Source organism: Eleutherodactylus coqui, chromosome 8 (assembly GCF_035609145.1).
Source record: "Eleutherodactylus coqui strain aEleCoq1 chromosome 8, aEleCoq1.hap1, whole genome shotgun sequence".
NCBI classification, from domain to species: Eukaryota; Metazoa; Chordata; class Amphibia; order Anura; family Eleutherodactylidae; genus Eleutherodactylus; species Eleutherodactylus coqui.
The window spans coordinates 46,608,415-46,869,849 of NC_089844.1; the positions used below are offsets into that span (position 1 = coordinate 46,608,415).

General features: G+C 47.0%; 2 protein-coding genes, 2 long non-coding RNA genes and 1 pseudogene across 6 annotated transcripts; 3 read left to right on the top strand and 2 right to left on the bottom strand.

The window, feature by feature from the left end:
* Positions 1 to 293: 293 nt before the first annotated feature.
* On the bottom strand, positions 294 to 27,877 carry LOC136576359 (serine hydroxymethyltransferase, cytosolic-like; annotated as a pseudogene).
* A 41,597-nt stretch (positions 27,878 to 69,474) lies between these two features.
* On the bottom strand, positions 69,475 to 71,153 carry LOC136577872 (DNA ligase 1-like). Its single transcript, XM_066577794.1, has 3 exons — positions 70,997 to 71,153; positions 69,974 to 70,059; positions 69,475 to 69,891 (listed from the first exon to the last, which is right to left on the bottom strand). The coding sequence occupies exons 1-3, from the start codon at positions 71,034 to 71,036 to the stop codon at positions 69,475 to 69,477; spliced, it is 543 nt and encodes a 180-aa protein (XP_066433891.1). The 5' UTR covers positions 71,037 to 71,153.
* A 39,627-nt stretch (positions 71,154 to 110,780) lies between these two features.
* On the top strand, positions 110,781 to 226,964 carry LOC136576361 (uncharacterized). 3 transcript variants are annotated; one of them, XR_010786348.1, is made up of 8 exons: positions 110,781 to 110,816; positions 117,194 to 117,313; positions 125,572 to 125,719; positions 133,612 to 133,727; positions 204,835 to 204,954; positions 217,637 to 217,752; positions 225,998 to 226,050; positions 226,932 to 226,964. It is a non-coding gene; the product is annotated as an uncharacterized lncRNA (long non-coding RNA). The 3 variants fall into 3 exon arrangements; XR_010786347.1 differs by lacking the exon at positions 110,781 to 110,816 and having other exon boundaries at positions 116,667 to 117,313; XR_010786349.1 differs by lacking the exons at positions 110,781 to 110,816; positions 117,194 to 117,313; positions 125,572 to 125,719 and adding an exon at positions 128,273 to 128,449.
* On the top strand, positions 145,298 to 148,438 carry LOC136576362 (uncharacterized). The gene is made up of 3 exons (XR_010786350.1): positions 145,298 to 145,739; positions 147,492 to 147,544; positions 148,425 to 148,438. It is a non-coding gene; the product is annotated as an uncharacterized lncRNA (long non-coding RNA).
* LOC136576360 (uncharacterized) lies at positions 148,436 to 149,190 on the top strand. Its single transcript, XM_066575579.1, has 2 exons — positions 148,436 to 148,510; positions 148,593 to 149,190. Exons 1-2 carry the CDS (start codon positions 148,475 to 148,477, stop codon positions 148,848 to 148,850), a joined length of 294 nt encoding a protein of 97 aa, XP_066431676.1. The 5' UTR covers positions 148,436 to 148,474; the 3' UTR covers positions 148,851 to 149,190.
* Positions 226,965 to 261,435: the final 34,471 nt, after the last annotated feature.

A 261,435-nucleotide genomic window follows, 5' to 3' on the forward strand; every position in this document is an offset into this window, starting at 1 on the left:
CGTGGGAATGGGGAGTATATACATTACATCCCCGGACTCCGCCGGACCCATCCTATAAGCATGTGTCTTAGTTTATGGTGCTTATAGGAGGGGACAAGTTCTCTTTAAAGAGTTTGTATGAGATGGGAATAATGGGTCTGACTGGGCATGAGCTGTGATACCAGATGCTACATACTGACAAGAGTGGCGCTGTTTTAAGATAAAAAGGCCCCTTTTACCCAAATCTCACACATCTTTCTTTCTTACTAGTATAAACCAGACGGCACACAGGATATATTTCTAAGGTTGTTTATTTCCAGTATATACTTTTATTATATCGCTAGTATTATTACACTGTTTTCCTATCACTGTTGTTATAATATCACTAGTTTTATCATTCTACTATTATTATTCCATCACTATTATTACTATTATGCTATTGTTACTCTAACGCTATTATGTTGTATATAAAGCTATCAGACTACTGCTACAATCATTAGACCATTTTTACCCTATCACTAGTATTATAAGGTTACTGTTATTATCAGTGTACTATGGTTTTCTATTACTAATTCTAAGATGTCTAACCCTAACATTGTTGATCCAGAAGAAGGCGAAAAAACCCTGGACACATTCAGCCAATTGGTGACCAGGGAAAAATTCCTTCTTGACCCCGAGAAAAGGCGATCGGTCCTAGAACCCCGGATCAAAGCCTCTGAAAGAATTTACAATTTCCTGTTATATTATTTAACCTACAACTACTATTATTACATTGTTTACATAGAAGGTAATTATTTTTTATAATTACTAGTATTACACTATTATTACGCTTGCTTCTACTATTAATACTCCACTATTAGTAATATTACACTAACCCTAATGCAATAGTTATTGATCCAGAAGAAGGCGAAAAAACCCTGGACACATTCAGCCAATTAGTGACCAGGGAAAAATTCCTTCTTGACCCCAGGAAAAGGCGATCGGTCCTAGAACCCCGGATCAAAGCCTCTAAAGTAATTAACAAATTCCTAGTTAATATTATATTATAAACCTTATTAACACTATTATATTATGATTTTAAGGAGTATTATTACTATTGTTTATAAATACTAATATTACACTATTATCAGTTATATGCTAATACTATTATTATTCCACCATTACTAATATCACACTATACCTGACCCTAAAACTTTAGATCCAGAAGAAGGCGAAAAAACCCTGGACACATTCAGCCAATTGGTGACCAGGGAAAAATTCCTTCTTGACCCCGAGAAAAGGCGATCGGTCCTAGAACCCCGGATCAAATCCCTTCCTACTATTATTGCTGATCTTATTTTTATTATTCTACTATTAATTTATTTTTGTTACTATAATTACTATTATAAAGATTATTATTATATTATTATTACTATTGCTGATGTTACTACAATAGTTCAGAGGTGAAGGGTGCTTCACAGGATCGTCCACATGATGTTCTTCTTGCCCCACATGCGGGGGCTGCCGTGGTGGATGGAGCGCTGCCTGATCCTGCTTCTTCTGAGTGACCGGTCCTGAATCCCTCTCAGTGGGTCAGATGGAACATCACTGCTGGATTCCTGGTCCTCTTCTTCCTCATCCTCAGGATCTTCTTCCTCTCTTTCCTCCTCATCCTCTATGTCCTCCTCTTTTTCTTCCTCTCTTCCCTCCTCCTTCATCTCTTCTTCCTCATCTTTTTTTCCTCTCCTCTTCTTCCTCGTCTTCATCCTCCAGCCCTTCACAGAGCATGCGAGCGATGGCTGCTCTTGCTCGCAGTGCCAACTCTTCCCTTGTTGGTCTTGGTCTGATGACTTCTTTAATAGTTGGCCGATATTGTTTCTGGGCTTCAGGGTTTGTTGGCATGAGGCGCTTAAAAAAGAGTGGATCAGTACATTATGTGCTCAGGTGACTACATATATACATCTCCATGATAGCTGGCACGTTTACTCACCTCCTTCTTGAAGAGAGGGGACGGTAGGAGTTGCATACATTTCATCACCAGTCGGTACTCCTCCGCCGACGTGACGCTGGCATAAGCTGAAGAGAAGGAACAAGCAGATAATGAGCTCAATCATGAATGTAGAGGAAGAGGCACAAAACTGACCAATATATGTAACCTGCTCACTGCTCAGAGTAGGACGTATAAAAGGTCAGTTATCCAAACCGGCTGCAATTACCGATCCCCGGGACAATATGTTTTAGAGAAGTGGTTGTCCAGGTGGGCAATCTTTTATAATCTGAGCTCACCACTAAGGTCAAGTTCACAACTGCTGTGTGCCTTGTGTCCTCACTGCATCAATCAATAAATGTGCCAAACGTATCCATCAGGATCCACTCACCCAACAGAGACCAAAAGAGCCTCCCTTCAGCCTCTGTTCGGTCAGTAGATCTCAGTACCATTTTTGAGTCATGGAATCGTATGGTAAACAACACAACTCAATATACACCTATACAAGAGAAATCTATATATACTACCCTGTATATGTTTTATTAAAGTGGGAGCCTATAAGCTACATATCCCATGGTATTCCTATACATCGGAAGGTATTCCAGCCTTCCATCAGTGGTTTATGTTGGAATCAAATGTACCAGCAGGGCACTTGACTGTATATACCGTCTAATGTACAAACCCTTAAATGTGGCTACACAAGAGGACATAAACCAAAAAAGGAAAACGCCTATCACACCATAATATAAAACAATATCTTTACTGTAATCACAAATTCATGAAATCATAAATGAAAATACTTAACCCATGCAAGGGGGCGCCCCAGACGAAGGCAGCTGTTGTGCCAAAACATGTTGGGTGCACCCTGAACCCTTGCTTGGGTTAATTATTTTGCCCCCTGCCTACCTGTTGTCATGGCCCTGGCAGAGCTATCCCTGACAGCAGATGATAAAGATAATGAAGAGTCTTACCTGATCGAAAGCCGAGGCTGCTAATCTCTGTAGACCACATTGTTTCTGATAATCTGCATCACATCCAAAGCACAAAGAAAAAAGTGGTGAGAAAAGTTCTTCCGGCACAAGTCACTATATGTAATGTGTAACGTACCAAACCCCTGCGCCGGCAATGTGGTTAGTGCTGTGGTCTTACCGCACTGGGGTCAAATTGACTAAACCCCCTGCATACAAGTATATTTGGCGTAAGTCGACGGACAGCACATGGCCCGTTATTGGGCTATGAGTACATGTACATTGACAGATTTTCACACAGATCAATCATCTGCGGTAAAAAAAACTAATTACATGCTGTTTTCCTGTCCATTTCACAGACATGAAATAGCATATGCCAATGCATGTAGGTGTGCTGTGCCCGTTTACATCAGATAGCACATGGACAGCGTGCTGTCTAATGCACGTAGTACCTGAGTCTCTTGGATGCAACTATCATTCATAGCTAGTGTGTGCCTTTCCATCAGACAACATCTGCATTGAGTTTGTATCTTTTTCCTCAATAGGCAGGCTGTTTAAATATAGTATAATGCAATACCATAATATTGCATTATACTGTATGAGCGATCAGAAATCCGCAAGTTCACTTTACCCCACTTACAAATTTTTAGAGCTATGCTGCATATACAGTACTTATATACACAAAGAGCTATGCTGCATATACAGTACATATATACACAGAGCTATGCTGCATATACAGTACATATATACACAGAGCTATGCTGCATATACAGTACATATATACACAGAGAGCTATGCTGCATATACAGTACATATATACACAGAGAGCTATGCTGCATATACAGTACATATACACACAGAGCTATGCTGCATATACAGTACATATATACACACAGAGCTATGCTGCATATACAGTACATATATACACACAGAGCTATGCTGCATATACAGTACTTATATACACACAGAGCTATGCTGCATATACAGTACATATATACACAGAGCTATGCTGCATATACAGTACATATATACACAGAGAGCTATGCTGCATATACAGTACATATATACACAGAGAGCTATGCTGCATATACAGTACATATATACACAGAGAGCTATGCTGCATATACAGTACATATATACACACAGAGCTATGCTGCATATACAGTACATATATACACAGAGCTATGCTGCATATATAGTACATATATACACACAGAGCTATGCTGCATATACAGTACATATACACACAGAGCTATGCTGCATATATAGTGCTTACCGTATATACCGGCGTATAAGGCGACGGGGCGTATAAGACGACCCCCCAACTTTCACCTTATACGCCGGTAATACAGTGGAGAAAAAAAAAATCATTACTCACCTCCCCCGGCATTCTGTCGCGCTCCGGCAGGATGTCGCTCGCTCCGGCAGGATGTCGCTCGCTCCTCGTCCCCGCCACAGCATTGCTTTCTGAATGTGGGGCTTGAAATCCCCGCCTCCAGAAAGCTAATACACACGCCGTCAGCCAGTTACAGACATTCAATGACATCATTGAATGGCTGTGATTGGCTAAAACACACGTGGCTTCAGCCAATCACACTATTCAATGACATCATTGAATGGGTGTGATTACTAACACACGTGCGCCTTCAGCCAATCACAGCCATTCAATGAGGTCATTGAATGGCTGTAACTGGCTGACGGCGTGTGTATTAGCTTTCTGGAGGCGGGGATTTCAAGCCCCGCATTCAGAAAGCAATGCTGCACCGGGGACGAGGAGCGAGCGACATCCTGCCGGAGCGCGACAGAACGCCGGGGGAGGTGAGTAATGATTTTTTTTTTTTTACACTTTTTTTTTTGTATTACCGGCGTATAAGACGACCCCCAACTTCAGAGCAGATTTTTCGGGGTTCAAAAGTCGTCTTATACGCCGGTATATACACAGAGCTATGCTGCATATACAGTACATATATACACAGAGAGCTATGCTGCATATACAGTACATATATACACAGAGCTATGCTGCATATACAGTACATATATACACACAGAGCTATGCTGCATATAAAGTACATATATACACAGAGCTATGCTGCATATACAGTACATATATACACAGAGCTATGCTGCATATACAGTACATATATACACACAGAGCTATGCTGCATATACAGTACATATATACACACAGAGCTATGCTGCATATACAGTACATATATACACACAGAGCTATGCTGCATATACAGTACATATATACACAGAGCTATGCTGCATATACAGTACTTATATACACAGAGCTATGCTGCATATATACACAGAGCCATGCTGCATATACAGTACATATATACACAGAGCTATGCTGCATATACAGTACATATATACACAAAGCTATGCTGCATATACAGTATATATATATATACACACAGAGCTATGCTGCATATACAGAGTACTCATATACACAGAGCTATGCTGCATATACAGTACATATATACACAGAGCTATGCTGCATATACAGTACATATATACACAGAGCTATGCTGCATATACAGTACATATATACACAAAGCTATGCTGCATATACAGTATATATATATACACACAGAGCTATGCTGCATATACAGAGTACTCATATACACACAGCTATGCTGCATATACAGTACTTATATAAGTTTTACAGGACATTATTTGGTACATTAAATGGTAACATTAAAAACTATAACCGCCATGAAAAAAAAATAAAACGACAAAAAAATAGGAACATTATGACACTTAGAAGTGGGAGACACAAAACATGAAAATGAAGAGGCAAATAATGGCTGTGTCCTCAAGGGGTTAAAGATGGGTTCCTGCTCTGTAAGACTGAGCGACCCTGTATTACATGACACCCAGTTATTTACATGAGCACCATGTAGTGCTACACTAATCCTGCTGGGGGCAGTCACCTGGTGATAGCTGCAGGATCCATGTAATCAACTGATCACCAGCAGGTCTGTGCTATGAAAGGAGGGAACCCTGTGAATGGCACTAGGGGGCGCTATCCTCATATAATCAGATCATGTTAGTATACCGGACCCCCACCGTTGTCGGAGTAGGAGAGCTCAATGCCAATTGATTTAAGGAGGTTCATGAGCTCCATAGCGCCCTCAGAAGTTTAGAAAGTGACTGCGACCCCCTGTTCATAGCACACCTAAAATACGAGACCCCACAAAATAAGTGGTATAGAGACAAAAATATTTGTTCATTACATAACCGCCCCGGCTCCACCCACAAGTCCTTATACCGGAGACGTCTTTGGGTTACATTACAGGGAGATAATACAACAGAGCCAGCAGGAACTTTCCAGAACTCTGAATTAAAGGGGTTGTGCCAAGCTATAAAGAGCCCCCTCTCCACAGGATCCACAGGAGGGGGTAACTTTATGATCAGCGGGGGTCTGACTGCTGGGAAACCCACCGATCCCAAGAACACAGTTCTGGTCAGTCCCTGAGTGAATGGAGCCATCGGCCCCCCACTGATAATTTGGGATAAACTTATACCTTGGCACAACCCCTTAGAACATAGAAGAGACATCATTCCATTACCTGAGATCACGCAGAAACGTGCGGTTGTCCGTCGTCACTCACTGCTGAGCTCTAACAGACTGAGCACAAGTGACAGTTGGAAGACTTTCAAACACCAATGCTGCGATCCTATTGGTCGGTCACTGATGCTGTCGCCATGGTGACAGATGTAACTGCAGATTCACTATATGGATATCCTTATATAAAAGGCGTCACATTTAATGCTTTAACTACTGGAAATTTTTTGAGTTTCCGTTTTTTTCATCTCCTCTATCCAAGAGCTAGAACTGTTTTATTTTACAACTCATCACTTTCTGCTGGTTTGGTTTTGCAGGACAAGTTGTACTTTTTAATGGTAACATTTAATGTGCCGTATAATATATACATTTTTCAGTGGGGTGAAATGGAAAATAATGCCTACATACCATTTCGAGGGGGGTTGGGGGTTGGAGGAGGTTGCTCTTGTAGTGTACATAGTGACTTAAAAATGACCTTAACTTCATTCTATATGTCAGTACCATTACAGCGATTCTATATTTATAGAGTTTTTTTTAGGTTTTACTACTTTTTAAAAAAAAAATCCCTTTTTTTGAAAAAGAAAGATGCTTTCTGTAGTTATATTCTGAGCCCCCCGACACCTGTACTCTTCCATCGATGGGGTGTGAGGACTTGTTTTCTGCAGAGCGAGCCGTAGTTTTGAATGCTACCATTTTTGAGTACAAACAACTTTTCATCAGTTTTTATTTATTTTTATTGTGCAGTGGGGTGACCAAAAATGCTATTTCGGCATTATGTATTTTTCTTTTTTGACAGTGTTTACTGTGTGAGATAAAAAATGTGATACTTAGAAAGTTCAGGCTTTTTCAGATGCGGTGACAATTGTGTTTATTTTTTATCATTTTGTGGAAAAATGAGAAAAGGATTTTTTTTTTTAATTTTCCACTTATTTTTTTTTACATTTTATTTCACTTAAATTGTACATTTTTTTGTGTTCTTAAGGGACATGAACTTGCAATTGTTTAATCACTTCTACAATATACTGCAATACTTCAGTACTGCAGTATATTGTACTTTTTACATTTACATATTAAGGCCAGCAAAGGCAAGGATTAATATGAATAAAGGGGTTGTCCCAGATGTACCACCTCTGCATAACCCCTTTCCCATGCACTAACATACCAAACTGTCTACCCTGGTGTCAGAGACAAAAAGTATTTGCATTCTGCAGCCAGATGTCTCTTATGTGTATCTGACAATTTCTGCACACAGTTCCTGTTTTTCATGCATAAGGGTCTCCACACAAGGACCAGTGCTGTGTGCTTGCCCCCAGGTTAAAATTTGGCAGCCAGCCCCTGAGTGTCATTCTAATGCAAAGGAAACCTCTTTGACCAGTGTGTATGGCTGTTGTAGCATAACAACCTGGAAGCATTCCTGTGTGACTGGCATCCTAGAGATCGCTAGAGGGTCTTCATAGGTACATCTAGATTTCTCCACGGCTAATGAGTCATGTGACCACAATGCACAACTTGGACTTCTAAATTGAATAGCTGCTACTGGTAGATTCTCCTTGTATAGCTGCTTCTCGATTGGTCTGTGAATGAGAGATGAGATTTATTAAAACTAGTGCATTAAAAACGCAGATGATTGGCCCACAGCAACCAGATCAGCACTTACTGTTCAGAGGCCTTGGGCCCTTTGGAAGGGTTGTTATAGGCAACGGCTCCATTATTTATTTCAACGGTTTTGATAAAAGCTTTTTTAGATTACTGATTTAATTTACTATCATTTCTGCTCAGCCACAGTGGATACACACATCCAAACCTGCATGTGTAGCTATATCCCAGGCCATCCAACAGGGGGCAGTGAAGGCTGCAAATTATTTTATTCATCAATCTGAATTTTTTACACTACAGGTATAGAGGATATATGTTTGATTAGTGGGGTCTACTATTTATCAGAAGAACAGGGTCCCATGCACCTCTTGAATAAATAAAGCAGCAGTCAGGCAAATGCTGGGGACTGCTAGGCACCTATATTGGACTATGTTCAGTAGTCAAATTAAGATGAATATGGCCCCTTAACTACAAGATTATACCTACTTTAATACTGCCCCCTATGTACAAGTATATAACTTCTATAATACTGCTCCTAAGTGCAAGAATATAACTACTATAATACTGCCCCCTATGTACAAGAATATAACTACTATAATACTGCTCCCTATGTACAAGAATATACCTATTATAATACTGCCCCCTATGTACAAGAATATAACTACTATAATACTGCCCCCTATGTACGAGAATATAACTACTATAATACTGCCCCCTATGTACAAGAATATAACTACTATAATACTGCCCCCTATGTGCAAGAATATAACTACTATAATACTGCCCCCTATGTGCAAGAATATAACTACTATAATACTGCTCCTATGTGCAAGAATATAACTACTATAATACTGCTCCTATGTGCAAGAATATAACTACTATAATACTGCTCCTATGTGCAAGAATATTACTACTATAATACTGCCCCCTATGTACAAGAATATAACTACTATAATACTGCCTCCGATATACAAGAATATAACTACTATAATACTGCCTCCGATATACAAGAATATAACTACTATAATACTGCCCCCTATGAACAAGAATATAACTACTCTACTACTGCTCCTATGTACAAGAATATAACTACTATAATACTGCCTCCTATGTACAACAATATAACTACTATAATACTGTCCCCTATGTACAACAATATAACTACTGTACTACTGCTCCCTATGTACAAGAATATAACTACTATAATACTGCTCCCTATATACAAGAATATAACTACTATAATACTGCCCCTATGTACAAGAATATAACTACTCTACTACTGCTCCTATGTACAAGAATATAACTACTCTACTACTGCTCCTATGTACAAGAATATAACTGCTCTACTACTGCTCCTATGTACAAGAATATAACTACTATAATACTGTCCCCTATGTACAACAATATAACTACTATAATACTGTCCCCTATGTACAAGAATATAACTACTATAAAACTGCCCCCTATGTACAAGAATATAACACTGCTCCTATGTACTAGAATATAACTACTATAATACTGCTCCCTATGTACAAGAATATAACTACTATAATACTGCCCCCTATGTACAAGAATATAACTACTATAATACTGCTCCCTATGTACAAGAATATACCTATTATAATACTGCCCCCTATGTACAAGAATATAACTAATACTGCTCCTATGTACAAGAATATAACTACTATAATACTGCCCCCTATGTACAAGAATATAACTACTAAAATACCGCCCCCTATGTACAAGAATATAACTACTCTACTACTGCTCCCTATGTACAAGAATATAACTACTATAATACTGCTCCTATGTACAAGAATATAACTACTGTAATACTGCTTCTATGTACAAGAATATAACTACTGTAATACTGCTTCTATGTACCAGAATAAAACTACTATAATACTGCTTCTATGTACAAGAATATAACTATTATAATACTGCTTCTATGTACAAGAATATAATTACTATAATACTGCCCCCTATGTACAAGAATAGAACTACTATAATACTGCTCCCTATAAACAAGAATATAACTACTATAATACTGCCTTCTATGTACAAGAATATAACTACTATAATACTGCCCCCTATGTACAAGAATATAACTACTATAATACTGCCCCCTATGTACAAGAATATAGCTATTATAATACTGCCCCCTATGTACAAGAATATAGCTATTATAATACTGCCCCCTATGTACAAGAATATAACTACTCTACTACTGCTCCCTATGTACAAGAATATAAGTACTATAATACTGCTCCTATGTACAAGAATATAACTACTATAATACTGCTTCTATGTACAAGAATATAACTACCATAATACTGCTTCTATGTACAAGAATATAACTACTATAATACTGCCCTCTATGTACAAGAATATAACTAGTATAATACTGCCCCCTATGTACAAGAATATAACTACTATAATACTGCCCCCTATGTACAAGAATACAACTACTATAATACTGCCCCCTATGTACAAGAATACAACTACTATAATACTGCCCACTATGTACAAGAATATAACTACTATAATACTGCTCCCTATGTACAAGAATATAACTACTATAATACTGCTCCCTATGTACAAGAATATAACTACTATAATAATGCTCCCTATGTACAAGAATATAACTACTATAATACTGCTGGCTATGTACAAGAAGATAACTACTATAATACTGCTCCCTATGTACAAGAATATAACTACTATAATACTGCTGCCTATATACAAGAATATAACTACTATAATACTGCTTCCTACGTACAAGAATATAACTACTATAATAATGCTCCCTATATACAAGAATATAACTACTATAATACTGCCTTCTATGTACAAGAATATAACTACTATAATACTGCCTTCTATGTACAAGAATATAACTACTATAATACTGCTTCTATGTACAAGAATATAACTACTATAATACTGCCCCCCTATGTACAAGAATATAACTACTAACATACTGCTCCTATGTACAAGAATATAACTACTATAATACTGCCCCTATGTACAAGAATATAACTACTATAATACTGACTAATATGTACAAGAATATAGCTACTATAATACTGCCCCCTATGTACAAGAATATAACTACTATAATACTGCTGCCTATGTACAAGAATATAACTACTATAATACTGCTCCCTATGTACAAGAATATAACTACTATAATACTGCCGCCTATGTACAAGAATATAACTACTATAATTCTGCCCCCTATGTACAAGAATATAACTACTATAATACTGCTGCCTATGTAGAAGAATATAACTACTATAATACTGCTGCCTATATAAAAGAATATAACTACTATAATACTGCTGCCTATATACAAGAATATAACTACTATAATACTACTTCCTACGTACAAGAGTATAACTACTATAATACTGCCCCCCTATGTACAAGAATATAACTACTATAATACTGCCCCCCTATGTACAAGAATATAACTACTATAATACTGCCTCTTACGTACAAGAATATACCTACTATAGTACTGCCCTCTATGTACAAGGATATAACTACTATAATACTGCCCCCTATGCACAAGAATATAACTACTATAATACTGCCCCCTATGTACAAAGAATATAACTACTATAATACTAGCTCCTATGTACAAGAATATAACTACTATAATACTGCCCCTATGTACAAAAATATAACTACTATAATACTGGCCCCTATGTACAAGAATATAACTAGTATAATACTGCCCCCTATGTACAAGAATATAACTACTATAATACTGCCCCCTATGTACAAGAATACAACTACTATAATACTGCCCCCTATGTACAAGAATACAACTACTATAATACTGCCCACTATGTACAAGAATATAACTACTATAATACTGCTCCCTATGTACAAGAATATAACTACTATAATACTGCTCCCTATGTACAAGAATATAACTACTATAATAATGCTCCCTATGTACAAGAATATAACTACTATAATACTGCTGGCTATGTACAAGAAGATAACTACTATAATACTGCTCCCTATGTACAAGAATATAACTACTATAATACTGCTGCCTATATACAAGAATATAACTACTATAATACTGCTTCCTACGTACAAGAATATAACTACTATAATAATGCTCCCTATATACAAGAATATAACTACTATAATACTGCCTTCTATGTACAAGAATATAACTACTATAATACTGCCTTCTATGTACAAGAATATAACTACTATAATACTGCTTCTATGTACAAGAATATAACTACTATAATACTGCCCCCCTATGTACAAGAATATAACTACTAACATACTGCTCCTATGTACAAGAATATAACTACTATAATACAGCCCCTATGTACAAGAATATAACTACTATAATACTGCTGCCTATGTACAAGAATATAACTACTATAATACTGCTCCCTATGTACAAGAATATAACTACTATAATACTGCCGCCTATGTACAAGAATATAACTACTATAATTCTGCCCCCTATGTACAAGAATATAACTACTATAATACTGCTGCCTATGTAGAAGAATATAACTACTATAATACTGCTGCCTATATAAAAGAATATAACTACTATAATACTGCTGCCTATATACAAGAATATAACTACTATAATACTACTTCCTACGTACAAGAGTATAACTACTATAATACTGCCCCCCTATGTACAAGAATATAACTACTATAATACTGCCCCCCTATGTACAAGAATATAACTACTATAATACTGCCTCTTACGTACAAGAATATACCTACTATAGTACTGCCCTCTATGTACAAGGATATAACTACTATAATACTGCCCCCTATGCACAAGAATATAACTACTATAATACTGCCCCCTATGTACAAAGAATATAACTACTATAATACTAGCTCCTATGTACAAGAATATAACTACTATAATACTGCCCCTATGTACAAAAATATAACTACTATAATACTGGCCCCTATGTACAAGAATATAACTACTATAATACTGGCTCCTATGTACAAGGATATAACTACTAAAATACTGCCCCCTATGTACAACAATATAACTACTCTACTACTGCTCCTTATGTACAAGAATATAACTACTATAATACTGCTCCTATGTACAAGAATATAACTACTGTAATACTGCTTCTATGTACAAGAATATAGCTACTATAATACTGCTTCTATGTACAAGAATATAACTACTATAATACTGCTTCTATGTACAATAATATAACTACTATAATACTGCTTCTATTTACAAGAATATAACTACTATAATACTGCCCCCTATGTACAAGAATATAACTACTATAATACTGCTCCCTATAAACAAGAATATAACTACTATAATACTGCCTTCTATGTACAAGAATATAACTACTATAATACTGCCTTCTATGTACAAGAATATAACTACTATAATACTGCCCCCTATGTACAAGAATATAACTACTATAATACTGCCCCCTATGTACAAGAATATAACTATTATAATACTGCCCCCTATGTACAAGAATATAACTACTCTACTACTGCTCCCTATGTACAAGAATATAAGTACTATAATACTGCTCCTATGCACAAGAATATAACTACTATAATACTGCTTCTATGTACAAGAATAAAACTACTATAATACTGCTTCTATGTACAAGAATATAACTACTATAATACTGCCCCCTATGTACAAGAATATAACTACTATAATACTGCTCCCTATAAACAAGATTATAACTACTATAATACTGCCCCCTATGTACAAGAATATAACTACTATAATACTGCCCCCTATGTACAAGAATACAACTACTATAATACTGCCCCCTATGTACAAGAATATAACTACTATAATACTGCTCCCTATGTACAAGAATATAACTACTATAATACTGCTCCCTATGTACAAGAATATAACTACTATAATAATGCTCCCTATGTACAAGAATATAACTACTATAATACTGCTGGCTATGTACAAGAATATAACTACTATAATACTGCTCCCTATGTACAAGAATATAACTACTATAATACTGCTGCCTATATACAAGAATATAACTACTATAATACTGCTTCCTACGTACAAGAATATAACTACTATAATAATGCTCCCTATGTACAAGAATATAACTACTATAATACTGCTGCCTATGTACAAGAATATAACTACTATAATACTGCCTTCTATGTACAAGGATATAACTACTATAATACTGCTTCTATGTACAAGAATATAACTACTATAATACTGCTGCCTATATACAAGAAAATAACTTCTATAATACTGTCCCCCTATGTACAAGAATATAACTACTAACATACTGCTCCCTATGTACAAGAATATAACTACTATAATACTGCCCCTATGTACAAGAATATAACTACTATAATACTGACTAATATGTACAAGAATATAACTACTATAATTCTGCTGCCTATGTACAAGAACATAACTACTATAATACTGCCCCCTATGTACAAGAATATAACTACTATAATACTGCCCCCTATGTACAAGAATATAACTACTATAATACTGCTGCCTATATAAAAGAATATAACTACTATAATACTGCTGCCTATATACAAGAATATAACTACTATAATACTACTTCCTACGTACAAGAGTATAACTACTATAATACTGCCCCCCTATGTACAAGAATATAACTACTATAATACTGCCCCCCTATGTACAAGAATATAACTACTATAATACTGCCCCCCTAAGTACAAGAATATAACTACTATAATACTGCCCCCCTACGTACAAGAATATAACTACTATAATACTGCCTCTTACGTACAAGAATATACCTACTATAGTACTGCCCTCTATGTACAAGGATATAACTACTATAATACTGCCCCCTATGCACAAGAATATAACTACTATAATCCTGCTCTTATGTACAAGAATATAACTACTACAGTATTGCCCCCTATGTACAAGGATATAACTACTATAATACTGCCTCCTATGTACAATAATATACCTACTATAGTACTGCCCCCTATGTACAAGAATATAACTACTATAATACTGCCCCCTATGTACAAGACTATAACTACTATAATACTGCCCCCTATGTACAAGAATATAACTACTATAATACTGCCCCCTATGTACAAGAATATAACTACTATAATACTGCCCCTATGTACAAGAATCTAACTACTATAATACTGCCCCCTATGTACAAGAATCTAACTACTATAATACTGCCCCCTATGTACAAGAATATAACTACTATAATACTGCCCCCTATGCACAAGAATATACATACTATAATACTGACCCCTATGCACAAGAATATACATATTATAATACTGACCCCTATGCACAAGAATCTAACTACTATAATACTGGCTCCTATATACAAGAATATAACTACTATAATGCTGCCCCCTATGTACAAGAATATAACTACTATAATACTGCCCCCTATGTACAAGAATATAACTACTATAATACTGGCTCCTATGTACAAGAATATAACTACTATAATACTGCCCCCTATGTACAAGAATATAACTACTATAATACTGCTCCCTATGTACAAGAATATAACTACTATAATACTGGCTCCTATGTACAAGAATATAACTACTATAATACTGCCCCCTATGTACAAGAATATAACTATTATAATACTGCCCCCTATGTACAAGAATATAACTACTCTACTACTGCTCCCTATGTACAAGAATATAACTACTATAATACTGCCCCCTATGTACAAGAATATAACTACTATAATACTGCTTCTATGTACAAGAATAAAACTACTATAATACTGCTTCTATGTACAAGAATATAACTACTATAATACTGCCCCCTATGTACAAGAATATAACTACTATAATACTGCTCCCTATAAACAAGATTATAACTACTATAATACTGCCCCCTATGTACAAGAATATAACTACTATAATACTGCCCCCTATGTACAAGAATACAACTACTATAATACTGCCCCCTATGTACAAGAATATAACTACTATAATACTGCTCCCTATGTACAAGAATATAACTACTATAATACTGCTCCCTATGTACAAGAATATAACTACTATAATAATGCTCCCTATGTACAAGAATATAACTACTATAATACTGCTGGCTATGTACAAGAATATAACTACTATAATACTGCTCCCTATGTACAAGAATATAACTACTATAATACTGCTGCCTATATACAAGAATATAACTACTATAATACTGCTTCCTACGTACAAGAATATAACTACTATAATAATGCTCCCTATGTACAAGAATATAACTACTATAATACTGCTGCCTATGTACAAGAATATAACTACTATAATACTGCCTTCTATGTACAAGGATATAACTACTATAATACTGCTTCTATGTACAAGAATATAACTACTATAATACTGCTGCCTATATACAAGAAAATAACTTCTATAATACTGTCCCCCTATGTACAAGAATATAACTACTAACATACTGCTCCCTATGTACAAGAATATAACTACTATAATACTGCCCCTATGTACAAGAATATAACTACTATAATACTGACTAATATGTACAAGAATATAACTACTATAATTCTGCTGCCTATGTACAAGAACATAACTACTATAATACTGCCCCCTATGTACAAGAATATAACTACTATAATACTGCCCCCTATGTACAAGAATATAACTACTATAATACTGCTGCCTATATAAAAGAATATAACTACTATAATACTGCTGCCTATATACAAGAATATAACTACTATAATACTACTTCCTACGTACAAGAGTATAACTACTATAATACTGCCCCCCTATGTACAAGAATATAACTACTATAATACTGCCCCCCTATGTACAAGAATATAACTACTATAATACTGCCCCCCTATGTACAAGAATATAACTACTATAATACTGCCCCCCTACGTACAAGAATATAACTACTATAATACTGCCTCTTACGTACAAGAATATACCTACTATAGTACTGCCCTCTATGTACAAGGATATAACTACTATAATACTGCCCCCTATGCACAAGAATATAACTACTATAATCCTGCTCTTATGTACAAGAATATAACTACTACAGTATTGCCCCCTATGTACAAGGATATAACTACTATAATACTGCCTCCTATGTACAATAATATACCTACTATAGTACTGCCCCCTATGTACAAGAATATAACTACTATAATACTGCCCCCTATGTACAAGACTATAACTACTATAATACTGCCCCCTATGTACAAGAATATAACTACTATAATACTGCCCCCTATGTACAAGAATATAACTACTATAATACTGCCCCTATGTACAAGAATCTAACTACTATAATACTGCCCCCTATGTACAAGAATCTAACTACTATAATACTGCCCCCTATGTACAAGAATATAACTACTATAATACTGCCCCCTATGCACAAGAATATACATACTATAATACTGACCCCTATGCACAAGAATATACATATTATAATACTGACCCCTATGCACAAGAATCTAACTACTATAATACTGGCTCCTATATACAAGAATATAACTACTATAATGCTGCCCCCTATGTACAAGAATATAACTACTATAATACTGCCCCCTATGTACAAGAATATAACTACTATAATACTGGCTCCTATGTACAAGAATATAACTACTATAATACTGCCCCCTATGTACAAGAATATAACTACTATAATACTGCTCCCTATGTACAAGAATATAACTACTATAATACTGGCTCCTATGTACAAGAATATAACTACTATAATACTGCCCCCTATGTACAAGAATATAACTACTATAATACTGCTCCCTATAAACAAGAATATAACTACTATAATACTGCCTTCTATGTACAAGAATATAACTACTATAATACTGCCCCCTATGTACAAGAATATAACTACTATAATACTGCCCCCTATGTACAAGAATATAACTACTATAATACTGCTCCCTATGTACAAGAATATAACTACTATAATACTGCTCCCTATGTACAAGAATATAACTACTATAATAATGCTCCCTATGTACAAGAATATAACTACTATAATACTGCTGGCTATGTACAAGAATATAACTACTATAGTACTGGTTCCTATGTACAATAATATAACTACTATAATACTGCCCCCTATGTACAAGAACTTAACTACTATAATTCTGCCCCCTATGTACAAGAATATAACTACTATAATAATGCTCCCTATGTACAAGAATATAACTACTATAATACTGCTGGCTATGTACAAGAATATAACTACTATAATACTGCCCCCTATGTACAAGAATATAACTACTATAATACTGCCTCTTACGTACAAGAATATACCTACTATAGTACTGCCCCCTATGTACAAGAACATAACTACTATAATATTGCCTCCTATGTAAAAGGATATACCTACTATAGTATTGCCCCCTATGTACAAGGATATAACTACTATAATACTGCCCCCTATGTACAAGGATATAACTACTATAATACTGCCTCCTATGTACAAGAATATAACTACAATACTGCCCCCTATGTACAAGAATATAACTACTATAATACTGTCCCCTATGTACAAGAATATAACTACTATAATACTGCCCCCTATGTACAAGAATATAACTACTATAATACTGCCTCCTATGTACAAGAATATAACTACTCTAATACTGCTCCTATGTACAACAATATAACTACTATAATACTGCCTCCTATGTACCAGAATATAACTACTATAATACTGCCTCCTATGTACAACAATATAACTACTATAATACTGCTCCTATGTACAACAATATAACTACTATAATACTGCCCCCTATGTACAAGAATATAACTACTATAATACTGCCTCCTATGTACAAGAATATAACTACTCTAATACTGCTCCTATGTACAACAATATAACTACTATAATACTGCCCCTATGTACAAGAATATAACTACTCTAATACTGCTCCTATGTACAACAATATAACTACTATAATACTGCCTCCTATGTACAAGAATATAACTACTATAATACTGCTCCCTATGCACAAGAATATAACTACTATAATACTGCCCCCTATGTACAAGAATATAACTACTATAATATGTACGTAAGGACTCCCCCGAGGTGAATGTGTTGTGCGCTATAACCTGCAGGACAGTCTACGGCCACTTCTTCTTTCTTGATGAAACAATTGGGGATTTCGTACCTGGACGCTACGGATATGGCTTCAGCCGCAGCTGGAACAGGAAATCCCAGGGTTCATCTTCCAACAGGACGGGTGAAGTGAGAAGTCAGCTCGATAGGCGACTACCAAACAGATGGGTTGGTCAGGCACATGGTGACGTCAGTGAACTGCTTCCTTGGCCTCCACGTTCCCCGGACCTTCCCTTGTATTTCTCTGGGGGAGTGTTACTGTTTATATGCCCCCCTTATCACCCACTATGTGTGATCAGTGGCATCACGGAAGCCATCGCATCAGTCGTGATTTGCTACAACATGTATGATCGGGCTCACACGGCCAAAAGCGTTAAGTGCCACAGGGCTCCTGCAGCGCTTTACTGGCCGTGATCCTATGTACGTCTGCATATGGCGGCAAAATTGCACTGTGAATGGGCTTGTACTCACGCAGGCAGTCATGAAGAGTACACCTTGTATTTTTTTTTTTGTTTATATTACCTATAGCGTTGCATATGGGCGGCGTGTATACGCATCATCGCTAAGCAATATAATTGCATACGGGTGCGGGTATATACTCAACAGGGAACAATGGTCTTCCCGCCACGAGGTTTAAATAAAGTGTTAATCTTTCTTCTCCGAAGTATTAGGATTTTGGTGTAGTAGAGAACTCTGATTCCAGCCACTGTAGCAGGATGCCGGCAGATTTAGTACTTTCCTATCACCACAAAATAAAGTGCACCAAATACGGTGAACTTCACACAATTCATCAGATGGCTGATAAAGCATATTCCTGCAGCGGCTCTTAGTAAGGCTACTTGGGAGCATCTGCCATTCACGTTGGAGTTGTCTGAATGCAGCCCATGTGTGGGAACATCCACATAACATGAACTACTCACTTTGATGAATGAAATGTGCAACTTTCTTGAAGTTGTCTTCTCGGAATCCTCGGGAAGGCCACTGGGATGAAGAGCCCTCTTGTCACCTGCCGAGGGCACAGGTAGCGGAAAACATTCATCAATGACATGGTGCAGTCTGCGTGGCTTAGAAAGACTTCAAAATAGATTTCACATCCGAACCTCTGACTGACATTAATCAGGTTTAGTTCCTCATGAATCCACAGGATACGGATCCGCTGCCCCGTTTCCATAGTTGTATCACTTACTTCACACCTCCAATAGAGCTGCACTCACCTGGGCAGGTGTTCTTGTTGCAAGCAATGGCGCAGGCTTCAAGGACCTTCTCTGCTCTTCCTCCATCTGTCTTCTTGTTCTTCAGGTCCACGAGGATGAGATGATTATTAGAACCTCCTGTGAAGTGACGGAGCACACATTTATGTCCAGTAATTCTGACAAAACAAGAAGCAGTTAGAGTTGTTTCAACCAAGTTAGAGGGGTTGTCCCACTTCTTGCCATTTGGCTGCAGGAAACAGATAGTTCCGTATACTGCACAGTGACTCGCAGTGATATAGGCCAAGTCTTGAACCATTCAATAAGACTTAGCATGCAGTACCAATCTAGGCCACCGTGCAATGTACAGCGCTGTCTGCCATCTAGAGAGACATACTCCGTGATGTCCCGCGGCGTTCTGGTCCTCTAGGACCTGACGCCGGCGCCAGTGCACAGGGCAAGGAGGCTCAGGAAATTTAAAAACTCTCTACTCCTGGCTAGTATGAGTAGCTGAGAGCAGGGAGCTGTCACCAAGAGCAGCTGTATGCGGTTCTCGGTCACATGATCGCTGCTATCCAATGGATAACAGCGATCATGTAAAAGTTTAAAAAAAGTGTAAAAAAGTTTGTTTCATCTCCCCTCGTGCATCATATCCATGAGGGGAGATGAAATGATATACCTAGGGCCCCCGGATTAATCTGCAGACCTTACCCCGGCATCTGCACACGTGCCCATCTCCAAAATGGTGGACGCATGCACAAAAGCCGTGGATTGCCAGGGTAATCTAAAATCTCCGTGCTCCTGGCTACCAAATATAGCCGAGAGTCTGGAGTTTACACGTGAATGTCGCTATCCAATGGATAACGGCGATCACTTTAATTTAAAAACTAGTTAACGTTTCACTTTCCATCTCTGATCCGATCCATGAGGGGAGTTACGTACCTAAGGTCTCTGGCGAGGTCCTTTGATCTTTATCCGTGGTTCTCTCCCTAGATTTGGCGCATGCACCAGTGCCAAAATTGCAGATGCAAGTGCAGTAGTTGGGGAGGGCCTGGGAAATGTAAAATCTCCTTGCTCCTGGCTACTAAAGGCAGCCGAGAGCCTGTAGCAGTGACCGAGGGCCCCGGTGAGCGGTCTCAGTGGATAATGGCGATCAGGTAAAAGTTAAAAGACAGTTGAAGTTTGATACTTTGTTCGGTTTGGGCCCCGTTGTGTATACAGACATACAATTAGGGCCACAATGGGCATGTCTCTGAAGACAGGACAAACAGGGGGATCCATTTTGGGGTGAAAGTCTTCATTCTGATGCGTGCTGTAAAAAAAAAAAAAATGTTTTTAAAATGACACAATTGCCAAAAAAATGAAAATCACAATTTTTTCCTTTCTGATTTGCTTAGATTTATTCAAAATCTGTGGGGTCAAAATATGCAGTACACCCCTAGAAGAATTCGATAAGGGGTCTAGTTTTCAAAATGGGATCATTTGTGGGGATTCTCTGTCGTTTTGGCTGCTCAAGGGCTCTACAAGTGGACAGTGGGGCCTCAAACAGAATGCCATGCTCTTTCAGTGTTTTACTTTGATTCCCTACATTTGGTATATACACATTTTCTTTTGGGTCCATGTTGTCTTTTTTTGAAGTGCCGCATGCTTAAGGTATGGCGTTTAACATACTTCTCTCTATAGGAAATACACTAAAAACAAAAAAACACTAAAGCCTCTAAAATAAAATCTGTCTCGTCTATTGGGGGACACCGCTTAGGACCATGGGGTATAGCTACTGCCACTAGGAGGCAGACACTAAGCAAGAAAGTGTGAGCTCCTCCTACCAGCTGTTCCCCTCCTGCAGGCACCAAGCTAGCCAGTTTGTACGCAAGCAGTAGGAGCAGCAAGTAGACAAGCGAAAACCATAAACAATGTAACAGAGTTTAGAACCACGTGTTGAAGGGGTGAGCTCTGGGACCTCTTCCTGAGGGCTTATTTACACGAGCGTATATCAGCCGTCGTTTTCATGGCTGGCTGCTACACGCTTTCATCTGAGCACTCCCCCCCCTCCCACTCACCGACTCTGTTTCTCTCCTCCCCTCGAGCGGTTTCAATGGGAGTAGGCAGAACAGGGGAGGAGCTTCACCGACCCTTGTCCATAGCCAGCAATGGGAGTGGGCGGGACAGAGTGTCGCTTAGCTCCGCCCACATCCCACCCACTCCCATTGCAGACACTGGACTGGAGGAGAGAGGCAGAGAGCCGGTGAGGGGAGGGAAGGGGGCAACTGCTTAGATGTAAGCGTATATCGGCTGGGCGTGAAAACCTGACCGGTATACGCTCGTGTAAATAAGCCCTCAGCCTGTGATGTCACATTCATCCGTGCCATGACATTTATATAACTCATTCCCATTCAACTGAATGAAACTGAGCAGCAATACAAGTAACCAGCACTACACACTGCGCAACACTGTGTCTGGTATCCAATAAAGAGGCCGCAGCGCTCACCCAAGCATCGCATCCCCATTAAAAAGCTGATGCCAGAAGTCAGCCCACTCCACTGATTTGACAATATCGAATACCCAGAAAACCCCTTTAAACAAACACCCGATATCACTGGGTGCCACATATTGCTTCATGCTTCCTACAGTTTCTTAGTGGTGGACCTGTTCATGGTGAACAACCCGCTCATTGATGAGCAGCAGTGATTTCTTACATTCCCCCCCGTGTATCGGCACATCTGCTCTGTAAAACATTCCCTTCTATAATATCATAATGCGGAAACTGTAACAAATCTCACCAGTAACAATGTGATAACCGAGCTCTTCCAATGCACTTGCCAACGCCCGGCAATTAGAGAGAACCTGTTTCTGGTACAACCTGAACTCTGGGGTCATCGCTTGTTTTAGTGTCACAGCAATACCTGTAATAGATCACCATGTGGAATATATCTGATGAAACCATAAACGTTTGGTGGGTGGTGGATACACCATAAAGCCCATTTAATGTCGGTGGGTCGTACCTGCAATAGCGTGATTATGGGGTCCACCTTGTAGGCCAGGAAACACAGCTTGATTGATCAGGCTCTCATAATTGTACATCATTTCCTTCCCCGTCTTTGGATCCAGACTGCGGACGCCTGAAGAAATCACATCAGTTCAGCATTCGTAGAAGTCCCTCATTCCATCTCCCTGAGGAGAACAACTCACCCTTCCGGTAAAAGATAACGCCAGCTTGGCAGCCGCGCAGGGTCTTGTGGGTTGTGGTGGTCACAACATCACAGTGTTCAAAAGGAGAAGGCACGACTCCGGCTGCCACCAACCCGCTGATGTGCGCCATGTCAGCCATGAGAATAGCATTGTTTTCATCAGCAATCGCCCTCATCCGAGCATAGTCCAAATCCCGGGAGTAGCAGCTGACGCCTTAGACAGGGAAAGGAAAAATATCACAAGGTTCAAAACTCTTTATTGTAAACTTTTACAACAATACAGGTGACACATTTGATGAATTGATGTAAATCGATGATGGAGGTTGTAGTACTCACCAGCAATGATCAGTTTGGGATGAAACAAGCGGGCATTTTCCTCTAGTTTGTCGCAGTCTATATAACCGGTGTTTGGATTCACCTGTATAAGGCCTCATGTCCACGGGGAAAATCAGGCCCGCTACGGATTCTACATGGAGAATCTGCAGCAGGTCCCTCCTGCCCCGCGGACATGAGGGCTGAAAATAGGAATTTAAAAGAATTAACTCACCCGCAGCGGACCGGGAAGGTCTTCTCTTCCTCACGGCCGGATCTTCTCTTTCGGCCGGCGGATGAACTCGGCACGCCGGTGGCACTTCGCCGGCGTGCCGCGCGCATGCGCCGGGCACATCCGCCGAGCCGACGCAAAAAAGATCCGGTCGTGAGGAAGAGAAGACCCTCCCGGCCCGCTGCGGGTGAGTTAATTCTTATTTTAGGTCTCCCGCGGATCTAGACGGCTTCCATAGGCTTCAATACAAGCCTGCGGGAGACCCGCACGAAAATGGAGCATGGTCCAGATTTTCTCATGCTCCGTTTTTTTTAAAATCCCTTTTATTGACCATCCGCGGGTATTTATCTACCCGCGGGTGGTCAATGCATCCCGGATTTTAATTCTTCTTTTGCCCGTGGACATGAGGCCTAAGAGTGTGAAACGCGGCCGCATAAATCATCTCATAATAGAAGAGCCGTATAGACAGAGTGCATGAAACCACTAAATAAGTCACATACAAGGATGTACTCAGTGTAACGGCCATCACTAGAGCTCTGCAAGGACCCGCTGCAATGGCTGCTTACCTAGTAAGGCATAGATTCAAAGAAGATGGATGTGGTGGAGATTTTCTTCTTGCCAGTCATGAAGCCCCCCATGGGGTAAGATGCCCCTATCAGGCAGGTCCAGTCCCATGATCCGTCCATGAGGCTCTACCAGAGCCGTGTACACTGCAAAGTCTGCAGAGAACCTGAAACCAGAAGATAAAAGTAGAATAAAGTCCATCAGGTGACGGATCCAGCTCTCCACAACACATCCACAATACCCCGGATGTCCACAGCTTCTGGCAACCTTTATTCAGTCAGGAATATGTACAAAAGACCCCCGTCTGTGAGGGAAGTGTAGCCAGCCCTATATAAGTGACGCAGTCACACTGTAGTTTCTGCACAACGCCTGGTGAGGGCGCTGTTGGGCACGGATAAGCAGTGAACAGGACACAGTGCTAGATCAGTGCTGCCGTCACTTCATCCACCAGCGAGGAGCCCAGAGATGGTAAAGTGCTGACCTACATTACCAACATATCACCTGTGTATAAGATCGGAATACTCCCTTAAAGCGACCCTCCAGCCCTGGACAGACGGCCGAGCCGCTATGACTATCTGATGCACATGTGTGTTAGTATGCAGCCGCGGTCTAAGGATGTGCTCACATGTGTGTTAGTATGCAGCCGCGGTCTAAGGATGTGCTCACATGTGTGTTAGTATGCAGCCGCGGTCTAAGGATGCGCTCACATGTGTGTTAGTATGCAGCCGCGGTCTAAGGATGCGCTCACATGTGTGTTAGTATGCAGCCGCGGTCTAAGGATGCGCTCACATGTGTGTTAGTATGCAGCCGCGGTCTAAGGATGCGCTCACATGTGTGTTAGTATGCAGCCGCGGTCTAAGGATGCGCTCACATGTGTGTTAGTATGCAGCCGCGGTCTAAGGATGCGCTCACATGTGTGTTAGTTTGCAGCCGCGGTCTAAGGATGCGCTCACATGTGTGTTAGTATGCAGCCGCAGTCTAAGGATGCGCTCACATGTGTGTTAGTATGCAGCCGCAGTCTAAGGATGCGCTCACATGTGTGTTAGTATGCAGCCGCAGTCTAAGGATGCGCTCACATGTGTGTTAGTATGCAGCCGCAGTCTAAGGATGCGCTCACATGTGTGTTAGTATGTAGCCGCAGTCTAAGGATGCGCTCACATGTGTGTTAGTATGTAGCCGCAGTCTAAGGATGTGCTCACATGTGTGTTAGTATGCAGCCGCAGTCTAAGGATGTGCTCACATGTGTGTTAGTATGCAGCCGCAGTCTAAGGATGTGCTCACATGTGTGTTAGTATGCAGCCGCAGTCTAAGGATGTGCTCACATGTGTGTTAGTATGCAGCCGCAGTCTAAGGATGTGCTCACATGTGTGTTAGTATGCAGCCGCAGTCTAAGGATGTGCTCACATGTGCAGTTGTTCAAACCAGAAGTCAACCAAAATGAAGGAAAAAAAATAATAAGGAAGGGGGGGACTGAACCCGTCTTTACGTCTCTCCTTTTATGAGCCTCACCTGTGTGGGCAACTCTGACCAATCACAGCAGGTGTAGTGTCTTAGACTACCGATGTGTACTAATTCACAGTGTGCAGCAGATAGAGAACCGGTGTGGCCATCTTTGTTTGTCTAGGACTGGAGGGTCACTTTAAGGAGGGTTACATCTAGCTTTAGTTTCTCCACTGAGACTAGTTTCACACAGCTGAGCGATATTTCAGGCAAGGAAACTCGTCCCGATATCACGCTTGTGCGATGTCCCTGCGGATGCTAGGCGTTTCGTGTCATAACTGCCTCCCATAACTTCACTACAGTCGCGATCCAATGGGAAACCTCGCATGGCACGCTGTGTGATCTTTCTGGCCCCATTGAAAACAACGGGTGAGACGTTCTGAGGGAACACCCAATCATAGGACATGCAGCGGGGGAGGAGAACAAAAAAGAAAGAATGTATATTACCCCGGATCAAAAGAACGTAGTTCATAGTCGTGCGAGATTTGTGCGTCTCGCAATACGTGATTTTCTCACCCATGTGAAGGCAGCCTGAATGACACAAATCCCTCCTATACTGTGGAGTGTAACACGGCATAATGCAGGTTTCCATGACATGCAGAATCCATGGAAAGCTGGATGACAACTGCAATGGCCAACATAATAGATTCCATTAGTGGTCAGCGCCCAGCATCTATTACCCGATGTAGAGAACCAAGATACCTTGGAGTTTTGGATGTGCAGCTCATTCTTTAAGACCCTTTTACATGGGAACACACATTTGTCAGAAGGTTTATCTCCCCGATCATCGGCCCGCCTGAATGCGCCCCAATCAGCTGATGAACATTCAGAACGCTCGCTCACCGGCTGACTGGGTCTTTCATGGGGGCATAAAAATGCTCATTCGTTGGCAGGACTTCCTCCGTGTAATTAGGGGGGCGGCTGCTGACAAGAGCTGCTGCTGGTGAAGGATGATCAATATTAGTGACCGGTCGTCCCAATACTAGTGATCCTCCATACCGCGAGCGGCAGAACGAGGACTGACTGGCAGCTATACTGTCAGTCGCTCATTACAGCCAGCAGAGGATCCGTCTTCTGTGTAGAAGCGCCTATAGTGCAGTGAGAGCGCAGCGTCTCGTATGTCTTACCTCTGGATCATTTGTTTCAGGAGGTTCCAGGACGATCTGGTTATGAGATGCCCACAGATCGGCATGCCTGCCATTCATCACCGGGGAGTCGGCCATCATCCTGCCTCAGATACTTCACCCCTGGAACAAAAACAGTTTTAATCCTGCACCATTTCAACATCTTTGCTTGCTGTTAATGAATTGAAGCATTCCTGTTTACTCCCAGAGTTGTATCCGGTCCGAGTAATCCTCTGCGAAGCCGGACCAAACAACCAGGTACCGGGCTCTGAGGGTACAAGGCAAAGCGCTCTTTAACCCCTTAACACTGCAGGGCGCCGGCTGTTTATTACAGTTGACACCCGCCGGTAATGGCTGCAATCAGCCACGCAGCTGATTGGCGCTATTTACCCTTTAAATGCCCTGAACGATGTTCGTTGGTCCCTTATTGCCCCCCTTCCCTCAATGAGATCGCAGGGAGCCGTGTGGGTGTCATGGTAGCTTGAGGTCTTCTGAAAGGACCCAGGGCTGTGTTCACAGAATGCCTATCAAGCCATCCCTGAGGGGAGGCCAGATCACAGTATGATGTAAAGCATCGCCAGTTGTGGTCCCCTGTGGGGGCTAAAAAGAAAAAATTGGAAAAAAAAGAAGTTTCTCATTTTTTTTTGTAAAAAAAAAACCAAAACAAACTTTTACCATATTTACAATAAAAACCTAAGTAATAAAACAAAAATACATATTTGGTACCGCTGCGTCCGTAAAAGTCAGATCTATTAAAGTAACACATTATTTATGTCGCATGGTAAAAGTCTGAAATTAAAAAATTGTACAGAATGTCGGAAATGCGCATGTATGTATTCCAAGACGGCACCATCGCAAACTACAGGACAAACCGTACAAAATGAGCCCTCGGACAACGGCGTCGACGGAAAAATAAAAAAGTTACGGCTGTCAGAAGATGGCGGCAGAAAACGATTTAAAAGAATTAAATGTCTGAAAAAAAAACAAAAGTACTACAGCAAAAAAAAAAAAAAAAAGAAAACCTCGCAGTCATCTTACTGACCCATAAAATAAAGTTATGTCATTTTTATTTCAGTTTTTGTGCCACAGAAACAAGACAAACCAGAAGATGGCGGAATGTAGGCTTTCTGTTTTCATTTTACTCCACTTAGAAATCCTTTAAAAAAATTTCAGTACATTAACCCCTTTCCGCTCCAGGACGTACATTTACGTCCTGGAGTGTCCGGGTATGTATGCAGAGAGGGCGCGGGGGGGCGACCTCTCTGCATACAGCGCTGGCATCAGCTGTTTACTACAGCTGACACCCGCGGGCAATAGCCGCAATCAGCTGTTTGGCCGATTGCGGCTATTAACCAATTAAATGCCGCTGTCAATTCCTACAGTGGCATTTAAAGCCCCCGAACGCTGTTCGGGGGTCTCATACAGCCCCCCCCCGCGGTGAGATCGGGGGAGCCGTGCAGATGTCATGGCTGTCAGGGGCCTTCTGAAAGGCCCCAGGGCTGCTTTGAGAGACAGCCTATTAAGCCATCCTCGCGGGGTGGCTTGATAGGCTGTCTGTCAGAATGCAGTATGACGTAATGCTATCGCATATTGTAGTCCCCCAGGGGGACTTAAAAGTAAAGTGAAAAAAAGAGCAATGAGGTTTTTTTAATAGTAAAAAAAAAAAAAAAGTAAAACTTTAAATCACCCCCCTTTTGCCATATCTAGAATTAAAAAGTGTAAATAATAAAATAAAAATACATATTTGGTATCGCTGCGTCCGTAAAAGTCCGATCTATCAATGTAGCACATTATTTACACCGCATGGTGAACGTCGTCTGAAAAAAAAATAAAGAACCCCAGAAATGCACTTTTTCAGTCACCCTGTATCCAAAAAAAAAAAAACGCAATAAAAAGCGATCAAAAAGTCGTCTGCATCCCGAATTAGTACTAACGGAAACTACAGGACATCCCGCAAAAAACAAGCCATCGCTGTACTACGTCATTGGAAAAAGAAAAAAGTTTTTGCGCGCACAAAATGACCGCAGAAAATAATTGAAAAAAATTAAATGTCTTTGAAAAAAAAAATAACCTATCCAAGTTTGGTATCGCAGTAATCGTACCGACCCATAGAATGAAGTTATTATGTCACTTTTGTTGCAGTTTGTGCTCCGTAGAAACAAGACGCACTAAAAGATGGCGGAATGTCGTTTTTTTTTTTTTTTACTCCACTTAGAATTTTTTAAAAGTTTTTTTAGTACATTATATGGTACATTAAATAGCACCATTGAAAAATACAACTCGTCCCGCAAAAAACAAGCCCTCATTCAGCGACGTCGATGGATAAATAAAGGAGTTACGATTCTTTTAAGGGGGGGGGTGGTGAAAAAACGTAAATGGGGGGAAAAAGGGCGGAGTCATGAAGGGGTTAAATAGAACCACTGAAAAATACAACTCGTCCCGCAAAAAACAATCATACAGCGAAGGCGATGGGTAAATAAAGGAGTTACGATTTTTTTTTTTTTTTAAAGGGGAGGAAAAAAATTTAAAAAAAGTGTTAAAAAATAGGGCGGCATACTTAATGGGTTAAGGGGTACGTTGGGACCAACCTTCATATCCGCTGCGGCTCACCAGCAATCACACAACTTAACTGTACCATAAACTAAATCCATAAGACAACCCCCGTCCACCGGGGCAGAGGCCGACCTCCTCCCCCCTTCCTGACGGCACCTGCCTGCCCGGAAAGAGGCCGTACACCCTATGACAAACCCCGGCCGCCGGGGCAGAGGCCGACCTCCCTCCCCCCTGACAACCCGCATCCGCCGGGGCTGGAGCAGATCTCCCTCCGCCGGGACCGACCTCCCTCCCCCGACAATCCCCGTCCGCAGCTCCTCCCGGGTGTTATATGTGGTCTCATCCGTCACGTGTGAATACCACCTCACGTGACCCTACTGACAGCCACATTTATATCACAGGGCGACTGGCCCGCGCACCCCTCAGTGCCCCCAGCTCTTTTGTGGGCCCCCTGGCTGCCCCCCGTAACCCGCCCCGTGTCTGCTGCCGGCCGCACGACCTTCTCTCTCACGCCGTACAACCCGGCGCACAGCCTGACAACCCTAGCTGGGCGCCGAAATCTAACTGTCGTACAACCCGGTACACAGCCTGACCAACCAGAGCTTGGCGCCGAAATCTCACTGTCCAATCATCCAGAGGCTCATGCAGCGATTGACCAATCACTGTCAAGTATTCCTTCTCACCATCCAATGAGAGGACGGTAAATTTCACACGGGAAAACGCAGTTTCTATCAAAGTGACAGACGGGATGAACGAGGGAGAATGTGAGAGAGTGATAAATCTCCTGCTGTCAATGCAGGGGCCCCGGCAGCTGCAGCACAGGGGGGCCACAGCTGGACACCATGTGCAGGATATTACCTCAGAAAGGCCCACTAATGGCAGAAGAGGGCAGGACATTGCTGGACTAGCAATCCCTCACACCAGCGTCTGGTCACTGTGTATTACGTTTGCAGTTTGTGGGTGTAATATGCAGGTCCGATCTCCCATAGACTTTACTGTGACTCAGCATGAGAAATACGTGCGCAAAAACATCATGGCGCGCCCCATCTTGGCACACATACCCACCAACACAGGGTACGGGGCATGGCGGCACGCAGCAAGTACCCATGTCACTGCATGCCTCCTCGCACACAGCTAACTGCGCCCGTGAGAGAGGCCTTAGGCCATGTTCACACGCAGCGGATTTGCCGTGGATGTTCCACATGGCCCCTCGCACTGACAATCATCCACACGCTGGGGACAAGATCCGCCGCGGACATTGACCTGCGGAGGGGATTGTGGGTCCGCCGAATGCCAATTATAGCGCCGGATTGTGCGCCGATTCACCTCGTCAGATGGGGGTGAATTCTGCACTAAAATCCTCACCAAATGTTGTGCCTTCTGATGCATATTTTCCCCTGCGGATCGGCTGCGGACATTCCACCGCAAATCCGTGCCGTGTGGACATCGCCTTAATGTGCGCAGTGTTACTATGTATTGTACCCCACTCCGAGGGCTTTGGTCCCATTGCAAGACCGGATTCACACCAGTATGTGTTTTTGCGGAATGAAAATTGCGTATTTATACGCGCAACTGCCAAATTAATGTGCGCCAAATATTTTCATTTCCTGCGCTGATGCACAGAAAAATAGAGCATGCTGTGTGTTTGCGTGCACAAAATACGCACTTGTGCGCAAACCCAGTGACATCAACGGGTTCTATTTTCTGCATATTGCACGCACAAAAGTTGAACGCGCACATGTGCCCGTGTGACTCCGGCCTACGGCCTCATGCCCGCGTCGGATTCCGAATGTGTAATCTGGCAGCGTAATCAGACCCAGTGCCCCCCAGAGACCCATACTCACCTGTCCGTGAGGGTTTCGGCCTGCGAGGGGGCGCGCATGCGCAGTGCAGCACATGACGCGCCGGCGCTGGGCTGTGACGTGGATTCCCGTGATACTTCTGTAGTGCTCACAACGGAAGTATCGCGGGACGGGCGGCCTCCATTGACTGCAATGGAAGCCGTCCGTGTGATTTTTCCACACAGAATAGAACATGCTGCGATTCTCCCCCGTGAGCGGAATAATCGCAGATGATTTCCGCTCATGGGCTGCGGAGAATCTTTTGACCTAGCATGTCTACGGACGGACATTGCTGCGGAATTTGTGGTGGGGGGGCGTCTGGCCACGAATACCGCAATGAAAATCCTTCGGTGGGCATTCGGCGTAAGGCTGGTTACAAACGGGCATATATGCATGAAAATTTTGTGCACGCAATATACAGAAAATAGATCCCATATGCGTTCACGCACAAGTGCGGATTTTACTTGCGCAATTGCATCTTTCAGAAAAAAAAACCTGCAGCTCTCTCTATTTTTTTTTCCACATTTGCACAAGAAAAGAACACATCGTGACCTTATTACACTGATTGGCCATTTCATTGGCTGCGGGCATCGTTGCGGGTTTTTTTGCACACACAAATGCACACGCAAATCCGCTTCCGCTCGTGTGACACCGGCCTAAGGCTGGTCTGAGACGCGCCTATTATAACACGCCCACAATACGTATCCGCCATACGGACATGTCGCAGGTGACATTACAGCCGGACGTCATCATGTTTGAGGTTTTGGATTCCGCATATTTTATCTTACTGGACAAACACCGATCCATATCTGTCCAATAGGGAAGAACAACAATACGGAATTCCTGTTTCCTTTGAAATAAACCAAGTGATACAGAAACGGGCGAATAACATAAGCAGTGCTAAACGCTGCCGCTGCTTTAAGTAGGAAGAAAACGCATTGAAGAGACCCAAAGCAAATTGTAGAAAGGGGCCTGAGCCGAGAGCCCTTGTGACTATTCTGCTCAGCAGGGGCTGGCTGGCCAAGCACAGAGCACCGGCCCATGAGCAGCGGCCCACCTTGGGGTCTGCTCACACACGGCCGATTTGGTGTGGATTTTCTGTACCATTTTCTGTGGATTTTGATGCGTATTTTGGTGCATATCCACAGCAGATTTCACCCCTTTAACCCCTTAGTGACGGCCCCATCGGGAAACTATGTAGAATTATGCGTCCTCTTAGGATTAATGCCCCTCAGGCTCTGGAAGGGACAGCTCCATGCTGTCGGTGCCCGCAGGTAGCCGACAGCATGGAGCTGTCTTTCCCGGGCTGCGGGCAGTCCCCCCGGCAACGCGATCGGCGCTATCCAATTGATATGCTACTACATTGTGTACGGGCTGCGGGTACCCGCGTCATCGCTAAGCGACGGTGCGGGAAATACAAACAAGAAAAAAGGTGTACTGCGCATGACCGCCTGTGTAAGTACACAGTTATGCGCAGTACATTACAGATGGGATCTGCTGCGGGCCTCCGCAAGCGGGTTCCACCTACGGCTGCATGAGCCCGGCGTTATTCAGACCGCTACCTGTTATACGCAATTTACAAGAAGCCCCAGGAACGTTCGCCTTCCTGCAGTTCCAGGAGCAGCTTATGAGCGTCTTCTGTGTGAGACTGCCGCACCTCATCAAGCTTACGGAGACTCACGGAACCCCACTTTTTACACCCCATACCCACCACTGAGGTCAAGAAATGACCCCCAAAAAGCATGAGAGGAGGGGAGATACCCGGTTTTATGGCACCATGTACCCATCCCAACCAGCCTCTGTAATTACTCCTGTCTTCGGAAATATCACACAGTTTGCATTATTACTTTTTCTAAGATTTGGGGAACGCCAAACAGGGCGCGGAGGGGGGGGGGGGGGGGGTGGATATTTTTAGGGAGTCAATTTTTATTCCATACAAATGAGCAATACGGCCTGGAATTTATTCAGTTGTGCCCTGCAATTCAACGGGTGTTCCCTCCATTACAGGCCTTGCCATGTTTCCTGTAAGTAGATTAGGGCCACAATGGGTATGTTTTTGAACACGGGACACGTTTGGGGTGAACGTCTTCATTCCTATGGGGTCATTTGTGGGGGTTCTTTATCGTTTTGGCCGCTCAATGGCTCTATAAGTGGGCAATAGGGCCTGGAATTTATTCAGTTGTACCCTGAAATCCGACGGGTATTCCTTTCATTGTAGGCCTAGCCATGTGTCCTGTAAGTCTATTAGGGCCACAATGCGTATGTTTCTGAACACGGGACAAACAGGGGTATCCATTTTGGGGTGCAAGTCTTCATTTATATGTGTGCTGTTCAAAAAAACCTGTTTTAAATTGATGCAATTGCCCAAAAAATGAAAATCATAATTTTTTCCTACTGCTTTGCTTAGATCTATTCAAAAATTGTAGGGTAAAAATACACAGTACACCCCCAGATGAACGCGTTAAGGGGTCTAGTTTTCAAAATGGGGTCATTTGTGGGGGTTCTCTTGTAGTAGACATCATGATTAGTTAGCGTAAAAGGTCTATTGATTTGTACTAAACTAGAAGTATTACGCAGCTGTAGTGATTTAACTCTATAGAGGCAAATGGCTGCATAATCTCATTATGGTAATTGCTGGACAATGGCATGGTGAAAGATGTGTGTTTTATAACTTCAGCCTAATATAAAGCTCTACTGCATAAGGAAAGAGTTAAATCACATTCCTATACTGTGTGTTTCCCCAGCTCTACCTCCCCTATACCGAAACTTCCCCCCACACAGAAACTTCTCAAACAAAGACTGCCACGTACACTGAGACCGCATGCTGAGAGGACAAAGTCCACACTACACTGGACTTGAGAGAAGGTGGGGAGGGAGGCGGGGAATTCTATATGACCCAGCGAATAAGAAAATGTATACGTTACTGATGTAATCTGTTAAACGCCCATAAAGGGCAGGTATTATGTGTTTCAATAAATTAGGGCTCTGGGGATTATAACTCCAGAGAGACCTGGTTGAGATTCAAGGCTGATGACTTGTGTCCGATTGGTTTCTTTCATTATGTGTGCACACTAGACAATTAGGAAGCTACAGAATACCCTGAAACCTGCTGGAGGAAAATATGATCCAGTTCACTCTATGGTTTTGGCCACTCAAGAGCTCTACAAGTGTGCTATGGGGCATAAAAGGCCTTCAAGGAAAATTTATGTTCTAAAAGCCACCGACTACTCCTTTCATTTTGGGCCCCATTGTGCATGCGGACATAATATAAGGGCCACAATGGGTATGTTTCTGAAAACAGCACAAACAGGGGTTTCCATTTTGGGGTGCAAGTCTTCATTCATATGTGTGCTGTACGAAAAAAGCTGTTTTTAAAATTACAGAATTGCCAAAAAAACGAAAATCCCATTTTTTTCCTTTTGCTTTGCTTGAATTCATTCAAAAACTGTGGGATCAAAATACGCAGTACACCCCTATATAAATTCGTTAAGGAGTCTAGTTTTCAAAATGGGGTCATTTGTGGGGGTTCTCTATGGTTTTGGCCGCTCAAGAACTCTACAAGTGTGCTATAGGGCCTAAAAGGACTTCAAGCAAAATCTATGTTCTGAAAGCCTCCAATTACTCCTTTCATTTTGGGCCCCGTTGTGCATCCAGACATAAGATTAGTGCCACATTGGGTATATTTATAAAAACAGGACAAACAGGGGGATCCATTTTGGGGTGCAAGGCTTCATTCATGTGTGTGCTGTACAAAAAAAGCTGTTTTTAAAATGACAGAATTGCCACAAAAATGAAAATCCCAATTTTTTCCTTTTGCTTTGCTTGAATTTATTCAAAAATTGTGGGGTCAAAATATGCAGTACACCCCTAGATAAATTCGTTAAGGGGTCTAGTTTTCAAAATGGGTCATTTGTGGGGGTTTTCTATGGTTTTGGGCACTCAAAAACTCTACATGTGTGCTATGGGGCCTAAAAGGACTTCGAGCAAAATTTCTGTTCTGAAAGACATTGACTACTCCTTTCATTTTGGGCCCCATTGTGCATCGAGACATAAGATTAGGGCCACAATGGGTATGTTTCTGAACACGGGACAAATGGGGGTATCTATTTTGGGGTGTAAATCCTCATTTTCATGTAAACTATAAAAATATGTCCTTAAAATAAGATATTTGCAAAAATATGAAATTTTACTTTTTCTCCTTTAAATTGAATTAATTCCTGAAAAAAACTGTGGGGTCAAAATACTCATGACCCCCTTCAGTCAATACATTAAGGGGTGTAGTTTTTAAAATGGGGTCATTTGTGGGGGTATCTATTATCTTGACACTCATGAGCCTTTCCAATCTTGGCTTGGTGTAGGAAAACAAAGTGTTCCTCGAAATGCTGAAAAGTAATGTTAAATTTGTACGTCTCCTAAATGGTTAAGAAAAAACACAATTTTTTTTCAAATGTGCATCCAGAATAAAGTAAACTGATGGAAATATATACATTAGCAAAAATTTGTAAAGTATGTTTGCACATATTTGCGTAATTACAGTTGAAAATGGGAAAAAATGACAATTTTGTCAAAATTTTCCCAATATTGGCACTTTTAATAAATATTCCTAAATACTATCAGTCTATTTTTTCCACCTATATGAAGTACAACATGTGGCGAAAAAACAATGTCAGAATCACTTGGATATGTAAAGCCTTTATGGAGTTATGCTATGTTAAGTGACACATGTCAGATTTTCAAAATTTGGCTCCGTCACTAAGGCGCAAACAGGCTTCGTCACTAAGGGGTTAACTGAAGGAGTTACATCTATTGCAGATCTGCACCCAAATCTGTGTCAAAATCTGCACCAAAAGATGGAGATTTTTGGTGCCGATTTTCTGTAAATTTTTCCAAGGTTAAAGATCCACACAAATCCACTACATGTGAATATATCCTTAGGACGGGAATAGACAGCGCAGCCGCCGCACCCAGCCAAACCACGGCCACATAAATCCACTGCATGTGAGTATATCCTTAGGGCAGCAATACACAGCGCAGCTGCCGCACCCAGCCAAACCACGGCCACACAAATCCACTGCATGTGAATATATCCTTAGGATGGGAATACACAGTGCAGCCGCCGCACCCAGCCAAACCACAGCCACAGCAAATCCACTACATGTGAATATATCCTTAGGATGGGAATACACAGTGCAGCCGACGCACCCAGCCAAACCACAGCCACAGCAAATCCACTACATGTGAATGTTGGGGGTCTTTTCAAAGGAGACCAAGTGCTAATGTTGCCTGGGTCCAAATTAGTATAAGCAATTAACGAGCGCTCGGAGAAGACGTGCTGACAACACAGAGTGTGTGATCAAAATGACTTCTAGTTTATTGAAGCAAATACATCAGGTTATATAGACCATAGAACACTGTCCAGGCAGGATGGGCTTATCTCGCGGTCAGCATATAATTGCAAGAATACATTCCTTCTTAATGAGCTATTGTAAAGGGAAAAAAAAGAAACTTAGAGACAGGACATCTTGTTAGTTTTTACCACAGGATGTTCTTGTTACTAGATAAGAAAGACCTTGAACATTTTCAGAGGAGTTAGTTTTCCGGGCCACATGGTCCTTATCTATCTTACCCAAAGCACATTTTGTATTTAAACAATTTATTCGTATTTTGATAGCTTAGCAACTAAATTAACCCCTTACATCTCCCCCATTCTGGACATAGGGTCCACTATCATGCTAGGTACTCCACCCGAGTGGTGCCGGCTCCTGCCAGATTCCCTAGAGTCATGTGGTGGTCCCAAACTCCATCTGGGTTAGAGTTTAGCAAAAGCCTTTTCACTACATTTAGTGACACATGAAATTACAACTTTTATGGCTATATACATACATAATAAGTCATCACAATTTGTAATATACTTTGTACAATTCCCATGAACCACCCTCCTAAACCAGAGAACCAATTGGCAGGGTTCAAAGAACTAAATGTGTTACCCCACCAGCTATCTCTGGTTTCTGAGTTTTCATTTGTCCGTGCAAGCAGTTTTTTTCGACGGAACAGGAACAGCCAGGAAAGGAAAACTAGTGGCACCAGGTGTGTGTACAAGTCCAACAGTCTTTCACCTGTGAGGTGTTCAGTCCATCTACCAGTATTTGGTGGTGTCTAACAAAGTGGTTCTGGGCATTGTCATTTTGCACCCTCTCACAAGGGCGAAGTATGGAGTGAGGAGTCCAAAAAGTCCATCAATAAACAAAATGTCCTTCATTTTCCTTCTCATAGGGGGGGCAAAGCAGGGCGTGAAAAGTCCCATTAGTCCCAAGACAACCAACAGTTCCTTCAACTTTCACCGAAGTAGGTGTGGTCAGCAGGCCTTTATAGGGCCCCTTGAATCTGGTCCCTAGGGATTTCCGGACACGCCTCTTTACGACCACCCAGTCTCCAGGTTGTAGGGAGTGAGATCCCTTTAAGTTGTCTGGGTTTGGAATGGGAAAAAAAGGCTAGATTCTGGGTTATTGTTAGTTGGTCACACAGGTGCTTTACATATCCGGCTATTGTGTCATAGCCCTGCTGTAGGGCCTGTGGATGATACAGCCCCAATCTTGGCATAGAGCCAAACAACACTTCTTTTAACTTAAGCGTACCATTTAGTCTTTTAACTTTGTTGGAACTCTGCGGGTGGTATGGGGTGTGAAACGCTTGTTCCACCCCAAGGGCTGACATCACCTCTCGCATCACTTCACCTGTAAAATGTGTACCTCTGTCACTCTCAATTGTCTCTAGTACCCCGTATCTGCGGATTACCTCATTCATGAGCTTCTGTGCGGTAACCTACTTATTTACTTTAGTAACGGGGTAGGTCTCCGACCTGAAAAGAAATCAACAACAACAAGCACATATTCATACCTCCCAACAAGTGGGAGCTGAGTGTAGCCAATTTGCAATCCCTGAAATGGGTAGAGTGGTCTAGGCAAGTGTTGTGTGGCAAATTTACTTCTGCCCTGTTGCTTAAGGCAAAGATCATGCAAAATTGGACAAATGATGCAGCAGCTACAGAAAACCCAGGAGCCACCCGTCCTTGTTCAAGCGTCGACATCATTGCTACTTTGAGAGGTGCGTCTTTCCGGGCATCAGCTGGGCCATCATGGGGCACAGGGACTGTGGTGGGCAAGTTCTGTTGACTGTTCGCCATACACCGTCCCGTTTCTGCTGTTCCCATATTTAGTCCATTTGTCTTTTCCTTCCTTGCTGGCTTGTAACTGTAAAGTCTTTAGCATATCAAAGTCCAAAGTTTTTATCAAAGTCCAAAGTTATTGTTAAATTCTTCTTTTCTTCCACGGCTTGAGGGCCGCTGCTTTTGCTGTGCTGTCGGCGAGGGTTTCGTCTCCCGCTTCTCCATTGTAGAAATCGGTGTGAACTCTCCATTGCCAGGCAGTAGTAGTAGGGTTTCCATGAGACTCTGCACTGCTGCACCATTCTTAATTGGCTGCCCTACTGAGATAACAAGCTGTCTGGCCTTCCATATTGGGCCGTAATCATGAGCTATGCCAAATGCATACCGGGAGTCAGTGTAAATGTTTGCCATCTTACCTTCTGCCACTCTACATGCCTCAGTTCCGCTTCTTGTGCTGAGACATGCGGGGGCATTCTGCTTTTAGGACATCTTGTTGTGTGACCACTGCAAAACCTGTTACAAACCTTCCCTCGTCATTTAGGTATCTGGATCCATCCACAAACGGCTCAAACTGGGGGTTCTGCAGGGGCTTGTCTGTGACATGCGCAAACCCAGCCGTTTCCTGGGCCATGAGGGCCACACAGTCATGCTGGTTTCCGATGTCAAATGCCTCCTGTTCGTCAGTCAGGGAGTTGTAAAACAACTGATCCCCTGTACTTACTCCCCCATTTTGAATCTACGTCACCTAATGGAAGTAAGGTGGCTGGATTCAAGGTGGTGCACCTTTGGCTTGAGATGTTCGAGGAGGAATGCACTGCGAGTTCCATTGTATCTATCTGGCAAGAGACAGATGTCTACGGCTTACCTGAGTCAGGATACCATGTATGTCATGTGGGGTGTAGATCACCATGGTGTGATCTAGGACAACGTCAGAACTTTTGTCCAGTAGTGCCTGGACTGCTAGAACCGCTCTGACGCATGATAGAGACCCTCTAGCCACCGCGTCAAGATGGGCACTGTAGTATGCTACAGGTCGCTTTTTTTTGTCACCATGCATTTGTGTCAGTACAGTGGTGGTGTGTCCCGCCATCTCAGTGACGTACATCTGGAAAGGTTTGTCATAGTCTGGCAGCTCCAGTGCGGGTGCACTGGTTATCTGTACTTTCCCCGCGGGGTCAGGGCAAATGACCGTGAACCCAAACAGTCGTACAGAGGCTGCATGGTCATGGAGGCAGAGCGTGTCCACGACCGCCAGTATGAGTCCAGTCCCAAAAATGTACGCAACTGAGCATGGGAGGTGGGAAGTTGCATGTCACTAACCACCTTCGTGCGTTCCGGCGTCAGGTGTCTAGTACCTGGACCTAGGCAGTGGCCAGGAACACTATGTGAGATTTGCAGAACTGAAATTTGTCTTTGCTAGCTTTGCAGCCATTCTACTCTGATGGAGGAAACACAAAAGGCTTAGAGATGCATTGAGGCAACTATTTGGGTCAGGAGCACACAAAAGTAAGTCATCAACATATTACAAGAGGGCGGTGCCCTCGGGAATTGGCCAGGCATCTAATACCAGCTTCATGCATCTGGTGAACTGGTTTTGGGCTATTCTGTGCCCCTTATGGCAGCACTGTCCAACAGTACTGCTTTCCTCTGAAAATAAATGCAAACTATTACTGACAGTAATGGCACTTTAAACTCTTTCTCTTTAACGGGGAACAAAAGGGGTATTGGCTGGGAAGACACATTCCTTAAGGGCTTTAAGTTAACATAAAGAAGAGACAGTGTCTGCAATTGCATCTTCCTGGACATGTGCCAGGGGGTAAACGGACCAAGGGGGCTAAAGGCTTATTCCTCTGCGTGCGTAAGAGTGAGGACAGGGAGAGGTGTCGCTTGGTCTGCTGCCATCCGACAGAAGGTCAGGTGACTTTCAGACCCGGGGTGTATACGAGCCTCACCAGACGGGTGAAGTTTGATACAACATCCCAAGGGTCCCATCACGTCAGTTCCCAATATGCTTTCAGGACCTTCCAGCACAAGGAAGCGCGTGAGGCATCGTGGCCCTTTAAACATTACCTCAAGCGGTTCAGTTTCTGCCAGCTGAATTGGCACTCCTGAAACCCCTCGCACCGATTACCGCTAGACGATCAGGCTTGTATTCTATTTCAAATAGATCAGAACTTTGTAAAAAAAAAAAAAAATTAAAAATAGCTGACCTGCAACACCTAGATCATCTATGTCTTCTCCTCCCCCCCTTTGAACTAGGGTACTTAATCGGAAGAAGAATAGCCGGGTTCAAGGTAGTAACAACAGTGAAAAGAATGACAAGAGCACATTGTAGCTGGATATGACGGGCCAGAAATAAGTGCCTGGGTTGCACTTGCGTGTATATGCTCCGGGTGTCATGGTGGGGGGGTTGAGGACCACTAGGGGTAGTTCAATACCAACTCAGAAGATTTGTCAACCATTGCCTGTACTGCTGCCACCGCACAAACACATGAGGGAGCTCCTTGAGCCACTGGATCCAGCCTCATGGAGTAGTATCCAAGTGGCCGTGGTTGTCCTCCATGCTTTTGTGTCAATACTGTCGTCACGTGGCCAGAAAATTCAGTACAGAAAAGAATAAAGGATAAAGTGTAAAAGGGTGAGAAATGAGCTTCAGGGGTGAGAGAGAGAAAAGAATGATTGAAAGACAGTCATAGAGTAGTTGCATAAGAGCAGAAACAGAGTGGATCCATGGGCGGCAGTATGAAACAAGGCCCAGAAAGGTGCGGAGTTTGGCAGCAGGTGTAAGTACAGGTATGGCCGTTTGCGCGTTTCTCCTACAGAACATTCTCTCAGAGACAGTATAATTGTGGCTTGTTGGCAGGCTTCCAAATTATCAGCACACAGCGCCTACATGCGGTGGGTGGCTGACTAACATCTCATCAGCACACAGCACCTACATCACACATTTTACATTCATTACAGTCTGAACACGGGTCATTAACTCTCATCCGTTCATGCGGTCAAGTCTCATTCAAATGTTAGTAAGAGTTCACACAGGACGTAACGCGTATGATGCAACTGTCCTCATCTTGCAAACAAATGCATTCAATCACTCCCACCTCCCCCTGGAATCAGTCAAACTGTAACTGTTTGTAACACTAGAGAAGTATACCAGATTCCACAACAACCACTTTATCACTAATATTTTCCAAAAAAAAAAAAGGAACACACATTTAGCAATCATGCACACGTCCAACCAATCACAGAACTGACATTTACATAAAGAGCAAAAATATACCTTAAAATCCCTATATATTTTCTATTTTTAAAACCATATAATTCACGTAATTCATTACAAGTATCAGCGTCTGTCTTTCTTCTATGACTTTGAATTTTACCTCTCTATGAAACAGATTTTTGGAGAGCAGCCAGAACATTCAGACTTTAACAACATTAACCATTAGTAATTATAAGAGGTATATTTCTTTGCACAGACTATCAAACACAGACGGCAGGGGAATAGTTAAACACATAGAAGAGACAACATGCTAAGCGCTTCTAACAGCGCAACATTTTTAACTCCTGTTATTCTTAAAAGTCCCCACCGACGTGAGTAGGGTATAACTTTCTTGTAGAAGACTAAGACGTATAACAAAGATTAGATTACATAACATCAAGACATACAAGACAAACAATATTGGTTATTTGTCACATAATTGTCCACAGATTCTGCATGAACTTGCTTTATGTCCCAAAGGAACACAAACTATAAAGGATTCCCTCTGATAACTGCCGTATCTACACTTGCCTCAATCCATCTTATCTAATCATACTTTTATCCAACCTTTGACTATCTCTGAATCTTTCCCAAACCTGTTGGTCTAAGATTCCCAAAATTCTAAACACCTGCTTTTCTCAACAATTTGCTACATTCTCTCCCCACGGCTAACTTGCTTTCTCTGACCTTTTGCTATTTCTCTAGCTGGTTCCATATAGGCATACTACTTGCCCTGTATGTTTCCCATATTGTCTGTTCTTTTTTTTTTTTTTCCTAAACCGGCGTCTCTGATATCTTGTAGGCTTACCCTTCCCTCACTCCTATAGGGGTAAAATAGGTTTTAGACCATCCTGCCCCTATCTTAATATGCTCACTATTCTTCACTAAGTATACAAGACACTATATCACGCAGTACTTTATAGGAGAACACGCAGTCTTCCTTGTCCTGGAATAGTTTTACAGTGTCTTCCAGCAATCCCACAGATTACTTCGGAGGGTTAAGGGGAGACCACACTTCGCCTCTCAGAGAACTTTTGGTGATGTTATAACAAAACCAACAAAAACAGATAATTGCCAACGTGATACAAACAATCAGTACAGAAACTTCAAGAATTCCCTCAGACAACATGGCATAAAACAACAGGGTATGAGTTCTTCCGTCTATTACAGTTTTATGAACATCATACGTTAAAACATGGCGGAGTACTCTTATAAATACATGCAGCGACTAACCTTCTGTCAACGATGAGCCCAAAATCAGGGGAACCCAGAATCAAAGTGGCAAGTCAAGGGCCTACCTTTCACTGGTGATTTTTGGAGTCTGGGGTTCCGTGATCCTGGTCCCATGGTGTTGGCAGTTGGCGTTGTCAGATATCGGCTGCAGGTAAAGAATAAATTCCACCCCACGTTCTGGCGCCAAGTAACTGTTGGGGGTCTTTTTAAAGGAGACCAAGTGCTAATGTTGCCTGGGTCCAAATTAGTATAAGCAATTAACGAGCGCTCGGAGAAGACGTGCTGACAACACAGAGTGTGTGATCAAAATGACTTCTAGTTTACTGAAGCAAATACATCAGGTTATATAGACCATAGACCACTGTCCAGGCAGGATGGGCTTATCTCGCAGTCAGCATATAATTGCAAGAATACATTCCTTCTTAATGAGCTATTGTAAAGAGAAAAAAAAAGAAACTTAGAGACAGGACATCTTGTTAGTTTTTACCACAGGATGTTCTTGTAACTAGATAAAAAAGACCTTGAACATTTTCAGAGGAGTTAGTTTTCTGGGCCACCTGGTCCTTATCTATCTTACCCAAAGCACATTTTGTATTTAAACTATTTATTCGTATTTTGATAGCTTAGCAACTAAATTAACCCCTTACATGAATATATCCTTAGGATGGCAATACACAGTGCAGCTGCCGCACCCGGCCAAACCACGGCCACTGCAAATCCACTACATGTGAATATATCCTTAGGATGGGAATATACAGTGCAGCTGCCACACCCAGCCAGACCACGGCCACAGCAAATCCACTACATGTGAATATATCCTTAGGGTGGGAGTACACAGTGCAGCCGCCGCACCGAGCCAAACCACGGCCACAGCAAATCCACTACATGTGAATATATCCTTAGGATGGCAATACACAGTGCAGCTGCCGCACCCAGCCAAACCACGGTCACAGCAAATCTACTACATGTGAATATATCCTTAGGGTGGGAGTACACAGTGCAGCTGCCGCACCCAACCAAACCACGGCCACACACATCACTGCAGCCAAGGACCACCGTGGGTGGACGTGGTTTAGCCTAGAGTAGTCAGGACTCCCATTGTCTTTACACCTTTTACCCGTTTACAAATACAGCACCAAAACCACGTTTACACCATAAATACAGCACCACAGCCAAGTTCATACCATAAACACAGCATCAGAGCCAACCTCTAACATGAATACAGCATTAGATCCCAGCTCATAGCATAAATATGGCACCAGAACCAATCTTATTACATAAATACAGTACCAGAAAAAGCGCATAACAAATAAAGCAGCAGTACCAAGCCAATTACATAAAAACAGCCACAGAACCAAGCTCATAACATGAATACAGCACCAGAACCCCTAAATAAAATATATGGCAGACGGTGGATCTGTTGTAGTGTCTAGATACAGACGGAGACACTTATTTACACTTCCATCTATTGGAGGATTGCAGGGACTCTTATAACCCAACTGCATAGACTTAGAAATCACTTTTCAGCCTTAGTTATCCTTTAATTGACCATGGAGTTTACTTCTCTGTCGTTCAGCCTGGATCGCTGGGAGAAACAGGACCTGGCAAGATGACATCACTGGGTCACATGACCGGGATGAGTCATGTGACCTTCTAGATACAGACAGAGACACTGTTTTACACTCCGGGGCACATGTTAAGGAGAGCTTTTAAGGCTTCTTGGTATGCTTGGAGGAGCGGGATGCTACTGTAAAGAATGATGTGCTGTATTTCTTTATTGATGGCTTAAATAGGATGCTGTGCCTGGCCAGTGGTCTCTCCGCCCTTGGGAGGCGGAGTTATAGACTGAATTGAAGTTCATTGGCTGCAAGGCTACATACCCCCAAGAAAGGGAGGGTTTACACCACTATAAGAACCTAACCTGACACAGAGCTCATTCATAGCTACCTGCCTACCACTGAGGCTGGTTGCTGCCATTTTTTTATTTTGTTCCTGAAAAATCTTTTCTGGGGGAAACTGGGCTTATCTTTTTTCTAACCTAGTGATAGGATCGTCTATCTCCTCTGAGTGAATGCAGGGTATCTCCCCACCTTGGGATTTACCTCTCAATCTTCAATCCTGCAGTTTTATTTTCTGTCAGGAAGCGGACATATTTGTTCTCATTAATTGGTAGAACAGTCCACTTTCTATTTAAAGAGGGGTGAGTCTCGTTTTCGGGACTTACCGATCTCTTTATAGCTGACTTATTGATCCATAATTGATGTTTCCTGATGAGGCTACGTTTATCGTAGCGGAAACGCGTCGAGCCCAGTTAAGCATTTTTTCAGCAGTTGTTGTACTGCACTTTGTGGCCATACATTGGCTTATAAGAACGCCATGTTGAGCCATAACGATTGACGATTGTCAGCTTAAAAAATCTTTCTCTTCTTCGACTAGCCGTAAAAATTGTGTCTCATCCCAGCCAAGAGACACAAACCACGGCCTGTTGATGAAATCGACAGCATTCATCTTCATTGAGTAGCTGTACTATCTGTTCACTATGATGGGAACAATCGAGCTAGTTCCATTGAGCCAAACTTGAATAATCTGTCTCAAGTTGTATACGATATTAAACTTAAGAAGTATCGGGAATTCCTGATTTCCCGATACTCTGTAACTATACACTCTTTTCAAGGGTGGCTCATTGGCTGTTCTTTCCCCAGAAGTTGCTAGGGGTTAGACATTTTAACATTTTTTGTTTATGTGTCTGTAAGCTAGGACTTTGACTAAACAGAATCCTTTTTATGTAAGACTGTAATTAAAAGTTACGTTTTAGAGATACCTGAGAACCCTCACTGTGACAAAATAAAGAATTATCCAGGTGTTCCCCCTGCTACTGCGAAACCTGTAATACATTTTAATATGGCAGGCTTTCTCTCCATAGACAGAGATCATACCAATTGGCTGGCAGAGGCTAACTCTGTCTTCTCAGACAGGGAATTTAATCCGCAACACAATCACACGAATCTGAAAATGTGTTTCAAACATCTAAACACAGTGTACAAAGAGTACACACGCAATTGGTGGGAGGTTCAGGGGCTGTCCAAATATCTGGAACATCAGATTGTGCCTCGAGGTCTTCGTTCTCCTCTGCTCCCGCCCCTCAAATGTCGCACTACGGAATTTATGCAGAAATGGGATAAGGCTAATACAGAATCATCTCTTAGACTTATCCAGATACTATTAGAAGAAGAAAAAGCAAGTCTAGAAAAGAACTCCAAAATACTCAATGACGCCATCGACACGGCTAAAACATTTGCTAATGATCCCGAGTTCCCTACTAAAGAGAAACAATTGCAGGACAGCATTGATAAGTATGTGACATATCTCAAAGAGAAGAAACATAGATACTTTATGAGGGACCTTCAGGACTTCAGAGAAAATAGGATATATAGGGGTCCTGATTTAAAATCAGGGACGGACATTAGCTCTTCAGAGGCTGAAGTATCAGAAGGTGAAAATAGTTCATCACACCTGAATAGGAGTCATTTTTTAGGCGTAGGCAGAGGCCGTCCGAGGGGGCGGGTTCGAGGCAGGGGAAGACAATCAGTGACAAGAAACACAAACTTTTTGGCACAACCAATAGGACAATACTTCATGAGAGAAAGGAGGGATCCAAGCAATCACTGAGAAATCCCGTCAATAATCATGGAGTATCTGATCCTATAGGCAATACATGTGCTAATAAATCATCTTTAAAAACAAATGAGTTTCTTTTTGTGACTGAATATTCGGTCCCCAGAATCACAGAAGACACTGGGAACTTAAGTGTAACATCCCAAGGTAACCAAATAAATGAGACCAATTCACTGACACAAGAGACTCCCCCTACTCTCACCATTGAAGGGATTACAAGGGATGTGAGTAATGATTCCCCAGGTGATAAAACGAAAACAAATAAACAGGTCCCCAATGCACCTATGGGTACAACAGTAACTGAAGATAAAATGAAGGTCATTAATCTCTCCACACACAGTTTGACCACACACCAGGTTTCGGTGCTAGAGAGAGGCCTGTCTTTCGTCCCGGCAAGCCGATTCGATCGGTTTGCCTGGTCGAAAGACATAGCTCTCTTTCTTCGCAAGCTAAGATGGCGAAAATTCTTTGCGGTACAGAACCGAGTTAAAGCCAACGAACTGGGTCTAGAACCTCAGGACCTTCCGGGCCATGATGCCCTGGTTTCGCTAGAAAGAGATCAAGGGAAAGCAGAAGGGATAGGTCCATTTACGGAACTAAAGAAAAAAAGTACCAGGAACCCTCCCCCTAATACCTCCACATACATCGATATATTTGAGAAAATAATTCTTAATGAGATTAAAGAAATTCCAGTCCCAGAGCGTATACGTAATAACCTTACAACTGAAGAATTAAGAGCTCTGGAGTCTTTAGAAAAAAACGATGATCTAATAATAAAACCCTCCGACAAGGGGGGTAATGTCGTGGTACTAGACAGGGTACAATATGTCAGTATGTGTGAGAATATTCTCAATGATATGGCGACATACAGAAAACTAACATCGGACCCTACAGATCTCTTTGGGAAGGAATTGATGCAAATTCTACAAACAGCTAAAACTTGGGGATGCATCGACTCCACAGAATTTGAATACTTAGCACCCATTCACCCTAAGATCTCCACCTTTTACAGCCTACCTAAGGTTCACAAGGGTTTTCCCCCCCTTAAAGGTAGGCCTATTGTTTCCGGTCTAGACAATATGACCCAGAATTGTGAGATCTATACTGACCGAATTTTACGTCCCTTTGTCACTGCGTTACCATCTTACGTACGTGACACAACGGACGTTTTGAGATTGATAGACGGGATACATGTCGAACCAGATACCCTACTTGCAAGCTTAGACGTTGAAGGTCTCTATAGCTCCATCCCTCACGAAATCGGAACTGAGGCAGTGGGCTATTTCCTGAAACAGAGAGGCACAGCCTTCAATCGCCACAATCAATTTGTGATTGATCTGTTGACATTTGTTCTAACGAAGAATTACTTTCTGTTCAACAACCATCTCTTCCACCAGCTCAGGGGCACTGCGATGGGGAGCCCCTGCGCCCCATCTTACGCAAATTTGTTCCTGGGCTGGTGGGAGGCTCAGATGGTGTTCACAGATCAATACTCACAATGGACGGAGAAAGCCATTATGTGGCTTAGATATATAGATGACATTCTCGTCCTGTGGTCTGGCACTAAGGATTCCTTTATTGAGTTTGTGGATGTATTAAATCAGAACTCCATAAATCTAAAACTCACCATGGAAGTGCAATCTGAATCAATTACGTTTCTAGACATTCGGATTATAAAAACCCCCAATGGATCTTTACAATCCACTCTGTTCAGGAAGCCCACTGCCTCAAATAGCTTACTTGCATGGGAAAGTGCCCACCCCTACTCTTTGAGAAGTGCAATCCCCAAGGGCCAGTTCTTGAGACTTAAACGAAACTGTTCCGAAGAGAAAGACTTCCAACATCAAAGTAATCATCTAAAGAAAAGATTCGCGGACAGAGGTTACCCAAGCAATGCCGTGGATAAGGCATATCAGTTCTCTACTACACAGAATAGATCATCCCTGCTGATACCTAAAAGCAAAAAAACAGATGAGCAAATTCGCATTATTTCCACATTTGACACAGGAGTTCCATTTATGCGAGAACTTCTTTTGAAACACTGGGGGATTCTCCAGGATGATCCGGACCTAAAAACTATCCTACCCAGTACACCCCAGTTAACATTCAGGAGGGGGAGAAACATTAGGGACAGGGTAGTGAAAAGTCACCTACAAACGCCTCATCCGGACACATGGTTAAACGGTTTTAAACCTATGGGAACATTTCCGTGCTCCCACTGTCATGCCTGCGCAAATATTCAAAAAGGAGATAAAATCATCAGTGCGAGTACCAGCAGATCCTATAACCTTAGAGAATTCATCAACTGTCGAACCTCCTTTCTTGTCTATATGGCAAGCTGTCCATGTAAAAAGAACTACATTGGGAAAACGAAACAAGAGTTTAGACGACGAATATTGGCACATGTGGGAAACATCAGACGGGGGGAAAAACCCCCCGTGGCTATCCACATGAGGGACTTTCATCATGGAAACCCCGACTTGTTAAAATTCCAGGGAGTCGAATCCATAAAGAGCTTTGGACGTTGCGGCGATCTTGACAAAAGATTACTACAAAAAGAGGCACAATGGACGTTTCGCATAGACTGTGTACAGCCCAAAGGGCTCAATGAAACGCTATCATTCTCAAGCTTCATCTAAGAACCAACAATTGTTTTAATCACTACACTTACCTTCAATTCCTTCTTCAAATTACCATCCGTAATGCTCTGCCAGCATATTAATATTCAGCCATTTGGTTCTCTGCCCATGTTATATAAACTCCCCTTTCTCCCTTTCCTTATTTCTAAAAGCCATCATATATCTATACGAAGATACCGCATCCATATCAGATACAGACTCAACATCTGTTAACTGATGCTGAAGATTTCTCCGACATTATTCCTCAAGGATGTGGCGTTCATTGCCAGCTACTATTATCGAAGCATCCTGTCCCTTATAAACGTTCTGCTACCGTTCTCTCATCCAGAATAGGTATCATTTAATGATATAAATAAATATAGTATTCTTCAAACTACTGAATGAGCTGAGGAACCGAGATGAGGCACGGAGCAGCCTTATTGGGATTTAACAGTAATAAAATTATGTAAACAGCAGGTCCAATAATGATATTACGATCCTGCTCTCCACTTGCTCTCTGTTATAGGAGGAGGATTCTCTATGTGGATAAGCTATGCCTGATTGCATGACCGGAGATTCCAGTACTGCGAGTCCATAGAGGAATAAAAGAGAAAAAAGAGAAAAAATAAAATAAAAATGACATCACTGGGTCACATGACCGGGATGAGTCATGTGACCTTCTAGATGCAGACGGAGACACTTATTTACACTTCCATCTATTGGAGGATTGCAGGGACTCTTATAACCCAACTGCATAGACTTCGAAATCACTTTTCAGCCTTAGTTATCCTTAATTGACCATGGAGTTTACTTCTCTGTCGTCAGCCTGGATCGCTGGGAGAAACAGGACCTGGCAAGATGACATCACTGGGTCACATGACCGGGATGAGTCATGTGACCTTCTAGATACAGACAGAGACACTGTTTTACACTCCGGGGCACATGTTAAGGAGAGCTTTTAAGGCTTCTTGGTATGCTTGGAGGAGCGGGATGCTACTGTAAAGAATGATGTGCTGTATTTCTTTATTGATGGCTTAAATAGGATGCTGTGCCTGGCCAGTGGTCTCTCCGCCCTTGGGAGGCGGAGTTATAGACTGAATTGAAGTTCATTGGCTGCAAGGCTACATACCCCCAAGAAAGGGAGGGTTTACACCATTATAACAACCTAACCTGACACAGAGCTCATTCATAGCTACTTGCCTACCACTGAGGCTGGTTGCTGCCATTTTTTTATTTTGTTCCTGAAAAATCTTTTCTGGGGGAAACTGGGCTTATCTTTTTTCTAACCTAGTGATAGGATCGTCTATCTCCTCTGAGTGAATGCAGAGTATCTCCCCACCTTGGGATTTACCTCTCAATCTTCAATCCTGCAGTTTTATTTTCTGTCAGGAAGCGGACATATTTGTTCTCATTAATTGGTAGAACAGTCCACTTTCTATTTAAAGAGGGGTGAGTCTCGTTTTCGGGACTTACCGATCTCTTTATAGCTGACATTGACCCATAATTGATGGTTCCTGATGAGGCTACGTTTATCGTAGCGGAAATGCCTCGAACCCAGTTAAGCATTTTTTCCGCAGTTGTTGTACTGCACTTTGTGGCCATACATTGGCTTATAAGAACGCCATGTTGAGCCATAACGATTGACGATTGTCAGCTTAAAAAATCTTTCTCTTCTTCGACTAGCCGTAAAAATTGTCTCATCCCAGCCAAGAGACACAAACCACGGCCTGTTGATGAAATCGACAGCATTCATCTTCATTGAGTAGCTGTACTATCTGTTCGCTATGATGGGAACAATCGAGCTAGTTCCATTGAGCCAAACTTGAATAATCTGTCTCAAGTTGTATACGATATTAAAGGGGTTGTCCCGAGGCAGCAAGTGGGTCTGTACACTTCTGCATGGCCATAATAATGCACTTTGTAATGTACATTGTGCATTAATTATGAGCCATGCAGAAGTTATAAAAAGTTTTATACTTACCTGTTCCGTTGCTGGCGTCCTCGTCTCCATGGTGCCGACTAATTTTCGCCCTCCGATGGCCAAATTAGCCGCGCTTGCGCAGTCCGGGTCTTCTGCAGTCTTCTATGGGGCTCCGTGTAGCTCCGTGTAGCTCCGCCCCGTCACGTGCCGATTCCAGCCAATCAGGAGGCTGGAATCGGCAATGGACCGCACAGAAGAGCTGCGGTCCACGGAGGAAGAGGCCATCTTCAGCGGTGAGTAGAGAAGTCACCGGAGCGCGGGGATTCAGGTAAGCGCTCCGGTGAGCTTTCTTTACCTCCCTGCATCGGGGTTGTCTCGCGCCGAACGGGGGGGGGGTTGAAAAAAAAAAAAACCCGTTTCGGCGCGGGACAACCCCTTTAAACTTGAGAAGTATCGGGAATTCCTGATTTCCCGATACTCTGTAACTATACACTCTTTTCAAGGGTGGCTCATTGGCTGTTCTTTCCCCAGAAGTTGCTAGGGGTTAGACATTTTAACATTTTTTGTTTATGTGTCTGTAAGCTAGGACTTTGACTAAACAGAATCCTTTTTATGTAAGACTGTAATTAAAAGTTACGTTTTAGAGATACCTGAGAACCCTCACTGTGACAAAATAAAGAATTATCCAGGTGTTCCCCCTGCTACTGCGAAACCTGTAATACATTTTAATATGGCAGGCTTTCTCTCCATAGACAGAGATCATACCAATTGGCTGGCAGAGGCTAACTCTGTCTTCTCAGACAGGGAATTTAATCCGCAACACAATCACACGAATCTGAAAATGTGTTTCAAACATCTAAACACAGTGTACAAAGAGTACACACGCAATTGGTGGGAGGTTCAGGGGCTGTCCAAATATCTGGAACATCAGATTGTGCCTCGAGGTCTTCGTTCTCCTCTGCTCCCGCCCCTCAAATGTCGCACTACGGAATTTATGCAGAAATGGGATAAGGCTAATACAGAATCATCTCTTAGACTTATCCAGATACTATTAGAAGAAGAAAAAGCAAGTCTAGAAAAGAACTCCAAAATACTCAATGACGCCATCGACACGGCTAAAACATTTGCTAATGATCCCGAGTTCCCTACTAAAGAGAAACAATTGCAGGACAGCATTGATAAGTATGTGACATATCTCAAAGAGAAGAAACATAGATACTTTATGAGGGACCTTCAGGACTTCAGAGAAAATAGGATATATAGGGGTCCTGATTTAAAATCAGGGACGGACATTAGCTCTTCAGAGGCTGAAGTATCAGAAGGTGAAAATAGTTCATCACACCTGAATAGGAGTCATTTTTTAGGCGTAGGCAGAGGCCGTCCGAGGGGGCGGGTTCGAGGCAGGGGAAGACAATCAGTGACAAGAAACACAAACTTTTTGGCACAACCAATAGGACAATACTTCATGAGAGAAAGGAGGGATCCAAGCAATCACTGAGAAATCCCGTCAATAATCATGGAGTATCTGATCCTATAGGCAATACATGTGCTAATAAATCATCTTTAAAAACAAATGAGTTTCTTTTTGTGACTGAATATTCGGTCCCCAGAATCACAGAAGACACTGGGAACTTAAGTGTAACATCCCAAGGTAACCAAATAAATGAGACCAATTCACTGACACAAGAGACTCCCCCTACTCTCACCATTGAAGGGATTACAAGGGATGTGAGTAATGATTCCCCAGGTGATAAAACGAAAACAAATAAACAGGTCCCCAATGCACCTATGGGTACAACAGTAACTGAAGATAAAATGAAGGTCATTAATCTCTCCACACACAGTTTGACCACACACCAGGTTTCGGTGCTAGAGAGAGGCCTGTCTTTCGTCCCGGCAAGCCGATTCGATCGGTTTGCCTGGTCGAAAGACATAGCTCTCTTTCTTCGCAAGCTAAGATGGCGAAAATTCTTTGCGGTACAGAACCGAGTTAAAGCCAACGAACTGGGTCTAGAACCTCAAGACCTTCCGGGCCATGATGCCCTGGTTTCGCTAGAAAGAGATCAAGGGAAAGCAGAAGGGATAGGTCCATTTACGGAACTAAAGAAAAAAAGTACCAGGAACCCTCCCCCTAATACCTCCACATACATCGATATATTTGAGAAAATAATTCTTAATGAGATTAAAGAAATTCCAGTCCCAGAGCGTATACGTAATAACCTTACAACTGAAGAATTAAGAGCTCTGGAGTCTTTAGAAAAAAACGATGATCTAATAATAAAACCCTCCGACAAGGGGGGTAATGTCGTGGTACTAGACAGGGTACAATATGTCAGTATGTGTGAGAATATTCTCAATGATATGGCGACATACAGAAAACTAACATCGGACCCTACAGATCTCTTTGGGAAGGAATTGATGCAAATTCTACAAACAGCTAAAACTTGGGGATGCATCGACTCCACAGAATTTGAATACTTAGCACCCATTCACCCTAAGATCTATACCTTTTACAGCCTACCTAAGGTTCACAAGGGTTTTCCCCCCCTTAAAGGTAGGCCTATTGTTTCCGGTCTAGACAATATGACCCAGAATTGTGAGATCTATATTGACCGAATTTTACGTCCCTTTGTCACTGCGTTACCATCTTACGTACGTGACACAACGGACGTTTTGAGATTGATAGACGGGATACATGTCGAACCAGATACCCTACTTGCAAGCTTAGACGTTGAAGGTCTCTATAGCTCCATCCCTCACGAAATCGGAACTGAGGCAGTGGGCTATTTCCTGAAACAGAGAGGCACAGCCTTCAATCGCCACAATCAATTTGTGATTGATCTGTTGACATTTGTTCTAACGAAGAATTACTTTCTGTTCAACAACCATCTCTTCCACCAGCTCAGGGGCACTGCGATGGGGAGCCCCTGCGCCCCATCTTACGCAAATTTGTTCCTGGGCTGGTGGGAGGCTCAGATGGTGTTCACAGATCAATACTCACAATGGACGGAGAAAGCCATTATGTGGCTTAGATATATAGATGACATTCTCGTCCTGTGGTCTGGCACTAAGGATTCCTTTATTGAGTTTGTGGATGTATTAAATCAGAACTCCATAAATCTAAAACTCACCATGGAAGTGCAATCTGAATCAATTACGTTTCTAGACATTCGGATTATAAAAACCCCCAATGGATCTTTACAATCCACTCTGTTCAGGAAGCCCACTGCCTCAAATAGCTTACTTGCATGGGAAAGTGCCCACCCCTACTCTTTGAGAAGTGCAATCCCCAAGGGCCAGTTCTTGAGACTTAAACGAAACTGTTCCGAAGAGAAAGACTTCCAACATCAAAGTAATCATCTAAAGAAAAGATTCGCGGACAGAGGTTACCCAAGCAATGCCGTGGATAAGGCATATCAGTTCTCTACTACACAGAATAGATCATCCCTGCTGATACCTAAAAGCAAAAAAACAGATGAGCAAATTCGCATTATTTCCACATTTGACACAGGAGTTCCATTTATGCGAGAACTTCTTTTGAAACACTGGGGGATTCTCCAGGATGATCCGGACCTAAAAACTATCCTACCCAGTACACCCCAGTTAACATTCAGGAGGGGGAGAAACATTAGGGACAGGGTAGTGAAAAGTCACCTACAAACGCCTCATCCGGACACATGGTTAAACGGTTTTAAACCTATGGGAACATTTCCGTGCTCCCACTGTCATGCCTGCGCAAATATTCAAAAAGGAGATAAAATCATCAGTGCGAGTACCAGCAGATCCTATAACCTTAGAGAATTCATCAACTGTCGAACCTCCTTTCTTGTCTATATGGCAAGCTGTCCATGTAAAAAGAACTACATTGGGAAAACGAAACAAGAGTTTAGACGACGAATATTGGCACATGTGGGAAACATCAGACGGGGGGAAAAACCCCCCGTGGCTATCCACATGAGGGACTTTCATCATGGAAACCCCGACTTGTTAAAATTCCAGGGAGTCGAATCCATAAAGAGCTTTGGACGTTGCGGCGATCTTGACAAAAGATTACTACAAAAAGAGGCACAATGGACGTTTCGCATAGACTGTGTACAGCCCAAAGGGCTCAATGAAACGCTATCATTCTCAAGCTTCATCTAAGAACCAACAATTGTTTTAATCACTACACTTACCTTCAATTCCTTCTTCAAATTACCATCCGTAATGCTCTGCCAGCATATTAATATTCAGCCATTTGGTTCTCTGCCCATGTTATATAAACTCCCCTTTCTCCCTTTCCTTATTTCTAAAAGCCATCATATATCTATACGAAGATACCGCATCCATATCAGATACAGACTCAACATCTGTTAACTGATGCTGAAGATTTCTCCGACATTATTCCTCAAGGATGTGGCGTTCATTGCCAGCTACTATTATCGAAGCATCCTGTCCCTTATAAACGTTCTGCTACCGTTCTCTCATCCAGAATAGGTATCATTTAATGATATAAATAAATATAGTATTCTTCAAACTACTGAATGAGCTGAGGAACCGAGATGAGGCACGGAGCAGCCTTATTGGGATTTAACAGTAATAAAATTATGTAAACAGCAGGTCCAATAATGATATTACGATCCTGCTCTCCACTTGCTCTCTGTTATAGGAGGAGGATTCTCTATGTGGATAAGCTATGCCTGATTGCATGACCGGAGATTCCAGTACTGCGAGTCCATAGAGGAATAAAAGAGAAAAAAGAGAAAAAATAAAATAAAAATGCATTATTTTTTGCTTTATTCTGGGTTTTTTGTTTTTCCAGATGAAATGGAAGATGGAGTTTTGCATCTCCTGAAGGTCTCTTGCGGGGATTTCTATCGGGAGGCATCTGAATGGATAGAGTAGGCGGGGTAGAATGTTCATTTTTATTGAGTTGATGCGTCCTATGCAAGAGATGGCGTGCTGTGTCCAGTTTTTCAGTTCAGCTTTTAATGAGGCGAATAGAAGTGGGTAGTTCCATTTGTATAGATTGTCTAAGTTGTGGGTGAGTTTGATGCCTAGGTATGTGATGTAGTGTGGGCAAGCTTTGAATCCAAAATTTAATTCTATCAATTTCTGGGCGTGGGCAGGTATATTGTGAAAAAGGGCTTCTGTTTTTTCCATATTAACTACCAATCCAGATACCTCCGCAAAAGAGTCCAGGGTTTTTATTAGGTTGGGTAAAGAGGTGAGTGGTTTCGTTATGGTGAGGAGGATATCATCCGCGAAAAGGCTGACCTTGTATTCTCTATTTTTTACTGATAGGCCTGATATGTTCGGGTTATTTCTAATGAGTTGAGCGAGGGGCTCCATCGCCAGGGCGAATAGCGCTGGGGACAGGGGGCAGCCCTGCCGGGTTCCTCTTTGTACCGATATTTTGTTTTCTATCGATGTTGGGAGTTTTAGCTCTGCTGAAGGGGTCGAGTATAGTGTACGCAGGGCTGTGATGAAGTTACCGTGGATGCCTACTTTACCTAGTACTTGAAATAGGTATTCCCACGAGAGGCTGTCAAAGGCCTTCTCAATGTCTAGGGCCAGGGTTAGCAATGGAGTTTTGTGCGAGTTGGCGGTGTGTATGAGATTTAGGACTTTCCTAATGTTATCTGGGGCTTGTCGGGAAGGGATGAAACCTACTTGATCCTTGTGTGTCAGGGACGGGAGGTAATTGTTTAGCCGTTTTGCTAGGATGCTGGTGAGGATCTTATAATCTATATTCAGAAGGGAGATTGGTCTGTAATTTTTGGGGGAGGTGTGATCTTTATTTGGTTTGGGGATGATCGTTATGTGTGCTTTTAGAAATTCGTCAGGGGTCGGTTTGCTTAATAAGATGTTATTATAGAAGCGTGTTAGGAGCGGTGTAATGAGTGTGCTAAATTTTTTGTAGTACAGGGCTGTTAGTCCATCTGGGCCTGGTGCTTTTCCTGGCTTTAGGAGTTTGAGAGTTTCTCCTACTTCCTCCATTGAGATGTGTTGGCCTAAGTAATATTACAGGACTTTTAAAGAGACACTTGCCCCCAAGCTAAAAGACCTGATGAATGCCCTCATGTTGGGTAAACCATTACCCAAGCAAGCACAGGAGGCGCATATAGCGCTTATTCATAAAGAGATCAAAAATCCGGAGCTCTGTGGCAGTTATAGGCCCATCTCTCTTATCAATGTAGACGTCAAGTTTTGGGCTAAACTATTGGCCAAAAGAATCGAAAACCTAATTCCTTGTTTAATCGCTAGAGAGCAAGCGGGTTTTGTTAAAAATAGAGAGGGTAGAGACAACTGCTACAGACTGCTCCACGCTATCAGATATGCGCAAACACACAATATAGAGTTAGCACTTGTTGGAACAGACGCCAAGAAGGCGTTCGATAGGGTGAGCTGGACTTAGATGGAGAGAGTGCTGACCCACTTCAATTTTCCACCCCCCTTCCTCGCTGCAATCTTCTCCCTATACAAGGAACCATACGCCAGACTGAAGGTCAATAACCTACTTTCTCCTGCATTTTACATTAGGAATGGCACCCGTCAGGGCTGCCCGCTCTCCCCGACCCTCTTTATTCTTTCGCTGGAGCATTAGGTTAGCCCCGGGTATCAAGGGACTGAAAGTTGGCTCAGCTAACCTAAAAACGGCTGCATTTGCAGACGATATTATGTTTCTAATATCTGAGCCAGAAATAGGAATCCCTAACCTGATCACCCACCTAAACCCCTTTGGAACTATATCAAATTTCAAGATAAATTATTCCAAATCCACCATTCTAAACATATCTATCTCACCGGACCGCTGTCGCCGTCTTAAGTCCAGCTCCCCCTTCGAATGGTCTGAAACTTCAATAGACTATCTCGGCATAAAAATTACGAAAAAAACTGAAGACCTATATAGCGCTAATTTTACGCCCCTGTTATCCCAGGTCAAATCCCTACTACAGAGATATGACACGCCGTATGCCTCATGGTTCGGCAGGAAAAATATCAACATATATACTACCGCAAATTCTTTATAAACTAAGAATGCTCCCTATCCATCTCCCACAATCCTTCTTCAAAGCCTTACGCTCCGCCTTCACAGGGTATACATGGAGGCAGAAAAGACCGAGACTGGCTTTCAGCCTTATGGTTAAAAGGAAAACCGAGGGGGGGATTGGTTTGCCATGCGTCCACGACTTTTACCAAGCGGTCCAAATTAGATACTGGATAGACTTAACCTCTCCCTCTGGAGATAAATTATTACACTCTCTGGCCATAGGCAGGGAAAGTGACACCTTACTTGAGGATCTATGGTACCCCACAAAAAAGTCTATAGGGCCAAAAACTTTAATCCATTGCTACGTGGCCCCTGTGAGATTTGGGATAAATTTAGGTAGACTCTAGCACCAGATACATCCCCCGCAGCTCCGCTGAGTAGCTTAAGTAAACATCTAGGTAGGTCAACTGACAGAGATGTTAGAGCCCTCTGGAGGAAGTTTACCCCTCTGAGAGTAAAGGAGTTACAGTTACTCGCCCACAAACAACCTGATGAGATCCTGACTACCATAGCGCCGCAGATTTCCCTCTTTCCTACAAAGGGCACAATACTCCAGGCTTTTAAGGAGTTTCAGAAATCCTCTAAGTCCACCAGACCAGAAACCCCATTTGAAAAAATACTAGTTAGTGACCAGCCAAGAAATACATCTCTCTATTATCCGCAATAAGATCCTTAACCCGGAGATATCCTACAAACCAGCCTTCCTGACTCTCCCTCACTACATCAGATATCAAACTGATTCTGCAAACCGCCTTTGGACTTTCACCCTGCATATTGCTCCAGGAAAGTCACTACAAAATCATGGTCAGATGGTACAAGACCCCACAGTGGCTCTTTATACATAAACTAGTAGACCATGACAAATGCTGGACGTGTAACGCGGAGACGGGGTCATATAGCCATATCTGGTGTGAGTGTAGGGAGCTGACCACGTTCTGGAGTGAGTTGGGAGGTGTGCTACGCCTCCTTAAACCCAATTTCCATATCACAGCGGAAGCATTATTCCTCTGGAGACCCTCGGTGAACTTCCATCCCTTGAAAGACAAATTGCTAGCTTTTCTACTCGATGCCGCAAAAACCCTAATCTCATCCCTCTGGCTCCAAAGAGTGCCCCCTACTCTGGCATCTTGGAAATCAAGAGTGGACTCCATATATAATATGGAAGAACTACATAGTTGGAATACAGGAACACATGAGGGATTTATAAACACTTGGCACCCCTGGAGGCAAATCAACCTCATCTAAACTTTACCCTCCACCTGATAGTTGGGAGGAGTGGATGGCAGAGACCCCCCCTGGAACCACTACCCTGCCTACCTTAACTTAACCCCCTAACCTTTGAGACTTTGCCCCGGACGGTTGAAGGACCATCCAGGCTCGGATCATAATCATCAAAATGGCGAAACGACCCACGGCCTGCATAATCTAGAGAAAGCTCCTATGATTCGGAACCGTTCTACTGGAGGAGCAGCCAGGTAACCATATTCTAAGACAGTCTGCCTTCTCCGCTTCTTATGCTTCCCCTACCCCACTCCCCCCTTCTTACCCTTTCCTTTTACCCTTTTATACCCCCTCTTACTTACTACTAAAGTTGATAATTTTATGTTTCCAGTTGATCCTGGTGTAACATAGCACCTTTTAGGGGCTCTCTCTGAGCCAGGTGAGACCTCATTTTATTTCTCACCATACACCAGTTATTCCACCAACAGATGCATACTACACTCGGTTATGTACAAGGATGATCAGAGATGTGAGATTTATGTGCATTACGTATTTTGGAAAATTTCAATAAAACTTGATTTAAAAAAAAAAAAAAAAAAGACTCCTTTCTCTATGAAATGCTAAACACATCAATTATCACACTCTTGAAAGCAGGTAAATTGCACGCTATTCCTGGAAATTGTAAGCCCACTTCTTTATTAAATTCTGATATAACATTTTTTGCCAAGATTTTGGCCACATTCGACCAAGCTTATTCCAAACCGATCAAGTAGGCTTACAGACACGCTTCTATAGCATTGCTATGGAAAGCGCCGGCCCTGTGTCCACGAGCAGAGAACCATTGCAATTGTCCGCTTGCTGCGAGTTGCCGCGATTCTCTGCGGTCAGCCTATCTGTCAGATAGGCTGACCGGCGGAGATTTGTCTGCGGCTCAGGCTCCCGCGCAACGTCTGTGGACAGAGGACCTAAATACCTTCTTTCACTTCTTCAAAACATTCTATGGTATTTTAATTAGTACCAATGAAAAATGCAGCTTGTCACACAAAAAAACCACTCGGCCATCTATGTAAATGGGGAAATAAAATTCAGGATTTTTTTGAAAGTATGGAGGAGAAATGACTGCCCATTTACACGGGCAGACAGTGGCTTGGTTTTTAGGTGAGCTAAAAAGCAAGTGACTCCAAGAGGTGAGCAATTTCTTGCTCAGTGCCCTGTTGGTGGTCGCGTATACATGGGACTACCATTGCCCCAAATCACTCTTTGCAGCGATGATTTGAGTGATAATCATCCATGTAGAGGTACCTTTAGGCCCAATGTCTACAGGCGGATTTGATTTGTGGAATCTGCACGGGGCACCCGCACTTCAATTTACACATGCAATGGAAGCCGTCCAATCTGCGGCCCGTCCGCAGCAAAGCAGGAGTAAAAAAATAAAAACCTGTATTGCGCATGTGCGCCGGCACACTGGCTGTCAGTGCCGCACACATTTGCAGTGCAGAAAAGAGAAGATAGGCACTAGAGATGAGCGAGCACCAAAATGCTCAGGTGCTCGTTACTCAGGACGAAATTATCGCGATGCTCGAGGGTTCGTTTCGAGTAACGAACCCCATTGAAGTCAATGGGCGACTCGAGCATTTTTGTATATCGCCGATGCTCGCTAAGGTTTCCATTTGGGAAAATCTGGGCAATTCAAGAAAGTGATGGGAACGACACAGCAACGGATAGGGCAGGTGAGGGGCTACACGTTGGGCTGCATCTCAAGTTCCCAGGTCCCACTATTAAGCCACAATAGCGGCAAGAGTGGGCCCCCCCCTTCCCAACAATTTTTACTTCTGAAAAGCCCTCATTAGCAATGCATACCTTAGCTAAGCACCACACTACCTCCAACAAAGCACAATCACTGCCTGCATGACACTACACTGCCACTTCTCCTGGGTTACATGCTGCCCAACCCCCCCTCCCCCCGCACGACGCAGTGTCCACAGCCCACACCAAATAGTCCCTGCGCAGCCTTCAGCTGCCCTCATGCCACGCCACACTCATGTCTATTTATAAGTGCGTCTGCCATGAGGAGGAACCGCAGGCACACACTGCAGAGGGTTGGCATGGCTAGGCAGCGACCCTCTTTAAAAGGGGCGGGGCGATAGCCCACAATGCTGTACAGAAGCAATGAGAAATATAATCCTGTGCCTCCGCCATCAGGAGCTGCACACGTGGGCATAGCAATGGGGAACCTAGGTGCCACACACTATTCATTCTGTCAAGGTGTCTGCATGCCCCAGTCAGACCGCGTTTTTTTATAAATAGTCACAGGCAGGTACAACTCCGCAATGGGAATTCCGTGTGCACCCACAGCATGGGTGGCTCCCTGGAACCCACCGGCTGTACATTAATGTATCCCATTGCAGTGCCCATCACAGCTGAGGTAACGTCCGATTAAATGCAGGTGGGCTTCGGCCCACACTGCATGCCTCAGTCAGACTGGGGTTATTTAGAAGTGGACACATGCAGTTACAACTCCGTGTGGACCAACAGCATGGGTGGCTCCCTGGAACCCACCGGCGGTACATAAATATATCCCATTGCATTGCCCATCACAGCTGAGGTAATGTCATGTTTAATGCAAGTGGGCTTCGGCCCACAGTGCATGCCCCAGTCAGACTGGGGTTCTTTAGAAGTGGACACATGCAGCTACAACTCCGTGTGGACCCACAGCATGGGTGGGTGCCAGGAAGCCACCGGCGGTACATAAATATATCCCATTGCATTGCCCATCACAGCTGAGGTAATGTCATGTTTAATGCAAGTGGGCTTCGGCCCACACTGCATGCCCCAGTCAGGCTGGGGTTCTTTAGAAGTGGACACATGCAGTTACAACTCCGTGTGGACCCACGGCATGGGTGGCTTCCTGGAACCCACCAGCGGTACATAAATATATCCCATTGCAGTGCCCAACACAGCTGATGTAACGTCAGCTGTAATGCAGGTGGGCAAAAAATTAATTGGATTACACTGTAGGCGAGGGCCCCCAAAAATTGGTGTACCAACAGTACTAATGTACCTCTGAAAAATTGCCCATGCCCAACCAAGAGGGCAGGTGAAACCCATTAATCGCTTTGGTTAATGTGGCTTAATTGGTAACTAGGCCTGGAGGCAGCCCAGTTAAAATAAAAATTGGTTCAGGTGCAAGTTTCAACGCTTTAATGAGCATTGAAACGTATAAAAATTGTTTACATAAATTATATGACTGAGCCTTGTGGGCCTAAGAAAAATTGCCCGTTCGGCGTGATTATGTGAGGTTTCAGGAGGAGGAGCAGGCGGAGGAGGAGGAATATTATACACAGATTGATGAAGCTAAAAGGTCCACGTTTTTTATGGTGATAGAGAACGATGCTTCCATCCGCTGGTGCAGCCTACGTATTGTTTAGGTATCGCTGCTGTCCGCTGGTGAAGAAGAGAAGTCTGGGGAAATCCAGGCTTTGTTCATCTTGATGAGTGTAAGCCTGTCGGCACTGTCGGTTGACAGGCGGGTACGCTTATCCGTGATGATTCCCCCAGCCGCACTAAACACCCTCTCTGACAAGACACTAGCCGCAGGACAAGCAAGCACCTCCAGGGCATACAGCGCGAGTTCAGGCCACGTGTCCAGCTTCGACACCCAGTAGCTGTAGGGGGCAGAGGCGTCACGGAGGACGGTCGTGCGATCGGCTACGTACTCCCTCACCATCCTTTTACAGTGCTCCCGCCAACTCAGCCTTGACTGGGGAGCGTTGACACAGTCTTGCTGGGGAGCCATAAAGCTGGCAAAGGCCTTGGAGAATGTTCCCCTGCCTGCGCTGTACATGCTGCCTGATCTCTGCGCCTTCCCTGCTACCTGGCCCTCGGAACTGCGCCTTCTGCCACTAGCGCTGTCGGATGGGAAGTTTACCATCAGTTTGTCCACCAGCACCCTGTGGTATAGCATCATTCTGGAACCCCTTTCCTCTTCGGGAATGAGAGTGGAAAGGTTCTCCTTATACCGTGGGTTGAGCAGTGTGTACACCCAGTAATCCGTAGTTGCCAGAATGCGTGTAACGCGAGGGTCACGAGAAAGGCATCCTAACATGAAGTCAGCCATGTGTGCCAGGGTACCTGTACGCAACACATGGCTGTCCTCACTAGGAAGATCACTTTCAGGATCCTCCTCCTCCTCCGGCCATACACGCTGAAAGAATGACAGGCAAGCAGCATGGGTACCCTCAGCAGTGGGCCAAGCTGTCTCTTCCCCCTCCTCCTCATGCTCCTCCCCCTCCTCCTCAACGCGCTGAGATATAGACATGAGGGTGCTCTGACTATCCAGCGACATACTGTCTTCCCACGCCTCCGTTTCCGAGTGCAAAGCGTCTGCCTTTATGCTTTGCAGGGAACTTCTCAAGAGGCATAGCAGAGGAATGGTGACGCTAATGATTGCAGCATCCCCGCTCACCATCTGGGTAGACTCCTCAAAGTTTCCAAGGACCTGGCAGATATCTGCCAATCAGGCCCACTCTTCCGTAAATAATTGAGGAGGCTGACTCCCACTACGCCGCCCTTGTTGGAGTTGGTATTCCACTATAGCTCTACGCTGCTCATAGAGCCTGGCCAACATGTGGCGCGTAGAGTTCCACCGTGTGGGCATGTCGCACAGCAGTCGGTGCACTGGCAGATTAAACCGATGTTGCAGGGTCCGCAGGGTGGTAGCGTCCGTCTTGGAGTTGCGGAAATGTGCGCTGACCCGGCGCACCTTTCCGAGCAGGTATGAAAAGTGTGGGTAGCTTTTCAGAAAGCTCTGAACCACCAAATTAAAGACATGGGCCAGGCATGGCACGTGCGTGAGGCTGCCGAGCTGCAGAGCCTTCACCAGGTTACGGCCGTTGTCACACACGACCATGCCCGGTTGGAGACTCAGCGGCGCAAGCCAGCGGTCGGTCTGCTCTGTCAGACCCTGCAGCAGTTCGTGGGCCGTGTGCCTCTTCTCTCCTAAGCTGAGTAGTTTCAGCACGGCCTGCAGGCGCTTGCCCACCGCTGTCCTGCCACGCCGCGCGACACCGACTGCTGGCGACGTGCTGCTGCTGCTGCTGACACATCTTGATTGCCAGACAGAGGTTGCGTTGGAGGAGGAGGAGGAGGAGGGTGGTTTAGTGGAGGAAGCATACACTGCCGTAGATACCAGCACCGAGCTGGGGCCCGCAATTCTGGGGGTGGGTAGGACGTGAGCGGTCCCAGGCTCTGACTGTGTCCCAGCCTCCACTAAATTCACCCAATGTGCCGTCAGGGAGATATAGTGGCCCTGCCCGCCTGTGCTTGTCCACGTGTCCGTTGTTAAGTGGACCTTGGCAGTAACCGCGTTGGTGAGGGCGCGTACAAGGTCGTGGTCGTGCAGGGCTGGGACGGCACATCGGGAAAAGCAGTGGCAACTGGGAACCGAGTAGCGCGGGGCCGCCGCCACCATCATGCTTTTGAAAGCCTCTGTTTCCACAAGCCTATACGGCAGCATCTCCAGACTGATCAATTTGGCAATGTGCACGTTTAACGCTTGGGCGTGCGGGTGCGTGGCGGTGTACTTGCGCTTGCGCTCAAACAGTGGCGCTAGCGACGTCTGGACACTGCGCTGAGAGACATTGCTGGATGGGGCCGAGGACAGCGGAGGTGAGGGTGTGGGTGCAGGCCAGGAGACGGTAGTGCCTGTGTCCTCAGAGGGGGGTTGGATCTCAGTGGCAGGTTGGGGCACAGGGGGAGAGGCAGTGGTGCAAACCGGAGGCGGTGAATGGCCTTCGTCCCACCTTGTGGGGTGCTTGGCCATCATATGCCTGCGCATGCTGGTGGTGGTGGCTCCCCAGCTGATCTTGGCGCGACAAAGGTTGCACACCACTGTTCGTCGGTCGTCAGGCGTCTCTGTGAAAAACTGCCACACCATAGAGCACCTTGACCTCTGCAGGGTGGCATGGCGCGAGGGGGCACTTTGGGAAACAGTTGGTGGATTATTCAGTCTGGCTCTGCCTCTACCCCTGGCCACCGCACTGGCTGGGCCTGTGCCCACACCCTGACTTGGGCCTCCGCGTCCTCGCCCGCGTCCTCTAGGCCTACACCTACCCCTCAGCATGCTGTATTACCAGTAGTGCAGAAACAGAACGCTGTAATTAAATGTGCCCCTTATTGGCCTGTGGTTGGAGGCTGTCTTCGCTTACGGAACGCACAGCAGAGCCAGGAAATAATTTTGCGCAAGCCTGCTGTAACACTTAGCTGGCTGTGTATGAATTAGGAGGACAACTACACCCAGCACAGACCCAGTACACTGAGGACAGTCACAGGCAGCCCAAATAGATTTTTTTTCCCCAAATGTTTTTGGAAAGGCCCACTGCCTATATTCAATAAATATGTCTTCTGTCCCTGCGTCACCACTACTGGCCCTGGAGTATGTAAAATAACTGCAGACTGTTGCACTGTGGACAGGAATATAGCGGTGATGTAAGAGGCAACACAGAGCCAGGAAATACTTTTGCGCAAGCCTGCTGTAACACTTAGCTGGCTGCGTATGAATTAGGACAACTACACCCAGCACAGACCCAGTACTCTGAGGACAGTCACAGGCAGCCCAAATAGATTTTTTTCCCCAAATGTTTTTGGAAAGGCCCACTGCCTATATTCAATAAATATGTCTTCTGTCCCTGCGTCACCACTACTGGCCCTGGAGTATGTAAAATAACTGCAGACTGTTGCACTGTGGACAGGAATACAGCGGTGATGTAAGAGGCAACACAGAGCCAGGAAATAATTTTGTGCAAGCCTGCTGTAACACTTAGCTGGCTGCGTATGAATTAGGAGGACAACTACACCCAGCACAGACCCAGTACACTGAGGACAGTCACAGGCAGCCCAAATAGATTTTTTTTCCCAAATGTTTTTGGAAAGGCCCACTGCCTATATTCAATAAATATGTCTTCTGTCCCTGCCTCACCACCACTACTGGCCCTGGAGTATGTATAATTAAACGCAGGGCGCAATGCTATGCACGGCCGATATACAAAAAAAAAAAAAGTGCAACACTGCAAAAAGCAGCCTCCACACTACTGCACACGGATAGATGTGGTCCTAAGAAGGACCGTTGGGGTTCTTGAAGCCTAAAATACTCCTAACACTCTCCCTATAGCAGCTCCCGCACCAACAGCACTTTCCCTCCTCTATGTCAGAATAAATCTGTGGCGAGCCGCGGGAGGGGCTGATTTTTATACTCGGGTGACACCTGATCTCGCCAGCCACTCACTGCAGGGGGGTGGTATAGGGCTTGAACGTCGCAGGGGGAAGTTGTAATGCCTTCCCTGTCTTTCAATTGGCCAGAAAAGCGCACTAACGTCTCAGAGATGAAAGTGAAAGTAACTTGAACATCGCGTTGTGCTCGTCACGAGTAACGAGCATCTCGAACACGCTAATACTCGAACGAGTATCAATCTCGGACGAGTATGCTCGCTCACCTCTAATAGGCACAGATACGCAGGGTCGCAGGCTGGGGGCAGGTTCAGATTCCGCTATGGGCTTCCGCATCGGTAATCCGACCCGCCCATGGACATGAGGCCTTAAGTTGTTTTCATGTAGCATTTCATGTCCAGCAGCGGTTCCACCCCAGGTTTCTGTCTTCGGTGCCGAAAGCTGTATAGGGACCGAAACCAGGATGGAGCGAGGACAGAACCATACGGCTCGATATGTGAGGGGGAGGAGACATCTTTGGTCTGTATTTCGCATGGTTTCCATCCCTGTCAGTCTTTATAGCTGGATAGAAAAGCGCTGATGATGATGCTTTTCTATCCAGCTTTAAATGCTGACAGGGAATAAATGTAATTGGAGTTAAGTGGCCCTACTGAGATTCCTACACGGGGCCCCATCTACAAGGAATTAAAGATTTCATAAATGTTACAAATGGAAATGTTTATACGGTTAATTTGCTGTATGACTAAACAGGAGCTGTAACTTATATGTGGACCTTGTAGAATTAAAGGGTAGCTGTCATCTTCTATAAGAACCATAAACTAAGTATGATGCTTATAGGACAGGTCCTGCGGAGTCCCGGGATGTAATGTTTATACTTACCAGGCTCCCCAGGAAGTCAATGCTCCATCTATCAGCGTGACTCTTCATTCAGTCCGTGTGCGCACTCCCATAGAGGACAGTGGAGTGCGTGCAACAGCGTGGGAATGGGGAGTATATAGATTACATCCCCGGACTCCGCCAGACCTGTCCTTTAAGCATGTGTCTTAGTTTATGGTGCCTATAGGAGGAGACAAGTTCTCTTTAAAGAGTTTGTATGAGATGGGAATAATGGGTCTGACTGGGCATGAGCTGTGATACCAGATGCTACATACTGACAAAAGGGGCGCTGTTTCCAGATAAAAAGGCCCTTTTATCCAAATCTCACACATCTTTCTTTCTTACTAGAAAAAACGAGACGGCACACAGGATATATTTCTAAGGTTGTTTATTTCCAGTATATACTTTTATTATATCACTAGTATTATTACACTGTTTTCCTATCACTGTTGTTATAATATCACTAGTTTTATCATTCTACTATTATTCCATCACTATTATTACTATTATGCTATTGTTACTCTAACGCTATTATGTTGTATATGAAGCTATCAGACTACTGCTAGAATCATTAGACCATTTTTACCCTATCACTAGTATTATAAGGTTACTGTTATTATCAGTGTACTATGTTGTTCTATTACTAATTCTAAGATGTCTATCCCTAACATTGTTGATCCAGAAGAAGGCGAAAAAACCCTGGACACATTCAGCCAATTGGTGACCAAGGAAAAATTCCTTCTTGACCCCGAGAAAAGGCGATCGGTCCAAGAACCCTGGATCAAAGCCGCTAAAGCAATTAACAAATTCCTAGTTCCTATTATATTATAAACCTTATTAAGACTATTATATTATGATTTAAAGAGTATTATTACTATTGTTTATAATTACTGATATTACAATATTATTGGTTATATGCTAATACTATTATTATTACACTATTACTAATATCACACTATACCTAACCCTAAAACTTTAGATCCAGAAGAAGGCGAAAAAACCCTGGACACATTCAGCCAATTGGTGACCAGGGAAAAATTCCTTCTTGACCCCGAGAAAAGGCGATCGGTCCTAGAACCCCGGATCAAAGCCTCTGAAAGAATTTACAATTTCCTGTTATATTATCTAACCTACAATTACTATTATTACATAGTTTATACAGAAGGTAATTATTTTTTATAATTACTAGTATTACACTATTATTACGCTTGCTTCTACTATTAATACTCCACTATTAGTAATATTACACTAACCCTAATGCAATAGTTATTGATCCAGAAGAAGGCGAAAAAACCCTGGACACATTCAGCCAATTAGTGACCAGGGAAAAATTCCTTCTTGACCCCGGGAAAAGGCGATCGGTCCTAGAACCCCGGATCAAATCCCTTCTACTATCTGCTGATCTTATTATTTTTATTATTCTACTATTAATTTATTTTTTTTACTATAATTACTATTATAAAGATTATTATTATATTATTATTACTATTGCTGATGTTACTGCAATAGTTCAGAGGTGGAGGGTTCTTCGCAGGATCGTCCACATGATGTTCTTCTTGCCCCACATGCGGAGGCTGTCGTGGTGGATGGAGCGCTGCCTGATCCTGCTTCTTCTCAGTGACCGGTCCTGAATCCCTCTCAGTGGGTCAGATGGAACCTCACTGTTGGATTCCTGGTCCTCTTCTTCCTCATCCTCCAGAATTTCTTCCTCTTTTTCCTCCTCCTCTACTTCCTCATCCTCAATGTTCTCCTCATTTTCTTCCTTCTTTTCTTCCTCGTCTTCATCCTCCAGCCCTTCACATAGCATGCGAGCGATGGCTGCTCTTGCTCGCAGTGCCAACTCTGCCTTTGTTGGTCTTGGTCTGATGACTTCTTTAATAGTTGGCCGATATTGTTTCTGGGCTTCAGGGTTTGTTGGCATGAGGCGCTTAAAAGAGAGTGGATCAGTACATTATGTGCTCAGGTGACTACATATATACATCTCCATGATAGCTGACACGTTTACTCACCTCCTTCTTGAAGAGAGGGGACGGTAGGAGTTGCATACATTTCGTCACCAGTCGGTACTCCTCCGCCGACGTGGCGCTGGCATAAGCTGAAGAGAGAGAACAAGCAGACAATGAGCTCAATCATGAATGTAGAGGAAGAGGCACAAAACTAACAAATATATGTAACCTGCTCACTGCTCAGAGTGTGACGTATAAAGGTCAGTTAGCAGCCATCTGTTCTCTCTATCTCCACCCTGTACTACATGGTCACCAGTTTCAATATCCAAACCTGGTGCAATTACCTATCCCCGGGACAATATGTTTTAGAGAAGTGGTTGTCCAGGTGGGCAATCTTTTACAATCTGAGCTCACCACTAAGGTCAAGTTCACAACTGCAGGGTGCCTTGTGTCCTCACTGCATCAATCAATAAATGTGCCAAACGTATCCATCAGGATCCACTCACCCAACAGAGACCAAAAGAGCCTCCCTTCAGCCTCTGTTGGGTCAGTAGATCTCAGTACCATTTTTGAGTCATGGAATCGTATGGTAAACAACACAACTCAATATACACCTATACAAGAGAAATCTATATATACCACCCTGTATATGTTTTATTAAAGTGGGAGCCTCTAAGCAACATATCCCATGGTATTTCTATACATCGGAAGGTATTCCAGCCTTCCATCAGTGGTTTATGTTGGAATCAAATGTACCAGCAGGGCACTTGACTGTATATACCGTCTAATGCACAAACCCTTAAATGTGGCTACACAAGAGGACATAAACCAAAAAAGGAAAACGCCTATCACACCATAATATAAAACAATATCTTTACTGTAATCAAAAATTCATGAAATCATAAATGAAAATACTTAACCCATGCAAGGGGGCGCCCCAGACGAAGGCAGCTGTTGTGCCAAAACATGTTGGGTGCACCCTGAACCCTTGCTTGGGTTAATTATTTTGCCCCCTGCCTACCTGTTGTCATGGCCCTGGGAGAGCTATCCCTGACAGCAAATGATAAAGATAATAAAGAGTCTTACCTGATCGAAAGCCGAGGCTGCTAATCTCTGTAGACCACATTGTTTCTGATAATCTGCATCACATCCAAAGCACAAAGAAAAAAGTGGTGAGAAAAGTTCTTCCGGCACAAGTTACTATATGTAATGTGTAACGTACCAAACCCCCGGGCCGGCAATGTGGTTAGTGCTGTGATCTTACCGCACTGGGGTCAAATTGACTAAACCCCCTGCATTCCAGTATATTTGGCGTAAGTCGACGGACAGCACACGATCCGTTATAGGGCTATGAGTACATGTACATTGACAGATTTTCACACAGATCAATCATCTGCAGTAAAAAAAACTCATTACATGCCGTTTTCCTGTCCATATCACAGACATGAAATAGCATATGCCAATGCATGTAGGTGTGCTGTGCCTGTTTACATCGGATAGCACATGGACAGCGTGACCAGGCCAAATTTTGCAAATCTGACGTGTCACTTTAACATGGAAAAACACCAGAAAGGTTTTGCATATCCAAGCGATTCTGACATTGTTTTTTCGCCACATGTTGTGCTTCATTTAGGCGGAAAAAATAGACTGATAGAAATTGTGTTTATTTATTAATAGCGCCAAAATTGGGAAAATTTTGAAAAAATCGTAATTTTTTCACATTTCAAACTGCAATATCTTAAATATGTGCAAACATAATATAGAAATTTTTGCTAAGATTTATATTTCCACCCGTTTACTTTATTTTGGGCGCACATTGGAAAAACTTTCGTTTTTTTTTTAACCATTTAGGAGACGTACAAATTTAACATTACTTTTTAGCATTTTGAGGAACACTTTGTTTTCCTATACCAAGCCAAGATTGGAAAGGCTCACGAGTGTCAGAATAATAGATACCCCCCCAAATGACCTCATTTTAAAAACTACACCCCTTAGTGTATTCACTGAAGGGGGTCATGAGTATTTTGACCCCACAGTTTTTTTTCAGGAATTAATTCAATTTAGAGGAGAAAAAGTAAAATTTCATATTTTTGCAAATCTGTCAATTTAAAGACATATATTTTTTTCCTATAGTTTACATGAAAATCAGGATTTACACCCCAAAATGGATACCCCTATTTCTCCCATGTTCAGAAATATACCCATTGTGGCCCTATTGTTATATCTGAGTCCACAACGGGGCCCAAAATGAAAGGAGTAGTCAGTGTCTTTCAAAACAGACATTTTGCTTGAAGTCCTTTTAGGCCCCATAGCACACATGTAGAGTTCTTGAGCGCCCAAAACCATAGAAAACCCCCACAAATGACCCCATTTTGAAAACTAGACCCCTTAAGGAATTTATCTAGGGGTGTACTGCATATTTTGACCCCACAGTTTTTTAATGAATTCAAACCAAGCAAAAGGAAAAAATTGTGATTTTCGTATTTTTGGCAATTCTGTCATTTTAAAAACAGCTTTTTTTGTACAGCACACATATGAAGGAAGACTTGCACCCAAAAGTGGATACCCCTGTTTGTCCCGTGTTCAGAGACATACGAATTGTGGCCCTAATCTTATGTCTGGATACACAACGGAGCCCAAAATGAAAGGAGCGACCGGTGGCTTTCGGAGCACAAATTTTGCTTGAAGTCCTTTTAGGCCCCATTGCCCACTTGTAGAGTTCTTCAGCGCCCGAAACCATAGAGAACCCCCACAAATGACCCCATTTTGAAAACTAGACTCCTTAACGAATTTATCTAGGGGTGTACTGCGTATTTTGACCCCACAGTTTTTGAATAAATTCAAGCAAAGCAAAAGGAAAAAATTTGGATTTTTGTTTTTTTGGCAATTCTGTCATTTTAAAAACAGCTTTTTTTTTACAGCACACATATGAAGAAAGACTTGCACCCCAAAATAGATACCCCTGTTTGTGCTGTTTTCAGAAATATACCCATTGTGGCCCTAATCTTATGTCCGCATGCACAACGGGGCCCAAAATAAAAGGAGTAATCGGTGGCTTTCAGAACATAGATTTTGCTTGAAGTCCTTTTAGGCCCCATTGCCCACTTGTAGAGTTCTTGAGCGCCCAAAACCATATAGAACCCCCACAAATGACCCCATTTTGAAAACTAGACCCCTTAACGAATTTATCTAGGGATGTACTGCATATTTTGACCCCACAGTTTTTGAATAAATTCAAGCAAAGCAAAAGGAAAAAAATAGGATTTTCATTTTTTGGGCTATTGTGTCAATTTAAAAACAGTTTTTCTTGTACAGCACACATATAAATGAAGGCTTTCACCCCAAAATGGATACCCCTGTTTGTCCCGTGTTCAGAAACATACCCATTGTGGCCCTAATATGCTTACAGGACCCATGGCTAGGCCTACAATGAAAGGAATACCCGTTGGATTTCAGGGTACCACTGAATAAATTTCAGGCCCCATTGCCCACTTATAGAGCCATTGAGTGGCCAAAACTATAAAGAACCCCCTCAAATGACCCCATTTTGAAAACTAGACCCCTTAACGAATTCATCTAGGGGTGTACTGCGTATTTTGACCCCACAGTATTTGAATGAATCTAAGCAAAGGAGAAGGAAAAAGTTACGATTTTCAATTTTTTTGGCAATTTTTTCAATTTAAAAACATTTTTTTTGTACAGTGCACATAGGAATGAAGACGTTCACCCCAAAATGGATACCCCCGTTTGTCCCGAGTTCAGAAACATACCCATTGTGGCCCTAATCTACTTACAGGACGCATGGCAAGGCCTATAAAGGACGGAACACCTGTTGGATTTTAGGGCACAACTGAATAAATTCCAGGCCCCATTGCTTATTTGTACAGAATAAAGATTGACTCCCTAAAAATATCCTCCCCCCCCCTCCGCGCCCTTTTTGGCGTCTGCAAATCTTAGATAAAAGTAAAAATGTGAACTGTGTAGTATTTCCGAAGACAGGGGTAATTACGGAGGCTGGTTGGAATGGGCCCATGGGGCAATAAAACCGGGTATCCCCCCCCCCATCCTCTCATGCTTTTTGGGGGTATTTTGTGACCTCAGTGGTGGGTATGGGGTGTAAAAAGTGGTGTTCCGTGAGTCTCCGTAAGCTTGATGAGGTGCGGCGGTCTCACACAGAAGGCGCTCAACAAGGTGCTCCTGGAACTGCAGGAAGGCGAGCGTTCCTGGGGCTTCTTGTAAAATACGTATCACAGGTAGCTGTCTGAATAACGCCGGGCTCACGCGGGTGCAGGCGGAATCCGCTTGCGGAGGCCCACAGCGGATCCCATCTGTGAGCCCGGCTGTGACCCTGCGTATGGCTGCGTAATGTACTGCGCATAACTGCCTACTCACACAGGCGGTCATGCACAGTACACCTTTTTTTGTATTTCCCGCACCGTCGCTTAGCGATGACGGGGGTACCCGCAGCCCGTATACAACGTAGTTGCGTATGGCCTGCGGGTATATCCACGACCATGGAGCACAATGGGCTCTACGTTACAAATATCCACAGTAAAATAGAACCTGCTGCGTTCTCTTTTCTGCGAGTGGATTACGCAATTCCGACCCGCTAATGAGTGGAATTGGGTAATCCAATGCGCTTCATCTGCGTATTACCATGGATCAGACGCATGCAGAATCCGTAATGCCTATGCGGTCATGTGAGACCGGCCTAAGGTAGATCGCTACCTTTTTATCACCTGACCGAGGACCGTTCAACGAGGCCACCCGTCACTGCTCCAGGCTCTCGGCGACCGTTAGTCGCTGGGAGCAAGGAGATTTTAAATTTCCTGGGCTCCCCGACTGCTGCGCATGTGTCCGGCTTTTTGCCGGCAATCGCATGTGCAGAATTCGGGAAGGTCCACGAAGGAAGATCGCGTCGGGGTTCAAATACGCAGGCCTCCGGTAAAAAGTTTCATCTCCTCTCACCGATCGCATCAGTGAGGGGAGATGAAACTTCAAATTCTTTTTTTAACTTTTACGTGATTGCCATTATTGGATAATGGCGAACACGTGACCAGGAACCGCTCACTGCGGACCCCCATTAAATCTCCATGCTCTTGGCTATGTTTTGTAGCCAGGAGCAGGGAGAATTTAAATTATCCTGGCAATCCACAGCTTTTGCGCATGCGCCCGCCATTTTGGCGACGGGCGCGTGTGCAGAAGCTGTGGTAAGGTCCACGGATAAATCTGGGGGCCTTAGGTACGTACTTTCATCCTCCCTCACGGATATGATCCACGAGGGGAGATGAAACGTACGCTTTTTAAACTTTTAAAAACTTTTTTTTACTTTTTTTTTTTTTAACTTTTTTACACTTTTTTTTCACTTTACATGATCACTGTCATCCATTGGATGACAGTGATCATGTCCCCGGTATAATCTCTCGGCTCCTAGCTACACATGGCAGCCAGGAGCAGAGGGATTTTCAATCATCGGGCGCGCATGCGCAGACGGGGATTCGGGTCCCGGGACATCGGGACACCGCTGAGGACTGGGGGTGAGTATTTTCACCTCCCCTCATGGATCCGATCCATGAGGGGAGGTGAAACTGACTTTTTAAAACTTTTTTTTAACTTTTTCGCGATCGCCGCTATTCATTGGATAACGACGATCGCGGTACCGGGGACCGCTCACCGCAGTCCCCGCTGACATCTCCTGCCTCCCGGCTACCTACAGGAGCCGGGAGCCAGGAGATTTTAAATCTCCCGCGCCGCCGGGCCTTCTGCGCATGCGGCTGACGTAATGCCGCCTGGCGCGCATGTGCAGAAGACCGGCTTCGGGCCCCCGGAGCGGCAGGAGAGCGGGGAGCAGCGTGCCGGACCTGGGTGAGAAATTTCAGCTGCTCCGATGGATCCGATCCATCAGAGCAGCTGAATCTTTAACTTTTGTGTACTTTTATTTACTTTTTTTGCGATCGGCGCTATCCATTGCATAGCGCCGATCGCAATGCCGGGGGGGGGGGGGGGGGTGTCCGAACAGCCCGGGATGACAGCTCCATGCTGTCAGCTACCTGCGGACACCGACAGCATGGAGCTATCACGTCCACAGCCCGAGGGGCATTATTCTCTGCAGGAAGCATGTTTTTACGTCCTCAGAGAATAAAGCCCACTTCGGGAGGACATAAAAACACTATGTGCTGGTCGTTAAGGGGTTAAATATAGTATAATGCAATACCATAATATTGCATTATACTGTATGAACGATCAGAAATCCGCAAGTTCACTTTACCCCACTTACAAATTTTTAAAAGTCTTCCAATACATTATATGGTATATGAATTGGTACCATTAAAAAGTACAATATGTACCACAAAAAAACAAGTCCTCATATAGATATGTTAACTAAAAAATATAACGTTATGATTTTTTTAAACATGGGAATAGCAGAATGGCAGAATGTGGCCTGGATGCAGTCACATCAATGACTCTTGGTCATGAAAGGATTCAATAAGTTTTCCAGGCATTTAACCCCCTGCAGCATTAATCACCTATCCTAAAAATAAGTCACCAGTAGTTGATCAGTTGAGGTCCACCATTCAGGACCCCCAACGGTCAGCTGATCTCAGCATCCACTCTCATTGCAGTAGACTGGATGTTGACAGCTCCACTGAGTTCGGAGCCAGAAGTGCAATAGGAAGTATAGCTCCCATTGATTTAAATGGGAGAGAAGCCTTCTATTGCACTTCCTGCTGTGACCCCAATGTAGATGTCTGGTCCAACTGCAGTGAGTGCGGGGGGCTGAGATCATCTGATTACCGTTAGTCCCAGGCGGTGCTACACACGTATATAGCACTTATATACACAGAGCTATGCTGCATATACAGAGTACTCATATACACAGAGCTATGCTGCATATACAGTACATATACACACAGAGCTATGCCGCATATACAGAGTACTCATATACACACAGAGCTATGCCGCATATACAGAGTACTCATATACACAGAGCTATGCTGCATATACAGAGTACTCGCATACACACAGAGCTATGCTGCATATACAGTACTCATATACACAGAGCTATGCTGCATATACAGTACTTATACACACAGAGCTATGCTGCATATACAGAGTACTCATATACACAGAGCTATGCTGCATATACAGTACATATATACACAGAGCTATGCCGCATATACAGAGTACTCATATACACACAGAGCTATGCTGCATATGCAGAGTACTCATATACACAGAGCTATGCTGCATATACAGAGTACTCATATACACAGAGCTATGCTGCATATACAGTACATATACACACAGAGCTATGCCGCATATACAGAGTACTCATATACACACAGAGCTATGCCGCATATACAGAGTACTCATATACACAGAGCTATGCTGCATATACAGAGTACTCGCATACACACAGAGCTATGCTGCATATACAGTACTCATATACACACAGAGCTATGCTGCATATACAGAGTACTCATATACACAGAGCTATGCTGCATATACAGTACATATATACACAGAGCTATGCCGCATATACAGAGTACTCATATACACAGAGCTATGCTGCATATACAGTACATATATAAACAGAGCTATGCCGCATATACAGAGGACTCATATACACAGAGCTATGCTGCATATACAGAGTACTCAAACACACACAGCTATGCTGCATATACAGAGTACTCATATACACACAGAGCTATGCTGCATATACAGAGTACTCATATACACAGAGCTATGCTGGATATACAGAGTACTCATATACACAGAGCTATGCCGCATATACAGAGTACTCATATACACAGAGCTATGCTGCATATGCAGTACATATACACACAGAGCTATGCCGCATATACAGAGTACTCATATATACACAGAGCTATGCTGCATTTACAGTACATATACACACAGAGCTATGCTGCATATACAGAGTACTCATATACACAGAGCTATGCTGCATATACAGAGTACTCATATACACAGAGCTATGCTGCATATACAGAGTACTCATATAAACACAGAGCTAAGCTGCATATACAGTAGTTATATAAGTTTTACAGGACATTATTTGGTACATTAACTGGTAACATTAAAAACTATAACTCGTCCCACAAAAAAAAAAAAACGACAAAAAAAAAAATCGGAACATTATGACATTTAGAAGGCTGAGACATAAAACATGAAAATGAAGAGGCAAATAATGTCTGTGTCCTCAAGGGGTTAAACATGAGTTCCTGCTCTGTAAGACTGAGCGACCCTGTACTACATGATGCCCAGTTATTTACATGAGCACCATGTAGTGCTACACTAATCCTGCTGGGGGCAGTCACCTGGTGATAGCTGCAGGATCCATGTAATCAACTCATCACCAGCAGGTCTGTGCTATGAAAGGAGGGAACCCTGTGAATGGCACTAGGGGGCGCTATCCTCACATAATCAGATCATGTTAGTTTACAGGACCCCCACCGTTGTCGGAGTAGGAGAGCTCAATGCCAATTGATTTAAGGAGGTTCATGAGCTCCATAGCACCCCCAGAAGTTTAGAGAAAGTGACTGCGACCCCCTCTTCATAACACACCTAAAATATGAGACCCCACAAAATAAGTGGTATAGAGCTAAATATTTGTTCATTACATAACCGCCCCGGCTCCACCCACAAGTCCTTATACCGGAGACGTCTTTGGGTTACATTATAGGGAAATAATAATCTAGTTAGAGTAAAAGGATGTGAAATGAGTGGTTAATTGAATACAGAGGCCAGAGGGTGGGTGGGGTCTGGTACAAAGCCTAGGCCACTAAGGTAAAAAGTAGAGCGTGCTGCGCAGAAATCCACCTGAGAACATGATGGTATGCCCTCAGCTGTCACTTTACTCCCCCCAGCAAGCTGGGTACTCATTGCACCGACCTCGGAAGGATGAGTCGACCCTGAGCCGGCTACCTGGCCTATGCAGGATTTGAACCCGCATACTTCAGGTCGTGAGCGAGAGCATGCACAGCCACTGCCCTAATGCTCTGCGCCACACGAGGCTCACAATGTAACTAGGTGTCGGTTTACATCTATAATCCTGGTCCAGTGTCTAGCTTGGAAACGAGATGCCATATAGACAGGCGTGGAGGCTCTGGTACCCTGCTGTACCGTCTCTAGCTTGGATACAAGATGTGCTACGGTGTGGTGGGGCATGGATGCTGTAGTGCTAAGTTGGGCCACCTCTTGCTTAGATTCAGGATGTGATACGAGCGGGCATGGAATCTCTAGTGCCCTGTTGGGACACTCCAGCTTTCATATAAGATGTGATACGGAGGTGGGAGAAGGGGAAGGTGGCTCTAGTAGCCTGTTTCACCGCCTTTAGCTTGGATGCAAGATATGATACCGGGGGGCATGGATGCTCTAGTGCTAAGCAGGGCCACCTTTTGCTTGGATGCAAGATGTGATACGGGCTGGCATGGACTCTCTAGTGCCCTGTTGCTCCAGCTTTCATAGAAGATGTGATACGGTTGGGCATGGAGGCTCCCGTTCACTGTTGTACCACCTCTGACAGCTGAGCTGTCATCAGCTCCCTTCCGACAATGCTTTCAGTTTTCAGGCCCCGTAAGGTGTTACACCCCTGGGGTTCAGCTGCAGCACCACCGGCCGCACTGTGTTCTAATGCCAATTTGGAGCCATTACCCTGGGCGCGGGCCTATGGCTGCTTTGAGATGCCCATAATGAATCGCCTTGCGGGTGGTGCTACACTAACCATAAAGCTACAGTGCCAGTCAATCACAGCGCTTGCTTAGTGATGTATGCAAAGGAGCTGGTGGAATAAGCGGATAGGCAGGTGACAAAGCCACTGTTTTTCCAATGGCAATCTCCTAGTGGTTAATTTCGGTTGGCTCTTTCAGGGTTTTCAGCACGCGGAGCTAAGATTTCGGCCGGAATTTTGCGTTCTGTTGTGATAAGTAAAATGCGCGCGTCTCCCTGAGGGCAAAGACTCTGCGGTTGGCGGCATAGAAATAGTGCTCAGGTTTACAGTCACGATTGGGCGGTACTATGGGTCGACCCTCACAAAGGCGAGGGGGTGCGGCAGTGGAGCTGCGAGGCCTGGCGAGCCAACCCAGGTGAGGGTCAGCGTCACCCATAGCCACCTACGTTTTTGGTGGCTAACAGCTTGGTGGGCAGTGCAGCGTTCGGGTTGCTGGTAGAAATGGCGCCTTGGCGCCATGTGCAGAATGTAAGAGGCCTGTAATGATTTTCTCTGGTCTTCTATATATACAAACTGTTGGGTTAAATGGACGTCCACGGGAGTGTGGCAGGGAAATTGCAGTGTGTAACAGAACTATGTTGTGCGGTGACGATTTAAGTTTTGTTGGTTTTGAATTCTTCTCTAGTTAGAGTAAAAGGATGTGAAATGAGTGGTTAATTGAATACAGAGGCCAGAGGGTGGGTGGGGTCTGGTACAAAGCCTTGGCCACTAAGGTAAAAAGTAGAGCGCGCTGTGCAGAAATCCACCGGAACACATGATGGTATGCCCTCAGTTGTCACTCTACCCCCCAGCAAGCTGGGTACTCATTGCACCGACCTCGGAAGGATGGAAGGCTGAGTCGACCCTGAGCCGGCTACCTGGCCTATGCGGGGTTTGAACCCACATACTTCAGGTCATGAGCGAGAGCATGCACGGCCACTGCCCTAATGCTCTGCGCCACACAATGTAACTAGGTGTCGGTTTACAGCTATAATCCTGGTCCAGTGTCTAGCTGGGAAACGAGATGCCATATAGACAGGCGTGGAGGCTCTGGTACCCTGCTATACCGCCTCTAGCTTGGATACAAGATGTGCTACGGTGTGGTGGGGCATGGATGCTGTAGTGCTAAGTTGGGCCACCTCTTGCTTAGATTCAGGATGTGATACGAGCGGGCATGGAATCTCTAGTGCCCTGTTGGGACACTCCAGCTTTCATATAAGATGTGATACGGGGGTGGGAGAAGGGGAAGGTGGCTCTAGTAGCCTGTTTCACCGCCTTTAGCTTGGATACAAGATATGATGCCGGGGGGCATGGATGCTCTAGTGCTAAGCAGGGCCACCTTTTGCTTGGATGCAAGATGTGATACGGGCTGGAATGGACTCTCTAGTGCCCTGTTGCTCCAACTTTCATAGAAGATGTGATACGGTTGGGCATGGAGGCTCCCGTTCACTGTTGTACCACCTCTGACAGCTGAGCTGTCATCAGCTCCCTTCCGACAATGCTTTCAGTTTTCAGGCCCCGTAAGGTGTTACACCCCTGGGGTTGAGCTGCAGCACCACCGGCCGCACTGTGTTCTAATGCCAATTTGGAGCCATTACCCTGGGCGCGGGCCTATGGCTGACATAAGGGAGTGTCCAGTTACACCAACTGACACCCGGAGTAAGACATAAGATTTCTGGAGGCTGCACCTGAACAGGGGGAAGAAAAAGGGAGCTGCATGTACTGCAGACTAGGACGACAGGTTTCCAGACAATCTTGGGGAAGCAGAGCCACACAATAGACTTACTTGCAAATACAGATCCAAGTGGGAACAGGACCGACCATGACTGATAACAAGTTACAGGACACAGAACCAACATGAGTGCTCACCCTAGGGCAGTGTTCCCCAGTTCCAGTCCTCAGGGACCGCCAACAGGCCATGTTTTCAGGATTTCATCAGTATTGCACAAGTGATGTAATTATCATCAGTGCCCCAGACATTGATACAGGTGTTCTTACCATGGGATATCCTGAAAACATGACCTGTTGGTGGTCCCTGAGGACTGGAGTTGGGGACCCAGCCAGAGACTGACAGGAGCTGGGTTATATGGGAGCACAGAACCAGGAGATTGGCTAGCAGGAAGTACCACACCCAGCCAGCTCAATTAACCCTCAACCACCTGACTGTGCTGCTAGGAGTACATAGTACCACAGATCCCAGCCGCACATGTAACAGCCTAATCACGATAGTTGCATCGGTTTAGATGGATTCTAGGGCTTTCTTCTCCCTTGCGGTTAAATTCTGATGTTTAAATTTCTCTTCTTTTGACAGCTTCGAGAGCTCCTTGTCTACCATTACCGCAAATGTCAATAAATGGGGATGCCTTAGATTTGGAGGGGTTTAACCCTGAACTCTGGGTCTTCTCGGTGATAGTACCCTTGTACATAGCTTGCTAGTTTTTTGATTTGCAAGCAGGCTCTCTCCCAAATTCTTGCTCCGATTTAAGATCAAAAACTCTGGTTAAGAGGCTGCTTGCAAGTCAAAAAACTCGCAAGCTGCGGCTCAGGGGGGTCTAATACTCACCTGTCACCAGCGTTTCGGTCCTCACGATGGTCTGCGGCTCTGTTGCAGGCTGTAGCGTCCTCCTCCACGCCGACAGAGCATTGCTTTCTGGATGCAGGGCTTGAATGCCCCACCTCCACCAACCTAATTCTGATTGGTTAACCAATCACAGCCATTCAGTGTGAAAAAGTAGCCAAAAACAAAAAATTATTGCAATTTGGTATTGGCATAATCGTACTGGCCTGTAGAATGACTTTATTACATTGTGTATACTGCTCAGAGAATGCAGTGAAAAATAAAAACATGCCATAATTAGATTTTGTTTATCTTGGCCCTAGAAAAAATGGAATAAAAAGCGATCAAAATTTTATATGTTCCCAAAAATTAGATAAATGAAGACTAAAATTCATCCTGCAAAAAACACGGCCTTCTGGAGCGCTGGCAATGGGAAATAACATGAATACGGCTCTAGGAATGTGGAGACACAAAAGGAAACCTTTAAGAGAAAAAAATGTTTTAAATGTACATAAAAAAACAGTATAAACCTGGTATCCCCGGAATCGTGTGACTCAGAGAATAAGGTTATCACATTATTTATTCTGCACGCTGAACACCGGAAAAATGAAGTCCAAAAGACAAATGGCAGAATTTCTTTTTTTTCCCCCCAAATCTCCCTACAAGATTTTTTACAAAAATTATACAATACATTATATATACCCAAAAATGATGCCATCAAAAAGTACAACTCGTCCCGCAAAAAACACGCCCTCATATGGCCGTGCCAATGGAAAAATGAAAGTTATGGCTCTGGGAACGCAAAAAATTAGTTGAAATTAAATGATTGGCCCATTTCAAACACCTGCCCTGGTGGGTCTGACAGGGTGGTAAGAAACCGGCCACTGAAGGGGTTAAATGTGGCCTCAGTGTAAGGAGCACGAAGATAAAACATTCCCATTTTGTAGTAGAAACACAGCAGATAAAGCATTTTCTATAACTTAGGGAGGAAAAAATTAATAAAACTGAAAGATAAAGTAATGTTCCTAAATGTTGTGTGAATGTGGCTAAAAGCAGAATAATGGCGTCACTTCAGCTCTACGGCGTCACATCTCACACCATGATATAAGGATATCCATATAGTGAACCTGCAGCTACATCTGTCACCATGGCGACAGCATCAGTGACTGACCAATAGGATCGCAGGATTGGTGTTTCAAAGTCTTCCAACTGTCACTTGTGCTCAGTCTGTTAGAGCTCAGCAGTGAGTGACGACGGACACCCGCACGTTTCTGCGTGATCTCAGGTAATGGAATGATGTCTCTTCTGTGTACTAAGACAGTGTTTCCCAACTTTGGTCCTCAAGCCCCCCAACAGGTCATGTTTTCTGGATTTCCTCAGTATTGCACAGGTGATATGATTATTATTAGTGCCTCAGACATTCCAACAGGTGTTCTCACTATAGGATATCCTGAAAACATGACCTGTTGGGGTGCCTCAAGGACTGGAGTTGGGAAACGCTGTTCTAAGGGGTTGTGCCAAGTTATAAAGGTATCCCAAATTATCAGTGGGGGTCCGATTGCTCCATTCACTCAGGGACTGACCAGAACTGTGTTCTTGGGATCAGTGGGTTTCCCAGCAGTCGGGCCCCCACTGATCATAAAGTTACCCCATCCTGTGGATCCTGTGAAGTGGGGGCTCTTTATAACTTGGCACAACCCCTTTAATTCAGAGTTCTAGAAATTTCCTGCTGACTCCCTGTAATGTAACCCAAAGACGTCTCCAGTATAAGTACTTGTGGGTGGAGCCGGGGCGGTTATGTAATGAACATATATTTATCTCTATACACGGCTTATTTTCTGGGGTCTCATATTTTAGATGTGTTATGCTTAGGGGGTTGTAGTCACTTTCACAAAACTTCTGGGGGAGCTCAAGGATCTCCTTTAATCAATTGGCATTGAGCAGCTCTCCTACTCCGACAACAGTGGGGGTCCTGTATACTAACATGATCTGATTATATGAGGATAGCGCCCCCTAGTGCCATTCACAGCGTTCCCTCCTTTCATAGCACAGACCTGCTGGTGATGAGTTGATTACATGGATCCTGCAGCTGTCACCAGGTGACTGCCCCCAGCAGGATTAGTGTAGCACTACATGGTGCTCATGTAAATAACTGGGCATCATGTAATACGGGGTCGCTCAGTCTTACAGAGCAGGAACCCATCTTTAACCCCTTGAGGACACAGACATTATTTGCCTCTTCATTTTCATGTTTTATGTCTCCGCCTTCTAAGAGTCGCAACGGTCATATATTTTTTTGTCACTTTTTTTTTCCTTGTGGGACGAGTTATAGTTTTTAATGTTACTGGTTAATGTACCAAATGTCCTGAAAAACTGAAATAAGTACTGTATATGCAGCATAGCTGTGTGTATATGAGTACTCTGTATATGCGGCATAGCTCTGTGTATGAGTACTCTGTATATGCAGCATAGCACTGTGTATATGAGTACTCTGTATATGCAGCATAGCACTGTGTATATGAGTACTCTGTATATGCAGCATAGCTCTGTGTATATGAGTACTCTGCATATGCAGCATAGCTCTGTGTATATAAGTACTGTATATGCAGCATAGCTCTGTGTGTATTTGAGTACTCTGTATATGCAGCATAGCTCTGTGTATATGAGTACTCTGTATACGCGGCATAGCTCTGTGTGTATATGAGTACTCTGTATATGCGGCATAGCTCTGTGTATTTGAGTACTCTGTATATGCAGCATAGCTCTGTGTATATGAGTACTCTGTATATGCAGCATAGCTCTGTGTATATAAGTACTGTATATGCAGCATAGCTCTGTGTGTATTTGAGTACTCTGTATATGCAGCATAGCTCTGTGTGTATGAGTACTCTGTATATGCAGCATAGCTCTGTGTATATGAGTACTCTGTATATGCAGCATAGCTCTGTGTATATGAGTACTCTGTATATGCAGCAAAGCTCTGTGTATATAAGTACTGTATATGCAGCATAGCTCTGTGTGTATTTGAGTACTCTGTATATGCAGCATAGCTGTGTGTATATGAGTACTCTGTATACGCGGCGTAGCTCTGTGTGTATATGAGTACTCTGTATATGCGGCATAGCTCTGTGTGTATGAGTACACTGTATATGTGGCATAGCTCTGTGTATATATGAGTACTCTGTATATGCGGCATAGCTCTGTGTATATGAGTACACTGTATATGTGGCATAGCTCTGTGTGTATATGAGTACTCTGTATATGCAGTATAGCTCTGTGTATATGAGTACTCTGTATATGCAGCATAGCGCTGTGTGTACATGAGTACTCTGTATATGCAGCATAGCTCTGTGTGTATATGAGTACTCTGTATATGCAGCATAGCTCTGTGTATATATGAGTACTCTGTATATGCAGCATAGATCTGTGTATATGAGTACTCTGTATATGCAGCATAGCTCTGTGTATGAGTACTTTATATGCAGCATAGCTCTGTGTTTATATGAGTACTCTGTATATGCGGCATAGCTCTGTGTATATATGAGTACTCTGTATATGCAGCATAGCTCTGTGGATATGAGTACTCTGTATATGCAGCATGGCTCTGTGTGTATATGAGTACTCTGTATATGCGGCATAGTTCTGTGTATATATGAGTACTCTGTATATGCAACATAGCTCTGTGTGTATGAGTACTCTGTATATGCAGCATAGCTCTGTGGATATGAGTACTCTGTATATGCCGCATAGCTCTCTGTGTATATGAGTACTCTGTATATGCAGCATAGCTCTGTGTGTATATGAGTACTCTGTATATGCAGCATAGCTCTGTGTGTATATGAGTACTCTGTATATGCAGCATAGCTCTGTGTATATGGGTACTCTGTATATGCAGCATAGCTCTGTGTGTATATGAGTACTCTGTATATGCAGCATAGCTCTCTGTGTATATGAGTACTCTGTATATGCAGCATAGCTCTCTGTGTATATGAGTACTCTGTATATGCCGCATAGCTCTCTGTGTGTATGAGTACTCTGTATATGCAGCATAGCTCTGTGTATATATGAGTACTCTGTTTATGCAGCATAGCTCTGTGTATATATGAGTACTCTGTATATGCAGCATAGCTCAATAATAATGTGTTGAAAGACTTTTAAGAGAACTTTTCTCACCACTTTTTTCTTTGTGCTTTGGATGTGATGCAGATTATCAGAGACAATGTGGACTACAGAGCCCAGCAGCTTCGGATTTGGATCAGGTAGGACTCTTCATTGTCTTCCTCATCTGTTGTCAGGGATAGCTCTGCCAGGGCTGGGATAACGGGTAGGCAGGGGTGAAATAACCCATGCAAGAGGGCTCTAGGGTACACGACATGTGTTTTGGCCCAACAGCTGCCTTTGTCTGCGGCGCCCCCTTGCATTGGTTATGTATTTTTATTTATAAATGTTTTATTACAATAAAGATATTGTTTTATATTATGGTGTGGTAGGTGTTTTTCTTTTTCGGTTTTATGTCTTGTTGGGTAGCCATGTTTAGGGGTTTGTACATTAGATTGTATATATAGTCAAGTATCCTGCTGGTATACCTTCCAATGTGTAGGAATACACTGGGATATGTTGCTTATAGGCTTCCAATTTAATAAAACATACAGATATATTTTTCTGTATATGTGTGTATATTGATTTGTGTTATCTAATATGCTATTCCATGCCTCAAAAATGGTACTGCGATACACTGCCCCGACAGAGGCTGAAGGGAGGCTTTTTTGGTCTCTGTTGGGTTAATGGATCCTGATGGATAAGTTTGGCACATTTATATGTGATTGATGCAGTGAGGACACAAGGCACCCTGCAGTTGTGAACTTGATCTTGGTGGTGGGCTCAGATTGCAGGAGATGGTCCATCTGGACAACCGCTTCTCCAAAACATATTGTCCTGGGGATAGGTAATTGCACCAGGTTTGGATATTGAAACTGGTGACCATGTAGTACAGGGTGGATATAGAGAGAACAGATGGCTGCTAACTGACCTTTATCCGTCACACTCTGAGCAGCGAGCAGGTTACATATATTGGTCAGTTTTGTGCCTCTTCCTCTACATTCATGATTGAGCTCATTATCTGCTTGTTCTCTCTCTTCAGCTTATGCCAGCGTCACGTCGGCGGAGGAGTTCCGACTGGTGACGAAATGTATGCAACTCCTGCCGTCCCCTCTCTTCAAGAAGCAGGTGAGTAAACGTGCCAGCTATCATGGACATGTATATATGTAGTCACCTGAGCACACAATTTACTGATCCACTCTCTTTTAAGCGCCTCATACCAACAAACCCTGAAGCCCAGAGACAATATCGGCCAACTATTAAAGAAGTCATCAGACCAAGACCAACAAAGGCAGAGTTGGCACTGCGAGCAAGAGCAGCCATCGCTCGCATGCTATGTGAAGGGCTGGAGGATGAAGATGAGGAAGAAGAGGAGAAGAAAAAAGATGAGGAAGAAGAGATGAAGGAGGAGGGAAGAGAGAGAGAAAAAGAGGAGAACATTGAGGATGAGGAGGAAAGAGAGGAAGAAGATCCTGAGGATGAGGAAGAAGAGGACCAGGAATCCAGCAGTGATGTTCCATCTGACCCACTGAGGGGGATTCAGGACCGGTCACTCAGAAGAAGGAGCAGGATCAGGCAGCGCTCCATCCGCCACAGCAGCCCCTGCATGTGGGGCAAGAAAAACATCACGTGGACGATCCTGCGAAGCACCCTCCACCTCTGAACTATTGCAGTAACATCAGCAATAGTAATAATAATATAATAATAATCTTTATAATAGTAATTATAGTAACAGAAATAAATTAATAGTAGAACAATAATAATATCACGAATAATAGTAGGAAGGGGTTTGATCCGGGGTTCTAGGACTGATCGCCTTTTCCTGGGGTCAAGAAGGAATTTTTCCCTGGTCACCAATTGGCCGAATGTGTCCAGGGTTTTTTCGCCTTCTTCTGGATCAATAATTTTAGCATTAGGGTTAGTGTAATATCACTCATAGTGAAGTACTAATGGTTTCAGGAAACGTAATAATTATAAAAAATGCTTATCTTCTGTATAAACAATGTGATAGTAATAATATTAGTATAGATTGTATAACAGTGTAATAGTAATAAGAAACAATAGTAATAATGCTGTAAAATAATATAATAGTAGTTTATGGTTTATAATATAATAATATTGAGGAGTAATGATATTAGCATGCAGGTAATAATAGTGTAATACTAGTAATTAGGAACAATAGTAATCTTAAAATGATAATATAATAGTATTTATAATATATTGATCCGGGGTTCTAGGACCGATCGCCTTTTCCCGGGGTCAAGAAGGAATTTTTCCCTGGTCACCAATTGGCTGAATGTGTCCAGGGTTTTTTCGCCTTCTTCTGGATCAACAATGTTAGGGTTAGGTATAGTGTGATATTAGTAATAGTAGAATATTAGTAGTATTAGCACAAAAGTAATAATATATTAGTAATATAAATAATAGTAATAATACTCTTAAAATCATAATATAATAGTATTTATAATATAATACTAACTAGGAATTTGGTAATTGTGTGAGGGGCTTTGATCCGGGGTTCTAGGACCGATCGCCTTTTCCCGGGGTCAAGAAGGAATTTTTCCCTGGTCACCAATTGGCTGAATGTGTCCAGGGTTTTTTCGCCTTCTTCTGGATCTAAAGCTTTAGGCTTACTTATAGTGTAATATTAGTAATAGTGAAATAGTAGTAGTATTAGCATCTAAGTAATAATAATATAATATTAGCAATTATAAACAATAGTAATAATACTCTTTAAATTATATGATAATAGTCTTAATAGGGTTAATAATATAATACTAACTAGGAATTTGGTAATTGCTTTAGAGAGTTTGATCCGGGGTTCTAGGACCGATCGCCTTTCCCGGGGTCAAGAAGGAATTTTTCCCTGGTCACCAATTGGCTGAATGTGTCCAGGGTTTTTTCACCTTCTTCTGGATCAACAATGTTAGAATTAGTTATAGAACAACATAAAACACTGATAATAACAGTAACCTTATAATACTAGTGATGGGGTAAAAATGGTCTAATGATTGTAGCAGTAGTCTGATAGCTCTATATACAACATAATAGCGTTAGAGTAACAATAACATAATAGTAATAATAGTGATGGAATAATAATAGTAGAATGATAAAACTAGTGATATTATAACAACAGTGATAGGAAAACAGTGTAATAATACTAGCGATATAATAAAAGTATATACTGGAAATAAACAACCTTAGAAATATATCCTGTGTGCCGTCTCGTTTATACTAGTAAGAAAGAAAGATGTGTGAGATTTGGGTAAAAGGGGCCTTTTTATCTAGAAACAGCGCCCCTCTTGTCAGTATGTAGCATCTGCTATCACAGCTCATGCCCAGTCAGATCCATTATTCCCATCTCATACAAACTCTTTAAAGAGAACTTGTCCCCTCCTATAAGCACCATAAACTAAGACACATGCTTATAGGACGGGTCCGGCGGAGTCCGGGGATGTAATGTATATACACCCCATTCCCGCGCTGTCACACGCGCTCCACTGTTCTCTATGGGAGTGCGCACACAGACTGAATGAAGAGTCACACTGATAGATGGAGCATTGACTTCCCGGGGAGCCTGGTAAGTATAAACATTACATCCCCGGACTCCGCAGGACCTGTCCTATAAGCATCATACTTAGTTTATGGTGCTTATAGAAGGTGACAGCTACCCTTTAATTCTACAAGGTCCACATAGAAGTTACAGCTCCTGTTTAGTTCTACAACAAATTAACCGTATAAACATTTCCATTTGTAACATTTATGAAATCTTTAATTCCTTGTAGATGGGGCCCCGTGTAGGAATCTCAGTAGGGCCACTTAACTCCAATTACATTTATTCCCTGTCAGCATTTAAAGCTGGATAGAAAAGCATCATCATCAGCGCTTTTCTATCCAGCTATAAAGACTGACAGGGATGGAAACCATGCGAAATACAGACCAAAGAGGTCTCCTCCTCCTCACATATCGAGCCGTATGGTTCTGTCCTGGCTCCATCCTGGTGTCAGTCCCTATATGGCATTCTGCACTGGAGATGGAAATCTGGGGTGGAACCAGCGCTGAACATGAAATGCTACATGAAAACAACTTAAAGGGGTTGTCCCGCGCCGAAACGGGTTTTTTTATTTTTCAATAGCCCCCCCGTTCGGCGCGAGGCAAACCCGATGCAGGGTTAAAAAAAAACAAAAACGGGTAGTACTCCGGCGACTTCATACTTACCTTGTGAAGATGGCCGCCGGGATCTTCACCCTCGGTGGACCGCAGGTCTTCTGTGCGGTCCATTGCCGATTCCAGCCTCCTGATTGGCTGGAATCGGCACATGTGACGGGGCGGAGCTACGAGGAGCCGCTCTCCAGCACGAGCGGCCCCATTCAGAAGGGAGAAGACCGGACTGCGCAAGCGTGTGTAATCGGGCGATTAGGCGCTGAAAATTAGACGGCACCATGGAGACGAGGACGCCAGCAACGGAGCAGGTAAGTGAATAACTTCTGTATGGCTCATAATTAATGCACGCTGTACATTACAAAGTGCATTAATATGGCCATACAGAAGTGTATACCCCCACTTTGTTTCGCGGGACAACCCCTTTAAGGCCTCAAGTCCATGGGCGGGTCGGATTCCCGATGTGGAAGTCCACAGTGGAATCTGAACCTGCCCCCAGCCGGCGACCCTGCGTATCTGTGCCCGTCTTCTTTTTTCTGCACTGCAGATGTGTGCGGAACTGACAGCCAGTGTGCCGGTGCACATGCGCAATATAGTTTTTTTTTTTTAACTCATGCTTTGCTGTGGACGGGCCGCAGATTGGACGGCTTCCATTGCATGTGTAAATTGAAGTGCGGGTGCCCAGTGCAGATTCCGCAAATCAAATCCGCCTGTGGACATTGGGCCTAAAGGTATCTTTACATGGGTGATTATCACTCAAATCATCGCTGCAAAGAGCGATTTGGGGCGATGGTAGCCCCATGTATACGCGACCACCAACGGGGCACTGAGCAGGAAATTGCTCACCTCTTGGAGTTACGTAAAAACCAAGCAACTGTCGGCCCGTGTAAATGGGCGGTCATTTCTCCTCCATACTTTTTTAAAAAATCCTGAATTTCATTTCCCCATTCACATAGCTGGCCGAGTGGTTTTTTTTGTGTCACAAGTTGCATTTTTCATTGGTACTAATTAAAATACCATATCATGTTTTGAAGAACTCTTAAAAATTTGCAAGTGAAAGAAGGGGCTTAGGTCCCCTGTCCACGGGCGTTGCCCGGGAGCAGGAGCCGCAGACAAATCTCTGCCGGTCAGCCTATCTGACAGATTGGCTGACCACGGAAAATCGCGGCAATTCGCAGCGTGCTGCGAATTGTCGGCCGCAAGCAGAGAATCGCAATGATTCTCTGCTCGTGGACACGGGGCCGGCGTTTTCCATAGCAATGCTATGGAAAGCTTCAGACGACGTGATTCGCCGGAGATTTACTGACGGTGAAATAACGTCCGTGGACAGGGGACCTTAAAGTTTAAGTCATATACCCTAGATAGCTCGCCTCAGACACACACTGGGAGAGTATAAGGAAAGTGCTGCTGAGATAGGGAAAGTGGTAGTGTAGGATCCTGTCTACAAGAACCCCAACGGTCCTTCTTAGGGCTACCTCTAACCGTGTGCATTTTACTGGGTGCCTGCTGGGAGTTGTAGTGCTTCAGTTTTACGCAGCTAGGCCTGTTTGCAGCCTTCCGTATAATTTTTTTACTGTCAGCGTGAAAGTGTACGCAAATAATTCCATAATTATTTATACAGTTCTCTGTCTGCAGTGATATAGACTGCGGTCTCACCGCTAAACAGTACTGTAATATTTCCGGGGCCACTGCAAAGTATTTCAGCTCAGCCACTGTGCAGAGCGTCCCACAATACCATTTCCCTTGGTGGGGTTGAGATCGCCGCAGTTACCAGCTTTATCCACTGACTTTAGTCTTCTCCCACTCCACACAGCCTCTATAATCTACAAGTCTCTGCGAGCAGTAATTACCCCAAGGTATCAGCGCGAGACAGCGGGTTACTTTTTCCTAGTCACAGCATAGAGCTTCCGCTATCTACAAGTCTCTGTGTGCGGTAATTTAAGGCCCAGTTGTCAGTGCTGTACAGTGGGGTAATTTATTTGGCCCCTGCTCTATTCGTAATCCGCCATGATGAGGGGTAGGGGTCGAGGACGCGGACGAGGACGCGGAGGTCCAAGTGAGCGTGTGGGCACAGGCCGAGTTCCTGGTCCAGGTGAATCACAGCCAGCTGCTGCAGGATTAGGAGAGAGGCAAGTTTCTGGGGTCCCCAGCTTCATATCACAATTCACCTCCTTCCTCCCAGCCTCCTCACTCTATGAAAATGACATATTCTGAGGAGCAGGCAGACTCCCAGGAACTGTTCTTGGGTCCCTGTCATGAGTGGGGAAAAAATGGTTCCTCTCTCACCTGAGGAGTTTGTCGTGACCGATGCCCAACCTTTGAAAAGTTCCTGGGGTCCGGGTGATGAGGCTGGGGACTTCCGGCAACTGTCTCAAGAGCTTTCAGTGGGTGAGGAGGAGGAGGAGGATGATGATGATGAGACACAGTTGTCTATCAGTGAGGTAGTAGTAAGGGCAGTAAGTCTGAGGGAGGAGCGCACAGAGGATTCGGAGGAAGAGCAGCTGGACAATGAGGTGACTGACCCCACCTGGTTTGCTAAGCCTACTGAGGACAGGTCTTCAGAGGGGGAGGCAAGTGCAGCACCAGGACAGGTTGGAAGAGGCAGTGGGGTGGCCAGGGGTAGAGGCAGGGCCAGAGTGAAGAATCCCCCAACCGCTTCCCAAAGCACACCCTCGCGCCAAGCCTCCGTGCAGAGGGCTAGGTGTTCAAAGGTGTGGATGTTTTTCAGTGAGAGCACGGACGACCGACGAACAGTGGTGTGCAACCTGTGTCGCACCAAGATCAGCCGGGGAGCCACCACTATCAACCTCACCACCACCAGCATACGCAGGCATATGATGGCCAAGCACCCCACAAGGTGGGACGAAGGCCGTTCACCGCCTCCAGGTCGCATCACTGCCTCTTCCCCTGTGCCCCAACCTGCCACTCAGATTCAACCCCCCCCCTCTCAGGACACAGGCACGAGCGCCTCCCGGCCTGCACCCACACCATCACCTCCACTGTCCTCGACCCCATCCAGCAATGTCTCTCGGCGCAGCGTTCAGCTATCGCAAGTGTTGGAATGTAAGCGCAAATACGCCGCCACGCACGCACAAGCTTTAAACATGCACAATGCCAAATTAATCAGCCTGGAGATGCTGCCGTACAGGCTTGTGGAAACGGAGGCTTTCAAAAACATGATGGCGGCGGCGGTCCCGCGCTACTCGGTCCCCAGTCGCCACTATTTTTTGCGGTGTGCCGTCCCAGTCCCACACCAGCACGTCTCTCGCAACATAAATCGTGCCCTCACCAACATGGTTACTGGAAAGGTCCACTTAACCACGGACACGTGGACAAGTACTGGCGGGAAGGGCCACTATATCTCCCTGACGGCACATTGGGTGAATTTAGTGGAGGCTGGGACCGAGTCAGAGCCTGGGACCGCTCACATCCTACCCACACCCAGAATAGCGGGTCCTACCTCAGTGCTGGTATCTGCGGCGGTCTATGCCACCTCCTCTAAACCCTCCCTCCCTCTCTTCCTCCTCCTATGCAACCTCTACCTCTCAATTAAGAAGTGTGAGCAGCACGTCGCCAGCATTCGGTGTGGCACGGCGCGGCAGCACAGCGCTGGGCAAGCGGCAGCAGGCCGTGCTGAAGCTACTCGACTTAGGTGACAAGAGACACATGGCCCCGAACTGTTGCAGGGTCTGACAGAGCAGACCGACCTCTGGCTTTCGCCGCGGAGCCTCCAACCGGGCATGGTCGTGTGTGACAACGTCCGTAACCTGGTGGCGGCTCTGCAGCTTGGCAGCCTCAAATACGTGCCATGCCTGGCCCACGTCTTCAATCTGGTGGTTCAGCGGTTTCTGAAAAACTACTCGCACTTGTCTAACCTGCTCGTCGAGGAGCACCGCGTCTGCGCACATCTCCGCAAGTCCACGATGGGCGCTGCCACCCTGAGGACCCTGCAACATCGGTTTAATCTGCCAGAGCACTGACTGCTGTGCGACGTGCCCACATGGTGGAATTCTACGCTGCACATGTTGGCAGGCTCTATGAGCAGCGTAGAGCAATAGTGAAATACCAACTCGAACATGGGCGGCATAGTGGTAGTCAGCCTCCCCAATTCTTTACCGAGGAGTGGGCCTGGATGGCAGACATCTGCCAAGTCCTCAGGAACTTTGAGGAGTCTACCCAGATGGTGATCGGCGATGCTGCAATTATTAGCGTTACCATCCCGCTGCTATGCCTGCTGAGAAGTTCGCTGCAAGGCATAAAGGCTGACGCTTTGCGGTTGGAACAGGAGACGGGGGATGACAGTATCTCGGTTGATAGCCAGACCACCCTTATGTCTATATCTTAGCGCGTTTTGGAGGAGGAGGGGGAGGAGCAGGAGAAGGTGGAAGAGACAGCTGGGCACACTGCAGAGGGTACCCATGCTGCTGGCCTCTCATCTGTTCAGCGTGTATGGGCTGTGGAGGAGGAGGATCCTGAAAGTCATCTTCCTATCGAGGACAGCATGTCTTGCGTACTGGCACCCTGGCACACATGGCTGACTTCATGTTAGGCTGCCTTTCTCGTGACCCTCGCGTTAGACACATTCTGGCCAACATGGATTAATGGGTTTTTCACCCTTCTCGACCCATGGTACAAGGAGAACCTTTCGACTCTCATTCCCGAAGAGGAAAGGGGTATGAGAGTGATGCAATACCACAGGGCCCTGGTGGACAAAGTGATGCTAAACTTCCCATCTGACAGCGCTAGCGGCAGAAGGCGCAGTTCCGAGGGCCAAGTAGCAGGGGAGGTGCGGAGATCAGGCAGCATGTTCAGCGTAGGCAGGGGAACACTCTCCAAGGCCTTTGCCAGCTTTATGGCTCCCAAGCAAGACTGCGTCACCACTCCCCAGTCAAGTGGGAGTCAGAGGGAGTACTGTAAAAAGATGGTGAGGGAGTATGTAGCCGATCGTACCACCGTCCTCCGTGATGCCTCTGCTCCATACAACTATTGGGTGTCAAAGCTGGACACGTGGCATTAACTTGCACTGCATGCCCTGGAGGTGCTAGCTTGCCCTGCCGCTAGCATCTTGTCAGACAGGGTGTTTAGTGCAGCTGTCAACTGCCAGTGCCGACATGCTTACACTCATAAAGATGAACAAAGCCTGGATTTCCCCAGACTTCTCTTCTCCACCGGCAGAGAGCAGCGGAACCTAAAGATTCTTTTTGCTGCAACTGCAGATAAAAGCATTCTTCTCTATCACCGGAAAAACGGGGCATTTAGCTTTGTCAATCTGTCTCTGATATTAGTCCTACTCCTCCTCCTGAAACATCATGTCATCACACTGAAATGTCAATTTTTTTTTTTTAAATGTTACAGGGGTCTGCCTATACTTATGCTACAGAAATGTTACAGGGGTCTGTCTATACTGCTGCTACATAAATGTTACAGGGGTCTGCGTATACTTCTGCCACAAAAATGTGACTGGGGTCTGCGTATACTTCTGCCACGTAAATGTTACAGGGGTCTGCCTATACTTCTGCTACAGAAATGATGCAGGGGTCTGCCTATACTTTTACTACAGAAATGTTACTGGGGTCTGCCTATACTTCTACTACAGAAATGGTACTGGGGTCTGCTTATACTGCCGCTACAAAAATGTTACAGGGGTCTGCCTAAACTGCTGCTACATAAATGCTACAGGGGTCTGCCTATACCTCTGCTACAGAAATGTTATAGGGGTCTGCCTAAACCTCTACTAAAATAGCAAAAGGTTGTCAGCAGCACAATGTAAATACCATAAGGTTGAACAGGTGTCCTGCACGCCCACTGAGCTTGGGATCCATACTTGAAAAAGACTCTCGTAGTCGAAACGTCGTGTTTAGCTGTCTGGGAGGAAAGAAATAAACAAAACTTCATTGTTTTGCACCTTGATCTGCTGCCTTCACTACTTTTTTAACATTTATACTTCTACTACAGAAATGTTACAGGGGTCTGCCTATACTGCTGCTACAGAAATGCTACAGGGGTCTGCCTATACTTCTGCTACAGAAATGTTACAGGGGTCTGCCTATACTTCTACAACAGAAATGTTACTGGGGTCTGCCTATACTGTTACTACAGAAATGTTACAGGGGTCTGCCTATACTGCTGCTAAATAAATGCTACAGGGGTCTGCCTATACTGCTGCTACAGAAATGTTACTGGGATCTGCTTATGCCTTTGCTACAGGAATATTACAGGGGTCTGTGTATACTATGGATGCGCTAAGTCTTCCCATCGCGGTGTTCTACCTATCTGGCCCAAAAACACTGGCTGACTAGGGCATGGATTGTGGGCCGAGGCCAATATGTATTTTCTCTCGCGTTACCACAGTTATCTGAGAAACTCGTTTGGGACAAACAAGAGGAGCGATGCAGTGCTAATGAGACGTTCACAGCTGTACTAGCATCGGAGTCTGCTCTTTGCCCTCGATTGCTGAGGGTTTGTGCAGAGGCCTATGTCCTCGGCGCAGTGAAAGTCTGCCATGTTTGGGCACTCTGATTTCTTTATGTGTACTGTCTTTGGGTTCCTTGGACCCACCCATGCTGTGGGTGCACACAGACTTCCCATAGCGGTGTTTTACCTGTCTGGCACAAAGACACTGACTGACTTGGGTAGAGTGCAGAGTGCAGATGGCTTTCCCATTGCGTTGTCGATGAGGTATCCGACACCCAAACAGAATGAGTAGTGTGTGGACACATGGATTCCCCATTGCTATGTCACTCGCAGCACCTTGGGCCACACAAGGTGTTTGCTGGGACCGAGCCTGACCCATGGCCCGCTCACATACTTCCCACACAAAGTATTGTTGCATTGTGGAGATGTGTAGAAGTGCTGGCACCTGAGTCCCCTTTATGCCCACGTTTGCGGCTCGTGACATTTTTGCGACGGAGGTGGCACGGGATTGGAATGATGATCGTACGGCATTTTATCATCGATTCTCAACAGCATTGTGGGCTATCGCACCCCCTTTCGAAGAGGGTCGCTGCCTGGCCCTGCCAAACCTCTGCACTGTGTGCCTCCAGTTCCTCCTCATCGCAGACGCACTGAGAAATAGACATGAGGGTGGTGTGGCTATGAAGCGAGCGTGTGGCATGAGGGCAGCTGAAGGCTGCGCAGGGACACTTTTGTGTGTGCTGTGGACGCGGGGTCGTGCAGGGGGTTGGGCAGCATGCAAGCCAGGAGAAGAGACAGCGGTGTGACCCGCAGGCAGTGATTGTCCTTGGTTGCAGGTAGTGTGGTGCTTAGCTAAGGTGTGCCTTGCTAATGAGGGTTTGTCCAAAGTAAAAATTGTTAGTGGGGGGCAGACGCTAGCCCCTATTGTGGCTTAATAGTGATACCTGGAAGCCTGATATACAGCCCTGCATGCTACCCCTGCCCTTCCCTATCCGTTTCTGTGGTGTTTCCATGACTTTCTGATGTTCTCTGGTTTTTCACAAGTAAAGACCTATGCGGAGCATCCGTCATATACAAAAATGCTCGAGTCACCCATTGACTTCAATGGGGTTCATTACTCGAAGTGAGCTCTCGAGCATCGCGAATAGTTTGACTCGAGCAACGAGCACCCGAGCATTTTGGTGCTCGCTCATCTCTCGTCGTGTGGCCAAAATCTTGGCAAAAAATGTTATATCAGAATTTAATAAAGAAATGGGCTTACAATTTGCAGGAATAGCGTGCAATTTACCTGCTTTCAAGAGTGTGATAATTGATGTGTTTAGCATTTCATAGAGAAAGGAGTCCTTTTGAACTGCGTGGTTAAAGATTTTTAAAAGATATGAGGCAATACTGCTGGCAGATATTTTATAATCAAAGTACTAACCACCAATTGTTTGTGAGTGAAGGAGTGACATGCTCCATCCCTGATCACATGACTGTAACAACATCAAAGATCCGTCATGGAGAGTAAGTTACATGCTCCGCCCCTGATCACATAATGGTGACATCCTCACAGGTCCTTCAATTTTGACCAACTCCAACCCTTATTACAGGTCCTTCAGTGAGTTACATGTGATGATGTCATTCACAATATTATAAGTGGCACATTGCATCACCAGAAACACTGATACTATAAATAATACTAAGAACTATTATTCATTAGATAGACCATCCGATCCCAGGGATTTGTTTAGATGTACTCGAAGTATCGTTGATGTCATTTAAATGGAAGTATATCTCCAAATTTTTCAGAGTTTCTGTAGAGAAGTTTATATTAAGTGGGAAATGATTAAATCTCCAAGGGGATGACGAGGGTAGATTACATTCCTCTTTAATACATATAGATATAGGGGCATGGTCTTACCAAAACATGATATCTATGTTGGAGGACAGCATTTTCTGCAGTAGCCATTTATCTACCATACAGTAATCAATGCATAAATATATTTTATGGCGGTGTGAGAAGAAAGAATAGTCTCATTCATTAGCATGTTGTATTCGCCAGACGTCATACAAGTCATCTTTGAAAATTAGATCTTGTGAATCTTGAGTTGTATTAGTTAGATATGTGACCCTTTTGGGGACAATATTAAAATCTCCACAGATTATTGCAGCACCTCGTTTAATACTAGACATTTGAGGTACGGGGGTGAACATTAGCAGAAGAAAAAACATAAGATTTAGGCTTAAGCTTTGCCTCGGGTAGAGAGGGACAAATATTGAATTTCACGTTACGTGTCTTGAAGAAGAGAAGGGGAAAAAAGATCACACAAGTCCCTTGAAATGTCAAACATGGCAGAAACAATTGAGTGACTATTGTGTGTTTTCAAACAGAGGTTTAGGAGACATGTTTTTGAGGAACTTTAGACAATTCCTGACTAAGGGAGGAAGGCTGTATCTTGGTGTGGTCTTGGAGTCTTCCCTGGGTGTGGTAATAGACCATTTGGCGAACATGGGTTCCGCTTTCTTAGGAGAAGAGGTATTGTGTATAATTCCTTTTCTGAAAATCAGGAGCTTCACTTAGAAGCCCCATTTGTAGGGTATTTTTTCTTCTCTTAGAAATGTAAATTTTCAGATTCTCTGCCTCTAGCTAGTGTGGCAGGTGATGGGTCTGAAAAAAGGGAGATCTGCTGGAAGCGGTATGGGAGGTTTTTACTTTGAGCCTTTAGGCAGGGTTCACACGGGGCAAATTTGCCACGGAAATTCAGTCCGGAATTTCGCTGCGGCAAATCCGCCTGTGGACGCTAATCCCGGGATTAGCCAGCCATGTGGGCGAGATTTTTTCATAAATCTTGTGCACATGGGATGGCCAATCCGTTGTGGCAAAGCTGGCAGAAGCCAGCACTGAGGTGCGGATCCCCTGGCCGCAGCAGGTCAATTTTTTTCCCGCTGCGGTAGCGCTCTCCTCTATAGGAGCGCCAGCTGCGACGCAAAAGCATGTGAGCAAGCTGTTCCAAAACCCATGGCTAAGTGCCGCAGGTTTTGAAGCAGCACTTTCCCGGTGGAAATCTTGCGCGCTTTTGCTGCGGCCAAACTGCAAGATTTCTGGCGGGATTCTGCCCTGTGAGATACCAGCCTTAGGAGAACACCCTTGCGATGGAAAAAATTTAACCTGTGAGAACATCTGTGGGCGCTCCTGCAGGTTAAGTTTAAGGTTTGGGTACTCTATGAACTCTGTCAATCAGGAGGTCGGATTGTTGCGCATCAGGAACAAAAGCGGCGAAGAGATCTGTGAGGAATTCTATGATCTGAGAGTCATTAACGGTTTCTGGAATGTTTCTGAATCTTATATTATTCCTCCTCGATCTCTCCTCCAAGTCTGCAGCTTCAATGTTATTGCTGCAATGTCATTCTGTGCCTCATTGTGAGCATCACTAGTGTGTTGTGAGCCGTCACAAAATCCTCCATCTTCTCCTCAAGGTGTGAAGAACGTTCACCTATGGCCATGATATCGCTGGGAATAGAGGAAATGGCTTCTCTATTATCTTTTGAATGGTGTCTTTAAGGTCATGAAACATAGCTTTTACTGCCTCAGGTGAAATGTAATCTGCTGCTGCAGCGTCCCGTAGGGTGACCCTGTACACAGGGCGTACGTTGAGGAGCTGGGAAGTCAAGATGGACACTGGTCATAGTGAACCATACTCCCTCCCAGAGGGATGCACGTAGCCTCGGCCAGGGCAGCACTGGGCCTTTTCCGGGCACCCCTCAGAAAGAGATGGCCAGATAACTTTGCGAACAGGTATAGGGGTTCTCACTTGTGACGCCACCGTTTCATCATCCACCAGAATGAGCCTTGGCGGTAAATAATTGAGCTGCAGACTGTAATAACGTACCTCAGGTCCCTGGGAAGGGTTAGGGCCTGGCAGAACTTTACTTCATATAAACACTGGATGAAAGGCACAGTTTACACAGAATGGACGTGCAAACAAACAATAATATTATAGCACCTCTAGATGGTAATCCCTAGGCATAGGATGGCCGTGTAGGAACAGCAGAATTAAAGTTCCTCTGCACGGGGACTTTGCCTTAACTTGCCACCAACACGCTCATGCTCTCTCTCTCTTGGGGCTAACTACGGCACGGTCACTAGCATACAAATATTCGGGAACCGCTCTTCCTTCTCCATTCTTCACCACATGGGAGTTGAAGATACTCCCATGTGGCTGGCACTCTCAAAATGGAACTCCCAGAATCGAAGAACCAAGCAGAGCCCCTGTCACACACTCCAAGCACTCATATTTATACCTTCACTCTCACCACGGGACAAGACAAATTGATATGTTGCAAGCATCTCCCCATTTGCTGCAGCTGTTCAATACACATAACGGAATGACAAGACAGTTTTGCACAGAGCACCTACAAAAGACATTACATGTATGACACTTATGGAGGGGCCAGCAACATAGACTTCTGGCCACTACACTTCTTTCTTGGTTAAGGAAGGCGGAGGATTTGTGCTCCATAAGGAGGGAATGTGTGATGGAGTGGAGCTTGTCCTCATATCTTGGGAGGAGGCAGAGGATGAGCTAGCATCTTGAGGTCTAATGTCTTGCTTAGGTAAGGTGTTCTGGGTCTCTTTGTTAGGTGAGAGTGAAAGCTGAGATGCTTGAGGTGTAGAAGACGACCCGACAGTCAGTGTTGTTTGCTCCCTGTTGTGGGTTGGCTGCAGCTACAATAAAATATGTCAATTTAGGAGGTCTAGGGCCTCTCTTTTTGCTTCTTGTTATCTTTGTAATTATTATGTCTAAAATAGGATATGAAAAGAATTGTATGCCGCAAAGTGGGTAACGATGCGGCGTGGGACTGGGGGCAGGAGGGTGGGGGGTTATACAATAGCGAGCAGAGGTAGTGGAGAGGGGGAGGAGTTAGGACAGGAAGTAGAAGGAAGGAGAGCGGGAAAATCCACAAATTGCCTAGGAGGGGAAGAAGAAGGACGCAAGGAGAAAAGCAGACGAGCAGAGGAAGAAAGTAGGAGCAGCAGCAGAAAATAAAAGATTAAAGCAAGACCCAGAGCACAGACGACAGGAGACGTGCAAGAAAGAAGCCGTCCGAAGATAAAGAAGGTCAGAAGAGTCGGGTGGAAGATAGAAGCAGCGGGAGAAAAGGAAGGAGAAAATGGACGACTTACGGTCCAGGATCCAGGAAGCGGTGATGCAAGACGGCACCGGATGGCTGGAAGAGGTGCTGGCAAGCTACCGGAGAAGGACAGCAGCGGAGATCAGGAGAGGAGCCAGCCAGCACGCAATAGGCACCACGAGGGAGACCGCAGCGGAGATCAGGAGTAGAGCCAGCCAGCACGCAAGAGGCACCACGAGGGAGACCGCGACGGCGAAAGCAGCCCCCCGCGAGACTAAGTCTGAGCCCAGCGCCGAAGAGGGGAGGAGGAAGAGTCAGCCAGGGCAGCGCAGGCTCGAGGAGAGACGGAGGAGCGAGCCGGAAACTGGCACCGAGAGGTACGGTGGGAGGACCGGCAGCGGAGGCACAGAGGACATTAACCACCGAGGGTCCGGAGCACGGAGCACGGCGTTCGGCAGTCATATCGGGCTCCGAACAGCTGCAGCATCGCGCAGCCGGGCGCAGGACTCCAGGACATGTGCGAGGTGAGCGCGGAGTGAGCAGTGGAGAGGAGCAGGGGAGCGCGCGATCCGGCCGCACGTCCTCCCAAGATGGCGGCACAGTGCACGTGGCGGCACAAGCAGCGCCGGGGGCGCGACGAAGAAGGAGCCCGCTTGCAAGTGGGGAGGGGGGAGGGAGGATAGGTAGCGCGAGGGGGAGAAGTGCTAACAGGGGCCCACGCAACCCCCCCCCCCCGACACACAGCCCGGGTAGCACCAGCGGGTCCGACAGCAGCAGGGAGGGGGGAGGCAGGTCACGTTACCCCCCATTGGAAGCCCGGGGCACAGGGACAGCACGCCGCACAGAGGGAAAGAGGCCAGTTAGGAGCACACATAGCCCTCAGGGGGGAGCGAGGAGGGGACACTCAGACACATGGCATATTCGCCCATCCCCTCCCCGCAGTACATGGACACATTACAGACCCGCCGCCCCCCCCCCCTTCACCTCGTACCAGCGCCCACCAGCCCAGACCAGCGAGTATCGGCACTGCTATATTAACCCCCACTACATCCCCCCTCCAGCAGAGCCCGTAGTTTATCTCTCCCCACATAGCCAGGCTCCACGCAGGAGCTCTAAAAAACAGGGCCAGGGGGCTAGGCAAAGGCAGAAAGAGCGAGCCAGACAGGAGGGGCAAAATAGAGAGTTTCAAGCACAGCTGGAGCAGGCAAGCGTAGGGCGCAGTACCAGCAGCAGGGCGCGCGAGTCAAGCGAAGAAGTGCCTAGCAGCGACCAGGACGAATATTTCATGCGAAAGGATCAGCCACGGAGGGCGGACCCGCAGTCATCCCTTTATCAGAAGGTCCGGGAACGCCGCAGGTGGCAGGAGCATGCGCAGGATCGGTCAGGGCCGGACCAGCCTGGCACGTCCCAGTCGGATAATGCAAGGAAGGCTCGGCAGTCGAGTGGTCGGCAGCCGCGTATGATCTAGGACGGAACCAAGGGAGCGGTACAGCGAGGGCATCACCCTTGGCAACGCCGGAGGTCCGTCCAGTTGGTGAGTCCAACATATGCAATGTTTTAAAAAATGTGTCGGATCCCGCAGCGGGTGCGGAGAGAGATGATTTAGTGTCGGTTCTGAGGTCGCTGTTGAGCAAGGTTGATCCAGAAAAGGGGCTTTCAGTGTCCTGTGTGGCTCCAGGGGGCGCAGGCCCGCCTGCGGGTAATATCGGTGCTTGCTCAGCAGCGGGTACAGAAAGTGTTCCAACGGATAGTTTGCAATATGCCGATTCGTTGTTTTGTGGTGTTGCCCCTTTAGGGGTGGGTCTGCCCGATGATGTGGTGGAAAAAAATTAAAAATGGTGTGTATATTGATATATGGTCCTTGCTTTCAGCGGACCACGTGATGGTTGATAAAGAGCGGTCAGAGCGAGGTGCTGATAAAAAACCTAAGATTGCAAAAACTTTTGGAAACTGGTTGCAGGCTTTTGTGGTTTTGGTTCATGTGACGTGTCAGCATCAGCCGCGCAAAGCTCCGGAAATGATGGTATATCTAAATACCATTTATAGCGCGTACCGGTTGCACGGAGGTGCAGCGTGGTGGCGCTATGATGAAGATTTTCGGCGTCGGGTGTCGGGGACTCATACGAGTTGGGCCTCAAAGGCCACTGATGTATGGATTCAGCTGATCCTAGCACAGCGTCCAGCCAGGACTTCCTTTCCCGGGGGAGCCGCGGGAGGGGCATCTCAACCACCTGCGGCATCTCCTAGGCCGAATGGCTCCTGTTGGTTGTACAATGAGGGCCATTGTCGATTCTACGCCACCTGCAAGTTCCGGCACGAATGCTCGGTATGCGGGGGGCAACATTCGGCGATTCGCTGTTTCCGTAAACAGAGGACGGTACCCGCGGTGGGTAGCACCGGCGGAAATGCGAACTCCAGTGAGAAGCCAGTACCTGGATCCGTGGTTAAGCAAGTACCACAGGAAACAGGAAGCAGAAATCCTTAGGTCAGGATTTCGGGAAGGCTTCAAAATTCCGTATGCACATCAGCCTGCCACTATGTTATGCCCCAATTTGAAATCGGCAAGAGACGATATCGAGTTGGTAAGGGAGAAGGTTCAAAAAGAAGTGGAGTTGGGCCAGATGGCCGGCCCTTTCAGTGATCCTCCTTTCGAGAACTTGCGAGTGTCTCCTTTGGGTCTGGTACCTAAAAAGGAAACCGGGAAGTTTCGCTTGCTACATCATTTATCTTTTCCGACTGGGGGATCGGTCAATGATGGCATCTCAAAAGAGGAGGCAGCGGTAGCCTACACGTCGTTCGATTGCGCGGTTCGGTTAGTAAGGTCGGCGGGTAGATTTGCTCAGTTGGCGAAAACTGATATCGAATCGGCGTTCCGTTTGCTTCCGGTTCATCCGGAGTGTTTTCATCTTTTGGGATGTAGAATTGAGGATCAGTTTTTCGTCGACATGTGCTTGCCGATGGGATGCTCGATCTCATGCTATTTTTTTGAGTTATTTAGTTCTTTCCTTGAGTGGATGTTAAAGTATGAGACGGGTATCACATCGGTGATCCATTATTTGGACGATTTTTTGTTCGTCGGTTCAAAAACATTGGGCGATTGCGGGTTCCTAATGACGAATTTTAAGAGGTTAATGCGATTAGCGGGGGTCCCATTGTCCGAAGAAAAGACGATGGGCCCAGTTACATGCCTAACGTTTTTAGGGATAGAAATCGATTCGGTGGATATGGTTTTCAGGTTGCCGGCGGACAAAGTGGCTAGGTTGCGGCAAACGGTCAGCGAAGTGGCTAAGTGTAAAAAAGCGACGTTGCGGCAGGTTCAAGTTTTGTTGGGTCTTTTAAATTTCGCCTGCAAAGTGATCCCCATGGGGCGGCCGTTTGCCAGGAGACTATCATTGGCGACTGTGGGGGTCCGCGAACCACACCATTTCATACGCGTGACGGCGGGCATAAAGGCAGATTGGCATGTATGGACGGTGTTCCTGCATTCGTTCAACGGGCAGGTGGTATGCCCAAGGGAAGATGTGGAAGGAACCGACATCAGCTTGTTTGCCGATGCGGCCGGTTCGGGCGGTTTTGGCGTGATTTTCAACAACCATTGGTGCAGGGAGTCCTGGCCAAGGTCATGGAGAGAAAAACGGTGGACGAAGAACATAACGCTGCTGGAATTTTTCCCGGTGGTGGTAGCAATTGAGTTATGGGGAGCAGAGTTACGAGATCGGAGAGTGTGTTTTTGGTCGGATAATGCGGCGGTGGTACAGACGATAAACAAACAATCGTCGGCCTCCCCGCCGGTCTTGGCTTTGTTGAGGCACGTAGTGCTAAGATGTTTACAGGGCAATATGTATTTGCGTGCAAAGCACGTCCCGGGTTGTGACAACAGAGCAGCTGACGCACTCTCTCGTTCGCAGATGGAGCTGTTCAGGGAACGGTACCCGCAGGCGGATGCCGAAGGGGTACGCTGCCCGCCTTCCTTATGGAGTCTGGCAGAGGAGAGTTGTTGAAGCTGGTGGAGTCATCGGTGGCTGCTACGAGGTGGAGAAATTACAATTCAGTGTGGTTATCATGGTTAAAGTTTGCTGGTGGAAAAGTGGTAGGAGGTGAAAGGGCAAGGTCGGCGACCTTGGATATGCTGACGGAGTTGCGTAATAATCGGTTGTCGGTAGGAGCGGCCAAGAAGCATCTATCGGGAGTGGCTTTTTTGTTAAAATTACACGGGAAACTAGATGTGACTAAGGATTTCGTGTTCCAACAGATAATTCGGGGTTGGAAAAAAGAGAAGGTCCAGACGGACACGCGCCGTCCAATTACATTTTCAGTACTGATGAGCCTGTTGTCGGTTTTGGAGACGGTTTGTGCGGATGAATACGAAACACTGTTGTTTAGAACAGCTTTTTCGTTGGCGTTTTTCGCGGCCCTACGTATCGGAGAGATGGTCCCGGCAAGTAAAGTCAAGTCGGGTGGCCTACGGGCAAACGACGTTATCGCTACGGGATCGGCCATACGGATAGGTATAAGAAAGTCGAAAACGGATATTTATGGGAGAGGTGACTGGCTCACCATTAACCAATTAGGGGCACAATGGTGCCCGGTGGAGGTAACTAGCGAGTTCATAAAAAAGCGCCCCCAGAGCGGGCAATTTTTAGTGCATGCATCAGGGTCCCCGCTCACGCGTTTCCAATTTTCTGCGGTTTTACGTTCGGCATTAAAGAAGTGCGGTTTGGAGCCGGCAGAATTCGGAACACATTCATTTAGGATTGGGGCCACAACGACGGCGGAAGCCCACGGTATGACGGAAGACGGTTTAAAGCGGTTGGGGCGATGGAAATCGCAAGCGTACAAGTCATACATACGACCGGACCGTACGGTAGAAGTGGCTTTGGTGAAGGATTGATGTGTACGGATAAAAGCTTAGTGTTACGTAGGTGTGTTTCTTGCAATTTGCGGGTATTTGCTATGTTTATTTTGTTTCAGCATCTGACCCATGGCATGTTTGGATCATCGGCCACTCGTTTATCTATTGGGCGGAGAGAAGAGCGGCCGCTCGACCTATGGGAAGGAATCTGGGTCTGAGTGGCGCACTTGTTAACTGGATTGGTGTGCGGGGGCTTCAATGGCCCAGGATTTTACAATTCGTTCTAAAAATCAGCAGGTGGACCCCCCGGAGAGTTATTCTGGTCATTCACGCCCGGGGGAACGACTTAGGAAGAACTAAAATGAACGAATTACTAGTGCTAATGAAACAAGACATGATGAGGTTTCGAGACTGTTTCCAGGATTGTGTGCTTGTATGGTCGGATATCGTGGCCAGGAGATGCTGGAGGGGTGCCAGAGACGGGGATGCGATCGAGCGAGTGAGAAGATTGATAAATCTGAGGATGTCCAGATTCGTGCAATCATTGGGTGGAGTGGCAGTTCGCCATTGAGAACTCGAGGACAAGGAAAAAGGAGCACTTAGGGATGATGGAGTGCACCTTAATGATGTCGGTTTGGACACTTTTTTGTCAGGACTTCAGGACGGTGTGGAGATGGCATTGGCTAGGGTTGGTGTGGTGGGGCGGGATGCGCCATAGGAATACGGCGCATACCGCGTGCCGGGAGCTTCCCATGCGGGCTACGGCTTAGAGGAGGGTTTGCAAGCCCTAGGTAACAAGGGGCTTACGAACGTCCTGTGGCCGTTACGGCGTTAAAAGTTCAACAGTTTACGGCATGGGAAAGCGTTAGGAATTTAGACTGAGGAAATTAGGTTAAATTAAAGGTTATAATATATGTTTAAAAAATGTTAATAAAGCTGTGGCCAACCCACGTTTTCAGCAAGAAGTTGTAAGTATTTGTTATTATAAGATAGGTTTATTATATGATAAGTGAGCGTACTTTTAGGATTAGGATGCCCCCAGTCTTGTATGCCGCAAAGTGGGTAACGATGCGGCGTGGGACTGGGGGCAGGAGGGTGGGGGGTTATACAATAGCGAGCAGATGTAGTGGAGAGGGGGAGGAGTTAGGACAGGAAGTAGAAGGAAGGAGAGCGGGAAAATCCACAAATTGCCTAGGAGGGGAAGAAGAAGGACGCAACGAGAAAAGCAGACGCCCACCCACCCGCCCTGGTAAGGGGCAGGGTGCAAGGATGCAAGGTGTTATAAGGATTCGGAAGTTGTCACAGCTGGTGAATGTAGGCCGGGAGCTTCCCATGTGGGCTACGGCTTAGAGGAGGGTTTGCAAGCCCTAGATAACAAGGGGCTTACGAACGTCCTGTGGCCGTTACGGTGTTAAAAGTTCAACAGTTTACGGCATGGGAAAGCGTTAGGAATTTAGACTGAGGAAATTAGGTTAAATTAAAGGTTATAATATATGTTTAAAAAATGTTAATAAAGCTGTGGCCAACCCACGTTTTCAGCAAGAAGTTGTAAGTATTTGTTATTATAAGATAGGTTTATTATATGATAAGTGAGCGTACTTTTAGGATTAGGATGCCCCCAGTCACCGCTACCCCAGAGAGTCAGACTGGGAAACTTGGAGGAGAAGGAACCCCTGCTTGAACTGTTTATAACATGGTGCTTTAGATCATTATGAAAAGTGTCCCTAGGTTATATATGGAAATGTAGATTTATTCATTTATACCAGATGGTGGCTCATAAAATAGAATCGAAAGTGTATGAAAAGCAGGCCTCCTGTAGAGATAGCTTGTAGTGCAGTCCCAAACAAATTTAGGGCTTTCCTGGGTCTCCTGAGTCTGATTATGGGACACCAACAGGCTGTGGGAAGTCAGGGAGGGCCAGGATCCCTGCCTTATTGCTGAAGTGCAGCCTGGTGTAGTAAGATCAGCATCCCCCAGTGAAGGGGAATCCCCAGCGGGGGTATGCTGCTGGCGCGGTGCAGTGAGCAGAAGGGTGCAGAGGAAGCCTGAGTGGATGTGCTAGCTTTTGCGTGGTCAGAAATGGTGTCTACTCCGTCTCCGAGGACTACTCATGCAGTATACAGATTGTAATAAACCTCTGTACGGTTAAGGGGGTTGACAATTCGTGATGGCAGTACCTTTTGAAGGTGGACTTATGTTGATGTCGTGTGAATGATGAGACAAATCCACGGTGCATTAGGGGTAACCCGAAGGTACACAGTTTACTCAACACTTTGTAAAACAGTCTCTTGAATAATGCACTTTGCAGATTTCGACACAGTAGTAACTTGTACAGCCTTCCTGTAGGTAACAGTAGCATAGAACCACTACTGACTCCTTGCTTTGCTTGGAGAAATGAACCCGCCGGTCTGTTATCCGTGGGTTGTTCTCCGGAAGGCTCTTTTTTTCACTAACAGCATGGAGGGACTAGTGGCGGGCCGACTACACTTCCATTTTCTTAGTTTTACAGGAAAGTTTACACTCGCAGAGCCCTGCACAGAAACATCACTCACCGGCCGCCGGCTCCGCTCTGTACATGCACCGGCTGCCCGGCAGCCGGCACATGAAAGAGCCAGAGCTGCGAATTCGGGTGAGTCCGCGGTGCTTTCTGCAGGCGCTCGGGTCGGGTCCCGCTGCGAGAGTTCTTGCAGCCGGCTCTGACCCGGCCGTCTGCAGGCGGCCTTATAGTGTTACTTTGAAAGATGAAGTTCTCGTTTTTTGTGCAATTCCGTCAGAATCTTTTGTTTAACAAAATATTTATTGGTTTTATGATGTTCCAAAATATATCAATCAGGAATGCCAACATTACAGTCATGTGTAAAGTCCAGCGGCAAGTAGATTGGACAGATAAATCAGGAGTTACATTGCCAGATATCGCTTTTAATAAACATATAAAGTAAAATAAAAGTAAAGTGTCAATTTTCACTTCTTCAATTACTGCAACTCCAAATTAGATTAATCAGTATAAACATTAGAGAACCATAAATGAGAGTAACGAGTGGGGGAACACAAGAGGGACACATAAGGGAAAAACGAAAGGGAAAGAAGGGATGAGGCTGTAATATGATTTATTATGTGGGTGAGCCTGAAAAGGAAAAATAAAATGAATGTATTCTATTAACCTGGCTGGAGCCATGCTCCTCATAAATCTGTTGGGGGACTAGATGAAATGCTTGAAGGTAAACTAGACTGCCCTGGAAGGGTCAAAGCTCTGGCTGTTTGGATCCATAGGGGCATAGTCTGCAAATAATGGTACCAGGATGCCCACGTTTTTTTGTACAACCCTTCCCGATCCATAAGAATGGCTGCCGGCTTCTCATTGACCATGATCCTAGATAATTTAGTTTTCACAAAGTCCATACTAACTGAGGTTTTCCTCCAGCAGCGGGCGATTGGGATCCGTGCAGCTAGGAAGCAATAGGACATCCATTTGTGGGTGTGTTTGGGGATGTTGGGGATCCGTTTACCCAGTAGAGCTTCCCAGGGCCGTCGGAGTCTTTTGAACGAGACGTAAGGTATATTTGTGCTCCACTTTTTATAGTGGGCACTTTTGTAGCTCGGGAAGCTGTTGGTGTCAGCGGGCTTAAAAAAATGTTTTGGATTCAGTACGAAGTCAAGATATTCGACGCTTCAAGCAGAGCTTTTTCCTGAGTTTAAAATCATTCTGGTTAAATATGTAATTAAAGCATTAAAATCTGAAACAAAAAAAGCATCCACATTAAAAGCACGTCCTCTATATAGCATTTGTACAGCTTGATGTTACTTTGTCATGGCTGAGGGTGGTGTGATGTTCGGTTGCTAGATTAGGGCAGGGGAGGAGAGAGATAAGGAACAGCGAGGACTGAGTGCTTATATTCCGGACTAGCGCTGTGGGGAGCCTCAGTGCCCCTCTTCTCTGTTACCCGGTCACATGTCCAAACGCTGCCAGCGCTTCTAGATGGTAAGTCATCATCATCTCCCTCGACTTCTCATAGAAGAAGCGTGATTTTTAGCCTGCTGATGGATTTTATGGGGTCTTTGTTTTATCTCTAATCCCTGGAGGTCGGCTGCAGCCCTTCTGGGCAGATTTTATACTGATTCTACCATTATCATCAATATTTTTAATGTGTGCGTTTAATATATGACTATAATTTTACTTATATAGTGAATAAAGTAATTTACCAATTGCGCCATTTTAGCAAAACCAACTATTTTATAAAGGAGGACTATCAATGTCAGACTTTACACCCAGCTGTACAGGGAGGGGCAGCTCCCTCTTCCCTTGAAAATTGAATATATGTTGTTTTACGTTTTGTGTTTGTTTTTTATCCTGGTGGTGGCGCTGCAGAGGTAGTAATTTCATCCTCCTTATTTGCATAAATTACTCAGAAGAGCTTGCATGGCCTTATAAGTCTCCTTACCTTCTAGGTGTCCCGCACCTCTTTTTGATGTTTTTGTCAGCTCCGTTGAAATGAGTGGAGCAACGACTACACATGCTCAGGCAGTGCGCCATTCGTTTAGAGGTATACTAGAGCTGATCTGTGGCAGCTGGGATTAGGATAAGAAAGATTTAAGGAAAGAAAGATGGTGGGTGTTGTTAAAAGGAGGGCAGATGTATACCTATTTTAGGGCAGGCATACTGTGCCTGTGTAAGGATTTCTTCACATGAGCGGATTTGCATTGTGAAATCCGGAGTGGGATTCTGCCTCCAGATTCCACAGCAAATCCAGCCCAAAGTTATGCTATGGCAAAATGCGATTTTCTGCCCACGAGTGGAAATCAATTGCGATTTTCTGCTCACGGGTGAGAAATCGCAGCATGCGATAAGTCAATAGAAGCCGTCTGTCCCACTGCACTTCCGCAGTGAGCACTGTGGAAGTATCGCAGGATCCGTGTCATCACAGAGCGCCGGTGGCTACTGCGCATGTGCGACGGAATACCGGACAACACATTTACAGCACTGAACAGAAGTCACCAGACAGGTATGCAGGAGTCACCGGCTGGGCATGGAGTCGAACTCCGCTGAGGTAATCCCGCGTGCAGTGTCCGACCCGCCTAATACTGTACTGGGAAGGAAGCCTAATACTGTAGTGAAGTGTAACCAATCAGCTTGTATTTTGATAATGAAGGAATGTCTTTGTGTGGATTGTATAAGAAAGGATGCTGCATTTTGTTGTTGGTTCAGTCTTTTGGAGATGATTCCAACTGAACCCATGCACTGGTGCAATAAAGTGTCTGTGCTTTCAGAAGAAACAGCCTGGGTATGGTTGGACTCTACAACAGATCCACCGTCTGCCACAAAGGTTGTCTTATAGAATATACATATATATATATATATATATATATATATATATATATATATATATATCATTCATTTTAGGGGTTTTGGTGCTGTATTCATGTTATGAGCTTGGTTCTGTGGCTGTTTTTATGTAATCTGCTTGGTACTGCTACTGTATTTATCAGCTTTTTCTGGTACTGTATTTATGTAATTAGATTGGTTCTGGTGCCATATTTATGCTATGAGCTGGGATCTAATGCTGTATTCATGTTAGAGGTTGGCTCTGATGCTGTGTTTATGGTATGAACTTGGTTCTGGTGCTGTATTTGTAAACGGGTAAAGGGTGTAAAGACAATGGGGGTGCTGACTACTCTAGGCTAAACCACGTCCACCCACGGTGGTCCTTGGCTGCAGTGATGTGTGTGGCCGTGGTTTGGTTGGGTGTGGCAGCTGCACGGTGTATTGCCATCCTAAGGATATATTCACATGTAGTGGATTTGCTGTGGCCATGGTTTGGCTGGGTGTGGCAGCTGCACTGTGTATTGCCATCCTAAGGATATATTCACATGTAGTGGATTTGCTGTGGCCGTGGTTTGGTTGGGTGCGGCAGCTGCACTGTGTACTCCCACCCTAAGGATATATTCACATGCAGTGGATTTGCAGTGGCCGTGGTTTGGCTGGGTGCGGCGGCTGCGCTGTGTATTGCCATCCTAAGGATATATTCACATGTAGTGGATTTGTGTGGATCTTTAACCGTGAAAAAATTTACAGAAAATCTGCACCAAAAATTTCCATCTTTTGGTGCGGAATTTGACACAGATTTGGGTGTAGATCTGCAGTAGATGTAGCTCATTCAGTTAAGCCCTTAGTGACGAAGCCTGTTTGCGCCTTAGTGACGGAGCCAAATTTTGAAAATCTGACATGTGTCACTTAACATAGCATAACTCCGTAAAGGCTTTTCATATCCAAGTGATTCTGACATTGTTTTTTCGCCACATGTTGTACTTCATATAGGTGGAAAAAATAGACTGATAGTATTTAGGAATATTTATTAAAAGTGCCAATATTGGGAAAATGTTGAAAAAATTGACATTTTTTCACATTTTCAACTGTAATTACGCAAATGTGTGCAAACATACTGTACAAATTTTTGCTAAGGTATATGTTTCCATCAGTTTAATTTATTTTGGATGCATATTTGAAAAAATTTCGTGTTGTTTTTTTTTTTAACCATTTAGGAGACGTACAAATTTAACATAACTTTTCAGCATTTTGAGGAGCACTTTGTTTTCCTGCACCAAGCCAAGATTGGAAAGGTTCATGAGTGTCAGAATAAGAGATACCCCCACAAATAACCCCATTTTAAAAACTACACCCCTTAGTGTATTGACTGATGGGGGTCATGAGTATTTTGACCCCACAGTTTTTTCAGAAATTAATTCAATTTAGAGGAGAAAAAGTAAAATTTCATATTTTTGCAAATATGTCATTTTAAATACATATTTTTTTCCTATAGTTTCCATGAAAATGAGGATTTACACCCCAAAATGGATCCCCCTGTTTGTCCTGTGTTCATAAATATAACCATTGTGGCCCTAATATTTAGTCTCTATACACAACGGGGCCCAAAATGAAAGGAGTAGTCAGTGTCTTTCAGAACAGAAATTTTGCTTGAAGTCCTTTTAGACCCCATAGCACACTTGTAGAGTTCTTGAGCGCCCCAAACCATAGAAAACTCCCACAAATGAACCCATTTTGAAAACTAGACCCCTTAACGAATTTATATAGGGGTGTACTGCATATTTTGACCCCACAGTTTTTCAATGAATTCAAGCAAAGCAAAAGGAAAAAAATTGAGATTTTCATTTTTTTGGCAATTCTGTCATTTTAAAAACAGCTTTTTTTGTACAGCACACATGTGAATGAAGACTTGCACCCCAAAATGGAGACCCCTGTTTGTGCTGTTTTCATAAACATACCCATTATGGCTCTTATATTATGTCCGCATGCACAATGAGGCCCAAAATGAAAGGAGTAGTCGGTGGCTTTTAGAACATAAGTTTTCCTTGAAGGCCTTTTATGCCCCATAGCCCACTTGTAGAGCTCTTGAGCGGCCAAAACCATAGAGAAGCCCCACAAATGACCCCATTTTGAAAACTAGACCCCTTAACGCGTTCATCTAGGGGTGTACTGTGTATTTTAACCCTACAGTTTTTGAATAGATCTAAGCAAAGCAGTAGGAAAAAATTACGATTTTCATTTTTTGGGCAATTGCGTCAATTTAAAAACAGGTTTTTTTTAACAGCACACATATAAATGAAGACGTTCACCCCAAAATGGATCCCCCTGTTTGTCCCGTGTTCAGAAACATACCCATTGTGGCCCTAATAGACTTACAGGACACATGGCTAGGCCTATAATGAAAGGAATACCCGTTGGATTTCAGGGTACAACTGAATAAATTTCAGGTCCCATCGCCTACTTTTTTGGAATAGTGCACATAGGAATGAAGACGTTCACCCCAAAATGGATCCCGCCGTTTGTCCTGTGTTCAGAAACATACCCATTGTGGCCCTAATTAACTAACAGGACCCATAGCTAGGCCTGTAATGGAGGGAACACCCGTTGGATTGCAGGGCACAACTGAATAAATTCCAGGTCCCATTGCTTATTTGTACGGAATAAAAATTGACTCCCTAAAAATATCCCCCCCCCTCCACACACACTCCGCGCCCTTTTCGGCGTTCCCTAAATCTTAGATAAAAGTAATAATGTGAACTGTGTGGTATTTCCGAAGACAGGGGTAATTAGAGATGCTGGTTGGAATGGGCCCATGGGGCCATAAAACCGGGTATCCCCCCTCCTCTCATGCTTTTTTGGGGTCATTTCTTGACCTCAGTGGCGGGTATGGGATGTAAAAAGTGGGGTTCCGTGAGTCTTCGTAAGCTTGCGGAGGTATGGCGGTCTTACACAGAAGGCGCTCAACAAGCTGCTCCTGGAACTGCATGAAGGCAAGCGTTCCCGGGGCTTCTTGTAAATTGTGTATTACAGGTAGCGGTCTGAATAACGCCGGGCTCACGCAGCCGTAGGTGGAACCCGCTTGCGGAGGCCCACAGCGGATCCCAGCTGTGAGCCCGGCTGTGACCCTGCGTACGGCCGCGTAATGTACTGCGCATAACTACCTACTCACACAGGCGGTCATGCGCAGTACCTTTTTTTTGTTTGCATTTCCCGCACCGTCACTTAGCGATGACGGGGGTACCCGCAGCCCGTACACAATGTAGATGCATATGGGCTGCGGGTATATCCGCGACCATGGAGCACAATAGGCTCTATGTTGCGGATATCCGTGGTAAAATAGAACCTGCTGCATTCTCTTTTCTGCGAGTGGATTACACAATTCCAACCCGCTAATGTGAGCAGAATTGTGAAATCCAATGCGATTGATCTGCGTATTACCGCGAATCAGACGCATGCGGAATCCGTAATTCCTATCCGGTCATGTAAGACCGACCAAAGGTAGGTCACTACTTTTTTTTTTTCGTGACCGGAGACGGCTCAACAAGGCCCCCTGTCACTGCTCCAGGCTCTTGGCGACCGTTGGTCGCTGAGAGCAAGGAGATTTTAAATTTCCTGGGCTCCCCGACTCCTGCGCATGTGTCTGGCATTTTACCAGCAATCGCATGTGCAGAATTCGGGAAGGTTCTCGAAGGAGGATGGCGTCGGGGTTCAAATACGGAGGCCTCCGGTAAAAAGTTTCATCTCCTCTCACCGATCGCATCTATATATATAACAGTCGAATAGAAATAGAATAAATAGAGGGTATAAACAATAGAAATATTAGTATAATATAAATGGTAATTTTTTAGAACGAAATTTTAAGAATGATAATTTTAGAATGTATTTATAAATTATTTGGGTATTTATATATAAAATGTTGTTTTTTATAATGGAGGGGGTCTATTTGAGAAAAAATGAATGCTGGTTATATAGAGTATATATAGCAGAAAAATCGGGAAAATGTAATTAATTGTTAATTCGTTTATAGTAACATCTCTATTTTTAGAATATAATTGTAGTAGTTATTTATAGATATAGATAATTTATGTTTTTTAAATAATATTGTGGAATATAGCAGATAATGAAGAGCATAAGCGAGTCGAACGAACTTTTAAATAGCATATTTTGCTGCTTTTTATGAATGGAGAAACATAGTAGTATGTAAAGGGTTACTGACTAATGATATGACGTGTTATCCCACATGAAGCAGAGGGCGGCTCCGAAAGTCGGCGTCTGAGCACTCCCGTGAGCCTTAGTAATGTATAAAATGTGTACTGTGTTGTTCAATTGTATGCCTGAAGAGAGCGGGTAAGCCCGCAGAAACGCGTAGCAAAGGAACTAATAAATCATTTAAAGTTATTTATGGACATTGTGTCCTCTATCTCTGCTGGAACCCACGAGCGCGGGGGAAATTTTTCTATTTGATACGAAAAGTTTGTTTTTTGTTTTTTTTACTTTATCACTTTATAAAATGAAAAAATGAGTAAAACTTTTTTTTCCTAATTTTTTCTTTTTAGCCCCCACAGGGGACCACAACTGGCGATGCTTTACATCATACTGCGATCAGGCCTCCCCTCGGGGATGGCTTGATAGGCATTCTGCGAAGACAGCCCTGGGGCCTTTCAGAAGACCTCCAGCTACCATGACACCCGCACGGCTCCCTGTAATCTCATTGAGGGAAGGGGGGCAATATGGGACCAACGAACATCGTTCAGGGCATTTAAAGGGTAAATAGCGCCAATCAGCCGCGTGGCTGATTGCAGCTATTATCGGCGGGTGTCAGCTGTAATAAACAGCCGGCACCCTGCAGCGTTAAGGGGTTAAAGAGCGCTTTGCCTTGTTCCCTCAGAGCCCTGGTAGCTGGTTGTTTGGTCCGGCTTCACAGAGGATTACCCGGACCGGATACAACTCTGGGAGTAAACAAGAATGCTTCCATTCATTAACAGCAAGCAAAGATCTTGAAATGGTGCAGAATTAAAACTGTGTTTTTGTTCCAGGGGTGAAGTATCTGAGGCAGGATGATGGCCGACTCCCCGGTGATGAATGGCGGGCATGCCGATCTGTGGGCATCTCATTACCAGATGGTCCTGGAACCTCCTGAAACAAATGATCCAGAGGTAAGACATACGAGACGCTGCGCTCTCACTGCACTATAGGCGCTTCTACACAGAAGATGGATCCTCTGCTGGCTGTAATGAGCGACTGACAGTATAGCTGCTCATCAGTCCTCGTTCTGCCGCTCGCAGACGACCAATTACTAATATTGATCATCCTTCACCAGCAGCAGCTCTTGTCAGCAGCGGTCCCCCTAATTACATGGAGGATGTCCTGCCGTCGAATCAGCATTTTTATGCCCGCATGAAAGACCCAGTCAGCCGGTGAGCGAGCGTTCTGAATGTTCATCAGCTGATTGGGGCGCATTCAGGCGGGGCGATGATCGGGGAGATAAACCTTCTGACAAATGTGTGTTCCCATGTAAAAGGGTCTTAAAGAATGAGCTGCACATCCAAGACTCCAAGGTATCTTGGTTCCCTACATTGGGTAATAGATGCTGGGCGCTGACCACTAATGGAATCTATTATGTTGGCCATCGCAGTTGTCATCCAGCTTTCCATGGATTCTGCATGTCATGGACACCTGCATTATGCCATGTTACACTCCACAGTATTGGAGGTCTTTGTGTCATTCAGGCTGCTTTCACACAGGCAAGAAATTGGAGCTCGATGTGTGCGCTGTGAGACGTACAAATCTCGCTTTAATGTGAACCCCATTCTTTTGAACGCGGGGTGATATACATATAGACATGAAGGTTTTTATTTCCTTGTGGTTACCCCGCTGCATGTAATCTCTTTGGGCGGTCCCTTGGAATGCCTTGTCCATTGCTTTCAATGGGGCGGAAAACATCGCGCAGCGATGCAAGGCTTCTCATTGGATCGCAACTGTAGTGAAGTGATGGGAGGAGTTTTTGACCCGAGCTCCTTACATCTGCGGGCACATCGTACCGATATCGGGACTAGTTTCCTTGCCTGAAATAGCGCTCAGCTGTGTGAAGCCTCAGTTGGGATATTAAATCTATATGTGACCCTCCCTAAAGTGACCCTCTGGGTCCTCGGCAACCAAACATGGCCGCACTGGTTCTCTGACTATCTGATGCACACCGTGAATTGGTTCACATCGTTAGTCTAAGGGCTTATTTACATGAGCATATATCGGCTGGCCAATATACGCTCCCATCTGAGCAGTTCTTCCCTCCTCCTCACCGGCTCTCTGCCTCTCTCCTCCACTCTGGCGGGTTCAATGAGAAGAGCTGGATGGGGGCGGAGCTCTGCTCTGCCCCGCCCGCTCCAATTGCTGACTGCAGGGAGGGGCGGGGAGCTTAGCTACGCCCCACCCACTTCTATTGCAAAGAAATGGAGAGGAGGAGAGAGGCAGAAAGCAGGTGGAGAGAACTGCTCAGATGGAAGCGTTTATCGTCCGGCCGTGAAAACGCCGGCCAATATACGCTTGTGTAAATAAGCCCTAAAACGCTACACCTGCTGTGATTGGCCAGTGTTGTCCACGTGGGCAGCGCTGACCAGTCAGAGCAGCATGCAGTGTCTCAGGATGTCTTCATTCACACCTGGAGGTTTGGATGTGGATTCAGAAAGGACGGGTTCAGTTTCTACCCTTTTTTTCCCTTCATTTTGGTTGACTTCTGGTTCTGGCTTGAACAGCTGCACATGTGAGCACATCCTTAGGGCTCCTTTTCACTGCCGATAGCGATATCGCTGCGAGAAAATCGTATTGTTAAAATCGCATCGCAACGCTGCAAAATCACAAGCTTTTGCGTTGCGATGCGAGAATCTGTTTTGCCATTGCACATTGCACTGTATGGGCGACAGAAAAATGCAAAATGCTGAAACAATTCTCCTGCTGCGATTTTTAATCCTCGTATCGGAGCTTGTCCTTAAACATCGCTAGTGGAAAGGCTGTCATAGAACAACATGTGTGGGACTTTACTGCGAGAGCTCGCACTGTCACATCGCACTGAAAACGTGCGATTACCTCGCCAGCGGAAAGGAGCCCTAAGGGCTCATGTCCACGGGCAAAATAAGAATTAAAATCTGCAGCAGATCACCCGCATGCGGATCCGCACCCCATAGGGATGCATTGACCACCCGCGGGTAGATAAATACCCGCGGATGGTCAATAAAAGTGATTTTAAAAAAAATGGAGCATGAAAAAATCTGGACCATGCTCCATTTTCGTGCGGGTCTCCCGCGGTGAGCCTAAAATAGGAATTTAAAAGAATTAACTCACCCGCAGCAGGCCGGGAGGGTCTTCTCTCCTCACGGCCGGATCTTTCTTGCTTCGGCTCGGCGGATGTGCCCGGCGCATGTGCGCAGCACGTCGGTGACGTGCCGGTGACGTGCCGCCGGCGTGACGAGTTCATCCGCCGGCCGAAAAAGAAGATCCGGCCGTTAGGAAGAGAAGACTTTCCCGGCCCGCTGCGGGGTGAGTTAATTCTTTTAAATTCCTATTTAAGCGCTCATGTCCGCGGGGCAGGAGGGACCCGCTGCAGATTCTACATGTAGAATCCGGAGCGGGCCTGATTTTCCCCATGGACATGAGGCCTTAGACTGCGGCTGCATACTAACACACATGTGAGCACATCCTTAGACTGCGGCTGCATACTAACACACATGTGAGCACATCCTTAGACTGCGGCTGCATACTAACACACATGTGAGCACATCCTTAGACTGCCGCTGCATACTAACACACATGTGAGCACATCCTTAGACTGCGGCTGCATACTAACACACATGTGAGCACATCCTTAGACTGCGGCTGCATACTAACACACATGCGCATCAGATAGTCATAGCGGCTCGGCCGTCTGTCCAAGGCTGGAGGGTCGCTTTAAGGGAGTCTTCCGATCTTATACACTGGTGATATGTTGGTAATGTAGGTCAGCACTTTACCATCTCTGGGCTCCTCGCTGGTTGATGAAGTGACTGCAGCACTGATCTAGCACTGTGTCACCTTCACTGCTTATCCCTGCCCAACAGCGCCCTCACCAGGCATTGTGCAGAAACCACAGTGTGGTCACTTATATAGGGCTGGCTACACTTCCCTCACAGACGGTCCGGCTGCCTGACGATCAGGTAGATTCCTATTGGTCTTGGATGGGAGTATTCTTGCCCTTTGCTAGATTATCATATTTCCAGGCTACAGGGGGCTGAATTATAGTAACATAGTAACATAGTATGTAAGGCCGAATGAAGACATTGTCCATCTAGTCCAGCCTGTCTATGCTACTGTGTTGATCCAGAGGAAGGCAAAAAACCCCAAGGCCAGAAGCCAATTAGCCCTTTTGGGGGAAAAATTCCTTCCCGACTCCCTAATGGCAATCAGACTGTTCCCTGGATCAACCCCTAATAGTTCCTACCTGCCTATATACCAGGATTGACACTTAACCTAATATTTATATCCTGTAATATCCTTCTCCAGAAAGACATCAAGTCCCCTTTTAAACTTCTCTATGGATTTTGCCATCACCACTTCCTGCGGTAGAGAGTTCCACAGTCTAACTGCTCTTACAGTAAAGAACCCCTTTCTGTGTTGGTGATGAAACCTACTTTCCTCTAATCGTAGCGGATGTCCTCTTGTTACCGTCGTGGTCCTGGGTGTAAACAGATCGCGGGAGAGATCCATGTGTTGTCCCCTCATGTACTTATGCATGGTTATTTGGTCGCCTCTTAACCTTCTTTTTTCTAGAGTAAATAGTCCCAATTTGGATAGCCTCTCTGGGTATTCCAGTCCCGTCATTCCATGTATTAGTTTAGTTGCCCTTCTTTGAAACCCCTCAAGCACTGTGACATCTTTCCTGAGCACCGGTGTCCAGAATTGTACGCAGTATTCCATGTGAGGCCTGACAAGTGCCTTATATAATGGAAGGATAATGTTCTCGTCCTTCGCCCCTATACCTCTTTTGATGCACCCCAAGACTTTATTTGCCTTTGCAGCAGCTGACTGGCATTGGTTACTCCAGTTTAGTCTATTATCCACTAATACCCCCAGATCCTTTTCCATATCACTTTTCCCTAGTGGTACCCCATTAAGTGAATATTGGTGACATCCGTTTCTCCTGCCCATGTGCATAGTCTTACATTTTTCAAAATTGAACTTCATTTGCCATTTTTCTGCCCAAGCCTCCATCTTATCCAGGTCCGTTTGTAGCCGTACATTGTCCTCCGTTGCATTAATTATATTGTATAATTTTGTGTCATCTGCAAATATTGATATTTTGCTGTGCAGCCCCTCTATCAGGTCATTGATAAATATGTTGAACAGAGTGGGGCCTAATACTGAACCCTGTGGCACCCCGCTAGCGACTGTGGTCCATTCAGAGTACGAACCCTTTATTACCACCCTCTGCTTTCTATCGTTGAGCCAATTTTTTACCCACTTACACACGTTTTCGCCCAGTCCGAGCTGCCTCATTTTGTATATTAGCCTATTATGTGGCACGGTGTCAAAGGCTTTAGAGAAGTCCAGATGTACAAGATCAATAGATTCTCCCAGGTCCAGCTTAGAGCTTACTTCATCGTAGCAACTGATCAGATTTGTCTGACATGAGCGACTCTTCATGAATCCATGCTGGTGAGGAGTTATTCCCTTAATCTCCTTGAGGTACTCATCGATGGCGTCTCTCAGAATCCCCTCGAAAATTTTTCCCGTTACTGAAGTGAGACTTACTGGCCTGTAGTTACCAGGCTCACTTTTGCTCCCTTTTTGGTAAATTGGAACCACGTTGGCAATGCGCCAGTCCAATGGTACTACTCCGGTCTTGATAGTGTCTAGAAATATTAGGTATAGCGGCCTCGCTATCTCGTCACTTAGTTCCTTTAGTATCCTTGGGTGTAATCCATCTGGGCCCGGTGATTTATCAATTTTAGTTTTCTTTAGACGCTTCCGCACCTCCTCCTGCGTTAGGTATGAGATATTTTGTGAGGGGTTCGTTTTATTCCCCTGCATCTCGTGTGGCATTTCCTTTCCTTTGGTGAACACACTTGAGAAGAAACTGTTTAGTAGATTTGCTTTCCCTTCGTCATCATCAATGATTTCTCCTGCATTGTTTTTTAAAGGGCCAGTACTCTCCCTGCAAATCCTTTTGCTGTTTATGTAGTTGAAAAATAGCTTCGGGTTGTTTCTGCTCTCTTTTGCGATCCGTCTTTCTGCTTCCTCCTTGGCAGTTTTGATCGTATCTTTGCATATTTTGTTTTTTTCCCTGTATGATTTTAGCGCTTCTTCGCTGCCTTGTTGCTTTAGTAGTTTGAACGCTTTCTTCTTTTTGTTTATTGCCCCTTGTACCGTCTTGTCGAGCCACATTGGTTTCCTTTTAGCTGAGTTTCTTTTATTTTTAAAGGGAATGAACTGCTCACATGAGGTGATTAGGATCCTTTTGAATTTTTCCCATATGTCCTCCGTACTGATATTTTTGAGGATGTTGTCCCAATTAATGTTACCGATAGTAGTTCTAAGCTCATCAAATTTTGCTTTACTAAAGTTTAGTTTCTTTGCCACTCCCTGATAAGGCTTCCTATTGATTGACAGCTGGAAGTTGATTATATTGTGGTCGCTGTTCCCCAAGTGCCCCTCAACCTGCACCCCCTTTATACGTTCCGGTTTGTTAGTTAGTACTAGGTCCAGAATGGCCCTCCCTCTTGTTGGTTCCTGCACAAGTTGGTTCAGGTAATTGTCTTTAATTACTCTCAAGAACTTATCACCCCTGTGAGATTTGCAGGTTTCGTTCTCCCATGTTATATCTGGGTAATTAAAGTCCCCCATGATAATTACTTTGTTTCGTTTTGACACCTCTTCTATCTGCCTTAGTAGTGAGTCTTCAGTTTCTTCTGTTGCTTTTGGTGGTCGATAGAAGACCCCTATCAGGATTTTGTTATTTTTTCCTCCCTGTATTTCTACCCACAGAGATTCCACCTGTTCGTCTCCTACCCCTATATCCTCCCGTAGCCTCGGCTTCAAGTTCGATTTGACGTACAGACATACCCCTCCCCCTTTCTGGTTCCTTCGGTCTCTTCTGAAGAGATTGTACCCCTGCAAATTCACCGCCCAATCGCACTTATCATCAAGCCATGTTTCAGTAATTCCGACTATATCATAGCTTTCATCAGTCATTCTCGCTTCAAGCTCACCCACTTTACCGATCAGACTTCGTGCATTCGTGGTCATACAATTTATATCATTTTTTTTGTTTTTTAAATTTGTTTTGTTGCTATTTGTACTTATGGCTGATCTATCAGTTCTAACTGTACTAACCCCACCCCCTGCTCGTCCCCCATTCCCTTTGCTTGGACCCGGATCGCTAATTACACTGGCTACCCCACTATTTCTCATTTTACCCTACCCCCTCAGTCCCTAGTTTAAACACTCCTCCAGCCTTCTAGCCATCTTTTCCCCCAGCACAGCTGCACCCTCCCCATTAAGATGCAGCCCGTCCCTACGGTAGAGCCTGTAGCCGACCGCAAAGTCAGCCCAGTTCTCCAGGAACCCAAATCCCTCCTTCTTACACCAACTCCGGAGCCACTTGTTTACCTCCCTAAGATCCTGCTGCCTTTCTAGTGTGGCTTTAGGTACAGGTAGTATTTCCGAGAAAACTACCCTGGAGGTCCTTGCCCTGAGCTTGGACCCTAAGTCCCTGAAATCATTTTTGAGGGCCCTCCATTGACCTCAAACTTGTTCATTGGTGCCAACGTGCACCATGACTGCTGGATCCTCACCAGCCCCTCCCAGTAATCTGTCAATCCGATCCGCGATGTGTCGAACTCGAGCGCCAGGAAGACAACACACCGTTTGACGATCCCGGTCTTTATGGCAGATTGCCCTCTCTGTCCCCCTAATAATTGAGTCCCCCACCACTAGAACCTGTCTAGCCTGCCCTGCGCTCCCCGTCCCCGTCTCACTGGAGCAGTCATCCCCCTGGCGTTCAGAGGGCGTGTCGTGCTGCAGCGGTGCTGGCTCTGTAATGGCATCCCCCTCATCTGCCAATCTTGCAAACTTGTTGGGTTGTGCCAGTTCAGGACTAGCCTCCCTGGTTCTCTTCCCTCTATCCCTCCTTCTTTCTGTCACCCAGCTTCTTGCCTGCTCTTCTGCTCTTCCGTACTACCATCCGCCCCCGCCTCTACCCCAGCGAGTGCCTGCTCAGTGAGCACCAAACTCCTTTCCATGATGTCAATGGCTCTCAGTGTTGCCAGTTGTCCATTTAGATCCAGAATTTGGGCTTCTAAATGTGCGACGTGCATGCATCTTGCGCAACAGTATGCACCCTCGATCGGCTGATCAAGGACCGCATACATTGCACAAGTAGCACACTGGATGACATTGCCAGGCATGGAGCTCATCCTAATGGGGATCTACAATTTACTTGTGGAAGTAGTGAAGATAGACTTGTCCACACTCCGCTCACACGCTGCCGCAACCGCTGGCCCGCTGTCGCAACCGCTGACTCGCTGCCGCAGCCGCTGACCCGCTGCCGCAGCCGCTGACCCGCAGCCGCTGACCCGCTGCCGCAGCCGCTGACCCGCTGCCGCAGCCGCTGACCCGCTGTCGCAATCGCTGACCCGCTGCCGCTGACCCGCTGCCGCAACCGCTGACCCGCTGCCGCAACCCCTCACCCGCTGCCGCAACTCCTCACCCGCTGCCGCAACCCCTCACCCGCTGCCGCAACTCCTCACCAGCTGCTGCAACCCCTCTCCCGCTGCTGCCTCTGTGCAACCACTCACACGCTGCCGCTCTCGCGCCACCTCTTACCCGCTGGATTAGGCTGGGTTACATCGGAGTTGTCATTTCCAGTTTCCTGCTTTATCATTGGAGAAGAAAACTGAAAGTGCTGGAGAGCCGGATCATAAGGTATATATGGAACGGCATCAGAATGTCCAAGGAATGCAGCAGAACATCAGTACCAGGTTGTTCCACCCCGGGCTTCACAACACACCCACAATAGTCTGGATGTCGGCATCTGCTGGCAACCTTTATCCAGTCAGGAACACGTACAAACGATGCAACGTTTCACCTCAAAGATGGCCTTACCTCAAGCATTGTGTGCTTTAAGAAAGGCATTCTGAAGCTGAAACGTTGTATCTTCTGTATGTGACATCCGGGTATTTGTGGATGTGTGGTGGAGAGCTGGATCCGTCACCTGATGGACACCGGTGGTGCCTGCTGGACTTGATTGCCCTATAATGTGGTCTGTCTGGTTCCGTTATGGCATCTGTCACTTGACCAGAATAAATGGCACCGTGTGCTGGACTAAAATAATTTTTTATTAGGGAATTGAGTATTTATCATAAACTATTTGACTTTTTATTGACAGGGGTGTATGAGGTTATCCGGAAGGAGAAGCAGCGGCAGCGCTACGGGCTGGAGCTCGTCGCCTCCGAGGACTTTGCCAGCTGTGCAGTTTTGCAGGCTCTGGGCTCCTGTATGAACAACAAGTATTCAGAGGGTTACCCAGGACAGAGGTGAGTGGGTGACACCAGTGCATCTCATCATAATGGGCAGGGCTGATCACATAGGGACGTGTCAGTTATGATGAGGACCGGGCCTGTAAAGGAAATGCCAACTGCTGTGTGTGTCTGGTATCCTTGGTGTTTTGTTTTTCCTTAAATTTGTATAGTCATGGACTAATACAAGACACATTCTAAGGGTAGTTTCACATCTGCGTCAGGACCTCCAGACGGAGGTGTCCTCACAGATGTGGTTGCAAAACTGGGCAGCTGGGCGGAAAGCAGGCAGACCCCATTATAGTCAATGGGGTCCGTCCGGCGCTCTTTGGTTCCATCTACAGGCGGACCCCTTGGGCTGCGGGGTTTCTTCCTTTCTGTTTCCCAAACAGAGGAGGACATTGGAATCCCCAGCGCAGATGTGAAAACACTGTAATATTACTTGTATGCCGCAAAGTGAATAACGATGCGGCGTGGGACTGGGGGCAGGGAAGGAAAGGGTTAAAGAGTGAGCTTAGGTAAAGGGGGTGGAGCTAAGACAGGAAGGAGACAGCCAGAGAGCGGGAAAGAGCACAAACGGCTTGGACAGTGAAGTAGAAGGACGCAGAAGAGCAGACGAAGAAAATAAGAGCAGCAGCAGAAAAGAAAAGAACAAAGCGAGACACAGAGCACAGACGACAGGAGTCTTGAAAGAAAGAAGCCGTTGGAAGATAAAGAAGGTCAGAAGAGTCGGGTGGAAGATAGAAGCAGTGGGAGAAAGAAGGGAGAAGATGGACGACTTACGGTCCAGGATTCAAGAAGCGGTGATGCAGGACGGCACCGGATGGCTTGAAGAGGTGTTGGCAAGCTGCAGGACGATCGCCGAAGCCAGGGAGCCAGTCGGGCAGGAAGAACCGCAGCGGAGGCCAGGAGAGGAGCCAGCAAACACGGAAGAGGCGCCGCGAGGGAGACCGCGCCGACGAAAGCAGCCCCCCGCGAGACTAAGTCCGAGCCCAGCACCGAAGAGGGGAGGAGGAAGAGTCAGCCTGGGCAGCGCAGGCTCGAGGAGGGACAGAGGAGCGAGCCGGAAACTGGCGCCGGAACCGAGAGGTACGGCGGGAGGACCGGCAGCGGAGGCGCAGAGGACACTAACCACCGAGCAAGGGGGACGGCGTTCGGCAGTCATATCGGGCTCCGAACAGCTGCAGCATTGAGCAGCCGGGCGCAGGACTCCAGGACATGTGCGAGGTGAGCGCGGAGGGAGCAGTGGAGAGGAGCAGGGGAGCGCGCGGTCAGGCCGCACGTCCTCGCAAGATGGCGGCGCAGCACACGTGGTGGCACAAGCAGCGCCGGGGGCGCGACGAAGAGGGAGCCCATTTTGCAGGGGGGAGGGGGGAGGGAGGACAGGAAGCGCGAGGGGGAGAATAGTTAACAGGGGCCCACGCCTCCATTTTCGTGCGGGTCTCCCGCGGTGACGGCTCCCGCGGGCTTCTATTGAAGCCTATGGAAGCCGTCCGGATCCGCGGGAGACCTAAAATAGGAAGTTAATTCTTTTAAATCACCCGCAGCAGGCCGGGAGGGTCTTCTCTCCTCACGGCCGGATCTTTCTTTCTTCGGCTCGGCGGATGTGCCCGGCGCATGCGCGCAGCACGTCGGCGACGTGCCGCTGGCGTGACGAGTTCACCCGCCGGCCGAAAAAGAAGATCCGGCCGTTAGGAATAGAAGACTTTCCCGGCCCACTGCGGGGTGAGTTAATTCTTTTAAATTCCTATTTTAAGCGCTCATGTCCGCGGGGAAGGAGAGGCCCGCTGCAGATTCCATGTAGAATCCGGTGCGGGCCTGATTTTCCCCGTGGACATGAAGCCTTAGACTGCGACTGCATACTAACACACATGTGAGCACATCCTTAGACTGCGGCTGCATACTAACACACATGTGAGCACATCCTTAGACTGCGGCTGCATACTAACACACATGTGAGCACATCCTTAGACTGCGGCTGCATACTAACACACGTGAGCGCATCCTTAGACTGCGGCTGCATACTAACACACATGTGAGCACATCCTTAGACTGCGGCTGCATACTAACACACATGCGCATCAGATAGTCATAGCGGCTCGGCCATCTGTCCAGGGCTGGAGGGTCGCTTTAAGGGAGTCTTCCGATCTTATACACTGGTGATATGTTGGTAATGTAGGTCAGCACTTTACCATCTCTGGGCTCCTCGCTGGTTGATGAAGTGACTGCAGCACTGATCTAGCACTGTGTCCCCTTCTATGCTTATCCCTGCCCAACAGCGCCCTCACCAGGCATTGTGTGGTCACTTATATAGGGCTGGTACACTTCCCTCACAGACGGTCCGGCTGCCTGACGATCAGGTAGATTCCTATTGGCCTTGGATGGGAGTATTCTTGCCCTTAGATTATCATATTTCCAGGCTACGAGGGGCTGAATTATGAGAATGTCCGCTGGATTAGGCTGGGTTACATCGGAGTTGTCATTTCCAGTTTTCTGTTTCATCATTGGAGAAGAAAACTGAAGAGTGCTGGAGAGTCGGATCATAAGGTATATATGGAACGGCATCAGAATGCCCAAGGAATGCAGCAGAACATCAGTACCAGGTTGTTCCACCCCGGGCTTCGAGAAGCAGCGGCAGCGCTACGGGCTGGAGCTCATCGCCTCCGAGGACTTTGCCAGCTGTGCAGTTTTGCAGGCTCTGGGCTCCTGTATGAACAACAAGTATTCGGAGGGTTACCCAGGACAGAGGTGAGTGGGTGACACCAGTGCATCTCATCATAATGGGCAGGGCTGCTCACATAGAGTCGTGTCCGTTATGATGGGGACTGGGCCTTTAAAGGAAATGCCAACTGCTGTGTGTGTCTGGTATCCTTGGTGTTATGTTTTTCCTTAATTAGTCATGGACTAATACAAGACACATTCTAAGGGTGGTTTCACATCTGCATCAGGACCTCCAGACGGAGGTCCTCACAGATGTGGTTGCAAAATCAGACAGCTGGACGGAAAGTAGGCAGACCCATTATAGTCAATGGGGTCCGTCCTGCGCTCTTTGGTTCCGTCCACAGGCGGACCCCTTGGGCTGCGGGGTTTCTTCTTTTCTGTTTCCCAACCAGAGGAGGACATTGGAATCCCCAGCGCAGATGTGAAAACACCCGTAACGTTACTTAACTGTGTTCTTACAGAAAGCCTTGGTGGTGGCGACAGAGAAACTGCCTGTATAATAGAGAAGGTTATTGCTGCTGTACACAGTATTGACTTCCATGGACGGTCCCAAGTTACAAACTTGTCTCCTATCCACGGCATAGGTGATTAAATGTCTGATTGGTGGGGGTTCTGAATTCTCGGACCCCTGCCCTATCATGAAAATGCAGGTCTTGTGTCCCCCACTGTATGAATGGAGCAGCGATCAAGCATGTGGGCTGCTGAGGCTAGCAGGGCGTGTGCGCGACTGCTACACCGTTCTTATGGGAAGCCTCAGTCCCCTCTGTTTTTGTGATCTCTGCGGATCCCAGAAGTCAGACTCTCACTGATCAGACACTTATCCTCTATCCTGTGAATAAGGAGATAAGCCTATATCTTGGGACAACCCCTGTAGAGAGGGTGCCCTTGTGTGAGATCCCTTACACCAGGGGTCCCCAACCACCGGACCGCGGCCGCCCGTTGTGTGTTTAGCGCCGGTCCGCGGCAGCGCCGGGAACTTTTGCTCTAAACACAAGGCCCGCGGGCCGAATCCGGCCCGCTGCCTTGTGTTATGTGGCCCGCAGCGTGCCAACGCCGCTGAGCACTGAAGCGATTACCAGCGGGGGCGCCGCAGCTCCCCGCTGGTAATCGCGCTGATCCGGCGCACACTGACCTCAGTGTGCAGCCAGGATTCTCCTCCCCGAGTCCCCTGCTCATTAGTTCCGCAGGAGAGGACTCGGGGAGGAAGCGGTCCGGGCTGCACACTGACGTCAGAGCAAGCAGACAGAGAGCGACGCTGTAGTAAGTATATGGGTTGGGGGGCTGCTTAGAATTGTGTGGGGGGGGGGTGCCTATTACTGCGGGGGCTGATTACTACTGGGGGGGCTGCCTATTACGGGAGGAAAGGGAGCTGCATATTATGGGGGGGGCTGCCTATTACTGGGGGGTGGGGGCTGCCCATTACTGGGAAGGGGGGGGGACCTGCCCATTACTGGGAAGGGGGTGGGGGCTGCCAATTACTGGGAAGGGGGTGGGGGCTGCCCATTACTGGGAAGGGGGGGCTGCCCATTACTGGGAGGGGGGGGGCTGCCCATTACTAGGAAGGGGGGGGGGGCTGCCATTACTGGGAAGGAGGGGCTGCCCATTGCTGGGAAGGGGGGGGGGCTGCCCATTGCTGGGAAGGGGGGGGGGGCTGCCCATTACTGGAAGGGGGGGGCTGCCCATTACTGGGAAGGGGGGGGGGGCTGCCCACTACTGGGAAGGGGGGGGGGGACCTGCCCATTACTGGGAAGGGGGGTGGGGGCTGCCCATTACTGGGAAGGGGGGGGGGGCTGGCCATTACTGGGAAGGGGGGGGACCTGCCCATTACTGGGAAGGGGGAGGCGTTGCCCATTACTGGGGGTGGGGGGGCTGCCCATTATTGGAAAGGGGGGGGCTGCCATAAGGAAGGGGGGGGCTGGCCCATTACTGGGAAGGGGGGGGGGACCTGCCCATTACTGGGAAGGGGGTGGGGGCTGCCCATTACTGGGAAGGGGGGGGGCTGCCCATTACTGGAGGGTCGGGGCTGCCCATTACTGGGAAGGGGGGCTGCCCATTACTGGGAGGGGGGGGGCTGCCCATTACTAGGAAGGGGGGGGGGGCTGCCCATTACTGGGAAGGAGGGGCTGCCCATTACTGGGAAGGGGGGGGGCTGCCCATTGCTGGGAAGGGGGGGGGGCTGCCCATTACTGGGAAGGGGGGGCTTCCCATTACTGGAAGGGGGGCTGCCCATTACTGGGAAGGGGGGGGACCTGCCCATTACTGGGAAGGGGGGCGTGCCCATTACTGGGGTGGGGGCTGCCATTATTGGAAGGGGGGGGCTGCCCATTACTGGAAGGGGGGGCTGCCCATTACTGGGAAGGGGGGGGGCTGCCCACTACTGGGAAGGGGGGGGGACCTGCCCATTACTGGGAAGGGGGGGGGGCCTGCCCATTACTGGGAAGGGGGGGGGCTGCCCATTACTGGGAAGGGGGGGGGCTGCCCATTACTGGGAAGGGAGGGGGACCTGCCCATTACTGGGAAGGGGGGGGCGTGCCCATTACTGGGAGTGGGGGGGCTGCCCATTATTGGAAAGGGGGGGGGGCTGCCCATTACTGGGAAGGGGGGGGCTGCCCATTACTAGGGAAGGGGGGGGGGGCTGCCCATTACTGGGAAGAGGGGGGGGACCTGCCCATTACTGGGAAGGGGGTGGGGCTGCCCATTACTGGGAAGGGGGGGCTGCCATTACTGGAGGGGCGGCTGCCCATTACTAAGAAGGGGGGGGGGCTGCCCATGCTGGAAGGGGGGGGCTGCCCATTACTGGGAAGGGGGGGCTGCGCTCGGAGGGACCTGCGCATTACTGGGAAGGGGGGGACCTGCTCATTACTGGGAAGGGGGACCTGCCCATTACTGGGAAGGGGGACCTGCCCATTACTGGGAAGGGGGTGGGGGCTGCCCATTACTGGGAAGGGGGGGGGGCTGCCCATTACTGGGAAGGGGGGGGACCTGCCCATTACTGGGAAGGGGGACCTGCTCATTACTGGGAAGGGGGGACCTGCCCATTACTGGGAAGGGGGACCTGCCCATTACTGGGAAGGGGGACCTGCCCATTACTGGGAAGGGGGTGGGGGCTGCCCATTACTGGGAAGGGGGGGGGGCTGCCCATTACTGGGAAGGGGGACCTGCTCATTACTGGGAAGGGGGACCTGCCCATTACTGGGAAGGGGGACCTGCCCCTTACTGGGAAGGGGCTGGGGCTGCCAATTACTGGGAAGAAGGGGGGGCCTGCCCATTACTGGGAAGGGGGCGACCTGTCCATTGCTGGGAAGGGGGGGACCTGCCCATTGCTGGGAAGGGGGGGACCTGCCCATTACTGGGAAGGGGGGGACCTGCCCATTACTGGGAAGGGGGGGACCTGCCCATTACTGGGAAGGGGGGACCTGCTCATTACTGGGAAGGGGGAACTGCTCATTACTGGGAAGGGGGACCTGCCCATTACTGGGTAGGGGGTGGGGGCTGCCATTACTGGGAAGGGGGGGGGGGCTGCCCATTACTGGGAATGGGGGGCTGCCCATTACTGCTAAGGGGGGGACCTGCCCATTACTGGGAAGCGGGGGGACCTGCCCATTACTGGGAAGGGGAGACCTGCTCATTACTGGGAAGGGGAGACCTGCTCATTACTGGGAAGGGGGACCTGCTCATTACTGGGAAGGGGGACCTGCCCATTACTGGGAAGGGGCTGCCCATTACTGGGGGGGGGGGACCTGCTTATTACTGGGAAGGGGCTGCCCATTACTGGGGGGGGGACCATGCTTATTACTGGGGGGTTGCTTACTGGGGGGGGCTGCCTATTACTGGGGGGGGGGGGCTGTCTATTACGCGGGGCTGCTTATTACTGGGGTGGGGACCTGCTTATTACTGGGGGGGTTTGCTTACTGGGGGGGGCTGTCTATTACGCGGGGCTGCCTATTACTGGGGGGGGCTGCCTATTACTGGGGGGGGGGGCCTGCTTATTACTGGGGTGGGGGGACCTGCTTATTACAGGGGAAGGGGCTGCTTATTACTGGGGGGGCTGATTATTACTGCGGGGGGGCTGCTTATTACTGAGGGGGCTGCTTATTATTGGATGGCATGGGGGCTACTTATTACATGGGAAGGGGTTGCCTATAACGGGGGGGGGGGCGCTGTCTATTACTGGGGGACCTGCTTATTATGGGGAGGGGCTGCTAATAACTGAGGGGTGCGGGCTGTCTATTACTGAGGGGGGAGATAAATTATATGCTGCCCTATCTGTGTGCTGGGGGGGGATAGATTATATACTGCCCTATGTGTGTACTGCCAGGACATTCTAAATGTCATAATTAAATAAGAATGCACTAAACTCCAACCCCCTTCATAACCCCGCCCCATATAACCAAAGCCCCGCCCATGTCCCGCCCAACCCTTACGGGCCTTGTAAAACTGGTCTTGCTTGAAGCCGGTCCCTGGTGCCAAAAAGGTTGGGGACCACTGCCTTAGACAATCCCCCATCCCAGAGAGACCCAACTAGGAGCCCCTCATATTGAGTGTTAGAGCTGCTTTACATAAAGGGTATGAAGACTTCTGCAACAAAAATGTCTGTTCCAGACAGTCTCTTGCTGTTTTCTGCATACAGCGCTATTCGGGTTATGTGACTCCTGTGCAACAAACCCTGCGTTAGGGAGCTCTTCCATCGGCCAATTCTTGGCTACTTGTAACGTGTGCTGGTCGACAAAGCATTGTGATCAGCGCTTCATCACTGCGTTCACACACGGCAGATGATTGCATGAAGACGAACAATTGTTAGTATGATTGTCCAGCTGGCGCTGCAGATTTTAGTGCAGTCGGCACAAGAATCAATGTCGCCATACACGCAACACGTGGATTTTGGTGTGTTTTTCACAGCCTCATTTGAAGGGGTGGAATTCATACTGAATATCCACAGTATAAGCTGACATGCTGCGGACTTAAAACCGCACCACATATCAGTTCTGTACTGACTTGTGCAGATCTTTATGCACCATGTGGAAGAGGTTTACATCTCCTCCACGCGGCTCAGACTGTAAATGCTGTGGATCTTCTCTTCAGAAATTGTGCAAAATTTACACCTTGTGTGAAGCTCCTCTAGCAGGCGCTATACTACACTAGGACACCAAAAAGAGGGTCTTCATGTTCTCTCCTGCCTCTACTGACAGGTACTATGGCGGCACGGAGCACGTGGATGAGTTGGAGAGGCTGTGCTAGAAAAGGGCTTTGGAAGCGTACAGCTTGGACCCATAGAAATGGGGGGTGAATGTGCAGCCTTATTCAGGTGAATCCATGAAGTAATATAACATGCACATTCACTATTTACTGCACCCATAGATTGTAATGGTGCGTATTACACACCAAAAAAAGACGTGCACCTAATATATCTGTGAAAAACGTAGGTCCGACTGGCCCAATGTAAATCAATGGGGTTTTTAATGTATTCTAGTAGTTATATTCTTGTGCATAGGAGGCAGTATTATAGTAGTTATATTCTTGTGCATAGGAGGCAGTATTATAGTAGTTATATTCTTGTACATAGGGGGCAGTATTATAGTAGTTATATTCTTGTACATAGGGGGCAGTATTATAGTAGTTATATTCTTGTACATAGGGGGCAGTAATATAGTAGTTATATTCTTGTACATAGGGGGCAGTATTATAGTAGTTATATTCTTGTACATAGGGGCAGTATTATAGTAGTTACATTCTTGTACATAGGGGGCAGTTTTATAGTAGTTATATTCTTGTACATATGGGCAGTATTATAGTAGTTATATTCTTGTACATAGGGGGCAGTATTATAGTAGTTATATTCTTGTACATAGGGGGCAGTATTATAGTAGTTATATTCTTGTACATAGGAGCAGTATTATAGTAGTTATATTCTTGCACATAGGGGGCAGTATTATAGTAGTTATATTCTTGTACATAGGAGCAGTATTATAGTAGTTATATTATTGTACATATGGGCAGTATTATAGTAGTTATATTCTGGTACATAGGAGGCAGTATTATAGTAGTTATATTCTGGTACATAGGAGGCAGTATTATAGTAGTTATATTCTGGTACATAGGAGGCAGTATTATAGTAGTTATATTCTGGTACATAGGAGGCAGTATTATAGTAGTTATATTCTGGTACATAGGGAGCAGTATTATAGTAGTTATATTCTTGTACATAGGGGACAGTATTATAGTAGTTATATTCTTGTACATAGGGGGCAGTATTATAGAAGTTATATTCTTGTACATAGGAGGCAGTATAAAAGTGTATACACCAAGCACAGGAGAACATTTTGGAACATGATAAAGGAAAGGATACACGTGATACTTTGCTGGGGACTTCCATAATGATTACCAATATTGGTGATTCATCTATATACATTGCCCTAAAGGTGATCTCACCTGTGATCTGTAGGATCTTTATTTAGGATTATGTGTGATCTCTCTGTATTGGAGACACATGTGGAATATTATATCTGTACACCTTGTTTTTAAGGAATATTATTAAAGGTTATATTTGAAAAAAATACATTTTTTCTGTTCTTCTCGGTGATGGAATAGTTGTTATAAGGACCTTTCTGCCCCGGTGATTTGCTTATAATTGAAATGGCAGGTTTTCTGTCAGGGAGCATCAATACTGCCCCCTGGGTATTAGAGGCCAAATCAGTTTTCTCGAATAAAGATCTGGATATACATACTGAAGCTACTTTGATTAATTATGCCTTTAAGAATCTCACTAGGCCCTATAAAAAAACAAATGGAATGTGCGCCACAAGGTCCTGTTGTTCCTTTCTGAAGTCACCGATCTCAAATCCCCTAAACATAGGGAGAGCTGCAGGGTAAAAAAGGGGTTCCCAGTAGAGAGCCCCCCAAAAACAAGAAAACAATACACAGTTAAAAAAAACGCAGCGCAGAGTTTTTTTTTAACTAGGCCCTATAAGGAATGTATAAGGTATTGGTGGGAGGTGCAGGGGCTAACCAACTATTTAGAACACAAAATAGTACCTCAAGGGCTGAGGGCACACATTTTGCCACCACCAAAACTAAGAACGGGTCCCTTCATGACACGGTGGGAGAAGGAGGCCACTGAAAGCTCTTTTAGGCTCATAAATCTATTATTAGAGGAAGAGAAGATAAATCTAGAAAAGAAGAGTAAGAGCTTAGAGGAAATGATTAAGGATACCAGGGGGTTCTCAGGAGAGACAGAAGATGATAAAAAGGAGAAACACTCAAACCTGCAATAGAAAAGTATACTGGATATCTGAGGGAACGGAAACCTCTTCAGTGCAATAGGGATCTCTGTGATCTCTGGTAATGAGTCGTCTAAAGAGGGTCCTACCCAGAGAGACCTAGGGGTAGGGGTGGCACTATACCCAGAATGCGTGGTAGGGGAAGATTTAACTCAAATGGAGCATAGTTTTTAGACCCACTAATTTTGAATTATATGTTGAGGAATCGCGGTGGCATGGGGTTTTCTCAATAGCGGTCAATAGGTCTTTCCCCGTGAGAAGTCTGATCAATTCTGATGAGAGGCAATCGCACTATGCACCCCCAGCCATGAAAGATGATTTACAGATCATCAATGTATCCTGAGGGGTCAGAGGTTGAGCAGGCAGTAACGAGGAAAGGCTTGTCCTTGATTCCTACTAATAAATTTGACTGTTTCATTTGGACCAAGGATGTTTCACTGTTCTTAAGAAAGTTACGCTGTCACAAGTTTGTTTGTTTTGTTTTTTTTTCTATCCAGAGCAGGAAAACAATGCTCTGAGTTGGGTCTGTTAGCGCAAATTTCGCTATCTTAGATATACTGTGCGTTTCCAAATTAAGATAATATGTGCAGGCCTGGAGAGCCTTTCAAAGAAACACACGGCTACATCATGTGCCCCTAAAAGCAAAACTCTGTCTTTATTCAGCGCGCGTAAACTTAAATAATCTTAACACAGGAAATGAAGTAATTTACAGTTACAGTATTTTAGGGAGCCGATTGGTTATTCTCAGAGGGAGGTATTTGTGAGGTAGCTTGTGATCTCATCCATCTGGGAGGAACTTCAGTGAGCACGCTCAGTTCATTCTTGAATTTAGCTTCATGAGAGAAACATCCTGTGTTTCTCCTCTCTGTTTGCCAAGGACAGAGACATTCCTATGCCATGTGCTTTCTGCCAGTTAGAACCGGTTTTTCCAGTTCTTGAGCACACGGCACTAGCTGTGGAGGTGGGGGGGAGGTGATGTTCCCTTCTCCCAGAGTTCAGACCATTATAGAAAATACATTATATTCACAGTTGATAACAGAAAATATATACAAAATGGTGAACATATAGGATATCTCCCACAATTCCCTCCTTTGTTGTGCGTATTTTCATTCTCCTGGATGGTTTTTCCTTCCTATTTGTGTTCTCGGGCCTTTCCCTACCACCTACAGGGGACCCTAGCTGTCACCTCCGCCATGTGGCTGCCTCCTGCCTTATCCCTTCCTACTGCTGGGTGATATCCAGGATATGGAAAATACCACACAACACGTTACAGTTTCCCACCGGTATTCTAGGTAGATGGCTCCTGAAAGATTGATCTTTATTTCACGTTTTCTGCATAAGCCACCTTGTTCATAGTTTAGATGATATAACATGTCTATTGTGATCGGCTTTTCAAGTGTGTTCTCAGGTTACATTGTTTGTTACATGTTAACATTGGTCTGATTACACAATATGGCTGAAACATTGGTACACTTACTGCTACCTTATTGCATCTGTTGACATTTTTTTTTTGTACTATTGCGGATTTTCTTAAAGCAGCGACATTTTTACACTATGCCAGATTATCATAATCTTCTTTTAAAAACAAACTAGTATATTACTCTCTGCGTAATCCTGTTTCCAGCGCCATTTATGTATTGCTGCAAGGAGCAAGACTTAAGTTCAGATTACGCTTTTAAGAGAGTAAGACACTATAAAAGGTTTTACGATAAGAATTTATTAAAACCAAAATGATAATTGAGCATAGTGAATAATTGTCCTACATTTGTAAACTATCAGCTCTATATACAAAACATAAAGGTTGCAGATGTCACATCACAAAGTATAAAGATAGCAAGTTACATTATTACCTATCTATTACAGATCACATATTACCATCACCAAAGGTTCCCTCACTTCTAGGGGTTCAACAGATGTCATCCTAATCTGGTATTGAAGTGTACGGACTACCCAGAGCTTCTCATCCTAGATTCCAAAAGCTACCACTCCTTAGTCCCTCTCCTGTCCTTCATACTAGTATAACTTGTTGAGTCATAGGCCATATTCTCCAAGCTTTTCAAACCAAGATGTTATCAGTCTGAGACCCCCCCCCCCCCCACCATCTGAAGGAGCCAGTTTCATTGATCAAAGGTTCAGAATCAACAACTCAATTCCCTAGACAATGCTGATGGTATCACAGGATTAACAAGACAACAGGTTCCTGGCCATACAATGTATGTGGACAGAGTTCAAACAAACCTATACAAATGGAACTGTAGTTAATGCAGTTAGCATTGTTCTGTCACATTTCACAGTTACATCAAAGCTTCCTACACCAAAAAGGTTTGAAGTCCACATGAATGTTCATAGCTATTTGCATGTAAAATACAAAATGGAGGATGAAGGACAAAATGGAGGGCTACAAATAGCCAATTATTATTGTACCACAATCCACCCTTTTGCTATTTGTAGCCATCATACAACTATTTCATCAAGATACATAAAATTAGCATACAATTTAGGGTTGGAAATATGTACTTTGACATATCATGGTTTGATCTTCAAGTTCTATTTATCAACTTCTGAAATATATTACATAAACAACCAAATATCTGTTCCCTATATATATCCATTTGCTATCAACATAAAACCAATCTTGTCAAATCTGGGCTCGAGAAAATAACGAAAAACAAAAAATTCAAAAACCGTTAGATGTTGAATACAAATGTCTCTTCCTGTAAAATTGTTTCTTCTTCTCTTGATCTTCTTTAGATCCTAAACCTATAGGATCTCCGATGCAGGGGGATTATTGTGCCCTCACTGCTTTCCCTGGTTAGCCAAAGAACAGACCCTAAGTAGGAATCTGTCCCTGCCCATTACATTGGTATCAAACAATCTTCTCCATTCTCCATATCCAGAAGTATCCACAGCTGACTATAGAGCCCCTTTATTCCAATGTAGCAGCTGCCTCTGTACAGCATTTTGTTGCCCAAGGTCTTCAGGGAGGAGCGGTGATGCTTCGCCCTCCTTTGACGTCATCTGCTGGCGGTTATTATGCAGAGTATGAGGATCACCCCAGTGGCAATTTAGCAGCAGTCGGGCACACGTGTCAGTTCTTCAGGCTCAGTTGGCTAGTCATAGCGTGTGGATAGGTGCAGCATGCACTTAGAGAAGATGACATTTCAAATCACAATTGAAAAAGTCCAAATGTCCTGGTGGAAATAACTCAGTTCATAAATTTTCTCAGTCCCAAATAAACTTGATCCAAAATAATGCAGTCCATGGCAAATCAAACAAAACAAAAACAAAATCACAATCTGGGGTCTTGTGTGCTTTTCTTCACCCCTTCATAAAAATAGATGAAACAAAAAAAATCTGTAGCTCAAAATTATCAATGCAACAATCTCTGCCCAGAGAGACTTGATAAGTTTTCAGCTGTAGCAAATGAATATTTTTAATATTCCTAATCTTCCTACATTATAGCACAAATAATGTCTATATACAGTAGACATATCATTTAAACAAATAAAATAATATCAAATATTGCAAGTAAAATCAATCAAGTAACCATACAATAATCTTCAATTTATCATTATCATCAGCACTATTCTTGGTTTATCACATATGTTATCAAACACTGCAAACCAAGTTAATCAAATATATAACCCAATATTCCTAGATTTGTCATGATCCTCTTCATCAGTAGTTATGTATTTACCACATCCCTTATGAGGAAGAAGAGAAATGACAGCCCAATGACCGCAGGGGTCCTACATATAACAAAGGACTATGGGCCACATTTGTCTCCTTCCTTGATTATCTTTATTCAATGTCTGACATGAACCCAAATTAGCTTTTCTTGAAGTTTCACTGAGATCGTAGTGGTTAACAGCACTTGAAAGGATTCTTTGCATTTTGATTTGGAAACATGGAGAATACACATTTATGAGTGACAGATGATATAACTCCTGATGTTAGGCACTCAATTGGGAGGTGAGACCCTCCTTTTTGGCCTGTAATAAGAATAGGCCTATTACAGGAGCCCTCCGCAACAAAACATTTATAAGGACTCAACTTAGTCTTACATTTAGGCGTGGTTCTAACCAAGTAGATGACTTATAAAATGTTTACCTTTTATTATTACTTATTACTTCTGGTGTACCCAAATATTCAAAATTACTTTCATAAAACATATTCTTAGGTCATATTTTTGGCGTGTTAAAAATTATTTTTATTTATATTTTATTTCTCAAGCCATGCCTACAAATAACATGAAAAGAGGTCTATGCAAACCAACAACTCCAAACACCTACCTGTGATAGCTGTATGCTATCATCCTGCAGTCACTGATACAGATAGTCTGGCTCGCATCGAGAAGGTACCTTGACCAATTGGCCTGGATTGTAATGGGCGCATATCATGCACCCCTGTACAAACCCTATTGCAGCAGTGTTGAACCCTGGGGTAAGCCAAGCAGAAGACACCATATCACACATTACCTCCTTGGATGAATGGGTTAGCTCAGGGATCAGGTGTGACATCATGGAGCACAGCGTGCAGGGGAGGCACAGGCATTTACCTTTCTGCCAGACCCCAGTAGCATTCCGCTCGCTATTCCACTCCTCCTTTTTCTTCTTTTGAGGCCTGTTCCTGTAATTCAAGCAACAGAGAAATATCTACACCTGTTTCAGGTGCAAGCAGGTTACCAGCCGTTACCTCATTCAAGGGAAGTCAGGCTGCTGCGATGCCTGCTCTCTGGTTCCTTCCAGCCTCAGTGGTTGTCTCTGTGGCATAAGCCTGGACTCTGATGATAAGTCACCTGTGCGGAAAGAGCTAAAACCTGTAGAACAAAAACACTGCTTCTGCATTCTGGATTGGCTTACTCAAGGACCCCATGAAACTTCCACTGTGCCATAAAGGATGTGAAATCGTGTACGATTCCCAATGTGTACCTTAAGTCGGTGCAGACACAAACAGTCTTACCTGCAGCCAGCTTACATATTTCAGTGAGCGCCATCACCTCTATTTCCTGAGTAACTGAGTGTCTCAGGAGGGAAAGAGTGGTTTTTGTACTATTACCTCATTCTGTCGGTTACCACTGCATAGCTTTTTTTACTTGTCCATTTCACCGATATTTGGAACCATCTATGGGTAAAACTCAAGATTTACATTAATCATGGCAGTTACAACATTATTGTTAGGACCCCTAGTTTCTCTTTTCATTTGTGTTTCTACAATCATACAACCATGTGCTCGCTATTTAATGTCATGGTCTGCACCTGCTGCCCCTCCTCTCAACCTTCTGAATTCAGTAAAAGACATGAAACGACATTTGGAACTCTACCCCTCTTGATTGCGATATGTGATGGTGCTAGCAGGGCAGTCTCATACATAGCTAGTCTGGAAGCTGAAAGATGTTTTGTTTGCACTCTATACAGTATTTTATGACCCCTTGAGGAAGCACGATATTAAGGGGCCCCACATCATCTCTGGTACCTGTACGAAAACATACTGCAAACAGGAGAGGAACTATTGTTATTACAATCTGCAACCATAACAACTGCACCAATGATGGTTAACTACTGGTTTACTAAGGGACTAGTATCCCTGATACCATTCGGGATAAACTCAATTACTGGCATCAAAAATGTACTTATTTTTCAAATGTAACTATTTTCATGTTAAATACTGTTGTTAATTGAAAATGAGATACACTCTAGAATAGAACTTTTGTTATTAATTTGACTAAAGTACTTATCAGATGTCTCAAGTACACAATTATCTCATTTTCGTATCTCAATTTTCTAATATTCAAATTAACACAACTCAATATTTTTAAATTCTCCCCATACTCTATGAACCTATATATATATATAAATAAATATACTGTGGTAACCCTGGACTATTATCTCACACAACTACCCTCAGGAATAAATTAGATGCCCCTCCTTTGGTCACCTACATTTGTTCAAGTGAGAGACTTAACATGGAGTCTAAGAGTGACCTCCCCTCTATACATTACCACAATATACATATATATACACGAATATCCACTTAAATGGAGACACACTTCTCTCCTAGGTTGGTCTGTGTGGAGGGTGGAGCAAAAACCTCTTCCTATTGTTCTTACTTTCCATCTCCTTACATCACCTAGCTCCACCTCCTGTGGCCTGGCTCAGCGTTTGGTCTTTCTTGCCTCATTTCATTTCTAGCCACCGGACAGTACACACCATATAACACAATCTAACTCTCATACGGGCCCTTCATTTATACCCACAAATTCACACTCACTGGGGTTTCCACTCACTCATATATACAGACTGCTAAGTATCTCATGTGAAGTAGAAACTGGGATTGTATTTACTGTACATAGAACTTCCCATATTGAACAAAGTATATATATAAGAAAAACTCTTATGTACCGCGGTTTTTACATATTTTGTCCAGCATAGGCTATCCAATGACAAACATAATACAACTTATGCCCATTTCCACCCACATACTTATATCCATCACTCCAAATAGCAACCATTATCACCGTTCATTGTTAAACCTTCTACCTTTCTCTTAACTCATTGACTTCCTTTTTCCTTCCCCATTTTTGTGTGTCCAGTTATGTTTTTACAAACAAAACATCATCTCATTGAATTTGCTTGCGAGTCTTAGATTTTTCTCACACCTCACGACGCAGGTTTGGCTTATCTCACTAATAAGCACTTACAGTTTCGACCCTGCTCTTTTATGTCGTAATTAGAAAAATCCTATTATTATTGAGATTCTCTCATCCCACATCTCGTAGCACAAACTTTTACTTTTGGCACTAGTCCTCAAAAAATTCGTTGGGCCCACTACAATTGGACAGGAATCTCGGCCGGCTCACTCTTCCATCAGACATGCCTCTCTGCTGTCTGGTATCAATTACTCCAAGCCAAAATCCTTTGAGTTGATGACTACTAGCATGGCAAATGAAAGCATTCCATGTGTACCCCTCCCCCCACATAACAAAGGGAGACCTCTTCAGCCACATGTTGCACAATGGACACTCTCTGACCGCATGGACACACGACTGTTTTTAACCAGAATCACTACTATAACCTTCAGCTAAAATTGCTTACATCAACTTTCCTTTTTGCTTTCTTTTTAACAAGTTATACTACACATTCTTTGTTCCTTATTAACCTGCAGTCTGTTCACACCATTTACTACTACAGAGACAATACAAAACCCCATAGCTCACGCCTTCTTACAATCAAGACATTACTTCACAGACAACATTAAAAACACACAGTATATCTGCTTAATAGTTCTTTTGATACAGACTTATCATATTTCAACTCACCCGGCCCGGGGCGGATCATAGCAGAGAGGGAGAGATGGGACAGGTACAAGAATAACTTATTACCTTGTTTGAGCTCATTATCTCTCCGTCTCTGCTTCGAAGTCCCCTTGTGTCCGGATAACGATGAAATATCTTCATATCTCTGTATCTTCATTATCCCAGCGGTGCCTCCAAATTTGTTAGCGCAAATTTCGCTATCTTAGATATACTGTGCGTTTCCAAATTAAGATAATATGTGCAGGCCTGGAGAGCCTTTCAAAGAAACACACGGCTACATCATGTGCCCCTAAAAGCAAAACTCTGTCTTTATTCAGCGCGCGTAAACTTAAATAATCTTAACACAGGAAATGAAGTAATTTACAGTTACAGTATTTTAGGGAGCCGATTGGTTATTCTCAGAGGGAGGTATTTGTGAGGTAGCTTGTGATCTCATCCATCTGGGAGGAACTTCAGTGAGCACGCTCAGTTCATTCTTGAATTTAGCTTCATGAGAGAAACATCCTGTGTTTCTCCTCTCTGTTTGCCAAGGACAGAGACATTCCTATGCCATGTGCTTTCTGCCAGTTAGAACCGGTTTTTCCAGTTCTTGAGCACACGGCACTAGCTGTGGAGGTGGGGGGGAGGTGATGTTCCCTTCTCCTAGAAGTTCAGACCATTATAGAAAATACATTATATTCACAGTTGATAACAGAAAATATATACAAAATGGTGAACATATAGGATATCTCCCACAGGTCTTAATCCGAATGAACTGGATACTCTTACTATGTTAGATGTGTACCTCTTGGGTTCAAAAAGAATTGCACAGCTTGCAGTCCGCCCGAGTGGGAGATAGAGCTGTAGAGGGATTCTACATCCAAACTCGCCAGCTTCGTATCCGGTGATTATATGCCTTCCAGCCGTTTGAGTACATCCGTGGTATCTCTCGTAGAAGCTGGTAATGCCTCAACAAACTGTCTCAGGATAATATCCAGATACTTGCTAATTCCTTGGGTCAGAATGACGATCACCAACACTATGGGTCTACATTTCAGTCGCGCCAAACCTTTATGTACCTTAGGTAGCCCATAGAAAAGCGCGTTTTGAGGAGTTTGTAGATACAAATTTAAAACCTCCTTTGAGATGCCCATAATGAATCGCCTTGCGGGTGGTGCTACACTAACCATAAAGCTACAGTGCCAGTCAATCACAGCGCTTGCTTAGTGACGTATGCAAAGGAGCTGGTGGAATAAGCGGATAGGCAGGTGACAAAGCCACTGTTTTTCCAATGGCAATCTCCTAGTGGTTAATTTCGGTTGGCTCTTTCAGGGTTTTCAGCACGCGGAGCTAAGATTTCGGCCGGAATTTTGCGTTCTGTTGTGATAAGTAAAATGCGCGCGTCTCCCTGAGGGCAAAGACTCTGCGGTTGGCGGCATAGAGATAGTGCTCAGGTTTACAGTCACGATTGGGCGGTACTATGGGTCGACCCTCACAAAGGCGAGGGGGTGCGGCAGTGGAGCTGCGAGGCCCGGCGAGCCAACCGACCTCGGAAGGATGGAAGGCTGAGTCGACCCTGAGCCGGCTACCTGGCCTATGCTTGAATGCCCCACCTCAGCCAAATGCCCCACCTAGCCAAAAACAAAAAACTATTACAATTTGGTATTGGCATAATCGTACTGGCCTGTAGAATGACTTTATTACATTGTGTATACTGCTCAGAGAATGCAGTGAAAAATAAAAAACATGCCATAATTAGATTTTGTTTATCTTGGCCTTAGAAAAAATGGAATAAAAAGCGATCAAAATTTTATATGTTCCCAAAAATTAGATAAATGAAGACTAGAATTCATCCTGCAAAAAACACGGCCTTCTAAAGCTCTGGCAATGGGAAATAACATGAATACGGCTCTAGGAATGTGGAGACACAAAAGGAAACCTTTAAGAGAAAAAAAAATGTTTTAAATGTACATAAAAAAACAGTATAAACCTGGTATCGCCGGAATCGTATGACTCAGAGAATAAGGTTATCACATTATTTATTCTGCACACTGAACGCCGGAAAATGAAGTCCATAAGACAAACGGCAGAATTTCTTTTTTCCCCCCCCCAAATCTCCCTACAAGTTTTTTTTTACAAAAATTATACAATACATTATATATACCCAAAAATGATACCATCAAAAAGTACAACTTGTCCCGCAAAATCAAGCCCTCATATGGCCGTGCCAATGGAAAAATGAAACTTATGGCTCTGGCAACGCGAAAAATTAGTTGAAATTAAATGATTGTCCCATTTAAAACACCTGCCCTGGTGGGTCTGACAGGGTGGTAAGAAACCGGCCACTGAAGGGGTTAAATGTGGCCTCAGTGTAAGGAGCACGAAGATAAAACATTCCCATTTTGTAGTAGAAACACAGCAGATAAAGCATTTTCTATAACTTAGGGAGGAAAAAATTAATAAAACTGAAAGATAAAGTAATGTTCCTAAATGTTGTGTGAATGTGGCTAGAAGCAGAATAATGGCGTCACTTCAGGTCTACGGCGTCACATCTCACACCATGATATAAGGATATCCATATAGTGAACCTGCAGCTACATCTGTCACCATGGCGACAGCATCAGTGACTGACCAATAGGATCGCAGGATTGGTGTTTGAAAGTCTTCCAACTGTCACTTGTGCTCAGTCTGTTAGAGCTCAGCAGTGAGTGACGACGGACACCCGCACGTTTCTGCGTGATCTCAGGTAATGGAATGATGTCTCTTCTATGTACTAAGACAGTGTTTCCCAACTTTGGTCCTCAAGCCCCCCAACAGGTCATGTTTTCTGGATTTCCTCAGTATTGCACAGATGATATGATTATTATCAGTGCCTCAGACATTCCAACAGGCGTTCTCACTATAGGATATCCTGAAAACATGACCTGTTGGGGTGCCTCAAGGACTAGAGTTGGGAAACACTGTTCTAAGGGGTTGTGCCAAGTTATAAAGTTATCCCAAATTATCAGTGGGGGTCCGATTGCTCCATTCACTCAGGGACTGACCAGAACTGTGTTCTTGGGATCGGTGGGTTTCCCAGCAGTCAGACCCCCGCTGATCATAAGGTTACCCTGTGGATCCCGTGGACAGGGGGCACTTAGTAACTTGGCACAACCCCTTTAATTCAGAGTTCTAGAAATTTCCTGCTGGCTCTGTTGTATTATTTCCCTGTAATGTAACCCAAAGTACTTGTGGGTGGAGCCGGGGCGGTTATGTAATGAACATATATTTATCTCTATACACGGCTTATTTTCTGGGGTCCCATATTTTAGATGTGTTATGCATAGGGGGTTGTTGTCACTTTCACAAAACTTCTGGGGGAGCTCAAGGATCTCCTTTAATCAATTGGCATTGAGCAGCTCTCCTACTCCGACAACAGTGGGGGTCCTGTATACTAACATGATCTGATTATATGAGGATAGCGCCCCCTAGTGCCATTCACAGCGTTCCCTCCTTTCATAGCGCAGACCTGCTGGTGATGAGTTGATTACATGGATCCTACAGCTATAACCAGGTGACTGCCCCCAGCAGGATTAGTGTAGCACTACATGGTCCTCATGTAAATAACTGGGTGTCATGTAATACAGGGTCACTCAGTCTTACAGAGCAGGAACCCATCTTTAACCCCTTGAGTACACAGACATTATTTGCCTCTTCATTTTCATGTTTTATGTCTCCGCCTTCTAAGAGTTGCAACGGTCATATATTTTCTTGTCACTTTTTTTTTCTTGTGGGACGAGTTATAGTTTTTAATGTTACCGGTTAATGTACCAAATGCAGCATAGCTCTGTGTATATGAGTACTCTGTATATGCAGCATAGCTGTGTGTATATGAGTACTCTGTATATGCAGCATAGCTCTGTGTATATGAGTACTCTGTATATGCGGCATAGCTCTCTGTGTATATGAGTACTCTGTATATGCAGCATAGCTCTCTGTGTATATGAGTACTCTGTATATGCGGCATAGCTCTCTGTGTATATGAGTACTCTGTATATGCGGCATAGCTCTGTGTGTATATGAGTACTCTGTATATGCAGTATAGCTCTGTGGATATGAGTACTCTGTATATGCCGCATAGCTCTCTGTGTATATGAGCACTCTGTATATGCAGCATGGCTCTGTGTATATATGAGTACTCTGTATATGCGGCATAGCTCTGTGTATATGAGTACTCTGTATATGCGGCATAGCTCTGTGTATATGAGCACTCTGTATGTACAGCATAGCTCTGTGTGTATATGAATACTCTGTATATGCAGCATAGCTCTGTGGATATGAGTACTCTGTGTATGCGGCATAGCACTGTGTATATATGAGTACTCTGTATATGCGGCATAGCTCTCTGTGTATATATGAGTACTCTGTATATGCAGCATAGCTCAGTAATAATGTATTGAAAGACTTTTAAGAGAACTTTTCTCACCCCTTTTTTCTTTGTGCTTTGGATGTGATGCAGATTATCAGAGACAATGTGGACTACAGAGCCCAGCAGCTTCGGATTTGGATCAGGTAGGACTCTTCATTGTCTTCCTCATCTGTTGTCAGGGATAGCTCTCCCTGGGCTGGGATAACGGGTAGGCAGGGGGCGAAATAACCCATGCAAGAGGGCTCTAGGGTACACGACATATGTTTTGGCCCAACAGCTGCCTTCGTCTGCGGCGCCCCCTTGCTTTGGTTATGTATTTTTATTTATAAATGTTTTATTACAATAAAGATATTGTTTTATATTATGGTGTGGTAGGTGTTTTTCTTTTTCGGTTTTATGTCTTGTTGTGTAGCCATGTTTAGGGGTTTGTACATTAGATTGTATATATAGTCAAGTATCCTGCTGGTATACCTTCCAATGTGTAGGAATACACTGGGATATGTTGCTTATAGGCTTCCAATTTAATAAAACATACAGATATATTTTTCTGTATATGTGTGTATATTGATTTGTGTTATCTAATATGCTATTCCATGCCTCAAAAATGGTACTGCGATATACTGACCCAACAGAGGCTGAAGGGAGGCTTTTTTGGTCTCTGTTGGGTTAATGGATCCTGATGGATAAGTTTGGCACATTTATATCTGACGGATGCAGTGAGGACACAAGGCACCCTGCAGTTGTGAACTTGATCTTAGCGGTGGGCTCAGATTGTAGGAGATGGCCCATCTGGACAACTGCTTCTCCAAAACATATTGTCCTGGGGATAGGTAATTGCAGCGGGTTTGGATATTGAAACTGGTGACCATGTAGTACAGGGTGGAGATAGAGAGAACAGATGGCTGCTAACTGACCTTTATACGTCACACTCAGAGCAGCGAGCAGGTTACATATATTGGTCAGTTTTGTGCCTCTTCCTCTACATTCATGATTGAGCTCATTATCTGCTTGTTCTCTCTTCAGCTTATGCCAGCGCCACGTCGGAGGAGGAGTTCCGACTGGTGACGAAATGTATGCAACTCCTGCCGTCCCCTCTCTTCAAGAAGGAGGTGAGTAAACGTGCCAGCTATCATGGACATGTATATATGTAGTCACCTGAGCACACAATTTACTAATCCACTCTATTTTAAGCGCCTCATGCCAACAAACCCGGAAGCCCAGAGACAATATCTGCCAACTATTAAAGAAGTCATCAGACCGAGACCAACAAAGGCAGAGTTGGCACTGCGAGCAAGAGCAGCCATCACTCGCATGCTCTGTGAAGGGCTGGAGGATGAAGATGAGGAAGAAGAGGAGAAGAAAAAAGATGAGGAAGAAGAGATGAAGGCGGGGGGAAGAGAGGAAGAAAAAGAGGAGAACATTGAGAATGAGGAGGAAAGAGAGGAATAAGATCCTGAGGATGAGGAAGAAGAGGACGAGGAATCCAGCAGTGATGTTCCATCTGACCCACTGAGAGGGATTCAGGACCGGTCACTGAGAAGAAGCAGGATCAGGCAGCGTTCCATCCGCCACGGCAGCCCCCGCATGTGGGGCAAGAAGAACATCATGTGGACGATCCTGCGAAGCACCCTCCACCTCTGAACTATTGCAGTAACATCAGCAATAGTAATAATAATATAATAATCTTTACAATAGTAATTATAGTAAAATAAATAAATTAATAGTAGAATAATAAAAATATCAGCAATAATAGTAGGAAGTGATTTGATCCAGGGTTCTTGGACCGATCGCCTTTTCTCGGGGTCAAGAAGGAATTTTTCCCTGGTCACCAATTGGCTGAATGTGTCCAGGGTTTTTTCGCCTTCTTCTGGATAAATAATTGTAGCTTTAGGGTTAGTGTAATATCACTCATAGTGATTAATGGTTTCATAGTATTAATGGTTTCAGGAGACGTAATAATTATAAAAAATGCTTATCTTCTGTATAAACAATGTGATAGTAATAATATTAGTATAGATAGTATAACAGTGTAATAGTAATAAGAAACAATAGTAATAATGCTGTAAAATAATATAATAGTAGTTTATGGTTTATAATTAGAGATGAGCGAACACCAAAATGTTCGGGTGTTCGTTATTCGTAACGAACTTCCCGTGATGCTCGAGGGTTCGTTTCGAACAACGAACCCCATTGAAGTCAATGGGCGACCAGAACATTTTTGTATTTCGCCGATGCTCGCTAAGGTTTTCATGTGTGAAAATCTGGGCAATTCAGGAAAGTGATGGGAATGACACAGTGACGGATAGGGCAGGCGAGGGGCTACATGTTGGGCTGCATCTCAAGTTCCCAGGTCCCACTATTAAGCCACAATACCGGCAAGAGTGGGCCCCCCCCCTCCCAACAACTTTTACTTCTGAAAAGCCCTCATTAGCATGGCATACCTTTGCTAAGCACCACACTACCTCCAACAAAGCACAATCACTGCCTGCATGACACTCCACTGACACTTCTCCTGGGTTACATGCTGCCCAACCGCCCCCCCTCCCCCCCACAGCGCACACCAAAGTGTCCCTGCGCAGCCTTCAGCTGCCCTCATGCCACACCTCGCTCATGTCTATTTAGAATTGCGTCTGCCATGACGAGGGACCGCAGGCACACACTGCAGAGGTTGGCACGGCTAGGCAGCGACCCTCTTTAAAAGTGGCGGAGCGATAGCCCACAATGCTGTACAGAAGCAATGAGAAATAGAATCCTGTGCCACCGCCATCAGGAGCTGCACACGTGGGCATAGCAATGGGGAACCTATGTGCCACACACTATTCATTCTGTCAAGGTGTCTGCATGCCCCAGTCAGACCGGGCTTTTTAATTCATAGACACAGGCAGGTACAACTCCCTATTGTGAAGTCCCTGTCGACCCACAGCATGGGTGGCTCCCTGGAACCCACCGGCGGTACACAGAAATATCCCATTGCATTGCCCAACACAGCTGAGGTAGTAATGTCGTGCTTAATGCAGGTGGGCTTCGGCCCACACTGCATGCCCCAGTCTGACTGGGGTTCTTTATAAGTGTACAGATGTAGTAAAAACTCTGTGTGCACCTACAGCATGGGTGGGGGCCAGGAAGCCACCGGCGGTACATAGAAATATCCCATTGCATTGCCCAACACAGCTGAGGTAGTAATGTTGTGCTTAACCCTTTCCAATCCAATTTGTATATGGTTTTCCTAGGGGGCTTACTCTTTTTCTGCTGTTATACAACGGCGCTATATGCTGGCTAAAGCCAGTACTGCATGAGCTGACACGTAGGATAGGCTCCGACAGCAGAGAGGCTGGCAATATACAGTAAGAGAACCCCGACGGACGTCTACCAACAACGGAGCTGTACAGCCTTAAACCCTAATGTCTTCACAGGTCACACAGTGGACTGGAAAGGGTTAATGCAGGTGGGTTTCGGCCCACACTGCATGCCCCAGTCAGACTGGGGTTCTTTACAAGTGGACACATGTAGGTTTAACTCCCTGTGGACCCACTGCCTGGGTGGGTGCCAGGAAGCCACCGGCGGTACATAGAAATATCCCATTGCATTGCCCAACACAGCTGAGGTAGTAATGTCGTGCGTAATACAGGTGGGCTTCGGCCCACACTGCATGCCCCAGTCAGACGGGTTCTTTAGAAGTGTACAGATGTATTAAAAACTCAGTGTGCACCTACAGCATGGGTGGCTCCCTGGAACCCACCGGCGGTACACAAAAATATCCCATTGCATTGCCCAACACAGCTGAGGTAGTAATGTCGTGCGTAATACAGGTGGGCTTCGGCCCACACTGCATGCCCCAGTCAGACTGGGGTTCTTTACAAGTGGACACATGTAGGTTTAACTCCCTGTGGACCCACTGCCTGGGTGGGTGCCAGGAAGCCACCGGCGGTACATAGAAATATCCCATTGCATTGCCCAACACAGCTGAGGTAGTAATGTCGTGCGTAATACAGGTGGGCTTCGGCCCACACTGCATGCCCCAGTCAGATGGGTTCTTTAGAAGTGTACAGATGTATTAAAAACTCAGTGTGCACCTACAGCATGGGTGGCTCCCTGGAACCCACCGGCGGTACACAAAAATATCCCATTGCATTGCCCAACACAGCTGAGGTAGTAATGTCGTGCGTAATACAGGTGGGCTTCGGCCCACACTGCATGCCCCAGTCAGACTGGGGTTCTTTACAAGTGGACACATGTAGGTTTAACTCCCTGTGGACCCACTGCCTGGGTGGGTGCCAGGAAGCCACCGGCGGTACATAGAAATATCCCATTGCATTGCCCAACACAGCTGAGGTAACGTCAGCTGTAATGCAGGTGGGCTAAAAATTAATTTGATTACACTGTAGGCGAGGGCCCACAAAAATTGCTGTATCAACAGTACTAATGTACATCCCAAAAATTGGCCATGGCCAGCCAAGAGGGCAGGTGAAACCCATTAATCGCTTTGGTTAATGTGGCTTAAGTGGTAACTAGGCCTGGAGGCAGCCCAGTGTAACGAAAAATTGGTTCAAGTTAAAGTTCCAATGCTTTTAAGCGCATTGAAACTTATAAAAATTGTTCTGAAAAATTATTTGAGTGAGCCTTGTGGCCCTAAGAAAAATTGCCCGTTCAGCGTGATTACGTGAGGTTTCAGGAGGAGGAGCAGGAGGAGGAGGAGGAGGAATATTAGACACAGATTGATGAAGCAGAAATGTCCCCGTTTTGGATGGTGAGAGAGAACGTAGCTTCCATCTGCGGGTGCAGCCTACGTATTGCTTACGTATCGCTGCTGTCCGCTGGTGGAGAACAGAAGTCTGGGGAAATCCAGCCTTTGTTCATCTTGATGAGTGTTAGCCTGTCGGCACTGTCGGTTGACAAGCGGCTACGCTTATCTGTGATGATTCCCCCAGCTGCACTAAACACCCTCTCCGACAACACGCTAGCCGCAGGACAAGCAAGCACCTCAAGGGCATACAGGGCTAGTTCAGGCCACGTGTCCAGCTTCGACACCCAGTAGTTGTAGGGGGCAGAGGCGTCACCAAGGATGGTCGTGCGATCCGCTACGTACTCCCTCACCATCCTTTTGCAGTGCTCCCGCCGACTCAGCCGTGACTGGGGAGCGGTGACACAGTCTTGGTGGGGAGCCATAAAGCTGGCCAGGCCCTTAAAGACTGTTGCACTGCCTGGGATGTACATGCTGCTCGATCTACGCACATCCCCTGCAACATGGCCCTCGGAACTGCGCCTTCTGCCACTAGCGCTGTCGGCTGGGAATTTTACCATCAGCTTGTCCGCAAGGGTCCTGTGGTATAGCAACACTCTCGAACCCCTTTCCTCTTCGGGAATCAGAGTGGGCAGGTTCTCCTTATACCGTGGATCGAGCAGTGTGTACACCCAGTAATCCGTAGTGGCCAGAATGCGTGCAACGCGAGGGTCACGAGAAAGGCATCCTAACATGAAGTCAGCCATGTGTGCCAGGGTACCTGTACGCAACACATGGCTGTCTTCACTAGGAAGATCACTTTCAGGATCCTCCTCCTCCTCCTCCTCCTCCTCCTCCTCAGGCCATACACGCTGAAAGGATGACAGGCAATCAGCCGGTGTACCGTCAGCAGCGGCCCAAGCTGTCTCTTCCCCCTCCTCCTCATCCTCCTCATGCTCCTCCTCCTCCTCCTGTACGCGCTGAGAAATAGACAGGAGGGTGCCCTGACTATCCAGCGGCATACTGTCTTCCTCCGCCCCCGTTTCCGAGCGCAAAGCAGCTGCCTTTATGGTTTGCAGGGAATTTCTCAAGATGCATAGCAGAGGAATGGTGACGCTAATGATTGTAGCATCGCCGCTCACCACCTGGGTAGACTCCTCAAAATTACCAAGGACATGGCAGATGTCTGCCAACCAGGCCCACTCTTCTGAAAGGAATTGAGGAGGCTGACTCCCACTGCGCCGCCCATGTTGGAGTTGGTATTCGACTATAGCTCTACGCTGTTCATAGAGCCTGGCCAACATGTGGAGCGTAGAGTTCCACCGTGTGGGCACGTCGCACAGCAGTCGGTGCACTGGCAGCTTAAAGTGATGTTGCAGGGTGCGCAGGGTGGCAGCGTCCGTGTGGGACTTGCGGAAATGTGCGCAGAGCCGGCGCGCCTTTACGAGCAGGTCTGACAAGCGTGGGTAGCTTTTCAGAAAGCGCTGAACCACCAAATTAAAGACGTGGGCCAGGCATGGCACGTGCGTGAGGCTGCCGAGCTGCAGAGCCGCCACCAGGTTACGGCCGTTGTCACACACGACCATGCCCGGTTGGAGGCTCAGCGGCGCAAGCCAGCGGTCGGTCTGCTGTGTCAGACCCTGCAGCAGTTCGTGGGCCGTGTGCCTCTTATCGCCTAAGCTGAGTAGTTTCAGCACGGCCTGCTGACGCTTGCCCACCGCTGTGCTGCCACACCGCGCGACACCGACTGCTGGCGACATGCTGCTGCTAACACATCTTGATTGTGAGACAGAGGAGGAGGAGGAGGAGGAGGGTGCTTTAGTGGAGGAAGCATACACCTCCGCAGATACCAGCACCGAGCTGGGGCCCGCAATTCTGGGGGTGGGTAGGACGTGAGCGGTCCCAGGCTCTGACTCTGTCCCAGCCTCCACTAAATTCACCCAATGTGCCGTCAGGGAGATGTAGTGGCCCTGCCCGCCTGTGCTTGTCCACGTGTCCGTAGTTAAGTGGACCGTGGCAGTAACCGCGTTGGTGAGGGCGCGCACAATGTTGCGGGAGACGTGGTCGTGCAGGGCTGGGACGGCACATCGGGAAAAGTAGTGGCGACTGGGAACTGAGTAGCGCGGGGCCGCCGCCTCCATGATACTTTTGAAGGACTCCGTTTCCACAACCCTATACGGCAGCATCTCAAGGCTGATGAATTTTGCTATGCGGACGGTTAACGTTTGAGCGTGCGGGTGCGTGGCGGCGTACTTGCGCTTGCGCTCGAACACTTGCGCAAGCGACGGCTGAACGGTGCGCTGAACTACACTGCTGGATGGGGCCGAGGACAGCGGAGATGAGGGTGTGGGTGCAGGCCATGAGGCAGTAGTGCCTGTGTCCTGAGAGGGGGGTTGCATCTCAGTGGCAGGTTGGGGCACAGGGGGAGAGGCAGGGGTGCAAACCGGAGGCGGTGAACGGCCTTTGTCCCACCTTGCGGGGTGCTTGGCCATCATATGTCTGCGCATGGTGGTGGTGGTGAGGCTGTTGGTGTTGGCTCCCCGGCTGAGCTTTGCGCGACAAAGGTTGCACACCACTGTTCGTCGGTCGTCAGGCGTCTCTGTGAAAAACTGCCAGACCTTAGAGCACCTCGGCCTCCGTAGGGTGGCATGGCGCGAGGGGGCGCTTTGGGAAACACTTGGTGGATTATTCGGTCTGGCCCTGCCTCTACCCCTGGCCCTGGACACCGCACTGCCTCTTGCAACCTGCCCTGCTGATGCCCTTGACTCCCCCTCTGAAGACCTGTCCTCCTGAGTAAGCGTTGCACACCAGGTGGGGTCAGTCACCTCATCGTCCTGCTGCTCTTCCTCCGAATCCTCTGTGCGCTGCTCCCTGGGACTTACTGCCCTTACTACTACCTCACTGCAAGACAACTGTGTCTGATCGTCATCGTCCTCCTGACCCACAGAAAGTTGTTGAGACAGTTGGCGGAAGTCCCCAGCCTCTTCCCCCGGACCCCGGGAACTTTCGAATGGTTGGGCATCAGTGACGATAAACTCCTCTGGTGGGAGAGGAACCGCTGCTGCCCAATCTAAGCAGGGGCCCGAGAACAGTTCCTGGGAGTGCTCCCGCTCCTGAGCAGGTGTTATTGTAGTGGAGTGAGGAGGCTGGGAGGAAGGAGGAGCAGCAGACAGAGGATTCGGATTGGCAGCAGTGGACGGCGCAGAACTGCGGGTAGACGATAGGTTGCTCGAAGCACTTTCTGCCATCCAGGACAGGACCTGCTCACACTGCTCATTTTCTAATAACCGTCTCCCGCGTGGACCCATTAATTGGGCGATGAATGTGGGGACGCCAGAAACGTGCCTCTCTCCTAATTGCGCAGCAGTCGGCTGCGACACACCTGGATCAGGAGCTTGGCCTGTGCCCACACCCTGACTTGGCCCTCCGCGTCCTCGGCCGCGTCCACGTCCTCTAGGCCTACCCCTACCCCTCAGCATGCTGTATTACCAGTGATTTGATTTCACAGGCAGGAAATAAATTGGCGCAAGACTGCAGGCCAAATATAATTTTTGCCCTTTTTGGAAAACGAAAGGCCCCACTGCCTCTAGTGAATGAATTATCTAAGTTTAATAACTGTGCTGTGTCCCTGCTTTTGTGTCACAGAACGTGAGGGTAGCAGAGTTATTATAACTCTGGCAGAGCATGTATTTTTTTCCCAATTAAGGAAAGCAAATGGCGAAGCCAGCAGTAAAGCGTAGCTGGGTGCGTATGATTTAGCACTGTTCTTCACGCAGCTCACACGTCTCCACCGCCCGTAAGGACGGACAGAGGCTGGACAAATAGATTTGTTTTCAGTTTTTTCCCACCAACAGGCAGCACTGCGTATATTCAATGAACATGAGAAGTTTAATAACTGTGCTGTGTCCCTGCTTATGTGTCACAGAACGTGAGGGTAGCAGAGTTATTATAACTCTGGCAGAGCAGGTATTTTTTTTCCCAATTAAGGAAAGCAAATGGCGAAGCCAGCAGTAAAGCGTAGCTGGGTGCGTATGATTTAGCAATGTTTTTCACGCAGCTCACACGTCTCCACAGGCGTAAGGACGGACAGAGGCTGGACAAATAGATTTGTTTTCAGTTTTTTCCCACCAACAGGCAGCACTGCGTATATTCAATGAACATGAGAAGTTTAATAACTGTGCTGTGTCCCTGCTTATGTGTCACAGAACGTGAGGGTAGCAGAGTTATTATAACTCTGGCAGAGCAGGTATTTTTTTTCCCAATTAAGGAAAGCAAATGGCGAAGCCAGCAGTAAAGCGTAGCTGGGTGCGTATGATTTAGCAATGTTTTTCACGCAGCTCACACGTCTCCACAGGCGTAAGGACGGACAGAGGCTGGACAAATAGATTTGTTTTCAGTTTTTTCCCACCAACAGGCAGCACTGCGTATATTCAATGAACATGAGAAGTTTAATAACTGTGCTGTGTCCCTGCTTATGTGTCACAGAACGTGAGGCTAGCAGAGTTATTATAACTCTGGCAGAGCAGGTATTTTTTTCCCAATTAAGGAAAGCAAATGGCGAAGCCAGCAGTAAAGCGTAGCTGGGTGCGTATGATTTAGCACTGTTCTTCACGCAGCTCACACGTCTCCACCGCCCGTAAGGACGGACAGAGGCTGGACAAATAGATTTGTTTTCAGTTTTTTCCCACCAACAGGCAGCACTGCGTATATTCAATGAACATGAGAAGTTTAATAACTGTTCTGTGTCCCTGCTTATGTGTCACAGAACGTGAGGGTAGCAGAGTTATTATAACTCTGGCAGAGCAGGTATTTTTTTTCCCAATTAAGGAAAGCAAATGGCGAAGCCAGCAGTAAAGCGTAGCTGGGTGCGTATGATTTAGCAATGTTTTTCACGCAGCTCACACGTCTCCACAGGCGTAAGGACGGACAGAGGCTGGACAAATAGATTTGTTTTCAGTTTTTTCCCACCAACAGGCAGCACTGCGTATATTCAATGAACATGAGAAGTTTAATAACTGTGCTGTGTCCCTGCTTATGTGTCACAGAACGTGAGGCTAGCAGAGTTATTATAACTCTGGCAGAGCAGGTATTTTTTTCCCAATTAAGGAAAGCAAATGGCGAAGCCAGCAGTAAAGCGTAGCTGGGTGCGTATGATTTAGCACTGTTCTTCACGCAGCTCACACGTCTCCACCGCCCGTAAGGACGGACAGAGGCTGGACAAATAGATTTGTTTTCAGTTTTTTCCCACCAACAGGCAGCACTGCGTATATTCAATGAACATGAGAAGTTTAATAACTGTTCTGTGTCCCTGCTTATGTGTCACAGAACGTGAGGGTAGCAGAGTTATTATAACTCTGGCAGAGCAGGTATTTTTTTTCCCAATTAAGGAAAGCAAATGGCGAAGCCAGCAGTAAAGCGTAGCTGGGTGCGTATGATTTAGCAATGTTTTTCACGCAGCTCACACGTCTCCACAGGCGTAAGGACGGACAGAGGCTGGACAAATAGATTTGTTTTCAGTTTTTTCCCACCAACAGGCAGCACTGCGTATATTCAATGAACATGAGAAGTTTAATAACTGTGCTGTGTCCCTGCTTATGTGTCACAGAACGTGAGGGTAGCAGAGTTATTATAACTCTGGCAGAGCAGGTATTTTTTTCCCAATTAAGGAAAGCAAATGGCGAAGCCAGCAGTAAAGCGTAGCTGGGTGCGTATGATTTAGCAATGTTTTTCACGCAGCTCACACGTGTCCACCGCCCGTAAGGACGGACAGAGGCTGGACAAATAGATTTGTTTTCAGTTTTTTCCCACCAACAGGCAGCACTGCGTATATTCTATGAATAATAACTGTGTTGTGGCCCTGCCTATACAATTCTTTCCCTGCAGTATCAATGGAGGGTGGAATGCTCTGCAGAGGCGATTTTGAGAAGCCCAAAAAAAATGCAGCACAGCTAACAGCAGCCTGGACAGTACTGCACACGGATAAATATGGCCCTAGAAAGGACCGTTGAGGTTCTTGAAGGCTACACTCACTCCTAACACTCTCCCTGCCTATGCAGCACTTCTGTCCCTAATGCCAGGTGCAACGGTCTGCAGAGGCGATTTTGAGAAAAAAAAAAATCCCACTGCTAACAGCAGCCAACACACAGCTATCAGTGGCCCTAATAAGGACCTTTGGGGGGTCTTGAAGCCTACACTAACTACCAATTCTTTCCCTACAGCAGCTCCGGTATAAACAGCACTGTCCCTCATCTAACTCACACCGCATCTGAGGCGAGCCGCGGGAGGGGCCGACTTTTATATTAGGCGAACACCTGATCTCGCCAGCCACTCACAGCAGGGGGGTGGTATAGGGCTTAAACGTTGCAGGGGGAAGTTGTAATGCCTTCCCTGTCTTTCAATTGGCCAGAAAAGCGCGCTAACGTCTCAGGGAAGGAAGTGAAAGTAACCAGAACACCGCATGGTGTTCGTTACGAATAACGAACATCCCGAACACCCTAATATTCGCACGAATATCAAGCTCGGACGAACGCGTTCGCTCATCTCTATTTATAATATAATAATATTGAGGAGTAATGATATTAGCATGCAGGTAATAATAGTGTAATACTAGTAATTAGGAACAATAGTAATCTTAAAATGATAATATAATAGTATTTATAATATATTGATCCGGGGTTCTAGGACCGATTGCCTTTTCCCGGGGTCAAGAAGGAATTTTTCCCTGGTCACCAATTGGCTGAATGTGTCCAGGGTTTTTTCGCCTTCTTCTGGATAAATAATTGTAGCTTTAGGGTTAGTGTAATATCACTCATAGTGATTAATGGTTTCATAGTATTAATGGTTTCAGGAGACGTAATAATTATAAAAAATGCTTATCTTCTGTATAAACAATGTGATAGTAATAATATTAGTATAGATAGTATAACAGTGTAATAGTAATAAGAAACAATAGTAATAATGCTGTAAAATAATATAATAGTAGTTTATGGTTTATAATATAATAATATTGAGGAGTAATGATATTAGCATGCAGGTAATAATAGTGTAATACTAGTAATTAGGAACAATAGTAATCTTAAAATGATAATATAATAGTATTTATAATATATTGATCCGGGGTTCTAGGACCGATTGCCTTTTCCCGGGGTCAAGAAGGAATTTTTCCCTGGTCACCAATTGGCTGAATGTGTCCAGAGTTTTTTCGCCTTCTTCTGGATCAACAATGTTAGGGTTAGGTATAGTGTGATATTAGTAATAGTAGAATATTAGTAGTATTAGCACAAAAGTAATAATATATTAGTAATATAAATAATAGTAATAATACTCTTAAAATCATAATATAATAGTATTTATAATATAATACTAACTAGGAATTTGGTAATTGCGTGAGGGGCTTTGATCCGGGGTTCTAGGACCGATCACCTTTTCCCGGGGTCAAGAAGGAATTTTTCCCTGGTCACCAATTGGCTGAATGTGTCCAGGGTTTTTTCGCCTTCTTCTGGATCTAAAGCTTTAGGCTTACTTATAGTGTAATATTAGTAATAGTGAAATAGTAGTAGTATTAGCATCTAAGTAATAATAATATATTAGTAATTATAAACAATAGTAATAATACTCTTTAAATTATATGATAATAGTCTTAATAGGGTTAATACTATAATACTAACTAGGAATTTGGTAATTGCTTTAGAGAGTTTGATCCGGGGTTCTAGGACCGATCGCCCGGGGTCAAGAAGGAATTTTTGCCTGGTCACCAATTGGCTGAATGTGTCCAGGGTTTTTCGCCATCTTCTGGATCAACAATGTTAGGGTGCGGGCAGACGAGCGTAGGCGTATTTACGTTCGCACGAGCGCAACGTATAATTGCCCGAGCGATCGTTTTTCACCGATCACGACCAGAGCTAGAAAGCGTATTTTCGTTTGTTCCTACTTTGCAAACGGTCTTTTCGGCGATCGAATATGCGTTGGCGCGTATTTCGGTCGCATATGTTCTGTTTTTTTTTCGAATTTCCGTTTTTACGCGCCGTAAAATCGCCCATGTGAACGAATACATTCGAAACCATTGCCTCAGATGGTCACGTATATACGTTTGGTCGCAAAAACGCGCCGTTTATGCGCTCGTCTGCCCGCACCCTCAGGGTTAGGCATCTTAGAATTAGTTATAGAACAACATAGTACACTTATAATAACAGTAACCTTATAATACTAGTGATAGGGTAAAAAATGGTCTAATGATTGTAGCAGTAGTCTGATAGCTTTATATACAACATAATAGCGTTATAATAACAATAACATAATAGTAATAGTGATGGAATAATAATAGTAGAATGATAAAACTAGTGATATTATAACAACAGTGATAGGAAAACAGTGTAATAATACTAGTGATATAATAAAAGTATATACTGGAAATAAACAACCTTAGAAATATATCCTGTGTGCCGTCTCGTTTTTTTTAGAAAGAAAGAAAGATGTGTGAGATTTGGGTAAAAGGGGCCTTTTTATCTTAAAACAGCGCCCCTCTTGTCAGTATGTAGCATCTGGTATCACAGCTCATGCCCAGTCAGACCCATTATTCCCATCTCATACAAACTCTTTAAAGAGAACTTGTCCCCTCCTATAAGCACCATAAACTAAGACACATGCTTATAGGACGGGTCCCGCGGAGTCCAGGGATGTAATGTATATACTCCCCATTCCCACGCTGTCACACGCGCTCCACTGTTCTCTATGGGAGTGCGCACATAGACTGAATGAAGAGTCACGCTGATAGATGGAGCATTGACTTCCTGGGGAGCCTGGTAAGTATAAACATTACATCCCCGGACTCCGCAGGACCTGTCCTATAAGCATCATACTTAGTTTATGGTGCTTATAGAAGGGGACAGCTACCCTTTAATTCTACAAGGTCCACATATAAGTTACAGCTCCTGTTTAGTCATACAGAAAATTAACCGTATAAACATTTCCATTTGTAACATTTATGAAATCTTTAATTCCTTGTAGATGGGGCCCCGTGTAGGAATCTCAGTAGGGCCACTTAACTCCAATTACATTTATTCCCTGTCAGCATTTAAAGCTGGATAGAAAAGCATCATCATCAGCGCTTTTCTATCCAGCTATAAAGACTGACAGGGATGGAAACCATGCGAAATACAGACCAAAGAGGTTTCCTCCTCCTCACATTGAGCCGCATGGTTCTGTCCTGGCTCCATCCTGGTGTCAGTCCCTATACAGCATTCTGCACCGAAGATGGAAACCTGGGGTGGAACCAGCGCTGAACATGAAATGCTACATGAAAACAACTTAAGGCCTCAAGTCCATGGGCGGGTCGGATTCCCGATGCGGAAGTCCACAGTGGAATCTGAACCTGGCCCCAGCCGGCGACCCTGCGTATGTGTGCCCATCTTCTTTTTTCTCCACTGCAGACGTGTGCGGAACTGACAGCCAGTGTGCCGGCGCACATGCGCAATATAGTTTTTTTTTAAACTCCTGCTTTGCTGCGGACGGGCCGCAGATTGGACGGCTTCCATTGCATGTGTAAATTGAAGTGCGGGTGCCCCGTGCAGATTCCGCAAATCAAATCCGCCTGTGGACATTGGGCCTAAAGGTATCTTTACATAGGCGATTATCACTCAAATCATCGCTGCAAAGAGCGATTTGGGGCGATGGTAGCCCCATGTATACGCGACCACCAACTGGGCACTGAGCAGGAAATTGCTCACCTCTTGGAGTTACGTAAAAACCAAACAACTGTCGGCCCGTGTAAATGGGCGGTCATTTCTCCTCCATACTTTTAAAAAAATCCTGAATTTTATTTCCTAATTCACATAGCTGGCCGAGTGTTTTTTTTGTGTCACAAGTTGCATTTTTCATTGGTACTAATTAAAATACCATATCATGTTTTGAAGAACTCTTAAAAATTTGCAAGTGAAAGAAGGGGCTTAGGTCCCCTGTCCACGGGCGTTGCCCGGGAGCAGGAGCCGCAGACAAATCTCCGCCGGTCAGCCTATCTGACAGATTGGCTGGCCACGGAGAATCGCGGCAATTTGCAGCGTGCTGCGAATTGTCGGCCACAAGCAGAGAATCGCAATGATTCTCTGCTCGTGAACACGGGGCCGGCGCTTTCCATAGCAATGCTATGGAAAGCTTCAGACGACGTGATTCGCCGGAGATTTACTGACGGCGAAATAACGTCCATGGACAGGGGGCCTTAAAGTTTAAGTCATATACCCTAGATAGCTCGCCTCAGACACACACTGGGAGAGTATAGGGAAAGTGCTGCTGAGATAGGGAAAGTGGTAGTGTAGGATTTCTATCTTCAAGAACCCCAACGGTCCTTCTTAGGGCCACAACTGACCGTGTGCATTACTGTTGTGGCTGGCTGGGAACAGTTTTGCACAAAAAAAAATGTTTCATCTCGGGCTGTGCAGGCTATTACAGCTATAGCGTTCTCAGTCTGCAGTCTATTATACAGAGTATAGGGAAAGTGCTGCTGACATAGGGAAAGTGGTAGTGTAGGATCCTGTCTACAAGAACTGCAACGGTCCTTCTTAGGGCTACCTCTGACTGTGTGGATTTTACTGGGTGCCTGCTGGGAGTTGTAGTGCTTCAGTATTACGCAGCTAGGCTGTCAGCGTGAAAGTGTACGCAAATAATTCCATAATTATTTATACAGTTCTCTGTCTGCAGTGAATTAGACCACTGTCTCACCGCTAAACAGTACTGTAATATTACCAGGGCCACTGCAAAGTATTTCAGCTCAGCCGCTGTGCAGAGCGTCCCACAATACCATTTCCGTTGGTGGGGTTGAGAACGCTGCAATTACCAGCACTATCCACTGGCTTTACAGTCTTCTCGCACTCCACACAGCCTCTATAATCTACAAGTCTCTGCGAGCAGTAAATTACCCCAAGGTATCAGCGCGAGACAGCGGGTTACTTTTTCCTAGTCACAGCATAGAGCCTCCGCTATCTACAAGTCTCTGTGTGCTTTAAATTAAGGCCCAGTTGTCAGTGCTGTACAGTGGGGTAATTTATTTGGCCCCTGCTCTATTCGTAATCCGCCATGATGAGGGGTAAGGGTCGAGGACGCGGACGAGGACACGGAGGTCGAAGTGAGGGTGTGGGCACTGTCCGAGTTCCTGGTCCAGGTGAATCACAGCCGGCTGCTGCAGGATTAGGAGAGAGGCAAGTTTCTGGGGTCCCCAGCTTCATATCACAATTTATGGGTCCACATGGTAGACCTTTATTACAAACAGAGCAGTGTGAGCAGGTCCTGTCGTGGATGGCAGAAAATGCATCCAGCAATGTATTGGCCACCCAGTCTTCTACGCAGTCCACTGCTGCAACTCTGAATCCTCTGGCTGCTGCTCCTCCTTCCTCCCAGCCTCCTCACTCCATGAAAATGACATATTCTGAGGAGCAGGCAGACTCCCAGGAACTGTTCTCGTGTCCCTGTCATGAGTGGGCAAAATGGTTCCTCTCTCACCTGAGGAGTTTGTCGTGACCGATGCCCAACCTTTGAAAAGTTCCTGGGGTCCGGGTGATGAGGCTGGGCACTTCCGGCAACTGTCTCAAGAGCTTTCAGTGGGTGAGGAGGAGGAGGATGATGATGATGAGACACAGTTGTCTATCAGTGAGATAGTAGTAAGGGCAGTAAGTCCGAGGGAGGAGCGCACAGAGGATTCGGAGGAAGAGCAGCTGGACGATGAGGTGACTGACCCCACCTGGTTTGCTAAGCCTACTGAGGACAGGTCTTCAGAGGGGGAGGCAAGTGCAGCACCACGACAGGTTGGAAGAGGCAGTGGGGTGGCCAGGGGTAGAGGCAGGGCCAGAGTGAAGAATCCCCCAACCGCTTCCCAAAGCACACCCTCGCGCCAAGCCTCCGTGCAGAGGGCTAGGTGTTCAAAGGTGTGGATGTTTTTCAGTGAGAGCACGGACGACCGACGAACAGTGGTGTGCAACCTGTGTCGCACCAAGATCAGCCGGGGAGCCACCACTACCAGCCTCACCACCACCAGCATGCGCAGGCATATGATGGCCAAGCACCCCACAAGGTGGGACGAAGGCCGTTCACCGCCTCCAGGTCGCATCACAGCCTCTTCCTCTGTGCCCCAACCTGCCACTCAGATCCAACCTCCCCTCTCAGGACACAGGCACGAGCGCCTCCCGGCCTGCACCCACACCATCACTTCCACTGTCCTCGACCCCATCCAGCAATGTCTCTCGGCGCAGCGTTCAGCTATTGCAAGCGTTGGAGCATAAGCGCAAATACGCCGCCATGCACGCACAAGCTTTAAACGTGCACATTGCCAAATTAATCAGCCTGGAGATGCTGCCGTACAGGCTTGTGGAAACGGAGGCTTTCAAAAACATGATGGCGGCGGCGGTCCCGCGCCACTATTTTTTACGGTGTGCTGTCCCAGCCCCACACCAGCACGTCTCCCGCAACATAAATCGTGCCCTCACCAACATGGTTACTGGAAAAGTCCACTTAACCACGGACACGTGGACAAGTACTGGCGGGAAGGGCCACTATATCTCCCTGACGGCACATTGGGTGAATTTAGTGGAGGCTGGGACCGAGTCAGAGCCTGGGACCGCTCACGTCCTACCCACACCCAGAATAGCGGGTCCTACCTCAGTGCTGGTATCTGCGGCGGTCTATACCACCTCCTCTAAACCCTCCCTCTCCTCCTCCTCCTCCTCCTCCTATGCAACCTCTACCTCTCAATTAAGAAGTGTGAGCAGCACGTCGCCAGCAGTCGGTGTGGCACGGCGCGGCAGCACAGCGCTGGGCAAGCGTCAGCAGGCCGTGCTGAAACTACTCGACTTAGGTGACAAGAGACACATGGCCCTGAACTGTTGCAGGGTCTGACAGAGCAGACCAACCTCTGGCTTTCGCCGCTGAGCCTCCAACCGAGCATGGTCGTGTGTGACAACGTTCGTAACCTGGTGGCGGCTCTGCAGCTTGGCAGCCTCAAACACGTGCCATGCCTGGCCCACATCTTCAATCTGGTGGTTCAGCGGTTTCTGAAAAACTACTCGCACTTGTCTGACCTGCTCGGCAAGGAGCGCCGCATCTGCACACATTTCCGCAAGTCCACGACGGACGCTGCCACCCTGAGGACCCTGCAACATCGGTTTAATCTGCCAGAGCACTGACTGCTATGCGACGTGCCCACATGGTGGAATTCTACGCTGCACATGTTGGCAGGCTCTATGAGCAGCGTAGAGCAATAGTGGAATACCAACTCGAACATGGGCGGCATAGTGGTAGTCAGCCTCCCCAATTCTTTACCGAGGAGTGGGCCTGGATGGCAGACATCTGCCAGGTCCTCAGAAACTTTGAGGAGTCTACCCAGATGGTGAGCGGCGATGCTGCAATTATTAGCGTTACCATCCCGCTGAGAAGTTCGCTGCAAGGCATAAAGGCCGACGCTTTGCGGTTGGAACAGGAGACGGGGGATGACAGTATGTCGGTTGATAGCCAGACCACCCTTATGTCTATATCTCAGCGTGTTTTGGAGGAGGAGGGGGAGGAGCAGGAGAAGGGGGAAGAGACAGCCCGGGCACACTGCAGAGGGTACCCATGCTGCTTGCCTCTCATCTGTTCAGCGTGTATGGGCTGTGGAGGAGGAGGATCCTGAAAGTCATCTTCCTATCGAGGACAGCATGTCTTGCGTACTGGCACACATGGCTGACTTCATGTTAGGCTGCCTTTCTCGTGACCCTCGTGTTAGACGCATTCTGGCCAACACGGATTACTGGGTTTTTCACCCTTCTTAACCCACGGTACAAGGAGAACCTTTCCACTCTCATTCCCGAAGAGGAAAGGGGTATGAGAGTGATGCAATACCACAGGGCCCTGGTGGACAAAGTGATGCTAAACTTCCCATCTCACAGCGCTAGCGGCAGAAGGCGCAGTTCCGAGGGCCAAGTAGCAGGGCAGGCGCGGAGATCAGGCAGCATGTTCAGCGCAGGCAGGGGAACACTCTCCAAGGCCTTTGCCAGCTTTATGGCTCCCAAGCAAGACTGCGTCACCACTCCCCAGTCAAGTGGGAGTCAGAGGGAGCACTGTAAAAAGATGGTGAGGCAGTATGTAGCCGATCGTACCACCGTCCTCCGTGATGCCTCTGCTCCATACAACTATTGGGTGTCAAAGCTGGAGACGTGGCATTAACTTGCGCTGCATGCCCTGGAGGTGCTGGCTTGCCCTGCCGCTAGCATCTTGTCAGAGATGGTGTTTAGTGCAGCTGTCAACTGCCAGTGCCGACATGCTTACACTCATGAAGATGAACAAAGCCTGGATTTCCCCAGACTTCTCTTCTCCACCGGCAGAAAGCAGCGGAACCTAAAGATTCTTTTCGCTGCAACCGCAGATAAAAGCATTCTTCTCTATCACCGGAAAAACGGGGCATTTAGCTTTGTCAATCTGTCTCTGATATTAGTCCTACTCCTCCTCCTGAAACATCATGTCATCACGCTAAACTGTCAATTTTTCTGTGGCCCAAAAGGCTCATCTAACAATTTTTTTACAATTTTTCAAAGTTTCAAAAATATTGATACTTTAACATAAACCAATTTTTTTAACAGGGCTGCCTCCAGGCTCTGTTACAAATTAAGCTACAGCGAGCTATATCTTTTTTTAAAACATATTTATGGGTTTCACCTACCCTCTCGTATGGGCAATTTTTCAGGGGTACATTTGTACTGTTGGCACACTAATTTTTCTGGCCCTCGCCTATACTCTTATCCAACTAATTTTTCCGGCCTTTGCCTACACTCCTGGTGCCTCAATGTTTCAGGGGTTGGCCTAAGAAATGTTACTGGGGTCTGCCTATACTGCTGCTACATAAATGTTATAGGGGTCTGCGTATACTTATACTACAAAAATGTTATGGGGTTTGCCTATACTTCTGCTACAGAAATGTTACAGGGGTCTGCCTATACTTCTACTACAGAAATGTTACAGGGGTCTGCCTATACTGTTACTACAGAAATGTTACAGGGGTCTGCCTATACTTATGCTACAGAAATGTTACAGAGGTCTGCCTATACTGCTGCTACATAAATGTTACAGGGGTCTGCCTATACTTCTGCCACAAAAATGATGCAGGGGTCTGCCTATACTTCTACTACAGAAATGGTACTGGGGTCTAACTATACTGCTGCTACAAAAATGTTACAGGGGTCTGCCTATACTGCTGCTACTTAAATGCTATAGGGGTCTGCCTATACTTCTGCTACAGAAATGTTACAGGGGTCTGCCTATACTGCTGCTACATAAATGTTACAAGGGTCTGCCTATACTTCTGCTACAGAAATGTTATAGGGGTCTGCCTAAACTTCTACTACAATAGCAAAAGGTTGTCAGCAGCACAATGTAAATACCATAAGGTTGAACAGGTGTCCTGCACGCCCACTGAGCTTGGGATCCATACTTGACAAAGACTCTCGTAGTCGAAATGTCGTGTTTAGCTGTCTGGGTGGAAAGAAATAAAAGAAAACTTCATTGTTTTGCACCTTGATCTGCTGCCTTCACTACTTTTTCAACATTTATACTTCTACTACAGAAATGTTACAGGGGTCTGCCTATACTGCTGCTAAATAAACGCTACAGGGGTCTGCCTATACTTCTGCTACAGAAATGTTACAGGGGTCTGCCTATACTGCTGCTACAGAAATGTTACTGGGATCTGCTTATGCCTTTGCTACAGGAATATTACAGGGGTCTGTGTATACTATGGATGCGCTAAGTCTTCCCATCACGGTGTTCTACCTATATGCCCCAAAAACACTGGCTGACTAGGGCATGGATTGTGGGCCGAGGCCAATATGTATTTTCTCTCGCGTTACCACAGTTATCTGAGAAACTCGTTTGGGACAAGCAAGAGGAGCGATGCAGCGCTAATGAGACGTTCACAGCTGTACTAGCATCGGAGTCTGCTCTTTGCCCGTGATTGCTGAGGGTTTGTGCAGAGGTCTATGTCCTCGGCGCAGTGAAAGTCTGCCATGTTTGGACACTCTGATTTCTTTATGTGTACTGTCTTTGGGTTCCTTGGACCCACCCATGCTGTGGGTGCACACAGACTTCCCATAGTGGTGTTTTACCTGTCTGGCACAAAGACACTGACTGACTTGGATAGGGTGCAGAGTGCAGATGGCTTTCCCTTTGCATTGTCGATGAGGTATCCGACACCAAAACAGAATGAGTAGTGTGTGGACACATGGATTCCCCATTGCTATGTCACTCGCAGCACCTTGGGCCACACAAGGTGTTTGCTGGGACCGAGCCTGACCCATGGCCCGCTCACATACTTCCCACACAAAGTATTGTTGCATTGTGGAGATGTGTAGAAGTGCTGGCACCTGAGTCCCCTTTATGCCCACGTTTGCGGCTCGTGACATTTTTGCGACGGAGGTGGCACGGGATTGGAATGATGATCGTACGGCATTTTATCATCGATTCTCAACAGCATTGTGGGCTATCACACCCCCTTTCGAAGAGGGTCGCTGCCTGGCCCTGCCAACCCTCTGCAGTGTGTGCCTCCAGTTCCTCCTCATTGCAGACACACTGAGAAATAGACATGAGGGTGGTGTGGCTATGAAGCGAGCGTGTGGCATGAGGGCAGCTGAAGGCTGCACAGGGACACTTTTGTGTGCGCTCTGGACACAGGGTCGTGCAGGGTGTTGGGCAGCATGCAAGCCAGGAGAAGAGGTAGCGGTGTGACCCGCAGGCAGTGCTTTCCTTGGTTGCAGGTAGTGTGGTGCTTAGCTAAGGTGTGCCTTGCTAATGAGGGTTTGTCCAAAGTAAAAATTGTTAGTGGGTTGCAGACGCTAGCCCCTATTGTGCCTTAATAGTGAGACCTGGAAGCCTGAGATGCAGCCCTGCATGCTGCCCCTGCCCTTCCCTATCCGTTTCTGTGGTGTTTCCATGACTTTCGGATGTTCTCTGGTTTTTCACAAGTGAAGACCTATGCGGAGCATCCGTCATATACAAAAATGCTCGAGTCGCCCATTGACTTCAATGGGGTTCGTTACTCGAAGTGAGCTCTCGAGCATCGCGAATAGTTTGACTCGAGCAACGAGCACCCGAGCATTTTGGTGCTCGCTCATCTCTCGTCGTGTGGCCAAAATCTTGGCAAAAAATGTTATATCAGAATTTAATAAAGAAATTGGCTTAAAATTTCCAGGAATAGCGTGCAATTTACCTGCTTTCAAGAGTGTGATAATTGGTGTGTTTAGCATTTCATAGAGAAAGGAGTCCTTTTGAACTGCGTGGTTAAAGATTTTTAAAAGATATGAGGCAATACTGCTGGCAGATTTTTTATAATTAAAGTACTAACCACCAATTGTTTGTGAGTGAGGGAGTTACATGCTCCATCCCTGATCACATAACTGTGGCAACATCAAAGATCCGTCATGGAGAGTTGTGGTGGAAGTCCAGTATTCCTATATTTTGGATCGGTGGGCCTTGGCAGTAGACAGTTATCAATTTAACATTCTGTATACATACTTCTGTCTTGCTACAAATATAGTTCATGACAGTTGTGCAATAAGTATTTCCTACATATGAAAGTATCTGTTTTTCATAACTCTGCTGACAAAGATGGAATTTAGCCCGTAACCAACATGTATAAATATATTTGACTGTCCAGCTGCATGCACTAATACGGAACTAGGAATCAGACATGGACAACCGCAGAAATTACCCAAGCAATTTTACTGGAAACGTATGCAAATAACATGGGAGGTTTGTGCAATTTATAGTTCATGATGTAACATCCAATCATATCGAAGGAACCCCACGTGGCTCCAAGACAACCCACTCATTTCATCCACCACCTGATGGCCAATCACAGATGACCGGAGGATGGAAGAATTGCAAGATGCTTATCCAATAATTAAACAATACGTTGTATTCATGTAATCTTTGACCTGCCCAGATGGGCGGATTTGTTAAACTCTTAAAATAGGCTACACGCCGATCATTAAAGTTAGAATTGAGGAAGCTATGCATGCTGAACCTCGTGTCAGTGTGAAAAACTTCTTATGCGCATTATCAATTCAGAATTAATATGGAGGGCTGTAAACATTCCAAATTGAGTAAGCCGTGATTCCGCAAAGGAATTCTACGACAGAGTAAGTTACATGCTCCGCCCCTGATCACATAATGGTGACATCCTCACAGGTCCTTCAATTTTGACCAACTCCAACCCTTATCACAGGTCCTTCAGTGAGTTACATGTGATGATGTCATTCACAATATTATAAGTGGCACATTGCGTCACCAGAAACACTGGTACTATAAATAATACTAAGATCTATTATTCATTAGATAGACCATCCGATCCCAGGGATTTGTTTAGATGTACTCGAAGTATCGTTGATGTCATTTAAATGGTAGTATATCTCCAAATTTTTCAGAGTTTCTATTGAGAAGTTTATATTAAGTGGGAAATGATTACATCTCCAAGGGGATGACGAGGGTAGATTACATTCCTCTTTAATACATATAGATATAGGGGCATGATCTTACCAAAACATGATATCTATGTTGGAGGACAGCATTTTCTGCAGTAGCCATTTATCTACCATACAGTAATCAATGCATAAATATATTTTATGGCGGTGTGAGAAGAAAGAATAGTCTCATTCATTAGCATGTTGTATTCGCCAGACGTCATACAAGTCATCTTTGAAAATTAGATCTTGTGAATCTTGAGTTGTATTAGTTAGATATGTGACCCTTTTGGGGACAATATTAAAATCTCCACAGATTATTGCAGCACCTCGTTTAATACTAGACATTTGAGGTACGGGGGTGAACATTAGCAGAAGAAAAAAACATAAGATTTAGGCTTAAGCTTTGCCTCGGGTAGAGAGGGACAAATATTGAATTTCACGTTACGTGTCTTGAAGAAGAGAAGGGGAAAAAAAGATCACACAAGTTCCTCGACATGTCAAACATGACAGAAACAATTGAGTGACTATTGTGTATTTTCAAACAGAGGTTTTGGAGACATGTTTTTGAGGAACTTTAGACCATTCCTGACTAAGGGAGGGAGGCCATTTTCTTGGTGTGGTCGTGGAGTCTTCCCTGGGTGTGGTAATAGTCCATTTGGCGAACAAGGGTTCCGCTTCCTTAGGAGAAGAGGTATTGTGTATAATTCCTTTTCTGAAAATCAGGAAGCCCCATTTGTAGGGTATTTTTTCTTCTCTTAGAAATGTTGTAAATTTTCAGATTCTCTGCCTCTAGCTAGTGTGGCAGGTGATGGGTCTGAAAAAAGGGAGATCTGCTGGAAGGGGTCTGGGAGGTTTTTTTTGAGCCTTTAGGAAGGGTTCACACAGGGCAAATTTGCCGCGGAAATTCAGTCTGGAATTTCGCTGCGGCAAATCCGCCTGTGGACGCTAATCCCGGGATTAGCCAGCCATGTGGACAAGATTTTTTCAAAAATCTTGTCCACATGGGATGGCCAATCCGTTGTGGCAAAGCTGGCAAAAGCCGGCACTGCGGTGCGGATCCCCTGGCCGCAGCATGTCAATTTTTTTCCCCGCTGCGGTAGCGCTCTCCTTTATAGGAGCGCCAGCTGCAACGCAAAAGCATGCGAGCAAGCCGCTCCAAAACCCACAGCTAAGTGCCGCAGGTTTTGAAGCAGCACTTTCTCGTTGGAAATCTTGTGCTTTTTTGCTGCGGCCAAACTGCAAGATTTCTGGCGGGAATCCGCCCTGTGAGATCCCAACCTTAGGAGAACTTCCTTGCGATGGAAAAAATGTAACCTTGTGAGAACATCTGTGGGCGCTCCTGCAGGTTAAGTTTAAGGTTTGGGGACTCTATGAACTCTCTCAATTAGGAGGTCGGATTGTTGAGCATCAGGAACAAAAGCAGCGAAGAGATCTGTGAGGAATTCTATGAGCTGAGAGTCATTAACGGTTTCTGGAATGTTTCTGAATCTTCTATTATTCCTCCTCGATCTATCCTCCAAGTCTGCAGCTTCAATGTTATTGCTGCAATGTCATTCTGTGCCTCATTGTGAGGCCCTAGTGTGTTGTGAGCCATCACAAAATCCTCCATCTTCTCCTCAAGGTGTGAAGTATGTTCACCTATGGCCATGATATCGCTGGGAATAGAGGAAATTTTTTTCTATTATGTTTTGAATGGTGTCTTTAAGGTCATGAAACATAGCTTTTACTGCCTCAGGTGAGATGTGATGCCCTGCTGCAGAGTCCCGTAGGGTGACCCCGGACACAGGGCATACATTGAGGAGCTGGGAAGTCAGGATGTACACTGGTCATAGTGAACCATACTCCCTCCCAGAGGGATGCACGTAGCCTCGACCAGGGCAGCGCTGGGCCTTTTCCGGGCACCCCTCGGAAAGAGATGGTCAGATAACTTAGCGAACAGGTATAGGGGTTCTCACTTGTGACGCCACCGTTTCATTATCCACCGGAATGACCCTTAGCGGTAAATAATTGAGCTGCAGACTGTAATAACGTACCTCAGGTCCCTGGGAAGGGTTAGGGCCTGGCAGAACTTTACTTCATATAAACACTGGATGAAAGGCACAGTTTACACAGAATGGATGTGCAGACAAACAACAATATTATAGCACCTCTAGATGGTAATCCCTAGGCATAGGACGGCCGTGTAGGTACAGCAGAATTAAAGTACCTCTGCACGGGGACTTGGCCTTAACTTGCCACCAACACGCTCATGCTCTCTCTCTCTCTTGGGGCTAATTACGGCACGGTCACTAGCATACAGATATTCGGGAACCGCTCTTCCTTCTCCATTCTTCACCACATGGGAGTTTAAGGTACTCCCATGTGGCTGGCACCCTCAAAATGCAACTATGAGGATCGAAGAACCAAGCAGAGCCCCTGTCACACACTCCAAGCACTCATATTTATATCTTCACTCTTGCACGTGACAAGACAAATTGATACGTTGCAAGCATCTCCCCATTTGCTGTAGCTGTTCAATTCACATAACAGAATGACAAGACACTTTTGCACGGCGCACCTACAAAAGACATTACATGTATGACACTTATGGAGGGGCCAGCAACATAGACTTCTGGCCACTACACTTCTTTCTTCGTTAAACAAGGTAGAGGATTTATGCTCCAAAAAGAGGGGATGCATGATGGAGTGGAGCTTGTCCTCATATCTTGTGAGGAGGGAGAGGAAGAGCCCGCATCTTGAGGTATAATGTCTTGCTTAGGTAAGGTGTTCTGGGTCTCTTTGTTAGGTGAGGGTGAAAGCTGAGATGCTTGAGGTGTAGAAGACGTTCCAGCAGTCGGTGTTGTCTGCTCCCTGTTGTGGGTTGGCTGCAGCTACAATAAAATGTCAATTTAGGAGGTCTAGCGCCTCTCTTTTTGCTTCTTGTTATCTTTGTAATTATTATGTCTAAAATAGGATATGAAAAGAAACCGGTACCCCAGAGAGTCAGACTGGCAAACTTGGAGGAGAAGGAACCCCTGCTTGAACTGTTTATAACATGGTGCTTTAGGTCATTATGAAGTGTCTCTAGGTTATATATGGAAATGTAGATTTATTCATTTATACCAGATGGTTGCGGGGGTGGCTCATAAAATAGAATAGAAAGTGTATGAAAAGCAGGCCTCCTGTAGAGATAGCTTGTAGCGCAGTCCCAAACAAACTAGGGCTTTCCTGGGTCTCCTGAATCTGATTATGGGACACCAACAGGCTGTGGAAAGTCAGGAAGGGCCAGGATCCCCTGCCTTACTGCTGAGGTGCAGCCTGGTGTAGTAAGATCAGCATCCCCCAGTGAAGGGGAATCCCCAGCGGGGGTATGCTGCTAACGCAGTGCAGTGAGCAGAAGGGTGCAGAGGAAGCCTGAGTGGATGTGCTAGCTTTTGCGTGGTCAGCAATGGTGTCTACTCCGTCTCCGAGGACTACTCGCGCAGTATACAGATTGTAATAAGTCTCTGTACGGTTAAGGGGGTTGACAATTCGTGATGCCAGTACCTTTTGAAGGTGGACTTATGTTGATGTCGTGCGAATGATGAGACAAATCCCACGGTACATTAGGGGTAACCTGAAGGTACACAGTTTACTCAACACTTTGTAAAACAGTCTCTTGAATAATGCACTTTGCATATTTTGACACAGTAGTAACTTGTACAGTCTTCCTGTAGGTAATAGTAGCATACAACCACTACTGACTCCTTGCTTTGCTTGGAGAAATGAACCCGCCAGTCTGTTATGCGGGGTTGTTCTCCGGAAGGCTCTTTTTTTGACTAACAGTATGGAGGGACTAGTGCCGGGCCGACTACACTTCCATTTTCTCTTCTGTTTTTTGTGTAATTTTGTCAGAATCTTTTGTTTAATAAAATATTTATTGGTTTTATGATGTCCCAAAATATATCAATCAGGAATGCCAACATTCCAGTCATGTGTAAAGTCCAGCGGCAAGTAGATTGGACAGATAAGTCAGGAGTTACATTGCCAGATATCGTTTTTAATAAACATATAAAGTAAAATAAAAGTAAAGTGCCAATTTTCACTTCTTCAATTACTGCAACTCCAAATCAGATTAATCAGTATAAACATTAGAGAACCATAAATGAGAGTAACGAGTGGGGGAACACAAGAGGGACACATAAGGGAAAAACAAAAGGGAAATAAGGGATGAGGCTGTAATATGATTTATTATGTGGGTGAGCCTGAAAAGGAAAAATAAAATGAATGTATTCTATTAACCTGGCTGGAGCCATGCTCCTCATAAATCTGTTGGGGGACTAGATGAAATGCTTGAAGGTAAACTAGACTGCCCTGGAAGGGTCAAAGCTCTGGCTGTTGGGCTCCATAGGGGCATAGTCTGCGAATAATGGTACCAGGACACCCACGTTTTTTTGTACAACCCTTCCCGATCCATAAGAATGGCTGCCGGCTTCTCATTGACCATGATCCTAGATAATTCAGTTTTCACTAAGTCCATACTAACTGAGGTTTTCCTCCAGCAGCGGGCGATTGGATCCGTGCAGCTAGGAAGCAATAGGATATCCATTTGTGGGTGTGTTTGGGGATGTTGGGGATCCGTTTACCCAGTAGTTTCCCAGGGCCGTCGGAGTCTTTTGAACGAGACGTAAGGTATATTTGTGCTCCACTTTTTATAGTGGGCACTTTTGTAGCTCGGGAAGCTGTTGGTGTCAGCGGGCTTAAAAAAATTTTTTTTGATTCAGTACGAAGTCAAGATATTCGACGCTTCAAGCAGAGCTTTTTCCTGAGAGTTAAAAATCATTCTGGTTAAATATGTAATTAAAGGATTAAAATTAGAGATGAGCGAGCACCAAAATGCTTGAGTGCTCGTTACTTGAGACAAAATTTTCGTGATGCTCGAGGGTTCGTTTCGAGTAACGAACCCCATTGAAGTCAATGGGCAACTCGAGCATTTTTGTATATCGCCGATGCTCGCTAAGGTTTTCATTTGTGAAAATCTGGGCAATTCAAGAAAGTGATGGGAAACGACACAGCAATGGATCGGGCAGGCAAGGGGCTACATGTTTGGCTGCATCTCAAGTTCCCAGGTCCCACTATTAAGCCACATTAGCGGCAAGAGTAGGCCCCCCCTCCCAACAATTTTTACTTCAGAAAAACCCTCATTAGCAAGGCATCCCTTAGCTAAGCACCACACTACCTCCAACAAAGCACAATCACTGCCTGCATGACACTCCGCTGCCACTCCTCCTGGGTTACATGCTGCCCAACCCCCCCGCACGACCCAGTGTCCATAGCGCACACCAAAGTGTCCCTGAGCAGCCTTCAGCTGCCCTCATGCCACACGCTGGCCTCATAGCCACACCACCCTCATGTCTATTTATAAGTGCGTCTGCCATGAGGAGGAACCGCAGGCACACACTGCAGAGGGTTGACAGGGCCAGGCAGCGACCCTCTTTAAAAGGGGCGGGGCAATAGCCCATAATGCTGTACAGAAGCAATGAGAAATCCAATCCTGTGCCACCTCCATCAGGAGCTGCACACATGGGCATAGCAATGGGGAACCCATGTGCCACACACTATTCATTCTGTCAAGGTGTCTGCATGCCCCAGTCAGACCGGGGTTTTTTATAAATAGTCACAGGCAGGTACAACTCCGCAATGGGAATTCCGTGTGCACCCACAGCATGGGTAGCGGCTCCCTGGAACCCACCGGCTGTACATAAATGTATCCCATTTCAGTGCCCTGGACAGTAGAGCTAACGTCAGATTAAATGCAGGTGGGCTTCGGCCCACACTGCATGCCCCAGTCAGACTGGGATTTTTTATAAGTAGACACAGGCAGGTACAACTCCCTATTGTGAAGTCCCTGTGGACCGACAGCATGGGTGGCTCCCTGAAACCCACCGGCGGTACATAAATATATCCCATTGCAGTGCCCAGCACAGCTGAGGTAACGTCAGGTTTAATGCAGGTGGGCTTTGGCCCACACTGCATGCCCCAGCCAGACTGGGGTTCTTTAGACATGGACACATGCAGTTACAACTCCATGTGGACCGACAGCATGGGTGGGCCCCAGGAAGCCACCGGCAGTACATAAATATATCCCATTGCAGTGCCCAGCACAGCTGAGGTAACGTCAGGTTTAATGCAGGTGGGCTAAAAATTACTAGGATTACATTGTAGGCGAGGGCCCAAAAAATTGGTGTACCAACAGTACTAATGTACCTCAGAAAAATTGCCCATGCCCAACCAAGAGGGCAGGTGAAACCCATTAATCGCTTTGGTTAATGTGGCTTAATTTGTAACTAGGCCTGTAGGCAGCCCAGTTAAAATAAAAATTGGTTCAGGTGCAAGTTTCAACGCTTTAATGAGAATTGAAATGTTTAAACATTGTTTACAAAGTAATATGACTGAGCCTTGTGGGCCTAAGAAAAATTGCCCGTTCGGCGTGATTACGTGAGGTTTCAGGAGGAGGAGCAGGAGGAGGAGGATGAATATAATACACAGATTGATGAAGCTAAAAGGTCCCCGTTTTTGATGGTGATAGAGAACGATGCTTCCATCCGCGGGTGCAGCCTACGTATTGTTTAGGTACCGCTGCTGTCCGCTGGTGGAGAAGTGAAGTCTGGGGAATTCCAGGCTTTGTTCATCTTTATGAGTGTAAGCCTGTCGGCACTGTCGGTTGACAGGTGGGTACGCTTATCCGTGATGATTCCCCCAGCCGCACTAAACACCCTCTCTGACAAGACGCTAGCCGCAGGACAAGCAAGCACCTCCAGGGCATACAGCGCGAGTTCAGGCCACGTGTCCAGCTTCGACACCCAGTAGTTGTAGGGGGCAGAGGCGTCACGGAGGACGGTCGTGCGATCGGCTACGTACTCCCTCACTATCCTTTTACAGTGCTCCCGCCGACTCAGCCTTGACTACGGAGCGGTGACACAGTCTTTCTGGGGAGCCATAAAGCTGTCAAAGGCCTTGGAGAGTGTTCCCCTGCCTGCGCTGTACATGCTGCCTTATCTCCGCGTCTCCCCTGCTACCTAGCCCTCGGAACTGCGCCTTCTGCCACTAGCGCTGTCGGATGGGAATTTTACCATCAGTTTGTCTGCCAGGGTCCTGTGGTATAGCATCACTCTCGAACCCCTTTCCTCTTCGGGTATGAGAGTGGAAAGGTTCTCCTTATACCGTGGGTCGAGCAGTGTGTAGACCCAGTAATGTGTAGTGGCCAGAATGCATGTAACGCGAGGGTCACGAGAAAGGCATCCTAACATGAAGTCAGCCATGTGTGCCAGGGTACCTGTACGCAACACATGGCTGTCCTCACTAGGAAGATCACTTTCAGTATCCTCCTCCTCCTCAGGCCATACATGCTGAAAGGATGACAGGCAAGCAGCATGGGTACCCTCAGCAGTGGGCCAAGCTGTCTCTTCCCCCTTCTCCTCATGCTCCTCCCCCTTCTCCTCATGCTCCTCCCCCTCCTCCTCCTCAACGCGCTGAGATATAGACATGAGGGTGCTCTGACTATCCAGCGACATACTGTCTTCCCCGCCTCCGTTTCCAAATTTTGCCTTTATGCTTTGCAGGGAACTTCTCAAGAGGCATAGCAGAGAAATGGTGACGCTAATGATTGCAGCATCGCCGCTCACCATCTGGGTAGACTCCTCAAAGTTTCCAAGGACCTGGCAGATGTCTGCCAACCAGACCCATTCTTCTGTAAAGAATTGAGGAGGCTGACTCCCACTACGCCGCCCATGTTGGAGTTGGTATTCCACTATAGCTCTACGCTGCTCATAGAGCCTGGCCAACATGTGGAGCGTAGAGTTTCACCGTGTGGGCACGTCGCATAGCAGTCGGTGCACTGGCAGATTAAACCGATGTTGCAGGGTCCGCAGGGTGGCAGCGTCCGTGTTGGACTTGCGGAAATGTGCGCAGAGCCGGCACACCTTTCCGAGCAGGTCTGACAAGCGTGGGTAGCTTTTCAGAAACCGCTGAACCACCAGATTGAAGATGTGGGCCAGGCATGGCACGTGCGTGAGGCTGCCGAGCTGCAGAGCAGCCACCAGGTTACGGCCGTTGTCACACACGACCATGCCCGGTTGGAGGCTCAGCGGCAAAAGCCAGCAGTCGGGCTGCTCTGTCAGACCCTGCAGCAGTTCGTGGGCCATGTGCCTCTTCTCTCCTAAGCTGAGTAGTTTCAGCACGGCCTGCAGGCGCTTGCCCACCGCTGTCCTGCCACCCTGCGCGACACCGACTGGTGGCGACGTCCTGCTGCTGACACATCTTGATTGCGAGACAGAGGTTGCGTAGGAGGAGGAGGAGGGTGGTTTAGTGGAGCAAGCATACACTACCGCAGATACCACCACCGAGCTGGGGCCCGCAATTCTGGGGGTGGGCAGGACGTGAGCGGTCCCAGGCTCTGACTCGGCCCCAGCCTCCACTAAATTCACCCAATGTGCCGTCAGGGAGATATAGTGGCCCTGCCCGCCTGTGCTTGTCTACGTGTCCGTTGTTAAGTGGACCTTGGCAGTAACCGCGTTGGTGAGGGCGCGTGCAATGTTGCGGGAGACGTGGTCGTGCAGGGCTGGGACGGCACAACGGGAAAAGTAGTGGCGACTGGGAACCGAGTAGCGCGGGGCCGCCACCATCATGTTTTTGAAAGCCTCCGTTTCCACAAGTCTATACGGCAGCATCCCCAGGCTGATCAATTTGGCTATGTGCACGTTTAACGCTTAAGCGTGCGGGTGCGTGGCGGCGTACTTGCGCTTGTGTGCAAACAGTTGCGCTAGCGACGGCTGGACGCTGCGCTGAGAGACATTGGGGCCGAGGACAGCGGAGGTGAGGGTGTGGGTGCAGGCCGGGAGACGGTCATGCCTGTGTCCTGAGAGGGGGGTTGGATCTCAGTGGCAGGTTGGGGCACAGAGGGAGAGGCAGTGTTGCAAACCGGAGGCGGTGAACGGCCTTCGTCCCACCTTGTGGGGTGCTTGACCATCATATGCCTGCGCATGCTGGTGGTGATGAGGCAGGTGGTGGTGGCTCCCCGGCTGATCTTGGTGCGAAAAACCTTGCACATCACGGTTCGTCGGTCATCTGCACTCTCAGTGAAAAACTGCCAGACCTTTGAGAACCTCTGCTCTGCAGGGTGGCATGGCGCGAGGGGGCGCTTTGGGAAACAGTTGGTGGATTATTCGGTCTGGCCCTGTCTCTACCCCTGGCCACCGCACTGCCTCTTCCAACCTGCCCTGCTGCTGCACTTGCCTCCCCCTCTGAAGACCTGTCCTCAGTAGGCTTAGCAAACCAGGTGGGGTCAGTCACCTCATCGTCCAGCTGCTCTTCCTCCGAATCCTCTGTGCGCTCTTCCCTCGGACTTACTGCAATTACTACTACCTGAGTCATAGACAACTGTGTCTCATCGTCATCGTCCTCCTCACCCACTGAAAGTTCTTGAGACAGTTGCCAGAAGTCCCCAGCCTCATCCCCCGGACTCCGGGAACTTTCCAAAGGTTGGATATCGGTCACGACAAACTCCTCCGGTGGGAGAGGAACCATTGCTGCCCATTCTGGGCAGGGGCCCGAGAACAGTTCCTGGGAGTCTGCCTGCTCCTCAGAATATGTCATTGTATTGGAGTGAGGAGGCTGGGAGGAAGGAGGAGCAGCAGCCAGAGGATTCAGAGTTGCAGCAGTGGACGGCGTAGAACTCTGGGTGGTCGATAGATTGCTGGATGCACTTTCTGCCATCCACGACAGGACCTGCTCACTATGCTCATTTTCTAATAAAGGTCTACCGCGTGGACCCATTAATTGTGAGATGAATCTGGGGACGCCAGAAACGTGCCTCTCTCCTAATCCCGCAGCAGTCGGCTGCGATACACCTGGATCAGGAGCTCGGCCTGTGCCCACACCCTGACTTGGGCCTCCGCGTCCTCGCCCGCGTCCATGTCCTCTAGGCCTACCCCTACCCCTCAGCATGGTGTATTACGAGTAGAGCAGAAACAGAACGCTGTAATTAAATGTTCCGCTTATTGGCCTGTGGTTGGAGGCTGACTTCCCTTACGGAACGCACAGCAGAGCCAGGAAACAATTTTGCGCACGCCTGTAGTGAGACGTAGGTGCGTATCACTGAGCTAGTGGAATTCACAGCGCAGACGCAGTCAAGTCGCCAAAGGGCAGTGGTACGCCTTAAGTATTTGGCTTCCCTTTTTTTAAATAGTGAGCTGAAACAGCAGACAGATACTGTATGCAGCGTATATTATGTATACTGTTTCCCTCTGGCGCTATCACAGCGGTGATGTAACGGGCACAGCAGAGCCAGGAAACAATTTTGCGCAAGCCTGCTGTAACGCTTAGCTGCGTATTAATTGGACTACTACCCCCAGCAGACACGCAGTACACTCAGGACGGTCACAGGCAGCACAAATATAGTATTTTTCCCCATTTTTTTTTAAAAAGGCCACTGCCTATATAGACAGTATATCTCTTTCACCTTTTCCACTGTCCCTGCCTCACCAGTACTGCCCCTATACTCTGTACAATGACTGCAGACTGAGAACGCAATGGTCTGCACGCCCGATATACAAAAAAAAATAATTGTGCAACACTGCTAAAAGCAGCCTCAACAGTACTGCACACGGTCAGATGTGGCCCTAAGAAGGACCGTTGGGGTTCTTCAAGCCTAAAATAACTCCTAACGCTCTCCCTATGACTGGGGGGACTTACCCACTAAACCCGCTCCCCATTAAACAAAGACCAATACAAGTATATGCTGGCGTATTGTGGGTAGGCCACAGCCTTTATTTAACCATATAAAATTTTAACCGTTAATCCTTTTCTTTTTCTCCTTCCATGCCAAATATTAAAATGTCCAATTCTAACCAAAACGTTCGCTGCATAACTGAGGCGTAAGAAGGCCCCCTAACGGCCTGAAAAGCCCTTCCATTCCTTGCTGGCATGGAAATCCTAAAATTCCGCCAACCGGCTGTGACAACTTCCTACAACACTTTCCACCTCTTCCATATGCTCTTCACCCCCCCCCCCCTCAGCTCAGAGGGCGGGTGGGCGGGCGTCTTCACTCTTCTTCTCCCCGGTCCAAACTGATCCTCCTCTTCCTTCTTCTTCCTCTCACTCTGTTAACCCCTCCCCTACCCCTGGTCGCTTCCTCTCTTCTTGACTCCTCCCCCCCCCCCCCCAGTCCTCAGCATCTTCACTAGCACGTTTTGCTGCTATCTAGACTGGGGGGACTTACCCACTAAACCCGCTCCCCATTAAACAAAGACCAATACAAGTATATGCTGGCGTATTGTGGGTAGGCCACAGCCTTTATTTAACCGTATAAAATTTTAACCGTTAATCCTTTTCTTTTTCTCCTTCCATGCCAAATATTAAAATGTCCAATTCTAACCAAAACGTTCGCTGTATAACTGAGGCGTAAGAAGGCCCCCTAACGGCCTGAAAAGCCCTTCCATTCCTTGCTGGCATGGAAGTCCTAAAATTCCGCCACGAAGGATGCAGCATATTCCTATGCTGCACTCCGCCCCCCACATGCCAGCAAAAGAGCCGACTCTACCCCATCCTGCAACCTGAACAGAAATGTATCTAGTCCTATATCACTAAGATGCACCCAGTCATCCCGCATCATCCCGCGCTCTCTTCTTTCCAACTCCCAGTGACACCTGTCTATTCCACCTAACGCTTGCACGTGCTTGCACAATCTGAAATTAACGGTCCTCCGCACTAGCTAATCGCTTCGTTGTCTCTCACCTCTCTCCAAATTCTTCTGGCCCCGATGTCCGACCACACACTTACGACTCTCTTAAAAACTGTTTGAACCGATATATGTCCTCCTTCATCAACGCAATGAGCTCAGCTACTTCAATCCTTCCGATATCTTTTCCTCCTAAAATCACTCTATCCTTATTCCAGCTGCTGATTTTTAAGACCTCCTGAAGCAGCCTGGGCCATTGTAAGCCTCTGATACCGTGCCAACGTACTTGAACATTGAGCCCTAAATTCGCTCCGATAGGCCTATTTCAGGCTCTCCTTTCCGCCCAGTATATATAAGAGTGGCCTACCACCCATACTGTCCAATCCGACACTGTAAATAAAATAAAAGCAAAACACCGAAAACACAAATCGCAACACAGTGGCAATTTCTAGAAAACTCTCAAATCCGGTCGAACATATGACCGGTACGCATCTGATCTCCAACGACCCACCTTTTTGACACCCTCAATACCCATACCGCACGTAAAAGCGGAAGTTGCAGCTCCAATCCTGAATGAGTGCGATCCGAATTCTGTAGGATTAAGGCCTAGTTCTCTTATGCTACCACGCGCGACCGCCGTGAATTGATATCTCGTTAGAGGAAGGCCTGACGCATGTCTCAATTCGGGCCCGTCCCGCAATGTCGCGCCGAAAATTCTGTTATAAGTGACACCGGGCACCACTTTGTCCCCAATTTGCCTATCCTGATCCATTCACCCATCCCGTGTATATCGGTTTTTGATCTTCTAACACATATCTTGATACAGACTCCGTCAGCTACCACTTCTGCGAAAAGCAGTCCTCCGGATCTCGCTTTACACGCCGACACTAACTCCCCTATTCGCAACGCTGCAAAAAAGGCAAGTGAAAAGGCCACGTGGAAGAGCTCCGCTTCGGAGCCCTCCGTGCAGACTGGCTCTAACACGTCGAGTATAGCATTCAATAATTCAAACGTAATCGGGCGGCTGCTGTCCTTGATCGCCTTGTCCTTCCTCCACCCTTTTACCTTTGCCCGAAAACGAAGTCCTTCGTCACGTCCCTTGATCCGTGTAAACGTAACAAAAAGGCTATAGCCGATAGCTGTTTTTTCGCCGCGTCCGCTGATGCCCCGTTTTTCCGCATTGTCCCGCTGCCGCTAACCATTCTTTCCATACGTTGTTATATCGTCTCCATGTGGTACTTGTTACTGACACTTTAACGAGAGCTAAGACCTCTCTTCTATTATTTCCCACAAGAAAGCAGGGCAACATACCCCCTCGACATCCGCTGCCAGGTGTAGCTCCCCGAAACTTGCCATCCGAAAACGAGAAAGAGCATCAGCCATTGCATTCAAGTAACCAGGGACATATCTCACTTTAAACTTAACGTTGTGCTGTAAACACCGTAAAATCAAATGGCGTAATGCTGCCAGCACCAACGTTGACGATGACGATTGCTTGTTGACCGCCTGTACCACCAACCGATTATCCGACCAAAACAGATATTACTGTTGGCCAACCTTTGACCCCATATTTCCATAGCCACCATTAACGGGAAAATCTCCAATAATGCCATGTTCTTTATCCACTCTCTTTCTCTCCATATTCCGGGCCATGCAGCACAACACCAGCGGTCACCAAATATCACTCCCAATCCATCTGAGCCAGCTGCATCCGACACCAAACCGATCTCCTCGTTTTCCCTTTCCTCATCCGGACATATAACTTGCCCATTGAACGAACTCAGAAAACTTTCCATATGTGCAGGTCCAACCTCATCCCTTTTGTCACCCTGAGAAAATGATGGGGCTCCCTTGCCCCTTTCGTCGCCATTGAAAAATGTCGGGAAAAAACTCGCCCCATATGAATGACCCTGCACGCGAAATTAAGTAAACCTAATAAAACTTGTAGTTGATGCAGTGTGACCTTTCGTGAACTGCCGACCAACTCCACCACTTGCCGCAAACGTGCCACTTTGTCATCTGGCAAGCGGAAAATCGTTTCCACTGTGTCAATTTCTATATCTAGGAAGCCTAAACTCGACACGGAGCCCACCGTTTTTTCCCTCTGATAGTAGAAACCCAGCTTTCTGCATTAACGCACGAAAGCAGAAACTCACAGCCCGTCGAATTTGCCTGTCCAACAAACAGAAAAATCAACTAGATGAGATGCCCGTCTCCATTCTTAACATCCACTTCAAAAAAGGAGCTGAAAACCTCGAAATAATACCAAGAGATGGAGCAACCCATTGGCAGGCACATATCAACAAAAAACTGGCCCTCGATGCCAAAGCAACCGCGCAATCGAATGACGCATATGACAACGCGGCTTGTTCCTTTGGTATTCCGTCGTTGCTGATTCACCCGACGGATAGGATAAGTGATGAATAAGTGTGAAATTGCCCGTTTCCTTCTTCGGTACTAATCCCAAAGGGGAAACCCGCAAGTTCCCGAAAGGCGGCTCCTGAAATGGGCCCGCCATTCGTCCCATTTCTACCTCCTTCAGCAACTCTTCCAACACTAACTCTTTATTATCGCGAGCGGATTTTAAATTATGGCAGAAAAAAATGCAGAGGAAACCGGGGAATGTGGAATGAAGAAACCTTCGGCCCGCTCTAAGCAGGTTTGCTTCCAGTCTCCGGGGGTACCGGTCGAGCCACGGCTCCATGTACCATACGCTCACTGGCGTTCGTTCCTGTGCAGGGAACCGTCGCTCGTTGGCGTCGGAAACAACGCAGCGCTGCGTGCGAACCTGTGCAGATTGAACAATTGTGCCGAGATTTGCATGATGCATGCAAACGGCAGTGGCCTTCGTTGAAGGTCCAGCATGAACCGGATGGCTTTGGTGGCCACAGGAGCCTGCTGTCCGCTGGCGCCTGTGGCCGTTCCTTGAAAATAGGCTTCACCGGTTTCTGCGCCTGGATCAGGTGGATCCACACATCTGTCGCCTTTGACGCCCAGCTGATATGCTTTGAACCCGAGATCCTACAACGAAAATCCTCGTCGTAGCGCCACCAAGCCGATCCCCCGTGCAACTGATATTCACTGTGTATCGTGTTGATGTAAACGAGCAGCTCGGGCCCCTTCTGCGGATGCTGTTTGCACACTACATGTGCCAAAATCAAAAAGGCCTGTAGCCAGTTCCCAAAGGTTTTAGCCTCCTCGGGTTTCTTATCACTCCCACGCTCCGCGAACCGTTCCCTGTCGACTGACACGTGTTCGACGGATAACAGCGACCATATGTCCACATAGCATCCGCTTGCTATTTTCAACACCACCTCGTCCTCCAGTCCCGTATCCAACGGGGCTACGCCACAAAAAAGCGAGTCTGCTAATTTCAGACCCTCGCTCACTCCTGCCCCCGAAGGCAGGCACCTTTGTAGTGGACCACCAACCTCGGGCGAGGCCGACCTCCCCGGTTGATTATAGGACACTAGAAGCCCTTTATCCATATCGTAATTTTACCACCAACCTCGGGCGAGGCCGACCTCCCCGGTTGATTATAGAACACTAGAAGCCCTTTATCCATATCGTAATTTTACCACCAACCTCGGGCGAGCCAAGGGAAAATTGGGGGCGGGCAGTGATGATTGCTGGTAATCTCCTCGTGCCGCGTGTCGTGCCGTGCGATTATCGTGGGGGTCACCCCAGCGCCTCGGGCTCCCTGGCCTTGTAGCCCCGCAAGCTGAATTCCTGGTGTTAGGTCTGCTACTACTCTCTCCTTGTCTGAAATCCACAGAAGAAGCCGGTGAACGTGGAAAAAAAAATAAAGAAAGAAAAAATTGGGTGCTTTGCGACCTGCGTGTCCAAATCTCGGTTGCTCCGCCTATCCCTCCGTGTCACCGCTTCTGACTGACCACTCCGTGCGAACTCTCGCGGGAACCTGCTCCTCCTATTCTCCACTCGTGCTGCTGAGGAAGACGAGCTGCTACGCTCCTCCCGCGCGCTAACTGTCTGTCTACCTTCCGCAACCGCTAGCCGCCCGCGTCTATCCTGCCCTAATTCCCTACAGCTGGTATAATGGGCGCGCCATGTGCTAGCATGCGCTGCGCAATCCTCCGGGGAGTCCCTCTCTGCACTGCTGCTAGCTGCAGCCCTGTAGTCCCTGCGCTTCGCTCTAGCTCCCCCGGGGTGCCCAGGGCCCCCCCATGCTGTGGTGCGAAAAATCGCCGCCTCTTCGCCCCTGGCTGCCGCCCCCCCCCCCCCCGCGCTGTGGAGCGAAAAATTACCGCTTCCTCGACCCAGGCTGTCGGCCCCGCCCGCTTTCCCCCACGCTGCTATCGGCGCGCGATGAGGGAGATGCACTTTCTGGCATCTCTCTCCTCACGGTCGCTGCAGATCCGCGGCCGGATCTACTTCCTGTGCATGTATCCCTACGCACGCCTGCCGCTCCACGTGGGGAGCGCTCCGGGACCTCGCTCCTCGCTCTGCCGTCAGCCACGGGGATACCTCCCCCCACGCTGGACTTACCCGACCTGGACCCTGCCGCACATCCACAGGTTGGTGCCGTCCTCCCAGCTACCTCTGTCACACCGACACACGTGCGTCCTGCTGGCTCCGCTTCCTCCCTACCGCGCTGTGACCACGCGGCGCTGCTCCCTACAGGTCGTTCCGTCTTTGGGCTGCCGGTACGTCCGCCTCTCATCGCCACCGGGCTGGGGCTCAGTCGCGCTGGCGGGTTTCTGCTCCGGGTCGGGCTTCCGCGGGGCTCTTCACTGCTGGGCAAAACTGGCTGGCTGCTACCTGCCCCGGCTTCCCAGCTGTCGTCCCAGAAAGGTCTTCAGCCATCTTCACGAGCCAGCTAGTGCCCTGGCTGGCCACCACGTCCCTGATCTTTTGCATGAGCTCCTCCATTCTTCAGCTCTTCTGGGTCTGTCTTCACTCTTCTTCTCCCCGGTCCAAACTGATCCTCCTCTTCCTTCTTCTTCCTCTCACTCTGTTAACCCCTCCCCTACCCCTGGTCGCTTCCTCTCTTCTTGACTCCTCCCCCCCAGTCCTCAGCATCTTCACTAGCACGTTTTGCTGCTATCTAAGCAGCAGCATCAGCAGCACTTTCCCTGATCTATGTCAGAATGCACCTGTGGCGAGTCGCGGGCGGGGCAGATTTAAATACTCGGGTGACATCTGATCTCCCCAGCCACTCACTGCAGGGGGGTGGTATAGGGAAGGAAGTTGTAATGCCTTCCATGTCTTTCTATTGGCCAGAAAAGCGCGCAAATGTCTCAGAGATGAAAGTGAAAGTAACTCGAACATCGCGTGGTGCTCGTCTCGAGTAACGAGCATCTCGAACACCCTAATACTCGAACGAGTATCAAGCTTGGACGAGTACGCTCGCTCATCTCTAATGAAAATCTTTTTAAAAAAAACATCCACATAAAAAGCACGTCCTCTATATAGCATTTGTACAGCTTGATGTTACTTTGTCACGGCTGAGGGTGGTGTGGTGTTCAGTTGCTAGATTAGGGCAGGGGAGGAGAGAGATAAGGAACAGCGAGGACTGAGTGCTTATATTCCGGACTAGCGCTGTGGGGAGCCTCAGTGCCCCTCTTCTCTGTTACCAGGTCACATGTCCAAACGCTGCCCGCGCTTCTAGATGGTAAGTCGTCATCATCTCCCTCGAAGAAGCGTGATTTTAGCCTGATGATGGATTTTATGGGGTCTTTGCTTTATCTATAATCCCTGGAGGTCGGCTGCAGCCCTTCTGGGCAGATTTTATACTGATTCTACCATTATCATCAATATTGTTAATGTGTGTGTTTAACCCCTTCATGACATGGCCTATTTTGGGCTTAAGGACGCAACAATTTTTGGCGGATTTTTTTCTCCATTTATCAAAAACCATAACTTTTTTATTTTTCCGTCGACGCGGTCGTGTAAGGGCTTGTTTTTTGAGTGGCGAACTGTAGCTTTTATCGGCGTCATTTTTGGGTACATTAATTATATTGTAAAACATTAATTTTTTTTTTTTTTTTATGATAGCAGGGAGAAAAAACGCATCAATTCTGCCATAGATTTTTTATTTTTTTTTACAGCTGTAATCATGCAGCATAAATGAGACGTTCCATTTTTTCTGCGGGTCGGTACGGTTACAAAGATACCAAAATTCTTACCTTTTTTTAGGTTTTTCCACTTTTCTGCAATAAAACCCCTCTTTTTAGAAATCTTTTTTTTTTTTGCTAAATCGCTGCATTCAAAGTCCTGTAACTTTTTTATTTTTTGATGTACGGAGCACTATGAGGGCTTATTTTTTGCGAGACGAGCTGTAGTTTTTATTGGTACCATTTTGGGGTACATAGGGCTCTTTTAATCACTTTTATAGCGTTTTTAGTGTGGCAAAATGCTAAAAATTAGCATTTTGCCTCAGTTTTTTTGTGTTTTTTTAAACGCTTTTTACCGTGCACAGTCAAAAGCATGTGCAACTTATTGTACGCGTCGTTACGGATGCGACAATACCAAATATGTGGGTGTTTATTTTTTTTTACCTTTTTTATGCTAATCTGAGAAAGAGCATAAAAAATGGGTTTTTAACTTTTTTTTTACATTTTTTTAATTCATTTTTTAATTCATTTTTTTAATCTTTGTTTTTTTTTACACTTTTTGTGTCACTCTGAGGGACTTTGACCTCAGCCCTGATGATCGCTACGATAAGACATGGCAGAGTTACTGCTCTGCCATGCCTTATCGCTTATACAGCGATCTCAGGCACTGGTAGCACAGGACGCCAGTGTCTGGCGTCCTGTTACCATGGCGACAGGCCGGGCTCTCGCAATAACATCGCGAGAGCCAGCCGAAGACACAGAGGGAGCGCGCTCCCTCTGTGAACTCTTTCCCTGCCACGATCTACTTAGATCGCGGCAGGGAAGGGGTTAACAGCGGGGGCGCATCTCCGATGCCCCCCGCTGTTGCAGCGGGACGCCGGCTGTGACTGACAGCCGGCTCCCGCTGCGGGATAGCGCGGGATCATATGTGATCCCGCGCTATCCCCAGGACGTAAGTTTACGCCCTGTTGCGGGAAGTACCCCGCAAAACCAATTCTGTTTGATAAAGGAGGACTTTCAATGTCAGACTTTACATTCGGCTGTACAGGGAGGGGCAGCTCCCTCTTCCCTTGAAAACTTAATATATGTTGATTTACGTTTTTCGTTTGCTTTTTATTCCCTTTACCTTCTAATACTTTATTCTCTGCCTATCGTATTTCATGTGTAATTGCATCCTGATATTTGTATCTATAAAAATGCCCCCGTTCCCCTTGTTTTATTATTTGTCACATGTTCTAATACAGTGTGTCCCCAGCAAATACTGAGGGAGGGGCGCCATAACCCGTGTGGCTGCACAATTTTACCAGTGATTTGCTGTGGCCGTGGTTTGGCTGGGTGCGGCAGCTGCACTGTGTATTGCCATCCTAAGGATATATTCACATGTAGTGGATTTGCTGTGGCTGTGGTTTGGCTGGGTGCGGCAGCTGCACTGTGTACTCCCATCCTAAGGATATATTCACATGTAGTGGATTTGCTGTGGCCGTGGTTTGGCTGGGTGCGGCAGCTGCACTGTGTATTGCCATCCTAAGGATATATTCACATGTAGAGGATTTGCTGTGGCTTGGCTGGGTGCGGCAGCTGCACAGTGTACTCCCATCCTAAGGATATATTCACATGTAGAGGATTTGCTGTGGCTGTGGTTTGGCTGGGTGCGGCAGCTGCACGGTGTACTCCCATCCTAAGGATATATTCACATGTAGTGGATTTGCTGTGGCCGTGGTTTGGCTGGGTGCGGCAGCTGCACTGTGTATTGCCATCCTAAGGATATATTCACATGTAGAGGATTTGCTGTGGCTGTGGTTTGGCTGGGTGCGGCAGCTGCACTGTGTACTCCCATCCTAAGGATATATTCACATGTAGTGGATGTGCTGTGGCCGTGGTTTGGCTGGGTGCGGCAGCTGCACTGTGTACTCCCATCCTAAGGATATATTCACATGTAGTGGATGTGCTGTGGCCGTGGTTTGGCTGGGTGCGGCAGCTGCACTGTGTATTGCCATCCTAAGGATATATTCACATGTAGTGGATTTGCTGTGGCCCTGGTTTGGCTGGGTGCGGCAGCTGCACTGTGTACTCCCACCCTAAGGATATATTCACATGTAGTGGATTTGCTGTGGCCGTGGTTTGGCTGGGTGCGGCAGCTGCACTGTGTATTGCCATCCTAAGGATATATTCACATATATTGGATTTGCTGTGGCCGTGGTCTGGTTGGGTGCGGCAGCTGCACTGTGTACTCCCATCCTAAGGATATATTCACATGTAGTGGATTTGCTGTGGCCCTGGTTTGGCTGGGTGCGGCAGCTGCACTGTGTATTGCCACCCTAAGGATATATTCACATGTAGTGGATTTCCTGTGGCCATGGTTTGGCTGGGTGCGGCAGCTGCACTGTGTATTGCCATCCTAAGGGTATATTCACTGTTAGCGAAATTTCGCTACTTATATGTTTTTGGGTAACCAAATTGGAAATGTAAGATTGAGTATGAGCTCATACAAAAGAAACACCAGGACACATGTGTGTGCTATGTATCCATCAGCGATCTCTCTCTGGCCTCTTGCCAAAGCAGGGGTATTTATTGCTTTCTAACAAAGGAAATCAGTTATTTAAATTCAGTTCAAAATCTCTTGTGCTGATACGTCCATTTCTCCGGAAGTTATTCGTGAGGTAGATTATGATGTCATCCATCTGGGAGGAACTTCGGTGAGCACGCTCAGTTCATTCTTGAATTTTGCTTCATGAGAGAAACATCCTGTTTTCTCCTCTCTGTTTGTCAAGGACAAAGACATTTCTATGCCATGTGCTTTCAATTGGACCCCCCCACCATCTGAAGTAGCCAGTTTCTTTGATCAAAGGTTCAGAATCAACAACTCAATTCCCTAGACAATGCTGATGGTATCACAGGATTAACAAGACTCAACAGATTCATGGCCATACAATGTATATGGTCAGAGCTCAAACAAACCAATACAAATGGAATTGTAGTAAAAGCAGGTAGCATTGTTCTGTATAAATAAGACCAATATACATATGTAAGACCTCTATCTTATACAAAGAACTAACAAGTCGCATACACATTTCACAGTTACATCAAAGCTTCCTACACCAAACAGGTTTGAAGTCCACATGAATGTTCATAGCTATTTGTATGTAAAATACAGAATGGAGAATAAAGGAAAATACAAAATGGAGGATGAAGGACAAAATGGAGGGCCACAAATAGCCAATTATTTGCACCACAATCCACCCTTTGGCTATTTGTAGCCATCATATCACTATTTCATAATGTGATCAAGAAACATAAAAATAAACATACAATTTAGGGCTGGAATATGCATTTTGACATATCATTAGAGATGAGCGAACGTATTCTTCCGAGCTTGATATTCGTGCGAATATTAGGGTGTTCGGGATGTTCGTTATTCGTAACGAACACCATGCGGTGTTCTGGTTATTTTCACTTCCTTCCCTGAGACGTTAGCGCGCTTTTCTGGCCAATTGAAAGACAGGGAAGGCATTACAACTTCCCCCTGTGACGTTCAAGCCCTATACCACCCCCCTGCAGTGAGTGGCTGGGAAGATCAGGTGTCACCCGAACATAAAAGTCGGCCCCTCCCGCGGTTCGCCTCAGATGCGGTGTGAGTTAGATGAGGGACAGTGCTGTTTGTACCGGAGCTGCTGTAGGGAAAGAATTGGTAGTTAGTGTAGGCTTCAAGACCCCCCAAAGGTCCTTATTAGGGCCACTGATAGCTGTGTGTTGGCTGCTGTTAGCAGTGGCAATTTTTTTTTTTCAAAATCGCCTCTGCAGACCGTTGCACCTGGCATTAGGGACAGAAGTGCTGCATAGGCAGGGAGAGTGTTAGGAGTGAGTGTAGCCTTCAAGAACCTCAACGGTCCTTTCTAGGGCCATATTTATCCGTGTGCAGTACTGTCCAGGCTGCTGTTAGCTGTGCTGCATTTTTTTTTGCTTCTCAAAATCGCCTCTGCAGACCATTGCACCCTCCATTGATACTGCAGGGAAAGAATTGTATAGGCAGGGCGACAACACAGTTGTTATTCATTGAATATACGCAGTGCTGCCTTTTGGTGCCAAAAAACTGAAAACAAATCTATTTGTCCAGCCTCTGTCCGTCCTAAGGGCGGTGGAGACGTGTGAGCTGCGTGAACAACATTGCTAAATCAGACGCACCCAGCTACGCTTTACTGCTGGCTTCGCCATTTGCTTTCCTTAATTGGGAAAAAAATACCTGCTCTCCAAGAGTTATAATAACTCTGCTACCCTCACGTTCTGTGACACATAAGCAGGGACACAGCACAGTTATTAAACTTCTCATGTTCATTGAATATACGCAGTGCTGCCTTTTGGTGGAAAAAAACTGAAAACAAATCTATTTGTCCAGCCTCTGTCCGTCCTAAGGGCGGTGGACACGTGTGAGCTGCGTGAACAACATTGCTAAATCAGACGCACCCAGCTACGCTTTACTGCTGGCTTCGCCATTTGCTTTCCTTAATTGGGAAAAAAATACCTGCTCTCCAAGAGTTATAATAACTCTGCTACCCTCACGTTCTGTGACACATAAGCAGGGACACAGCACAGTTATTAAACTTCTCATGTTCATTGAATATACGCAGTGCTGCCTTTTGGTGGAAAAAAACTGAAAACAAATCTATTTGTCCAGCCTCTGTCCGTCCTAAGGGCGGTGGACACGTGTGAGCTGCGTGAACAACATTGCTAAATCAGACGCACCCAGCTACGCTTTACTGCTGGCTTCGCCATTTGCTTTCCTTAATTGGGAAAAAAATACCTGCTCTCCAAGAGTTATAATAACTCTGCTACCCTCACGTTCTGTGACACATAAGCAGGGACACAGCACAGTTATTAAACTTCTCATGTTCATTGAATATACGCAGTGCTGCCTTTTGGTGGAAAAAAAACTGAAAACAAATCTATTTGTCCAGCCTCTGTCCGTCCTAAGGGCGGTGGAGACGTGTGAGCTGCGTGAACAACATTGCTAAATCAGACGCACCCAGCTACGCTTTACTGCTGGCTTCGCCATTTGCTTTCCTTAATTGGTAAAAAAATACCTGCTCTCCAAGAGTTATAATAACTCTGCTACCCTCACGTTCTGTGACACATAAGCAGGGACACAGCACAGTTATTAAACTTCTCATGTTCATTGAATATACGCAGTGCTGCCTTTTGGTGGAAAAAAACTGAAAACAAATCTATTTGTCCAGCCTCTGTCCGTCCTAAGGGCAGTATACACGTGTGAGCTGCGTGAACAACATTGCTAAATCAGACGCACCCAGCTACGCTTTACTGCTGGCTTCGCCATTTGCTTTCCTTAATTGGGAAAAAAATACCTGCTCTCCAAGAGTTATAATAACTCTGCTACCCTCACGTTCTGTGACACATAAGCAGGGACACAGCACAGTTATTAAACTTCTCATGTTCATTGAATATACGCAGTGCTGCCTTTTGGTGGAAAAAAACTGAAAACAAATCTATTTGTCCAGCCTCTGTCCGTCCTAAGGGCGGTGGACACGTGTGAGCTGCGTGAACAACATTGCTAAATCAGACGCACCCAGCTACGCTTTACTGCTGGCTTCGCCATTTGCTTTCCTTAATTGGGAAAAAAATACCTGCTCTCCAAGAGTTATAATAACTCTGCTACCCTCACGTTCTGTGACACATAAGCAGGGACACAGCACAGTTATTAAACTTCTCATGTTCATTGAATATACGCAGTGCTGCCTTTTGGTGGAAAAAAACTGAAAACAAATCTATTTGTCCAGCCTCTGTCCGTCCTAAGGGCGGTGGACACGTGTGAGCTGCGTGAACAACATTGCTAAATCAGACGCACCCAGCTACGCTTTACTGCTGGCTTCGCCATTTGCTTTCCTTAATTGGGAAAAAAAATACCTGCTCTGCCAGAGTTATAATAACTCTGCTACCCTCACGTTCTGTGACACATAAGCAGGGACACAGCACAGTTATTAAACTTCTCATGTTCATTGAATATACGCAGTGCTGCCTTTTGGTGGAAAAAAACTGAAAACAAATCTATTTGTCCAGCCTCTGTCCGTCCTAAGGGCAGTATACACGTGTGAGCTGCGTGAACAACATTGCTAAATCAGACGCACCCAGCTACGCTTTACTGCTGGCTTCGCCATTTGCTTTCCTTAATTGGGAAAAAAATACCTGCTCTCCAAGAGTTATAATAACTCTGCTACCTTCACGTTCTGTGACACATTAGCAGGGACACAGCACAGTTATTAAACTTAGATAATTCATTCACTAGAGGCAGTGGGGCCTTTCGTTTTCCAAAAAGGGCAAAAATTATATTTGGCCTGCAGTCTTGCGCCAATTTATTTCCTGCCTGTGAAATCAAATCACTGGTAATACAGCATGCTGAGGGGTAGGGGTAGGCCTAGAGGACGTGGACGCGGCCGAGGACGCGGAGGGCCAAGTCAGGGTGTGGGCACAGCCCGAGCTCCTGATCCCGGTGTGTCGCAGCCGACTGCTGCGCGATTAGGAGAGAGGCACGTTTCTGGCGTCCCCACATTCATCGCCCAATTAATGGGTCCACGCGGGAGACAGTTATTAGAAAATGAGCAGTGTGAGCAGGTCCTGTCCTGGATGGCAGAAAGTGCTTCGAGCAACCTATCGTCTACCCGCAGTTCTGCGCCGTCCACTGCTGCCAATCCGAATCCTCTGTCTGCTGCTCCTCCTTCCTCCCAGCCTCCTCACTCCACTACAATAACACCTGCTCAGGAGCGGGAACACTCCCAGGAACTGTTCTTGGGCCCCTGCTTAGATTGGGCAGCAGCGGTTCCTCTCCCACCAGAGGAGTTTATCGTCACTGATGCCCAACCATTCAAAAGTTCCCGGGGTCCGGGGGAAGAGGCTGGGGACTTCCGCCAACTGTCTCAACAACTTTCTGTGGGTGAGGAGGACGATGACGATCAGACACAGTTGTCTTGCAGTGAGGTAGTAGTAAGGGCAGTAAGTCCGAGGGAGCAGCGCACAGAGGATTCGGAGGAAGAGCAGCAGGACGATGAGGTGACTGACCCCACCTGGTGTGCAACGCTTACTCAGGAGGACAGGTCTTCAGAGGGGGAGTCAAGGGCATCAGCAGGGCAGGTTTCAAGAGGCAGTGCGGTGGCCAGGGGTAGAGGCAGGGCCAGACCGAATAATCCACCAAGTGTTTCCCAAAGCGCCCCCTCGCGCCATGCCACCCTGCAGAGGCCGAGGTGCTCTAAGGTCTGGCAGTTTTTCACAGAGACGCCTGACGACCGACGAACAGTGGTGTGCAACCTTTGTTGCGCAAAGCTCAGCCGGGGAGCCAACACCAACAGCCTCACCACCACCACCATGCGCAGACATATGATGGCCAAGCACCCCACAAGGTGGGACGAAGGCCGTTCACCGCCTCCGGTTTGCACCCCTGCCTCTCCCCCTGTGCCCCAACCTGCCACTGAGATGCAACCCCCCTCTCAGGACACAGGCACTACCGCCTCATGGCCTGCACCCACACCCTCATCTCCGCTGTCCTCGGCCCCATCCAGCAGTGTAGTTCAGCGCACCGTTCAGCCGTCGCTTGCGCAAGTGTTCGAGCGCAAGCGCAAGTACGCCGCCACGCACCCGCACGCTCAAACGTTAACCGTCCGCATAGCAAAATTCATCAGCCTTGAGATGCTGCCGTATAGGGTTGTGGAAACTGAGTCCTTCAAAAGTATCATGGAGGCGGCGGCCCCGCGCTACTCAGTTCCCAGTCGCCACTACTTTTCCCGATGTGCCGTCCCAGCCCTGCACGACCACGTCTCCCGCAACATTGTGCGCGCCCTCACCAACGCGGTTACTGCCACGGTCCACTTAACTACGGACACGTGGACAAGCACAGGCGGGCAGGGCCACTACATCTCCCTGACGGCACATTGGGTGAATTTAGTGGAGGCTGGGACAGAGTCAGAGCCTGGGACCGCTCACGTCCTACCCACCCCCAGAATTGCGGGCCCCAGCTCGGTGCTGGTATCTGCGGAGGTGTATGCTTCTTCCACTAAAGCACCCTCCTCCTCCTCCTCCTCCTCTGTCTCACAATCAAGATGTGTTAGCAGCAGCATGTCGCCAGCAGTCGGTGTCGCGCGGTGGGCAAGCGTCAGCAGGCCGTGCTGAAACTACTCAGCTTAGGCGATAAGAGGCACACGGCCCACGAACTGCTGCAGGGTCTGACGGAGCAGACCGACCGCTGGCTTGCGCCGCTGAGCCTCCAACCGGGCATGGTCGTGTGTGACAACGGGCGTAACCTGGTGGCGGCTCTGCAGCTCGGCAGCCTCACGCACGTGCCATGCCTGGCCCACGTCTTTAATTTGGTGGTTCAGCGCTTTCTGAAAAGCTACCCACGCTTGTCAGACCTGCTCGTAAAGGCGCGCCGGCTCTGCGCACATTTCCGCAAGTCCCACACGGACGCTGCCACCCTGCGCACCCTGCAACATCACTTTAAGCTGCCAGTGCACCGACTGCTGTGCGACGTGCCCACACGGTGGAACTCTACGCTCCACATGTTGGCCAGGCTCTATGAACAACGTAGAGCTATAGTCGAATACCAACTCCAACGTGGGCGGCGCAGTGGGAGTCAGCCTCCTCAATTCCTTTCAGAAGAGTGGGCCTGGTTGGCAGACATCTGCCATGTCCTTGGTAATTTTGAGGAGTCTACCCAGGTGGTGAGCGGCGATGCTACAATCATTAGCGTCACCATTCTTCTGCTATGCATCTTGAGAAATTCCCTGCAAACCATAAAGGCAGCTGCTTTGCGCTCGGAAACGGGGGCGGGGGAAGACAGTATGCCGCTGGATAGTCAGGGCACCCTCCTGTCTATTTCTCAGCGCGTACAGGAGGAGGAGGAGGAGCATGAGGAGGATGAGGAGGAGGGGGAAGAGACAGCTTGGCCCGCTGCTGACGGTACACCGGCTGATTGCCTGTCATCCTTTCAGCGTGTATGGCCTTAGGAGGAGGAGGAGGAGGAGGAGGAGGAGGAGGATCCTGATAGTGATCTTCCTAGTGAAGACAGCCATGTGTTGCATACAGGTACCCTGGCACACATGGCTGACTTCATGTTAGGATGCCTTTCTCGTGACTCTCGCGTTGCACGCATTCTGGCCACGACGGATTACTGGGTGTACACACTGCTCGATCCACGGTATAAGGAGAACCTGCCCACTCTGATTCCCGAAGAGGAAAGGGGTTCGAGAGTGTTGCTATACCACAGGACCCTTGCGGACAAGCTGATGGTAAAATTCCCAGCCGACAGCGCTAGTGGCAGAAGGCGCAGTACCGAGGGCAAGGTAGCAGGGGATGTGCGTAGATCGAGCAGCATGTACATCCCAGGCAGTGCAACAGTCTTTAAGGGCCTGGCCAGCTTTATGGCTCCCCACCAAGACTGTGTCACCGCTCCCCAGTCACGGCTGAGTCGGCGGGAGCACTGTAAAAGGATGGTGAGGGAGTACGTAGCGGATCGCACGACCATCCTTGGTGACGCCTCTGCCCCCTACAACTACTGGGTGTCGAAGCTGGACATGTGGCCTGAACTAGCGCTGTATGCCCTGGAGGTGCTTGCTTGTCCTGCGGCTAGCGTCTTGTCGGAGAGGGTGTTTAGTGCAGCTGGGGGAATCATCACAGATAAGCGTAGCCGCTTGTCAACCGACAGTGCCGACAGGCTAACACTCATCAAGATGAACAAAGGCTGGATTTCCCCAGACTTCTGTTCTCCACCAGCGGACAGCAGCGATACGTAAGCAATACGTAGGCTGCACCCGCGGATGGAAGCTACGTTCTCTCTCACCATCCAAAACGGGGACATTTCTGCTTCATCAATCTGTGTCTAATATTCCTCCTCCTCCTCCTCCTGCTCCTCCTCCTGAAACCTCACGTAATCACGCTGAACGGGCAATTTTTCTTAGGGCCACAAGGCTCACTCAAATAATTTTTCAGAACAATTTTTATAAGTTTCAATGCGCTTAAAAGCATTGGAACTTTAACTTGAACCAATTTTTCGTTACACTGGGCTGCCTCCAGGCCTAGTTACCACTTAAGCCACATTAACCAAAGCGATTAATGGGTTTCACCTGCCCTCTTGGCTGGCCATGGCCAATTTTTGGGATGTACATTAGTACTGTTGATACAGCAATTTTTGTGGGCCCTCGCCTACAGTGTAATCAAATTAATTTTTAGCCCACCTGCATTACAGCTGACGTTACCTCAGCTGTGTTGGGCAATGCAATGGGATATTTTTATGTACCGCCGGTGGGTTCCAGGGAGCCACCCATGCTGTAGGTGCACACTGAGTTTTTAATACATCTGTACACTTCTAAAGAACCCGTCTGACTGGGCCATGCAGTGTGGGCCGAAGCCCACCTGTATTACGCACGACATTACTACCTCAGCTGTGTTGGGCAATGCAATGGGATATTTCTATGTACCGCCGGTGGCTTCCTGGCACCCACCCATGCTGTAGGTGCACACGGAGTTTTTACTACATCTGTACACTTATAAAGAACCCCAGTCAGACTGGGGCATGCAGTGTGGGCCGAAGCCCACCTGCATTAAGCACGACATTACTACCTCAGCTGTGTTGGGCAATGCAATGGGATATTTCTGTGTACCGCCGGTGGGTTCCAGGGAGCCACCCATGCTGTAGGTCGACAGGGACTTCACAATAGGGAGTTGTACCTGCCTGTGTCTATGAATTAAAAAGCCCGGTCTGACTGGGGCATGCAGACACCTTGACAGAATGAATAGTGTGTGGCACATAGGTTCCCCATTGCTATGCCCACGTGTGCAGCTCCTGATGGCGGTGGCACAGGATTCTATTTCTCATTGCTTCTGTACAGCATTGTGGGCTATCGCTCCGCCACTTTTAAAGAGGGTCGCTGCCTAGCCGTGCCAACCTCTGCAGTGTGTGCCTGCGGTCCCTCGTCATGGCAGACGCAATTCTAAATAGACATGAGCGTGGTGTGGCATGAGGGCAGCTGAAGGCTGCCCAGGGACACTTTGGTGTGCGCTGTGGGGGGGAGGGGGGGCGGTTGGGCAGCATGTAACCCAGGAGAAGTGTCAGTGGAGTGTCATGCAGGCAGTGATTGTGCTTTGTTGGAGGTAGTGTGGTGCTTAGCAAAGGTATGCCATGCTAATGAGGGCTTTTCAGAAGTAAAAGTTGTTGGGAGGGGGGGGGGCACTCTTGCCGGTATTGTGGCTTAATAGTGGGACCTGGGAACTTGAGATGCAGCCCAACATGTAGCCCCTCGCCTGCCCTATCCGTTTCTGTGTCATTCCCATCACTTTGTTGAATTGCCCAGATTTTCACACATGAAAACCTTAGCGAGCATCGGCGAAATACAAAAATGCTCTGGTCGCCCATTGACTTCAATGGGGTTCGTTGTTCGAAACGAACCCTCGAGCATCCCGGGAAGTTCGTTCCGAATAACGAACACCCGAACATTTTGGTGTTCGCTCATCTCTACATATCATGGTTTGATCTTCAAGTTCTATTAATGAACAATTAGCAGCTTCCAAATGTTTCCTTCAAATGTTCCATATTCTATATTCGTTCAATACGTCAAATATTAAAACATGCATATATATATTTATACATATATATATATATATACATCAGACAATAACATCATGGAACTTTTCATTCCGCTCACATTCACATATATTGGATTTGCTGTGGCCGTGGTTTGGCTGGGTGCGGCAGCTGCACGGTGTACTCCCAGCAGAATAGAGTCACACGGGCTCTCGGTTCGGGCCCCTTCCTACAATTTGCTTTGGGCTCTTGAATGTGTTATCTTCCTACAGATGGGGTTGTCAGGGAGAGGCCGCCTGCGTCCCGGCGGATGGTGGTTGTCAGGGAGAGGCCGCCTGCGTCCCGGCGGATGGTGGTTGTCAGGGAAAGGCCGCCTGCGTCCCGACGGATGGTGGTTGTCAGGGAGAGGCCGCCTGTGTCCCCGCGGATGGTGGTTGTCAGGGAGAGGCCGCCTGCGTCCCGGCAGATAGTGGTTGTCAGGGAGAGGCCGTCTGTGTCCCGCCGGATAGTGGTTGTCAGGGAGAGGCCGCCTTAGTCCTGGCGGATGGTGGTTGTCAGGGAGAGGCCGTCTGTGTCCTGGTGGACAGGGCTGTCAGGGAGGAGGCCGCCTGTGTCCCGGGGAAGTGGGGTTGTCAGGGGAAGGCCACTTACATCCCGGAGAGGTGGGCTGTCAGGGGAGAGCCGACTCTGTCTCGGGGGAGGAGGGTTGTCAGGGAGAAGGCCTGTTTCCTGTGGGAGGTGGGCTGTCAGGGGGAAACTGATTATGTCCTTGGCGAGGTGGGTGGTCAGGGGGAGGCTGCCTCTGTCCCGGGGGAGTGGGGTTGTCAGGGGAAGGCCACCTCTGTTCCGTCGGACGAGGGTTCTCAGGGGGAGCCCGCCACTCTGCTGGCGGACCGGGGTTGCCAGAGGAAGGCCGCCTGTGTCCCAGTGGACAGGGGTTGTCGTAAAGGGGGGGGATGCCTGTATCCTGTAGGACGGGGCTTGTCAGGGGGAGGCCATCTGTGTGATGCGGGAGGTGGATTGTTGTCAGGGAGAGGCTGCCTGTGTCTCCACGGATGGGGATTGTCAGGGGACATGTGCCTCTGTCCCAGGGGATGGGTGTTGTCAGGGGGAGGCCACCTGTGTCCTGCAGGACAGGGGTTGTCAGGGGGAGGCCGCCTGTGTTCTGGGGGACAGGGGTTGTCTGAGGGAGGCCGCCTGTTTTTTGGGGGACGGGATGGTCAGGGGAAGGCCACCTGTGTCCCGGCGGACAATGGTTGTCAAAGGGAGGTCGGTATCTGTCCTATTGGTTGGGGGTTGTCGGGGGGAGACTGCCTCTGTCTGGGCGGACAGTGTTTGACAGGGGGAGGCCGCCTCTGTCCTGTAGGATGGGGGATGTCAGGGACAGGCCGCCTGTGTCTCGGCGGACGGTGACTGTCAAAGGGGCTAGTGCCTCTGTCCCGGCGAACAGTGGTTGTCAGAGGGAGGTCATGCTCTGTCCCGGCAGACCTGGATTGTCGGGGCGAGGCTGCCTGTGTACTGGCGAGCTGGAGTTGTCAGGGGTAGGTCGCCTCTGTCACGGCAGACGGAGGGGTTGCCAGGGAATGGCCGCCTATGTCCTGCGGGAGGTGGGTTGTGGGGGGTGGATGGGGCATCTCTATCTCTGGGGATGGGAGTTGTCAGGGGGAGGCCGCCTGCGTCCCAGCGGACGGACATTGTCTGGGCATTATCAAGGGGAGGTCGCCTCTGTCACGGTGGTCGGGGGGTTGTCAGGGAGAGGCCGACTGTGTCCCGGTGGGACAGGGGTTGTCAGGTGGATGTCGCCTCTGTCCTGGCAGACGGGGTTGTCGTGGGGAGACTGTCTCTGTCCCGGCGGACAGGGGTTGTCATGGGGAGGTTCGCCTCTGTCCCAATGGACGGGGGTTGTCGGGTGGAGGCCACCTCTGTCCCAGCGGACGCGGATTGTTAGGGGGAGGCTGCATCTGTCCCGGCAGATGGAGGTTGTCAGTGAAAAGCCGGTTCTGTCCCAGCGGAAAAGGATTGTCAGTGAGAGGCCGACTCTGGCCCAGCGGACGGAATTGTCAGGGGTAGGCCGCCTCTGTCCCGGCGGACAGGTAATTGTCAGGGGAAGGCCCCCTACATCTCGGGGGAGGTGGTTTGTCAGTGGGCATGCGCCTCTGTCCCGGCGCATGGGTGTTGTCAGGGGGAGGTCGCCTCTGTCCCGTGGGTGTTGTCAGGGGGAGGTTGCCTCTGTCTTGGCGGCGGGTGTTGTCTGAAAGAGGCCGCCTGTGTCTCGGCGGATGGGGGTTGTCAGAGGGAGGCCGCCTGTGTCCCGGCGGACGGGGGTTGTCAGTGGGAGACTGCCTCTGTCCTGGGGAACGGGTTGTCGGGGAGAGGTCGACCTCTGTCCTGACGGAAGTGGGTTGTTGGGGGGGTGGCCGCCTCTGTCCGGGCGGGCGGGGGCTGTCGGGGACACGCCACCTCTCTCCTATCAGACGGGGGTTGTCGGGGGCAGGCCGCCTACATCTAGAGAGAGGTGCTTTGTCAGGTGAAAGCCGACTCTGTCCCAGGGAAGGTGGGTTGTCAGGGGGAAGCCAACTCTGTCCCAGGAGAGGTAGGTTGTCAGGGGGAAGCCGACTCTGTCCCGGGGCAGGTGGGTTGTCGGGAGGAGGCTGTCTATGTTCTGACGGATGGGGTTGTCAGGGAAAGGCCACCTCTGTCCCCTCGGAGGGGGGTTGTCTGGGGGTAGGCTGCCCGTGTTCCCGCGAGTGACGGTTGTCAGGGTTCGGTCGCCTCTGTCAGGGAGAAGGCCGACTGTGTCCCGGGAGACAGTGGTTGTCAGTGGGCATGCGCCTCTGTCCCGGCGGATGGGTGTTGTCAGGGGGAGGCCGCCTCCGTCCCGTGGTACGGGTATTTGTCAGGGGGGCGGTCGCCTCTGTCCCATTGGATGGGTATTTGTCAGGGGGCGGTCGCCTCTGTCCCGTGGGACGGGTGTTTGTCAGGGGGAGGTCGCCTCTGTCCCGTGGGACGGTCGCCTCTGTCCCGTGGGACAGGTGTTTGTCAGGGGGAGGTCGCCTCTGTCCCGTGGGACGGGTGTTGGTCAGGGGGAGGTCGCCTCTGTCCCAGCGGACGGGGGTTGTAAAGGGGAGGTCGCCTCTGTTCCGGCGGACGGGAGTTCTCAGGGAGAGGTCGCCTCTATCCTGGCGGCGGGTGTTTTCTGGGAGAGGCCGCCTGTGTCTCTGCGGATCGGTGTTGTCAGAGGAAGTCCGCCTATGTCCCGGCGGACGGGGGTTGTCAGGGGAAGGCTGCCTCTGTCCTGGGGGACAGAGGTTGTCAAGGAGATGGGTCGGCCTCTGTCCTGGGGGACGTGGGTTGTCAGGTGGGTGGCCGCCTCTGTCCGGGCGGACGGGGGCTGTCGGGGAGAGCTGCCTCATGACTCAATCCTGAGTCTTATTGCCGTGAGGATACTGCAGGGAGGGGTCAGTGAATTAGTTCTGCAGGTAACCAGGAGGATTTAGTTTATGGTACTTTTTTAAATTTGTTTGATTGCTGGTGCGGCTCAGCAGGTATAAAGGTTGGTCCCAAGGTGCCCCTTAACCCCTTAAGGACATTGCCTTTTTACCATTTTCGTTTTTCCTCCACCCGTTTAAAAAAATCAATTGTTTTTTGTGGGATGAGTTGTATTTTTCAGTTCTATTTAATGTACCATATAACGTATTAAAAAACGTTAAAAAATTCAAAGTGGAGTAAAATTTAAAAAAAGTTATTTCGACATCTTCCGGTGCATCCTGTTTCTACGGCGCACAAAATGCAACAACAATGCCATAAGTTTATTCTATGGTTCAGTACGATTACTACGATACCAAACTTATAAAGTTTTTTTTTTCCTGTACTACTTTATTTTTATTCAAAGACATTTAATTATTTTAAATTATTTTCTGCCGCCATCTTCTGCATGTAAGAACTTTTTAAAATTTTCCATCAACGTAGTTGTCCGAGGGCTCATTTTGTACGGTACATCCTGTAGTTTTCATTGGTACCATCTTGGAATATATACAAGTTTTTGATCGCTTTTCATTGCATTTTTTTACTTGGAGACCCAAAAAGGGCATTTCTGGAGTTATTTTTTTTTTTACAGGCGACGTTCACTGTGTGAGGTAAATAATGCGTTACTTTGATAAATCGGACTTTTATGGACACAGTGATACCAAATATGTATTTTTATTTTATTACTTAGATTCTTTTATTGTAAATATGGCAAAAGGGTTGTTTTTTACAGTTGTTACTTTTTTTTTTATACTAAAACTTTATTAATCTTATTTTTCCTTTTTTTAGCCCCCATAGAGGACCATAACTAGCAATGCTTTGATTGCTCCTGCAGTATCATGTAATGCCATACTGCGATTGGGCAGGCAGTCTATCAAGCCACCCCACGGGGACGCCTTGATAGGCATATTGCGAAGACAGCCCTGGGGCCTTTCAAAAGGGCCCTGGCTGGCATGACACCTGCATGGCTCCCTGCGATCTCATCGCAAGGGAAGGGGCCGTATCAGAATTGACAGTGGCATTGAAAGGGTTAATAGCGCCGATCAGCCACGCGGCTGATTGCAGCTATTGCCCGCAGGTGTCAGCTGTAATAAACAGCAGGCGCCTGCGGTGTATGACGAGAGGTGGCCCTGCGATCTCTCTTCATATATATCCTGCAGCTGCAGGACATAAATGTACAACCTGCAGCGTTAAGGGGTTAAAGAGCGCTTTGCCTTGTACCCTCAGAGCCCGGTATCTGGTTGTTTGGTCCGGCTTTGCAGAGGATTACCCGGACCAGATACAACTCTGGGAGTAAACAAGAATGGTTCAATTCATTAACAGCAAGCAAAGATCTTGAAATGGTGCAGAATTAAAACTGTGTTTTTGTTCCAGGGGTGAAGTATCTGAGGCAGGATGATGGCCGCCTCCCCGGTGATGAATGGCAGGCATGCCAATCTGTGGGCATCTCATAACCAGATGGTCCTGGAACCTCTTGAAACAAATGATCCAGAGGTAAGACATACGAGACGCTGCGCTCTCACTGCACTATAGGCGCTTCTACACAGAAGATGGATGCTCTGCTGGCTGTAATGAGCGACTGACAGTATAGCTGCCCATCAGTCCTCGTTCTGCCGCTCACGGCGCAGAGGATTACTAGTATTGGGACGACCGGTCGCTAGTATTGATCATCGTCACCAGCAGCAGCTCTTGTCAGCAGCCGCCCCTCTAATTACACGGAGGAAGTCCTGCCGACGAATGACCATTTTTATGCCCCCATGAAAGACCCAGTCAGCCGGTGAGCGAGCGTTCTGAATGTTCATCAGCTGATTGGGGCGCATTCAGGCGGGCCGATGATCGGGGAGATAAACCTTCTGACAAATGTGTGTTTCCATGTAAAAGGGTCTTAAAGAATGAGCTGCACATCCAAGACTCCAAGGTATCTTGGTTCCCTACATCGGGTAATAGATGCTGGGCGCTGACCACTAATGGAATCTATTATATTGGCCATCGCAGTTGTCATCCAGCTTTCCATGGATTCTGCATGTCATGGAAACCTGCATTATGCCGTGTTACACTCCACAGTATTGGAGGTCTTTGTGTCATTCAGGCTGCCTTCACATGGGTGAGAAAATCACGTATTGCGAGACGCACAAATCTCACACGACTATGAACTACGTTCTTTTGACCCGGGGTAATATACATGAGTTTTATTATTTTGCTCTCCTTCCCTGCTGTCCTATATTTGGGTGTTCCCTCGGAACACCTCACCTGTTGTTTTCAATGGGTCCGGAAAGATCACACAGCGTGCCATGCGAGGTTTCCCATTGGATCGCGACTGTAGTGAAGTCATGGGAGGCGGTTTTGACACGAAACGCCTAGCATCCGCGGGGACATCGCACAAGCGTGATATCGGGACGAGCTTCCTTGCCTGAAATATCGCTCAGCTGTGTGAAACTAGCCTCAGTGGGGAAACTAAAGCTAGATGTAACCCTCCTTAAAGTGACCCTCCAGTCCTAGACAAACAAAGATGGCCGCACCGCTTCTCTGACTGTCTGCTGCACACTGTGAATTAGTACACATCGGTAGTCTAAAACACTACACCTGCTGTGATTGGCCAGTGTTGTCCACGTGGGCAGCGCTGACCAGTCAGAGCAGCGTGCAGTGTCTCAGGATGTCTTCATTCACACCTGGAGGTTTGGATGTGGATTTTGAAACCAAAACTTGGTGAGGCTCATAAAGGGTAGACTAAAGGACGGGTTCAGTTTCTACCCTTTTTTTCCTTCATTTTGGTTGACTTCTGGTTTGAACAACTGCACATGTGAGCACATCCTTAGACCGCGGCTGCAAACTAACACACATGTGAGCACATCCTTAGACTGCGGCTGCATACTAACACACATGTGAGCACATCCTTAGACCGCGGCTGCAAACTAACACACATGTGAGCACATCCTTAGACTGCGGCTGCAAACTAACACACATGTGAGCACATCCTTAGACTGCGGCTGCATACTAACACACATGTGAGCACATCCTTAGACCGCGGCTGCAAACTAACACACATGTGAGTACATCCTTAGACTGCGGCTGCATACTAACACACATGTGAGCACATCCTTAGACTGCGGCTGCAAACTAACACACATGTGAGCACATCCTTAGACTGCGGCTGCATACTAACACACATGTGAGCACATCCTTAGACTGCGGCTGCATACTAACACACATGTGAGCACATCCTTAGACTGCGGCTGCATACTAACCCACATGTGAGCACATCCTTAGACTGCGGCTGCATACTAACACACATGTGAGCACATCCTTAGACCGCGGCTGCAAACTAACACACATGTGAGCACATCCTTAGACCGCGGCTGCATACTAACACACATGTGAGCACATCCTTAGACCGCGGCTGCATACTAACACACATGTGAGCACATCCTTAGACTGCGGCTGCATACTAACACACATGTGAGCACATCCTTAGACCGCGGCTGCAAACTAACACACATGTGAGCACATCCTTAGACCGCGGCTGCATACTAACACACATGTGAGCACATCCTTAGACTGCGGCTGCATACTAACACACATGTGAGCACATCCTTAGACTGCGGCTGCATACTAACACACATGTGAGCACATCCTTAGACTGCGGCTGCATACTAACACACATGTGAGCACATCCTTAGACTGTGGCTGCATACTAACACACATGTGAGCACATCCTTAGACTGCGGCTACATACTAACACACATGTGAGCACATCCTTAGACTGCGGCTACATACTAACACACATGTGAGCGCATCCTTAGACTGCGGCTACATACTAACACACATGTGAGCACATCCTTAGACTGCGGCTGCATACTAACACACATGTGAGCACATGCTTAGACTGCGGCTGCATACTAACACACATGTGAGCACATCCTTAGACTGCGGCTGCATACTAACACACATGTGAGCACATGCTTAGACTGCGGCTGCATACTAACACACATGTGAGCACATCCTTAGACTGCGGCTGCATACTAACACACATGTGAGCACATGCTTAGACTGCGGCTGCATACTAACACACATGTGAGCACATCCTTAGACTGCGGCTGCATACTAACACACATGTGAGCACATCCTTAGACTGCGGCTGCATACTAACACACATGTGCATCAGATAGTCATAGCGGCTCGCCGTCTGTCCAGGGCTGGAGGGTCGCTTTAAGGGAGTCTTCCGATCTTATACACTGGTGATATGTTGGTAATGTAGGTCAGCACTTTACCATCTCTGGGCTCCTCACTGGTTGATGAAGTGACTGCAGCACTGATCTAGCACTGTGACACCTTCACTGCTTATCCCTGCCCAACAGCGCCCTCACCAGGCATTGTGTGGTCACTTATATAGGGCTGGCTACACTTCCCTCACAGACAGTCCGGCTGCCTGACGATCAGGTAGATTCCTATTGGTCTTGGATGGGAGTATTCTTGCCCCTAGATTATCATATTTCCAGGCTACGAGGGGCTGAATTATGAGAATGTCCGCTGGTTTAGGCTGGGTTACATCGGAGTTGTCATTTCCAGTTTTCAGTTTCATCATTGGAGAAGAAAACTGAAAGTGCTGGAGAGCCGGATCGTAAGGTATATATGGAACGGCATCAGAATGTCCAAGGAATGCAGCAGAACATCAGTACCAGGTTGTTCCACCCCGGGCTTCGAGAAGCAGCGGCAGCGCTACGGGCTGGAGCTCATCGCCTCCGAGGACTTTGCCAGCTGTGCAGTTTTGCAGGCTCTGGGCTCCTGTATGAACAACAAGTATTCGGAGGATTACCCAGGACAGAGGTGAGTGGGTGACATCAGTGCATCTCATCATAATGGGCAGGGCTGCTCACATAGAGACGTGTCCGTTATGATGGGGACCAGGCCTTTAAAGGAAATGCCAACTGCTGTGTGTGTCTGGTATCCTTGGTGTTATGTTTTTCCTTGAATTTGTATAGTCATGGACTAATACAAGACAAATTCTAAGGGTGGTTTCACATCTGCATCAGGACCTCCAGACAGAGGTGTCCTCACAGATGCGGTTGCAAAACCGGGTAGCTGGGCGGAAAGTGGACAGACCCCATTATAGTCATTGGGGTCCGCCCGACACTGTTTGGTTCCATCCACAGGCGGACCCCTTGGGCTGCGGGGTTTCTTCTTTTCTGTTTCCCAAACAGAGGAGGACATTGGAATCCCCAGCGCAGATGGGAAAACACCGTGACTGGGGGCATCAACCTGACTGACGCTCCCTTAACTAATAACAAAAACTTACCCGGAGACTTCTTGTGTGTAAATGTGGGGTAGGCCACAGCTTTTATTAAATATTTAACCTCTACTATTTTAATTTAACTATTTTAACTCCATAAACCCTTCCCATGCTACAACCCGCTTAATTTAAACTGATTTTAGCTTTAACTATTCCACAGGACGTTTGTAAGCCCGCTTTCCTTGGGCTTGTAAACCCTCCTCTTCTCCAGCATGGAAAGTTCAAGGCCAACCACAGCTGTGACAACTTCCGAACGTATAAAAGTCCCATAAAGTCTTTCCTCACCCATCTCACGGGCGGGTGGGTGGGCGTCTTGCTCGGCTCCGTCCTCTTTCCTCCACGCTTCTTCTCTCTTGGTCTTCTTCCTGTCTTCTCCTTCTTCTTCCGTACCTAGCTCCTCCCCCCCATCTAGCTCGCTATTCCCTTTAAGCTCCGCCCCCAGTCCCATGCAGCCTCGTTATTCACTGTGCTGCATAAGAGACTGGGGGCATCAACCTGACTGACGCTCCCTTAACTAATAACAAAAACTTACCCGGAGACTTCTTGTGTGTAAATGTGGGGTAGGCCACAGCTTTTATTAAATATTTAACCTCTACTATTTTAATTTAACTATTTTAACTCCATAAACCCTTCCCATGCTACAACCCGCTTAATTTAAACTGATTTTAGCTTTAACTATTCCACAGGACGTTTGTAAGCCCGCTTTCCTTGGGCTTGTAAACCCTCCTCTTCTCCAGCATGGAAAGTTCAAGGCCATACGGGATGCGCCGTATCCCTACGGCGCATTCCGCCCCACCCCACGGACCCGAACTAAGGCAGCCTCCACGCCATCCTGCAGTCCGGACAGGAATGTGTCCAATCCCACCTCGTTTAGGTGTATTCCATCATCTCGCAGCGCACCTCTCTCTCTGTCCTCCAACTCCCAATGGCGTACAGCAATCCCTCCCAAGGATTGCACGAATTTCGAAATCCTCTGGTTGATCAATTTCCTTACGTTTTCGATCGCCTCGGGGTTCTTTGCCCCCCTCCAACATCTCCTGGCGATAATATCCGACCATACGAGCACAGATTCTTGGAAGCACTCGCGAAAACGGAGCAAGTCCTGTTTTATTAGAGCGAGTAAATCGCCTAGTTTTATTTTTCCTAGGTCGTTCCCCCCGGCGTGCACGACCAGGATAACTCGCCGGGGGGTCCACCTGCTAATTTCCGTCACGATCTGCAGCAACCTTGGCCATTGCAGTCCTCGAATGCCATACCAATTTACCACAGTGTCCGTCATTCCTAGAGTCCTTCCTAATGGCCGAGTTGCTGCTCTCCTTTCGGCCCAGTACACGAATGAATGCCCGATAATCCATACTCTCCACGGCTCTGCAGCTGCAACACATAAAAACAAAACCCAAAACCCGTACCACACAACGCACGCCATTTCACCAGGCCAAAATCATACCACTTCGCTTCTTATAATATTAAGTCTGGTCTAATGTATGATTTGTATGCCTGCGACTTCCATCTACCTAGCCGTTTCAGCTCCTCTTCCCGCATACCATGTGCTTCTGCCATGGTTGCCGCACCTATCCTAAACGAATGCGTACCAAAATCCGACACATCCAAACCTGCTGAACGTAATGCTGAACGGAAAACCGCTGTAAACTGAAAACGGGTGAGGGGATCGCCCGCCGCGTGCACGAAAAATTGGTCGCAAATATTACGCGAGCTCATGTAATCTCTGACCGTGCTCACCGGGCACCACTTGGACCCAAGGCTATTAATTGCTATCCACTCGTCTCTCCCATAAATGTCCGTCTTGGACTTTCTGATACATATACGTAGTGATGCACCAGAGCAAATAACATCATTATGCCGCAAACCGCCAGGCTTATTTTTACTCGCCAGGACCAGCTCACCGATTCGTAATGCCGCAAAAAACGCCACCGAAAAGGCCGCTCTAAATAGCAACGCTTCCGAACTATCGACGCACACGCTTTCCAGCAATTCTAATAGCTTAATCAACATGGAAAACGTAATGGGCCGTCGTCTATCAATATGCGTCTTATCTTTTTTCCAACCGCGAATTATTTGGCGAAAAATAAACTCTTTAGTAACGTCCGTCTTACCATTTAGTTTAAGCAGGAAGGCTACTCCCGCTAGATATTTTTTAGCTGCTCCGACCGACCGATGTTTGTTCCGTAAATCTAACAACATATCTAGCGTGGCCGCCCGCGGCCTTTCACCGTCGACCACACAACCGCCTGCCAATGAAAGCCATTCTAACCATATAGAATTGTAACTCTTCCACGTCGCACCCGTGACCGATGCCTCCACCAGCTTCAACAACTCTGCTCGACCAGATCCCATAAGTGAGGAGGGCATCGGACCCCCTCGGCCTCCGCCTGTGGATGCCATTCCCTGAACGCCTCCATCTGTGAACGAGAGAGTGCGTCAGCCGCTCCATTGTCATGACCCAGAACATGCCTGGCTCGCAAATAAATATTATTCTGCAGGCATCTCAAAACCACATGTCTTAACAATGCTAACACAGGCGGAGACCCCGCGGTCTGCCTATTGATCACCTGCACCACCGCCGCGTTATCAGACCAAAAACAGACCTTGCGGTCCTGAAGCTCTGAATTCCATAGTTCCAACGCTACCACTAGTGGAAAAAACTCCAATAGTGTCACATTCTTGGTCCATTTTCTATTCACCCAACTCACTGGCCAGGGTTCCCTGCACCAATGGTTATGAAGAATTACACCGAAACCTCCCGACCCGGCCGCGTCCGCAAATAGGCATAAGTCGCTACCCGTAACCTCCTCCTTTGGGCACATCACTTGCCTATTGAAGGATTGCAAAAACACTTTCCATATATGTAGGTCCGCTCTCATCCCCTGTGTAACCCGCACGAAATGATGGGGTTCCCGTACCCCTGCCATAGCTAACGTCAGTCTTCTTGAGAAGACCCGTCCCATGGGGATGACTTTACACGCGAAATTAAGCAAACCTGCCAGCCTCTGAATCTGCCTCAGCGTGACTTTTTTGCAGCTGGCAACTTGACTGTCTGGTGTAACCTGGCTACTTTTTCCACTGGTAACCTGAACACCATATCCTCAGAGTCGATCTCGATTCCTAAGAATGTGATCCGAGTCACGGGGCCCACCGTTTTCTCTTCTGATAACGGAACCCCTACCCTCAGCATGAGGGCCTGGAAGGTTTTAAGCAAGAATACGCAATTGCCCGAGTTCTCGGACCTGACGAACAAAAAATCATCTAAGTAATGTATCACCGATGAGATGCCCGTCTCATACTTGAGTAACCACTCTAAAAAGGAACTAAACAATTCAAAATAATAGCATGAAATGGAGCATCCCATCGGCAAACACATATCAATAAAAAATTGACTGTCCACCCGGCATCCCAACAGGTGGAAACAATCGGGGTGGACTGGTAACAATCGGAAGGCGGACTCAATGTCCGTCTTTGCTAGCTGGGCTCTTTTTCCCGCCGCTCTTACCAAGCGAACCGCGGAATCAAATGACGTATAAGAAACTGTCGCCTGTTCTTTTGATATTCCGTCGTTAACGGAATCCCCCGCTGGAAAGGATAGGTGATGTATTAAGCGGAATTTCCCGGTTTCCTTCTTGGGTACCAAACCCAAGGGGGACACCCGCAAATTCGTAAACGGCGGCGCTTCGAAAGGGCCGGCCATGCGGCCGAGCTCCACTTCCTTACTCAATTTTTCTTTGACTAAATGGATATTGTCCAACGCCGATTTTAGGTTTGGGGCGAACAATGACGCGGGTGAAAACACAAACGGAATAACGAAACCAACTGAAAAACCGTCCTTAAGAATTTTTGCCGCCTGCTTCATGTGGTATCTGTCTAACCACAGATCCAGGACCCGGCTTTTCACCGGTGTTTGGTGCTCCACCGGCACCACCCACTGCGGCAGTCGTTCTCTGTTTCTTGAAGCAGCGAACTGCTGCGTGCTGCCCCCCGCAAACCGAGCACTCGTGCCGGAATTTGCAGGTGGCATAAAACCTGCAATGGCCCTCGTTGTAGAGCCAACATGAGCCATTGGGTCTCTGAGCAGCCGCGGAGGGCTGTTGCCCGCCTCCCGCGGCTCCCGTAGGAAAGGACGCTCTAGCGGGCCTTTGCGCCAGAATAAGCTGAATCCACACATCAGTTGCTTTTGTGGCCCAGCTTATGTGGCTCATACCCGAAACCCGTCGCCTGTAGTCCTCATCATAACGCCACCAAGCTGACCCACCGTGCAGCTTGTAGGCGCTGTAAATGGTATTCAGATAGACCATCAACTCCGGTCCTTTAGCAGGCTGATGTTGACACGCTACATGGGCCAACACCAAATAAGCTTGAAGCCAGTTCCCAAACGTCTTCGCGATTTTTGGCTTTTTCTCACCACGTTCCGACAACCGTTCCTTATCTACCATCACATGGTCCGCTGATAATAAGGACCAGATATCCACATATAAACCTTGTTTAATCTTTTCAACCAAATCGTCAGCCAAACCTACCCCTAGCGGGGCAACACCACAAAACATTGAATCATAATATTTTAAACCTTCCGTTGGGTCACCTTCCGTACACCGGGTTGAGCTTCCAGAAACATTACTCACAGGCGGGCCTCTGCCCCCTGGTGAACCACAGGACACTAAAAGCCCTTCTTGCGTATCAACCTTGCTCAACAAAGATTTTAATACCGTGACCAAATCCTGTTTATCCGCACCCTTTGCGGGATCCATCACATTACACCAAGCATTATGCAATGATAACTCACCAGCTCGACCGACCTCCGGCGATGCCAAGGGTGATGTCCCAGCTGTCTCCCTCCTGCGAATCCTTTGATCAGGCGTGGGCTCCCGACTGACTGTGCGCGTAGCCTCCTGCGCCCTTTGCTGTGACGCCACACCAGGCTGGTGTCTGCTTGACCGTCCTTGCGTGTGGCTGTGACTTTTGTAATTCCTGTATTCCATTCCATGTTGCCTCGACTGCGAGTGAAGCGTATGACGCTGGTCTTCTGAGCGCCGTGTCACTTCTTCCAAACTGCCCCTCTCTACCCTACTTACTCCTTGCGCCCTGCCGCTGCTGCTACTGGAAGCTCTACTCGCCTGCTCTAACTGCCTGGAACGCCTGGCCTCCTGTCTTAGCGCTCTGGTTCTATCTTTTTGCCTGCGCCTGGCGCCCTGCCCTTGGCGGCTACTGCTAGCGCGGTTGTCGGACGTTTGGGAAGAGTAACCCAGCGTTTCTTGTAGCACTGGGTCTAAGTATCGGGGGTTAACGTAGCAACGGCGCTGTGTGCCCGAAGCGGGTGGCGGGACATGAGAAACGTGTCTGCTTTGCGTAGGATATACCACCTCCTGCTGCCCCCGGTACGGGGCCGCCTCGGCTCTATTTCTATGATGGTAGGGGGGTCGGCTATGTCTATGTGTCATGTGGCTAGATGCCTGGGGCTCAGGGGTGATGCTACGTGACCCCGAAGAAGGGCTACTCCCCCTTCGTTGTCTCCTCCGCGGGGGTAACAACGCGGGGCCAGGGCTACTCGCTGCGCTGCTGGTGGAGGAGCTAACTGGGCTGCTGCCTGTAATCTATTTCCCCCTGTACTTGCCCCCCCCCCCTCTGACTCCTCGCCTGTGCTGTGCTGCATCCTGCTTGTGGCGCTCTGCCATCTTGGTGGGGTACGCGCCCTCCCCGCGTGTCCCTTCCTTCTCCTGCCTCACTCCGTGGCTCACCTCTCCCTCTCTGCGCTGTCCTGCGCCCAGACGCGCGCTGTTCTTCCTCTGCTGCAAGGGTTGCTGTTGCTGCTGCCTCCTGGCACGTGTCTCTTCTTCTCCTCCCGCTCACCGGCGGTGAGCGCTGCCTCGTGGCGGTCCGTTTTCCCGCCACTGGATTTGAATTTGGCGCCATCTTTTTTCCGGCGCTCGCTGCTCCCGCCGCTCTCTCATCCATCCGGCTGCTTCGCTGACCGCGGCGTTTGTTCGCTGGGCTCGGGCTGAGCCTTGCTGGCGGCTGTTTCCTTCGTTGCGGACTTCCCCGCAACTGCTCTTCAGCCTCCGGCGGCGCTTCGCTGGCTCCGCTCTGCTGTATCCCGGCTTCCTCCGGCTCCGCCGCTCCCGCGGCCGTCCTGCAGCTTGAAAGGATCTCCTCCAGCCAGCCGGTGCCATCCTGTACGACCGCCGCTTGGATTAGAGCCCTCAGGTTCTCCATCTTCCTCTTCTTTCGCGCTCCGGCCGACTCTCCTCTTCTTGTCTTCTCCCAACGACTCCCGACCTCCGCTATTCAGTCAGCTGCTTCGGTTTTCTCCTCTTCTTCAACTTTCTTTGCCTTCAGTCTTTTTCTTTCTAACTTTTCTTGCGTCTTGCTCGGCTCCGTCCTCTTTCCTCCACGCTTCTTCTCTCTTGGTCTTCTTCCTGTCTTCTCCTTCTTCTTCCGTACCTAGCTCCTCCCCCCCATCTAGCTCGCTATTCCCTTTAAGCTCCGCCCCCAGTCCCATGCAGCCTCGTTATTCACTGTGCTGCATAAGAAACATTACTTAACTGTGTTCTTACAGAAAGCCTTGGTGGTGGCGACGGACAAACTGCCTGTATAATAGAGAAGGTTATTGCTGCTGTACACAGTATTGACTTCCATGGACGGTCCCAAGTTACAAACTTGTCTCCTATCCACGGGATAGGTGATAAATGTCTGATTGGTGGGGGTTCTGAATTCTCGGACCCCTGCCTATCATGAAAATGTAGGTCTTGTGTCTCCCACTGTATGAATGGAGCAGCGATCAAGCATGTGGGCTGCTGAGGCTAGCAGGGCGTATGCGCGACTGCTACACCATTCTTATGGGAAGCCTCAGTCCCCTCTGTTTTTGTGATCTCTGCAGATCCCAGAAGTCAGACTCACACTGATCAGACACTTATCCTCTATCCTGTGAATAAGGAGATAAGCCTATATCTTCGGACAACCCCTGTAGAGAGCGTGCCCTTGTGTGAGATCCCTTAGACCAGGGGTCCCCAACCACCGGACCGCGGCCGGACCGTTGTGTGTTTAGCGCCGGTCCGCGGCACCGCCGGGAACTTTTGCTCTAAACACAAGGCCCGCGGGCCGAATCCGGCCCGCTGCCTTGTGTTATGTGGCCCGCAGCGTGCCAACGCCGCTGAGCACTGAAGCGATTACCAGCGGGGGCGCCGCAGCTCCCCGCTGGTGATCGCGCTGATCCCGGCGCACACTGTCCTCAGTGTGCAGCCAGGATTCTCCTCCCCGAGTCCCCTGCTCATTAGTTCCGCAGGGGAGGACTCGGGGAGGAAGCGTTCCGGGCTGCACACTGACGTCAGAGCAAGCAGACAGAGAGCGACGCTGTAGTAAGTATATGGGTTGGGGGGCTGCTTAGAATTGCGGGGGGGGGGGGGGGGGCTATTACTGCGGGGGCTGCTTACTACTGGGGGGGCTGCCTATTACGGGAGGGAAGGGTGCTGCATATTATGGGGGGGCTGCCTATTACTGGGGGGTGGGGGCTGCCCATTACTGGGAAGCAGGGGGCTGCTCATTACTGGGAAGGGGGGACCTGCCCATTACTGGGAAGGGGGGGACTTGCCCATTACTGGGAAGGGGGGACCTGCCCATTACTGGGAAGGGGGTGGGGGCTGCCCATTACTGGGAAGCGGGGGGGCTGCCCATTATTGGGAAGGGGGGGGGCTGCCCATTACTGGGAAGGGGGGGGGGGCTGCCCATTACTGGGAAGGGGGGGGGCTGCCCATTACTGGGAAGGGGGGGGCTGCCCATTACTGGGAAGGGGGGGGACCTGCCCATTACTGGGAAGGGGGGGACCTGCCCATTACTGGGAAGGGGGGACCTGCCCATTACTGGGAAGGGGGGGACCTGCTTATTACTGGGGGAGGGGCTGCTAATAACTGAGGGGTGCGGGCTGTCTATTACTGAGGGGGGAGATAAATTATATGCTGCCCTATCTGTGTGCTGGGGGGGGATAGATTATATACTGCCCTATGTGTGTACTGCCAGGACATTCTAAATGTCATAATTAAATAAGAATGCACTAAACTCCAACCCCCTTCATAACCCCGCCCCATATAACCAAAGCCCTGCCCATGTCCCGCCCAACCCTTATGGGCCTTGTAAAACTGGTCTTGTTTGAAGCCGGTCCCTGGTGCCAAAAAGGTTGGGGACCACTGCCTTAGACAATCCCCCATCCCAGAGAGACCCAACTAGGAGCCCCTCATATTGAGTGTTAGAGCTGCTTTACATAAAGGGTATGAAGACTTCTGCAACAAAAATGTCTGTTCCAGACAGTCTCTTGCTGTTTTCTGCATACAGCGCTATTCGGGTTATGTGACTCCTGTGCAACAAACCCTGCGTTAGGGAGTTCTTCCATCGGCCAATTCTTGGCTACTTGTAACGTGTGCTGGTCGACAAAGCATTGTGATCAGCGCTTCATCACTGCGTTCTCACACGGCAGATGGTTCCATGAAGACGAACAATTGTTAGTATGATTGTCCAGCTGGCGCTGCAGATTTTAGTGCAGTCGGCACAAGAATCAATGTCGCCATACACGCAACACGTGGATTTTGGTGTGTTTTTCACAGCCTCATTTGAAGGGGTGGAATTCATACTGAATATCCACAGTATAAGCTGACATGCTGCGGACTTAAAACCGCACCACATATCAGTTCTGTACTGACTTGTGCAGATCTTTATGCACCATGTGGAAGAGGTTTACATCTCCTCCACGCGGCTCAGACTGGAAATGCTGTGGATCTTCTGTTCAGAAATTGTGCAAAATTACACCTTGTGTGAAGCTCCTCTAGCAGGCGCTATACTACACTAGGACACCAAAAAGAGGCTCTTCATGTTCTCTCCTGCCTCTACTGACAGGTACTATGGCGGCACGGAGCACGTGGATGAGTTGGAGAGGCTGTGCCAGAAGAGGGCTTTGGAAGCGTACAGCTTGGACCCATAGAAATGGGGGGTGAATGTGCAGCCTTATTCAGGTGAGTCCATGAAGTAATATAACATGCACATTGACTATTTACTGCACCCATAGATTGTAATGGTGCGTATTACACACCGAAAAAAGACGTGCACCTAATATATCTGTGAAAAACGTAGGTCCGACTGGCCCAATGTAAATCAATGGGGTTTTTAATGTATTCTAGTAGTTATATTCTTGTGCCTAGGAGGCAGTATTATAGTAGTTATATTCTTGTACATAGCAGGCAGTATTATAGTAGTTACATTCTTGTACATAGGGGGCAGTATTATAGTAGTTATATTCTTGTACATAGGGGGCAGTATTATAGTAGTTATATTCTTGTACATAGGGGGCAGTATTATAGTAGTTATATGCTTGTACATAGGAGCAGTATTATAGTAGTTATATTCTTGTACATAGGAGGCAGTATTATAGTAGTTACATTCTTGTACATAGGGGGCAGTATTATAGTAGTTATATTCTTGTACAAAGGGGGCAGTATTATAGTAGTTATATTCTTGTACAGAGGGGGCAGTATTATAGTAGTTATATTCTTGTACATAGAGGGCAGTATTATAGTAGTTATATTCTTGTACATAGGGGGCAGTATTATAGTAGTTATATTCTTGTACATAGGGGGCAGTATTATAGTAGTTATATTCTTGTACATATGGGCAGTATTATAGTAGTTATATTCTTGTACATATGGGCAGTATTATAGTAGTTATATTCTTGTACATATGGGCAGTATTATAGTAGTTATATTCTTGTACACAGGAGGCAGTATTATAGTAGTTATATTCTTGTACATAGGGGGCAGTATTATAGTAGTTACATTCTTGTACATAGGGGGCAGTATTATAGTAGTTATATTCTTGTACATAGGGGGCAGTATTATAGTAGTTATATTCTTGTACATAGGGGGCAGTATTATAGTAGTTATATTCTTGTACATATGGGCAGTATTATAGTAGTTATATTCTTGTACATAGGGGGCAGTATTATAGTAGTTATATTCTTGTACATAGGGGGCAGTATTATAGTAATTATATTCTTGTACATAGGGGGCAGTATTATAGTAGTTATATTCTTGTACATAGGGGGCAGTATTATAGTAGTTATATTCTTGTACATAGGGGGCAGTATTATAGTAGTTATATTCTTGTACATAGGGGGCAGTATTATAGTAGTTATATTCTTGTACATATGGGCAGTATTATAGTAGTTATATTCTTGTACATATGGGCAGTATTATAGTAGTTATATTCTTGTACATATGGGCAGTATTATAGTAGTTATATTCTTGTACACAGGAGGCAGTATTATAGTAGTTATATTCTTGTACATAGGGGGCAGTATTATAGTAGTTATATTCTTGTACATAGGGGGCAGTATTATAGTAGTTATATTCTTGTACATATGGGCAGTATTATAGTAGTTATATTCTTGTACATAGGGGGCAGTATTATAGTAGTTATATTCTTGTACATAGGGGGCAGTATTATAGTAGTTATATTCTTGTACATAGGGGGCAGTATTATAGTAGTTATATTCTTGTACATAGGGGGCAGTATTATAGTAGTTATATTTTTGTACATATGGGCAGTATTATAGTAGTTATATTCTTGTACATATGGGCAGTATTATAGTAGTTATATTCTTGTACATATGGGCAGTATTATAGTAGTTATATTCTTGGAATAGTTGTTATAAGGACCTTTCTGCCGCGGTGATTTGCTTATAATTGAAATGGCAGGTTTTCTGTCAGGGAGCATCAATACTGCCCCCTGGCTATTAGAGGCCAAATCAGTTTTCTCGAATAAAGATCTGGATATACATACTCAAGCTACTTTGTTTAATTATGCCTTTAAGAATCTCACTAGGACCTATAAGGAAAGTATAAGGTATTGGTGGGAGGTGCAGGGGCTAACCAACTATTTAGAACACAAAATAGTACCTCAAGGGCTGAGGGCACACATTTTGCCACCACCAAAACTAAGAACGGGTCCCTTCATGACACGGTGGGAGAAGGAGGCCACTGAAAGCTCTTTTAGACTCATAAATCTATTATTAGAGGAAGATAAATCTAGAAAAGAAGAGTAAGAGCTTAGAGGAAATGATTAAGGATACCAGGGGGTTCTCAGCAGAGACAGAAGATGAGAAAAAGGAGAAACACTCAAACCTGCAATAGAAAAGTATACTGGATATCTGAGGGAACGGAAACCTCTTCAGTGCAATAGGGATCTCTGTGATCTCTGGTAATGAGTCATCTAAAGAGGGTCCTACCCAGAGAGACCTAGGGGTAGGGGTGGCACTATACCCAGAATGCGTGGTAGAGGAAGATTTAACTCAAATGGAGCATAGTTTTTAGACCCACTAATTTTGAATTATATGTTGAGGAATCGCGGTGGCATGGGGTTTCCTCAATAGCGGTCAATAGGTCTTCCCCCGTGAGAAGTCTGATCAATTCTGATGAGAGGCAATCGCACTCTGCACCCCCAGCCATGAAAGATGATTTACAGATCATCAATGTATCCTGAGGGGTCAGAGGTTGAGCAGGCAGTAATGAGGAAAGGCTTGTCCTTGATTCCTACTAATAAATTTGACTGTTCCATTTGGACCAAGGATATTTCACTGTTCTTAAGAAAGTTACGCTGGCACAAATTTGTTTGTTTTGTTTTTTTTTCTATCCAGAGCAGGAAAAAAAATGCTCTGAGTTGGGTCTTAATCCGAATGAACTGGATACTCTTACTATGTTAGATGTGTACCTCTTGTGTTCAAAAGGAATTGCACAGCTTGCAGTTCGCCTGAGTGGGAGATAGAGCTGTAGAGGGATTCTACATCCAAACTCGCCAGCTTCGTATCCGGTGATTATATGCCTTCCAGCCGTTTAAGTACATCCGTGGTATCTCTCGTAGAAGCTGGTAATGCCTCAACAAACTGTCTCAGGATAATATCCAGATACTTGCTACTTCCTTGGGTCAGAATGACGATCACCAACACTATGGGTCTACCTTTCAGTCGCGCCAAACCTTTATGTACCTTAGGTAGCCCATAGAAAGGCGCGATTTGAGGAGTTTGTAGATACAAATTCAAAACCTCCTTTGAGATGCCCATAATGAATCGCCTTGCGGGTGGTGCTACACTAACCATAAAGCTACAGTGCCAGTCAATCACAGCGCTTGCTTAGTGATGTATGCAAAGGAGCTGGTGGAATAAGCGGATAGGCAGGTGACAAAGCCACTGTTTTTCCAATGGCAATCTCCTAGTGGTTAATTTCGGTTGGCTCTTTCAGGGTTTTCAGCACGCGGAGCTAAGATTTCGGCCGGAATTTTGCGTTCTGTTGTGATAAGTAAAATGCGCGCGTCTCCCTGAGGGCAAAGACTCTGCGGTTGGCGGCATAGAAATAGTGCTCAGGTTTACAGTCACGATTGGGCGGTACTATGGGTCGACCCTCACAAAGGCGAGGGGGTGCGGCAGTGGAGCTGCGAGGCCTGGCGAGCCAACCCAGGTGAGGGTCAGCGTCACCCATAGCCACCTACGTTTTTGGTGGCTAACAGCTTGGTGGGCAGTGCAGCGTTCGGGTTGCTGGTAGAAATGGCGCCTTGGCGCCATGTGCAGAATGTAAGAGGCCTGTAATGATTTTCTCTGGTCTTCTATATATACAAACTGTTGGGTTAAATGGACGTCCACGGGAGTGTGGCAGGGAAATTGCAGTGTGTAACGGAACTATGTTGTGCGGTGACGATTTAAGTTTTGTTGATTTTGAATTCTTCTCTAGTTAGAGTAAAAGGATGTGAAATGAGTGGTTAATTGAATACAGAGGCCAGAGGGTGGGGTCTGGTACAAAGTCTAGGCCACTAAGGTAAAAAGTAGAGCGCGCTGCACAGAAATCCACCGGAACACATGATGGTATGCCCTCAGCTGTCATTCTACCCCCCCCAGCAAGCTGGGTACTCATTGCACCAACCTCGGAAGGATGGAAGGCTGAGTCGACCCTGAGCCGGCTATCTGGCCTATGCGGGGTTTGAACCCGCATACTTCAGGTCGTGAGCGAGAGCATGCACGGCCACTGCCCTAATGCTCTGCACCACACGAGGCTCACAATGTAACTAGGTGTCGGTTTACATCTATAATCCTGGTCCAATGTCTAGCTTGGAAACGAGATGCCATATAGACAGGCGTGGAGGCTCTGGTACCCTGCTGTACCGCCTCTAGCTTGGATACAAGATGTGCTAGGGTGTGGTGGGGCATGGATGCTGTAGTGCTAAGTTGGGCCACCTCTTGCTTAGATTCAGGATGTGATACGAGCGGGCATGGAATCTCTAGTGCCCTGTTGGGACACTCCAGCTTTCATATAAGATGTGATACGGGGGTGGGAGAAGGGGAAGGTGGCTCTAGTAGCCTATTTCACCGCCTTTAGCTTGGATACAAGATTTGATACCGGGGGGCATGGATGCTCTAGTGCTAAGCAGAGCCACCTTTTGCTTGGATGCAAGATGTGATATGGGCTGGCATGGACTCTCTAGTGCCCTGTTGCTCCAGCTTTCATAGAAGATGTGATACGGTTGGGCATGGAGGCTCCCGTTCACTGTTGTACCACCTCTGACAGCTGAGCTGTCATCAGCTCCCTTCCGACAATGCTTTCAGTTTTCAGGCCCCGTAAGGTGTTACACCCCTGGGGTTCAGCTGCAGCACCACCGGCCGCACTGTGTTCTAATGCCAATTTGGAGCCATTACCCTGGGCGCGGGCCTATGGCTGACATAAGGGAGTGTCCAGTTACACCAACTGACACCCGGAGTAAGACATAAGATTTCTGGAGGCTGCACCTGAACAGGGGGAAGAAAAAGGGAGCTGCATGTACTGCAGACTAGGACGACAGGTTTCCAGACAATCTTGGGGAAGCAGAGCCACACAATAGACTTACTTGCAAATACAGATCCAAGTGGGAACAGGACCGACCATGACTGATAACAAGTTACAGGAGACAGAACCAACATGAGTGCTCACCCTAGGGCAGTGTTCCCCAGTTCCAGTCCTCAGGGACCGCCAACAGGGCATGTTTTCAGGATTTCCTCAGTATTGCACAAGTGATGTAATTATCATCAGTGCCTCAGACATTGATACAGGTGTTCTTACCATGGGATATCCTGAAAACATGACCTGTTGGTGGTCCCTGAGGACTGGAGTTGGGGACCCCTGCCCTAGGGGACCTAGCCAGAGACTGACAGGAGCTGGGTTATATGGGAGCACAGAACCAGGAGATTGGCTAGCAGGAAGTACCACACCCAGCCAGCTCAATTAACCCTCAACCACCTGACTGTGCTGCTAGGAGTACATAGTACCACAGATCCCAGCCGCACATGTAACAGCCTAATCACGATAGTTGCATCGGTTTCGATGGATTCAAGGGCTTTCTTCTCCCTTGCGGTTAAATTCTGATGTTTGAATTTCTCTTCTTTTGACAGCTTCAAGAGCTCCTCGTCTACCATTACCGCAAATGTCAATAAATAGGGATGCCTTAGATTTGGGGGGGTTTAACCCTGAACTCTGGGTCTTCTTGGTGATAGTACCCTTGTACATAGCTTGCTAGTTTTTTGATTTGCAAGCAGGCTCTCTCCCAAATTCTTGCTCCGATTTAAGATCAAAAACTCTGGTTACGAGCCTGCTTGCAAGTCAAAAAAACTCGCAAGCTGCGGCTCAGGGGGGTCTAATACTCACCTGTCACCAGCGTTTCGGTCCTCGCGATGGTCTGCGGCTCTGTTGCAGGCTGTAGCGTCCTCCTCCACGCCGACAGAGCATTGCTTTCTGGATGCAGGGCTTGAATGCCCCACCTCCAACAAGCTAATTCTGATTGGTTAACCAATCACAGCCATTCAGTGTGAAAAAGTAGCCAAAAACAAAAAATTATTACAATTTGGTATTGGCATAATCGTACTGGCCTGTAGAATGACTTTATTACATTGTGTATACTGCTCAGAGAATGCAGTGAAAAATAAAAAACATGCCATAATTAGATTTTGTTTATCTTGGCCCTAGAAAAAATGGAATAAAAAGCGATCAAAATTTTATATGTTCCCAAAAATTAGATAAATGAAGACTAGAATTCATCCTGCAAAAAACACGGCCTTCTAAAGCTCTGGCAATGGGAAATAACATGAATACGGCTCTAGGAATGTGGAGACACAAAAGGAAACCTTTAAGAGAAAAAAATGTTTTAAATGTACATAAAAAAACAGTATAAACCTGGTATCGCCGGAATCGTGTGACTCAGAGAATAAGGTTATCACATTATTTATTCTGCACGCTGAACGCCGAAAAATGAAGTCCAAAAGACAAATGGTAGAATTTCTTTTTTTTCCCCCCAAATCTCCCTACAAGATTTTTTACAAAAATTATACAATACATTATATATACCCAAAAATGATACCATCAAAAAGTACAACTCGTCCCGCAAAAAACACGCCCTCATATGGCCGTGCCAATGGAAAAATGAAAGTTATGGCTCTGGGAACGCGAAAAATTAGTTGAAATTAAATGATTGGCCCATTTCAAACACCTGCCCTGGTGGGTCTGACAGGGTGGTAAGAAACCGGCCACTGAAGGGGTTAAATGTGGCCTCAGTGTAAGGAGCACGAAGATAAAACATTCCCATTTTGTAGTAGAAACACTGCAGATAAAGCATTTTCTATAACTTAGGGAGGAAAAAATTAATAAAACTGAAAGATAAAGTAATGTTCCTAAATGTTGTGTGAATGTGGCTAAAAGCAGAATAATGGCGTCACTTCAGCTCTACGGCGTCACATCTCACACCATGATATAAGAATATCCATATAGTGAACCTGCAGCTACATCTGTCACCATGGCGACAGCATCAGTGACTGACCAATAGGATCGCAGGATTGGTGTTTGAAAGTCTTCCAACTGTCACTTGTGCTCAGTCTGTTAGAGCTCAGCAGTGAGTGACGACGGACACCCGCACGTTTCTGCGTGATCTCAGGTAATGGAATGATGTCTCTACTGTGTACTAAGACAGTGTTTCCCAACTTTGGTCCTCAAGCCCCCAACAGGTCATGTTTTCTGGATTTCCTCAGTATTGCACAGGTGATATGATTATTATCAGTGCCTCAGACATTCCAACAGGCGTTCTCACTATAGGATATCCTGAAAACATGACCTGTTGGGGTGCCTTGGGGACTGGAGTTGGGAAACACTGTTCTAAGGGGTTGTGCCAAGTTATAAAGGTATCCCAAATTATTAGTGGGGGTCCGATGGCTCCATTCACTCAGGGACTGACCAGAACTGTGTTCTTGGGATCAGTGGGTTTCCCAGCAGTCGGGCCCCCACTGATCATAAAGTTACCCCGTCCTGTGGATCCTGTGAAGTGGGGGCTCTTTATAACTTGGCACAACCCCTTTAATTCAGAGTTCTAGAAATTTCCTGCTGACTCCCTGTAATGTAACCCAAAGACGTCTCCAGTATCAGTACTTGTGGGTGGAGCCGGGGCAGTTATGTAATGAACATATATTTATCTCTATACACGGCTTATTTTCTGGGGTCCCATATTTTAGATGTGTTATGCTTAGGGGGTTGTAGTCACTTTCACAAAACTTCTGGGGAAGCTCAAGGATCTCCTTTAATCAATTGGCATTGAGCAACTCTCCTACTCCGACAACAGTGGGGGTCCTGTATACTAACATGATCTGATTATATGAGGATAGCGCCCCCTAGTGCCATTCACAGCGTTCCCTCCTTTCATAGCGCAGACCTGCTGGTGATCAGTTGATTACATGGATCCTGCAGCTATCACCAGGTGACTGCCCCCAGCAGGATTAATGTAGCACTACATGGTGCTCATATAAATAACTGTGCATAATGTAATACAGGGTCACTCAGTCTTACAGAGCAGGAACCCATCTTTAACCCCTTGAGGACACAGACATTATTTGCCTCTTCATTTTCATGTTTTATGTCTCCGCCTTCTAAGAGTCGCAACGGTCATATATTTTTTTGTCACTTTTTTTTTCTTGTGGGACGAGTTATAGTTTTTAATGTTACCGGCTAATGTACCAAATGTCCTGAAAAACTGAAATAAGTACTGTATATGCAGCATAGCGCTCTGTATATGAGTACTCTGTATATGCAGCATAGCTCTGTGTATGAGTACTCTGTATATGCAGCATAGCTCAGTAATAATGTATTGAAAGACTTTTAAGAGAACTTTTCTTACCACTTTTTTCTTTGTGCTTTGGATGTGATGCAGATTATCAGAGACAATGTGGACTACAGAGCCCAGCAGCTTCGGATTTGGATCAGGTAGGACTCTTCATTGTCTTCCTCATCTGTTGTCAGGGATAGCATTCCCTGGGCTGGGATAACGGGTAGGCAGGGGGCGAAATAACCCATGCAAGAGGGCTTTAGGGTACACGACATATGTTTTGGCCCAACAGCTGCCTTCGTCTGCGGCGTCCCCTTGCATTGGTTATGTATTTTTATTTATAAATGTTTTATTACAATAAAGATATTGTTTTATATTATGGTGTGGTAGGTGTTTTCTTTTTCGGTTTTATGTCTTGTTGTGTAGCCATGTTTAGGGGTTTGTACATTAGATTGTATATATAGTCAAGTATCCTGCTGGTATACCTTCCAATGTGTAGGAATACACTGGGATATGTTGCTTATAGGCTTCCAATTTAATAAAACATACAGATATATTTTTCTGTATATGTGTGTATATTGATTTGTGTTATCTAATATGCTATTCCATGCCTCAAGAATGGTACTGCGATACACTGCCCCGACAGAGGCTGAAGGGAGGCTTTTTTGGTCTCTGTTGGGTTAATGGATCCTGATGGATAAGTTTGGCACATTTATATCTGACTGATGCAGTGAGGACACAAGGCACCCTGCAGTTGTGAACTTGATCTTGGTGGTGGGCTCAGATTGCAGGAGATGGCCCATCTGGACAACCGCTTCTCCAAAACATATTGTCCTGGGGATAGGTAATTGCAGCGGGTTTGGATATTGAAACTGGTGACCATGTAGTACAGGGTGGAGATAGAGAGAACAGATGGCTGCTAACTGACCTTTATCCGTCACACTCTGAGCAGTGAGCAGGTTACATATATTTGTCAGTTTTGTGCCTCTTCCTCTACATCCATGATTGAGCTCATTATCTGCTTGTTCTCTCTCTTCAGCTTATGCCAGCGCCACATCGGCGGAGGAGTTCCAACTGGTGACGAAATGTATGCAACTCCTGCCGTCCCCTCTCTTCAAGAAGGAGGTGAGTAAACGTGCCAGCTATCATGGACATGTATATATGTAGTCACCTGAGCACATAATGTACTGATCCACTCTCTTTTAAGCGCCTCATGCCAACAAACCCTGAAGCCCAGAGACAATATCGGCCAACTATTAAAGAAGTCATCAGACCAAGACCAACTAAGGCAGAGTTGGCACTGCGAGCAAGAGCAGCCATCGCTCGCATGCTCTGTGAAGGGCTGGAGGATGAAGATGAGGAAGAAGAGGAGAAGAAAAAAGATGAGGAAGAAGAGATGAAGGAGGAGGGAAGAGAGAAAGAAAAAGAGGAGAACATTGAGGATGAGGAGGAAAGAGAGGAAGAAGATCTTGAGGATGAGGAAGAAGAGGACCAGGAATCCAGCAGTGATGTTCCATCTGACCCACTGAGAGGGATTCAGGACCGGTCACTGAGAAGAAGCAGGATCAGGCAGCGTTCCATCCACCACGGCAGCCCCCGCATGTGGGGCAAGAAGAACATCATGTGGACGATCCTGCGAAGCACCCTCCACCTCTGAACTATTGCAGTAACATCAGCAATAGTAAAAATAATATAATAATATTTATAATAGTAATTATAGTAACAGAAATAAATTAATAGTAGAACAATAATAATATCACGAATAATAGTAGGAAGGGGTTTGATCCGGGGTTCTAGGACCGATCGCCTTTTCCCGGGGTCAAGAAGGAATTTTTCCCTGGTCACCAATTGGCCGAATGTGTCCAGGGTTTTTTCGCCTTCTTCTGGATCAATAATTGTAGCGTTAGGGTTAGTGTAAAATTACTAATAGTGAAGTACTAATGGTTTCAGGAAACGTAATAATTATAAAAAATGCTTATCTTCTGTATAAACAATGTGATAGTAATAATATTAGTATAGATAGTATAACAGTGTAATAGTAATAAGAAACAATAGTAATAATGCTGTAAAATAATATAATAGTAGTTTATGGTTTATAATATAATAATATTGAGGAGTAATGATATTAGCATGCAGGTAATAATAGTGTAATACTAGTAATTAGGAACAATAGTAATCTTAAAATGATAATATAATAGTATTTATAATATATTGATCCGGGGTTCTAGGACTGATCGCCTTTTCCCGGGGTCAAGAAGGAATTTTTCCCTGGTCACCAATTGGCTGAATGTGTCCAGGGTATTTTCGCCTTCTTCTGGATCAACAATGTTAGGGTTAGGTATAGTGTGATATTAGTAATAGTAGAATATTAGTAGTATTAGCACAAAAGTAATAATATATTAGTAATATAAATAATAGTAATAATACTCTTAAAATCATAATATAATAGTATTTATAATATAATACTAACTAGGAATTTGGTAACTGTGTGAGGGGCTTTGATCCGGGGTTCTAGGACCGATCGCCTTTTCCCGGGGTCAAGAAGGAATTTTTCCCTGGTCACCAATTGGCTGAATGTGTCCAGGGTTTTTTCGTCTTCTTCTGGATCTAAAGCTTTAGGCTTACTTATAGTGTAATATTAGTAATAGTGAAATAGTAGTAGTATTAGCATCTAAGTAATAATAATATAATATTAGTAATTATAAACAAGAGTAATAATACTCTTTAAATTATATGATAATAGTCTTAATAGGGTTAATAATATAATACTAACTAGGAATTTGGTAATTGCTTTAGAGAGTTTGATCCGGGGTTCTAGGACCGATCGCCTTTCCCGGGGTCAAGAAGGAATTTTTCCCTGGTCACCAATTGGCTGAATGTGTCCAGGGTTTTTTCGCCTTCTTCTGGATCAACAATGTTAGGGTTGGGCATCTTAGAATTAGTTATAGAACAACATAGTACACTGATAATAACAGTAACCTTATAATACTAGTGATGGGGTAAAAATGGTCTAATGATTGTAGCAGTAGTCTGATAGCTTTATATACAACATAATAGCGTTAGAGTAACAATAACATAATAGTAATAATAGTGATGGAATAATAATAGTAGAATGATAAAACTAGTGATATTATAACAACAGTGATAGGAAAACAGTGTAATAATACTAGTGATATAATAAAAGTATATACTGGAAATAAACAACCTTAGAAATATATCCTGTGTGCCGTCTCGTTTATACTAGTAAGAAAGAAAGATGTGTGAGATTTGGATAAAAGGGGCCTTTTTATCTAGAAACAGCGCCACTCTTGTCAGTATGTAGCATCTGGTATCACAGCTCATGCCCAGTCAGACCCATTATTCCCATCTCATACAAACTCTATAAAGAGAACTTGTCCCCTCCTATAAGCACCATAAACTAAGACACATGCTTATAGGACGGGTCCGGCGGAGTCCGGGGATGTAATGTATATACACCCCATTCCCGCGCTGTCACACGCGCTCCACTGTTCTCTATGGGAGTGCGCACACAGACTGAATGAAGAGTCACGCTGATAGATGGAGCATTGACTTCCCGGGGAGCCTGGTAAGTATAAACATTACATCCCGGGACTCCGCAGGACCAGTCCTATAAGCATCATACTTAGTTTATGGTGCTTATAGAAGGTGACAGCTACCCTTTTATTCTACAAGGTCCACATATAAGTTACAGCTACTGTTTAGTCATACAGCAAATTAACCGTATAAACATTTCCATTTGTAACATTTATGAAATCTTTAATTCCTTGTAGATGGGGCCCCGTGTAGGAATCTCAGTAGGGCCACTTAACTCCAATTACATTTATTCCCTGTCAGCATTTAAAGCTGGATAGAAAAGCATCATCATCAGCGCTTTTCTATCCAGCTATAAAGACTGACAGGGATGGAAACCATGCGAAATACAGACCAAAGAGGTCTCCTCCCCCTCACATATCGAGCCGTATGGTTCTGTCCTCGCTCCATCCTGGTTTCAGTCCCTATATGGCATTCTGCACCGAAGATGGAAATCTGGGGTGGAACCAGCGCTGAACATGAAATGCTACATGAAAACAACTTAAAGGGGTTGTCCCGCGCCGAAACGGTTTTTTATTTTTTTCAATAGCCCCCCCGTTCGGCGCGAGACAAACCCGATGCAGGGTTAAAAAAGAAAAAAAAACGGATAGTACTTACCCGAATCCCCGCGCTCCAGCGACTTCATACTTACCTTGTGAAGATGGCCGCCGGGATCTTCACCCTCGGTGGACCGCAGGTCTTCTGTGCGGTCCATTGCCGATTCCAGCCTCCTGATTGGCCGGAATCGGCACACGTGACGGGGCGGAGCTACGAGGAGCCGCTCTCCGGCACGAGCGGCCCCATTCAGAAGGGAGAAGACCGGACTGCGCAAGCGCGTCTAATCGGGCGATTAGGCGCTGAAAATTAGACGGCACCATGGAGACGAGGACGCCAGCCACGGAGCAGGTAAGTGAATAACTTCTGTATGGCTCATAATTAATGCACGCTGTACATTACAAAGTGCATTAATATGGCCATACAGAAGTGTATACCCCCACTTTGTTTCGCGGGACAACCCCTTTAAGGCCTCAAGTCCATGGGCGGGTCGGATTCCCGATGTGGAAGTCCACAGTGGAATCTGAACCTGCCCCCAGCCGGCGACCCTGCGTATCTGTGCCCGTCTTCTTTTTTCTGCACTGCAGACGTGTGCGGAACTGACAGCCAGTGTGCCGGCGCACATGCGCAATATAATTGTTTTTTTTTAACTCATGCTTTGCTGTGGACGGGCTGCAGATTGGACGGCTTCCATTGCATGTGTAAATTGAAGTGCGGGTGCCCCGTGCAGATTCCGCAAATCAAATCCGCCTGTGGACATTGGGCCTAAAGGTATCTTTACATGGGTGATTATCACTCAAATCATCGCTGCAAAGAGCGATTTGGGGCGATGGTAGCCCCATGTATACGCGACCACCAACGGGGCACTGAGCAGGAAATTGCTCACCTCTTGGAGTTACGTAAAAACCAAGCAACTGTCGGCCCGTGTAAATGGGCGGTCATTTCTCCTCCATACTTTTTAAAAAAATCATGAATTTCATTTCCCCATTCACATTGCTGGCCGAGTGTTTTTTTTTTGTGTCACAAGTTGCATTTTTCATTGGTACTAATTAAAATACCATAGAATGTTTTGACAGATTGGCTGACCACGGAGAATCGCGGCAATTCACAGCGTGCTGCGAATTGTCGGTCGCAAGCAGAGAATCACAATGATTCTCTGCTCGTCGACACGGGGCCAGCGTTTTCCATAGCAATGCTATGGAAAGCTTCAGACAACGTGATTCGCTGGAGATTTACTGACGGTGAAATAACGTCTGTAGACAGGGGACCTTAAAGTTTAAGTCATATACCCTAGATAGCTCGCCTCAGACACACACTGGGAGAGTATAGGGAAAGTGCTGCTGAGATAGGGAAAGTGGTAGTGTAGGATCCTGTCTACAAGAACCCCAACGGTCCTTCTTAGGGCTACCTCTGACCGTGTGCATTTTACTGGGTGCCTGCTGGGAGTTGTAGTGCTTCAGTTTTACGCAGCTAGGCCTGTTTGCAGCCTTCCGTATAATTTTTTTCTGGCTGCAGTTTGCGTTACAATCCCGCTGTCAGCGTGAAAGTGTACGCAAATAATTCCATAATTATTTATACAGTTCTTTGTCTGCAGTGATATAGACTGCGGTCTCACCACTAAACAGTACTGTAATATTACCGGGGCCACTGCAAAGTATTTCAGCTCAGCCACTGTGCAGAGCGTCCCACAATACCATTTCCCTTGGTGGGGTTGAGATCGCCGCAGTTACCAGCTTTATCCACTGACTTTAGTCTTCTCCCACTCCACACAGCCTCTATAATCTACAAGTCTCTGCGAGCAGTAATTACCCCAAGGTATCAGCGCGAGACAGCGGGTTACTTTTTCCTAGTCACAGCATAGAGCCTCCGCTATCTACAAGTCTCTGTGTGCGGTAAATTAAGGCCCAGTTGTCAGTGCTGTACAGTGGGGTAATTTATTTGGCCCCTACTCTATTCGTAATCCGCCATGATGAGGGGTAGGGGTCGAGGACGTGGATGCAGACGAGGACGCGGAGGTCCAAGTGAGCGTGTGGGCACAGGCCGAGTTCCTGGTCCAGGTGAATCACAGCCAGCTGCTGCAGGATTAGGAGAGAGGCAAGTTTCTGGGGTCCCCAGCTTCATATCACAATTCACCTCCTTCCTCCCAGCCTCCTCACTCCATGAAAATGACATATTCTGAGGAGCAGGCAGACTCCCAGGAACTGTTCTCGGGTCCCTGTCATGAGTGGGAAAAAATGGTTCCTCTCTCACCTGAGGAGTTTGTCGTGACCGATGCCCAACCTTTGAAAAGTTCCTGGGGTCCGGGTGATGAGGCTGGGCACTTCCGGCAACTGTCTCAAGAGCTTTCAGTGGGTGAGGAGGAGGAGGAGGAGGATGATGATGATGAGACACAGTTGTCTATCAGTGAGGTAGTAGTAAGGGCAGTAAGTCTGAGGGAGGAGCGCACAGAGGATTCGGAGGAAGAGCAGCTGGACAATGAGGTGACTGACCCCACCTGGTTTGCTAAGCCTACTGAGGACAGGTCTTCAGAGGGGGAGGCAAGTGCAGCACCACGACAGGTTGGAAGAGGCAGTGGGGTGGCCAGGGGTAGAGGCAGGGCCAGAGTGAAGAATCCTCCAACCGCTTCCCAAAGCACACCCTCGCGCCAAGCCTCCGTGCAGAGGGCTAGGTGTTCAAAGGTGTGGATGTTTTTCAGTGAGAGCACGGACGACCGACGAACAGTGGTGTGCAACCTGTGTCGCACCAAGATCAGCCGGGGAGCCACCACTACCAGCCTCACCACCACCAGCATACGCAGGCATATGATGGCCAAGCACCCCACAAGGTGGGACGAAGGCCGTTCACCGCCTCCAGGTCGCATCACTGCCTCTTCCCCTGTGCCCCAACCTGCCACTCAGATCCAACCCCCCCCCCCTCTCAGGACACAGGCACGAGCGCCTCCCGGCCTGCACCCACACCATCACCTGCACTGTCCTCGACCCCATCCAGCAATGTCTCTCGGCTCAGCGTTCAGCTATCGCAAGTGTTGGAATGTAAGCGCAAATACGCCGCCACGCACAAGCTTTAAACATGCACAATGCCAAATTAATCAGCCTGGAGATGCTGCCGTACAGGCTTGTGGAAATGGAGGCTTTCAAAAACGTGATGGTGGCGGCGGTCCCGCGCTACTCGGTCCCCAGTCGCCACTATTTTTTACGGTGTGCCGTCCCAGTCCCACACCAGCACGTCTCTCGCAACATAAATCGTGCCCTCACCAACATGGTTACTGGAAAGGTCCACTTAACCACGGACACGTGGACAAGTACTGACGGGAAGGGCCACTATATCTCCCTGACGGCACATTGGGGGAATTTAGTGGAGGCTGGGACCGAGTCAGAGCCTGGGACCGCTCACATCCTACCCACACCCAGAATAGCGGGTCCTACCTCAGTGCTGGTATCTGCGGCAGTCTATGCCACCTCCTCTAAACCCTCCCTCCCTCTCCTCCTCCTCCTATGCAACCTCTACCTCTCAATTAAGAAGTGTGAGCAGCACGTCGCCAGCAGTCGGTGTGGCACGGCGCGGCAGCACAGCGGTGGGCAAGCGGCAGCAGGCCGTGCTGAAACTACTCGACTTAGGTGACAAGAGACACATGGCCCCGAACTGTTGCAGGGTCTGACAGAGCAGACCGACCTCTGGCTTTCGCCGCGGAGCCTCCAACCGGGCATGGTCGTGTGTGACAACGTTCGTAACCTGGTGGCGGCTCTGCAGCTTGGCAGCCTCAAACACGTGCCATGCCTGGCCCACGTCTTCAATCTGGTGGTTCAGCGGTTTTTGAAAAACTACTCGCACTTGTCTAACCTGCTCGTCAAGGAGCACCGCGTCTGCGCACATCTCCGCAAGTCCACGATAGGCGCTGCCACCCTGAGGACCCTGCAACATCAGTTTAATCTGCCAGAGCACTGACTGCTGTACGACGTGCCCACATGGTGGAATTCTACGCTGCACATGTTGGCAGGCTCTATGAGCAGCGTAGAGCAATAGTGAAATACCAACTCGAACATGGGCGGCATAGTGGTAGTCAGCCTCCCCAATTCTTTACCGAGGAGTGGGCCTGGATGGCAGACATCTGCCAAGTCCTCAGAAACTTTGAGGAGTCTACCCAGATGGTGATCGGCGATGCTGCAATTATTAGCGTTACCATCCCGCTGCTATGCCTGCTGAGAAGTTCGCTGCAAGGCATAAAGGCTGATGCTTTGCGGTTGGAACAGGAGACGGGGGATGACAGTATCTCGGTTGATAGCCAGACCACCGTTATGTCTATATCTCAGCGCGTTTTGGAGGAGGAGGGGGAGGAGCAGGAGAAGGTGGAAGAGACAGCTGGGCACACTGCAGAGGGTACCCATGCTGCTGGCCTCTCATCTGTTCAGCGTGTATGGGCTGTGGAGGAGGAGGATCCTGAAAGTCATCTTCCTATCGAGGACAGCATGTCTTGCGTACTGGCACCCTGGCACACATGGCTGACTTCATGTTAGGCTGCCTTTCTCGTGACCCTCGCGTTAGACACATTCTGGCCAACATGGATTAATGGGTTTTTCACCCTTCTCGACCCACGGTACAAGGAGAACCTTTCCACTCTCATTCCCGAAGAGGAAAGGGGTATGAGAGTGATGCAATACCACAGGGCCCTGGTGGACAAAGTGATGCTAGACTTCCCATCTGACAGCGCTAGCAGCAGAAGGCGCAGTTCCGAGGGCCAAGTAGCAGGGGAGGTGCGGAGATCAGCCAGCATGTTCAGCGCAGGCTGGGGAACACTCTCCAAGGCCTTTGCCAGCTTTATGGCTCCCAAGCAAGACTGCGTCACCACTCCCCAGTCAAGTGGGAGTCAGAGGGAGCACTGTAAAAAGATGGTGAGGGAGTATGTAGCCGATCGTACCACCGTCCTCCGTGATGCCTCTGCTCCATACAACTATTGGGTGTCAAAGCTGGACACGTGGCATTAACTTGCGCTGCATGCCCTGGAGGTGCTGGCTTGCCCTGTCGCTAGCATCTTGTCAGAGAGGGTGTTTAGTGCAGCTGTCAACTGCCAGTGTTGACATGCTTACACTCATAAAGATGAACAAAGTCTGGATTTCCCCACACTTCTCTTCTCCACCGGCAGAGAGCAGCGGAACCTAAAGATTCTTTTCCCTGCAACCGCAGATAAAAGCATTCTTCTCTATCACCGGAAAAACGGGGCATTTAGCTTTGTCAATCTGTCTCTGATATTAGTCCTACTCCTCCTCCTGAAACATCATGTCATCACTAGAGATGAGCGAACATGCTCGGCCACGCCCCTTTTTCGCCCGAGTACCGCGATTTTCGAGTACTTCCGTACTCGGGCGAAAAAATTCGGGTGGCGCCGTGGGTGAGTTGGGGGTTGCAGCGGGGAGTGGGGGAAAGAGGGAGAGAGAGAGGGCTCCCCCCTGTTCCCTGCTACTACCCCCCACTCACCCATGGCGCCCCCCGGCCACCCCGAGTACTTTTCGCCCGAGTACGGAAGTACTCGAAAATGGCGGTACTCGGGCGAAAAAGGGACGTGGCCGAGCACGTTCGCTCATCTCTAGTCATCACGCTGAAATGTCAATTTTTTTTTTTTAAATGTTACAGGGGTCTGCCTATACTTATGCTACAGAAATGTTACAGGGGTCTGCCTATACTGCTGCTACATAAATGTTACAGGGGTCTGCGTATTCTTCTGCCACAAAAATGTGACTGGGGTCTGCGTATACTTCTGCCACGTAAATGTTACAGGGGTCTGCCTATACTTCTGCTACAGAAATGATGCAGGGGTCTGCCTATACTTCTACTACAGAAATGTTACTGGGGTCTGCCTATACTTCTACTACAGAAATGGTACTGGGGTCTGCCTATACTGCCGCTACAAAAATGTTACAGCCGTCTGCCTATACTGCTGCTACATAAATGCTACAGGGGTCTGCCTATACTTCTGCTACAGAAATGTTATAGGGGTCTGCCTAAACTTCTACTAAAATAGCAAAAGGTTGTCAGCAGCAAAATGTAAATACCATAAGGTTGAACAGGTGTCCTGCACGCCCACTGAGCTTGGGATCCATACTTGAAAAAGACTCTCGTAGTCGAAACGTCGTGTTTAGCTGTCTGGGAGGAAAGAAATAAAGAAAACTTCATTGTTTTGCACCTTGATCTGCTGCCTTCACTACTTTTTTAACATTTATACTTCTACTACAGAAATGTTACAGGGGTCTGCCTAAACTTCTACTAAAATAGCAAAAGGTTGTCAGCAGCAAAATGTAAATACCATAAGGTTGAACAGGTGTCCTGCACGCCCACAGAAATGCTACAGGGGTCTGCCTATACTTCTGCTACAGAAATGTTACAGGGGTCTGCCTATACTTCTACAACAGAAATGTTACTGGGGTCTGCCTATACTGTTACTACAGAAATGTTACAGGGGTCTGCCTATACTGCTGCTAAATAAATGCTACAGGGGTCTGCCTATACTTCTGCTACAGAAATGTTACAGGGGTCTGCCTATACTGCTGCTACAGAAATGTTACTGGGATCTGCTTATGCCTTTGCTACAGGAATATTACAGGAGTCTGTGTATACTAGGGATGCACTAAGTCTTCCCATCACGGTGTTCTACCTATCTGCCCCAAAAACACTGGCTGACTAGGGCATGGATTGTGGGCCGAGGCCAATATGTATTTTCTCTCGCGTTACCACAGTTATCTGAGAAACTCGTTTGGGACAAGCAAGAGGAGCGATGCAGCGCTAATGAGACGTTCACAGCTGTACTAGCATCGGAGTCTGCTCTTTGCCCGTGATTGCTGAGGGTTTGTGCAGAGGTCTATGTCATCGGCGCAGTGAAAGTCTGCCATGTTTGGGCACTCTGATTTCTTTATGTGTACTGTCTTTGGGTTCCTTGGACCCACCCATGCTGTGGGTGCACACAGACTTCCTATAGCGGTGTTTTACCTGTCTGGCACAAAGACACTGACTGACTTGAATAGGGTGCAGAGTGCAGATGGCTTTCCCTTTGCGTTGTCGATGAGGTATCCGACACCCAAACAGAATGAGTAGTGTGTGGACACATGGATTCCCCATTGCTATGTCACTCGCAGCACCTTGGGCCACACAAGGTGTTTGCTGGGACCGAGCCTGACCCATGGCCCGCTCACATACTTCCCACACAAAGTATTGTTGCATTGTGGAGATGTGTAGAAGTGCTGGCACCTGAGTCCCCTTTATGCCCACGTTTGCGGCTCGTGACATTTTTGCGACGGAGGTGGCACGGGATTGGAATGATGATCGTACGGCATTTTATCATCGATTCTCAACAGCATTGTGGGCTATCGCACCCCCTTTCGAAGAGGGTCGCTGCCTAGCCCTGCCAACCCTCTGCAGTGTGTGCCTCCAGTTCCTCCTCATTGCAGACGCACTGAGAAATAGACATGAGGGTGGTGTGGCTATGAAGCGAGCGTGTGGCATGAGGGCAGCTGAAGGCTGCACAGGGACACTTTTGTGTGCGCTGTGGACACAGGGTCGTGCAGGGTGTTGGGCAGCATGCAAGCCAGGAGAAGAGGCAGCGGTGTGACCCGCAGGCAGTGATTTCCTTGGTTGCAGGTAGTGTGGTGCTTAGCTAAGGTGTGCCTTGCTAATGAGGGTTTGTCCAAAGTAAAAATTGTTAGTGGGGGGCAGACGCTAGCCCCTATTGTGGCTTAATAGTGATACCTGGAAGCCTGAGATGCAGCCCTGCATGCTGCCCCTGCCCTTCCCTATCCGTTTCTGTGGTGTTTCCATGACTTTCGGATGTTCTCTGGTTTTTCACAAGTGAAGACCTATGCGGAGCATCCGTCATATACAAAAATACTCGAGTCGCCCATTGACTTCAATGGGGTTCGTTACTCGAAATGAGCTCTCGAGCATCGCGAATAGTTTGACTCGAGCAACGAGCACCCGAGCATTTTGGTGCTCGCTCATCTCTCGTCGTGTGGCCAAAATCTTGGCAAAAAATGTTATATCAGAATTTAATAAAGAAATGGGCTTAAAATTTCCAGGACTAGCGTGCAATTTACCTGCTTTCAAGAGTGTGATAATTGGTGTTTAGCATTTCATAGAGAAAGGAGTCCTTTTGAACTGTGTGGTTAAAGATTTTTAAAAGATATGAGGCAAGACTGCTGGCAGATTTTTTATAATTAAAGTACTAACCACCAATTGTTTGTGAGTGAGGGAGTTACATGCTCCATCCCTGATCACATGACTGTGACAACATCAAAGATCCGTCATGGAGAGTAAGTTACATGCTCCGCCCCTGATCACATAATGGTGACATCCTCACAGGTCCTTCAATTTTGACCAACTCCAACCCTTATCACAGGTCCTTCAGTGAGTTACATGTGATGATGTCATTCACAATATTATAAGTGGCAGATTGCGTCACCAGAAACACTGGTACTATAAATAATACTAAGAACTATTATTCATTAGATAGACCATCCGATCCCAGGGATTTGTTTAGATGTACTCGAAGTATCGTTGATGTCATTTAAATGGTAGTATATCTCCAAATTTTTCAGAGTTTCTATTGAGAAGTTTATATTAAGTGGGAAATGATTAAATCTCCAAGGGGATGACGAGGGTAGATTACATTCCTCTTTAATACATATAGATATAGGGGCATGGTCTTACCAAAACATGATATCTATGTTGGAGGACAGCATTTTCTGCAGTAGCCATTTATCTACCATACAGTAATCAATGCATAAATATATTTTATGGCGGTGTGAGAAGAAAGAATAGTCTCATTCATTAGCATGTTGTATTCTCCAGACGTCGTACAAGTCATCTTTGAAAATTAGATCTTGTGAATCTTGAGTTGTATTAGTTGGATATGTGACCCTTTTGGGGACAATATTAAAATCTCCACAGATTATTGCAGCACCTTGTTTAATACTAGACATTTGAGGTACGGGGGTGAACATTAGCAGAAGAAAAAACATAAGATTTAGGCTTAAGCTTTGCCTCGGGTAGAGAGGGACAAATATTGAATTTCACGTTACGTGTCTTGAAGAAGAGAAGGGGAAAAAAAGATCACACAAGTTCCTCGAAATGTCAAACATGACAGAAACAATTGAGTGACTATTGTGTATTTTCAAACAGAGGTTTTGGAGACATGTTTTTGAGGAACTTTAGACCATTCCTGACTAAGGGAGGGAGGCCGTTTTCTTGGTGTGGTCTTGGAGTCTTCCCTGGGTGTGGTAATAGACCATTTGGCGAACATGGGTTCCGCTTCCTTAGGAGAAGAGGTATTGTGTATAATTCCTTTTCTGAAAATCAGGAAGCCCCATTTGTAGGGTATTTTTTCTTCTCTTAGAAATGTTGTAAATTTTCAGATTCTCTGCCTCTAGCTAGTGTGGCAGGTGATGGGTCTGAAAAAAGGGAGATCTGCTGGAAGGGGTCTGGGAGGTTTTTGTTTGAGCCTTTAGGCAGGGTTGACACAGGGCAAATTTGCCGCGGAAATTCAGTCTGGAATTTCGCTGCGGCAAATCCGCCTGTGGACGCTAATCCCGGGATTAGCCAGCCATGTGGACAAGATTTTTTCAAAAATCTTGTCCACATGGGATGGCCAATCCGTTGTGGCAAAGCTGGCAAAAGCCGACACTGCGGTGCGGATCCCCTGGCCGCAGTATGTCAATTTTTTTCCCCGCTGCGGTAGCGCTCTCCTTTATAGGAGCGCCAGCTGCAACGCAAAAGCATGCGAGCAAGCCGCTCCAAAACCCACGGCTAAGTGCCGCAGGTTTTGAAGCAGCACTTTCCTGTTGGAAATCTTGCGTTTTTTTGCTGCGGCCAAACTGCAAGATTTCTGGCGGGATTCCGCCCTGTGAGATCCCAACCTTAGGAGAACTTGGTTTGGGTACTCTATGAACTCTGTCAATCAGGAGGTCGGATTGTTGAGCATCAGGAACAAAAGCAGCGAAGAGATCTGTGAGGAATTCTATGATCTGAGAGTCATTAACGGTTTCTGGAATGTTTCTGAATCTACTATTATTCCTCCTCGATCTATCCTCCAAGTCTGCAGCTTCAATGTTATTGCTGCAATGTCATTCTGTGCCTCATTGTGAGGCCCTAGTGTGTTGTGAGCCATCACAAAATCCTCCATCTTCTCCTCAAGGTGTGAAGTATGTTCACCTATGGCCATGATATCGCTGGGAATAGAGGAAATTTTTTTCTATTATCTTTTGAATGGTGTCTTTAAGGTCATGAAACATAGCTTTTACTGCCTCAGGTGAGATGTGATCCCCTGCTGCAGAGTCCCGTAGGGTGACCCTGGACACAGGGCATACATTGAGGAGCTGGGAAGTCAAGATGTACACTGGTCATAGTGAACCATACTCCCTCCCAGAGGGATGCACGTAGCCTCGACCAGGGCAGCGCTGGGCCTTTTCCGGGCACCCCTCGGAAAGAGATGGCCAGATAACTTTGCGAACAGGTATAGGGGTTCTCACTTGTGACGCCACCGTTTCATTATCCACCGGAATGACCCTTGGCGGTAAATAATTGAGCTGCAGACTGTAATAACGTACCTCAGGTCCCTGGGAAGGGTTAGGGCCTGGCAGAACTTTACTTCATATAAACACTGGATGAAAGGCACAGTTTACACAGAATGGACGTGCAGACAAACAACAATATTATAGCACCTCTAGATGGTAATCCCTAGGCATAGGACGGCCATGTAGGAACAGCAGAATTAAAGTACCTCTGCACGGGGACTTGGCCTTAACTTGCCACCAACACGCTCATGCTCTCTCTCTCTCTAGGGGCTAATTACGGCACGGTCACTAGCATACAGATATTCGGGAACCGCTCTTCCTTCTCCATTCTTCACCACATGGGAGTTTAAGCTACTCCCATGTGGCTGGCACCCTCAAAATGCAACTCTGAGAATCGAAGAACCAAGCAGAGCCCCTGTCACACACTCCAAGCACTCATATTTATATCTTCACTCTTGCACGTGACAAGACAAATTGATACGTTGCAAGCATCTCCCCATTTGCTGTAGCTGTTCAATTCACATAACAGAATGACAAGACAGTTTTGCACAGCGCACCTACAAAAGACATTACATGTATGACACTTATGGAGGGGCCAGCAACATAGACTTCTGGCCACTACACTTCTTTCTTCGTTAAACAAGGTAGAGGATTTATGCTCCAAAAAGAGGGGATGCGTGATGGAGTGGAGCTTGTCCTCATATCTTGTGAGGAGGCAGAGGATGAGCTAGCATCTTGAGGTATAATGTCTTGCTTAGGTAAGGTGTTCTGGGTCTCTTTGTTAGGTGAGGGTGAAAGCTGAGATGCTTGAGGTGTAGAAGACGTTCCAGCAGTCGGTGTTGTCTGCTCCCTGTTGTAGGTTGGCTGCAGCTACAATAAAATATGTCAATTTAGGAGGTCTAGCGCCTCTCTTTTTGCTTCTTGTTATCTTTGTAATTATTATGTCTAAAATAGGATATGAAAAGAAACCGGTACCCCAGAGAGTCAGACTGGCAAACTTGGAGGAGAAGGAACCCCTGCTTGAACTGTTTATAACATGGTGCTTTAGATCATTATCAAGTGTCTCTAGGTTATATATGGAAATGTAGATTTATTCATATATACCAGATGGTGGCGGGGGTGGCTCATAACATAGAGTATAAAGTGTATGAAAAGCAGGCCTCCTGTAGAGATAGCTTGTAGCGCAGTCCCAAACAAACTAGGGCTTTCCTGGGTCTCCTGAATCTGATTATGGGACACCAACAGGCTGTTGAAAGTCAGGGAGGGCCAGGATCCCCTGCCTTATTGCTGAGGTGCAGCCTGGTGTAGTAAGATCAGCATCCCCCAGTGAAGGGGAATCCCCAGCGGGGGTATGCTGCTAACGCAGTGCAGTGAGCAGAAGGGTGCAGAGGAAGCCTGAGTGGATGTGCTAGCTTTTGCGTGGTCAGCAATGGTGTCTACTCCGTCTCCGAGGACTACTCGCGCAGTATACAGATTGTAATAAACCTCTGTACGGTTAAGGGGGTTGACAATTCGTGATGCCAGTACCTTTTGAAGGTAGACTTATGTTGATGTTGTGCGAATGATGAGACAAATCCACGGTGCATTAGGGGTAACCTGAAGGTACACAGTTTACTCAACACTTTGTAAAACAGTCTCTTGAATAATGCACTTTGCAGATTTTGACACAGTAGTAACTTGTACAGTCTTCCTGTAGGTAACAGTAGCATACAACCACTACTGACTCCTTGCTTTGCTTGGAGAAATGAACCCGCCGGTCTGTTATCCGGGGTTGTTCTCTGGAAGGCTCTTTTTTTGACTAACAGTATGGAAGGACTAGTGCCGGGCCGACTACACTTCCATTTTCTCTTCTGTTTTTTGTGCAATTTTGTCAGAATCTTTTGTTTAACAAAATATTTATTGGTTTTATGATGTTCCAAAATATATCAATCAGGAATGCCAATATTACAGTCATGTGTAAAGTCCAGCGGCAAGTAGATTGGACAGATAAGTCAGGAGTTACATTGCCAGATATCGTTTTTAATAAACATATAAAGTAAAATAAAAGTGAAGTGTCAATTTTCACTTCTTCAATTACTGCAACTCCTAATCAGATTAATCAGTATAAACATTAGAGAACCATAAATGAGAGTAACGAGTGGGGGAACACAAGAGGAACACATAAGGGAAAAACGAAAGGGAAATAAGGGATGAGGCTGTAATATGATTTATTATGTGGGTGAGCCTGAAAAGGAAAAATAAAAATGAATGTATTCTATTAACCTGGCTGGAGCCATGCTCCTCATAAATCTGTTGGGGGACTAGATGAAATGCTTGAAGGTAAACTAGACTGCCCTGGAAGGGTCAAAGCTCTGGCTGTTGGGCTCCATAGGGGCATAGTCTGCGAATAATGGTACCAGGACGCCCACGTTTTTTTGCACAACCCTTCCCGATCCATAAGAATGGCTGCCAGCTTCGCATTGACCATGATCCTAGATAATTTAGTTTTCACAAAGTCCATACTAACTGAGGTTTTCCTCCAGCAGCGGGCGATTGGGATCCGTGCAGCTAGGAAGCAATAGGACATCCATTTGTGGGTGTGTTTGGGGATGTTGGGGATCCGTTTACCCAGTAGAGCTTCCCAGGGCCGTCGGAGTCTTTTGAACGAGACGTAAGGTATATTTGTGCTCCACTTTTTATAGTGGGCACTTTTGTAGCTCAGGAAGCTGTTGGTGTCAGCGGGCTTAAAAAAATGTTTTTGATTCAGTACGAGGTCAAGATATTCGACGCTTCAAGCAGAGCTTTTTCCTGAGAGTTTAAAATCATTCTGGTTAAATATGTAATTAAAGCATTAAAATTAGAGATGAGCGAGCACCAAAATGCTCGAGTCCTCATTACTCGAGACAAAATTTTCGTGACGCTCGAGGGTTCGTTTCGAGTAACGAACCCCATTGAAGTCAATGGGCGACTCGAGCATTTTCTGTATATCGCCGATGCTCGCTAAGGTTTTCATTTGTGAAAATCTGGGCAATTCAAGAAAGTGATGGGAAACGACACAGCAATGGATCGGGCAGGTGAGGGGCTACATGTTTGGCTGCATCTCAAGTTCCCAGGTCCCACTATTAAGCCACATTAGTGGCAAGAGTGGGCCCCCCCCTCCCAACAATTTTTACTTCAGAAAAACCCTCATTAGCAAGGCATACCTTAGCTAAGCACCACACTACCTCCAACAAAGCACAATCACTGCCTGCATGACACTCCGCTGCCACTTCTCCTGGGTTACATGCTGCCCAACCCACCCGCATGACCCAGTGTCCACAGCGCACACCAAAGTGTCCCTGCGCAGCCTTCAGCTGCCCTCATGCCACACGCTGGCCTCATAGCCACACCACCCTCATGTCTATTTATAAGTGCGTCTGCCATGAGGAGGAACCGCAGGCACACACTGCAGAGGGTTGGTAGGGCCAGGCAGCGACCCTCTTTAAAAGGGGCGGGGCGATAGCCCATAATGCTGTACAGAAGCAATGAGAAATCCAATCCTGTGCCACCTCCATCAGGAGCTGCACACATGGGCACAGCAATGGGGAACCCATGTGCCACACACTATTCATTCTGTCAAGGTGTCTGCATGCCCCAGTCAGACCGGGGTTTTTTATAAATAGTCACAGGCAGGTACAACTCCGCAATGGGAATTCCGTGTGCACCCACAGCATGGGTGGCTCCCTGGAACCCACCGGCTGTACATAAATGTATCCCATTTCAGTGGCCCTGGACAGCAGAGCTAACGTCAGATTAAATGCAGGTGGGCTTCGGCCCACACTGCATGCCCCAGTCAGACTGTTTTTTTTTTATAAGTAGACACAGGCAGGTACAACTCCCTATTGTGAAGTCCCTGTGGACCGACAGCATGGGTGGCTCCCTGGAACCCACCGGCGGTACATAATTATATCCCATTGCAGTGCCCAGCACAGCTGAGGTAACGTCAGGTTTAATGCAGGTGGGCTTTGGCCCACACTGCATGCCCCAGTCAGACTGGGGTTCTTTAGAAGTGGACACATGCAGTTACAACTCCGTGTGGACTGACAGCATGGGTGGGTCCCAGGAAGCCACCGGCAGTACATAAATATATCCCATTGCAGTGCCCAGCACAGCTGAAGTAACGTCAGGTTTAATGCAGGTGGGCTAAAAATTACTAGGATTACACTGTAGGCAAGGGCCCAAAAAATTGGTGTACCAACAGTACTAATGTACCTCAGAAAAATTGCCCATGCCCAACCAAGAGGGCAGGTGAAACCCATTAATCGCTTTGGTTAATGTGGCTTAATTTGTAACTAGGCCTGGAGGCAGCCCAGTTAAAATAAAAATTGATTCAGGTGCAAGTTTCAACGCTTTAATGAGAATTGAAACGTATAAACATTGTTTACAAAAGTAATATGACTGAGCCTTGTGGGCCTAAGAAAAATTGCCCGTTCGGCGTGATTACGTGAGGTTTCAGGAGGAGGAGCAGGAGGAGGAGGATGAATATAATACACAGATTGATGAAGCTAAAAGGTCCCCGTTTTTGATGATGATAGAGAACGATGCTTCCATCCGCGGGTGCAGCCTACATATTGTTTAGGTACCGCTGCTGTCCGCTGGTGGAGAAGTGAAGTCTGGGAAATTCCAGGCTTTATTCATCTTTATGAGTGTAAGCCTGTCGGCACTGTCGGTTGACAGGTGGGTACGCTTATCCGTGATGATTCCCCCAGCCGCACTAAACACCCTCTCTGACAAGACGCTAGCCGCAGGACAAGCAAGCACCTCCAGGGCATACAGCGCGAGTTCAGGCCACGTGTCCAGCTTCGACACCCAGTAGTTGTAGGGGGCAGAGGCGTCACGGAGGACGGTCGTGCGATCGGCTACGTACTCCCTCACTATCCTTTTACAGTGCTCCCGCCGACTCAGCCTTGACTACGGAGCGGTGACACAGTCTTTCTGGGGAGCCATAAAGCTGTCAAAGGCCTTGGAGAGTGTTCCCCTGCCTGCGCTGTACATGCTGCCTGATCTCCGCGTCTCCCCTGCTACCTAGCCCTCGGAACTGCGCCTTCTGCCACTAGCGCTGTCGGATGGGAATTTTACCATCAGTTTGTCCGCCAGGGTCCTGTGGTATAGCATCACTCTCGAACCCCTTTCCTCTTCGGGTATGAGAGTGGAAAGGTTCTCCTTATACCGTGGGTCGAGCAGTGTGTAGACCCAGTAATCTGTAGTGGCCAGAATGCGTGTAACGCGAGGGTCACGAGAAAGGCATCCTAACATGAAGTCAGCCATGTGTGCCAGGGTACCTGTACACAACACATGGCTGTCCTCACTAGGAAGATCACTTTCAGTATCCTCCTCCTCCTCAGGCCATACACGCTGAAAGGATGACAGGCAAGCAGCATGGGTACCCTCAGCAGTGGGCCAAGCTGTCTCTTCCCCCTTCTCCTCATGCTCCTCCCCCTCCTCCTCCTCCTCCTCCTCAATGTGCTGAGATATAGACATGAGGGTGCTCTAACTATCCACCGACATACTGTCTTCCCCCGCCTCCGTTTCCGAGCCTGCCTTTATGCTTTGCAGGGAACTTCTCAAGAGGCATAGCAGAGAAATGGTAACGCTAATGATTGCAGCATCGCCGCTCACCATCTGGGTAGACTCCTCAAAGTTTCCAAGGACCTGGCAGATGTCTGCCAACCAGGCCCACTCTTCTGTAAAGAATTGAGGAGGCTGACTCCCACTACGCCGCCCATGTTGGAGTTGGTATTCCACTATAGCTCTACGCTGCTCATAGAGCCTGGCCAACATGTGGAGCGTAGAGTTTCACCGTGTGGGCACGTCGCACAGCAGTCGGTGCACTGGAAGATTAAACCGATGTTGCAGGGTCCGCAGGGTGGCAGCGTCCCTGTTGGACTTGCGGAAATGTGCGCAGAGCCGGCACACCTTTCCGAGCAGGTCTGACAAGCGTGGGTAGCTTTTCAGAAACCGCTGAACCACCAGATTAAAGACGTGGGCCAGGCATGGCACGTGCGTGAGGCTGCAGAGCAGCCACCAGGTTACGGCCGTTGTCACACACGACCATGCGCGGTTGGAGGCTCAGCGGTGAAAGCCAGCAGTCGGTCTGTTCTGTCAGACCCTGCAGCAGTTCGTGGGCCATGTGCCTCTTCTCTCCTAAGCTGAGTAGTTATAGCACGGCCTGCAGGCGCTTGCCCACCGCTGTCCTGCCACCCTGCGCGACACCGACTGGTGGCGACGTGCTGCTGCTGACACATCTTGATTGCGAGACAGAGGTTGCGTAGTAGGAGGGTGGTTTAGTGGAGCAAGCATACACTGCCACAGATACCACCACCGAGCTGGGGCCCGCAATTCTGAGGGTGGGTAGGACGTGAGCGGTCCCAGGCTCTGACTCGGTCCCAGCCTCCACTAAATTCACCCAATGTGCCGTCAGGGAGATATAGTGGCCCTGCCCGCCTGTGCTTGTCTACGTGTCCATTGTTAAGTGGACCTTGGCAGTAACCGCGTTGGTGAGGGCGCGTGCAATGTTGCGGGAGACGTGGTCGTGCAGGGCTAGGACGGCACATCGGGAAAAGTAGTGGCGACTGGGAACCGAGTAGCGCGGGGCCGCCGTCATCATGTTTTTGAAAGCCTCCGTTTCCACAAGTCTATACGGCAGCATCTCCAGGCTGATCAATTTGGCTATGTGCACGTTTAACGCTTGAGCGTGCGGGTGCGTGGCGGCGTACTTGCGCTTGCGCTCAAACAGTTGCGCTAGTGACGGCCGGACGCTGCGCTGAGAGACATTGGGGCCGAGGACAGCGGAGGTGAGGGTGTGGGTGCAGGCCGGGAGACGGTCGTGCCTGTGTCCTGAGAGGGGGGTTGGATCTCAGTGGCAGGTTGGGGCACGGGGAGAGGCAGTGTTGCAAACCGGAGGCGGTGACCGGCCTTCGTCCCACCTTGTGGGGTACTTGGCCATCATATGCCTGCGCAAGCTGGTGGTGATGAGGCTGGTGGTGGTGGCTCCCCGGCTGATCTTGGCTCGAAAAACCTTGCACATCACGGTTCGTCGGTCATCTGCACTCTCAGTGAAAAACTGCCAGACCTTTGAGAACCTCTGCCTCTGCAGGGTGGCATGGCGCGAGGGGGCGCTTTGGGAAACAGTTGGTGGATTATTCGGTCTGGCCCTGTCTCTACCCCTGGCCACCGCACTGCCTCTTCCAACCTGCCCTGCTGCTGCACTTGCCTCCCCCTCTGAAGACCTGTCCTCAGTAGGCTTAGCAAACCAGGTGGGGTCAGTCACCTCATCGTCCAGCTGCTCTTCCTCCGAATCCTTTGTGCGCTCCTCCCTCGGACTTACTGCAATTACTACTACCTGAGTGATAGACAACTGTGTCTCATCGTCATCGTCCTCCTCACCCACTGAAAGCTCTTGAGACAGTTGCCGGAAGTCTCCAGCCTCATCCCCCGGACCCCGGGAACTTTTTAAAGATTGGTATCGGTCACGACAAACTCCTCCGGTGGGAGAGGAACCATTGCTGCCCATTCTGGGCAGGGGCCCGAGAACAGTTCCTGGGAGTCTGCCTGCTCCTCAGAATGTGCCATTGTAATGGAGTGAGGAGGCTGGGAGGAAGGAGGAGCAGCAGCCAGAGGATTCAGAGTTGCAGCAGTGGACAGCGTAGAACTCTGGGTGGTCGATAGATTGCTGGATGCACTTTCTGCCATCCACGGCAGGACCTGCTCACACTGCTCATTTTCTAATAAAGGTCTACCGCGTGGACCCATTAATTGTGAGATGAATCTGAGGACGCCAGAAACGTGCCTCTCTCCTAATCCTGCAGCAGTCGGCTGCGATACACCTGGATCAGGAGCTCGGCCTGTGCCCACACCCTGACTTGGGCCTCCGCGTCCTCGCCGGCGTCCATGTCCTCTAGGCCTACCCCTACCCCTCAGCATGGTGTATTACGAGTAGAGCAGAAACAGAACGTTGTAATTAAATGTTCCGCTTATTGGCCTGTGGTTGGAGGCTGACTTCCCTTACGGAACGCACAGCAGAGGCAGGAAACAATTTTGGGCACGCCTGTAGTGAGACGTAGGTGCGTATCACTGAACTAGTGGAATTCACAGCGCAGACGCAGTCAAGTCGCCAAAGGGCAGTGGTACGCCTTAAGTATTTGGCTTCCCTTTTTTTAAATGGTGAGCTGAAACAGCAGACAGATACTGTATGCAGTGTATATTATGTATACTGTTTCCCTCTGGCGCTATCACGGCGGTGATGTAACGGGCACAGCAGAGCCAGGAAACAATTTTGCGCAAGCCTGCTGAAATGTTTAGCTGCGTATTAATTGGACTACTACCTCCAGCAGACATGCAGTACACTCAGGACGGTCACAGGCAGCCCAAATATAGTATTTTTCCCCAATTTTTTTGAAAAAGCCCACTGCCTATATAGACAGCATATCTCTTTCACCTTTCCCACTGTCCCTGCCTCACCAGTACTGCCCCTATACTCTGTACAATGACTGCAGACTGAGGACGCAATGGTCTGCACGCCCGATATACAAAAAAAAAAATTGTGCAACACTGCTAAAAGCAGCCTCAACAGTACTGCACACGGTCAGATGTGGCCCTAAGAAGGACTATTGGGGTTCTTCAAGCCTAAAATAACTCCTAACGCTCTCCCTATGACTGGGGGGACTTACCCACTAAACCCGCTCCCCATTAAACAAAGACCAATACAAGTATATGCTGGCGTATTGTGGGTAGGCCACAGCCTTTATTTAACCGTATAAAATTTTAACCGTTAATCCTTTTCTTTTTCTCCTTCCATGCCAAATATTAAAATGTCCAATTCTAACCAAAACGTTCGCTGTATAACTGAGGCGTAAGAAGGCCCCCTAACTGCCTGAAAAGCCCTTCCATTCCTTGCTGGCATGGAAGTCCTAAAATTCCGCCAACCGGCTGTGACAGCTTCCTACAACACTTTCCACCTCTTCCATATGCTCTTCACCCCCCTCAGCTCAGAGGGCGGGTGGGCGTCTTCACTCTTCTTCTCCCCGGTCCAAACTGATCCTCCTCTTCCTTCTTCTTCCTCTCACTCTGTTAACCCCTCCCCTACCCCTGGTCGCTTCCTCTCTTCTTGACTCCTCCCCCCCCCCAGTCCTCAGCATCTTCACTAGCACGTTTTGCTGCTATCTAGACTGGGGGGACTTACCCACTAAACCCGCTCCCCATTAAACAAAGACCAATACAAGTATATGCTGGTGTATTGTGGGTAGGCCACAGCCTTTATTTAACCGTATAAAATTTTAACCGTTAATCCTTTTCTTTTTCTCCTTCCATGCCAAATATTAAAATGTCCAATTCTAACCAAAACGTTCGCTGTATAACTGAGGCGTAAGAAGGCCCCCTAACTGCCTGAAAAGCCCTTCCATTCCTTGCTGGCATGGAAATCCTAAAGTTCCGCCATCCGGCTGTGACAGCTTCCTACAACACTTTCCACCTCTTCCATATGCTCTTCACCCCCCTCAGCTCAGAGGGCGGGTGGGCGGGCGTCTTCACTCTTCTTCTCCCCGGTCCAAACTGATCCTCCTCTTCCTTCTTCTTCCTCTCACTCTGTTAACCCCTCCCCTACCCCTGGTCGCTTCCTCTCTTCTTGACTCCTCCCCCCCCCCCAGTCCTCAGCATCTTCACTAGCACGTTTTGCTGCTATCTAGACTGGGGGGACTTACCCACTAAACCCGCTCCCCATTAAACAAAGACCAATACAAGTATATGCTGGCGTATTGTGGGTAGGCCACAGCCTTTATTTAACCGTATAAAATTTTAACCGTTAATCCTTTTCTTTTTCTCCTTCCATGCCAAATATTAAAATGTCCAATTCTAACCAAAACGTTCGCTGTATAACTGAGGCGTAAGAAGGCCCCCTAACGGCCTGAAAAGCCCTTCCATTCCTTGCTGGCATGGAAGTCCTAAAATTCCGCCACGAAGGATGCAGCATATTCCTATGCTGCACTCCGCCCCCCACATGCCAGCAAAAGAGCCGACTCTACCCCATCCTGCAACCTGAACAGAAATGTATCTAGTCCTATATCACTAAGATGCACTCCGTCACCCCGCATCATCCCGCGCTCTCTTCTTTCCAACTCCCAGTGACACCTGTCTATTCCACCTAACGCTTGCACGTGCTTGGACAATCTGAAATTAACGGTCCTCCGCACTAGCTCAATCGCTTCGTTGTCTCTCACCTCTCTCCAAATTCTTCTGGCCCCGATGTCCGACCACACACTTACGACTCTCTTAAAAACTGTTTGAACAGTGCGATATATGTCCTCCTTCATCAACGCAATGAGCTCAGCTACTTCAATCCTTCCGATATCTTTTCCTCCTAAAATCACTCTATCCTTATTCCAGCTGCTGATTTTTAAGACCTCCTAAAGCAGCCTGGGCCATTGTAAGCCTCTGATACCGTGCCAACGTACTTGAACATTGAGCCCTAAATTCGCTCCGATAGGCCTATTTCAGGCTCTCCTTTCCGCCCAGTATATATAAGAGTGGCCTACCACCCATACTGTCCAATCCGACACTGTAAATAAAATAAAAGCAAAACACCGAAAACACAAATCGCAACACAGTGGCAATTTCTAGAAAACTCTCAAATCCGGTCGAACATATGACCGGTACGCATCTGATCTCCAACGACCCACCTTTTTGACACCCTCAATACCCATACTGCACGTAAAAGCGGACGTTGCAGCTCCAATCCTGAATGAGTGCGATCCGAATTCTGTAGGATTAAGGCCTAGTTCTCTTATGCTACCACGCACGACCGCCGTGAATTGATATCTCGTTAGAGGAAGGCCCAACGCATGTCTCAAATCGGGCCCGTCCCGCAACGTCGCGCCGAAAATTCTGTTATAAGTGACACCGGGCACCACTTTGTCCCCAATTTGCCTATCCTGATCCATTCACCCATCCCGTGTATATCGGTTTTTGATCTTCTAACACATATCTTGATACAGACTCCGTCAGCTACCACTTCTGCGAAAAGCAGTCCACCGGATCACGCTTTACACGCCTACACTAACTCCCCTATTCGCAACGCTGCGAAAAAGGCAAGTGAAAAGGCCACGTGGAAGAGCTCCGCTTCAGAGCCCTCCGTGCAGACTGGCTCTAACACGTCGAGTATAGCATTCAATAATTCAAACGTAATCGGGCGCTTGCTGTCCTTGATCGCCTTGTCCTTCCTCCACCCTTTTACCTTTGCCCGAAAACGAAGTCCTTCGTCACGTCCCTTGATCCGTGTAAACGTAACAAAAAGGCTATAGCCGATAGCTGTTTTTTCGCCGCGTCCGCTGATGCCCCGTTTTTCCACATTGTCCCGCTGCCGCTAACCATTCTTTCCATACGTTGTTATATCGTCTCCATGTGGTAATTGTTACTGACACTTTAACGAGAGCTAAGACCTCTCTTCTATTATTTCCCACAAGAAAGCAGGGCAACATACCCCCTCGACATCCGCTGCCGGGTGTAGCTCCCCGAAACTTGCCATCCGAAAACGAGAAAGAGCATCAGCCATTGCATTCAAGTAACCAGGGACATATCTCACTTTAAACTTAACGTTGTGCTGTAAACACCGTAAAATCAAATGGCGTAATGCTGCCAGCACCAACGTTGACGATTGCTTGTTGACCGTCTGTACCACCAATCGATTATCCGACCAAAACAGATATTACTGTTGGCCAACCTTTGACCCCATATTTCCATAGCCACCATTAACGGGAAAATCTCCAATAATGCCGTGTTCTTTATCCACTCTCTTTCTCTCCATATTCCGGGCCATGCAGCACAACACCACCGGTCACCAAATATCACTCCCAATCCATCTGAGCCAGCTGTATCCGACACCAAACAGATCTCCTCGTTTTCCCTTTCCTCATCCGGACATATAACTTGCCCATTGAACGAACTCAGAAAACTTTCCATATGTGCAGGTCCAACCTCATCCCTTTTGTCACCCTGAGAAAATGATGGGGTTCCCTTGCCCCTTTCCTCGCCATTGAAAAACGTCAGGAAAAAGCTTGCCCCATATGAATGACCCTGCACGTGAAATTAAGTAAACCTAATAAAACTTGTAGTTGATGCAGTGTGACCTTTCGTGAACTGCCGACCAACTCCACCACTTGCCGCAAACGCGCCACTTTGTCATCTGGCAAGCGGAAAATCATTTCCACTGTGTCAATTTCTATATCTAGGAAGCCTAAACTTGACATGGAGCCCACCGTTTTTTCCCTCTGATAGTAGAAACCCAGCTTTCTGGGTGCATCACCGATGAGATGCCCGTCTCCATTCTTAACATCCACTTCAAAAAAGGATCTGAAAACCTCGAAATAATACCAAGAGATGGAGCAACCCATTGGCAGGCACATATCAACAAAAAACTGGCCCTCGATGCCAAAGCAACCGCGCAATCGAATGACGCATATGACAACGCCGCTTGTTCCTTTGGTATTCCGTCGTTGCTGATTCACCCGACGGATAGGATAAGTGATGAATAAGTGTGAAATTGCCCGTTTCCTTCTTTGGTACTAATTCCAAAGGGGAAACCCGCAAGTTCCCGAAAGGCGGCTCCTGAAATGGGCCCACCATTCGTCCCATTTCTACCTCCTTCAGCAACTCTTCCAACACTAACTCTTTATTATCGCGAGTGGATTTTAAATTATGGCAGAAAAAAACGCAGAGGAAACTGGGGAATGTGGAATGAAGAAACCTTCGGCAAAGCCCGCTCTAAGCAGGTTCGCTTCCAGTCTCCAGGGGTACCGGTCGAGCCACGGCTCCATGTACCATACGCTCACTGGCGTTCGTTCCTGTGCCGGGAACCGTCGCTCGTTGGCGTCGGAAACAACGCAGCGCTGCGTGCGAACCTGCGCAGATTGAACAATCGTGCCGAGATTTGCATGATGCATGCAAACGGCAGTGGCCTTCGTTGAAGGTCCAGCATAAACCGGATGGCTTTGGGGCCACAGGAGCCTGCTGTCCGCTGGCGCCTGTGGCCGTTCCTTGAAAATAGGCTTCACCGGTTTCTGCGCCTGGATCAGGTGGATCCACACATCCGTCGCCTTTGACGCCCAACTGATATGCTTTGAACCCGAGATCCTACAACGAAAATCCCCGTCGTAGCGCCACCAAGCCGATCCCCCGTGCAACTGATATGCACTGTGTATCGTGTTGATGTAAACGAGCAGCTCGGGCCCCTTCTGCGGATGCTGTTTGCACACTACATGTGCCAAAATCAAAAAGGCCTGTAGCCAGTTCCCAAAGGTTTTAGCCTCCTCAGGTTTCTTATCACTCCCACGCTCCGCGAACCGTTCCCTGTCGACTGACACGTGTTCGACGGATAACAGCGACCATATGTCCACATAGCATCCGCTTGCTATTTTCAACACCACCTCGTCCTCCAGTCCCGTATCCAACGGGGCGACGCCACAAAAAAGCGAGTCTGCTAATTTCAGACCCTCGCTCACTCCTGCCCCCGAAGGCAGGCACCTTTGTAGTGGACCACCAACCTCGGGCGAGGCCGACCTCCCCGGTTGATTATAGGACACTAGAAGCCCTTTATCCATATCGTAATTTTACCACCAACCTCGGGCGAGGCCGACCTCCCCGGTTGTTCATAGGACACTAGAAGCCCTTTATCCATATCGTAATTTTACCACCAACCTCGGGCGAGGCCGACCTCCCCGGTTGATTATAGGACACTAGAAGCCCTTTATCCATATCATAGTTTTCCACCAAGGCTCTCAGAGCCACCATAAAATCTTCTTTCTGGGTCGCGCCGGGCACATTATCCCAAACTATATAAAATTTTTTTTTTTTTTGACTCACCCGCCTCGTTGACCTCCGGCATAGCCAAGGGAAAATTGGGGGCGGGCAGTGATGATTGCTGGTAATCTCCTCGTGCCGCGTGTCGTGCCGTGCGATTATCGTGGGGGACACCCCAGCGCCTCGGGCTCCCTGGCCTTGTAGCCCCGCAAGCTGAAATCCTGGTGTTAGGTCTGCTACTACTCTCTCCTTGTCTGAAATCCGCAGAAGATGCCGGTGAATGTGGAAAAAATAAATAAATCAATTAAAAAATGGGTGCTTTGCGACCTGCGTGTCCAAATCTCGGTTGCTCCGCCTATCCCTCCGTGTCACCGCTTCTGATTGACCACTCCGTGCGAACTCTCGCGGGAACCTGCTCCTCCTATTCTCCACTCGTGCTGCTGAGGAAGACGAGCTGCTACGCTCCTCCCGCGTGCTAACTGTCTGTCTACCTTCCGCAACTGCTAGCCGCCCGCGTCTATCCTGCCCTAATTCCCTACAGCTGGTATAATAGGCATGCCATGTGCTAGCATGCGCTGCGCAATCCTCCGGGGAGTCCCTCTCTGCACTGCTGCTAGCTGCAGCCCTGTAGTCCCTGCGCTTCCACCTAGCTCCCCCGGGGTGCCCAGGGCCCCCCCGCGCTGTGGCGCGAAAAATCGCCGCCTCTTGGCCCCCGGCTGCCGCCTCCCCCCCCCATGCCGCGGCGCGAAAATACGGCGCCTCTTCGCCCCTGGCTGCCGCCCCCCCCCCCCCCCCCCCCGCGCTGTGGCGCGAAAAATTGCCGCTTCCTCGACCCAGGCTGTCGGCCCCGCCCGCTTTCCCCCCCGCTGCTATCGGCGCTCGATGAGGAGGGAGATGCACTTTCTGGCATCTCTCTCCTCACGGTCGCTGCAGATCCGCGGCCGGATCTACTTCCTGTGCGCGTATCCCTACGCGCGCCTGCCGCTCCACGTGGGAAGCGCTCCGGGACCTCGCTCCTCGCTCTGCCGTCAGCCACGGGGATACCTCCCCCCGCGCTGGACTTACCCGACCTGGACCCCGCCGGACATCCACAGGTTGGTGCTGTCCTCCCAGCTACCTCTGTCACACCGACACACGTGCGTCCTGCTGGCTCCGCTTCCTCCCTACCGCGCTGTGACCGCGCGGCGCTGCTCCCTACAGGTCGTACCGTCTTTGGGCTGCCGGTACGTCCGCCTCTCATCGCCACCGGGCTGGGGCTCAGTCGCGCTGGCGGGTTTCTGCTCCGGGTCGGGCTTCCGCGGGGCTCTTCACTGCTGGGCAAAACTGGCTGGCTGCTACCTGCCCCGGCTTCCCAGCTGTCGTCCCAGAAAGGTCTTCAGCCATCTTCACGAGCCAGCTAGTGCCCTGGCTGGCCACCACGTCCCTGATCTTTTGCATGAGCTCCTCTTATGCAGCACAGTGCGTAACGTAGCGGCATGGGACTGGGGGCGGAGCTTAATATGGTAATAGCGAGCTAGATGGGGGGAGGAGTTAAGAGCGGAAGGTGAAGGAAGAAGATAGGAAGAGGAGCATAAAGAGAAGAAGCGTGGAAGAGAGAAGACGGAGCCGGGCAAGACGCAAGAAGAGACAGAAGGACTAAAACTAAAAGCAGAGAAAGCGGAGCGAAGGAGAAGAGAGAATCAGGCGACTGGACAGCGGAGGTCGGGAGACGTCAGGAGAAGATAGAAGAGGGGAGTCGGCAAAAAAGAAAAGAAGAAAGGCAACATGGAGGACATGAGGGCGCGGATCCAGGCGGCGGTCATGCAGGATGGCAGATCTTTTGTCGAGCTGCAGGACGGCCGCGGGAGCGGCGGAGACGGAGGGATCCGGGACGCAGCAGAGCGGAGCCAGCAAAGCACCGCCGGAGGCAGAAGAGCAGTTGCGGGAAAGACCGCAACGAAGAAAGCAGCCGCCAGCGAGGCTCAGCCCGAGCCCAGCGATCAAGCGCCGTGGACAGCGAAGTAGCCGGGGAGAAGAAAGAGCGCGGGAGCCGCTAGCACCGGAAGTAAGATGGCGCCCAATTCAAATCAGGTGGCAGGAAAGCGGCCTGCCACGAGGCAGCGCTCACCGCCGGCGAGCGGGAGCAGAAGAAAAGACTCACGGCAGTCAGCAGCAGCTGCAGCAAGCCCCACACCGATAGAGCAGCGCGCGCCTGGGCGCAGGACATCACAGAGAGGGAGAGGTGAGCAGAGGAGAGAGGCAGAAGAGAGAGGGAACACGCGGGGAGGGCGCGTACCCCACCAAGATGGCAGAGCACCGCAGCCAGAATGCAGCGCAGCACAGGGTAGGCGACAGAAGGGGGGGGGACAAGTAAAGGGGGGAACATACCACAAGCAGCGGCCCCCCTTAGCACCCCCACCAGCAGCCCAGCAAGCAGCCCAGGCCCCGCCACTTTACCCCCAGGGAGGGGACAACGAAGGGGGGGTAGTTCATTCTCGGGGTCACATAGCCCGACCCCTGAGCCCCACGCATCTAGCCACATGGGCCATAGGCACAACATAGCGGATTTCCATTACGGGAATAGAGCTGAGGCTGCCCTGTACCGGGGGCAGCAGGAGGCGGTATACCCCACCCAAATGCCAAGCGGACACGCTTTACAATTGCAGCCACCCGCTACGGTCACGCAGCGCCGGTGTTTCGTTAACCCGAGATACCTTGACCCACGGCTGCAAGAAACGCTGGGTTATTCGTCCCAAACATCTGATAATCGCGCTAGCAGTAGCCGTCAAGGGCAGGGCGCCAGGCGTAGGCAGAGGGATAGAACCAGGGCGTTAAGACAACAAGCCAGGCGTTCTAGGCAGTTAGAGCAGGCGAGCAGAGCTTCAAGTAGCAGCAGCTGTAGGGCGCGAGGAGCTAGCAGGGCAGATTGGAGCAGCTCAGAGGATGAGATACGGCGCTCAGAAGAGCAGCGGCAACCGCTCAACTCACAAGCCACGCAACGTGCAAAAGACCACAGGAGTAACAGGAGTCAAGGCCATTCGCATGGACGGTCAAGCAGACACCACCCTGGTTTGGCCCAACAGCAAAGGGCGCAGGAGGCTACGCGAAGGGACAGTCGGCAGCCCATGCCAGAGCACAGGATCCGGAGGAGGGATACAGCGAGGACATCACCCTTGGCATTGCCGGAGGTCGGTCGAGCTGGTGAGTTATCATTGCATAATGCTTGGTGTAATGTGATGGATCCCGCGAAGGGCGCGGATAAACAGGATTTGGTCACGGTGTTAAAGTCATTGTTGAGCAAGGTGGATCCGCAAGAAGGGCTTTTAGTGTCCTGCGGTTCACCAGGGGGCAGAGGCCCGCCTGTGAGTAATGTGTCTGGAAGCTCAACGTTGTGTACGGATGGTGACCCAACGGAAGGTTTAAAATATGCAGATTCGATGTTTTGCGGTGTTGCCCCTTTGGGGGTAGGTTTGGCTGATGATGCCACGGAAAGGATCAAAAAAAGGTTATATGTGGATATTTGGTCCCTACTGTCTGTGGACCACATTATGGTAGACAAGGAACGTTTGTCCGAACGTGGAACGGAGAAGAAGCCAAAGATTGCCAAGACGTTCGGCAATTGGCTTCAAGCTTATTTGGTTTTGGCTCATGTGGTGTGTCAGCATCAGCCGAGTAAAGGCCCGGAGTTGATGATTTATTTAAACACCATTTACAGCGCCTACAAGCTGCACGGTGGGTCAGCTTGGTGGCGCTATGATGAAGACTTCCGTCGGCGGGTATCGGGAATGAGCCACATAAGCTGGGCCACAAAAGCAACTGATGGGTGGATACAGCTGATCCTGGCACAACAGCCCGCCAGAGCGTCCTTTCCTACGGGAGCCGCGGGAGGCGGGCAACAGCCCCCCGCGGCAGCTCAGAGACCCAATGGCTCATGTTGGCTCTACAACGAGGGCCATTGCAGGTTTTATGCCACCTGCAAATTCCGACATGAATGCTCGTTTTGCGGGGGCCAGCATGCAGCAGTTCGCTGCTTTAAGAAACAAAGAGCGTCTGCCACAGTGGGTGGTGCCGGTGGAGCACCGAACCCCAGTGAGAAGCCGGGTCCTGGATCAGTGGTTAGACAGATACCACATGAAGCAGGCGGCAGAAATTCTTAAGGATGGTTTTTCGGAAGGTTTTGTGATTCCGTTCGTTTTTTCCCCCGCGTCTATGTTTGCCCCTAATCTAAAATCGGCGTTAGATAACATCCAGTTGGTTAAAGAAAAATTGATTAAGGAAGTGGAGCTGGGCCGCATGGCTGGCCCTTTCGAAGTACCGCCTTTTACGAATTTGCGGGTCTCCCCCTTGGGTTTAGTACCCAAGAAGGAAACTGGGAAATTCCGTTTAATTCATCACCTTTCTTTCCCAGCTGGAGATTCAGTTAACGACGGAATATCAAAAGAACAGGCAGCGGTCTCGTATACGTCGTTTGATTGTGCGGTTCGTTTGGTCAGGGCGGCGGGTAAGAGAGCCCAACTGGTAAAGATAGACATTGAGTCCGCCTTTCGCTTGTTACCAGTGCACCCCGATTGTTTCCACCTCCTGGGGTGCCGGGTTGACAATCAATTTTTTATAGACATGTGTCTGCCTATGGGATGCTCGATTTCGAATTGTTTAGTTCTTTTCTGGAGTGGTTACTCAAGTATGAGACGGGCATCTCATCGGTGATACATTATTTAGATGATTTTTTGTTCGTGGGCTCGGTGAACTCGGGCGATTGCGTATTTTTGCTTAAAACTTTCCAGTCCCTCATGCGACGGGTGGGGGTCCCGTTATCAGAAGAGAAAACTGTGGGCCCCTTAACCTGGATCACCTTCCTCGGGATCGAGATCGACTCCGGGGATATGATGTTTAGGCTACCGAGTGAGAAAGTAGCGAGGCTACACCAGGTGGTCAATGAGGTGGCCAGCTGCAGGAAGGTCATCCTGCGTCAGATTCAGAGGCTGGCAGGCCTGCTTAACTTTGCGTGTAAAGTCATCCCCATGGGGCGAGTCTTCTCGAGAAGACTGACTTTAGCCATGACGGGGGTGCGGGAACCCCATCATTTCGTCCGGGTGACACAAGGGATGAGAGCAGATTTACATATCTGGAAGGTGTTTTTGCAATCCTTCAACGGGCAAGTGATGTGCCCGAAGGAGGAGGTGACGGGTAGCGACATATGCCTGTTCGCAGACGCGGCCGGATCGGGAGGGTTTGGTGTCATCTTTAATAACCATTGGTGCCGGTAAGCACAGTTCGGGAATATATGAGCTCGTGTAATATCTGTGACCAATTCTTTGTACATTCGGCGGGCGCCCCCCTCACTCGGTTCCAGTTTTCGGTGGTCTTTCGCGCAGCCCTACGCGCAGCAGGTCTGAATGCGTCAGAGTTCGGTACGCATTCGTTCTGAATTGGGGCGGCAACCATGGCAGACGCACATGGTATGCAGGAAGAGGATTTAAAACTGCTGGGTAGATGGAAGTCGCAGGCCTATAAATCATACATTAGACCGGATTTAGTATTATAAGAACGCGATGGTGTGATTAGCTTTCTTGGTTAATGGCGTTTTCGGTTGGCTGGTATGGGTTCTGTTTTCTTTGTTTCTATGTTTCAGCTGCGGAACCGTGGAAAGTCTGGATTGTCGGGCATTCATTCGTGTATTGGGCGGAAAAGAGGGCAGCAACTCGGCCATTAGGAAGGAGCTTAGGAATGACGGACACGGTGGTAAACTGGCATGGAATTCGAGGCCTGCAGTGGCCTAGATTGCTGCAAATTGTTACGGAAATCAGCAGGTGGACCCCCCGGAGAGTCATTTTGGTCGTGCACGCCGGGCGGAACGACCTAGGAAAAGTGAAGATGGGCGATTTACTCGTCCTAATAAAACAGGAAATGCTCCGTTTTAGGGAGTGCTTTCGAGAATCCGTGCTTGTGTGGTCGGATATTATCGCCAGGAGATGTTGGAGGGGGGCAAAAAACCCCGAAGCAATCGAGAATGTGCGAAAGGTGGTCAACCTGAGGATTTCAAAGTTCGTGCATTCCCTCGGAGGGATTGCTATACGCCATTGGGAGTTGGAGGACAGAGAGAGAGGTGCACTGAGGGATGATGGGGTACACCTGAATGACGTCGGATTGGACACTTTCTTGTCAGGACTGCAGGATGGCGTTGAAGCTGCCTTAGCTCGGGTCCGTGGGGTGGGGCGGAATGCGCCATAGGCAATACGGCGCATGCCGCGTGGCCTGAACTTTCCATGCTGGCTAGGAGGAAGGTTTACAAGCCCAAGGAAAGCGGGCTTACAAACGTCCAGTGGAACTGTTAAAGTTAAAATCAGTTAAAGTTAAGCGGGTTGTAGCATGGGAAGGGTTATAGAGTTTAAAATAGTTAGGTTAAATATTTTAATAAAGCTGTGGCCTACCCCACTTTTGACACAACAAGAAGTCATTGGTAAGTTTTTGTTAGATGGTTAAGGGAGCGTCAGTCAGGCTGATGCCCCCAGTCTCTTATGCAGCACAGTGCGTAACACAGCGGCATGGGACTGGGGGCGGAGCTTAATATGGTAATAGCGAGCTAGATGGGGGGAGGAGTTAAGAGCGGAAGGTGAAGGAAGAAGACAGGAAGAGGAGCATAAAGAGAAGAAGCGTGGAAGAGAGAAGACGAAGCCGGGCAAGACGCCCACCCACCCGCCCGAGGATTGGGTGAGGAGAGACTTTATAGGACATTATACGTTTGGAAGTTGTCACAGCTGTGTTTGGCCTGAACTTTCCATGCTGGCTAGGAGGAAGGTTTACAAGCCCAAGGAAAGCGGGCTTACAAACGTCCAGTGGAACTGTTAATGTTAAAATCAGTTAAAGTTAAGCGGGTTGTAGCATGGGAAGGGTTATAGAGTTTTAAATAGTTAGGTTAAATATTTTAATAAAGCTGTGGCCTACCCCACTTTTGACACAACAAGAAGTCGTTGGTAAGTTTTTGTTAGATGGTTAAGGGAGCGTCAGTCAGGCTGATGCCCCCAGTCTCCATTCTTCAGCTCTTCTGGGTCCGTCTTC

Coding starts and splice junctions, on each gene's coding strand:
- LOC136577872 (XM_066577794.1), bottom strand. CDS start 71,036: ATGTGGTCTACAGAGATTAGCAGCCTCGGCTTTCGATCAG. Junction 70,060..70,996: donor CAGCCTCGGCTTTCGATCAG/GTAAGACTCTTT, acceptor CTCTCTCTTCAG/CTTATGCCAGCGCCACGTCG. Junction 69,892..69,973: donor CCCCTCTCTTCAAGAAGGAG/GTGAGTAAACGT, acceptor CTCTCTTTTAAG/CGCCTCATGCCAACAAACCC.
- LOC136576360 (XM_066575579.1), top strand. CDS start 148,475: ATGCAACTCCTGCCGTCCCCTCTCTTCAAGAAGGAG. Junction 148,511..148,592: donor CCCCTCTCTTCAAGAAGGAG/GTGAGTAAACGT, acceptor CTCTATTTTAAG/CGCCTCATGCCAACAAACCC.